A 288,358-nucleotide genomic window follows, 5' to 3' on the forward strand; every position below is an offset into this window, starting at 1 on the left:
TCAACTGGCTGCTTTTTATGAGGTCCCCTAATTATCAAGAAGCTGAAAAGAGAAATCACACAGCCCCCTTTATTGCATTCCAGTTCTCTGGTTCCCAATCAGCACATAGGTCCAGTAAAGTGAGAAGTTACTTAAAAACTCTGCTCACTTATACAAAATGTTCTTCTGACCCCCAAAGGGTCAGCCACATTACCAGGTCAATATTAGTTTGGATCTTACCCAAAATATGACACTGCCAGCAAATCCTTTAGCATCTAAAACTAAAGGTTTATTAAAAAAAGAAAAAAAGAACAAGAAGAGAGTTGTTAAATGGTCAAGCAGTCAGATTCATACATAAGACTTCAAAGTCCATAGATCAGGTTCTTAGCAGTATCGGTGAGTTTGATGGCTTGAAAGTCCCTCTGGAACACATCCTCAGCTTGGATGGGTCAGTCAGTCCTTTGTTCAGAGCTTCGTTTGTAGAAAAGTTACTCCAGAGGTAAGAACCTGGATTGAAGACAACATGGAGATGATGCACCTGCCTTTTTATATCCTTTTCCATGGGGCTTGTGCTTCCTTTGTCCCAAACACAAGCTTCACAGCATATGGCATGGAAAAGCCTTGGAGTCCCCTATCGATAGGCATGCTGCTGACTCCTATGGTGTAGCCCCTGCCTTCTTTCAATGGGTTTGTTGTACAGCTGGTGGCCCTTGATGGGTCATCAAACAGACTAGGCAGTGCTGATGCCCATCTGTTTCGGGATGTCATCCAGAAACACAGCACAAGTTTTGAAATACAGATATACCATATATATCTATAACTCATAATACAAAGGTGATACAAACATATAAACAAGATCATCATACTTGAAGAATCATAACATTTTCACAGATACCTTACATGGCATATCTGGTCAGATTCCTTGCAATTTTAGAATATTGGTAGCAACAATACCATAAAGTGTCTCCCATATTCCATACAGCATCGAGATGCTTCTCCCCTGTCTCCAGCAGCCCACACTTAACAACCCCACCTGGCCCCTCCCCAGTCTTTTGTCCTCCAGCTGCTCACACCCGGGTGGCTTCCTGCAGAGGGTGCGCCATCCATGGTTGTTAGTTGCTAGGTACCAAATGTCCAGGCAGTTTGAGTGGCCATCATCTGCTGGGAGTATCCAATCATGCCTGCATCTCTGGGTCTCTGCAAAGAGTAAATCACCTTTTCCCACCACTTAGTTAATTATGCACCATACAGGGGAAACGGAGGCACACATACTATTCATACAAAATATTATGAATAATTCCCACTCCATCACAATGTGCCTACTTTTCCCCTTCTGCTGGCTGGTTCACACTGTCCCAGGAGCAAAACCAGCCGTCTGTCACCCTGTGCCTCTCGGAGAACTGAACCCCTTTTTTATATTGGCTTACTTTTCTTCTTATTGGTCAGGCAATGGGAGCACTGTGCACTGGGATAGAAATTCCTTGTTGTCAATGTTCTATTTCTGGAGCCAGCAGAGGATTCATAGATATTAAGGTCAGAAGCGATCATTATGATCATCCAGTCTGACCCCCTGCACAATGCAGGCCACAGAATCTCACTCACCCACTCCTGCGATAAACCTCTCACCTATGTCTGAGCTACTGAAGTCCTCAAATCATGGTTAAAAGACTTCAAAGTGCAGAGAATCCTCAGGAAGTGACCCGTACCCCATGCTACAGAAGAAGGCGAAAAACCCCCAGGGCCTCTTCCAATCTGCCCTGGAGGAAAATTCCTTCCCGACCCCAAATACGGCGATCAGCTGAACCCTGAGCATATGAGCAAGATTCATCAGCCAGATACCCAGGAAAGAATTCTCTGTAGTAACTCAGATCCCACCCCATCTAACATCCCATCACAGGCCATTGGGCCTATTTACCATGAATATTTAAAGATTAATTAATTGCCAAAATCATGTTATCCCATCATACCATCTCCTCCATAAACTTATTGAGTTTAATCTTGAAGCCAGATAGGTCTTTTGCCCCCACTGCTTCCCTTGGAAGGCTATTCCAGAACTTCACTCCTCTGATGGTTAGAAACCTTCATCTAATTTCAAGTCTAAACTTCCCGATGGTCAGTTTATATCCATTTGTTCTTGTGTCCACATTGGTACTGAGCTTAAATAATTCTTCTCCCTCTCTGGTATTTATCCCTCTGATATATTTATAGAGAGCAATCATATCTCCCCTCAACCTTCTTTTGGTTAGGCTAAACAAGCCAAGCTCCTTGAGTCTCCTTTCATTGACAGACGCACACAGAAAGAGCTGATGGACACACAGGTATCTGGCTGCAAAACTGAAACTAACAGGACAGGGAGGCTTTGCACTGGGGGAGGAGAGGGTAAGAGTACAGAGTCCCCTGAACATTTAAAGGGACAGGACATCATAAGTAGGGAGGTGATCTTACCTCTGTACACGGCATTGGTGAGACCGATACTGGAATGCTGCATCCACTCCGAGTCTTTATTTTTGTATCCTCTTCTGAAAAAAGGCCGGAGCTGACCCCTTCCACTACAACTGGTAGGAAGGCTGAGAAAATTCTCTTTTCAAGGAAACTTCTGTGACTCACTGCAATCCCTTAGCTGGAGTGAGAAACAGTTACTAGAGAAGAAGCTGTTCATTAGAAAAAAACAATTTCAAAACAGATTTCAGAGTAGCAGCCGTGTTAGTCTGTATTCGCAAAAAGAAAAGGAGTACTTGTGGCACCTTAGAGACTAACAAATTTATTTGAGCATAAGCTTCCACTGAAGTGAGCTGTAGCTCATGAAAGCTTATGCTCAAATAAATTTGTTAGTCTCTAAGGGTATGTCTACACTACGAAATTAGGTCGAATTTATAGAAGTCTGTTTTTTAGAAATCGGTTTTATATATTCGAGTGTGTGTGTCCCCACAGAAAATCCTCTAAGTGCATTAAGTGCGTTAACTCGGCGGAGTGCTTCCACAGTACCGAGGCAAGCGTCGACTTCCGGAGTGTTGCACTGTGGGTAGCTATCCCACAGTTCCCGCAGTCTCCTCTGCCCATTGGAATTCTGGGTTGAGATCCCAATGCCTGATGGGGCTAAAACATTGTCGCGGGTGGTTCTGGGTACATATCATCAGGCCCCCGTTCCCTCCCTCCCTCCATGAAAGCAAAGGCAGACAATCGTTTTGTGCCTTTTTTCTTGAGTTACCTGTGCAGACGCCATACCACGGCAAGCATGGAGCCCGCTCAGCTCACTGTCACCGTGTGTCTCCTGGGTGCTGGCAGACGCGGTACTGCATTGCTACACAGCAGCAGCAACCCATGGCCTTGTGGCAGCAGACAGTACAGTAGGACTGGTAGCCGTCATCGTCATGTCCGAGGTGCTCCTGGTCGCCTCTGTGAGGTCGATCAGGAGCGCCTGGGCAGACATGGGTGCAGGGACTAAATTTGGAGTGATTTGACCAGGTCATTCTCTTTAGTCCTGCAGTCAGTCCTATTGAACCATCTTATGGTGAGCAGGCAGGTGATATGGATTGCTAGCAGTCCTATTGTACCATCTTCTGCCGGGCAGGCAAGAGATGAGGATGGCTAGCAGTCCTATTGTACCATCTTCTGCCGAGCAGCCATGAGATGTGGATGGCTTGCAGTCCTTCTGCACCGTCTGCTGCCAGCCAAAGATGTAAAAGATAGATGGAGTGGATCAAATCAAGAAATAGACCAGATTTGTTTTGTTTCCCCCCCCACCCATCTAGGGGACTCATTCCTCTAGGTCACACTGCAGTCACTCACAGAGAAGGTGCAGCGAGGTAAATCTAGCCATGTATCAATCAGAGGCCAGACCAACCTGCTTGTTCCAATAAGAACAATTTCTTATTGCACCATTTCTTATTGGAACCCTCCGTGAAGTCCTGCCTGAAATACTCCTTGATGTAAAACCACCCCCTTTGTTGATTTTAATTCCCTGTAAGCCAACCCTGTAAGCCATGTCATCAGTCGCCCCTCCCTCCGTCAGAGCAACTGCAGACAATCGTTCTGCGCCTTTTTTCTGTGTGGACGCCATACCAAGGCAAGCATGGAGGCCGCTCAGCTCACTTTGTGTTAATTTTGTGTTGCTTGCTGTACATTTATTATTATTACACTGTGTTTGTCACTGATCCAATGGGTTGTGAGTGTATAAGTCCACTACTTTCACTGCCTGCAGGAGTTATACAGCATGTATTGTGGGGGAGGATAACTCAGTGGTTTGAGCATTGGCCTGCTAAACCCAGGGTTGTAAATTCAATCTCTGAGGGGACCATTTAGGGATCTAAGTCAAAAATTGGGGATTGGTCCTGCTTTGAGCAGGGGGTTGGACTAGATGACCTCCTGAGGTCCCTTCCAACCCTGATATTCTATGGTTCAATCAATTGTTGGCCTCCCTGGCCTTCAGGTATGTCTGCCACAGTTTCCTGGCTTTCACATCACTCTGCTGCTGGTCCCTGTCTTAGCCCTTCTCCTGCATCCTCTGAGCAATCTGTTTGTAGATGTCGACTTTTACATGACTGAATCGGGGCTGTGCCTGCACAGCCCTGTCTCCCCCAGGCCCAGGAGACCCAATATCTCCTGTCTGCTCCAGCAGGATGTAGCCGGCATGGTCAGCTGGGCTGTTGCACACAACAGTGGAGAGCTGCTAGGTGTGCTCACCCAACTGGGCAATCAGGAAAAGGCATTTCAAAAATTTGTGAGATTTTAAATGGAGGGAGGGTGATTCCAATCTGTGACACCTGGTCAGTGGAGTTGTGACCAGAGCTGTCAGTACTGGGCATTGTGGGACAGCAATTGGTGGATTGTTAGGGTTGGCATAGGTAACATAGTGTCTGCAGTCACGCTGTATTGGCCTGTAAACATCAACCAGGGAGGTGGTGTTACTATGTCAGCGTAACGGGGCACTTACATCAGTGAGAGACAAATTTAAGTGTAGACACATGCACAACTAGGTCAACACAAGATGGCTTACGTCAGTGGTGGACAACCTGCAGCCCACAGGCCACATGCAGCCCATCAGGGTAATCTGATTGCGGGCCACAAGACATTTTGCTGACATTGACCGTCCGTAGGCATGGCCCCCCGCAGCTCCCAGTGGCTGCGGTTCGCCGTTCCCAGCCAAACGGGAGCTGCGGGAAGCAGCGGGCCACAGAGATGTTTGGAATAAAAGTCTATTTATAGAAACTTTTTTCATCTTTGTTAGCTCACAGCATATGCTGGCTAGGTCTGACCTCATTCACAGATAATAGCAATAGGTGCATTTGCAGTGTTATATTACTACACACACAGCACTCATGACAAAGTTCATACTGGGGTGCAAAAAAATGCCAGGCAGAGCACACTACATCAACTACTCTGGCTCACTTTTACAATGGGCTTTCAATGCCTCCCTGAGCTGTATAGCTCCCCGATGAGCTATTCTTATAGCCCTAGTATCTGTCTGCTCAGAATTGTCAGACAGCTCTTCCATCTCCATCCTTCACCCCAACAGAAACGTGTCCCCCTTTGCTATACAGATATGATGAAGCACAGAGCAGACAGGCACAGCCATTGGGATATTTTTTTCACTGAGATCAAATCTCGTGAGTAGTCAGCACCAGCAGCCTTTCAAATGGCCAAAGGCCTATTCAACTGTCAGTCTGGACATGCTGAGCCTGTAGCTGAAGCGCTCCTTGATGCTGTTGAGTTGGAAAGTTTGATGAGCCACATGAGCAAGGGGTAGGGCTGCGTCTTCCTGGATCACTATTGGCATTTCAACATCCCCAATGGTAATCCTCTGGTCTGGAAAGAAAGTCCCTGCTTAGAGCTTTCTGAACAGTCCTGTGTTCTTAAGGATGTGGTTGTCATGCACCTTCCCTGACTACCCTATGTTGATGTTGGTAAAACATCCCTGGTGATCCACCAGCCCTTGCAATATCATAGAAAAGTAGCCATTTCTGTTGATGTACTCAGTGATAAGATGGTCTGGTGCCAAAATAGGGATATGCGTGCCATCTATTACCCAACTGCAGTTTGGGAACTCCATTGCTGCAAAACCATCCACTATGTCCTGCAAATTGCCAAGAGTCAGAGTCCTGCATAGCAGGGTGTTATTAATGGCCCTGCACACTTGCATCACAGCAACCCCCAAGGTGGATTTCCCAACTCCAAATTGATTCCTGACCGATCGATAGCAATCTGGCATTGCAAGCTTCCACACAGCCATCGCCACTTGCTTCTCCACTGTGAGTGGTGTCCCTATATTGGATGGCTGGGCAAGCTCAGCACACAGATCCAGGAATGTAGCCTTGCACATCCGAAAGTTCTGCGGTCACTGCTCATCATCCCAAACCCGCACAACGATGCGATCCCACCAGTTAGTGCTTGTTTCTCAGGCCCACAACCGGAGCACCACCATATGCAGCTGCCAGGGGTGAAAGTAACTCCAGACACTTACCGGTAAGGGGCTGGGGCCGGCTCCAGCCCCCGGAAGGGGCGAGGCCTCGGGCAGAAGGCGCAGGGCTGGTGGTCAGCATCCCCTAGCCAGCCCTTCCAGACAGCCTGGCCTGCGCTGCCTGGGGCTCCAGTGGTGATTTAAAGGGGCTGGGGCTCCGGATGGGCCCTTTTAAATCACCGGCTCCAGGGCAACTGCTCCCTTTGCCCACCCGCCTGTCGGCAAAAGGGGGAGGGACATTAAAGTGCTGCAGGGTCCTTTGCAGTGGCAGTGCTTTAACGTTTCTGCACCCCCCCCCGCCCCTTTACCATCCCTGCCCCTTTTGCCTCCCCTGTCGGTGGCCCTGCCGGTACGGACCCTACCGGCGGGCGAAGGGGCAGCAACGGTAAAGCGCAGCTGCAGCATGGTCTGCGTATGGGCCGGTGCAGGGTCTTACCGCTACGCCGTACCCGCCCACTGCCACCCCGGCAGCTGTTCCATGAATGCCACCAACAACCTCAAATTGTTTCTTTCTATGTCCCACAGCAAGCTAGCCACCAAGGAATTGTCATGTTCCCCATGGATCCTCTGGCGGCTCTGCAGATACTGCAGGGTCAGGTGCAGTGTGCTCACAATGCTCATCACAACTTCATAGGGAATTTTATCAATTCTTATTAAAAGTTCTAAATAAAAAGAGAATAACTTGCCTATTTAAATGTTCAACTCTTTTGTTTACCTGTCTGTTTTCTAAAATGCATTGCTTTAATAAATTTAAGCTCTTAATGCCTTATCTTGTATAGTTAGAAATACAATTCTGGTGCCATTCATCTTTAATTGTATGTTTGTCATGTGTGTTGTCCTGTGTTGTATGTTGTGTGTATCAGGTGACAACTTTTTTTGTTTTAATTTTGTTGCAAAAAAAGTCAATTTTATGCATCTTTAAAATATAAATGGTACCACACTATATTAATAGTGTGGTTAAGTTATAACCATCATAATACCAATTTTTTGCAAAGCTCAGAAAGGCCTCAGTTATCAATATATATACGTATATTTCTGCCTCAACAAGTAATGCAATTGCAGCCAAAAAGGCTTCTCTTTTATTAATTACAGGTTTTTTATTCAAAGGAAAAAATGTAAGGGGAAACCTCAACATTAATGCAAAGGTCATATGAACAAAATGTCACTTTCTTCTTTGGGTTTTTATAAACTTGTTTGCATCTTTAGTAAATATTAAAATATAGTTATAAAAATGTTATAACAAACATGTCAAATATAACAATATATATATTATGTCTGGTTATTTTGCAAAGTGTTAAAGTTAAACCAAACAATTTCTACAGGTTTCAACATTTGTGTCCCAAACACAACCATGTGTCATGAAAGTTTAACCATGTGTCATCAAAGTGTTTGCCTAGACCTGCATTTAAAACTCATTTTGGTTTAATTTTTATACTATTTTCTTTTATGTTCTATTAAAGGGAAATACAGATTGTTAAAGTTTGTGCTTTCAAACAGGTAACAAAGTTGAATTAGTAGCTGTAGTTGAAGCATTATCAGGGTCTCTGGACTTTTCAGTGCATGCGGTTCCCAGTAACTCTGATCCCTCTTGGACATCCACAGGCACTTGGGCATTGGTCTGAGTCGCCATGGCTCCAGCTTCCACACTCAGGGGTTCCAGCCGCTCCAGGGCTGGAGCCGGCAAGGTGTGTCCTTCCTCCCTGGTGGTCAGCGCAGACTGAGCTGGGCTGCTCCCTTTTATACCAGTGCTGCATCTGGAGCATGCTGAGTAGGGATGTGGGAGCAGGGGTTCCTCAGCCCACAGTAAGGTGTTAACCCTTCCCCATTCGGTACAGGGTGCGTTCACCCCATCACAAGGGGTAAATTGGCAATGTGTCAAATTGTGTTGACAAATTCCCTATTAGCACTAGTCATAATTTGGGGTCAGAGACACTGCATCTTAATTGAGGCACCATGGCTGGCCTTATGATGAGGCGAACTGAGGTGGCCATTTCAGGTGCCAGACTGGGGGAGGGAGGGCGCCACCAGGACCCAGAGTGTAGAAAATTGTGTCTGCTGCTGGTGCATCTGTATTCTCCCTGCTCCAGATGCACAGAGATGGGGGAGTGCTGTGCTGGAGGAAGGAGGGCACAAGAGACAGAACAGGCAGGCAGGAGAAAAGGTGAGAGGGAATAACAGAAAGCAGCAGGAGCTGCAGGGAGAGAGAGGAGGAGGAGCCTCTTATGTACCTCTCTAGCTCCCCAGGAGCCTGGACTGATTAACCCCAGCTTCTCAGGGAGCTTCCTGTTTCCTGCTGCTTCCCTGAACCCATTTGAGGAGAACAGGCAGTCAACTGAAGAGGCAGGAGCCAGTGAGGCCCTTAAGATGCTGATATCTTCCCTCACTCAGGCCCTGCTACCAGCCTGCTTATTTGTCCCCTTCAATTGAGTGTTGAGAGCCACTATAGCTGGCACAGAACTGCAGTCATGAGTGAAAGAAGAAAATGCCCCTCTGGGGCAGCATTCAGAAAAAGAAAGCAAGCAAAGGAAGCTTTTCTATCTAAGCAGGAAGGAGCTCTCCTGAGATACATAGACACAAATGTTCACAGTGAGCTTTCCGGCCCCAGTGAGGATGTGATTGGTGAGGAGATGCCTGATCTTCCAGTTAGCCAAAGTGCAGGTGACCTGGCAGCTACTGCAGCATTCGTATCTCTATCTCAAGTGGATGTAACCATGCACATTCCCAAAGAAAAGTGTAGCTCAGAGAAGAGTGTGGTGGAGGCGCAAGAAACAGCTGCTGCTGAGTTTAGTTCTTTAAGTCTAGATGATCCAGGACTGTGGACTCACTTGAGCAGTAGCCTGAGGGACTTCCTTGTACTGTATGGGCCACAGCAAGTGAAAAACTTCATGTTCCCCAAAGACAATGAAAATAGAAGTTTCCATCCAACACATTACTGGTGTGAAATCCCCAATGGTGACAAAGTGCAGAGGCCACGGCTTATGTACTCAAAAACCCAGAATGCTGCTACTGTTTTTGTTGCAGACTCTTCCAGTCTAATGTTCCAGCCACACTGGGTTCTACAGGAACAAAGGACTGGAAAAATCTGGCTAGAAATCTGGCATGCCATGAGAAGGCAGCATATCACCAGAGAGCATTCCATAAGTGGAAAGAGCTTGAGATGAGACTAAGGTTAAAGGCCACCATAGATAATCAGCATCAAGAGAAGATTGCATCAGAGTCTCTTCACTGGCAAAATGTTCGGAAAAGGCTCATTGTTGCTGTGAGAATGCTTGCTCCCCAAAACCTAGCACTGCGTGGCACTTCAGATCAGCTGTATGTGCCAAACAATGGAAACTTCCTAAACTTCTGGAGCTGATGGCAGAGCTTGATGCTGTACTCCAGGAGCATCTAAGAAGAGTCACCACCCAAGAAATGTACACACACCAGTACCTTGGAAAAACAATTCAAAATGAGATCATACAGTTACTGAAAACAAATGTCAAACAGAAGATTGTGACAGATCTGAAGTCAGCAAGATATTACTCTGTTATTCTGCACTGCACACCTGACATCAGCCATGCGGAACAAACGACTTTAATGGTGCGTTTTGTAACAACAACAGAACCTAGTGAAAAGGTCCCTGCAATGGTGACTGTCAGAGAGCATTTTCTAGAATTTATTGACATTGATGATACTACAGGAGCTGGTGTGACAAATGTGCTTCTTAAAAAGCTGGAAGAGACGGGAATTGCAATGGCTGACAGGAGAGGTCAGGGCTACGATAATGGTGCCAATATGAGAGGAAGGAACAGAGGAGTGCAGACATGGATCCAAGAGTTAAACCCTGGAGCTTTTTTTCTCCCATGCAGTTCTCATTCATTGAACTTGGTGGTCAGTGATGCAGCATCAGCTTCTAGTGAGGCTGCTGAATTTTTTAATGTAATTCAAAGCATCTATGTATTTTTCTCTGCATCAACTCATCGATGACAAATTTTGAAGCAACATCTGGGAACATCCTCTCTGACACTGAAACCACTGAGTGCCACATGATGGGAAAGTCAAGTGGAGGCAATAAAGCCTATCAAACACCAATTTGGGAAGATAGATGATGCCATAGTTGCCATTATGGAGGATAATGCTATGACAGGAACTGTTCGTGGGAGAACAGTGGCAGAGGGAAATGGAATCACCAGAAACATACCTAACTTCAAATTTCTGTGTGGCTTAGTGTTGTGGTATGACATACTGTTTGAAATAAATGTTGTAAGCAAGAGACTCCAAGGTGTTGACCTTGATATATCTGGAGCAATGGAACAACTGGACAAAGCAAAGTCATACCTACAGTTTTACTGGTCAGATGAGGGATTTCAAAACATTCTGAAGAGTGCACAGAAGTTGGCAGAGGAACTTCACACTGAAGCTATTTTCCACCCATTCAAGAATGCAAGAGTCACCGAAGAAGAAGACATTTTGATTACGAGGCATGGTATAAGCCCATAAGAGACCCCAAACAATAATTCAAAGTTTAATTCTTTAACCCGGTGCTGGATTGTGCAATACAGTCAGTTGAAGAACGTTTCATACAGCTCAAGGAACACAGCAGTATATTTGGGATGTTGTAGGATTTTCCAGAAAAGGAATAGTGATCAGGAACAGTCAGCATGGATTCACAAAGGGCAAGTCATGCCTGACTAATCTAATTGCCTTCTATGATGAGATAACTGGCTCTGTGGATGAGGGGAAAGCAGTGGACATGTTGTTCCTTGACTTTAGCAAAGCTTTTGACACAGTCTCCCACAGTATTCTTGCCAGCAAGTTAAAGAAGTATGGGCTAGATGAATGGACAATAAGGTAGATAGGAAGCTGGCTAGATTGTCGGGCTCAACGGGTGGTGATTAATGGCTCCAAGTCTAGTTGGCAGCCGGTATCAAGCGGAGTGCCCCAAGGGTCGGTCCTCGGGCTGGTTTTGTTCAATATCTTCATAGATGATCTGGAGGATGGCGTGGATTGCACCCTCAGCAAGTTTGCAGATGACACTAAACTGGGAGGAGAGGTAGATACACTGGAGGGTAGGGATAGGATACAGAGGGCCCTAGACAAATTAGAGGATTGGGCCAAAAGAAATCTGATGAAGTTCAACAAGGACAAGTGCAGAGTCCTGCACTTAGGACAGAAGAATCCAATGCACCGTTACAGACTAGGGACCGAATGACTAGGCAGCAGTTCTGCAGAAAAGGATGTAGGGGTTACAGTGGATGAGAAGCTGGATATGAGTCAACAGTGTTCCCTTGTTGCCAAGAAGGCCAATGGCATTTTGGGATGTATTAGTAGGAGCATTGCCAGCAGATTGAGGGACATGATCGTTCCCCTCTATTCGACATTGTGAGGCCTCATCTGGAGTACTGTGTCCAGTTTTGGGCCCCATGCTACAAGAAGTATGTGGAGAAATTGGAGAGAGTCCAGCGAAGGGCAACAAAAATTATTAGGGGACTGGAACAATTGAGTTATGAGGAGAGGCTGAGGGAACTGGGATTGTTTAGTCTGCGGAAGAGAAGAATGAGGGGGGATTTGATAGCTGCTTTCAACTACCTGAAAGGGGGTTCCAAAGAGGATGCATCTAGCCTGTTCTCAGTCGTAGCAAATGACAGAACGAGGAGTAATGGTCTCAAGTTGCAGTGGGGGAGGTTTAGGTTGGATATTAGGAAAAATTTTCACTAGGAGGGTGGTGAAGCACTGGAATGGGTTACCTAGGGAGGTGGTGGAATCTCCTTCCTTTGAAGTTTTTAAGGTCAGGCTTGACAAAGCCCTGGCTGGGATGATTTAGTTGGGGATTGGTCCTGCTTTGAGCAGGGAGTTGGACTAGATGACCTCCTGAGGTCCCTTCCAATCCTGATATTCTATGATTCTATTTCTCACTATACCTGAAGAAGACCTACACCAGCAATGCAGGGCACTAGAGACAGTGTTGATGACACATGATGACATGCGCGATATTGATGCGAGTGATTTAGGTGATGAACTGAAAGCCCTTTCAAGATACATTTCAGCAGGATAAACTCCAAAGGCTGTTCTGGAATATATGTGCACAAATAAGATGACCACCCTCTTTCCAAATGCTTTTGTTGCTCTGCGCATACTTCCAACACTTCCTGACCCAGTTGCCAGTGGAGAACACAGCTTCTCCAAGCTGAAGTTAATAAAAACACAACTATGCTCCACAATGACACAAGAGAGGCTGGTCGGCCTTGCAACCATCTCAATAGAGCCTGAGCTGGCCCAGACTGTGGACCTTCAGCAGGAAGCAGTTCAAATCTTTGCAACCAAGAAGGCATGGAAAGCACCACTTTGATTATTCAAACAGATAAACATGCCAGTGTTTACTATGCAGTTCAAGAAAAGTTACATTTGCTGTTCAGGCGTTTGAAAGTGAAGGGTTACTTAAAATGTTTGAACAAGGCATTTTAAGTTGTTAGTTCTCCTATATTGGGGTAGGTAGCAGAGCAGGACCATGAGAGGAGTAGAACAGGAAGAAGGCAGAAGTGAGACCTTTCAAAGTTTTGGCCCAAGTGAGGGAGGATTGGGGGTGTTCTTTGAGCTCCCTGCCGCAGGTGCCAAAATGTTGTGGGCCGGCCCTGTGAGGCATATGTTATTCAAAACAGTCTTGCTCAGTGTCTGGCTACAGTACTGAATCCTGACATAGCAATATTTAATAAATCAAGTACTGTCCATTCAGCAGGTTATCTAGAAGACAGTATGTACAAGAAACAACACGATCTACAACATCTACTGGTGTATCACGCAGCAATGCAAATCTGAAGAGCATCAAACACGGCTTGTTATGCCAGGAATGTTGCTGACATCACAACTCCAGTGCATGGCCATAATGATTCAGGCCAATCTAAGGGAACAGAGAACCTAATTTCTCCTGTCTCCTAACCAGCAAAGCCTACCAGATGGTGACAAACAGCAGGAAGGGTAACCTATAACATGAATGGACAGTACTGTAAAGTAACAAATTACAAGAAATTTATATATGAAGGCCTCATTTATGATGCCACTACTCCAAATTCTTGTTTACTCCTCATGTACTTAGCACTGTGGGACACACTGTAATAATGCCTAATCTAGTTTTTCCAAATGAATCTAAGACTACACCTCTCAACTATAAAGTCCTTGACCTAACATTCCCAGGCCAATTATATGGAACTAAGGACAACTGGAAAAGGAAACTGTCCACAGGTCATATGAAGGAAAGTGCAGACCATTGGACACATGGGGCTTGTATATATGGAGGGGTAAAGCAAAATGGCCAAAACAGTGTTTAGCCCACGGGTCATTCTCAGTTCATACATCATGCTTTTCTGGGATGATATGTAAACATCCTCCCCAAAAAAGGAGAGGAATGTAGGCCTTGCTGGAGCCCTAAGTACAAGTCATAGTATGAACTGAAGGCTGCGAACCAGAGTAGGCCTGGTTTTGGCAAAACAACAATGTGCCAGGTGTCAGTGAATCACGTAAGCACATTCCTGCCTGGAAAGGACTGTGCTAAAATACCTAAAATACTATGTAAACACATTCTTAAGAGGTGGAACAGGAACACACTGATCCCACATAAGATAAGGAGGGAATGCCAGGATAATGGATGGTTTCAGAGTAGCAGCCGTGTTAGTCTGTATTCGCAAAAAGAAAAGGAGGACTTGTGGCACATTAGAGACTAACCAATTTATTTGAGCATAAGCTTTTGTGAGCTACAGCTCACTTCATCGGATCTTTTTGTACAAAAGGTCTCCCCCACTCTCCAGCTGGTAATAGCTTACCTTACCTGATCACTCTCGTTACAGTGTGTATGGTAACACCCAGTGTTTCATGTTCTCTGTGTATATAAATATCCCCACTGTATATTCCACTGAATGCATCCGATGAAGTGGGCTGTAGCTCATGAAAGCTTATGCTCAAATAAATTTGTTAGTCTCTAAGGTGCCACAAGTCCTCCTTTTCTTTTGCGAATACAGACTAACACAGCTGCTACTCTGAAAAGAGTTATGAATGTAAGCTCTGAGGCTCATCTTTTGAAGGTATTGTGCAGGTTTCTTTTGAGGACAAGGACTGAGAGGCCAGATATGGAGTTATAGCTTTGTGAAAAGTGTTTGCCTGTCAGTGATATAGTGTTTTTGTCTTTCATCATTTTTCTGTGAGATTTCATTTGAGAGCATAGTGATTGTCTCATTTCACCCACACAGCTATTTTGGGGGCACTTAGTGCACTGGATGAAGTACATCACATGTTGTGATAGGCGTGTGTAGGACTCATGCATCTTGAAAGGTGTGTTGTGGGGCGTATTGACCATCATAGCAGTGGAGATATGTCTTGCACGCTTTGCATCTGTTGTTATGTCAGGGGCTGGTGCTGCTTTGAGTTCCTCTGGTCACCTTTCTTTGTCCTACTGCCATAGAGGTGTTAACTGTCCACTTCACCTTGAATGGTCTCTTGCGACATGTGTTAACCCCTTGTATTTAGCTCTGACACTCTGGGCACCTTTCCCAGATCTGAAGAAGAGCTCTATGTAGCTCGAAAGCTTGTCTCTCTCTCCAACAGAAGTTGGTTCAATAAAAGATATACCCTCACCCACCTTGTCTGTTTAACATCCTGGAACCAACACAGTTATAACAACACTGCAAACAAGTATTATTATTGTTACTAGCATACTGACAATCACCATATTATACAAAAGCTTTCAAGGGTTGATTCACTCAGAACTATAAACTCTGATCAGTAAAAAGTCTGAAAAGTGTGGGTTTCTTAAGAGCTTCCCTGTGGAAAATGATTTAATTTGTCAAAGTCACAATGACTTCTAGGCTGTGTCCTCCTAGAAATGCTGACCTCCTAACAGAATAGTTCTAATCAGAAACTGGGGCATTAATAGTATCTTAATAGCATGTTCCCAAAATAGACTCTTGACACCAGGGACATGCCATTCTTCTGGCACACAGCTGTCTTTTGTAATTAATTTCTGCAAGTCACAGGGAAGAGGCCTCGGTATGAAGGTAGGTGGAGGTCACTCTGTAGGGAAATCATACAATTCCAGGACCTCATTTACCCTGCTCTAAAAAGAGTAACTCAGTTTATACCCATGGAATTACTCCAGATTTACACCAGGGTAAATTAGATCAGAACCTGGCTTCAGACAAAAAGTGCTGCAGGGACAGAAAGTGATAATGTCCCTCTAATCTGAATGATGCCAATGAAGTTTAGGCTATAACTAGAGCATGATTAGATAACACAGTCTGACCTGCTGTTTTCAGAGCCTAATGATTGCAAACTTTAGGAGGTAAATTTCTTTCTCAGGCCCAAACCCCGAATTACAACTGACAGTATCCTGGCACAATGTCTCTGTAGCTGCTAAGTGGTGCTAAGGTAAAAATATGATTCAAATGCTATGCTCCTAATTAGGTCACATCATAAATTAGAATATTATCACACATTTATTACAGGTGGCACAGACAGCAATGCCTATGCTTAGGGTGACCCAATACTTCCCCTGAGAAACTTCACCTTGTTTTGAGTTATCATTTTGCCAAACTTTAACCATTTGTGCTGAAGTTTTCCATGCCATGTGTCTGCCTCTGGCTGTGAGGGTTTATTTAGAAAATTTCAGCAAAAATGGTGCAGCCATTTCAGAGAATGAGAGCAAGGGAAAATGTTGCTTTGCCCATGTTAAAAAAAATTTACAATTCTTTTGTAGAGGAGCTCTAGAGCATGCGGACCATCCGGGTAATCTGATCGTGGGCTGTGAGACATTTTGCTGATGTTGACCATCCCCAGGTATGGCCCCCCCAGCAGCTCCCAGTGGCTGCGGTTCGCTGTTCCCAGCCAATGGGAGCTGCGGGAAGCGGCAGCCACCATGTCCTTCTATTGTTTTTCCCCTTAGACTTGCTTCCCATGGGATCTTACCTACCAACTCCCTCAGTTTGTTTGCTAAAGTTTGCCTTCTCGAAATCCATTTTCTTTATTTTGCTGTTCTCACTCCACCATTCTTTAGAATAATTAACTCTATCATTTCATGATCACTTTCACCTAAGCTGCCTTCCACTTTCAAATTCTCAACCAGTTCCTCCCTATTTGTCAAAATTAAATCTAGAACAGCATCCCCACTGAGTAGCTGTCTCCACCTTCTGAAATAAAAAATTGTCTCCAATACATTCCAAGAACTTATTGGATAATCTGTGCCCTGCTGTGTTATTTTCACAACAGATGTCTTAGTAGTTGAAGTTCTCCATCACCACCAAGTCTTGTGCGTTGGATGATTTTGGTAGCTGTTTAAAAAAACCTCATCCACCTCTTCTTCCTGGTTTGGTGGTCTGTAGTAGACCCCACCATGACATCACCCTTGTTTTTACCCCTTTTATCCTTACCCAGAGACTTTCAATAGGTCTGTCTCCTATTTCCATCTAAACTATAGTCCAGGGGTAGACATTTTTAATATATAAGGCAAAACCTCTTCCCTTTTTTCCCTGCCTGTCCTTCCTGAGCAAGCTGTACACTTCTATACCAATATTCCAGTCATGCGTATTATCCCACCAAGTCTCTGTGATGCCAACTATGTCATAGTTGTTTATTTACTAGCATTTTGAGTTCTTCCTGCTTATTCCCCATAATTCTTGCATTAGTATACAGACATCTAAGATACTGATTTGATTCCACTCCGCAGTTCTGTCTTGTCTCTCCTTTACTCCTGCTATAACAGCCCATGCTCCCCCCAAATTTCAAACCTTCTCCCAGGTTTCCATATTCTTGACTTACCTGGGGACTTTGGTCACCTGCCCCCTTCGAACCTAGTTTAAAGCCCTCCTCACTAAGTTAGTCAGTCTGTATCCAAATATGCTCTTCCCCTTCCTTGATAGGTGAACTCCATCTCCACTGAGCAGTCCTTCTTCCTGGAACAGCATCCCATGGTCTAGGAAGCCGAAGCCCTCCTGGCGACACCATCCTCGCAGCCAGGCATTCACCTCCAGGATGCATCTGTCTCTGCCTGGGCCCCTACCCTTGACCGGAAGGATCACAGAGAACACCACCTGCGCTCCCAACTCTCTCACCCTTACTCCCAGAGCCCTGTAGTCACTTCTTATATGCTGAGGGTCATACCTCACAGTATCATTAGTGCCCACATGGATGAGTAGCGTGGGGTTGTAGTCAGAGAGCTGGATGATTCTCGACAATCCCTCCGTAACATCTTGGATATGGGCCCCTGGCAGGCAGCATACCTCCCAGGTGCCTCCGTCCCCCTCAGAAGAGTGTCACCAACCACCACTACCCTAAGTTTCCTCCTGGGAATGGTAGCTGTGATCCTCCCAGCCTTGGGGGTACATGTCTTCTCCTCCTCCTCCTTTGAGGGTGATTCCTCATCACTTCTGATCCACTTAAGCAATTTCATCCACTAGATTGGTTGTCCTTTCGAGAATAGAAACTGTAGGCCCATATCTTAGTTTGAAACACATAGCCCTGGTCTACACTAGGACTTTAGGTCGAATTTAGCAGCGTTAAATCGATTTAAACCTGCACCCGTCCACACAATGAAGCCCTTTATTTCGACTTAAAGGGCTCTTAAAATCGATTTCCTTACTCCACCCCTGACAAGTGGATTAGCGCTTAAATCGACGTTGCCAGCTCGAATTTGGGGTACTGTGGACACAATTCGATGGTATTGGCCTCCGGGAGCTATCCCAGAGTGCTCCATTCTGACCGCTCTGGACAGCGCTCTCAACTCAGATGCACTGGCCAGGTAGACAGGAAAAGAACCGCGAACTTTTGAATCTCATTTCCTGTTTGGCCAGCGTGGCAAGCTGCAGGTGACCATGCAGAGCTCATCAGCACAGGTGACCATGATGGAGTCCCAGAATCGCAAAAGAGCTCCAGCATGGACCGAACGGGAGGTACGGGATCTGATCGCTGTTTGGGGAGAGGAATCCGTGCTATCAGAACTCCGTTCCAGTTTTCGAAATGCCAAAACCTTTGTGAAAATCTCCCAGGGCATGAAGGACAGCGGCCATAACAGGGACCCGAAGCAGTGCCGCGTGAAACTGAAGGAGCTGAGGCAAGCCTACCAGAAAACCAGAGAGGCGAACAGCCGCTCTGGGTCAGAGCCCCAAACATGCCGCTTCTATGATGAGCTGCATGCCATTTTAGGGGGTTCAGCCACCACTACCCCAGCCGTGTTGTTTGACTCCTTCAATGGAGATGGAGGCAATACGGAAGTAGGTTTTGGGGACGAAGAAGATGATGATGAGGAGGTTGTAGATAGCTCACAGCAAGCAAGCGGAGAAACCAGTTTTCCCGACAGCCAGGAACTGTTTCTCACCCTAGACCTGGAGCCAGTACCCCCCGAACCCACCCAAGGCTGCCTCCTGGACTCAGCAGGCGGAGAAGGGACCTCTGGTGAGTGTACCTTTTAAAATGCTATACATGGTTTAAAAGCAAGCATGTGAAAGGATTACTTTGCCCTGGCATTTGCGGTTCTGCCTTTGCAAAAGGTTTCTGGGGAGGGCAGCCTTATTTCGTCCTTCATGGTAGGACACTTTACCACTCCAGGCCAGTAACACGTACTCGGGAATCACTGTAGAACAAAGCATTGCAGTGTATGTTTGCTGGCATTCAACCAAAATCCGTTCACGCGGTGGGAGGAGGCAAAATGCGACCTTGTAAAGAAAGCACATGTGCTATGTATGTAATGTTAACAGCAAGGTTTACCCTGAAAGAGTGTAGCGACTGTTTTATAAAATGTGTCTTTTTAAATACCGCTGTCCCTTTTTTTTTCTCCACCAGCTGCATGTGTTTCAATGATCACAGGATCTTCTCCTTCCCAGAGGCTAGTGAAGCTTAGAAAGAAAAAAAAACAAACGCACTCGCGATGAAATGTTCTCCGAGCTCATGCTGTCCTCCCACACTGACAGAGCACAGACGAATGCGTGGAGGCAAATAATGTCAGAGTGCAGGAAAGCACAAAATGACCGGGAGGAGAGGTGGAGGGCTGAAGAGAGTAAGTGGCGGGCTGAAGCTCAAATGTGGCGGCAGCGTGATGAGAGGAGGCAGGATTCAATGCTGAGGCTGCTGCAGGACCAAACCAGTATGCTCCAGTGTATGGTTGAGCTGCAGCAAAGGCAGCTGGAGCACAGACTGCCACTGCAGCCCCTCTGTAACCAACCGCCCTCCTCCCCAAGTTCCATAGCCTCCACACCCAGACGCCCAAGAACGCGGTGGGGGGGCCTCCGGCCAACCAGCCACTCCACCACAGAGGATTGCCCAAAAAAAAGAAGGCTGTCATTCAATAAATTTTAAAGTTGTAAACTTTTAAAGTGCTGTGCTTAAAGTGCTGTGTGGCATTTTCCTTCCCTCCTCCACCACCCCTCCTGGGATACCTTGGTAGTCATCCCCCTATTTGTGTGATGAATGAATAACGAATGCATGAATGTGAAGCAACAATGACTTTATTGGCTCTGCAAGCGGTGATCGAAGGGAGGAGGGGAGGGTGGTTAGCTTACAGGGAAGTAGAGTGAACCAAGGGGCGGGGGGGTTCATCAAGGAGAAACAAACAGAACTTTCACACCGTAGCCTGGCCAGTCATGAAACTGTTTTTCAAAGCTTCTCTGATGCGTACCGCGCCCTCCTGTGCTCTTCTAACCGCCCTGGTGTCTGGCTGTGCGTAACCAGCAGCCAGGCGATTTGCCTCAACCTCCCACCCCGCCATAAACGTCTCCCCCTTACTCTCACAGATATTGTGGAGCACACAGCAAGCAGTAATAACAGTGGGAATATTGGTTTCACTGAGGTCTAAGCGAGTCAGTAAACTGCGCCAGCGCGCCTTTAAACGTCCAAATGCACATTCTACCACCATTCTGCACTTGCTCAGCCTGTAGTTGAACAGCTCCTGACCACTGTCCAGGCTGCCTGTGTATGGCTTCATGAGCCATGGCATTAAGGGGTAGGCTGGGTCCCCAAGGATACATATAGGCATTTCAACATCCCCAACAGTTATTTTCTGGTCTGGGAATAAAGTCCCTTCCTGCAGCTTTTGAAACAGACCAGAGTTCCTGAAGATGCGAGCGTCATGCACCTTTCCCGGCCATCCCACGTTGATGTTGGTGAAACGTCCCTTGTGATCCACCAGAGCTTGCAGCACTATCGAAAAGTACCCCTTGCGGTTTATGTACTTGGCGGCTTGGTGCTCCGGTGCCAAGATAGGGATATGGGTTCCGTCTATAGCCCCACCACAGTTAGGGAATCCCATTGCAGCAAAGCCATCCACTATGACCTGCACATTTCCCAGGGTCACTACCCTTGATATCAGCAGATCTTTGATTGCGTGGGCTACTTGCATCACAGCAGCCCCCACAGTAGATTTGCCCACTCCAAATTGATTCCCAACTGACCGGTAGCTGTCTGGCGTTGCAAGCTTCCACAGGGCTATCGCCACTCGCTTCTCAACTGTAAGGGCTGCTCTCATCTTGGTATTCATGCGCTTCAGGGCAGGGGAAAGCAAGTCACAAAGTTCCATGAAAGTGCCCTTACGCATGCGAAAGTTTCGTAGCCACTGGGAATCGTCCCAGACCTGCAACACTATGTGGTCCCACCAGTCTGTGCTTGTTTCCCGAGCCCAGAATCGGCGTTCCACAGCATGAACCTGCCCCATTAGCACCATGATGCATGCATTGTCAGGGCCCATGCTTTCAGAGAAATCTGTGTCCATGTCCTGATCACTCACGGGACCGCGCTGACGTCGCCTCCTCGCCCGGTATCGCGTTGCCATGTTCTGGTGCTGCATATACTGCTGAATAATGCGTGTGGTGGTTAATGTGCTCCTAATTGCCAAAGTGAGCTGAGCGGGCTCCATGCTTGCCGTGGTATGGCGTCCGCACAGAAAAAAGGCGCGGAACGATTGTCTGCCGTTGCTCTGACGGAGGGAGGGGCGACTGACGACACGGCTTACAGGGTTGGCTTCAGGGAGCTAAAATCAACAAAGGGGGTGCCTGTACATCAAGGAGTATTTCAGGCAGGACTGCACGGAGGGTTCCAATAAGAAATGGTGCACCTAAGTTATCGTTGTTATTGGAACAAGGAGGTTAGCCTGGCCTCTGATTGATACATGGCTAGATTTACCTCGCTGCACCTTCTCTGTGAGTGACTGCAGTGTGACCTAGAGGAATGAGTCCCTAGACAGGGGAGGAGGCAAATGAGTACAAAACAAATCTGGTCTATTTCTTGTTTTGACCCACTCCATCTATCTTTTACATCTTTGGCTGGCAGCAGACGGTGCAGAAGGACTGCATGCCATCCACATCTCATGGCTGCTCGGCAGAAGATGGTACAGTACGACTGCTAGCCATCCCCATCTCTTGCCTGCCTGGCAGAAGATGGTACAGTACGACTGCTAGCAGTCCGTATCGCCTGCCCGCTCACCATAAGACGGTTCAATAGGACTGACTGCAGGACTAAAGAGAATGACCTGGTCAAGTCACTCCAAATTTAGTCCCTGCGCCCATGTCTGCCCAGGCGCTCCCAGCCGACGCGGCCAGGAGCACCTCGGACACGATGAGGACTACTACCAATCGTATTGCACCGTCTGCTGCCAGAAGGCAATGGGTTGCTGCTACTGTGCAGCAAAGCCGTACCACGTCTGCCAGCACCCAGGAGACATAGGGTGACGGTTACCTGAGCGGGCTCCATGCTTGCTGTGGTATGGCGTCTGCACAGGTAACTCAGGAAAAAAGGCGCGAAATGATTGTCTGCCCTTGCTTTCACGGAGGGAGGGAGGGAACGGGGGCCTGACGACACGTACCCAGAACCACCTGCGACAATGTTTTAGCCCCATCAGAGTGCTCCATTGTGACTGCTCTGGACAGCACTCTCAGATGCCCGATTGTTTGCCATTGCTCTGACGCTGGGAGGGGCGCTTACAGGGTTGGCTTCAGGGAGCTAAAATCAACAAAGGGGGTGGCTTTACATCAAGGAGTATTTCAGGCAGGACTTCACGGAGGGTTCCAATAAGAAATGGTGCACCTAAGTTATTGTCCTTATTGGAGCAAGAAGGTTAGCCTGGCCTCTGATTGATACATGGCTAGATTTACCTCGCTGCACCTTCTCTGTAAGTGACTGCAGTGTGATCTAGAAGAATGAGTCGCCTAGACAGGGGAGGGGGGGAAGCAAATGAGTACAAAACAAATCTGGTCTATTTCTTGTTTTGATCCACTCCATCTATCTTTTACATCTTTGGCTGGCAGCAGACGGTGCAGAAGGACTGCATGCCATCCACACCTCATGGCTGCTCGGCAGAAGATGGTACAGTACGACTGCTAGCAGTCCGTATCGCCTGCCTGCTCACCATAAGACGGTTCAATAGGACTGACTGCAGGACTAAAGAGAATGACCTGGTCAAGTCACTCCAAATTTAGTCCCTGTGCCCATGTCTGCCCAGGCGCTCCTGATCGACCTCACAGAGGCGACCAGGAGCACCTCAGACATGACGATGACGGCTACCAGTCGTACTGTACCGTCTGCTGCCACAAGGCAAGGGGTTGCTGCTACTGTGTAGCAATGCCGTACCGCATCTGCCAGCACCCAGGAGACATAGGGTGACGGTTACCTGAGCGGGCTCCATGCTTGCCGTGGTATGGCGTCTGCACAGGTAACTCAGGAAAAAAGGCGCGAAATGAAAGTCTGCCCTTGCTTTCACGGGGGGAGGGAGGGAGGGAACGGGGGGCTGACGATATGTACCCAGAACCACCCGCGACAATGTTTTAGCCCCATCAGGCATTGGGATCTCAACCCAGAATTCCAATGGGCAGCGGAGACTGTGGGAACTGTGGGATAGCTACCCACAGTGCAACGCTCCGGAAGTCGACACTTGCCTCGGTACTGTGGAAGCGCTCCGCCGAGTTAATGCACTTAATGCACTTAGAGCATTTTCTGTGGGGACACACACACTCGAATTTATAAAACCGATTTCTAAAAAACCGACTTCTATAAATTCGACCTTATTCCGTAGTGTAGACATACCCATAGTGAGGAAGGGGATACTGAATGCTCAGAGGTCAGACCCAGGAAGGTCAAAGCTGTGTAAACTTCTTTCCCTAGCGACAGTATGCTCACTGAGAGCAGACATCCTCCCCCAGAGTCCTGACTGGCTTCATATGAAGTAGTTCCAGAACATCACCCGGTGACTCCGTGACAACTGGTGGCAGAGGTGGAATAAACTGCACCCCGTGGACAGAGTATCTGCAGTAAGTGACTGGGGAGCAGAAGAATGAAGGGGAATTAGCGAGAGACAGGTGTGCTGAAGGCTCAGAGAGGTGCGGTTCCAGGAGGCGAAGGAGCCTATGATTTAAGCCTGAGAGAGAGTGGACTCCCGAGAAGGGCTGTCACACTGACGGGGTTCCTCCCAGGGACCGTGAAGAGCTGAGACAGCATAGACCTGTGAGTCCATGACAGCTTGGGACAGTGAAGAGGCCTATAACTACCTCCTTAAGAAGGACATTGTAGAGTTGTGCAGAGAGGGCAGCGCATTGGAAAGCTCATCAAAGCACAGCTAATTGCTCAGTTAGAAGAGGATGATAGCTCTAAGGAGCCGGTTCCTGACCCAGCTGGGGCTGTGAGCAGCCAGGGAGCACCAGGGCTCACACCAGTTTCAGACTGAGCTGGGGCCGTGTGAGAGGCTGGGATCAGCTGGGCGTCCCCAAGACTTCTGTACCCGACCAGCAGGGGGTCTCCACTGGGTTCCCTGTCAGTGGATCTGAGATGGATGGAATTGGAGCTGAGATCAAAGGAGTCAGAGGACTGTGAGAGACAGGGAAGACATGAAGCAGACCAGCAGGAGAGACAGCAACAGCATGAACTGGCAATGGCTGAGCTGAGAGTCAGAGAGACCTGTCCAGGGGTGAGTGGGGATGGACCCCAGGATGCCAATTCTGCAGGGAACCTCGACACTAAATTGCTGCCCCAGGTTAAGGAGGGGGGAGCTATAGATGCCTGTGGGAAGGCTGGCAATTGGAACCAGGCTGGCTCTGCGGAAAGGCTCTGGTGTCTAGCTCCCTTCCTGGGTCCCAAGGCCATAGAACTGTTTAGCCAAATGGGCAGGGTGGTAGACTGGCTCTCACTCCTGCCCCCAACATATATGTCTGTGTGGACTCTCCTGGGCTCAGGCCCCTTGGACCCCCACTGGGAGCAGAAGGTGATGGTCAATGGGGAGACAGACATTCCTGGGGTGGCGAGACCCTGGGATAGAGAGAACTGTTGTCAGGCCCCAGGTGGTGCAGCCTTACCGGATGCTGAGGGGCTGGGTGACGGTCCCAGGGATGAAGCCCCTCGCCGTACCTATGGCCCAGATCCCTGTGCAGACACAGGAGGGGTCAGGCTGGCTGGTCATTGGGGTACCCCAAGATATTGGCTGTGAGGTCCTGTTGAGGGATGACTGTGTCTCTTTGGGACAGGATCCAGGGCCTGCTCCTGTAATGGGCGAGGATTTGAATTTGAATCCAGGGAACCAATTGGTTCAGACTGAAGCAGTCAGTGAAAATGCAAATGACCTGGCTAGTGGGGAGGAGCTGCTAAGCTCAGGTGCCCTGCCTGTCTGTAACCAAAGCCTGGAGCTGAGTGGGACAGAGGGATACTCCTCACCCACCCTGCGCACAGGGGAAGTGGCTCATGCTGGCTCTGATGCTGTGACCAAAGCATCAGGCTCGCTGCCTGCCCTCACTGGGACAGCAGGGGCTTGGTGAGGGCCGGATGGGAGGGGAAGGCCTCCCCCAATGGAGAATCAGTGGTGGAGCATGTACTGACTTTCTGGGAAAAGCTCGCTGAGCTCAAGGGTCCGGCCAGGGAGCACCTAGTCAGGGCCCAAGGGAGGCAGAAGGTCTGGTATGACCGCTCAGCCTATGGCACCAGGGACCAGGTGAGGGTTCTCATCCCAGTGAGGAAGAATAAGCTGCCAGCTGCCTGGCATAGGCCCTTCAAGGTCATCAAGCAGCTGAATGAGGAGAATGATGTGGTGGACCTGCCCAATCAGGCTTGGATGAATGGACGATAAGTTGGATAGAAAGTAGGCTAGATTGTCAGGCTCAACGGGTAGTGATGAATGTCTCCATGTCTAGTTGGAAGCCGGTATCAAGTGGAGTGCCCCAGGGGTCGGTCCTCGGGCCGGTTTTGTTCAATATCTTCATTAATGCTCTGGAGGATGGTGTGTGACTGCAGAGCAAGGGTACAGGGCCCTCTGGCTACCCCAGGTGCCCCGCCCAGGTGGACTCGCTACGGGAAGCACACGGTGTGAAAGGGGATGCTGATTGCTCCAAGGTCAGACCCAGGAAGGTCAAAGCTGTGTAAGCTTCTTGCCCGGGCAACAGTCTGCTCAGAGAGAAGAGGCTCCCCCAGAGTCCTGACTGGCCTCATATGGAATAGTTCCAGAGCATCGCCCAGGGGCTCTGTGACACCTCCAAGAACATAAGGGGATTTTATGGGTTGCTGTATGCCTAATGGCAGCTAATCCTCAACAGGAACCCTTATGTGGTGTGTCTCTGCTTTGACCACAGTGGGTTTCAATGGCCTGGGTTCTTAGCTAGTTTCCAGTGGTGCCTCCACTTGACTGCTTAAGGGAGTCAGGAACCCACCTTCCCTCCATATACGGTTTCAGTTATCCCCGACCCAGTACTTACCCCTATGACTAGCCTGTTGCCTTGTACATATACTCTTCTGAGACCTCTGTAATGGATGAACCAACAATCAAGGTACACTTTATTTACACAGGGAAATACAGAGGAAGCATATAAAGGGAAGGGAAAGATGGATTTGGAGTGGGGACATCAGTAACACTATACAACCTGCAAGTAACAACTCCCAGAGTGGATTTCCCTAGATTCAGGAGTCCACTTTAGCCCACACCAGTGGGCTCTGAAATGTGGGGAAACCATGTATCTTGATGAGGCATCAGAGACCTGAAGGTGCTTGAGTGCAGTGAGATGATGAGGGCACGGAATCACCAAGGGGGCAGCAGAAATACGTGTTACTCCCAGTGAGAAAGTCCCCGTGGCATAGGGGGCTTCCTCAGTGTTTCCAAGACCAGTTGCTCTCTCCCACAGCAGTTTGGCAAACCACTTTCAAGGCAAAATAGGCAACACCCCAGGCTGGAGGAGACAGTCAGGGGAATGGTCTGGGCTCCCCTCAGGCCTCGTCACAGCTGGGTTTTGAGTAGCCAGATCTAGTAGTGTGAGCCAGAGTCTCCAGTCACAAGACAGAATCAGCCAGGACAGGGTATCAAGAGGTCAGAGTCAGGAGACAGACTGGTGGTCAGAACCACAAATCAGATGCCAGGAGTCACACCAGGTCAGGTCATCAGGAACTCAAGCCAGAGGAGCAGGAAGCACACAGTCCAAAAGAGGGTGGAACGCAGTTCTTGAAATAGCTTCCTGCTCCTGGTGCTGGCTTAAGTAGAGCCAGCAGGCCAATCAGCTGTTCCAGGACTCCACCAATAGGACTACAGGCATGGAGCCTGAAACTTGGCCTGGGATTCTTGGGTCCCAGGTGAGTAAGCATCAGCAGGCTGTGAGATGAAGGGCTAGTGAGTGGCTGCTCCTGTTAACCCTGCAGGTTAACCCTCTGGGTTTGAGACCTGTGGGTCACGACATCACCCCCTCCTCTAGCGGCACCCTCTGGGCAATGTGGGTTCAGGTTGCTCAGGGTGGCTCCTATGGAAATCCCAAATCAGGGAGGGAGCAAGAACATTTTCCACTGGCTCCTAAGTGTGTTTCTTTGGGACATAACCTTCCCACTCAATCAGGTACTATAATTTTCTGCTTGATCTTGGAGTTGAGGACTTCCTGAAGAATGTATTCCTCTTGACCCTGGTGGGGGTAGTGATTGGGTTCTGCAGGAAAATTTGTTCTCAGTGTATTGTTTTAGAAGTGAGACATAGGACACAGGGATTGAGGGGGCTCTAAGGGTTCAAGTGAACAAGTTTGGAGCCCCCCATTGACTTCACAGGGGGCACTCTGGCAGTTCCCCACTTCCCCGGGTGAAGCCTCTTTGCTCCATTCCAGTAGGGGCACTCCCGTCTATAGTGTCCTTCTCACCCACAGGCATAAGAGCTTTTAGGCCCCGGCACCGGCCTCCAGCCCCATGTGCCCGGTCACTGATGAGATCCATGTGCCCTACCGTGAAGCAGCTGAAGCAGTCCCGCTTGCTGGGTGATGAGCCGGACCACACAGGCTCTCTAATAATAGTCCATCTCTGGTCTCTATCCTGTGTATCTCCAAAGTCTCAGATCCAGGCAATAGCCCCACAGTCCTTCTTCTTCCCCTTGTATCAGGGTGACTGTGTATGCCCACATTCTCCACTTCGTGTAGCAAAGCAAGGTCAAGGTGGCGCCTCCTGCTGGTCATCTTGGGAATTAGCTCTTTCCAGCCTTTGGAGCACCCTCTTACAGCAGGTGTCTCGCCTGCCTCAGGCCCCATGTCCCTCCCAGACCCCGGTGCCCCTTTTCTTCAGGGTTCTGCCCCAGCAGTACCCCCCACTCTCTAAGTCTCCCCTCCCAGGGGAACCCCCAACCCTTCAAGCCCACCTTGCCTCAGTGACTACTGCCAGGCATCATCTAGCCCCCTTTCACTGGGGCAGACTGCAGTCTGTAATGGCCACTCATCATTGGCAAGGGGTTAGGACCTGCTGCCTTTGCCTATCCTCAGGCTGCCCCTCTGCAGCCCCAGTACCTTTTGGGGCCTTTAACAAGGCCTGCAGCCTGGGGGTTTACCAGGCTGGAGCTCCCCAGCTCCCTTTGCCCTTCCCCAGCACTGCTCCACTTCAGGTACGTTGCTCCCAGGCAGCTAGCCCTTCCCACTCCAGGGCTAGAGTGAGACTTCTCCAGTTCCTGGACCCCAGCCCTCTTATAAGGACCAGCTGGGCCCTGATTGAGCTGGCCACAGCTTTGGCTGCTTCCCCAATCAGCCTATCTGGCTGCTTTTAACCCCTGTTCTCCAGGAGTGGGACAGCTGCCCCACTGCCCCACAGTACCATAAACTGGTCCAATAGGTCTTGTAGCATATCATTAATGAAATGCTGGAATGTTGCTGGAGCATTAGTCAGTCCAGATGGCATAACTAACTATTCAAAGTGGCCGTAGTGGGCCTGAAAGGTAATCTTCCATTCATTGCCTTCTCAGATACAGATGAAATTGTAAGCGCCCTGGAGATCCAGTTTAGTGAGTATGCAGGTAGCCCCCACACAGTTGTGACATTACCCAGGGTACAATCTGGACTAATGGACAGCTGTGTCTGCTCAATTCTTCAACCTGGGGTGCCTTTTACTCTGTTTCGCTCTGACAGCAACCACTGCTGATCTGCTCACACACAGGCTCCAGCATGTAAATCACGCCCAGCTCTACTGTATGAATTCTATGGCCAGATGCTCATGAATTACATTACAGGAAACACCAGCAAACTCCCAGTCCCAGACTTCCCCCAGAAATGTATGTCTTGTACTGCCCAGCACTTTCCTGGACAACACACGCTCATATAAAGTTAGGTTTCAGAGTTGCAGCCGTGTTAGTCTATATTCGCAAAAAGAAAAGGAGTACTAGTGGCACCTTAGAGACTAACCAATTTATTTGAGCATGAGCTTTCATGAGCTACAGCTCACTTCATCGGATGCATATAAAGTTAGTCATTTATTAATAGAAAAGGATATGCACAAATCTTATTATCGAAATTGGAGTTTCCCAAACATTTCAATCCAAACACACTGGTTTAGAAAAAAACAAATTTATTAACTACAGAAAGATTTTAAGTGACTACAAGTAATGAGGCATATAAGTCAGAATTGGTTACAAGGAAATAAAAGGCAAAATGCAACTAACACCTAACTTAACAAGCTAAGTGAATACAAAGCAAACGTTTCTATTTCACCACATGTTCCAGCAGTCCTACTGGCTGAACCTCTTTCAAATAGGATCTCTTCCCCAGTCCAGTGCTGCTTCCTTTGTTCTTCAGGGGTTGATGATGCCATGAGTAGAGAGCAAGGGAGAGATGATTTGGGGCATCTGCCCTCTCCTCTTATATCCCTTTCTCTTGCACAAGAATTATCTCCACTTGACATTCAGGAGATAGAAAATCTGTGTGGCCAAAAACCTTGTGACCCGAGTCGCAAGGGGGCCACAATGAGATTGCTCAATTAGGGCAAACTGCAAAGAATTGGGCAGACAATCTCCAGAACAGGTGGTTATTCTTATACTTGGGTTCACCAAGCCAGCAACAAAACAGCTTCTACAATACCTTACGGATTACACAGAAGCCATTCTTATACTTGGGTTCACCAAGCCAGCAACAAAACAGCTTCTACAATACCTTACTGATTACACAGAAGCCAAATATATAGTTCCCTTCAAGCAACTCAGCCTTGAGCTTCCACCCAGATAGTCAAGTCAAATATGATGAGAATTACTGAAAATCTTGTTCATCATATAAAAAGTTATACCAATCCCAAAGGATCAGACACATTACCGACCAAGAAGAAGAGGACTTGTGGCACCTTAGAGACTAACAAATTTAAGTCGATTTGTGGGTGAACTCCTGGGCCTGGTTCTCTTGGAGATATTTTCTCAGTGCCTCCAAGTCAGGCTCTGACATGGTGTATATCCATCCAAATGGTATCTTCACCCTGGCTGAAGGTCTGTGGGGCAGTTTTTCTGCATTCTTCTCAAAGACGATCGTTGAGTCATGGTACCTGGGGAAGTGGGCAGAGCCATAGTACCTCAAGTAGGTGTTTCAATGCAGGCAACCATCCCTACTTGAGCCTTCTTGGGTACGGAAGTAATGGTCGCTGGTCTCTGGCCATGCTGTTGGTAGTGTTCGGAAAGGAAGGTGACTTTCTATTCTCACCAGTAAATGAGGAGGTATGAAGGCTCATCCAGGAGATGCCAAGGATCAGGGGAAAATGCAGGTAATGGATCACATAGAATTTTATTATTTCTCTGTTTTCCTGAATAACGGTCTCCAGGGAGACAGTCTCCTCCACACCTGGACCTGAGGACAGCAGGGAGCAACCAATAGCTTTGATCGTGTTGGGTTGGTTCTTGCATATCTGGGGGATCTGTAGGGCCAGAGTTGTAGATGCATCCATGAAATTGTCTGCTGCTCCTGAATCAATGAGGGCCTGCCGGAGGGGAATCTGTCAGGGGTTTCCCAGGATGCGCTGCTGGACAGATACCTGAAAATGGGAAGCCTGTGGATGGGGCTCAGGATGTGTCTTGAGGACCAGAGTTTAGGGAATTTCTCTTCTCTCAAGGTCCAGACCAGGTCGCTGCACTGGGCCTGGATTGACTTGTTTCTCCATGTTCTTCAGCATTCATACTTGGCAGGCTGAGATGAAGTGGTCAGGGTAAGGGGGGTGGGGGGCGCAAGGTAAAAAGTTTTGGGACCACTGCTGTAGAGGGTATAGGTGAACACATTTCTCAGAGAGGATTGACATTTCCTCTGCAAAATTACACATTCCATTTTGGAACAAGTAGGCAGATTAAATGTTCAGTTCACCTTACCAAACCCCTTTTGTTGCCATCAGTACATATGCCTATCTCATCACTGTGCTGAAAATGGTTGGGTATGTGGGGTGAAAACAGACTTTTGGACTTTCTGTATGCCTGGTGCAGCACTCACAGCTAGCATTTGAAAGCAAATCTAGGGGAGAAGTCACTCTTCTCTACTGGAATGAAAAAAATCTGAAAAAATTGATAGATAAGAAATATTACACCAATAAAGACCAAAAAACACATCAGCAAACCCATTTCACACTTCATGGAGTGCCAACTTCAGAACCCCTTACTTTTGTCCTCCACATTATAGTGGTTTTGCTGAGAGCACTCAAAAACAACAGCTGGGGTTGGTTCGCTACCCGGTGTGCTTCACCCAATAATCACAATGGGGTGGAGAAGCAGAAAAGTTTATTTGAAGCTTCAAAAAGGTACAGGGAGAATAGAATCTCAAATCCTGCACACAGAGCAGGAAGAGACCACAAGCCAGTGGGGTAGTGGAGCGTACCAATCAGACCCTTAAACAGCATCTCTCAAAAGTGTGCCAAGAGGCCTCACTGCGATGGCCTGATGCTTTGCCCCTCGTCCTACTTCGTATCCGTGTTCTCCCAAAGGGTACATTAGGGCTCAGTCCCTTTGAAATTATGTTTGGAAGGGCATGGCCTATGAATGGCACCCCGGTTCTGTCAGGGGAATGGGAGTTGGGTAATGGTTTTTTGTCACAGTATATGTGTTCCCTGTCTGCTGTTCTCTTGTCTCTTCATAGGTATACCAAGGATTCCCAGCCTCTCCCCTCGGACACTCCCGTCCACTCCTTACAGCCCGGTGACTCAGTGCTTGTTCGCACCTGGAAAGACGAGCCACTCCAGGAAAAGTGGAAAGGACCCTATACCGTCCTACTGATCTCCCACACAGCGGCAAAGACCGAGGGACACAAGAACTGGATCCATCACTCTCGTCTGAAGGCAGTAACTGCCCCCTCGTCAGCAGAACAGTGGACTGTCCAACCTGCTGACTCCTCATCTAGTGACGATCTTGGGCTAAAGCTACTGTTTAAAAGACACAAATAGCGGGCACCTTAATGCTAAAATGGGCCCACCCAGGTACTGGAGACCCTGGGTTGGGAAGCCTCTGGTGATAATTAATTGGGTAACATTGTTATTCTCTGTATTGGTATTTCCAAATTGTGCATATTGGGAGCATAAGTCCTTTGTTTCGCTTGCGCACCATGTTGCTACTTTAACAAACCAGACTGATTGCTGGGTATGGGCAGCTCAGTGCTCTCAGCAAAACCACTATAACCAACTCCAGTGTCCCCCAAAACGGGAATGCCCCTTGACATGCTGCCCTTGACCCTAGCAGAATTAGCCGCCACCAAAGAGCAGGAAAGAACGGACTCGCCGTTCTGGAATAAGACTTCTTTACAGCAAGCCACCTATCAGGACCAGGAGTATTCAGTTGCAGTACTCACTGAGGGAGTGTTATGTTTTACCCGAAGCCAATCTGATCACTATGGGCATCCTGTGGGAAAGAACTCCTGTGTTATTGCACAGTGGGCTGATGCGTATTGGATAAAGACGAAAAGGGGAGGCCAGCAGTGTGGGTGTAATGGTTCCTCCCCTTTTAGGGAAACTCTTACAAATACTCTTACCACAAAAAAAGGGTTTGGAAATATAACTTGCCATCCAGTTAATATCTCCAATGTAGCAAGCCAATGGTGGGTTTGTAGTGGTCCCGATGGTGAGTGTAATTTGAACTGCACAATTAGAAACGCCCTCACTTGTACCCAATCAGGAGGATGGGATGCCCCCTTAGGGGCATATGAACTTTTTGGAAAAACAGCCAAAACAGCCTTAAATATCCCAGGAATCCCCTTAAGAAACAGTCCTTAGTGGGGCCTACAGGCTCACTATTTTGTATGTGGCCGAAAGGCTTATAAGGTGCTGCCAGCCAACTGGACAGGTAGCTGTTATATAGCTCATGAAGTTCCTCGTCTGTCAATAACTGCCACACTGCCCAAAGGAAAGATTAGAAATGCCCGAGACACCTTTGTTGAGTCACGAGAAAAGACCCTGCAGCGACTGACTACGGCATTGGAGGGCAAGATGAAGAATCCCCTCACAACTGAGAAGCTTGTAGGGTGCTCTGTACTGGGAATAGCGCCACTGTTTACCGGGCCAGCCATGGCATGCATAGGCCACTATACTATAAGGCTGCAGATGGTACTTGAGAAGGTGGCCTTAGAGTTAGAGGACTCGGTTAGCGATTTAGGGTCAGCAGTAAAAACATTAAATAAAGAGGTACAGCAGCTCAGGACGTTTTCCCTCCAAAACAGGCTGGGTTTGGACTATCTCTTCTCATCCCAAGGAAGGGTTTGTGCCCTCGTTGGGCCCCAATGTTGTGTATATGTAAATGATAGCAGTTATAAGATCTATGAAAAGGTGGTACAGGCTGAGGCCCATGCCCGAGCCGGACCACAGGTTGCCTATACTGCCCCCGAGAGTGATTGGTTGCAAACCTTGTTTTCAGGCTGGGGTTTGTCGTCTTGGCTTGGTGGTTTATTTAGCCTGGGTGGTTATTGAAACTTCTCTTTCCTGTATTGCTTGTATTAATGGTATTATGCTGTGCAGTATCATGTGTCCGGGCCCTTTTGCAAAAGTTAATAAGTCACTCTCTTCAGGGCTATCGCAAAGTGCTTATGCAAAGTCCTATTGTAAAGAAATAAGTAGCCCAAGTGAGAAACTCAGAGCCAAGGTGGTTGAGTGTTCTCAAAGGGGGGAGTTGTTGGGGACACTGGGGCATGGCCACTAGGTAACTCGAAGGGATGGAAGACCACGAGTGTTGATGAAGCCCCCTTGCACTAGGCCCAGGTGTCCTTGGCCCCCCCTCCCGCCTGGAGGCACTCGCAGCAGCTCTGCGTACTAGGCCCAAGTGTCCTTGGCCCCCCCGCCTGGAGGCACACACAGCAGTTATGCTGAGGATCTGCAACAATATGCTGCAGAGTCAGACTGCCTGAAACTGAGCAAGGCCACACAGGGCAGATATGGAAGAACAATGCTGAATAGAGCAGCTTTATGTATAGTTTAACAAACGATACAGAGAACCAGGGAACTAGCTGGGAACTGGATTGGCTGGCTATATGGATACTTGGGGCAGCTTGCTATTGGATAAGTATGCTGGAAAAAAGGATGTATAAAAGCCTGCTCTGGGTACAGGATTTGAGATTCAAATCTCCCTGTATCTATTTGAAGCTTCAAATAAACTTTTCTGCTTCTCCACCCCGTTGTGATAATTGGGTGTAGCACACCGGGTAACGAACCAACTCAAGCTGTTGTTCAGCCTCTCGGCACTGGGTGCCGGCAACAATGTGGATAGCTAAATTTCCAGCCACACTGTGCATGGCCACTGCTGCTAGCATCGCCAATAATAATAGTAAGTAATGCTTAGAATTAAGGTTGCCTAATACTTGCTATTATAAAAACCTGTTTTAAGTTGTTTATAAGCTTGTCAAACTTCAACTGTTCTGGTTAAAATTATGCATGCTTGGTATCTGCCCCTTGCTGAATTGTTCTGGAAATTTTCAACAAAAATGGCTCAGCCATTTCCAAGAGCTAGGTTTCAGAGTAACAGCCGTGTTAGTCTGTATTCGCAAAAAGAAAAGGAGTACTTGTGGTACCTTAGAGACTAACCAATTTATTTGAGCATAAGCTTTCGTGAGCTACAGCCGAAGTGAGCGGTAGCTCACGAAAGCACATGCTCAAATAAATTTGTTAGTCTCTAAGGTGCCACAAGTACTCCTTTTCTTTCTGTGTATATAAAATCTCTCCACTGTATTTTCCACTGCATGCATCTGATGAAGTGAGCTGTAGCTCACAAAAGCTTATGCTCAAATAAATTTGTTAGTCTTGAATGTGCCACAAGTCCTCCTTTTCTTTTTGCGGATAAGAAAAACACGGCTGCTACTCTGAAACCTCATTTCTGTGTTGTACTATCATTGTAGTCCCCATTTCCCTACTGTTTGTCTGTATAATCTCTGTCTGGTTCTGTGATTGTTTTTGTCTGCTGTATAATTAATTTTGCTGGGTGTAAACTAATTAAGGTGGTGGGATATAATTGGTTAAATAATGTTACAATATGTTAGGATTGGTTAGTTAAATTTCAGGAAAATGATTGGTTAAGGTATAGCTATGCAGAACTCAAGTTTTACTATATAGTCTGCAGTCAATCAGGAAGTAAGCGGGGGAAATGGAAACAGGGAATGGGGGTGGGGAAATTGGAATAATGTTTTGCTAAGGGGGGGAAATGGGAACAGGGACACAGGTAAGGCTCTGTGGTGTCAGAGCTGGGAAGGGGGACACCAAGGAAGGAAACTGCAATCATGATTGCTGGAAGTTCACCCCAATAAACATCGAATTGTTTGCACCTTTGGACTTTGGGTATTGTTGCTCTCTGTTCATGCGAGAAGGACCAGGGAAGTGAGAGGGTAAAGAAATAAGCCCTCTAACATGGACTCCTAAACAATTTTGAATGGAGGTGTGGACCCCTTTGGAAATCTTAGGTATAGTCTGCAGCCCCTGGGTGTCCGCGGACCACAGGTTGAAAACCACTGTTTTAGAGACTCCATGCTTTAGAGCAGAGACTTCACGTTTGGCAGTGGGGTTGCTGTGGTGCATGGACACTGCTGAAGGTCTGAAATCTCACCCCGGACCTGAGTACATTTGTTGCCTTGGTGCCCTGCCTCCAGCGGAGTGTTCAGCTGCCAGTATTTTCAAAAGGCAGTTGCAACAATAGTTCATGGTACCAGCTGCTGTTGTGCCTACATGCTGCTATATGCCAATAGCCCTCTACTCTTCTGGAAGCCAAGCACCACGCAGGAAACTGTCATCTCTGTGGTGAACACTCATTCACTGGAAGACCTAAACAGACCCAAGAAACATACAAGGAGACATCAGAAATATAAAGGATGGGCTGGGTAAAGCATCACATCACTTATATCATGCGTGCTCCAGCCAGTTGATGGACCGGAATGTGAATCAGGCCACTGCAGCATAATTTGCCCCCAAAATTATATATCTCAAATAAAAATGCAAAAGCACATCGGGAACCTTCTATTGGCAATGGCATCTTGGATCAGCAAATACCATGCTGACTAAGGACAAGCAGGCATAGTTATGGTGAGCTTATACTATGATAAGCTATGACCTGTGATCTGCACATGGGCCATGGTATGGAGAGAGGATGAAAGATTGTCCTTGGTACTTGCCTGTCACACAAACTGTACCTCTTGTTGCAAGAACAGTGTCAGGAACAATATACGAGGGATGTCACCTACAAATAAATCTGCACAACATTCACCTACCCACTAAAACACCACATGCCAAAAATCACAAGCCATCTCTGAACTTCAATTATTTAGAAAAATGAGGCTAGCCCACATCATGGCAAAATTAAAGCCAGAGGGTGGGACAGGGGATGGAGAACTTTACCTGATTCACTGAAAGATGTGTCAGCAACAAGGATATATTAAAAAGTTGCTTGTTACAGCATGGGGACTGGATGAAGAACAGAATGAGAAATCATAATTTTCTTTGACACTAAACAGTGACTGTGCAACTTTCTAAAATCAAGCCCACCTACAGCGCTAGGCCCAGAGCCTTTTAAGGCCTGGAACACACTACAGAGTTATATCGATGTAAGGCAACTTACGCTGACATAATAATGTCAGTGTCTACACTACAATGTTCCTCCCACTGACGGAACTTGCCCAGTACGTCGACTTAGGAACTCCACCTCTGTGAGAGGTGTAGAGTTTAAGTCGAAGTAGTTAGATCAACATAGTGACAGTGTAGACACTTCATCGCTTATGTTGACTTAATTGGCCTCCAGGAGCTGTCCCACAATGTCCATTGTGATCACTTGGGTCACCGTTTTCAACTCTGCTGTCATGAGCAGTCAGTGTGGTGCGGAGCCACAGACATATCGCTTTTACGTGGCGCTGCATGCTATCCACTGCAAATGTACCTCTTGCTACGATCTCAGAATGATATTCTCCCCCCTTTTCCCCTGTGCTTTAAATTTTACAACCCCTTCCCAAGACACCCGGCACTAGAGTTGCACAGTAGAATAGCTACCCACAGTGCATTGCTCTCTGTACTGCTACTGTGAACGTACTTGGCTGACACAAGGAGTGTAGTATGGACATGCACAACCAACTTAGTTCTTGCAGTGGCTGTATGCCACAGGGAAGTGTTTTACATGATGGTTAGGATGTCAACTATGATCCAAAATCCATTTGAATGACAAAAAAGAAATAGCTGATACCAATGGCTGAGTCCAGCCCCCATCCAGTCCCTTGCCTGCCAATGCTCTGGGCCATCAACTCCCAAATGGCCTTTCATTCTCCCTAAAATAGAGCATTTCCCTCTAATCCTGAAAAGCAAAGAGATGCTTGGGATGTGCAGTTTAATAAGAAAAGGAATTATATTCAGTGGCTCTTGTTTTGGCTTATTTAAGGCCATTTTTAAAGGTCTTTCCCACGGGTGAGGAAAAAGGTGGCTGCATTCTTGCAGGGTCCTTTAAAATCCCACTCAGCTCTGCAATGTTTAGAACTTGTTCAAAATGCTACCAGCGTGAGAGACAGCCCTGGAGATACTTGCATCCACAAGAAAAAAAATCATGTCCCTTTCCCCTAAATAAAAGTGTTCAGCTACTCCAGCCGTGTCAAGTGCGAGTCCATCTTCCTCCCCAGTGAAGAGGTTGCTCCCTCCCTTGCATTCCGCAGCCCTGATTGCTGCTTTTCTGCTCCAGGTACATCCCCCTCCTCCCATTGTATTGGTGTCAGTTTCCTCCTGTTGACACTGGAATATTGTGAATGGGCAGGAAAAGCAAATGCCACCTTCTTTTATTTTCCTTTAACTTTCCCTCCTCCCCAGCCTGGTTGTGTGTGTGCCTCGCCCTCCTCCCAGTCCATGTCTGCTGCTGATCCCTGCTGGAGAAGGGAGGAGAGGAAAGGTGATGGTCCAAAGGGGATCCTCGGCTCTGGGCTTAAACTTCAGAGCAGAGGGAGGCGGAGTGAAAAGGAGACTAGGAGAGAGATTGCAGGGAGTTGCCAGGGCAGGGCATGTGGGCAGAAGAGGGGAGAGGTGCAGGTACAGTGTGGGGCTGCTCGGAACAGCTGCTGTACCCCAGGGCCACCAGCCTGCTCCCCAGGAAGCCCTTGCGTGTTTGCTGCTTGCTCACTGAGCCAGACAAAGAACTCCGCGCCCCTCTCTTTTCCCTTCCCAGCCCGGCTCCCCCCAGCCATCCACAGCCAGGTTCCTCCTCCATCCCTCCGCTCCCCAAAGTCCTGTGCCCAGGTCTACCCTCCCCCCACCCCGAGCTTGGCTCCCCCTCCCCCTCTTCCCAACCTCCGGGTATCCCCCCGCTCTGTTCCCAGCCTTGCCTCCCACCCGCTGCCTGGCCCGGCTCCCGCCAGCTATCCCCAGCCCAGTTCCTCCTCCACCTCCCCACTCCCCAAAGTCCCGTGCCTGGCTCTACCCCCTGAGCTTGGCTCTCCCTCCCTTCCCAGCCTCCAGGTATCCCCCCTGCTCTTTTCCCAGCCTTGTCTTCCTCCCCCGTCCCTGCCTGGCCTGGCTCCCCCTGCTCACGCACATGCAAACTTTTGCTCCTGGCCCCGTGAGGCCCTGCCCAAGCCGGAGCCCTCAGCTGGCCAGCTGAGGAGTGAGTGGACGGAGGAGAGGGGCCAGGGCGTCAGGTCAGGGAGAAGCCTGCCGGGCTGGCCCAGCACGGGGGAGGGGCCAGAAAAGAGAGGAGTTCCCACTACAGCCAGCGAATCAGGGTGGTGCCCCAAATTTTTGGATGCCCTACACAGCTGTGTATGCTGCGTATGTCTAAGGATGGCCCTGGACAAATGGCTGGCAAGGGCAGCCGGCAGAGCGGAATGGCGGCTGGCGAGGCAGCGAGTGGAGCAGAACGGTGGCAGCTGGCAAGGCGACCAGCCAGAGCAAGTGCTCAGATGGCAGAGCAAGCAAGGTGCCTTCTTCCCGAGCTGGGAGGGGAACTCACACAGATGCACCTCTGAACCCTGGGTCCTCACTGACCAAGGACAATGACTGTGAGTGGGGTATGGTGAGGGAGCAGAAGGGGGCACAGAAAAGCAACTGTTGGTTTTAGGACTCAGATACCCAAGGTGGAAGGCTCTGCCCCACGCACTCTGGGGTGGGCGTCCTGCTTACAATGTTATGATTATGAATCCCGCTTGCAGCATTTCTCCTAATTAATGTCGGTGGTTTCCCTCCTTTCATTAAAAGTTTCTTTTCATAGAATCATAGAATATAAGGGTTGGAAGGGACCCCAGAAGGTCATCTAGTCCAACCCCCTGCTCGAAGCAGGACCAATTCCCAGTTAAATCATCCCAGCCAGGGCTTTGTCAAGCCTGACCTTAAAAACCTCTAAGGAAGGAGATTCTACCACCTCCCTAGGTAACGCATTCCAGTGTTTCACCACCCTCTTAGTGAAAAAGTTTTTCCTAATATCCAATCTAAACCTCCCCCACTGCAGCTTGAGACCATTACTCCTCGTTCTGTCATCTGCTACCATTGAGAACAGTCTAGAGCCATCCTCTTTGGAACCCCCTTTCAGGTAGTTGAAAGCAGCTATCAAATCCCCCCTCATTCTTCTCTTCTGCAGGCTAAACAATCCCAGCTCCCTCAGCCTCTCCTCATAACTCATGTGTTCCAGACCCCTAATCATTTTTGTTGCCCTACACTCAAATTCTGTGCTCGCGAGTGGAGAAGCATTGCCTCTCAGAGGCTCCCAGGGGTGTTGTGTAATTGTCCCAGGTCACTGGGTTGGGGCTCGAGCCGGTTCTGTGTTGTTTTGTTGAAAAGGAACACTAGATACTGAACCCAGTTCTGGTCACTGCTGGCTCCACCTGGCAGAAGGGTTACATCACGATGAAAGGGGAGTGAATACAGTGATCAGAGAGGCTTTGCCAGGTAGTGAGACATGTGCCTTCGCGGCATCTTTGTAACCAATGGCTGAGTAAAGGTAAGTGATGAGGCAGAACCAGGCTTCTCTCATTCGCTGCATGCAGACTAATCAAGATGGAGACACATGAGCACAGAGATGACTGGCCTGTAACTAGTGGCGGATGTTGCCTCCCAATTCAGTGGGTGTATATCACATCCAGCCCTGCTTCCCCTCCCCTCCCCTCCCTCTCCACCCACATCCAGCCCTGCTCCCTCCCTACCCTCCTGGGGGCATGGGGAAGGAGTTACCATTGCAGCCTGGAACGGGCAGGAACACATGCAGTAGGCACTCCTGCCCTGGTGGTGGTGGTGGCGGGCAGCAGCACAGGTTCGCCAGATCCCTCGCCAGATTTGGCCTGGCTACAGAGCTTCCATAATGAGGACAGATACAAGGCATGTGCTCTCTTTAAGCTACTTTAATGCACTGCAACCTATGGGTGTTACCAGCTCAGATAAGGTGTGTTACACACAGTGCCACCTAGTGGCTGAGCTGTATAATATTCCATTACATCTCCCCCTTTTAGCTTTACATTCCATTTACAATATTTACACATCATGCTATCGTTAAAGTTCAGTATCAGTCTGTTAAGTATCTCTGAATCATACTTGTTTTCTAAATACACATCCTGAACACATAACAGCTTGGTCATCTGGCTTTCCATTAGTTGCAATGACTGGCTGCAGGAGGTTTGGAATCTTGCAGTTCTCTTCTCTCCACCACCTGTAGAGATTGCTCTGTTGCTCTGCTTCTGAGGAGCAAACCAAAGATGTCAACGGTTCTGTCAAACACTCCACTGTCAGTCTTGATCACATGTGATCTGGGCAGTGAATTCTTTTTTTTTTTTTTAACAACAGCTGGAGTTCTCCATTCTTTTTCTCCATTCAGTTTGACACAAACACAGTCACCAGGGTCTAGACCCAGAAGTTCTCTAACTAAATTATGTCTGTTGTAAAATATTCATAAGCTCCTTTTGCCTTTTTATTCAATTTGGCTACTCTCTTTATGTCTGACCACTTTGGAGAAAGATTAATTTCCAAAGTTGGAACAGTAGTTCTGAGATGTCTTCCCAACAGGAGTTCTGCTGGACTGTATCCAGTAGCTGTTATTGGTGTTGATCCGTAGCTCAGAAGAGCTAGGAATGGATCTTTCTGCTGTAGGATTTTCTTGTCTGTCTGTACAACTCTCTCTGCCTTTCCATTCACTTGTGAGTAATGTGGACTGTTAGTAATATGATTTGGAATTACTTAAATTCTGCTGTGGTGAATTGTGGTCCATCATTTGTCATTAGTTTTTCTGGAATACCAAAATGAACAAAAGTGCCCTTCAGTTTCTCGATAACACTACATGTTATATCTTTCAAGCGTACTATTTCTATATACCTGATAAAACTATAACCGGGTAGTGATGTCATAGAATCATAGAAGATTAGGGTTGGAAGAGACCTCAGGACGTCATCTAGTCCAATCCCTAATCCCAAATAAATCATCCCAGCCAGGGCTTTGTCAAGCCAGGCCTTAAAAACCTCTAAGGAAGGAGATTCCACCACCTCCCTAGATAACCCATTCCAGTGCTTCACCACCCTCCTAGTGAAATAGCGTTTCCTAATATCCAATCTAGACCTCCCTCACTGCAACATGAGACCATTGCTCCTTGTTCTGTCATCTTCCACCACTGAGAGTAGCCAAACTTCATCCTCTTTGGAACCCCCCTTCAGGTGGTTGAAGGCTGCTATCAAACCCCACCTCAATCTTCTCTTCTGCAGGCTAAACAAGCCCAGTTCCCTCAGCCTTTCCTCATAAGTCATGTGCCCCAGCCCCCTAATCATTTTCATTGTCTTCCGCTGGGCTCTCTCCAATTTGTCCAATTTCTGTAGTGTGGGGCCCAAAACTGGATGCAATACTCCAGGTGTGGCCTCACCAGTGCCGAATAGAGGGGAATAATCACTTCCCTCGATCTGCTGGCAATGCTCCTACTAATGCAGTCCAATATGCCGTTAGCCTTCTTGGCAACAAGGGCACACTGCTGGTTCATATCCAGCTTCTCATCCACTGTAATCCCCAAGTCCTTTTCCGCAGAACTGCTGCTTAGCCTGTCGGTACCCAGCCTGTAGCGGTGCATGGGATTCTTCCGTCCTAAGTGCAAGACTTTGCACTTGTCCTTAGAATCATAGAATCATAGAATATCAGGGTTGGAAGGGACCTCAGGAGGTCATCTAGTCCAACCCCCTGCCCAAAGCAGGACCAATCCCCATTTAAATCATCCCAGCCAGGGCTTTGTCAAGCCTGACCTTAAAAACTTCTAAGGAAGGAGATTCTACCACCTCCCTAGGTAACGCATTCCAGTGTTTCACCACCCTCCTAGTGAAAAAGTTTTTCCTAATATCCAACCTAAACCTCCCCCACTGCAACTTGAGACCATTATTCCTTGTTCTGTCCTCTTCTACCACTGAGAATAGTCTAGAACCATCCTCTCTGGAATCACCTCTCAGGTAGTTGAAAGCAGCTATCAAATCCCCCCTCATTCTTCTCTTCTGCAGACTAAACAATCCCAGTTCCCTCAGCCTCTCCTCATAAGTCATGTGTTCCAGACCCCTAATAATTTTTGTTGCCCTTCGCTGGACTCTCTCCAATTTCTCCACATCCTTCTTGTAGTGTGGAGCCCAAAACTGGACACAGTACTCCAGATAAGGCCTCACCAATGTCGAATAGAGGGGAACGATCACGTCCCTCGATCTGCTCGCTATGCCCCTCCTTATACATCCCAAAATGCCATTGGCCTTCTTAGCAACAAGGGCACACTGTTGACTCATATCCAGCTTCTCGTCCACTGTCACCCTTAGGTCCTTTTCCGCAGAACTGCTGCCTAGCCATTCGGTCCCTAGTCTGTAGCTGTGCATTGGGTTCTTCCGTCCTAAGTGCAGGACCCTGCACTTATCCTTATTGAACCTCATCAGATTTCTTTTGGCCCAATCCTCCAATTTGTCTAGGTCCCTCTGTATCCTATCCCTGCCCTCCAGCGTATCTACCACTCCTCCCAGTTTAGTGTCATCCGCAAATTTGCTGAGAGTGCAATCCACACCATCCTCCAGATCATTTATGAAGATATTGAACAAAACCGGCCGCAGGACCGACCCCTGGGGCACTCCACTTGACACCGGCTGCCAACTAGACATGGAGCCATTGATCACTACCCGTTGAGCCCGACAATCTATCCAACTTTCTACCTTATAGTGTTGAACCTCATCAGATTTCTTTTGGCCCAATCCTCTAATTTGTCTAGGTCCCTCTGTATCCTATCCCTACCCTCCAGTGTATCTACCTCTCCCCCATTTTAGTGTCATCTGTGACCTTGCTGAGGGTGCAATTAATCCCATCATCCAGATCATTAATAAATATGTTGAACAAAACCGGCCCCAGGATCAACCCCTGGGGCACTCCGCTTGATGCTGGCTGCCAACTAGAGATCGAGCTGTTGATCACTACCTGTTGAGCCCAACAATCTAGCCAGCTTTCTATCCACCTTATAGTCCATTCATCCAATCCATACTTTTTTAACTTGTGGGAGACCGTATCAAAAGCTTTGCTAAAGTCAAGGAATAACATGTCCACTGCTTTCCCCTCATCCACAGAGCCAGTTATCTCATCATAGAAGGCAATTAGATTAGTCAGGCATGACTTGCCCTTGGTGAATCCATGCTGACTGTTCCTGATCACTTTCCTCTCCACTAGATTCCTTGAGGACCTGCTCCATGATTTTTCCAGGGACTGAGGTGAGGCTGACTGGCCTGTAGTTCCCCGGATCCTCCTCCTTTCCTTTTTTAAAGATGGGCACTACATTAGCCTTTTTCCAGTTGTCCGGGACCTCTCCCGATCACCATGAGTTTTCAAAGATAATGGCCAATGGCTCTGCAATTACATCAGCCAATTCCTTCAGCACCCTTGGATGCAGCGCATCCGGCCCCATGGACTTGTGCATGACTAGCTTTTCTAAATAGTCCTTAACCTGTTCTTTCACCACTGAAGGCTGCTAACCTCCTCCCCATACTGTGTTGCCCAAGACAGCAGTGCGGGAGCTGACCTTGTCTGTGAAGACAGAGGTAAAAAAAAGCATTGAGTACTTCAGCTTTTTCCACATCATCTGCCACTAGGTTGCCTCCCCCATTCATTAAGTGTCCCATACTTTTCCTGACCTTTTTCTTGTTGCTGACATACCTGTAGAAAACCTTCTTGTTACCCTTCACATCCCTTGCTAGCTGCAACTCCAGTTGTGTTTTGGCCTTCCTGATTACACCCCCAGATGCTCGAACAATATTTTTATACTCCTCCCTAGTCACTTGTCCAAGTTTCTACTTCTTGTAAGCTTCCTTTTTGTGTTTAAGCTCACCAAAGATTTCACTGTTAAGCCAAGCTGGTCGCCTGCCATATTTGCTATTCTTTCTGCACATCAGGATGGTTTGTTCGTGTGCCCTCAATAAGGCTTCTTTAAAATACAGCCAGCTTTCCTGGGCTCCTTTCCCCCTCATATTTGCCTCCCAGGGGATCCTGCCCATCAGTTCCCTAAGGGAGTCAAAGTCTTCTTGTCCTCTGACTTTGCATATGTAATCCCCAAGGAGCTTACCTAGATTCCTGGGGCTTTGTGTGCTAGTAGCTCAGGGAGAGTTGCACTGTCCCTGGTAGGGAGAGGGAGCCAAGGCAGACTCAGAGTCTGCCCAGCAACCAATAGGGAGTGAGATGCCCCTCCTAGGGAGCTGAGATGGGGGGAGAAACCATTTTTGGGCAGTCTGGTGCCAGCCATGGAAACGGCAGGCCTGGCTGTGTGGGGAGCTGGTGAGTCCCAGGCCTGCATGCAGGGTTCCCCCGAGAACTGGCCTCTCGGGAACTGAAAGCAAAATCCCTCAACTTGAGCCTTTCCCTCTCCCAGGTGACTCCCTGTTTGTAGAGTTTTGCTGGGAAAACTTCTCCCAGCCAGGCTGAGTTAGCCCCCAGCTCCCTAGGTGAGATCAGTCACCACATGGCACCACTGCTCTGGCTGCTAGTCCAGGGCTGCTGTCTGCTGGGAGTGTGTCTGGGCACTGGGGTGGGAGACTAAAATTTGGGTTTTAATAGAGTTTTGTAATCTGCACCTTGAACCCTGCACCTCTTGGTGGTGAGGGGAAATCCTGGGACCAGAAGTAGCCTGACTCCGGCATGAAGAGGCTCCCTGCCAGCAGAGATCAGCCCTTCTGCGGTGACTGAGGAGTCCAGAGTCATCTCTGAACCTGAGTATCATTCAGGGAGTTTGTGAGTGCACTAGTTTTTAGTTAGCTAGTCAGGAGAACTGTTTGGGAGAATCCTTACTCCCTCAACTGTGTCCTCAAGCCAGGGGGTAAGGGTTTGGGGATTTTATTACCTGCTGCCTATTAAACCTGAGGAAGGATTTATCACCTGTGATGTTATATGATTAAAATATGACCATGTAGATCAGTGGTGGGCAACCTGCGGCCCACGGACCGCATGCAGCCCATCAGGGTAATCTGTTTGTGGGCTGCAAGGCATTTTGCTGATGTTGACCGTCCACAGGCACAGCCCCCCGGCAGCTCCCAGTGGCCGCAGCCTGCCGCTTCCTGCAGCTCCCATTGGCCGGGAACGGCAAACCGCGGCCACTGGGAGCTGCAGGGGGCCGTGCCTGCAGACAGTCAACGTCAACAAAATGTCTCGTGGCACACAAACAGATTACCCTGATGGGCTGCATGCAGACCATGGGCCACAGGTTGCCAACTACTGGTGTATATCATTTTTGCTACCACTGTTATACAATTGCAACAAATCTTATACAAAGTATGTCATATAAGGTGTCAATGGAAAAGTTATGATTTGCTGAATATGATTATCCTGTTTTTATATGTATATCATCTTTGTATCTGAAGTTATGAATATTGACTTTGTACGATATTTCAAATGTGTTTGCTCCTGGGATGACACCCACCAGGTAGTGACACCCACATCCAGTCTAGCCAGCACAGTGTGAATGGACCATTCAAGGTGATGGCCCATTAATGAACACAATGGGCCATGGAAGAAGCTTATCCCCACCTGATGGACTTTCCTGTAGACGTTTTAGCCAGAATATAGGTAATGGATCCTGCTATGACTCATTGAAGCATGCAAGGTCATGTGACTTGCTCATGTGACCCTAAACTCCATCTTGTGCCTATACTTTTCCACTTTGACTGTACTAAGAGCAGACTGGCCACATGGCAGGAAGTATAAAAAGCCCTGGAAGCATCTCCATTTTTGCCTCTTTCCTGTTCTGATCTCTGGACTATGGAGTTACACTAAAAGAAGCATTCTAAACGATGGACTGAGAATCTTCCAATCTTTTGGCTGTTACTGGAGACATTATAAACCAGCAGTTTATTCCATCACTGCTCAAACATGATCCAATAACCTTGCAATGGTTGTATGTATTTGATTCTTTTGACCATGTTAACTCTCTCCTCTTTCTTTTCCCTTATAAATAAACCTTTAGATATTAGATACTACAGGATTGGCAAGAGCGTGATTAATGGATAAGATCTGAGTTATATATTGACCTGGGTATGCGGCTGGTCCTTTGGAATCAGAATCCTTTGTCTGATTAAATTAGTTTAAAATAACCTTTCTGTGATGTGTCATTCCATATTCTTTATGAAAATATGCTTATGATATGAACATGACATAAACTGAGATATACTTCATGCAAGATGGCTCATGTGAGATATCATTGGAAAGGTTATGATTTACTGAATGAGATTATCCTATTTGTATGCATGTATCATTTCTGTATCTGAAATTAGGGATATTGACTATGTATCTGTATTTCAACTGCTACTTTGGGTGACGCTCCTTGCTAACACTTCAGGTACAACAATGGAAAAGGCAGACAGGGCGGATGGCCCATCAGCAAGGACAATGGACTGTGAAAAGCTTGAACCTTCCTGTGGACGCTCCATACTGCCCCTAACTCCTGGATGCTGTAATCCTGCAGAGTCAGGTGGTCTGGTCATCTGATACTAAAACATTACCTGGGACTTCTTGTAACTTTCCACTGTAAGGGAAGGGGAGTCAAACTAGGGAAACAAAGGACTCCCATGTTATGCAAATCCTATTTAAGGGTGGGGAGTGAGGTAATCCAGGTCATGAGTTCTCCCCTGCAACCCCACCCAAGATGACTGCTGGAAACAACTAAGACTGAACTGGGGGAAAGAACTGGACCCAGGCTGGAAGGGCATCTGGCCTGTGAAGAAGATTTTTAGAACCACATTTAGGGTGAGAACTTACATGTAACTAGTTTCTTTAGTGTATTAAGGTTAGGGTGTGTCTTCACTAGCAATGTTAAAGCGCTGCCGTAGCACTGCTTTAATGTGGCTCTGTAGTCACGGCACCAGCGCTGGGCGAGAGCTATCTGAGCACTGTAAAAAACCCACCCCATGAGGGCAGTAGCTACCAGCACTGGGAGCACAGCTCCCAGCGTGGGTGCACTGTCTACACTGCCATGTTACAATGCTGAAACTTGCAGCGCTCGGGGGGGGGGTGTTTTTTCACACCCCTGAGTGAGAAAGTTGCAGCTCTGTAAGGTGGCAATGTAGACAAGGCCTTAGCTTGCATGCTTTGTTTTATTTTCTTAGTAATCTGCCTTGTTCTGTCTGCTACCTGCTTAACTACTTAAAATACATGTGTTATAGTGAATACATTTATTTCTGGTTTATAATATAACCCAGTTTAGGTGATTTCTAACTGGGGGGAGGGGCAGAAGTTGTGAACACCCTCCTCCACATTGAGGGAAGAGGAGAATTTCGTATAATTTTGGGTTTGTACTCCAAGGGGGAGTGGACATCTGGGTGTTGTGGTGGGCCTCTTAAGCTGAGCCTTCCCAGAGCGGATCTCTGGCTCTCTGTGCAGCTGGGTGTGGCCCTGTCTGTCTGCTTGGCTGGAAAAGTCTGGGGAGCCTACCCCAGCAAGACCAGGTAAAAGGGGGCCCAGACTGGCAGAATAGTCTGACTCAGTGGCATCCCAGCACACCAGGTGACATCCCAGGGGGTCCAGCCCATCACACTCATCATTAAGTCTCGTGTCTGGGTGGTGAAACAAGGGCTGGGGTACCTACGGAGACTGCATTTCTGACTTCTGGTTAGCCAGTGTGGTGAGACAGAAGTTTACTGTTGTTGCTGGTTTGGTATATTTTATGGAAAAATAACCACTAATTTAGACGAGAGTCTGCCGTATTTCTCATCAGTTTGTCCTGGAATCCTCAGCTCTGACCCACTGAGGCACAGTGACACCACCTTATCCCACTTCAGAGTCCTTTGGGCTGTACTGAACCCAGTCAGCCACATTGCTAACTGCTGCACAGACGATATCGTGCTCAGAGCTCATCAAGGGCCCCAACAAAGTACGCATACCAAGGGAACAGTAACTTTACATTTGCTATAGCAGGTCACGTGACTGGGGAACTTCACAGGTATTATCAACATGGGCACCGGAGACCATGAGAATAGTGTTTTGCCCTGTTATATTTATCTTCTGTTTAATATAATTACTGTGTTGAATATACTGTATGTGTTTGTGTTATTTCTTGGGAGTCTCCAACTATTTGGCAAGTAAGTGGGGGTTATCCTGTGGTTAGAATTTTCCTCCCAAGCTGTCCTGGTGACCCTGCCAGGAAAGAGTGAGGGGGTGGAGGCACAGCCAAATAAATGGAGAGGGGGTACTACACATAAATCTGCAGCTAATCTCTTCCAAGGTCTGTGTGGTGGAAGTATTGTTATTAAAGGTTCTTTGAGTTGGTCTATTATGTTCATATGCAGATACTTTATTCTTTATGTGCTTACTGATGCCCATCCACCACACTGACTGGCCTGTTCACAGCATTTAGTTAGTCCTTGATGTCCTTCATGGATGAAATTTAGGATTTCTCCTCTCATTGGGTTTGGAATTGTGTTGCAAACACTTTTAATTATGAGTCAATTTGACTTCCTTAATTGTACGTCACTTCCCTACTATACTTTAGATTCTTTGGCCAACTGGCCTTAGTGCAACTAAGAACTTCCTGAAGTTGTATGTCTGTCAAGGTTGCTTTCTATAGCTTGGCAAGTCTCTTTTCTGACACTGGTATGTAGTCATCCACAGCATCTACATAAACTTTTACTTCATCTTTGAGCTCAAAGGTAGTTGAGTGTGATGATAGGTTCTGTGACAGAGTGTCTGCTACTGCCAGATTTTTCCCCTTGAACATATTTAGCAATTGGGTTAAATCACATTAACCTTAGCAAAAGACATTGGAACCTCAGCAGTGTTTGATCTAGGTATTTTCCATGGATGAGGATTACAAGCAGTTTATGGTCTGTTATCAGAGTAAATAATCCAGTCCACACAGAGATCTGTAAAAGTTCTCACATGCCCATACGCTTACCAGGCACTCCTTGCTAATCTGTGCATATGGTTTTTCTGCTTGTGTGAGTGTGTAAGACCACGATACAACTGGGTTCTACTCCAAGCCATATTGTTGCAACAATGTGCTGTCTATAGCTGCCTAGGCTATAGCTGCTTGCATCCTCACTGACCATTGAGGGTTTGTTCACATCATAGTACTTGAGAACTGGAGCTGTTGAGACCATTTTTTTTACCTTTTTGAAGGCAATTTCTTGATTTGGCTCCCATTGCCATGATGTGTTGGACTTTAACAGTTCACTCAGTGGTTTGTTACTGTAGAATGGTCTTGTAGTTATTGAACAATGTAATTTATCATCCCCAGTACACAACTCAATTCTGGTACACTCATTGGTGCATTCATAGAATCATAGAATATCAGGGTTGGAAGGGACCTCAGGAGGTCATATAGTCCAACCCCCTGCTCAAAGCAGGACCGATCCCCAATTAAATCATCCCAACCAGGGCTTTGTCAAGCCTGACCTTAAAAACTTCTAAGGAAGGAGATTCAATTCTCAAATCACTTTTACTTTCTCTGTATGACGACAGATTCCATCTTTGTTTATTGTCTGTCCCAAAAACTCGATTTGGTGTAGGTGGAAGACACTTTTCCTTCTTTAGCTTCAGTCCAGTCTGATTGATCAATGACCTTCATTGAGGGTTTTGTTGTGTTTTTCCCTAGATGACCTTTCAAAATTTCGTCCACGAAAACTACAGTTCCATTTGTGTTCCTTAACAATTCTGCCATCTTTCTTTGGAAAATTTCAGGTGCACTAGTAATCCAAAAGGTAATCTTCAAAAACAAAATCTCCCAAAGGGTGTGATAAATGTAGCCAGTTTAGCATAGTTTGGCTAAAGGAATTTTCAAGAATCCACTAGGAGGAAATAAAGACAATGGATTTCAAGAAGGCAGACTTTAGCAAACTTGGGGAGTTGGTAGGTAAGATCCAAGGGGAAAAACAGTTCAAGAGAGTTGGCAGTTTTTCAAAGAGACATTATTAAGGGCACAAGAGAAAACTATCCCACTCATTTAGCACAAAATCAAGACTAGAGAACAAAATTAATCAAGGAACCAAAGGACACAAAGAGAAGATATTCTTTAATTGCATGTACACCAGTGCAAGGAGCCTGGATAACAAACAAGAGGAACTGGAATTGCTTATTTATGAGCATAAATTCAATCTAGTTGGTGTCACTGATATGTGGTGGGATGGTTCCCATGACTGGAATGTTAAAATCAAGGGTTATAACCTAGTTAGGAAGGATCCAGTGCATAAAGGGCTGGGGAGGAGGGGAGTGGCACTATATGTCAAAAAATGGCATTAACTGTTTCTGAGTCACTGATCACTTGGAAGAAAATGATTTTGAACACTTATGGATCAATGTCCTAACAGATAAATCACAAGATGGGGTATTAGGTGGTGTCTGCTGCAGACCACCAAATCACACTAGGGAATAGGATGTCTTTGCCAGACTTTAGCCATTAAGGTTGAAATTTTGCATTCTCAGTGTCTGCCTCAGACTGAATGTTTTTTTTCCCAGAAAATTACAGTGAAAATGATTCAGCCATTTCCAAGAATAAGGCTAGCAGAAATATGCTGTTTTGCCAGTGTTAAAAAACTGAAAATCTTTTAATTGAAAATCTCTAGCTCCCCCATGCTTTGGAGCAGCGACATGAAACAGGGAGTGGCCTGTGTGTCAGGGATGTGCTATTTTCTGTCCCTGTGAAAATCCATTCAAATATGGCCGAGTTATACTTTTTATAAACTTTTGACCCCTGATGACCCATGTGGTGTCAATATGATGCTGCATGATGGCATTTCTGTTTTTTTTTTCCAGTTTGCTTTTTAAAAAACCTAGGAAATTGCACATCAAAAACTAAGTTAAAATAACACTATTAAAGTTGTAAATTCAGGCATTCAAAAGTTAGAAAATGCCAGAATTAAGGCATAAGCCTGCCCATAGCTCAAGGCCCTCCTGCTTAGCCTCAGGGGAGGAGCCAGTGGACCCAGGCTACAAATGAATATGGGGATGACAACAAATGAAAAATCAGGAAAGTCAGGACAAGTTGACAAGCCTTGTGGATGGGGTGAAGCAGTAGATGTGATACATCTTGACTTTAGTAAGGCTTTTGATAGTGTCTCACATGACCTTCTCATGAAGAAAACAGAGAAATATAGCCTAGAGATTAACCTACCATAAGGTAGTTGCACAACTGGCTGGAAAACCATACTCAGAGAGTAGTTATCAATAGTTCAAAATTCACCTGGAAGGGCATATCAAGTGGGGTTCCACAGGCATCGGTTCTGGGTCTGCTTCTATTCAATATTTTCATAAATGATTTGGCTAATGGCATAGAGAGTACCCTTATAACATTTGCAGAGGATACAAAGATGGGAGGGGTTGCAAGTGCTTTGGAGGCCAGGATTAGAATTCAAAATGATTTTGACAAACTGGAGAAATGGCCTGGTAATAAATTGTTCTCCTTAACCACTGAGGGGAGGACAAGAAGTAATGGGCTTAAATTGCAGCAAAGGAGATTTAGGTTAGGCATGAGGAAAAACTTCATAACTGCAAGGAAGCACTAGAATAAGTTACCTAGGAAGGTTGTGAAATCCCAGTCATAAAAGATTTTTAAAAACAGGTTAGACAAAAACCTGTTAGGAATGGTATAGGTAGGACTTAGTCCTGCCTCAGTGCAGGGGACTGGACATCATGACCTACCGAGGTCCCTTCCAGTCCTACATTTCTATGATTCTTTGATAATGGTTGAGTGTGGGGCAGGGCATGGGCAGTGGATGTGAGAGAACATGGTGATAACAGGTGGGATATGGGGCTGGGTGCGGGTGATGGATGTGAGGGAATGAGGTGATGATGGGCTGAGTGTGGGACATGGATGGTGGATGAGGGGAAAAGTGGTGATGATGGGCTGGGCGTGGTGGTGGTTGAGAGGGAATGTGGTGATGATGGGCTGTGGATATGGTGATGGTGAGTTGAGTGGGGGATGGGGGTGGCGAATGTGGGGGAACGTGGTGATGAGCTGAGTGTGGTGTTGGGGACACTGGGCATGGCCACTAGGTAACTCGAGGGGATGGAAGACCACGAGTGTTGATGAAGCCCCCTCGCACTAGGCCCAAGTGTCCTTGGACCCCCACCCCAGCCTGGAAGCACTCGCAGCAGTTATGCTGAGGATCTGCAACAATATGTTGCAGAGTCAGGCTGCCTGAAACTAAACAGGGCAAACAGGGCAGCTATGGAAGAACAATGCTGAATAAAGCAGCTTTATGTATGATTTAACAGATGGTACAGAGAACAAGGGAACTAGCTGGTAACTGGATTGGCTGGCTATATGGATACTTAGGGCAGCTTGCTATTGGATAAGTATGCTGAAGAAAGGATGTATAAAAGCCTGTGTAACTTCCTGCTCTGTGTGCAGGATTTGAGATTCTATTCTCCCTGTACCTTCTTTGAAGCTTCAAATAAACTTTTCTGCTTCTCCACCCCGTTGTGATTATTGGGTGACGCACACCGGGCAACGAACCTTGCTGTTGTTCGCCTCTGGCACTGGGTGCCGGCAACAGTGGGGTGCAGGCAATGGATGAGGGGGAACATGGTGATGGGGAGCTGAGCCTGGGGCACAGACAGTTTATGAGGGAACATGGTGGTTCGGGGGGGGGGGATGAGTGTGAGATGCAGGTGGTGGATGTGGGGGAACGTGGCAGTGAGGCAGGAATGGTGGATGTCGGGGAATGTGGCAATGGGGCACTGAGTGTAGGGTGGAGACGTTGGATGTAGGAGAATGTGGTGATGGTGGGCTGAGTACGCATAATGATGTGGGGGAACACGGTGGTGAGGAGTTGAGCGGGGCCAGGGTGGTGGATGTGGGGCACATGGCTGTGGAGGAAGGTGGCAGTAGGGGGCTGAGGTGGTTGGGACAGTGGATGTGGGGCATGTGGCAGAGAGGGACCGAGAGTGGGCAGGGAATGTAGGGAAACAGCGGTGAAGGGTTGAGGGGGCAGAGGCAGTGGCTGTGGAGGAAGGTAGCGGTGAGGGGCTGAGGGGGTGGGATGGTGGATGTGGGGCATGTAGCTGTGGATAAAGTTGGCAGTAGGAAGTCAGATGGTGGATGTGGGGAGCGCGGCAGTGGGGGAACTGAGGGGCAGGCAGGGGCAATGAATGAGGGGGAACACAATTGTGAGGGACTGAGCGGAGTAGGGAGATGGCTGTGGAGGAAAGGGGTTGGTGAGGAGCTGAGGGGGGCGGGGTGCTGGAGCTGGGGGTGAGGTACCGAGGGGGGCGGGGAGGTGGCTGTGAAGGAAGATGGCGGTGAGGAGCTGAGGGGGGCGGGGTGCTGGACGTGGCGGGGAGGTACCGAGGGGGGCGGGGAGGTGGCTGTGGCAGAAGGCGGGGGGCGAGGTACTGAGGGGGGGCAAGGAAGTTGGCCCGGGAAGAAGGTGGGGGTGAGGAGCTGAGGGGGGCGGGGGGCTGGAGGTGGGTGGGGAGGTGGCGAGGAACCAAGGGGGGCGGGGTGGTGGCGGTGAGGAGCTGAGGGGGGCAGGGTGCTGGAGGTGGCGGTGAGGAGCCGAGGGGGCAGGGAGGTGGCTGTGGAGATAGGCGGGGGTGAGGTACTGAGCAGGGTGGGGAGGTGGCTGTGGAGGAAGGCAGGGGTGAGGAGCCGAGGGGGGCGGGGTGCTGGAATCATAGAATATCAAGGTTGGAAGGGACCTCAGGAGGTCATCTACTCCAACCCCCTGCTCAAAGCAGGACCAATCCCCAATTTTTGCCCCAGATCCCTAAATGGCCCCCTCAAGGATTGAACTCACAACCCTGGATTTAGCAGGCCAATGCTCAAACCACTGAGCTATCCCTCCCCTCTGGAGGTGGGGGTGAGGTACTGAGGGGTGCAGGGAGGTGGCTGTGGAGGAAGGTGGCAGGGAGGAGCCGAGGGGGGCGGGGTGCTGGAGGTGGCGGTGAGGTATCGAGCGGTGCAGGGAGGTGGCTGTGGAGGAAGGCGGGGGGTGAGGTACCGAGGGGGGCGGGGAGGTGGCTGTGGAGGTAGGCAGGGGTGAGGAGCCGAGGGGGGAGGGGAGGTGGCTGTGGAGAAAGGCGGGGGTGAGGTACCGAGGGGGGCGGGGTGCTGGAGGTGGGGGTGAGGTACCCAGGGGGGCGGGGAGGTGGCTGTGGAGGAAGGTGGCGGTGAGGTATCGAGCGGTGCAGGGAGGTGGCTGTGGAGGAAGGCGGGGGGTGAGGTACCGAGGGGGGCGGGGAGGTGGCTGTGGAGGTAGGCAGGGGTGAGGAGCCGAGGGGGGAGGGGAGGTGGCTGTGGAGAAAGGCGGGGGTGAGGTACCGAGGGGGGCGGGGTGCTGGAGGTGGGGGTGAGGTACCCAGGGGGGCGGGGAGGTGGCTGTGGAGGAAGGTGGCAGGGAGGAGCCGAGGGGGGCGGGGTGCTGGAGGTGGGGGTGAGGTACCCAGGGGGGCGGGGAGGTGGCTGTGGAGGAAGGTGGCAGGGAGGAGCCGAGGGGGACGGGGAGGTGGCTATGGGGGAAGGCGGGAGGTGAGGTAACCAGGGGGGCGGGGAGGTGGCTGTGGAGGAAGGTGGCGGGGAGGAGCCGAGGGGGGCGGGGTGCTGGAGGTGGGGGTGAGGTACCCAGGGGGGCGGGGAGGTGGCTGTGGAGGAAGGTGGCGGGGAGGAGCCGAGGGGGGCGGGGAGGTGGAGGTGGAGGTGAGGTACCCAGGGGGGCGGGGAGGTGGCTGTGGAGGAAGGTGGCGGGGAGGAGCCGAGGGGGGCGGGGAGGTGGAGGTGGGGGTGAGGTACCCAGGGGGGCGGGGAGGTGGCTATGGGGGAAGGCGGGAGGTGAGGTACCGAGGGGGGCGGGGTGCTGGAGGTGGGGGTGAGGTACCCAGGGGGGCGGGGAGGTGGCTATGGGGGAAGGCGGGAGGTGAGGTACCGAGGGGGGCGGGGTGCTGGAGGTGAGGTACCCAGGGGGGCGGGGAGGTGGCTGTGGAGGAAGGTGGCGGGGAGGAGCCGAGGGGGGCGGGGAGGTGGCTATGGGGGAAGGCGGGAGGTGAGGTACCCAGGGGGGGGGAGGTGGCTGTGGAGGAAGGTGGTGGGGAGGAGCCGAGGGGGGCGGGGAGGTGGAGGTGGGGGTGAGGTACCCAGGGGGGCGGGGAGGTGGCTGTGGAGGAAGGTGGCGGGGAGGAGCCGAGGGGGGCGGGGAGGTGGCTGTGGGGGAAGGCGGGAGGTGAGGTACCCAGGGGGGCGGGTAGGTGGCTGTGGGGGAAGGCGGGAGGTGAGGTACCCAGGGGGGCAGGGAGGTGGCTGTGGAGGAAGGTGGCGGGGAGGAGCCGAGGGGGGCGGGGAGGTGGAGGTGGGGGTGAGGTACCCAGGGGGGCGGGGAGGTGGCTATGGGGGAAGGCGGGAGGTGAGGTACCCAGGGGGGCGGGGTGCTGGAGGTGGGGGTGAGGTACCCAGGGGGGCGGGGAGGTGGCTGTGGAGGAAGGTGGCGGGGAGGAGCCGAGGGGGGCGGGGAGGTGGCTGTGGGGGAAGGCGGGAGGTGAGGTACCCAGGGGGGCGGGGAGGTGGCTGTGGGGGAAGGCGGGAGGTGAGGTACCCAGGGGGGCGGGGAGGTGGCTATGGGGGAAGGCGGGAGGTGAGGTACCGAGGGGGGCGGGGTGCTGGAGGTGGGGGTGAGGTACCCAGGGGGGCGGGGAGGTGGCTGTGGAGGAAGGTGGCGGGGAGGAGCCGAGGGGGGCGGGGAGGTGGCTGTGGGGGAAGGCGGGAGGTGAGGTACCCAGGGGGGCGGGTAGGTGGCTGTGGGGGAAGGCGGGAGGTGAGGTACCCAGGGGGGCGGGGAGGTGGCTGTGGAGGAAGGTGGCGGGGAGGAGCCGAGGGGGGCGGGGAGGTGGAGGTGGGGGTGAGGTACCCAGGGGGGCGGGGAGGTGGCTATGGGGGAAGGTGGCGGGGAGGAGCCGAGGGGGGCGGGGAGGTGGCTGTGGGGGAAGGCAGGAGGTGAGGTACCCAGGGGGGCGGGGAGGTGGCTGTGGGGGAAGGCGGGAGGTGAGGTACCCAGGGGGGCGGGGAGGTGGCTATGGGGGAAGGCGGGAGGTGAGGTACCGAGGGGGGCGGGGTGCTGGAGGTGGGGGTGAGGTACCCAGGGGGGCGGGGAGGTGGCTATGGGGGAAGGTGGCGGGGAGGAGCCGAGGGGGGCGGGTAGGTGGCTGTGGGGGAAGGCGGGAGGTGAGGTACCCAGGGGGGCGGGGAGGTGGCTATGGGGGAAGGCGGGAGGTGAGGTACCGAGGGGGGCGGGTAGGTGGCTGTGGGGGAAGGCGGGAGGTGAGGTACCCAGGGGGGCGGGGAGGTGGCTATGGGGGAAGGCGGGAGGTGAGGTACCGAGGGGGGCGGGGTGCTGGAGGTGGGGGTGAGGTACCCAGGGGGGCGGGGAGGTGGCTATGGGGGAAGGTGGCGGGGAGGAGCCGAGGGGGGCGGGTAGGTGGCTGTGGGGGAAGGCGGGAGGTGAGGTACCCAGGGGGGCGGGGAGGTGGCTATGGGGGAAGGCGGGAGGTGAGGTACCGAGGGGGGCGGGGTGCTGGAGGTGGGGGTGAGGTACCCAGGGGGGCGGGGAGGTGGCTGTGGAGGAAGGTGGCGGGGAGGAGCCGAGGGGGGCGGGGAGGTGGAGGTGGGGGTGAGGTACCCAGGGGGGCGGGGAGGTGGCTATGGGGGAAGGTGGGGGTGAGGTACCCAGGGGGGCGGGGAGGTGGCTATGGGGGAAGGTGGCGGGGAGGAGCCGAGGGGGGCGGGTAGGTGGCTGTGGGGGAAGGCGGGAGGTGAGGTACCGAGGGGGGCGGGGTGCTGGAGGTGGGGGTGAGGTACCCAGGGGGGCGGGGAGGTGGCTATGGGGGAAGGTGGCGGGGAGGAGCCGAGGGGGGCGGGTAGGTGGCTGTGGGGGAAGGCGGGAGGTGAGGTACCCAGGGGGGCGGGGAGGTGGCTATGGGGGAAGGCGGGAGGTGAGGTACCGAGGGGGGCGGGGTGCTGGAGGTGGGGGTGAGGTACCCAGGGGGGCGGGGAGGTGGCTATGGGGGAAGGTGGGGGTGAGGTACCCAGGGGGGCGGGGAGGTGGCTATGGGGGGAGGTGGCGGGGAGGAGCCGAGGGGGGCGGGTAGGTGGCTGTGGGGGAAGGCGGGAGGTGAGGTACCCAGGGGGGCGGGGAGGTGGCTATGGGGGAAGGCGGGAGGTGAGGTACCGAGGGGGGCGGGTAGGTGGCTGTGGGGGAAGGCGGGAGGTGAGGTACCCAGGGGGGCGGGGAGGTGGCTATGGGGGAAGGCGGGAGGTGAGGTACCGAGGGGGGCGGGGTGCTGGAGGTGGGGGTGAGGTACCCAGGGGGGCGGGGAGGTGGCTGTGGAGGAAGGTGGCGGGGAGGAGCCGAGGGGGGCGGGGAGGTGGCTGTGGGGGAAGGCGGGAGGTGAGGTACCCAGGGGGGCGGGGAGGTGGCTATGGGGGAAGGCGGGAGGTGAGGTACCGAGGGGGGCGGGGAGGTGGAGGTGGGGGTGAGGTACCCAGGGGGGCGGGGAGGTGGCTGTGGAGGAAGGTGGCGGGGAGGAGCCGAGGGGGGCGGGGAGGTGGCTGTGGGGGAAGGCGGGAGGTGAGGTACCCAGGGGGGCGGGTAGGTGGCTGTGGGGGAAGGCGGGAGGTGAGGTACCCAGGGGGGCGGGGAGGTGGCTGTGGAGGAAGGTGGCGGGGAGGAGCCGAGGGGGGCGGGGAGGTGGAGGTGGGGGTGAGGTACCCAGGGGGGCGGGGAGGTGGCTATGGGGGAAGGTGGGGGTGAGGTACCCAGGGGGGCGGGGAGGTGGCTATGGGGGAAGGTGGCGGGGAGGAGCCGAGGGGGGCGGGTAGGTGGCTGTGGGGGAAGGCGGGAGGTGAGGTACCCAGGGGGGCGGGGAGGTGGCTGTGGAGGAAGGTGGCGGGGAGGAGCCGAGGGGGGCGGGGTCTTTAGGGCCTCGGCCGCGCTGTGGTAGCGGTGCCTTGGGCGTGGCTGGAGCAGGGCAGTCACACGCCTGAGCCTCTGCGCCCCGCCCTGGCCCGAGGGCAGAGGCGGGGAGGGATATTATGTGGCTTGGAGTTTCGGAACTGTGGAGTGTGTATTTGTGCGCATGCTCCATGTTCCTCTGGATGCGGAGTCGGACTCCACGCCTCCCTCAGAGTCTCTGATATTCCTGTAGCGGGTGGGTTTGGCGCAGGCGCACTATTTTTCTAACCGTGAGCAGCGGAATGAAGAGAACTGTTGTTGTCAGAGCATGCGTACTACGACAGTGAGGAGCCATGTCCAACGGAGCATGCGCTGTGTCTCCTGTCTTGACTGGGGCGCGGGACACGCCGCGCATGCGCTCCGTCGCTGTGTCTGTTGTAAGTCGGTGTCCGGCTGGCCGCGCGCTGCACTCTGGGAGTGATTGAGGAAGTAAAATGGCGGATTTAGCGAACGAAGGTAGGGGGGACGCGGTCGGGATCGCAGCTGTGCGGAGGAAGAGTCTGGGTCGGGTGGGTTGTGGGCTGTAGCCGGCCTGGCATAGCCTGGGGGGGAGCTCCATGGGCCCTGTCGGGGATTTCCTTCTCCCTGCCGCCTCCTCCTGTCCCGGCTACCGCGGAGGGAGCCACTGGACAAAGGGAGCGGCTGGGCCTAAGTGGGGCCGGCTATTTCCCTGCTCTCCCGCCCACGGGGGAGGTCGCTGACATCCTCCATGGGGCAGGCACGTGGGCCGGGCCTGTCAGGGGTTGGCTCTTGAGGAGGCGAGAGCATGGGGGTGACGGAACTCGGGGGGTTGGGAGTCGCCGTGGGTAGAGGCCTATTGGTGTAGGGTGTGCGGGTCAGGGGCTGTCTACTGAGTCCTTGTCTGCCGGCCTGCTGGTACGAAAGTCCCCTTGAGGTGAGTGACAGCTGTGTTAGTCTGTATTCGCAAAAAGAAAAGGAGGACTTGTGGCACCTTAGAGACTAACCAATTTATTTGCGCATAAGCTTTCGTGAGCTACAGCTCACTTCATCGGATGCATACTGTGGAAAGTGTAGAAGATCTTTTTATATACACACACAAGATGAAAAAATACCTACTCCCACCCCACTCTCCTGCTGGTAATAGCTTATCTAAAGTGATCACTCTCCTTACCATACACCTCTTCTACACTTTCCACAGTATGCATCTGATGAAGTGAGCTGTAGCTCACGAAAGCTTATGCTCAGATAAATTGGCTAGTCTCTAAGGTGCCACAAGTACTCCTTTTCTTCTTGAGGTCAGTGTTATTTATTACTGTCCCAGGAGCAAAGCTGTTCTTTTGCTACTAAAACCCCCGATGTAGGATGATAACTACATCCCTTTGTAGAGAGTCTAGCTTGCTTGGTAGGTATGCATGTGTACATTCAGAAAGTGAACAAAACATACATGTATGTTTCCATTAGTCACCCAGTTTAGTTCATGGTGCAAAGTTACATAGCAATGTAAAAGAGACCCTTGAGAGCTGCTGCTTGCTTAATTATCACTTGAACCCCAAAAATTTGAAAAGAAGCAAGCTCAGTACTTCTCACCAGTTTGGGATTAGGTGCCTCCTGATATTTCACCCCTTTCTAGGCAGTGTTCAGGTACCACGTCCTTATGCCCCGTCCCTGGCCTGTCTATATAGGAGTGCTGTGAAATCTTCATTTCAGCTGTTGTTTTCAGTGCTGTGTCCACGCTTATGTCTAGCACTTAAGAAATATGCTTTGTAAGGTTAGGGGAAATTTAGGCATCTTTTGTATAGACATAAATTTGTGAGGGCAAGGGAATTGGTTTTATCCCTTCTTCCCAAGGAGTTTTAGGAAAGGATGGGAGTATGCCCTCTATAGGTCTTAGGGTTTGTCTGCACTGGCACTTTCATTTCTAAAACTTTTGTTGCTCAGGGTGTGTGAAAAAACACCCGCCTGAACGAGAAAACTTTTAGCAATGTAAAGTGCTGGTGTGGACAGCGCTTCATCTGCGGAAGCGTGCTCCCAGGGACGAAGATACCCGCCCCCCCATCCCCCCTTGTTGGAGGTGGTTTTACTCCTGGCGATAAAGAGCAACCACACAGCACACTTTATAATGACGTGGCTGCAGTGGCAGAGCCGTACTGTTGTAAGGTGCGCAGTGTGGACATGGCCTTAATGTGTATCTCCAAAGTAGAAGATACATAGAAAACTTTAACATAACATAAACTGTGAAGCATTATGTCAGTGTGCCCTAGGGTAAGCACTAAAATCAAAGTTGGAAACCAAGCAAAAACATACAGATAATAGAGAGAAATGTATGCTAATGTCTTGCACTGTGCCCTTCAGAGTAATGTAAAGAAGGTCGAGGCTTCTAGGGATAGAAAGTGTGTGCGCGTGTGTAGAAGTCACCTCTCTTTTTGGCATTTCAGGTAACTGAATGCTACGCAAATAAAAATGTAGGTTTCAATGGGTTTAATGTTAGTCTTAGCTAATTATATTTGTCTTTCTCATTTTACTATCTTTAAGGTAACGTTACTGCAAATAAGTAGTGTAGATACTTAATGTGGTTTGTTAAATAACCTTGATATGTGACACATCCCTGGGCCAGCTTCTCCAGCTGCCATACCTTGCTTTGCTTCTCCAGCTGCCATACCTTATTCCTTCTTTTCAGAAGATCATTGAATGAGTTGTTTGGAGTTCCTGACCTGCAGATCCATCCAGTGCAGGAAGTCAAACTAGATGATCATAGTGTCACTTATGGCCTTAGACTCTGTGAATCCTAGGTCCTCTCCAGTCTGGCTTCTGCCCCTTGCGCTCCATTGAAACCACTCTCCCCAAAGTCTTTGACCTCTTCCTAGTCAAAGCTCAAAACCAGTGCTTCATCCTCATTCTCAGTCTGTCAGCTGCTTTCAATACAGACCACGCTCTTCTTGAATTCTTGACATCCCTTAACTTTTATAATATCTGGCCTCTCATGATTCTTCTCCTACTTCTCTAATAGCTTCTTTAGCATGAACTTTGGAGAATCCTCCTTATCTGCTCACTGACTTTCAGAGGGCAGGTTACAGGGCTCTGTCCTTGGTCCCTTCTCTTCTCCCTCTACATTTTATCTCTGGGTCATCTCATCCTCAAACACAAATTCAACTAGTGTCTCTATGTTGATGACTTGCAGATCTGCCTCTCTACTCCAGATCTGTCTCTCTCTAACCTCTTTTTTGTGGATGTCTAGCCATCAACTCAAGCTTAACATGACTATAACGGAGCTCTTAGTCTCCACCACCACTACCTTTCTTGATCACTGGACAACACCACCATCCGACTGTCACTCAGGTCCATGAGCTTGGTATCATCTTTAACTTGGACCTCTGTCTAGGTCCTCATATCCAGGCTATATCTACATTTTGTCGGTTCTTTCTGCATAATGTCTCTAAGATAAGGCCTTTCCTATCCATCTGCACCGCTACAAGTCTCATCTTGATTAATGTCCTCTTCTCTGGCTTTGATGAATGCAATCTTGTACTGCTCACATCCATTCAGAATGCTGCTGCAAAAGTCATTTTCTTATCCTATTGCGCTCTCCTTGCATCCCTCGATTGGCTTCCTCTTCTTTGTTGCATTGAACAGAACTTACCTTTACTTTGAAGGCCTTTTATGGCCTCTCCCCACCATACCTATCATTTCTCATGCAGACTGAGATGTAGATTCCCAGCTCGGATTAGGCATGATGCCACCCTCCATCACCCACTCATTAAATGTTCAAACAAGCACCTTCATGCCTTCTTCCATATTTTTCCTCATGCTTGGAGGAACTCCCTGTAAAAATCCACAAAGGTCTGTCATTAACCTCATTCAAAACTCTCCGTAACGCTCTCCTTTCAGTGTACAAAAAACGTGACCACTTTTAGGCTGCTGGCATGCTGAGGCAACTGCCTATTGTGACCAATTTTGCCTTGTGGTTTCCTTGTACCCCTCTGTCTTGATCTGTCTGTGTTCTGTTTTATACTTACATTGTAAGCTCTTTGGGGCAGGGACTGTCGTCTTATTCTGTATTTATACAGTGCCTAGCACAATGGGGTCCTCTTCCATGACTACCACGCCTAGGTACTACAGTAATGTCTCTCTTCTAAGATGACTGGGTTAGTGCTCCCTGACACTTGTTTTGATGAATTCTCCTCTAACAAACTTTCAAGATTGATTTATGTGAATATGCTTGTGACAGGAAGTTGAGTAGCTTTCCATGGTACTTACAGTTATGCCCTTTTTGTTTCGGTTTAAACCAATTTTTACCAAAAAAAATCCTGTTTTTATAAAAAGTATTAGTTTTTTAATTTTCACCCTACTTTTGTATCATTCAAATATATAAAAATGTTTTATTAGGAAAATACAATACATTGCATGAGATATGTATTAGGACAATACATTTGTCTGTTTGTATATGCAAAGCTATCTGAAGTATCAGTCTGGAGCAGTGGTCTCCAGCCTTTTTACACACAAGATCACTTTTTGAATGAAAGGTCAACCAAGGATCCCCTTCCACAAGGCCCTGCCCTGCTCACTCCATTCCCCCCTCTCTCCATCACTTGCTCTCCACCACCCTCACTCACTTTCACCAGGCTGGGGCAGGGGGTTGGGGTGCAGGAGGGAGTGCAGGCTCTGGACTGGGGCAAAGGGGTTCAGTGTGTGGGAGGGAGGGGGCTCCTCGCTGAGCCTGGGCCGAGGGGGTTGGGGTGAAGAGAGAGGGCTGCATGCTCTGGGAGGGAGTTTGTGTGCAGGGGTCATATAGTCACACTGCACCTAATCTCCTAGAATCCATCGGACATTTCATGAGTTTTACTTTTTATTAGTGTCATTTGTGGTTTATAGATCCAAAATCCTTCAGGGATTGTCACAAATCAGTGTAACGTTCTCAACTATGGGGTGTGCATTGGCTGAGCCTAGGGCAGGGGGTTGGGGTGCAGGAGGGGCAAGGTGCAGGCTCTGGCTGGGAGGCGCTTACCACAGGCGACTTCTGATCCATGGCGCAGCGGGGCTCAGGCCGGTCTGCCTGCCTGCCTGCCTGCCCTGGTCCTATGTAGCTTCCGGAAGCAGCTGGCTGCTGGCTGGCACATCTCTGCAGACCCCTGTGGGGCAGGAGGGCAGCGGATCTCTGTGCGTTGCCTCTGTCCACAAGCGCCACCCCTGCAGCTCCCATTGGCTGGTTCCAAGCTAATGGGAGCTGCAGGGACGGTGCTGCAGTCACCTCCCCATCCTTCCTCCTTCCAGGGGCCATAGAGATGTGCCAGCCTCCAGCCACCGGACTTTTAGCAGCCCGGAGATCACAATCGACTGGCAGAGGGTCCAGGATCGACCAGTCGATCACAATCGACGGGTTGGTGATCACTGGTCTAAAAGATGCACACAATAAACAGACACACAAGCGCTGAAGTATGTGCACATCTGAACGACCACATACACATTTTAAGCTGTTAGCAGAAAATGATTTAAAGATCTGAGCCACTAAAGTAGGAAGAAAATGAAAATCTGTATCAGAATAGTTTTCAGGACCCAAGGAAGTATTCAAAAGTTTAAAAAAGAAACAGGAGAAAAGGGTGAAGTTGGGTGTATGCACTGTAAATGGTGTGGCCCAATTATTAAATGTAAATATTTATAGGCTATTAGTTCTAAGTCTATAATAGTAAACTGTTTATTCAAATGAAAGTTTTCTTTTCCACTGAATGCATCCGATGAAGTGAGCTGTAGCTCACAAAAGTTTATGCTCAAATAAATTGGTTAGTCTCTAAGGTGCCACAAGTACTCCTTTTTCTTTTCTTATAGTTTTCTTAAACTCAGAGGTGGCATTGCGTTCTGAGTTCTGTTTTAGTTCTGCAGCAAACAACATTGAATTCCAGTCATCAAAGCATTAATCTACTAAATTTTTTTTTCCCCACTGTCCTTCCATCTACCAAAATAAACCCTGGTATTTACCCAGAAGAGTTAATAATTTTTTTCCACCGATTTTTACCTGTTATAATAAACACCGATAAATTCCTGCAAAAAAATGAATAAAATAAAAACCGAAAATGAAGGGCCCTATTTATAGTTTAAACATGTGTAGTACTAATAGATTTAAAGAGTAATTACTACTAGTATAATACCATTGTTCCTGAAAATGCTCCAGGAATCACTCTCTAAAGGACAGAAAGTATCTTACACTCAGGACCTTAGAGATTCTTTGGTTAGTTTCATGATCTTCTCCAGAATAGGAGCTGACTTCTTAGAATAAGTGGCTGCACCTTAGTTGAGTCTGGATTGTTGCCTGGGTATTTACATCTTCAGCACTGGATGTCTGCACCATTTCCATTCTCCAACTATCTTTTCAAATTCATGAATTTGACCTGAGCATGGATATTGGAGATCTTGATTGTCATGCACATATAATCACTGCACTTGGCAGTCAAAGAACTACAGATCATGATCATAGGCAAAGAGCAGAAGTTTTTTCATCTCTGAATAAATTAAAACATAGAACCAACAAAAATCTGTAACACTTGTTTTCAAAACTGTGATATTGATTTTGTGCTAAATCTGTGTTACAGTGATTTCATTTCTGTTGTGACTTTAAATGTGTAGTTTGACCTACCTTAAAGTTGCGATCTGATTTTTGTGGCGAGAGGAACAAAATGTTTGGAATCTAAATGTGTATCTGTTAAAACAAACCACTCTCCAAATGCTCAGTTGTCCTCTTACTGAAACACTCAAGAGACTGCTAGCTTTTGTAGGGCCTATGAACAACATTATTTTGTTCTTCTCATGCTGGCTTTGTACCAGTTAGCTATCAGATATGAAGTCAAATACTGAATTAGGGCTGTCAATCGTGATTAATTTTTTTAATCGTTTAACAGTGCAATCAATTGCGCTGTTAAACAATAATAGAATACTATTAGTTTTAATATTTTGGATGTTTTCTGCATTTTCAAATATATTTCAATTACAACACAGCATACAGAGTGTACAGTGCTCACTTTATATGTTTGATTACAAATATCTGTGCTGTAAAAAAGAAATAGTATTTTTCAATTCACCTAATACAAGTACTGTAGTACAATCTCCTTATCACGGAAGCTGAACATAAAAATGTAGAATTGCGTACAAAAAAGACTACACTCAAAACCAAAACAATGTAAAACCTAGAGCCTGAAAGTCCACTCAGTCCTACTTCTTGTTCAGCCAATCACTGTAAAAGTTTGTTTTATATTTGCAGGAGATAAAGCTACCCGCTTCTTGTTTACATTGTCACCTGACAGTGAGAACAGGCGCTCTTATGACACTGTTGTAGCCGGCTGGCATAAACATACAGCTAAGGGTAGCATAAAATCCCTCCTTTACCTGTAAAGGGTTTAGAAGCTTAGGTAACCTGGTTGGCACCTGACCAAAAGAATCAATAAGGAGAGAAGTTACTTTAAAATCTGTGGGGGAAGGTTTTTGTTTTGTGCTTCTTTGTGTTGTCTCTGGGACAATGAGGAACCAGGGCAGGGAAAATAGATCTCCTAAAGCCATACCTGAACTAAGCATCTAAGATTACAAATTGTAAGTAATAGGAAGGAAATGCGTTAGATTATCTTCCGTTTTAGCTAGTGAATTTTCCCTAGGATAAGAGGGAGGTTTATTTTTGTGTGTTTTTTTTTGTTTTGTTTTGTTTGGTAACTTTTAAAGTTTTGCCTAGAGGGGAATTTTCTGTGTTTTTGAATCTGATTAACCTGTAAAATTACCTTCCATCCTGATTTTATGGAGGTGCTTCTTTTACTCTTTCTTTATAATAAAGTTCCGCTTTTAAGAACCTGATTGGTTTTTAGTGCCCTAAAAACCCAAGGTGCTGGTCTGTGCTCACCTTGTTAACCTATTTGGTTGGTATATTATTCTCAAGCCTCCCCAGGAAAGGGGCGGGGGGGGGGATATTTTTGGGAACAGGAATTCCCAAGTGGTTCTTTTCCTTGAATCTTTGTCTAACTCACGTGGTGGTGGTGGTGGTAGCGGTAGCGATACCGTCCAAGGACAAGGAAGAATTTGTGCCTTGGGGAAGTTTTTAACCTAAGCTGGTAGAAATAAGCTTAGGGGGTCTTTCATGCGGGTCCCCACATCTGTACCGTAGAGTTCAGAGTGGGGAAGGAACCTTGACACCTTCATTGCAAGATATTTATGTGCCAGATGCACTAAAGATTCATATGTCCCTTCATGCTTCAACCATCATTCCAGAGGACATGCGTCCATGCTGATCATGGATTCTGCTCGATAACTATCTAAAGCAGTGCGGACTGATGCATAGAATGTCAGGGTTGGAAGTGACTTCAGGAGGTCATCTAGTCCAACCCCCTGCTCAAAGCAGGATCAATCCACAGCTAAATCATCCCAACCAGGGCTTTGTCAAGCCTGACCTTAAAAACTTCTAAGGAAGGAGATTCCACCACCTCCCTAGGTAACCCATTCCAGTGCTTCACCACCCTCCTAGTGAAAAAGTTTTTCCTAATAGGCAACCTAAACCTCCACCACTGTGACTTGAGACCCTTGCTCCTTGTTCTGTTACTGGTACCACTGAGAACAGTCTAGATCCATCCTCTTTGGAACCCCCTTTCAGGTAGTTGAAAGCAGCTATCAAATCCCCCTCATTCTTCTCTTCTGCAGACTAAATAATCCCAGTGCCCTAAGCCTCTCCTCATAAATCGTATGCCCCAGCCCCGTAATCATTTTTGTTGCCCTCCCCTGGACTTTCCAATTTATCCACATCCTTCTTGTAGTGTAGGGCCCAAAAGTGGACACAGTACTCCAGATGAGGCCTCAGCAATGTTGAATAGAGGGGAATGATCATGTCCCTTGATCTGCTGGCAGTGCTCCTACTTATACAGCTCAAAATGCCATTAGCCTGTTCACTTTCATCATTTGAGTGAGATGCCACCAGCAAAAGGTTGATTTTCTTTTTTGGTGGTTCGGGTTCTGTGGTTTTTGCATCGGAGTGTTGCTCTTTTAAGACTTCTAAAAGCATGGACAGCACTTCAGATTCTTAAACCTTGGGTTGAGTGCTGTAGCTATCCTTAGAAATCTTACATAGATACCTTCTTTGCGTTTTGTCAGATCTGCAGTGAAAGTGTTTTTAAAATGAAGACCATGTGCTGGGTTATCATCCAAGACTGCTATAACATGGAATATATGGCAGAATGCCAGTAAAACAGCAGGAGGCATAGAATTCTCCCCCTAAGAGTTCAGTCACAAATTTAATTAATGCATTATTTTTTTAATGAGGGTCATCAGCATGGAAGCATGTCCTTTGCCTCTTCGTGCTTTGGCCATCATTCCATATGAATGTTTAGCATATCTAGTATGTAAATACCTTGCAGTGCTGGCTACAAAATTGACATGCGAATGCCTGTTCTCACTTTCAGCTGACATTGTAGACAAGAAGCGGGCAGCATTATCTCCCGTAAATGTAAACAAATTTGTTTGTCTTAGCAATTGGATGAACAAGAACTAGGACTGAGTGGACTTGCAGGCTCTAAAGTTGTACATTGTTTTGTTTTTGAGTGCAGTTATGTAACAAATCTACATTTGTAAGTTGCACTTTCATGATAGAGATTGCACTACAGTACTTGTATGAGGTGAATTGAAAAATACTATTTATCATTTTTACAGTATATTATTTTTATTACAAATACTTGCAAAGTGAGCACTGTAAACTTTGTATTCTGTATTATAATTAAAATCAATATATTTGAAAATGGAGGCCTTTTGTAGTGATAATCAAGGTGGGTCATTTCCAGCAGTTGACAAGAACGTCTGAGGAACAGTGTGGGGGGGGAATAAACATGGGGAAATAGTTTTACTTTGTGTAATGACCCATCCACTCCCAGTCTTTATTCAAGCCTAAGTTAACGGTATCCAGTTTGCAAATTAATTCCAATTCAGCAGTCTCTCGTTGGAGTCTGTTTCTGAAGTTTTTTTTGTTGAAGTATTGCTACTTTTAGGTCTGTAATCGCGTGACCAGAGAGATTGAAGTGTTCTCCGACTGGTTTTTGAATGTTATAGTTCTTGACTTCTGATTTGTGTCCATTTATTCTTTTACGTAGAGACTGTCCACTTTGACCAATGTACGTAGCAGAGGGGCATTGCTGGCACATGATGGCATGTATCACGTTGGTAGATGTGCAGGTGAACAAGACTCTGATATTGTGGCTGATACCTTCCACACAACCGTCCTCATGGCTGGACGTTACAAAACATTTACAACACACACTTTGTAGAGAAGCAAAAGAAAAAGGACACTAAACTATCTAAACTACTACATGCCACAAGGGGCCACAACAGTGGTTCCCTTAACCCACCCAGCAATATTGTTAATCTATCCAACTATACTCTTAGCCCAGCAGAAGAATCTGTCCTATCTCGGGGCCTCTCCTTCTGCCCCTCCACCTCCACGAACATGATACAGTTCTGTGGTGACCTGGAATCCTATTTTTGACGCCTCCGACTCAGGGAATATTTCCAACACACCTCTGAACAACTTACTAACCCACAGAGAGCTTTCTACCAAGATTACAAAAAGAAGGTCGAAAGAACAGACTGGACTTCTATATAGAGCGCTTCTGCCGACGTGCACGGGCTGAAATTGTGGAAAAGCAGCATCACTTGCCCCATAACCTCAGCCGTGCAGAACACAATGCCATCCACAGCCTCAGAAACAACTCTGACATCATAATCAAAAAGGCTGACAAAGGAGGTGCTGTCGTCATCATGAATAGGTCGGAATATGAACAAAAGGCTGCTAGGCAGCTCTCCAGCACCACTTTCTACAAGCCATTACCCTCTGATCCCACTGAGGGTTACCAAAAGAAACTACAGCATTTGCTCAAGAAATTCCCTGAAAAAGCACAAGAACAAATCTGTACAGACACACCCCTGGAACCCTGACCTGGGATATTCTGTCTACTACCCAAGATCCATAAACCTGGAAATCCTGGGCACCCCATCATCTCAGGCATTGGCACCCTGACAGCAGGATTGTCTGGCTATGTAGATTCCCTCCTCAGGCCCTACGCTACCGGCACTCCCAGCTATCTTTGAGACACCACTGACTTCTGAGGAAATGACAATCCATCGGTGATCTTCCTGAAAACACCATCCTGGCCGCTATGGATGTAGAAGCCCTCTACACCAACATTGCACACAAAGATGGACTACAAGCCGTCAGGAACAGTATCCCCAATAATGTCATGGCAAACCTGGTGGCTGAACTTTGTGACTTTGTCCTCACCCATAACTATTTCACATTTGGGGACAATGTATATCTTCAAATCAGCGGCACTGCTATGGGTACTCGCATGGCCCCACAGTATGCCAACATTTTTATGGCTGACTTAGAACAATGCTTCCTCAGCTTTTGTTCCCTAATGCCCCTACTCTACTTGCGCTACACTGATGACATCTTCATCATCAGGACCCATGGAAAAGAAGCCGTTGAGGAATTCCACCACGATTTCAACAATTTCCATCCCACCATCAACCTCAGCGTGGACCAGTCAACACAAGAGCTCCACTTTCTGGACATTATAGTGCTGATAAGCGATGGTCACATAAACACCACCCTATACCGGAAACCTACTGACTGCTATTCCTACTTACATGCCTCCAGCTTTCATCCAGACCACGCCACATGATCCATTGTCTACGGCCAAGCTCTATGATACAACCACATTTGCTCCAATCCCTCAGACAGAGACAAACACCTACAAGTTCTCTATGAAGCATTTTTACAACTACAATACCCACCTACTGAAGTGAAGAAACAGATTGATAGAGCCAGAAGAGAACCCAGAAGTCACCTACTACAGGACAGACCCAACAAAGAAAATAACAGAATGCCACTAACCGTCACCTTCAGCCCCCAACTAAAACCTCTCCAACGCATCATCAAGGATCTACAACCTATCCTGAAGGACGACCCATCACTCTCAGATCTTGGGAGACAGGCCAGTCCTTGCCTACAGACAGCCCCCCAACCTGAAGCAAATACTCACCAGCAACCACACAACAGAACCACTAACCCAGGAATCTCTCGTTGCAACAAAGCCCGTTGCAAACTGTGTCCACGTATCCATTCAGGGGACACCATCACAGGGCCTGATCACATCAGCCACACTGTCAGAGGCTCGTTCACCTGCACATCTACCAATATGATACATGCCATCATATGCCAGCAATGCCCCTCTGCCATTTACATTGGCCAAACTGGACAGTCTCTACGTAAAAGAATAAATGGACACAAATCAGATGTCAAGAATTATAACATTCAAAAACTAGTCGGAGAACACTTCAATCTCTCTGGTCACTCGATTACAGACCTAAAAGTGGCAATTCTTCAACAAAAAAGCTTTAAAAACAGACTCAGAGAGACTGCTGAATTGGAATTTAATATGCAAACTGGATACAATTAACTTAGACTTGAATAGGGACTGGGAGTGGATGGGTCATTACACAAAGTAAAACTATTTCCCCATGTTTATCCCCCCTCCCACTCCCTACTGTTCCTCAGACGTTCTTGTCAACTGCTGGAAATGGCCCACCTTGATCATCAGTACAAAACGTCCCCAACACCCCCCCCCCCCCCGCTCTCCTGCTGGTAATAGCTCACCTTGTTAGATCACTCTGGTTACAGTGTGTATGGTAACACCCATTGTTTCATGTTCTCTATGTATATAAATCTCCCCACTGTATTTTCCACTGAATGCATCCAATGAAGTGAGCTGTAGCTCATGAAAGCTTATGCTCAAATAAATTTGTTAGTCTCTAAGGTGCCCCAAGTACTCCCTTTTTTGAAATAAAGGCTATGTTAACATTGGCAAAGTCCTGTGGCACCTTACAGACGTATTGGAGCATAAGCTTTCGTGGGTGAATACCCACTGTGTCGGATGTAACATTAAAAGTTAACATTCTAACTTTTAAGGTGTTCTTTTTAAAAAGAACATTTTGAATTGTTTTTTTAAACTTTTAATAGAAAGTAGTGAGGGTTGGGGAGGGGGGGTCTTATGATCCCTACTTAAGGCTAAAAGTTGGCTTTTTTTTTTTCCCCCTTCCAGACATGTTACAGTTGCTTTATTTGATGTATCTGTGGCTTGGGCTGAAGCTGGTGTGGGTGTTTTTGTTTTGTTTTGTTTGTTTTTTAAAGTATAGCAAAAACTAGCTGTGCTTTTAAAATAAGCTTTTGGTCTATGTTAGTGCTAAAAGGGAACAGAAGCTGAAACCAAATAGCCAGTTTATACTGGCAGCAAAGGCTTTTTTACATCTTGAATCATTGAATATGATTTGAAATACATTTTTATTTGAAAAAGAAAAAGGGGGACGTGAAAGAGCTACACTATTTCCCTATATTCTCATTGTGCGTATTGATCTGGGGTGGCTGGCTAATTCAGGTTGCAAGGAACAAGTCATTCCCTCCCCCCCCATCCCTAAATTTAAAGTAGTTGTTTAAACAGAATCAACTGTTAACTCTGGTTCAGTTCAAGACACAAGAAAAATATTTTGTCAAGAAGAAAGGACTACATTATTTCCAACCTTTTGTGAAAGCAGTACAAATGGCAAGTTTGAAATAATTGTTTTACTAAAGTGATCAGATAGTCCTGTAGTGACAGTTGCCTGGATTCTAACTGTTGCGTACAAGTTCATTTAAAAATAAGCTGCTCTGATTATCTTGTGTAGTATGAGAGTTCAAGTATGTTCTCCTCAATTGAGTGAGCTGACTAGCTGAAGCCTTTTTTCTTGTTTCTTCTCAACCAGCAATAGCTATCCAGTAATCAGAGGTGCCATTTGCACTTGTGTAAACTGATAATTTTGGTCTATATACATTGCAGTCTATAATAGAGAATATACATATGGTGCCTTTTGCATTCAAATCACTCATACATTAAAGGGAATGAATTGGGATACTAAACGGTCCCTGTACAGAAATTTAGGTCAGACTCTACAATTGATGTTTTTTCTTCCTGTTTGTTTTGGCACCACTTGGAACAAATTACTTGCACTGTAAACAGACACTAGCTACATTTAATTTCACTGAAAACAACTTTTTGAATCCAGAGGAACAAGTGGTGCCAATTGTAGCCCAATATGCTTTTCTTCCTACACACGCAGTTTCCTGACACCTCCTTTAAAATATTTTTTGGTAATATCTCTTGTTTTTTCACCAGAGTTTTAAGGAAGAGTAAAGAAAAACTTTCTTCGCTAACCCCAAATTAGTTAAAATGTAACTCATTCCTCTATATCCTAGTGCCTTCTCATTAGTATGGATAAACAAATTACATTATTTCATGAGTCCTACAACACTGTGGACAAATTGTGGGACAACAGTACTAGGATAAACAATTATTTTCCTTCTACAATAGAACCTCCGAGCTATGAACACCTTGGGAATGGAGGTTGTTCGTAACTCTGAAATGTTCGTAACTCTGAACAAAACGTTATGGTGTTTTTTTCAAAAATTTACAACTGAACATTGACTTAATACAGCTTTGAAACTTTTTACTATGCAGAAGAAAAATGCTGCTTTTAACCATCTTAGTTGAAATGAAACAAGCAGAGAAACAGTTTCTTTACCTTGTCAAATTTTTTTTAAACTTTCCCTTTATTTTTGTTAATAGTTTACATTTATTGCAGTACTGTGCTGCATAGTATTTGTAAAAAGAAAAGGAGTACTAGTGGCACCTTAGAGGCTAACCGATTTATTTAAGCATAAGCTTTCGTGAGCTACAGCTCACTTCATTTCCACTGAACGCATCCGATGAAGTGAGCTGTAGCTCATGAAAGCTTATGCTTAAATAAATCGGTTAGCCTCTAAGGTGCCACTAGTACTCCTTTTCTTTTTGCGAATACAGACTAACACAGCTGCTACTCTGAAACCTGTCGTAGAATTTGTGGGTTTTTTTGTTTTTGTTTTTTTGGTCTCTGCTGCCTGTTTGTGTACTTCTGGTTCCAAATGAGGGTGGGGGTGTGTGTGCGTGTGTGTGATCAGTCAGTTGTAACTCTGAGGTTCTACTGTATTTTGTATGACTCTACCAGTCTACTGTCCTTACCTGATCCTTGTCTTCCTTGTCTTGTTCCCCTAAATTCATTCTTCCCCCACCACAATTTTTCTCTTCTTTAGGCTTTATTATTTCCTCTTTTCATTCGTATATTTTCTTCTTTCTGCTTGTCTTTTTGAATCTCATCTCTTTTCTCCCATTCATCCCCTAATTTTGAGAACAAATTGTATACAGCACTATAAAGCTAGAAACACTTTGGCTGCAGTAAAGAACTGACTAGGATTGTGTGGTCTCTGATGTGTTATGTGGCAGTTCAGTCAAGTAGGTGCATCTGGACTGTGTGGGAAATCTGCTATACAAGTTCTTACAGAGAAACTGTCACTTGTATCATGCATTTGTACAGTTGAGAAAATATGCATTGGCTTTGCTTGTAATTAGGAGGTAGTGCATTCCACTCTTATACAATCTGGAGTATAAGGCTCGGGAAAATGTGTAAAAGTGACTCTGGTTTTATATTTAGTTAGTTCCGTTTTTGTAAATTAGAACCTTGTGCTGAAGATTTCACTTCTTTTTTGAGCAGAGGGAGCTTTATTTTTGTGGGGAGGGGGGGAAGAGAACCTTTAAATTGTGTCCCCCCCTGCTCTCAGCAGGCACCAGTCATCTCTGGCAGAAGCCCCTGAAAACTGCACCTTAAGTGTAAAAGAGCCGCATATGGCTCACAAGCTGTGGTTTGGCCACCCTGGACTATACTGTGATATCCCCTGCAAAAGACAGACTGCCTAAGCAGACCTGCTTTGCTTTTTCTCAGAGATGGTATACAGTATAGTTACCACACAGTTCTTTTTAAGCAAGCACATTTCTTCTTATGGTAAAAGCACTAGAGAAAGAGAGCATATTAAAACAATAAAAGAACTTACCTACATTCCCAGAGATCATCCTAACTCCAGAAAGGGCTCTGGCTGGTGAGCAATCCTTCAAACGGCATACAGGCGTTTTTCTGTGGTCACAAGTTCATAACTTCCACTCAGAACAAGCACACTCATTGCTCTGGGTGTGACTCTTTTTTGTCTTTTGTTCTTTGAAGCCACCTTGAATAAGTAATAAGTCAGACGAAGGTTGCCCCCTCCGGGCCAGGCTTCAAAAGGCTGAGTTCAGTATAACTGGAGGAGGTTCCCTAGAGAGGTTACTGGGAAACCCACTTAATTTGAAAAGTTCATTCTTGTTTTAGCCAACTGTTTAAAAGTTTTCTTTGATACTCCCAACATTTCCCAAGGAATGTTGAATGCATCCCACAATTACACACAAACATGCATTTTTAATATAATGGCTCCTAAAATACTTAATTCGGTAACGTTTGTCAAGGATATTGTCATATCTGTCCCGATAAGTAGTTACACATGGAAAAGATATCTGATTGTGCGGGCTTTTCAACTTTGCTGATCAAAGGCATAATAAGATGCAATGGCTGGAAGCTGAAGTTAGACTGGACAAATTCAACCTTGAAGTAAGATGCAATTTCTTAGTGGTAAGGGTAAATAAACATTGGAACAGCTTACCAGGGGAGGGAGTGTACTCTCCATCACTTGGAGTCTTTAAAATGAGATTAGATATCTTTAAAAAAGATGTGCTTTAATCCATTTTCTGGGAGAATCGGCTCTGGAGTCTGTGGGTCCTCCTGTTCATCCCATTCCTACACGGGCCATGGATAGAATGGATTTACTTGTATTGCCCTCCGTGTACTCATAACACTTGCAGCTGTGCATTAAGATGATGATGATGATGATCAAATCTCATGCTTCTGGGCTTCAGCCACTTGCCTGAAGGGATCAGAAAGAAATTTGTTTCCCTGATATACAAATGGCTAGATGTATTATGGGTTGTGTGTGGTGGGTTGGTGGTTTTTTTGGCCTTCCTCAACCATCAGAGATTCTCCACAGATGGAGATGGGACACTAGACTGGGTAGACCAGTGCTCTTCAGTGGTACAAAAAGTCTGGCTATGTATGTTACTCACATATTCATAGGGTCATTCTGATTGCCAGATTTGGGGTTGGGGAGGAATTTTCTCCAGGTACGTTGCCAGGGATCTTGTTTGTGTGTGTGTGTGTGTTCACGCCCCTTTCTCTGTAACAAGTGGTATCGTTTGCCTGCTGGGATCAGTTGGTAATATCTCACCTAATAAGTTCCCTGCCACTGCAGGGTCCTCTGGCATTGATTACACCTTGGTTTCTTCGGTTCTCTCCCTGTGACTGTTTTTTCATTTCTTGGGGACGGAAATATTTGGTCTAACAAAAGTCTGTGGACTTAATAAGTGGTATCTGGGTGAAATTTAATGCCTTGTGATATAGTAGAACCTCAGAATTACGAACACCTCGGGAATGGAGGTTGTTCGTAACTCTGAACAAAACGTGATGGTGGTTCTTTCAGAAGTTTACAGCTGAACATTGACTTAATACAGCTTTAAAACTTTACTGTGCAGAAGAAAAATGCTGCTTCTAACATCTTAATTTAAATAAAACAAGCACAGAAACAGTTTCCTTCCCTTGTCAAATCTTTTTTTAAACTTTCCCTTTATTTTTTTTAGTAGTTTAACACAGTACTGCACTGTATTTGCCTTTTTTAAAAAAAATTATTTATTTATTTGTCTTTGCTGCTGCCTGATTGCATACTTCCAGTTCCAAATGAGGTGTGTAGTTGACCTGTCAGTTTGTAACTCTGGTGTTTGCAACTCTGAGGTTCTACTGTATGCAGTAGATCAAACTAGATATCTGATGGTCCCTTTTGACCTTAAACTCCATGAAACTATGACACTATACCCCATATTCGTCATAGTAATATTATATGATTGTAATAATTATGACTCACTTTGTACCAGATGGGTCATGTAAGGTGTCACTGGAAAAGTTATGATGTGCTGAATATGATTATCCTATTTGTATGCATGTATCATTTTTGTATCTGAAGTTATGAACATTGAGTATAGATCTGTATTTCAAACGGGTTACTCTGGAAAACACCCACAGCCAGCCTTTCAGGCACAACGGTGAAGAAGCTGGGACAGTGCTAATGGCTCATCAACAAAGACAATGGGCTGTAAAATAGCTTAGCCTTCCTGTGAATGTTTCTGCCAGCCTGTAAGTAAGGGTTGCTATGACTCTGCAAGGGCATGTGAACAGATCACATGACTCTGAAGTCCATTCTGGGTACCTGTATTTTTCCACAAACTGGTTTGGGAACCAAGTTTGAAGTAAAGGGTTCCTGCCATATGGAAAAGCTATATAAGGCAGGGAGTGACATCTGTTCTTCACTCCCCACAACTGAACACTTGAAAGAAGTTCCGAAAGAAAAGGATTTGGAATGGGTTGGGAGCCCAAGCTGTAAAGCAAGTGCATCTTGTGCCTTGAGAATGCAAGCCTGCTTGTATCATCAGTCAGGGTGGATATGAATTAGCAATTTCTCAATCTTTCTAGTATTTTAGGCTTAGTTTGTGGTTTTGTTTATTCACTAGGTAATCTGCTTTGATCTGTTTGCTGTCACTTATCGCTTAATCTATTTTTTTGTAGTTAATAAACTTGTTTTTTGGCTTATCTAAATCAGTGTGCCTTTAAATTGAAGTGTCTGGGGGAAAATCTCAGCTTGGCTAACACAAGTTTGTTGCATATTCCTCTCCACATTGAGGGAGGAGTAAACTGGGAAATAAATTCACATGGGTCGGGGTTTTGGCCAGGGAAAGAGGGTACAGCTCGTGGGTCTTAGGCTGGGGAGCTGGGGGTTGTCTTAGCTGTAGCTTCTCTATTGTTGGTTCATGCAGTGGCTGGGTCAGCCTGCATGTAACTGCATCTGGGTTTGTGCCTGCCTGTGTTAATGCTGGTGGCAGTGTATTTGAAGACTGTTATCAGCTTTTCCCCCCTGGGTCTGCTTTTTTCAAGACTAATCATGTCCAGTTTTTTAACCTTTCCTTATAGGTCAGGTTTTCTAAACCTTTTATCATTCTTGTTGCTCTTCTATGGACTCTTGCCAGTTTGTCCACACCTTTTCTAAGTGTGACATCCCAAATTGAACACAGTACTCTAGCTTAAAGACTCACTAGTGCAGAGTAGAGTGGGGTCCTGTGGCTTAGATATGACACTCCTGTTAATACTCCCCAGAATATTAGCATTTTTTGCAAGTGCATCACATTGTTGATTCATAATCAATTTGTGATTCATTATAACCCCAGACCATTTCAGCAGTACTACGACCTAGCCAGTTGTTCCCAGTTGTGTCGCTATGCATTTCATTGTTCCCTCCTAAATGAAGTACTTTGCACTTATCTTTATTGAATTTCACCTTGATTTCAGACCAACTCTCAAATTTGCCAGTCATTTTGAATTCAAATCCTGCTCTCTAAAATGCTTGCAACCTCTCCCAGCAAATTTTATAAGCATCCTATCCACCCCTTTGTCCAAGTCCTTAATGAAAATATTGAATAGTGCAGACCCAAGTGCCACAGATATACCTTCCCAGTTTTACAGCGAACCACTGATAACTACTCTGAATACAGTTTTTCAACCAGTTGTGCCCCCACTTTATAGTTGTCACAGAGTCCCCGGGCAATGCTTTGGAACTGCTCCCTATGAAGCCAGTCAGGACTCTGGTGAAGTCTCCTCTCTGTGAGCAGACTGTCTTCAGGGCAAGAAGCTCACACGGCTTCTACCTTCCTGGGTCTGACCTCTGAGCATTCAGCATCCTCTGCCCCTCTGTGTGCTTCCCACAGCGAGTCTGCCCAGGCGGGGTCCTGGGGAAGCCAAAGGGTCCTGCACCCCAACTTCACAGTCAGAAGTGACTCTTAACCAGCCAGTAAAAGAGAGTTTTATTAGATGACAGGAACACAATTTAAAACAGAGCTTGTAGGTACAGAGAACAGGACCCCTCAGCCAGGTCCATTTTGGGGAGGCAGTGAGCCAGCCAACCACGTCTGCACTTCACTCCCCATCCCCAGCCAGCCACAAACTAACTCACTTTTCAGCTCCTCCTCCTCTGGGCTTTGTCCCTTTCCCGGGGCAGGTGGTCACCTGATTCCTTTGTTCTCCAACCCTTTAGCTATCACCTTGCAGGTGGAAAGGGCCCAGGCCATTAGTTGCTAGGAAACAGGGTGTCAGCCATTTATGTACGCTGGCCGGCCCTTTGCAACAATTACACCCCCTTATCCCACCACCTAAAGACTTAAGAAATGCATAGGGGAAACTGAGGCACTCCTACAGTATTTAGAGGAAACATTAAGAAAAGTCCCACTTTGTCACATCAGAAATTTAATCTAGACCATGTTTCTTAGTTTTGCTTACGAGAGTAGGATAGTGTCAAAAGCCTTCCTAAAATCCAAGTTATATCACATATACTGCTTCTTTCAATTCACTAGGCCAGTAACCCTGTCAAAGAAGGAAATTAGGTTGGACTGGCATGATTTGTTCTTGACAAATCCCATGCTGGCTATTCCTTATAGTTCTCGGTGTTTAAATTAAGTTCTAAATTAATTGTTTAGGACTACATTTATTTGAAATGCCTAAACTGCAAACAGAATTTAGGCATTAGCAGGCATGTGACAAAGCATATTTCTTCATTTTTTTTTTATCAGACTGAGTAGAAATAATTAAAAAATGAAAATGGATTTTCACTTCACAGAAGAATGCAGTGTTTGAAACATAGAGGTAGGAGTGTGGTGTGTTGTGGTATGAAGAGTTTATCATAATGAATTTGGGCTGACTATTACTCATGAATTGTGCAGTCTACTGTAAACCTGTGCCAATAAAATTAATAGAAGGTGCACATTTAGCTCTTTTTGTAGTGCCAACTGGATACTGCCCCCCATCTCTCTCTCTCTGGTCAGAACCATGGTAATTTTGGTGAAAATGTGAAATCTGTAAAAACCTGACTTCCCCCTAAAATTAAGCTTTTCTGGTTTTCCCATTTTCAACGGAATCTATATGGTTCTGAACTGAGTTAAGGGGTGATGCTGTCTAGTGTGGGTGAGGGCTGGCTGGCCAGCCCTCAAGCTCGGCCTATCTAAGTAACAGTATTTGACACACTAATTGGTAATATCCTTCATCTGTAAAGCCAGGTTGTCTGACTACTCATGAGTGTGGTCTCAGAAGGAGAGAGGTTTTTTTCCCAAATTTTATTTATATGTATATAAAATATATTAGGGTGTGGATTAATTGCAGTTAACTTATGCAATTAACTAAAAAATATTAAATGATAAAATACTAATTGAAATTTATTACAATTTTTTGGATGTTTTTAAATATATTGATTTGTTACAATGCAGAATACAAAGTGTACAGTTCTCACTTTATATTCTTTTATTACAAATATTTGCACTGTAAAATGAAACAAAAGAAATAGTATTTTTCATTTTACCTCATACAAGTACTGTAGTGCAATCTCTTTATCATGAAAGTGCAACTTACAAATTTAGATTTTTCTTGTTGTTACATAACTGCTCAAAAACAAAACAATGTAAAACTTTAGCGCCTACGTCCACTCAGTCCTACTTCAGCCAATTACTCAGACAAACAAGTTCGTTTACATTTACGGGAGATACTGCTGCCCGCTTGTTTACAATGTCACCTGAAAGTGAGAACAGGCATTTGCATGGCACTTTTGTTGCCAGCATTGAAAGGTATTTACATGCCAGATATGCCCCTTCATGCTTCGGCCACCATTCTAGAGGACTTGCTTCCATGCTGATGATACTTGTTTTAAAAATAAGTGTTAATTAAATTTGTGACTGAACTCCTTGGGAGAGAATTGTATATCCCCCCCAACTCTGTTTTACCCACATTCTGCCATATATTTCATGTCATAGTAGTGTAGGATGATGACACAGCATATGTTCATTTTAAGAACACTTTTACAGCATATTTGACAAAATAGAAAAGGTATCAATGTGTCTTTTCTAAAAATAGCAACAGCATTCTACCCAAGGTTTAAGAATCTGAAGTGCCGTCCAAAGTCTGAGAGGGACGAGGTGTGGCCCATGTTTTCAGAAGTCTTAAAAGAGCAACGCTCTGATGCGGAAACTACAGAACCTGAACCACCAAAAAATAAAATCAACCTTCTGCTGATGGCATCTGACTCAGATGATGAATACGAGCTTGCTTTGGATTGTCATCAAGCGGAACCCGTCACCAGCATGGACGCATGTCCTCTGGAATGGTAGTTGAAGCATGAAGGGACATATGAATCTTTAGCACATCTGGCAGGTGAATATCTTGCGACGCTGGCTATAACAGTGCCATGAGAACGCCTGTCCTTGCTTTCAGGTGACATTGTAAACAAGAAGTGGGCAGCATTATCTCCTGTAAACGTAAACAAACTTGTTTGTCTGAGCGATTGGCTGAAGTAGGACTGGTTGGACGTGTAGGCTCTAAGGTTTTACATTGTTTCATTTTTGAATGCAGTTATTTTTGTACATTCTACATTAGTAAGTTCAACTTTCATGATAGAGATTGTACTACAGACTTGTATTAAGTGAATTGAAAAAGTTTTTCTTTTTTTACAGTGCAAATATTTGTAATAAAAAGAAATATAAAATGAGCAGTGTACACTTTGTATTGTGTTGTAATTGAAATCAATATATTTGAAAATGTAGAAAACATCCAGAAATATTTAAATTGTATTCTATTATTTAACAGTGCGATTAATTTTTTTAATCGCTTGACAGCCCTTTTATTTTTATATATAATTATACAAACCCACCCACTCACCCCCCTCTCTAAAACTTCTTAAAATAGATTTCCTTGTAATAAAAGGTCACAGTTTAAACTTCTGATCTTGTAGCCTACCAGTACTAAAAGCTGTTGTTGTGTCCCCCCGGGAAATGGAATGTTCCTGACTTTCTGATGGTATAAAGCTCCTGCTTCTAGCTTTGATGGCTAAAGAGATATGGGAGGTTGTACCTGTCACTCTTCCAGGATGGAATATTGCTTAGTCTCAGCAGAGCAGTGCAGATTTATAGTTTCCAAGGCCAGAAGGGACCATTATGAACATCTGGTTTGACTTCCTGTCTAACTCTGTGAAGGGCCCTGGAGCTGGAGAAACCCAGAATGAGGCTCTAGAATGTTGGTGCTAGTCTGTTCTTAGTAGAGTTCCTCTGGCACCGAGTTACACAGCCAGGGTCCGTGAGAGCTTTAGTGGTTTAAATCACTGATCTGAAACATGGTTTAGGTCAGCACACAGAAAACCTTGATTTAAATAATCAATCTTTTTTTGCATTTGTACTGTTTAGTTATTTTCCTACTGAAAGGTTGATTCTTATTGCTTGGTAACCATTAAAACATGTTGATTTGCAACTAAAACAGCCTTTACACTGAATTTCGTTCTTATGCTTGGTAACTAGGAAAATATGCCATAGGTACATATTTATTTAAACAATTATATAGCTTAACATTTATTTATTCACATTCTTAACTTATACATTTTGTTACAAAATGGTGAGTGACGCCTTTCTATTTAGTAGATTTGTTTTTTTTTACTTGTGATTTGTGTCGAGCTCTGTTTGGATGGAAACAGGAATTCAATTATCGCGCAAAACATTTTAAAATTCTATTTTGATTAGTTAAATCACTTTCAATGTGCTGTATACAAACTTTTTTCCTCTTATCAATACATCTTCGGTATTTAAAACCAACTGATTTCTAAAACAAAGAAGATATCTGTAGTTAGTGAATTGAACGGATTTTATTTCTGGTCACCATTTCCTTCAAGACTCTAGAATTGGTAGATCTCATCCTCACACCTAGTTTTTATTCATAAAATGGAAGAGGAAAACAGGCTTTCCTGCTTTTTCAACTCAGTCACTTTCTGAGCTTTGAATGAACTAGTCATCGAACTAGTTGAATAAACTCATTTGAAGAAAATATTCTCTTTACACCTGTAGAAGAGGCTACTGCAGTCAAGCTGGTTTAGCACTTCAGTAAACTCTGGTACCATCCAGTGTTCAGCTAGTGGCTTCTGCCAGTTCAGTGGCTTGACTTTTTGTAAATCTGTAGCAGTAAACATATACTGCTTTACTGTTGTTGTTGTTGTTGTTTAATTGACTTTAATAGATAATCTAAATTTTAGTCTTTAATCTTAATTTCAGGTTACATTTTAAAATTCTTTTTAAAAATTATTTAATTTAAATAAAGCCAATTTAAATATAAAAAGCCAATTAAAATATCATAGATTTTTATCCATCCTGAAACATTAAAAGGGGACTAAAAAATCCTCCTGTTACTGACCATAAAAAGGGTTAGTGCCCCATCAGCATTCTTCATATAATTCCTGCCCTTTCCTCTTTGATTCAAAGCAAGGAAGGCCCTGCTTCCCAAAAGGAGAAAGTCAGAGTCAAGTTCAGGAGATTGTCTGTCTCCTCCAGGAAACTGCCTGCCTAGGAAATGTAAGCAAAGTGGCAAATTTTTGCAGATGACAACAAAATTATTTAGGATAGTCAATACTAGAGAAAATTGTGCAGAATTTCAAAGGAACTTAACAAAGCTATGGGAATGGACAACACAATTCCCAATGAAATTAATTATTAGCAAGTATGAGGTCGTATACCTTGGCAGGAATAATTTGAACTATAAATACAGACTGCTGAATTCTATATGTGCCAATACCATCCAGTAATAAGATCTCAATACTATTGTGAATGGCTCCACTGAGCATTGAGGTGTTCTCATGGGGATCCAAAATAGTAAGAGGGTAGAATAACTGCAACAGTAGTGCCCTCCCCTTGCATTGGCAAGGAGGCTCTGAGATTGATGGGGGAACAGGGAATTCTCACTCATTCACAGCAGACAGTGTGTATCTGTGAAGAGGTGCTTCATATTTGTCAGGTTCCTTTTAGATGGAGACTCTGAAAGATGGATGCCCACCAAGCAGGGTCTAGGGACAACATTCTGGTAGACATTCCAGCACCTTCCCCTTTTACCAAGAGCTTCTGTGGGGCTTGATTTCTTTAGGTGTTGCCCCTTGATATTGAGACGCACCACTCTGTATGCTGAATGTGGGGTGTCTGGTAAACTTTTCAGAATGTACATTGTGTCGGTGGAGGTGAGTGAACCGAAAATGAATGATGAGTGAGAGAAATTTGTGGGATTAAAAAAAAAGTCAGGGAGAAGCATGAGACAGCAAACGAGAAATGGAGTGTACAACACGGAAGCAAGTCAAAAGCAGACGTGTTACTGCCTCTCATTGTCAAAGTGGTTCCTCAAAGCCCCTCTGGGCTCCTCTAACAGCCCTAGCATCTTGCTGTTCAAACTGGGCAGCCAAGCTCTCTGCCTGAGCAAACATTTCACCCTTCGATTCACACAATTATACAAAGTGCGGCCCGTGGCTATGACTACAGGAGTATTATCCTCTGTAAGGTCTAGCCTGCCATTTAAACACCTGCAGTGAGCTTTCAAATGGCCAAAGGCACATTTGACTACTATGTGGCATCTGCTTAGCCTGTTGTTAAAACGCTCCTTGATGATGTCCAGGTGCCCTGTGTAAGGTTTCATGAGCCATGGCTGTAAGGCATAAACTGGGTCTCCCAGGATTACTGTGGGCATTTCTATATCTGGGCATTTCTACGTCCCTCACTACGAACTTGTGGTCTGGAAAGAAAGTCCCCGCCTGCAGCTTTTTTACAGGCCACTGTTCCTGTTCGTCAGGCCCTACGCTACCAGCACTCTTCAGGACACCACTGACTTCCTGAGGAAACCACAATCCATCGGTGATCTTCCAGAAAACACCATCCTGACCACTACAGATGTAGAAGCCCTCTACACCAACATTCATAGAATCGTGGAGTATCAGGGTTGGAAGGGACCTCAGGAGGTCATCTAGTCCAACCCCCTGCTCAAAGCAGGACCAATCCCCAACTAAATCATCCCAGCCAGGGCTTTGTCAAGCCTGACCTTAAAAGCTTCTAAGGAAGGAGATTCCACCACCTCCCTAGGTAATGCATTCCAGTGTTTTACCACCCTCCTAGTGAAAGTTTTTCCTAATATCCAACCTAAACCTCCCCCTCCTTCCACACAAAGATGGACTACAAGCTATCAGGAACAGTATCCCCTATAATGTCACGGCGAACCTGGTGGCTGACCTTTGTGACTTTTCCTCATCCACAACTATTTCGCATTTGGGGACAATGTATACCTTCAAGTCAACGGCACTGCTATGGGTACCCACATGGCGCCACAGTATGCCAGAATTTTTATGGCTGACTTAGGGGACGAGAGCTAAGGAAGCGTTGTTCTAACACCCCTACTCTACTTGCGCTACGTTGATGACCTATTCATTGTCTGGACCCACGGAAAAGAAGCCCTTGAGGAATTCTACCATGATTTCAACAATTTCCATCCCCCCGTCAACCTCAGCCTAGACCAATCCACACAAGCGGTCCATTTCCTGGACACTACTGTGCTAATAAGTGATGGTCGCACAAACACCACCCTATACTGGAAACCTGTTGAATGCTATGCTTATCTACTTGCCTCCAGCTTGTATCTAGGACACCACATGATCCATTGTCTACAGCCAAGCTCTGAGATACAAACGCATTTGCTCCAATCCCTCAGTCAGAGACAAACACCCAGAAGATCTCTATCAAGCATTCTTAAAACTACAATGCCCACCTACTGAAGTGAAAAAACAGATTGGGAGAGCCAGAGGAGTACCCGCAAGTCACCAACTACAGGACAGGCCCAACAAAGAAAATAACAGAACTCCACTAGTCATCACCTTCAGCCCCCAACTAAAACCTCTCCAGCGCATCATCAAGGATCTACAACCTATCCTGAAAAATGATCCCTCATTCTCACAGATCGTGGGAGACAGACCAGCACTTGCTTACAGACAACCCCCCAACCTGAAGCAAATACTCTCCAGCAACCACACAACAAAAACACTAACCCAGAAACTTATCCTTGCAACAAAGTCAGATGCCAACTCTGTCCACATATTTATTCAAGTGACACCATCGTAGGACCTAATCACATTAGCCATGTCATCAGGGGCTTGTTCACCTGCACATCTACCAATGTGATATATGCCATCATGCGCCAGCAATGCTCCTCTGCCATGTACATTGGCCAAACCGGACAGTCTCTACGCAAAAGAATAAATGGACACAAATCTGACATCAGGAATCATAACATTCAAAAACTGGGAGGAGAACATTTCAACCTCTCTAGCCACTCAGTAAAAGATTTAAGGGTGGCAATTTTGCAAGAGAAAAGTTTCAAAAACAGACTCCATCGAGAAACTGCTGAGCTTGAATTAATATGCAGACTAGATACCATTAACTTGGGTTTGAATAGAAACTGGGAGTGGCTGGATCATTCCACATATTGAATTTGTTTCCTTAAGTTCAGTATCCTCACACCTTCTTGTCAACTGTCTAAATGGGCCATCTTGATTATCACTACAAAAGTTTTTTTTTTTTTTTTCCTCCTGCTGGTAATAGCTCATCTTAATTAATTAGCCTCTTACTCCTTTTTTTTATGTTCTCTGTATGTATATCTTCTTACTATATGTTCCATTCTATGCATCTGATGAAGTGGGCTGTAGCCCACGAAAGCTTATGCTCTAATAAATTTGTCAGTCTCTAAGGTACCACAAGTACTCCTGTTCTTGTTCCTGAAGATGCGTGCATCATGCATCTTTCCGGACCAGCCTGCATTGATGTCCATGAAACGCCTCTGGTGATCTCCAAGCACCTGCAACACCATGGAGAATATCCCTTCCTACTGATGTATTCAGATTCAAGGTGGTCTGGCTCTCAAATTGGAATGTGTGTGCCATCAGTGGCCCTGCTACAGTTAGGGAAAGCCATCCACTATGTCATGCACATTTCCCAGAGTTACGGTCCTATGCAGCAGGATGCAATTTGTTGCCCTGCACACTTGGAGTAATACAGCCCCAACAGTGGACTTTCCCACTCCAAATTGATTTGTGACTGGCCAGTGGTAGTCTGGATTTGCCAGCTTCCACACAGTGATTGCAACACGCTGCTCTACTGGAAGGGCAGCTCTCAATCTGGTGTCCTTGAGCTGCAGGTCAGGGGCCAGCTCAGCACATAGCTCCATGAAAGTTGCTTTATGCATCCTAAAGTTCTGTACCCACTGGTTGTTGTCCCACACCTGCATGACAATGCGATCCCACCAATCAGTGCTTGTTTCCCTAGCCCAAAAGCAACGCTCTATCGTTTGCAGCTGCTCTGCGAATGCACAAAGCATTGATAAGTTGCTGCCGTCCTCATTACACTCGGGTACCTGCGATTCATCCTCTGCTAACTTCGCGAGTAACTCTGCGAGTAACTGTGCTACCATGTGCTATTCCTCACGACAGCTAACAGCTCATAGGAGAGAAGTGCAGGATCCATCCTCTCTCACTGCAGATGCTGGCGCGCACTATAAAAGAATGACAGCTGGAAAAACCGTGCGAAAGAAAGCCAGAGACCTTTGGAGGGGTGGGACACAAAGCGGTGTATGACAGTACATTTTGCACATCTCAGGATGCGCCGTGCTCCATTTCCGCATTCCCACAACAGCTAGCGACGGATGATGTCACCAGGCACTGTGGGATGCATACCCACAGTCATTGCTCTCGCTGTCAACAGAGGTGCCTCAAATGTGGACACAATCTGTCGACAGAGGGAGCAAATGTAAACACGCTTTGGCGACTTTGCTTTTATCGATTTTTTTTCCTTGTTGACATTACTTTCATCAACAAAACTTGCCAGTGTAGACAAGCTCCTAGTGAGTTACACTTGAAGATTATTAGAAAGTTGATGTTGTTAAATGAAGTACAGTGCCCAGTAAACTACTTGGTCCCCTGAAATTTCAAAACATATGGCAGCACACAGGTATTTTTCATCGTGGCTACTAGGAGCTCAGAAAATTTAAAGTTCACCCTAAATCAGTGACAATGTATCCACAGAGTTAAACATTAGAACACCAAAATTTACGGTTATATATTTGGCAAGAGATGACAAAATGTGGAATTGTTTGACTGCAGTTATCAAAAAGGCTTCGCAGGGGTGTCTTGGGTTGGGATTTTTAAACTCTCCTGAACATTAGAATGCCCATACTGCAGTGGTCCCCAAACTGTGGGGTTGGGGCCCGAACTAGCCCCCACTGGGGCCTGGGGAGGGCACACCCTCCAGTTCTGCTCCAGCCCTGGCTGCAGCTGCGGCCTTAGCTCCGCTCCTGGCCCACACCCGCAGCCCTGCTTCCAGCTTGTGGTCCTGGCCGCCACTCTCGGTGCCAGGCCTGGCTGTGGTTCTGCTCCCTGCCTGGGAGGGCCCGGGCACATTCCATTACTGGTAAGGGGAGGGAGTGAGAGGAAAAGTTTGGGCACTACTGCCAAACTGAATCACACCAATGGTCCATCTAACCTAGTGTCATGTCTTCTGACAGTGGCTGATGCCTCCAGAGGGAATGAACAGAACAGGACATTGATCAAGTCATCCATCCCATGTCCAGTCCCAGCTTCTGGCAGTCAGAGGCTTAAAGACTTCCAGAGCACGGGACTGCATACCTGACCATCTTGGCTAATAGCCATTGATGGAACTATTCTCCATGAATTGATCTAATTCTTTTTTTAACCCAGTTTTGGGCCTTCACAGCATAAGAACATAAGACTGGCCCTACTGGGTCAGACCAAAGGTCCATCTAGCCCAGTATCCTGTCTTCCGACAGTGGCCAGTGTCAGGTGTCTCAGAGGGAATGAACAGAACAGGTAATCAAGTGATCCATCCCCTGTCGCTCATTCCTAGTTTCTGGTAAACAGAGGCTTGACAGAACAAGGAGTAATGGTCTCAAGTTCCAGTGGGGGAGGTTTAGGTTGGATATTAGGAAAAACTTTTTCACTAGGAAGGTGGTGAAGCACTGGAATAGGTTACCTAGGAAGGTGGTGGAATCTCCTTCTTTAAAGGTTTTTAAGGTCAGGCTTGACAAAGCCCTGGCTGGGATCATTTATTGGGGATTGGTCCTGCTTTGAGCAGGGGGTTGGACTAGATGACCTCCTGAGGTCCCTTCCAACCCTGATATTCTGTGAGCCTAGGGACACCATTCCTGCTCATCCTGGCTAATAGCCATTGATGGACCTATCCTCCATGAATTTACCTAGTTCTTTTTTTAATCCTGTTATGGTCTTGGTCTTCACAACATTCTCTGGCAGGGCGTTCCACAGGTTGACTGTGCGTTGTGTGAAGAACTACTTTTATTTGTTTTAAACCTGCTGCCTATTAATTTCATTTGGTGACCCCTAGTAGTTCTGCAGTTTCACATTTGAGTTCCTTCAGAACTCTTGGGTGAATACCACCTGGTCTTGGTGACTTATCGGTGTTTAATTTATCAATTTGTTCCAAAACCACCTCTAATGATACCTCAATCTGGGACAATTCATAGAATCATAGAATATCAGGGTTGGAAGGGACCTTAGGAGGTCATCTAGTCCAACCCCTGCTCAAAAGCAGGACCAATCCCCAATTAAATCATCCCAGCCACGGCTTTGTCAAGCCTGACCTTAAAAACTTCTAAGGAAGGAGATTCCACCACCTCCCTAGGCAACGGATTCCAGTGCTTCACCACCCTCCTAGTGAAAAAGTTTTTCCTAATATCCAACCTAAACCTCCCCCACTGCAACTTGAGACCATTACTCCTTGTCCTGTCCTCTTCTACCACTGAGAATAGTCTAGAACCATCCTCTCTGGAACCACCTCTCAGGTAGTTGAAAGCAGCTATCAAATCCCCCCTCATTCTTCTCTTCCGCAGACTAAACAATCCCAGTTCCCTCAGCCTCTCCTCATAAGTCATGTGTTCCAAACCCCTAATCATTTTTGTTGCCCTTCGCTGGACTCTTTCCAATTTATCCACATCCTTCTTGTAGTGTGGGGCCCAAATCTGGACACAGTACTCCAGATGAGGCCTCACCAATGTCGAATAGAGGGGAACGAGCACGTCCCTCGATCTGCTGGCAATGCCCCTACTTATACATCCCAAAATGCCATTGGCCGCCTTGGCAACAAGGGCACACTGCTGACTCATATCCAGCTTCTCGTCCACTGACACCCCTAGGTCCTTTTCTGCAGAACTGCTGCCTAGCCATTCGGTCCCTAGTCTGTAGCTGTGCATTGGGTTCTTCTGTCCTAAGTGCAGGACCCTGCACTTATCCTTATTGAACCTCATCAGATTTCTTTTGGCCCAATCCTCCAATTTGTCTAGATCCCTCTGTATCCTATCCCTGCCCTCCAGCGTATCTACCACTCCTCCCAGTTTAGTATCATCCGCAAATTTGCTGAGAGTGCAATCCACACCATCCTCCAGATCATTTATGAAGATATTGAACAAAACCGGCCCCAGGACCGACCCTTGGGGCACTCCACTTGATACCGGCTGCCAACTAGACATGGAGCCATTGATCACTACCCATTGAGCCCGACAATCTAGCCAACTTTCTACCCACCTTATAGTGCATTCATCCAACCCGTACTTCTTTAACTTGCTGACAAGAATACTGTGGGAGACCGTGTCAAAAGCTTTGCTAAAGTCAAGAAACAATACATCATCCACTGCTTTCCCTTCATCCACAGAACCAGTAATCTCATCATAGAAGGCGATTAGATTAGTCAGGCATGACCTTCCCTTGGTGAATCCATGCTGACTGTTCCTGATCACTTTCCTCTCATGTAAGCGGTTCAGGATTGATTCTTTGAGGACCTGCTCCATGATTTTTCCAGGGACTGAAGTGAGGCTGACTGGCCTGTAGTTCCCAGGATCCTCCTTCTTCCCTTTTTTAAAGATTAGCACTACATTAGCCTTTTTCCAGTCATCCGGGACTTCCCCCGTTCGCCACGAGTTTTCAAAGATAATGGCCAATGGCTCTGCAATCACAGCCGCCAGTTCCTTTAGCACTCTCGGATGCAACTCGTCCGGCCCCATGGACTTGTGCACGTCCAGCTTTTCTAAATAGTCCCTAACCACCTCTTTCTCCACAGAGGGCTGGCCAGATCTGTCACCTAAAAAGAATGGCTCAGTTTTGGGAATCTCCATGACATCCTCAGCCGTGAAGATCGATGCAAAGAATTCATTTAGTTTCTCCATAATGGCCTTATTGTCCTTGAGTGCTCCTTTAGCACCTCGATCATCCAGTGGCCCCACTGGTTGTTAAGTTTCAGAGTAACAGCCGTGTTAGTCTGTATTCGCAAAAAGAAAAGGAGTACTTGTGGCACCTTAGAGACTAACCAATTTATTTGAGCATGAGCTTTCGTGAGCTACAGCTCACTTCATCGGATGCATACCGTGGAAACTGCAGCAGACTTTATATACACACAGAGATCATGAAACAATACCTCCTCCCACCCCACTGTCCTGCTGGTAATAGCTTATCTAAAGTGATCATCAAGTTGGGCCATTTCCAGCACAAATCCAGGTTTTCTCACCCTCCACCCCCCACACACAAACTCACTCTCCTGCTGGTAATAGCCCATCCAAAGTGACAACTCTCTACACAATGTGCATGATAATCAAGGTGGGCCATTTCCTGCACAAATCCAGGTTCTCTCACCCTCTCACCCCCGTCCAAAAAACACACACACAAACTCACTTTAAGCAGCCTTCCTGCTTCTGATGTACTTCAAAAGAAATTTGCTATTACTTTTTGAGTCTTTGGCTAACTGTTCCTCAAATTCTTTTTTGGCCTTCCTAATTGTATTTTGCCCTATCTCAAAAAAGATATATTGGAATTGGAAAAGGTTCAGAAAAGGGCAACAGAAATGACACGATGCTTGTTGACCCCCTCAAAGAATTCCAGTAGATTGGGGAGGCATTACTTTCCCTTTACAAATGCTGTGACTTTTCCTCAACATATCGTGTTCATTTATGTGTCTGATCATTTTGTTCTTTACTATATTTTGAACCGGTTTGCCTGGTACTGAAGTTAGGTTTACCAGCCAGTAATTACCAGGATCACCTTTTTAGCCCTTTAAAAAAAAAAAAAATCCACATTACATTAGCTATCTTTTAGTCATCTGGTACAGAGGCGCACTTCAATCGTCAAGGGGCCCCACTGATTGTTTGGTAGGCTTCCTGCTTCTGATGTACTTTTTTTTTTTTTTTGCTATTCGTTTTTGTCTTTTGCTAAATCTAATTTACCAATTTTTTTTTGGTCTGCCTAATTATGCTTTTATTCTTGACTTGCCAGAATGTTTTTTTTCTATTTTCACGAGTAGGATTTGACTGCCAATTTTTAAAGGTTGCATTTTTGCCTCTAGCTGCCTCTTTTGTTCTGTTTAGCCACTGTGGCAATTTTTTTTGTTCCTTTGACTGGTTTTTTTTGGGGGTGTTTTTTAATTTTTTTTTTATTTGGGGTGTTTATATATGTTGAGTCTCTGTTGTAGTGTCTTTAAAAAGTTTTTCCATACAGCTTGCAAGCATTGCACTCTTGTGACTGTTTCTTTTCATTTCCATTTAATTAGCTTCTTCATTTTTGTGTAGTTCCCCTTATTGAAGTTAAATGCTACTGTCGTGGGATTCTTTGGTATTTTCCCCCCGACAAGGATGTTTGATTTAATTACATTATGGTCACCATTACTGGGTCGTTCAGCTATATTCACCTCTTGGACCATATTCTGTTTGCCAGTTAGGACTAAATCAAGAATGGCTTCTCCCCTTCTGCTTTCCAGGACCAGCTGCTTCCAAGAAGCTGTCATTAATGGTATCTACAAATTTTTATCTCTGCAACCAGTCCTGAGGTGACATGTACCCAGTCAGTATGGGATAGCTGAAATTCCCCATTATTACTGAGTTTTTTCTATTTTTGTAGCCACTAATCTCCCTGAGCATTTGACAGTCAACATCACCACCCTGGTCAGTTGGTTGCTGGTATATTTCTACAGCTATACTCTTATTATTCAAGCATAAAATTTCTGTCCATCGATATTCTATGGTACTTTTTGAATCATTTTACGATTTTTTTTTACTCTATTTGACTCTTTCACATACAGTGCCAGTGCCACTCCTCTTCTCCAAGATGACTTACTCTGTTGTTCCTATATATTATGTACCCTAATATTATTGTGTCCCATTGATGATCTTCATTCCACCAAGTTTCTGTGGTGTCTGTCATATCAATATCCTCACTTAATCCCAGGCACTCAAGGTTACCCATCTTAGTATTTACACTTGCATTTGTATAGAAGCACTTATAAAAATGTGTCAATATTTAGTTGTCTGTCTTCATGTGATGTAATTGAATGGGACTTTTTCATTTGACTGTTTCTCTTCAGTTTCTACCTGTACTTTAATAAGTTCTGTCCTCTTCTCTTTATTAGGATATAGACTAGTATCCCTGCTAATAGATCCTCTGTGAAGGGATGTGTTGGTCTGAACCATGTGCTTCTCTGCACCTGTTGCTTTCCCCCAGCCCTTAGTTTAAAAATTCCTCTGCTACCTTTTTAATTTTATACGCAGCAGTCTGGTTCTGTTTATATTAAGGTGGAGCCCATCCTTTCTGTTCAGTACTATAAACTGGATAGCCCTCACTCTGTTGCTGTACTTGTGCCTGCATTCTATTTACTATTTCAGAGTGTCTTTTTTGTGGGGGAAACAGGGTGTTTATTGGCCTGAGTTTAGATAATGTTTGGTGTATCTGGCTCTTGTGCTCCCTTTTTAAACTTTCCTGTTTGCTGCTCCTGTTCACTAGCTCCTCTGGTCTTGTACGAGCTGCCTTATTAATGCCCCCCCCCACCCCGCCTTCTTTCTGAGTAGCCCTGCCTCTTGTTAGGGGATCCTAAAGGGATTAAGGATCAAAGGATGGCAGGCTAAAGCATGGTTACAAAGCCTTGCCTGGCTGGTTGCTATGCTGAACTCACAGCCCCCTAAACAGTCCATGCTATAACTTTTTTAATGAAGCATGCACAAAGCAAGCAGCAGGCATGCAGCAGCCTAACAGACAACAAACTCACGCCCAAGGTCATGTAATCCTTCTTCACCTGGAGAACTCCCTCGCAACACTCCCTTGTTTGCTACTCAAAGTTCCTAAATCGCTTAGAAGCATAAGTGTCATTGCAAGTGGGGCTTGTGTGTGTAAATCGCTGGGGCTTGTGTGTGTAAATCTCTTAGGCTTAGTCTAGAAAAGGTTTGGTGATACGGATGTACAGGTATAACTATACTGGCAAAACTTCCTAGTATAGTGCTTTTTCTAGTTTTGGTTATGCCAGTTCCCTGAGGGAATTATGGGCCAAAAAATTCTGTGCAAAAAAAATTATGCGCACACATTAAAATTCTGCAAATTTTATTTGTCAATAAATAAATGTGGCTCCAGCGTGGCAGTGGGGAGCACAGTCCACTGGCTGCACTGTGGCTGCACTGAGGTGGGAGATCACCCTGAAGCCCCCACCTCTCTCCGTACAGGGACTCGGCAGCGAGGCTGCACCTGACCCTGACACAGTGCAAGGGCTGGGCCTGCCACAGAAACACCTCGGCACCTTGCCCCTCTGTGCTAGGTGCACCAGGTGCTGCTCCTGCTGGGCTGAACCTGCCCAGCCAAGTGTGGAGGGACTTAGTGTGGGGGGATCCAGACGTGGGGTGAAAGGTTTCTGAGTGCTGCAGTCTGGGTGCGGGCGGCTCAGTGGGAGAGCTGGATGCACAGGGGCAATGGGACGCTGCAGGGGATCCAGGTAATGGTGGTTGGGCTGAGCGGGGAGCCTTGGGGATGGGGGGGTCTGGGTGCTGGGGGAGTGGGGCTTTATGGGTCTGGGTGTGGAGGGCTTGTCGGTGGGGTCCAGGTGTAAGGGGGTAGGACTTGTCAGGGTGAGGGTACAATGGGCTTGCTTAATGGGAGAGCCCCAGCCACTGGTGAGGGGATGCTGCATGCTGGGCTCCCACTTCCCCCTGCGATTCCCCTATTCTTCTCCACCCCTCTCTGCTCACTCCCACATTCCCTTCCCCCTCCCCTATTCCACCCCTCTTCCTTCCCCCCTGCCATGGGCACTCAGTGTTCCATGGAAAATTGAAGGCTCCCAGCACACAGAAGGGGAGCACAACTGGGACTAGGACCGAAGAGGCTGCATTCAGCTACAGAGTCAGCGGAGCCTGACACAGACTCCTTCAGCAGGGCAGTTGTGCATTTGCAGAAATGAGGGGTGGGGGCAGTGGCATGTAACCCTGTGTGCTCCCTCATGCCGTGCTTCTGTTTGGGGGGCAGTCCGGCACAAAAACTACACACATGGTCGCCGCTCCCCCTTGCGTGGCTTCCCTTTGCTTCCCTGCCGTTTTCTGCAGGGAAATGTAGAAATACTGGGTGGACGGGGGAGAAGGGGCTTGTGTGCGTGGCATTTTCTGCAGGCGTAGAGTCCCACAGGATCCCCTCCCAGGAGTATATATAGCAAAAGCACTCCTATGCCAGTATAACTGCAGCTACATTAGGGCTTTTACTGGCACTGAAATGTAAAAAAAAAAATAAAGTAAAAAAAAAAAATTGCATCCCTGTAGATCTGCCATTAGGCACTTTTGCAAATCTCACCTTAGTTATAACTAGTGTAACTAATACTTGAACTGGGACACATACGGCAATTTCCTGTAATATTCTTGAAAAACCTTACTGAACTAGTATCTGGAGTCCATTTTATTAAATGCAAAAGTAATGATTCCTGGGAGGTGTTGTGAACTTCAAAGGACTGTCTGAACAATGGGCCAGACAAGAATGGATGTTTGGACAAACAATGTTAACTGGTTTGCCTAGGGAATCTCTATGGGAAGGTGAGAGCAAATTCCCAACTCTGGTTATGCAAAAGCCCTTCTTTTTGTATCTACGCCCCGAGGAGGGAACTATTTTCTACTGATAATTCGTTGGTGGAATCTCAAGATCCAAGGCCCAGGCTGTAAAGGAAACATTAACCTGTGCATGGTTGTGTTTATTCTGAGCTAAGGCTGTTTATGAATTTGTAACCACACACAAACCCATTGCTGCCAGAGCTCTTGCTGAAGTTTGGAGGTGAGCTCTGATAAGCTTATTAGCAAGTATTTAGGTTCTTTTATCATCTCTAAAATATTTTCACTATAATGGTTTCACCATAAGAATAAATGTGCTTGCTTATAAAGAGCTATTTGTAACTCATAACTGCCGGCAATTACATTATTCCTAACCTTTGAAGAGAAAGCAAAGCGCAGTTGTTGGCAGTTTTGGCAGTCGGATTGCTGGGAATATCAGTTAGGCAGGGAACTGTACAGCCTGGAAAAAACCCAATTAGAGGGGAGAGGGATGCGGCCCTCTACCCAAGATAGGTGACAGCTGAGGAGCCTGGTGTGTGTGCGCCCTTGAGGGGACCAGAGAGGGGTATACAAGTGCAGTTGCCCTGAATTGTGAGGTGAACATTTTCAGAATTCATTCTTTTTCTGTGAAAAACATCACAGAGCATAACTTTGTAATATTTAATGCTGTTGGAAAAAACAATTTCTTTTTTTGCAGAAAAACCTGCCATTGCTCCACCCGTCTTTGTGTTTCAGAAGGATAAAGCACAGAAGGTAAGGAGCTATCACTGTGTATGTACTCATTTTATGGCATATGGTCATCCTGACTAATATTTCAGTAATTTGTATATGGTGTTACTCTTCTGAAGTTAAGGTGAGATACTAGATAGTTGTCATTAGGGTTTGAAATTCAAGGAAAAAATGTGGGAAGACACAGATTATAGGTTAGTGGGAGGAAAGCAGGAGGGACAGAAAGTGGGGGAAATCTAGAACAATTTCAAAGCAGAATCTTAAACAAAGACAGATGGGAAAAAGGGGCAGACCTTATTACTATGTAGAAATAGAAATGAAAGCAAGAAAAGAGAATAACAAAATGAAAAGGAAAGTTAAAAGGAAAAAAACATGGTTCAAGTTAGTGCTAAAATTTAACATATTACATACAACTACTGATTGATTTCTTGGTTAATTGCTCATCATTAAATTTAAGTTTGGGGAAATGGAAAAACGTTGCTGTCAGCTGTGTAACTCAGTGACCTCAGAGCATTTTGCATTTTAAATGCACTTAACATTCTTCAACTTGGAAAGAGAGACTGACACGGTTTTTCGAATGAATTCCGTGATCCATTAAGCTAGGTTCAAACAGAAAACCTTCCAGTATTTTAGTTAGTTGCTACTAAAAATTATTTTGTCAAGATGTGAAACCTACCCTCATGTCTGTTTTGAATCCAGTGCAGGTCAATAGTGAGTGAAAGATGTTACCAAATTATATGCGAAATGTTTTCTCAGTCCATTTCCAGCCATAAATGATACTCCTCATGGAAGTGTAAGCAGAGATATCGTGAAGATTTACTCCTAAAGGTGCTTTATCCAGTTCAGTGTTGAACCATGTTGGCACAGGATTTGGTGGGAAAAGCTTGGATTTCTCTGCTGCCAGTATCCTAGAATATCAGGGTTGGAAGGGACCTCAGAAGGTCATCTAGTCCAACCCCCTGCTCAAAGCAGGACCAATCCCCAACTAAATCATCCCAGCCAGGGCTTTGTCAAGCCTGATCTTAAAAGCTTCTAAGGAAGGAGATTCCACCACCTCCCTAGGTAATGCATTCCAGCGTTTCACTACCCTCCTAGTGAAAAAGTTTTTCCTAATATCCAACCTAAACCTCCCCCACTGCAACTTGAGACCCTTACTCCTCGTTCTGTCATCTGGTACCACTGAGAACAGTCTAGATGCATCCTCTTTGGAACCCCCTTTCAGGTAGCTGAAAGCAGCTATCAAATCCCCCCTCATTCTTCTCTTCCGCAGACTAAACAATCCCAGTTCCCTCAGCCTCTCCTCATAAGTCATGTGTTCCAGACCCCTAATCATTTTTGTTGCCCTCCGCTGGATGTTTTCCAATTTTTCCACATCCTTCTTGTAGTGTGGGGCCCAAAAGTGGACACACTACTCCAGATGAGGCCTCACCAATGTCAAATAGAGTCATGTCCCTCGATCTGCTGGCAGTGCCTCTACTTATACATTCCAAAATGCCATTGGCCTTCTTGGTAACAAGGGCACACTGTTGATTTCTATCCAGCTTCTCGTCCACTGTAACCCCTGGGTCCTTTTCTGCAGAACTGCTGCCTAGCCATTCCGTCCCTAGTCTGTAGCGGTGCATTCTTCCTTGCTAAGTGGAGGACTCTACACTTGTCCTTGTTGAACCTCATCAGATTTTTTTTTGGCCCAATCCTCTAATTTGTCTAGTGCCCTCTGTATTCTATCCCTACCCTCCAACATATCTACATCTCTTCCAGTTTAGTGTCATCTGCAAACTTGCTGAGGGTGCAATCCACACCATCCTCCAGATCATTAATGAAGATATTGAACAAAACCGGCTCAAGGACCAACCCTTGGGGCACTCCACTTGTTACCGGCTGCCAACTAGACATGGAGCCATTGATCACTACCCGTTGAGCCCGACAATCTAGCCGGCTTTCTCTCTACCTTATAAAGAAAAGGAGTACTTGTGGCACCTTAGAGACTAACCAATTTATTTGAGCATGAGCTTTCATGAGCTACAGCTCACTTCATCGGATGCATACTGTGGAAACTGCAGAAGACATTATATACACACAGAGACCATGAAACAATACCTCCTCCCACCCCACTGTCCTGCTGGTAATAGCTTATCTAAAGTGATCATCAAGTTGGGCCATTTCCAGCACAAATCCAGGTTTTCTCACCCTCCGCCCCCCCCCCCCCCCACACACACAAACTCACTCTCCTGCTGGTAGTAGCCCATCCAAAGTGACCACTCTCTTCACAATGTGTATGATAATCAAGGTGGGCCATTTCCTGCACAAATCCAGGTTCTCTCACTCCCTCACCCCCCTCCAAAAACCACACACACAAACTCACTCTCCTGCTGGTAATAGCTTATCCAAAGTGACCACTCTCCCTACAATGTGCATGATAATCAAGGTGGGCCATTTCCTGCACAAATCCAGGCTTTCTCACCCCCCCCCCCCCCCCCCTTCCCGGGGGGAGACACACACACACACACAGAAACTCACTCTCCTGCTGGCAATAACTCATCCAAACTGACCACTCTCCAAGTTTAAATCCAAGTTTAACCAGAACGTCTTGGGGGGGGGGGGGGGGTGTAGGAAAAAACAAGGGGAAATAGGCTACCTTGCATAATGACTTAGCCACTCCCAGTCTCTATTTAAGCCTAAATTAATAGTATCCAATTTGCAAATGAATTCCAATTCAGCAGTTTCTCGCTGGAGTCTGGATTTGAAGTTTTTTTGTTTTAAGATAGCGACCTTCATGTCTGTGATTGCGTGACCAGAGAGATTGAAGTGTTCTCCGACTGGTTTATGAATGTTATAATTCTTGACATCTGATTTGTGTCCATTTATTCTTTTACGTAGAGACTGTCCAGTTTGACCAATGTAAACTGGACATTGGGAGACATTAGGAAACTCTTGGGAGACAGGCCAGTCCTTGCCTACAGACAGCCCCGCAACCTGAAGCAAATACTCACCAACAACCACATACCACACAACAGAACCACTAACCCAGGAACTTATCCTTGCAACAAAGCCCGTTGCCAACTGTGCCCACATATCTATTCAGGGGACACCATCACAGGGCCTAATAACATCAGCCACACTATCAGAGGCTCGTTCACCTGCACATCCACCAGTGTGATATATGCCATCATGTGCCAGCAATGCCCCTCTGCCATGTACATTGGTCAAACTGGACAGTCTCTACGTAAAAGAATAAATGGACACAAATCAGATGTCAAGAATTATAACATTCATAAACCAGTCGGAGAACACTTCAGTCTCTCTGGTCACGCAATCACAGACATGAAGGTCGCTATCTTAAAACAAAAAAACTTGAAATCCAGACTCCAGCGAGAAACTGCTGAATTGGAATTCATTTGCAAATTGGATACTATTAATTTAGGCTTAAATAGAGACTGGGAGTGGCTAAGTCATTATGCAAGGTAGCCTATTTCCCCTTGTTTTTTCCTACAAACCCCCCCACCCTCCCCAGACGTTCTGGTTAAACTTGGAGAGTGGTCAGTTTGGATGAGCTATTACCAGCAGGAGAGTGAGTTTGTGTGTGTATGGGGGTGGGGGGGTGAGAGAGCCTGGTTTTGTGCAGGAAATGGCCCACCTTGATTATCATACACATTGTGAAGAGAGTGGTCACTTTGGATGGGCTGTTACCAGCAGGAGAGTGAGTTTGTGTGTGGGGGGGCGGAGGGTGAGAAAACCTGGATTTGTGCTGGAAATGGCCCAACTTGATGATCACTTTAGATAAGCTATTACCAGCAGGACAGTGGGGTGGGAGGAGGTATTGTTTCATGGTCTCTGTGTGTATATAATGTCTTCTGCAGTTTCCACAGTATGCATCCGATGAAGTGAGCTGTAGCTCACGAAAGCTCATGCTCAAATAAATTGGTTAGTCTCTAAGGTGCCACAAGTACTCTTTTTCTTTTTGCGAATACAGACTAACACGGCTGTTTCTCTACCTTATAGTCCATTCATCCAGCCCATACTACTTTAACTTGCTGGCAAGAATACTGTGGGAGACTGTGTCAAAAGCTTTGCTAAAGTCAAGGAATAACACGTCCACCGTGTTCCCCTCATCCACAGAGCCAGTTATCTCGTCATAGAAGGCAATTAGATTAGTCAGTGAATCCATGGTGACTGTTCCTGATCACTTTCCTCTCCTCTAAGTGCTTCAGAATTGATTCCTTGAGGACCTGCTCCATAATTTTTCCAGGGACTGAGGTGAGGCTGACTGTCCTGTAGTTACCCGGATCCTCCTCCTTCCCTTTTTTAAAGATGGGCACTACATTAACCTTTCTCCAGTCGTCCGGAACCTTCCCTGATCGCCATGACTTTTCAAAGATAATGGCCAATGGCTCTGCAATCAGATCTGCCAACTCCTTTAGCACTCTTGGATGCAGCGCATCCGGCCCCATGGACTTGTGCTCGTCCAGCTTTTCTAAATAGTCCCGAACCACTTCTTTCTCCACAGAGGGCTGGTCACCTCCTCCCCTGCTGTGCTTTATTTACATTCCAGTCCTGTATTTGTTCTGTAAGTAGAGAGCTAGAGAAACCTGTCACCCTGGCTGACAACTTGGTACTATTTAAAGTGGTTCCAATTTAAAGTCTGCCACAATTCAAATTTAAAAATCTGTCTTTTCTACAGATCTACTGTTTTCAAGTTTCACGTTCTCCAATCAAATAAATGTTGTTAATTCTTCCCAAAAGTTAGTTCTTATCGCTATCTGACTGTCATTTTATATGTAATCTAATCTGTAAAAACTCCCAGAATATTAAGACATGAATAGTGAACTACATCTTTACAGAAAGGTAATTTTCCTTAGGTTTGTGGTAAAACTTCAGTTTTGGCCTTTGTCACAATTCTTACCTGCTCAAGAAACATGAGTTAAGGATTGACTCTATTAGTTAAGGATAAATGAAGTTGTTTAATAGATTTGTAGCCAAAGTAGAGATTATTAAAGTTAAACTCCAGTAATTTCTTCCAGTGCTAGGTAGCTCAATTATATTTAACCTCCTAATGAATATTATTTTTAGAAGTACCTGTCACTTTTGTGATACCTCCAGAATTATGAATGGTTTTGGGAGGGGAGATTTGGTGTTAGTGATTGCTCCCATTTTATTTCCCAGCAGTAAATTCAGTACACCTATGTAATGGCATAGTAAGTGTTAGTGGACAGATTAGTATATGCAAAAAGTTGGGGACTTACTGTTTTAAGGCAACTTGTACAAGTTATTAAATATTAGTGTATGTATTATACATATAAAATGTTAAATGGCCAAAATATATGTAAGGTAACTTAACTTTAAAACAGCCGTGAAAGTCTCCAGACTTTGTTGGAAACTGAGGGTCAAATCCTGCTTGCTCTATTTGTGCAGATCCTTTAGGTGAAGTCTGTGGAACTGCATGCGTAAGTAACAAAAGCATAACTTGGCCCCATGTTACCAAAAAACTCAAGATGGCAACTTTGAATTTCTTTGTAATTGTTACATTGTGTAATATGCTTATTGGGATAACCTGGTTTCCAATTAAACAGTCATCTTATTCAACAGAAGTTGCCCAAGATTCACAAAGGCAGCATTTTAGCTGACACCCATCATCGCAATTTTAGTTAAAACAGCATTGTCATTGAGCAGCGGTTGACAGCATTTGCCATTAACTACCACTGGGCTTAGAAACCAAACTACCACTCAAAGAAACACCCCGGTTAAGTGGATTCCTTGATTACATGCCAAACCTGGCAATTCTTTATTAAGATTACTCAGGAAGAATTCCTATTAAAGTTGATGGGAATTTTGCCTGTGTGCATGTCTTTTGGGCAGGAGGGGAGGGGCAGAAGAGCAAGGCTTTATTTTAAGTGTACTGTAAAGAATTTTTAAAAAATTGGCACAATACACAGTTTTAGATAATAGAAAATAATAATTTATACTCTAGCAAAATGTGTTTGGCTGGAGGTAGTTTAAACTTCTGTTAGGTTTACAGTTAGGGTTGCCAACCCTCCTGGATTGTCCTGGAGTCTCAGGAATTAAAGCTCAATCTTTAATAAAAGATTGTCATATGATGAAACCTCCAGGAATATGTTCAACTGAAATTGGCAACCCTATTTGCAATCCTGGTCAAGTTGACCCTTGTCAGACACTATACAGAATGCTTCTTTTCTTCAGCAGGCTATCCTGGAACCATCAGTGGGAGAAGGAAAAAAGTAGCTTATCAAGGTGTGCCCCCATGTGACAGTCTTAACACATCTGGGCCATGTGTGATCATTAATAGATACTTAGAATTATGGAGAATTCAGGTACTACTCCAATTTACTGCAGAAAATGAAACTTGACTTTACAAGGCCTCCTGTTATTGTAGCTGGATTCTGTATCTTCAGCTGACTTTTCTGGAGATAGTACTCTCCATTATTAACCTTTAGGTAGGCTAGGCAGGATTTGATTTTAATCGGTAGTTGTCGGTAAATATGGATTTCAGCTGACATGCTGAAATCAATGAAAAAATATTGCTCAGTAACTTTGCTCAGAACCCTCTTAGGGTTCAAAAAAGAACTAGATAAGTTCGTGGAGGATAGATCAATCAATGGCTATTAGCCAGGATGGGCAGGTGTCCCTAGCCTCTGTTTGCCAGAAGCTGGGAATGGGTGACGGGATGGATCACTTGATAATTACCTGTTCTGTTCATTCCCTCTGGCATTGGCCATACTGGGCTAGGTAGACATTTGGTCTGACCCATTATGACTGTTCTTATGAGTCCCGCTGTTGCGGCCCTGCTCTCTTAGGGCAGCGGTTCCTGGGCAGGGACTGTTCAGCAGCACCCCACAGCGAGGGGCTAGTCTTTGTCCTTGCATTCCTGGCCAGGAGTCCCTGTCCTGCCCCTCTAAGACTATTTTCCTCCCATGGTCAGATGTTGGCTGTGTGTGGGTTCTCTCTGCATGCTGTACTGACTCTGGCCAGATAACCTGTACAGCAGGCTCCGATCGAAGTGCCCAATAACCAGAGACTTGGTTTGTAGCGAAGGAACTTGGTCAGGTTTATTGTCGATGAAGCATGGTATTGGTGCCTTATACTTGCTACAAGTACACTCAGTGCATGTATGCGCGTGACAATGGACGCAGCTTAGTTAGTGGAGGGACTTTCCGCTGTCCCCTCAGCTGGCCAAAGACGCTCCCTCTGAGACTCCGTTTTATACATCAGTACAAACAAGTTACATACTGTCCCTCTGATGTAGTTAGTTGACACCCTCTGGCAGAGCCGGTTTCCACCTATCACCTGGTACATCTCTATCCATCACACTTTCATCCTGACCTTATCTTTAGGGTGGGTCAGCGTGTTCCTGTTATCTTTGGGGAATGTGTTGGTATCGTGGTGTTCTGGTACCACCCTCTTGAAATGTGTTTGTGTGAATGCTCTGTGCCTACCACCTCTTAGGAATGCGTTTTGGCAATATCAGCCCTGTTCTTGCCAGATTCTGTGAGCAGGGCCTTATTTTGTTTTCTATCAGCAAAGGTTTGACCACTACTTTAGCTCAGGCCTCTGATACTAGGGCTTATGTTTCAGACCCTCTTCCGACTACATTCCCCCACTTTCTGTCTTTTTATGGGGAAGATGTTTACCCATCATCTCAAAAAAGCATAATGCATGGACTGAAGATGACCCAGTGGGCTAAACACTGTTATGTGGTCACCTTACTTTACCATCCATACATTCATGCCCTATCTGTCCCGTAGTCTGCACATTCCCTTGTATGACTGATGGAGAGATTTTATCTTCCAATTGATTGTAGTCCCTTATGGCGGGCCTGAGAATGTTAGGCCCAGGGCTTTGATTGAGCCCAAGAGGCACTCCTAAATAATTAATATATATGAATAATATGGATATGGCGTATATATTCGTAGTGTACGTGGGTATATATGTAGAGTATGTATGTGTACATATGACACCACCTTATAGTCGAGCATAATAATCGTTTTCCAATCTGTTATTGGGGTTTGGCCCTTGTGGTACTGCAGATAGCAACACATCCTATTAGGCCATTTACAGTTACCGCCTGTATTATTTTTGGTAGTAGGCTGAGTGTTTTGAAGTACTGAGATAGGTATTACTATAGTGTGTTTTACAGTGCTATATATATGAGAAGTACAAGAAATGTTGAGTAGTGACATTACAAATGAGGCCTTTACATATAAATATTTGTAGTTAGTTACTGCCTGGTACTGTCCATTCATGTTATAGGTTATCCTTACTGCTCGTTGTCACTCTGATAAGCTTTGCTGGGCAGGAATTGGGAACGGCTATCTTCTCTGCTGCATTGCTCTGTGATACCCCATTTGTTGATGTAGAGCCAGTTGTTCCTTATGGACACTGTCTTCCAGATAATCTGCTGAGTGGACAGTAACCAACTGATCAAATATTGCTTGCCAGGGTTTAGCGTTGGTACCCAGACACTGAACAAGATTGTTTTGAATAAAATGTGCCTTGCTTGGGATGCAGAGTCACTGACCCCAAAGTATGACTGGTCCTACCAGGGAATTTGTTTACTACTGTGGAACTTAATTTCTTTACCAATTTGTTTTTCTTGCCTTCATATTGTTTGCTGCCGTTCGTGTGTCGGTTAAGCAGTTTAGCAATGTTATGCTCATTGTAAATGCTGTACAGCAGCAATACAACAGTACAGCAATAGTACAACAATATAGCAGTAATACAGTTGCTTTTACACAGCCGCTTTTACACAGCCAAATTCAAATTAAATGACAGTTGTTTCTAGCTGATTGCCAATGTCATTGTCTAACTATGGTAGATTGAGGTGTAGTTGACCAGTCTCTTATTTATAAATCTCTTCATTTTTCTTTTCTTGATGCTTGGTGGTTTCTTCACTGTATACGGATACCTTCTGATACTTTTGTGGTGTGATATCTTCTGGTGCCTTTAGTCTGTAGGATGCAATCTTAAACAGCTTGAGGCTGAGTCTACACTTGCAGAGTTTTTGTGCTGTCAGTTTCACCGGTGAAAGAAAAGCGCTGGCTTGTGTGCTCACTTACTTCCACAAGCATCACTGTGTGTTTACATTTGCAGCACTTCCATGCCGATGAGAGTAGTGCACTGAGGGCACTATCCCACAGCGCAGCTCTCTCCGTTTTGACGATAGGTCTTGTGGGAAGGGGGGGAGGGGGAGGATGATTGTGGGGCATCCTGGGTCCCTGCACAGCCTCCTCTCCCCAAACACTGATCAGCACCTTTAGCTCAGCATTGCTCCAAGCCAGGGAGCAGCCATTGTCACCTGGCCAGATGACAAGTGAGCACCTGCCAAAAAAACAGGAAGGGGAGTTTACAGGGGGAGGGGTGGATGTCTGTTTACCTGGCGTCAGAGCAGCAGAGCTGCTGGCCAGAGTGGTCACCTAGGCACTGTGGGATATCCTCCGGAGGCTAAAAGCTCTGTAAACAGGAAGAACGTGTCTTCACTTGCGCATCACTGGCAAGAGCTGTACGCCCCTCGTGCAGATGGTTTTCTTTTTGCAGTGAAACTTCAAACTTTCTGTGAAGAACTTGAGAGCATAAGCTTTCGTGGGCTACAGCCCACTTCATCGGATGCATAGAATGGAACATATAGTAAGAACATAGATATATACACATACAGAGAAGTTGGAAGTTCCATACAAACTTCAAGAGGCTAATTAGTTAAGATGAGTTTCAGAGGAACAGCCGTGTTAGTCTGTATTCGCAAAAAGAAAAGGAGTACTTGTGGCACCTTAGAGACTAACCAATTTATTTGAGCATGAGCTTTCGTGAGCTACAGCTCACGAAAGCTCATGCTCAAATAAATTGGTTAGTCTCTAAGGTGCCACAAGTACTCCTTTTCTAGTTAAGATGAGTTATTATCAGCAGGAGAAAAAAACTTTTGTAGTGATGATCAACATGGCCCATTTAGACAGTTGACAAGAAGGTGTGAGGATACTTAACTTAGGGAAATAGATTCAATATGTGGAATGACCCAGCCACTCCCAGTCTCTGTTCAAACCCAAGTTAATGGTATCTAGTTTGCATATTAATTCAAGCTCAGCAATTTCTCATTGGAGTCTGTTTCTGAAGCCTTTCTCTTGCAAAATTGCCACCCTTAAATCTTTTACTGAGTGGCCAGAGAGGTTGAAGTGTTCTCCTCCCAGTTTTTGAATGTTACGATTCCTGATGTCAGATTTGTGTCCATTTATTCTTTTGCGTAGAGACTGTCCGGATTGGCCAATGTACATGGCAGAGGGGTATTGCTGGCGCATGATGGCATATATCACATTGGTAGATGTGCAGGTGAACGAGCCCCTGATGACATGGCTAATGTGATTAGGTCCTATGATGGTGTCACTTGAATAAATATGCGGACAGAGTTGGCATCGGATTTTGTTGCAAGGATAGGTTCCTGGGTTAGTGGTTCTGTTGTGTGGTGTGTGGTTGCTGGAGAGTATTTGCTTCAGGTTGGGGAGTTGTCTGTAAGTGAGGGCTGGTCTGTCTCCCAAGATCTGTGAGAGTGAGGGATCATTTTTCAGGATAGGTTGCAAATCTTTGATGATGCACTGGAGAGGTTTTAGTTGGGGGCTGAAGGTGATGACTAGTGGAGTTCTGTTATTTTCTTTGTTGGGCCTGTCCTGTAGTTGGTGACTTGCGGGTACTCTTCTGGCTCTCCCAGTCTGTTTCTTCACTTCAGTAGGTGGGCATTGTAGTTTTAAGAATGCTTGATAGAGATCTTGTAGGTGTTTGTCTCTGACTGAGGGATTGGAGCAAATGCGTTTGTATCGTAGAACTTGGCTATAGACAATGGATCATGTGGTGTACTGGATGGAAGCTGGAAGCATATAGGTAAATATTGTGGTCAGTAGGTTTCCGGTATAGGATGGTGTTTGTGTGACCATCACTTATTAGCACAGTAGTGTCCAGGAAATGGACCGCTTGTATGGATTGGTCTAGGCTGAGGTTGACGGTGGGATGGAAATTGTTGAAATCATGGTGGAATTCCTCTAGGGCTGCTTTTCCATGGGTCCAGACAATGAATAGGTCATCAACGTAGCGCAAGTAGAGTAGGGGTTTTAGGGGACGAGAGCTAAGGAAGTGTTGTTCTAAGTCAGCCGTAAAAGTGTTAGCATACACTTGGGCCATGCGGGTACCCATAGCAGTGCCATTGACTTGAAGGTATACATTGTCCCCAAATGCGAAATAGTTGTGGATGAGGACAAAGTCACAAAAGTCAGCCACCAGGTTTGCCGTGACATCATCAGGGATATTGTTCCTGATAGCTTGTAGTCCATCTTTGTGTGGAATGTCGGTGTAGAGGGCTTCTACATCCATAGTGGCCAGGATGGTGTTTTCAGGAAGATCACCAATGGATTGTAGTTTCCTCAGGAAGTCAGTGGTGTCTCAAAGATAGCTTGGAGTGCTGGTAGCGTAGGGCCTGAGGAGAGAGTCAAAAAGGCTGAAAAAGGAGGTGCTGTCGTCATCATGAATAAGTTGGAATATGAACAAGAGGCTGCTAGGCAGCTCTCTAACTCCACGTTCTACAGGCCATTATACTCTGATCCCACTGAGGATTACCAAAAGAAACTACACCATCTGCTCAAGAAACTCCCTGAAAAAGCACAGGCATTCACTGTGCAGACCCATGCCTAGAACCCCGACCAGGGGTATTCTGTTTGCTATCCAAGATCTATAAACCTGGAAATCCTGGACGCCCTATCATCTCAGGCATTGGCACCCTAACAGCAGGATTGTCTGGCTATGTGGACTCTCTCCTCAGGCACTACGCCCTCCTTCATCTCAGAGTCTAAGGCCTAGTGCCCTCGTCCATCGAAGTGCATCTGGCAGCCATATCAACCTTCCTCCCGCCTGTCCAGGGCCACACAGTATTTTCTCACGCCATGATCGGTTGATTCCTTAAGGGCTTAGATCGCATCTGTCAGTATGTTAGGCCCCCTGTTCCACAGTGGGACCTGAACTTGGTCCTGGCCAGGCTGACAGGGCCTCTATTTGAGCTGCTTATCACATGCTCCTGGTCCCACCTTTCATGGAAAGTAGCCTCTCTTGTGGCAATCATGTCTGCTAGGAGGGTCTCGGCGCTCCAGGCCCTGACCTTCTAAACCCCGTATACGGTATTTCATAAAGCTAAGGTGCAGGTCCACCCACACCCTTCGTTCCTTGCCAAGGTGGTCTCCACCTATCATATGAACCAAGACATTTTACTTCCTTCAGTCCTAAGCCTCACACGTCTAGTGAGGAGCGCTGTCTCCACATGCTAGATGTGAGACAGGCCCTGGCTTTTTACCTGAAACGAACAAAACCATTCAGGAAGTCTTCACAGCTGTTCATCAGTATGGCTGAACGAATGAAGGGTCGACCGATCTCCACTCAGTGGCTCTCCAGCTGGATCACTTCATGTATCTGTACTTGTTATGACCTGGCGGGAGTTCCCCCGGTGCTGATTGTGAGAGCACACTCGACAACGGTGCAAGCCTCGTTGGCCGCCCTTTGGCTCACGTCCCTATTCAGGACGTTTGTAGGGCTGCTACATGGTCATCAGTCCACACGTTCACCTCGCACTGTGCGATCGTCTCCCAGACCAGGAAGGACGCCGGGTTCGGCAGGGCAGTGCTCCGTCCTGAGTGTCTGTGAACTACTTACCTCCAACAGGTATAGTTTGGGAATCACCTACTGTGAAATGCACATGAGCAATCACTCGAAGAAGAAAAGATGGTTATCTTTTCCATAACTTGTGTTTTTCAAGATGTGTTGCTCATCCATTCCACATCCCACTCTCCTTCCCCAGCAAGAAGGAACTGAGGGTCGGGGGAGCGCGCAGCACCCCATATACCGTGCCATGGTAGTGCCATTCCAGGGGTCACTAGGGGTGCTCCCCTACAGGTACTGCTAAGGGAAGAACTTCAGGCATGTGGCAAGCACAGACACCTACTGTGGAATGGACATGAGCAACACATCTCGAAGAACACCAGTTACGGAAAAGGTAACTGTCTTTTCCTGCCCTGATGTCTTGCAGATTAAAGACACACACAAACAAAAAGCATAGTGGATGTGAATGCATGCAGACAAATGAATATGGACCAACAATATTACGTGGAGTGTAGTTTAAAAATAAAATAACTGGGATTAGAGGTAGGGAGTAGGGAAGGGAAAGAGGAGAATCACATATTGCTTGCCAAACCATGATTAGCAGGATGTCTGTTGTAGGTGGTATTGCAGTGGGGAACCCTAAGGAGGGATTTTAGTGGGGAGTTTTTTCCATGCATGAGAAAAAGAGGAGTGATGTTAAGGGAGAAGCTGACTGGTAGGTAGCAAAGGCTGGGAATACTAGCAGAGCAAAGGGAGAGGGCTGACTTCTCAATAGGTTACTAGGTAAGCTAAGATTGGCATAGATATGAAGGGCTTTAAGAGTAAAGACAAACTTTTATTTGTGGAGGCAAAGGGGGAGTCAGTGCAGGGACTCAGAGTGGGAGAAGGGGTTAATATGGTTAGAGTGACATGCCAGGAAGATAATTTTAGCAGCAGTATAATGAATACACTCTGAGAGCAGAGACTCTGAAATTTGGCCAGAAAGAGGGCATTTCAGACTTGAGTGAGAAAAGTTTCATTGGGATGGGTGAGGGCAGAAGCCAGATCAGCAAGGACCAATAATGGAATTAGATGGTAATGCCAGATGGCACTTGCATACTGCACATTCAGTTAGTTTGGAGAGGAAGGATAGAACAGATTTTGGGCAGTAATTCGAACTGAACACAATAATTCAGTGGTGGTCTCCCTCCCCAATGCTATATTCAGAGATATTGCCTCCCTAGTTCTACTTGAAATTCCCCCCCTTAATATATGCAAGCATCATTTTAATTGTTTTCACTTTTGCATTGCACTGGGAACTCATGTTCAGTTGGCTATCCTCCATGCCCCCTGAATCCTTTTTAGAGATCCTGCTTTCTAAGCTGCAGTTCCCCATTCTATAAATTATGTCCCATTTCTTTGTTCTTAGATGTATTACTTTGCATTTGGTATTATTAAAATGCTTGTAGGATTCTTCCAGCTTACCACGCGATTCAGATAGTTCTGTTTAAGAGACCTTGGGTTTGTCATCATTTGCCACTCCACCAATCTTTGTGCAATCTGCGACCTTTATCAGCAATGGTTATAGAATTTCTTCTAGCTCACTTATTAAAAAGTATAGAGTAGCATTAGGAAATGAACAGATTCCTGCAGTTCTCCATATAACCATATCCATTTTATGATGATTCACCATTAGCAGTTATATTTTGAAATCAGCCAATATTGAACCAAACCTGTAGTCTTATCAAAAAATGGTAGTTTTCTTGACAAAACCATTTTCCGTAAAACAGTGATGCTGGGCATTAATTATGTTACCATCCCTCAGTTCTTTGTCTCATATCCGCTGTTCTATTCTTTTGTCCAGGACTGATGTCTGGCTAATGCCACTAGTAATACTAGCCCATTTCATCAGATGCATCCGATGAAGTGAGCTGTAGCTCACGAAAGCTTATGCTCAAATAAATTGGTTAGTCTCTAAGGTGCCACAAGTCCTCCTTTTCTTTTTGCGGATACAGACTAATACGGCGGCTACTCTGAAACCTTTCTTATTCATGATACTACTGGCCAGGGATTTTTCACTGATATCTTTAATCTTCCCTTTTGTTAATTGTATGCATTTCTGTTACTTTGAATCTACTGATGTTACCATTTATGTTGTGGTAGCCCCTAAAGGCCACAATTTGGTTAGGCCAAGTTATACTAGGAGCTGAACAGATGTAATAAATGAGTGTCTGTGCCTCAAAGAGCTTAGTCTGGAAAACAAGACATAACACGTTGACAAGACAAGTGGTCTGCATTGGGGGATACAGGGGAGACAAGGTGATAATAGATGTGTGCAGTTCTTAGCCAGTTAGTAGCAGTGATCACAACTTCTCACCTGCCTATTCATTATCAGGTAGTAGTTTTATGTGTGCATTCCAGCAGAGGTGAGTTTTGAGGAGGAATTTGAAGGAGGAAGGGTGATGGCTTTACAGATTTTGATTGGGAGCTTTTCCTAAGGGTGGTCTGAGAAAAAGCATGGAAGTGCTTGTTGAAGAAATAGGTGATGGAAGTTAACATCATCACTAGAACAGAAAAGGTGGGGTTCAGCCTGATGAGAAGAAAATTGTGGAGGGGTTTGAAAGTAAGGATGAGAAATTTTGTGCTGGATGCAGTCGAAGTGGTGAAGCTCTTGGAGAGATGTCAAGAGTGGACGTTGATATAGGTGGAGACCAAGAGCCAGGAAGATGATTGCAGTAGCAGCACTTTAAATAGCTCTGAGAAGTTGAGATTGCCGTATTGAGTGGGGCAGAGAAGTTGAGATTGCCGTACTGAATGGGGCAGAGAAGAAAGTTCAGGTCTTGGAGATCTTCAGGAAGAAACAGTAAGATTTAAACATGGCTTGGATGTGTGGGTCACTGGAGAGGTTTAGATCAAAGATGAAGCCAAAACTATGGCCTACTGACAAGTAAGATGGTGGTGATATCCACCATGACTGATAATGGTAGGAGGGGAGGGCTTTGAGGGAAAAGTCAGGCCATTTCAAGTTTCAGGTGAGGGCTAGGCACCAGGAAGAGTTTCGATGGAGGGAGATCTGCATAGAGATATCAGTCAATGCCATGTATGTGGCCAGTCAAAGAACTATGATGTGATTGGAATAACAGAGACTTGGTGGGGTAGCTCACATGACTGGAGCACTGTCATGAATGCGTATAAACTGTTCAGGAAGGACAGGCAAGGGAGGAAAGGTGGAGGAGTTGCACAGTATGTAAGATAGCAGAATGATTGCTCAGAGCTCCTGTATGAAACTGGAGAAAAGCCTATTGAGAGTCTTTGGGTTAAGTTTAGAAGTGAGAGCGACAAGGGTGATGTCATGGTGGGCGTGTGCTATAGACCATCGGACCTGGAGGATGAGGTAGATGAGGCTTTCTACAGGCAATTAACTGAAGTTTCCAGAACACAGGCCCTGGTTCTAATGGGGGACTTCAGTCACCCTGACATCTGCTGGGAGAGCAATACAGCAATGCACAGAAAATCCAGGAAGTTTTTGGAGAGTGTTGGGGGCAATTTCCTAGTGCAACTACTGGAGGAACCAACCAGGGGCCGTTCTCCTCTTGACCTGCTGCTTACAAACAGGGAAGAATTGGTAGGGGAAGTAGAAGTGGGTGGCAACCTAGGCAGCAGTGACCATGAGATGGTTGAGTACAGGATCCTGAAAAAAGGAAGAAAGGAGAGTAGCAAAATACAAACTCTGGACTTCAGAAAAGCAGACTCTGATTCCCTTAAGGAACTGATGGGCAGAATCCCTTGGGAGGCTAATATGAGGGGGAAAAGGAGTCCAGGAAAGCTGGCTGTATTTTAAAGAAGCCTTATTGAGGGCGCAGGAATGTGCAGAAAGAATAGCAAATAGGGCAGACGACCAGCTTGTCTTAACAGTGAAATCTTCAGTGATCTTAAACACAAAAAGGAAGCTTACAAAAAGCGGAAACTTGGACAGATGACTAGGGAGGAGTATAAAAATATTGCTCGAGTATGTAGGGGAGTAGTCAGGAAGGCCAAAAGACAACTGGAGTTGCAGCTAGCAACGGATGTGAAGGGTAACAAGAAGGGTTTCTACAGGTATTTTAGCAACAAGAAAAAGGTTAGGGAAAGCGTGAGACCCTTAATGAATGGGGGAGGCAACCTAGTGACAGACGATGTGGAAAAAGCTGAAGTACTCAATGCTTTTTTTTGCCTCTGTCTTCACAGGCAAGGTCAGCTCCCACACTGCTGTCCTGGGCAACACAGTATGGGGATGAGGTGAGCAACCCTCAGTGGTGAAAGAACAGGTTAAGGACTATTTAGAAAAGCTGGACATGCAGAAGTCCATGGGTCCAGATCTAATGCATGCGAGGGTGCTGAGGGAGATGGCTGATGTGATTGCAGAGCCATTGGCCATTATCTTTGAAAACTCATGGCGATCGAGGGAGATCCTGGACATTTGGAAAAAGGTAAATATAGTGCCCATCTTTAAAAAAGGGAAGAAGGAGAACCCGGGCAACTACAGACAGGTCAGCCTCACCTTAGTCCCTGGAAAAATCATGGAGCAGGTCCTCGAGGAAACGATTTTGAAGCACTTGGAGGAGAGGAAGGTGATCAGGAACAGTCAACATGGATTCACCAAGGGGAAGTCATGCCTGACCAACCTGATTGCCTTCTATGATATAACTGGCTCTGTGGATATGGGGAAAGCAGTGGACGTGATATATTTTGACTTTAGCAAAGCTTTAGATATGGTCTCCCACAGTATTCTTGCCAACAAGTTAAAACAGTATGGATTGGATGAATGGACTATAAGGTGGATAGAAAGATGGCTAGATTGTCAGGCTCAGTGGGAAGTGATCAACAGCTCAATGTCTAGTTGGCAGCGGGGTGCCCCAGAGGTTGGTCCTGGGGCCGGTTTTATTCAACATCTTTATAAATGATTTGGATGATGGGATGGATTGCACCCTCAGTAAGTTCGCAGATGACACTAAGCTGTGGGGAGAGGTAGATACTCTGGAGGGTAGGGATAGGGTCCAGAGTGACCTAGACAAAGTGGAGGATTGGGCCAAAAGAAATCTGATGAGGTTCAACAAGGACAAGTGCAGAGTTCTGCACTTAGGACGGAAGAATCCCATGCACCGCTAGAGGCTGGGGACCGACTGGCTAAGCAGCAGTTCTGCAGGAAAGGACCTGGGGATTACAGTGGATGAGAAGCTGGATATGAGTCAGCAGTGTACCCTTGTTGCCAAGAAGGCTAACTTGGGCTGCGTATTTTAGGATCATTGCCATCAGATCGAGGGAAGTGATTATTCCCCCTCTATTCGGCACTGGTGAGGCCACATTTGGAGTATTGCGTCTAGTTTTGGGCCCCCCACTACAGAAAGGACGTGGACAAGTTGGAGAGAGTCCAGCGGAGGGCAACAAACATGATCAGGGGGCTGGGGCACATGACTTATGAGGAGAGGCTGAGGGAACTGGGCTTGTTTAGTCTACAGAAGATAAGAGTGAGGGGGGATTTGATAGCAGCCTTCATCTACCTGAAGTGGGGTTCCAAAGAGGATGGAGCTAGGCTGTTCTCAGTGGTGGCAGATGACAGAACAAGGAGCAATGGTCTCAAGTTGCTGTCGGGGAGGTTGAGGTTGAATATTAGGAAAAACTATTTCCGTAGGAGGGTGGTGAAGCACTGGAATGGGTTACCTAGGGAAGTGGTGGACTCTCCATCCTTAAAAGTTTTTAAGGTCAAGCTTGACAAAGCCCTGGCTGGGATAATTTAGTTGGGGTTAATCCTGCTTTGAGCAGGGAGTTGAAAGAGACCTCAGGAGGTCATCTATTCCAACTCTAATTTTCTATGATTCTGTGTGGATGAGATCACCCAGAGATAGGGTATAAAGGAACAATAGGAGAGGGGAGCTGAGGCATTGCTTTCAGCTTCCCTTTTTTCCACTTGTTATTTACATTTGGAATGTTTATTTTACAACCATAAGGGCGAAACATAATTGCCTTTTCAAGCCCTAAGGGGGAGGGGAGGGGAAAGGGCATCAAAATTATGTAATTCCTTAAATTTTTGGGTGTAAATAAAGTTCTTCTCCACTACTTTCTTCCTGATTTCCTAGACTATTTTAAATTGGTGTTTGGGGTTGGCAATAAAGCTTTGATTTTGAAAACTTAAAACACCCCAGTATCCTGACCATTTTTGAGCAAAACCTTGTCTTTCAGATGAGACATAAAATCAAAGTTTTGTCCTCTTATGGGTCATTTACAATCCAATTCACTTTTCACAAAAGTAGAGATGTAGTTTGCATATTTACCATTGTGCTTGCCTAAAATAAACCCTATTGATTCAGTTGTATATAGCATTCTTGACTTAATGTAATGTTCCTCAGTGCTTTTAAACAGTTTTTGTGTTTGACCTGGAAGGTGGCTGCATTTCAGTGGTGGATGAAATGATCATGTAGTTGTGTATCATCTGATGTTTGAGAAGGGCTTTGAATTCTAAAGGATGTGAGGTGCTGTTTAAATAAAACATGGTAGTGGTGGTAGTTTCTTATTAGATACACTTGGTCCAGAAGAAGGGTTCTCTTCTGTTGACTGCTTTGTAAGAGAGATTCAGCCATGGCTACATCTACCTTACAGGTTTCAGAGTAACAGCCGTGTTAGTCTGTATTCGCAAAAAGAAAAGGAGTACTTGTGGCACCTTAGAGACTAACCAATTTATTTGAGCATGAGCTTTCGTGAGCTACAGCTCACTTCATCAGATCTACCTTACAAAATCTCAAATCTTTGCATTGCTTGGGAAATTTTGTTGTTCTACAGATGGAGAGCTGAGAGACAGGAAATTTAAGTGATTTGACCAAGATCATTCAGGGAATCTATGGCAGAGGTGGAGCTGAACCCAGATTTCCTGACTATGAGATCCTTTTCATTCTAGTAATGATGTAATTTAATGTCAATTCAAAGAAAAGACTATCTGCCACTGTTTTTCAGAGAATGCATTGACACATGAACACAAAAGTGTTTGTTTTGCGAATATTGATATATTATGTTTAAAAACCAACAAACACTACTCTTAAGCTGCATAGCCTGTAACAGTGGAATAATCCATTATTTCCAGCAATTGTCTGTTTGCTATTTGTTTCTCTGAGTTGTTCCCACTAGGTAGGTAGAAGCTGTCAATCAAGGCTCAACAAAGGGAGAAACTAAACCCCAATAACCCTATGGATCGGGAGGTTGGGGCTGGCAGAAAAGCGGTTTTGGTTAGAGGGCACTAGTAGTTTTGGCTGCCTTTTTAAAGTGTATGTGCTCCATCTGATGCTTATTTGATGGGGGACTAATTCAGTTATAGGTTCTTACCTGTTTCATGCTATCTTTCATTGGAGCAACAACTTCTGCCAGGTCACAAAAATGGTGAATGTAAAAAAGGATTAGTAAATCCTGTCACTTGGACAACTGCTCCATCATGTTGCAGCCTTGCATTGAAGGGACACTGTCTTTTTTGCTCCCAGTCCCCTGCAGAGCAAAAAGGTTTGTCGGATTCAGGCGAGGACCCACAGGGAGAGGCTGAGTCCCCCCACGGTGGTATGGGTCACACAGAATCAGCTGGTGAGCGCGACTTTGAGCTTCCTGCTCCCGCTGTTGCCTCAGTCAGTGCTCTGATTCCTGCTTCTGAAGCCCAGCTTGCTCCTATTCAACAAGAACTGGCAGGGGTAAGTGCGAACGTACCGAGTACTTCTGCTGCTGAGGGGATTTAATTTTTTTAAAATTCTGTCCATTTCCCTAAAGGGGTTAAGTGATTGCTGTTAACTTTAGGTAATAAGTCTCATTGTTAATAGTTTTCCCAGTTTCTGTGTTACTCCCTCCAGTAAAGCCAGTAGTTCAGCTGGTAGAAATAAAAGTTCTTCTATAATAGGACTCTTTTAGTAGGGAGAGTTTTAAGAGACCGGTCCTTTATCAAAAATCTCTTCAAAGGGTGAAAAGAGATGTAGTGCTTCCAGGAGCAAGAATTTTCCCAAGCCAGAAGGGGAGGTGGGGAGGGGGGTTAGGGAGGGAGTTCGCAATAATCTGAAAAGCAATGGAAGTAGCTATTGTCCAGTTATCTGAGAAAGAAGGGGATTTTTCTGACAGTAGGTCATAATCCTCCAGTACAATAAAGCAAGAAGAGCTAAAGAGCATGTCATTCGCCCGTTTTAGAGGATGTAATTTAGAAGCTGAAAGAGAATTTCCTAATGCAGGCAGAAGAGTGAAACTGTAGATTTGAAAAAAAAAAAAAATGTAAATTCAGTTCCGAAAAGTAGGTAAAGTTGTGGCTTTGTTAGCTAAAGACTGTGATCCTTGCAGAATAGGAGAGACTATTTTCAGAAAGATCAAATGGACAGACTGGTGTTACCATGTATTCTGTCAAAGCTATTCTAGTATAGCGCTTAGAGACGAAGGACAGTACACCAATCTGGACAAAACTGAAAAGTCCTTAATGAGAGAGTCTCTGTAAAGCCTTTTTATGAGATGCCTCTGTGAAAATGCAGAGATTTTCAGATGGGCTGTATGTTCAAATAAGGTTGCTAAATATCATTGGCTGAGACAATGGAAAGCTGATACCCAAATGAAATAGTTGCTAGTATCCTCTAAATTGGCCAGGAAAAGATTCTTTGGACAGCCCTTCAAGAAAGTGAAGCCCAGAGAAAAGAAAATAGCATTGTTATCTGTCGAACTCTTTTAGAGTTCAAGTTCTTATAAAATCTAAGTAGTCCTATTGTCAGGCTAATTAACCCAGAGTTTGAATAGATTCTGGACATGCAAGAACAGTCTTTGGAGTCAGCATCTGGAAGAGAGATCATACAGGAGTTGGGTCTCCAAGCGGACTCTGACAGCTAATTGTCCTTTGTGACGATCATCAGAGCTTTCAAAGAACCCTCAGGAAGATGGGAGCTATTTACTCACTTCTGTGGGGGAGAATGACATTCAGCAATGGCCAATAATTGACCTCTGGAAGTAGGTTCTATCAAATACTCTCAGGATTCCTCTTGATTTCTAGAACAAGATGCAATTAATCTCTTGCCTCAAAATATACTACAGAACCCCTAGCTTTTTTCTGTGCATCTTCTGAGTGCTGATATCACTAAATTCCTGGTTCCATCATAGGCTTTCAGAACATAATTGATCATTCATGTCCCTCAGAAGGCTGGTGAAGTAAGGCTAACTCTAGACCTGGAGGAATTGTAAGTAATGTTGATCTGGCAGTGCACCTAGCACTACTATTACCTGTAGAGACAGACAGACATTGGCTAGGTTCCCTGTTTGTCAAGTTTACCCTTCGTATCGTGGGGATGGAGGGCTTTGAGAGCTGGTTTCAGTTCCTTGATTTTCTGCTAGTCGTCTGGCCCAGGTTAGCGTACACCAGAGGCTGCTCTAATCTGCACGAGCTTGCAACGGTGCCCAAGGGATCATCTGCTAGCTGAATTTACCTGGAGGAAAGTGTGCTCAGGTCTCTCCTTCCCACTCTCTGCAAGTGAGGCTGCAGGGCATGTGGCATGGTAACTAGCTATGTAAGCTCAACTCCATCTAGGAGAATGCATCTACAGGCTCTGTCCCAGCGCTCTAAAAAACCCACCTCCATGAGGAATGTAGCTACCAGCACTGGGAGCATGGCTTTGTTTACACTGGCGCTTTACAGCACTGTAACTTGCTGCGCTCAAGGGGGTATTTTTTCACACCCCTGAGTGAAAAAGTTGCAGCACTGTAAAGTGCCAGTGTAGACAAGCCCTAAATTCTGCCTGTTTTGCCATGACCCTTTAACAATGATATATGTAAACAAATTATTGTAGCAGCCAGGCAAGATACTAACAAACTTCAACTGGACTTTATTTTTTTAAAGTGGAAACCTCTTTTCCAAGCTGCTGCTGCTGCACCCTCAATAGCTCTCCCTCAGACTCTTCAACTCCTCCCCTCCCTCCTTCCTGTTTCCTATCCTTTCAGACTCCCAACAGCCAGTGCTCCCAATTCTAATCATTACAAGCAACATCTAAACACCACATTCCCTGCTCTGTTAAGAAACTTTCCCAATTACAATAAACATTGTTGTTCTAACCACAGGAACAAATAGGAAGCAAGGCACTATACTGTTGACGGAAGTATTACACTAAAAACACTATAGATACTATATAACATAGTCTCTAGTCCAGACAGGGTCTGGGTCTGACAGGCTGTCTCTCAAGCCCTGGTTCCAGTGCAATGTCTTGTTGTGTTGATACTACGGTGAAGTCACCCAATGCAGACTGGGTGTTGGCATAATCTCCTCTTGGTGCATAGGCAGGTGCAAGATAAGAAGCATTCCATACCCACCCATCAGAAAGTCGATAGGTGTAAGGTCCCTTCTTTTCTCTATGATTTTAAGATGAACTGTGAATTTATGGTCCCCTTTGCATAAAATTACAGGTTTTCGTATCCTAACGAAGGAACCACACTGGAATTTTGGTTCCTTAGCACGCTGCCGCTTGTTTGTGAAAGCCTTATACTTTGCTTGGTTCTGTTCAACTGTTTTTCTCTTGTAATTGTTTGTCTGCAGCGATAGTGAACTTTTCTGCAAAGGACTCACAGCCTGGACTGTGCCTCCTGTATCCATGCCCATTATTTTGGCTTCAGCTGTAGCTGACTCAGTCTGGGTAGCAATGGTTATTGCTTTTTCTAGTGTAAATTGCGTTTCTAGAAGTAAACGTTTTCTTACACGAAGCATGGTTGTTTTCTCAATGAGTGGTCTCTAATCATCTCATCTACCATATTCCCAAAGTCACAAGTTACAATCAGACTCCTCAGGGAAGCAATATACTGCATTATAGTCTCCCCTAGTTTCTGCTCATGCTGGCGAAATCTGTAGCGATTAGCTACTACATTCACTTTTGTTTCAAAAAAGTTCTTTAATGCAGTGAGTGCAGTCTCATATTTATCATCTGCAAGGGGAAAAGTGTAAAATATACGCTGCCCTTCTGCTCTAAGGCAGTGGATTAGCAGAGCATGCTTGCTTTCTTCAGAAATCTCTGTAGCACTGATTGCAAGCAGGTAAGTCTCAAACATATGGATCCAGGCAGTAAAAGCAATTGGAGGATCACCAGGGCTTTGTAGAAAGGGTGCAGGTGGTTCAGAGGCAGAAGATCCCACCCTCATCACCAAAATGTTGTAGTAGCCAGGCAAGGTACTAACAAACTTCAACAGGACTTTAAAAAATAAAGTGGAAACCTCTTTTCCAAGCTGCTGCTCAGTAGCTCTCCCTCAGCCTCTTCAACTCCTCCTCCCTCCTTCCTGTTTCCTGTCCTTTCAGACTCCCAACAGACAGTGCTCCCAATTCTAATAATTACAAGCAACGTCTAAACACCACAAAAATATGGAATTTAAGGACACAATGGACAAATAAAGAAAAGATAGTGTTTGTGTGCATTGAAGAGAATATGCTGTCTCTTTAGGCCATGCATTTTACAGGAGAAAGACACTCAGGTGAATTGACTGAGCAGAAAGATGCTACAGGATGAATGACATCTGCATAGAGAAACATTAATGAATACCATTTTATTTAATTTACCATAAATGACCTCTGAAATGTAGTAATCCGAGGTTCTCTTCTTCATCAGGGAATAAATTGAAGTGCTTTGTGTAGATGCCATTTTATATGACTGGCTGCTGCATCTCCTTTTCCTCTAATTTCAAATATGTGTATGGAGAGACTTTTGAGTCACCATGGTGGTTCCTTGCTAACAGAGAAGGCCAGGGTCCTCAGTATTGTTTGTTGTTTTTGTACTACTATAAATGTTCATTGTCCTTTGGAAAACGCAGAATAGGACACAGCCCACAAAGAGCATAGTCTAACTCTTTGGTCTTAAAACAAACCCCCTCACCCACTTATCACTGGTGAATGGGAAGCCCCAGTTCTCTCCAGTTTTTGCAGAGTTTCAGGTTACTGTGTACAAGGGGTGGCAGAACTCTTATGCTTATGAAGATAACATTCCAGATGTTAAATGACTGTATGTTAATGTGGTGGTGTCTTTCTGACTCTGTAAACATGTGACAGCCCACTGCCTCTGCAGCTGCTTCTGTTTACCAACCAGCAGCAAAGTAAAATTAAGATTCTGGGCAGCAATGAAACTGTCAATAAACTTGTCAATATGATGCTTCTGTTTGAGAAAGCATTTGGAAGGTTAGAGTAGAGGCTAAAGTAGTGGAGAGATGCAGCAGCCAGGATGCTGTGAAGGAGGAGAGGAAAGCTCCTCACAGCAGGAAGGGGTGGAATTGCATTTTTTTCAGACTTTTGCTAACTAGAGGCTAATACAACAGGTGAAGCCTTTAAGCAGTGTCCAGTTTCAAAGATGACAAGGCATTTAGATGTACTGTCTGAGTCCTTTGAAACATCAAGACCTAGAACACTATATCCTGGTCCCCATGTGGTCTGCAATTCTGTAGGAGTAGAATTTGCTGTGGAACTCACCCTTTGCCACAGAATTGCTCTCAAGTATCTAAGCTTTAAATTAGAAGGCTTGTTTCTGGCCCTCATGTTTGTGAAGGAAACCTTGCTAATGTAACTGTGTAAACCAATGAAATGGTGTCTTCTTTTGTAGGTTTGTAGGTAGCCTAAGACAACAGTTGTGAATTTTGCTAGTCATATCGCTAGAGTGAAAGATCTGAAATCTAAAGACTGCAATTGAAATGTCAGCATTGAAAACTGTATCACTCATAATGGTAGCAAAAACATCCAGCTAATTCCACATGCCTGCAAACTGCTTCCCATGCCTCCAAAAGTGGCAACTGTCCCTATCCCACTTGCTAAATACTACAGCTTCTCCTTACAGCTTCTGCAATGCAGCTGTTTTGTTAGTACAGAAATCTGAGATACTGAAAACTTGAATGTGTGGAGAATGTAAAATAGAATTTACCATCAAAATAAACAACGTTAGGACACTACTGCATAGATTGTATTTATCATACTTAATTTTAAAACACTCATTCTTTAATTTAAATGAAACTGAGACAAAATTGAGTTTCAACCTGCCATGGAGTACATGGACTATATACAATTACCTGGCTATTGAAGTGAGGTTCCTGTGTACCTTGACCTCATCAATCATATCATGCTGTATTTGACAAAAGGAGGAAATTGTCTTCTTAAGTGTATTCTAAATATTGGATTAGAATCAAGCACTATTTCTGGGAGAGAGAGTACCTGATCCTAGGAATATTCTTCAAGAACTATAAGAATGACTCAAAGTCTGGAAAACTCACCTTATGGTGAGAGACTTAAGAAGCTCAATGTTTAATTTATTCAAGAGAAGATTAAGAGGTGATCATAGTCTGCATGGGGAAGGTATTTCTGATAGTAAGAGGGCTCTTTAATCTAGCAGGAAAAAAGGTCCAGTTGTTGGAGGCTGAAAATGGACAAATTTACACTAGACATAAGATGTTAATTACCATCTTTGTTGAAAATTTATCATTGAAACAATTTACTTAGTGACGTGGTGGGTTCTCCATCATCCAGTCTTTAAGACTGGATGTCTTTCTTAAAAAAGAAGTTTTGGGATTGATGCAGAAATTACTGAGTGAGGTTCTGTGGCCTGTGTTATGCAGGAGATCAGGTTAGATCAGTGGTTCCCAAACTGGGGTTCGTGAAATGTTACAGTGGGTTCTCAGGGAAAAAATTCCCTAATGGCTGACAGAGCTGTCCCTAGGGACCCCGGGGTCAGCAGCCCAGAGCCCCTGGACTTCCAAGAGCTAAGCACATCAAAGATAGCATATGTATCACACTGAGGAGATTTACACTTCAAGACTCCTTATAAGAAATGCAAAGGGAGGTGGATATTTTTTGCTGTTTTTAAAATGAAACAGGCAGCTAGTATTGTTTTAAAAATGATGATGAAGAACAAGTTTAAGCTTCGTTGTAATGTGCGTGGTTTGCCTGGACTGCTCAAGACCTGAATGCTTGTGTAAGAGGAATTCTTGATTTGAGTTGGCTTTTTAAATCCCTGCATGCTGTTTCACATCTGATACTCCTCGATGAAACGCAGGAGCCTTGTTGTATAACAGGCTTATTCAAAGTGATACAAGCGACGGATGTGAGATCTCGGAAGAGTGTTGCCGTTTTCATAATATAATAGATATTGTCATGATAAATAATAATTAATAATACATAGTGTGTAATCAGCATGTCATAAAAACCAATTTTATATGTCCAAGATCACTGCTTTTCTAATTTATACTGAGGTAAAGGAGAAAATTCTTGGAAATGTTTATTTTTAGGAGCGGGTTTGTGAGACTTGACATTTTAGTGAAAGGGGTTCATGGGTTGTTAAAGTTTGGGAACCACTGGGTTAGACTAAAGAAGACTGATTCTTGAGTTGTAGAAATTCAGTGATCTAAGTATTGGCACACTTAGAGCAGAAACTTTAGTAATGATGATGCCTTAATTTACCTTTAAATAAACATTAGGTTAATGTTGCACTCAAAAGCTGAGAAATGCCAGAATTAAAGTGGTCTGTGCGATCTTAATTTGTCCTCCTTTTGCATATGCATTTTGATAGTCTTTGATTACATGTTATACTGTCCCATTTCCCTCCCTGATCTCTCTCTGACCAAAATGGTTACAAGTTCTCCTCCCTAGGCTTCTGACCCAATCTGGGTCCTCCTTGACCCAGTCTCTTTGCCCAGCAAGTCCCGGTTCTCCCTATGGCTCCTTGTGAAATGTCTCCCTATCCTCTCCAACTGGTTCCCTTAGGTCTCCCCCTGCCCATTTGCCTCAGACCTAGTTTCCTTGCCAAGCTATTCCTAGTTGCTGCCACCTGCTAGCGTTCAGTCCCAGTCTCCATCCCTGCAGGCTCCTTGTCCCAGTCTGTTCCCTAGTCCTCCTCTGTACTGCCTGAGGTCCAGCTGTTGTCCCCTCTGCATTCAAATCACGTGTCTTCCTCCTCCGTGCTGACTGGGTGTCAGCAGGGAATACATGGAGAGAACAGGAGAAACTGGTTTCCTGCTTTCTGTTCCAGTGCCCAGTCTGGCCCCAGCCCAGAGCAGCCATTACAGGAAAAGTCCAGCTTTGCCCCTATAGCCTAGGGCTGGAGGATGCTCACTCACTTTGTGGGGATGGTGCATGCATTATCTAATCAGGAGTAAGAGCTGTGAAAGGCTCAGACATAGAATATAAGTGTTGGAAGGGACCTCAGGAGGTCATCTAGTCCAACCCCCTGCTGAAAGCAGGACCAATCCCCAACTAAATCATCCCAGCCAGGGCTTTGTCAAGCCTGACCTTACAAACTGTAAAGGAAGGAGATTCCACCACCTTCCTAGGTAACGCATTCCAGTGTTTCACCACCCTCCTAGTGAAAAAGTTTTTCCTAATATCCAACCTAAACCTCCCCCACTGCAACTTGAGACCATTACTCCTTGTTCTGTCATCTGCTATCACTGAGAACAGTCTAGATCCATCCTCTTTGGAACCCCCTCTCAGGTAGTTGAAAGCAGCTATCAAATCCCCCCTCATTCTTCTCTTCTGAAGACTAAACAATCCCAGTTCCCTCAGCCTCTCCTCATAAGTCATGTGTTTCAGTCCCCTAACCATTTTTGTTGCCCTCCGCTGGACGTTTTCCAGTTTTTCCACATCCTTCTTGTAGTGTGGGGCCCAAACTGGACACAGTACTCCAGATGAGGCTTCACCAATGTCGAATAGAGGGGAACGATCACGTCCCCCGATCTGCTGGCAATGCTCCTACTTATACATCCTAAAATGCCATTGGCCTTCTTGGCAACAAGGGCACACTGTTGACTCATATCCAGCTTCTCTTCCACTGTAACCCCTAGATCTTTTTCTGCAGAACTGCTGCCTAGCCATTCCGTCTCTAGTCTGTAGTGGTGCATGGGATTCTTCCTTCCTAAGTGCAAGATTCTGCACTTGTCCTTGTTGAACCTCATCAGATTTCTTTTGGCCCAATCCTCCAATTTGTCTAGGTCCCTCTGTATCCTATCCCTACCCTCCATTGTATCTACCTCTCCCTCCCAGTTTAGTGTCATCTGCAAACTTGCTGAGGGTGCAATCCACACTGTCCTCCAGATCATTTATGAAGATATTGAACAAAACCGGCCCCAGGACCGACCCTTGGGGCACTCCACTTGATACCGGCTGCCAACTAGACATGGAGCCATTGTTCACTACCCTTTGAGCCTGACAATCTAGCCAACTTTCTATCCACCTTATAGTGCATTCATCCAGCCCATACTTCTTTAACTTGCTGGCAAGAATACTGTGGGAGACCGTGTCAAAAGCTTTGCTAAAGTCAAGGAACTCCATCCACTGCTTTCCCCACATCCACAGAGCCAGTTATTTCATCATACAAGGCAATTAGATTAGTCAGGCATAACTTGCCCTTGGTGAATCCATGCTGACTGTTCCTGATCACTTTCCTCTCCTCTAAGTGCTTCAGAATTGATTCCTTGAGGACCTGCTCCATGATTTTACCAGGGACTGAGGTGAGGCTGACTGGCCTGTAGTTCCCAGGATCCTCCTCCTTCCCTTTTTTAAAGATGGGCACTACATTAGCCTTTTTCCAGTCTTCCGGGACTTCCCCCGATCGCCATGAGTTTTCAAAGATAATGGCCGATGGCTTTCCAGTCACATCCACGAACTCCTTTAGCACTCTTGGATGCAGCGCATCCGGCCCCATGGACTTGTGCTCGTCCAGCTTTTCTGAATAGTCCCGAACCACTTCTTTCTCCACAGAGGGCTGGTCACCTCCTCCCATGCTGTGCTGCCCAGTGCAGTAGTCTGGGAGCTGACCTTGTCCGTGAGGACAGAGGCAAAAAAAGCATTGAGTACACTAGCTTTTTCCACATCCTCTGTCACTAGGTTGCCTCCCTCATTCAGTAAGGGGCCCACACTTCCCTTGACTTTCTTGTTGCTAACATACCTATAGAAACCCTTTTTGTTACCCTTCACGTCTCTTGGTAACTGCAACTCCAGGTGTGATTTGGCCTTCCTGATTTCACTCCTGCATCCCTGAGCAATATTTTTATACTCTTCCGTGGTCATTTGTCCAATCTTCCACTTCTTGTAAGCTTCTTTTTTGTGTTTAAGATCAGCAAGGATTTCACTGTGAGGCCAAGCTGGTCGCCTGCCATATTTACTATTCTTTCTACACATTGGGATGGTTTGTCCCTGTAACCTCAATAAGACTTCTTTAAAATACAGCCAGCTCTCCTGGACTCCTTTCCCCTTCATGTTATTCTCCCAGGGGATCCTGCCCATCAGTTCCCTGAGGGAGTCACAGTCTGCTTTTCTGAACTTCAGGGTCCGTATTCTGCTGCCCTCCTTTCTTCCCTGTGTCAGGATCCTGAACTCGACCATCTCATGGTCACTGCCTCCCAGGTTCCCATCCACTTTAGCTTTCCCTACTAATTCTTCCCGGTTTGTGAGCATCAGGTCAAGAAGAGCTCTGCCCCTGTTGGTTCCTCCAGCACTTGCACCAGGAAATTGTCCTCTACACTTTCCAAAAACTTCCTGGATTGTCTGTGCATCGCTGTATTGCTCTCTCAGCAGATATCAGGGTGATTAAAGTCTCCCATGAGAACCAGGGCCTGCGATCTAGTAACTTCCGTGAGTTGCCGGAAGAAAGCCTCGTCCACGTCATCCCCCTGGTCCAGTGGTCTATAGCAGATTCCCACCACGACATCACCCTTGTTGCTCACACTTCTAAACTTAACCCAGAGACTCTCAGGTTTTTCTGCAGTTTCATACTAGAGCTCTGAGCAGTCATACTGCTCTCTTACATACAGTGCAACTCCCCCACCTTTTCTGCCCTGCCTGTCCTTCTTGAACAGTTTATATCCATCCATGGCAGTACTCCAGTCATGTGAGTTATCCCACCAAGTCTCTGTTATTCCAATCACATCATAAATAATTCCTTGACTGTGCCAGGACTTCCAGTTCTCCCTGCTTGTTTCCCAGGCTTTTTGCATTTGTGTATAGGCACTTGAGATAACTCGCTGATCGTCCCTCTTTCTCAGTATGAGGCAGAAGCCCTTCCCTCTTGCGTCGTCCTGCTCGTGCTTCCTCCTGGTATCCCACTTCCCGACTTACCTCAGGGCTTTGGTCTCCTTCCCCCGGTGAACCTAGTTTAAAGCCCTCGTCACTAGGTTAGCCAGCCTGCTTGCGAAGATGCTCTTCCCTCAGACATGCTCAGTGAGGACAGACTCGTTGGTGATTTTAGCTGTCAAGCTCTAGCAAGTCTCTACTGAGCATGTGCAAGCTGGGATTTTTTTAAAAATTAGGGTGAATTTTTACAGAGGGTGGCAAAAGGCACATTGCTGATATGCAGCTCAGCAATTTCAAGCCCTTGCTCCAAAGCATGGGGTTTCTAGAGTTTTCTAAAGAAAGGGGGTGACCAGGAATTTAGCAGCAGAAAAAAGTATTTTTCTCTAGCTTTGTTCTTGGAAATGGCTAACCGTTTTGGCTGAAACTTTGCAGAACAATTCAGCCTGAGGCAGACACCCAGCATTGAAAATTTCAGCCCAAATAGTTGGGCAAAGTTATAGGCAACTGAAAACAGCGTCTTATAACGGCAAGTGTCATGAAACTTTAAGCAGTGCTACCAGCCCTGCCTATAATAAAGGATTCCAAAATGTTTAAGCAAGTTCTTCGTCAGTGTCCTTTCAGCCACCACTAAAACACAGCATTTGCTGAGTAGTGTTGGTGTGCACTGTTAAACAGTTTGGGACAAGAAGGGAATCATACTTCCTCCAGCTAGAACTGTAGAGGAAATTTTTAAGCAGGCTGAAGTTAATTACCCAAGTTGAATTTTTCTTTTGCTTATCTTATTTTCTCACCCTTGTATGATTTTCATAGAATCATAGAATATAAGGGTTGGAAGGGACCCCAGAAGGTCATCTAGTCCAACCCCCTGCTCGAAGCAGGACCAATTCCCAGTTAAATCATCCCAGCCAGGGCTTTGTCAAGCCTGACCTTAAAAACCTCTAAGGAAGGAGATTCTACCACCTCCCTAGGTAACGCATTCCAGTGTTTCACCACCCTCTTAGTGAAAAAGTTTTTCCTAATATCCAATCTAAACCTCCCCCACTGCAGCTTGAGACCATTACTCCTCGTTCTGTCATCTGCTACCATTGAGAACAGTCTAGAGCCATCCTCTTTGGAACCCCCTTTCAGGTAGTTGAAAGCAGCTATCAAATCCCCCCTCATTCTTCTCTTCTGCAGGCTAAACAATCCCAGCTCCCTCAGCCTCTCCTCATAACTCATGTGTTCCAGACCCCTAATCATTTTTGTTGCCCTTCGCTGGACTCTCTCCAATTTATCCACATCCTTCTTGAAGTGTGGGGCCCAAAACTGGACACAGTACTCCAGATGAGGCCTCACCAATGTCGAATAGAGGGGAACGATCACGTCCCTCGATCTGCTCGCTATGCCCCTACTAATACATCCCAAAATGCCATTGGCCTTCTTGGCAACAAGGGCACACTGCTGACTCATATCCAGCTTCTCGTCCACTGTCACCCCTAGGTCCTTTTCCGCAGAACTGCTGCCTAGCCATTCGGTCCCTAGTCTGTAGCTGTGCATTGGGTTCTTCCGTCCTAAGTGCAGGACCCTGCACTTATCCTTGTTGAACCTCATCAGATTTCTTTTGGCCCAATCCTCCAATTTGTCTAGGTCCTTCTGTATCCTATCCCTTCCCTCCAGCGTATCTACCACTCCTCCCAGTTTAGTATCATCCGCAAATTTGCTGAGAGTGCAATCCACACCATCCTCCAGATCATTTATGAAGATATTGAACAAAACCGGCCCCAGGACCGACCCTTGGGGCACTCCACTTGATACCGGCTGCCAACTAGACATGGAGCCATTGATAACTACCCGTTGAGCCCGACAATCTAGCCAGCTTTCTACCCACCTTGTAGTGCATTCATCCAGCCCATACTTCCTTAACTTGCTGACAAGAATACTGTGGGAGACCGTGTCAAAAGCTTTGCTAAAGTCAAGGAACTCCATCCACTGCTTTCCCCACATCCACAGAGCCAGTTATTTCATCATACAAGGCAATTAGATTAGTCAGGCATAACTTGCCCTTGGTGAATCCATGCTGGCTGTTCCTGATCACTTTCCTCTCATGCAAGTGCTTCAGGATTGATTCTTTGAGGACCTGCTCCATGATTTTTCCAGGGACTGAAGTGAGGCTGACTGGCCTGTAGTTCCCAGGATCCTCCTTCTTCCCTTTTTTAAAGATTGGCACTACATTAGCCTTTTTCCAGTCATCCGGGACTTCCCCGGTTCGCCACGAGTTTTCAAAGATAATGGCCAATGGCTCTGCAATCACAGCCGCCAGTTCCTTCAGCACTCTCGGATGCAACTCGTCCGGCCCCATGGACTTGTGCATGTCCAGCTTTTCTAAATAGTCCCTAACCACCTCTATCTCCACAGAGGGCTGTCCATCTCTTCCCCATTTTGTGATGCCCAGCGTAGCAGTCTGGGAGCTAACCTTGTTAGTGAAAACAGAGGCAAAAAAAGCATTGAGTACATTAGCTTTTTCCACATCCTCTGTCACTAGTTTGCCTCCCTCATTCAGTAAGGGGCCCACACATTCCTTGGCTTTCTTCTTGTTGCCAACATACCTGAAGAAACCCTTCTTGTTACTCTTGACATCTCTGGCTAGCTGCAGCTCCAGGTGCGATTTGGCCCTCCTGATAACATTCCTACATGCCCGAGCAATATTTTTATACTCTTCCCTGGTCATATGTCCAACTTTCCACTTCTTGTAAGCTTCTTTTTTATGTTTAAGATCCGCTAAGATTTCACCATTAAGCCAAGCTGGTCGCCTGCCATATTTACTATTCTTTCGACTCATCGGGATGGTTTGTCCCTGTAACCTCAACAGGGATTCCTTGAAATACAGCCAGCTCTCCTGGACTCCTTTCCCCTTCAAGTTAGTCCCCCAGGGGATCCTGGCCATCCGTTCCCTGAGGGAGTCGAAGTCTGCTTTCCTGAAGTCCAGGGTCCGTATCGTGCTGCTTACCTTTCTTCCCTGTGTCAGGATCCTGAACTCAACCAACTCATGGTCACTGCCTCCCAGATTCCCATCCACTTTTGCTTCCCCCACTAATTCTACCCGGTTTGTGAGCAGCAGGTCAAGAAAAGCGCCCCCCCTAGTTGGCTCCTCTAGCACTTGCGCCAGGAAATTGTCCCCTACGCTTTCCAAAAACTTCCTGGATTGTCTATGCACCGCTGTATTGCTCTCCCAGCAGATATCAGGAAAATTAAAGTCACCCATGAGAATCAGGGCATGCGATCCAGTAGCTTCCGTGAGCTGCCGGAAGAAAGCCTCATCTACCTCATCCCCCTGGTCCGGTGGTCTATAGCAGACTCCCACCACTACATCACTCTTGTTGCACACACTTCTAAACTTAATCCAGAGACACTCAGGTTTTTCTGCAGTTTCGTACCGGAGCTCTGAGCAGTCATACTGCTCCCTTACATACAGTGCTACTCCCCCACCTTTTCTGCCCTGCCTGTCCTTCCTGAACAGTTTATATCCATCCATGACAGTACTCCAGTCATGTGAGTTATCCCACCAAGTCTCTGTTATTCCGATCACGTCATAGTTCTTTGACATCACCAGGACCTCCAGTTCTCCCTGCTTGTTTCCAAGGCTTTGTGCATTTGTATATAAGCACTTGAGATAACCTGTTGATCGCCCCTCATTCCCAGTATGAGGCAGGAGCCCTCCCCTCACAGACATTCCTGCCTGTTCTTCCTCCCGGTATCCCGCTTTCCCACTTACCTCAGGGCTTTGGTCTCCTTCCCCCGGTGAACCTAGTTTAAAGCCCTCCTCACTAGGTTAGCCAGCCTGCTCGCGAAGATGCTCTTCCCTCTCTTCGTTAAGTGGAGCCCGTCTCTGCCTAGCACTCCTTCTTGGAACACCATCCCATGGTCGAAGAATCCAAAGCCTTCTCTCCGACGCCACCTGCGTAGCCATTCGTTGACTTCCACGATTCGACGCTCCCTACCTAGGCCTTTTCCTTCCACGGGGAGGATGGACGAGAACACCACTTGCGCCTCCAACTCCTTTATCCTTCTTCCTAGAGCCACATAGTCCGCAGTGATCCGCTCAAGGTCATTCTTGGCAGTATCATTGGTGCCCACGTGGAGAAGCAGGAAGGGGTAGCGATCCGAGGGCTTGATGAGTCTCGGCAGTCTCTCCGTCACATCGCGAATCTTAGCCCCCGGCAAGCAGCAGACTTCTCGGTTTTCCCGGTCAGGGCGGCAGATAGATGACTCAGTCCCCCGGAGGAGAGAGTCCCCGACCACCACCACCCGCCTTCTCCTCTTGGGAGTGGTGGTCGTGGAACTCCCAACCTCAGGACAGCGCATCTCATGCCTTCCAACCAGCGGAGTCTCCTTCTGCTTTCTCGCCCCAGACATATCATCTGGTCCACTCTCCGCAACGATACCTGTGGAGAGAACATGAAAGCGGTTAGTTACCTGTGTCTGTGTTACTGGAACCCGGACATTCCGCTTACCTCTTCTGGAGGTCACATGTTGCCAAGCTTCTTCACTGGCCTCTTGGCTCCTCTGTGCAACCTGCTCTATATCTGTAGAGCTTTGTGCCCCTAGAAGCCTATCCTGAGTTTTGTCCAGAAAATCCTCAGTTTCCCGTATGCAACGCAGGGTCGTTATCTGTTGCTCCAGACCTTCAATCTTCTCTTCCAATATGGAGACCAGCTTGCACTTTGTACAGACAAAGTCGCTTCTCTCCTGTGGAAGAAAGACAAACATGGCACATCCAGTGCAGGTCACAACAGCTGAACCCCCCCCTTCCATATCACCTTCCTACTATGAGCTTCCTCAGAGCAGTTTGCAAGACGTAAGCCTCACTGGGCTCACTCCAGGCGAACTCCCAGGCAAACTCCTGCTGTGAGCTGCTCTGCTGTCCCCGCTGCTCAGCTGGTTCGCCGCCGCTCAGCTGGTTCGCGAAGCTCTGGCTATTTTTAAACAGCCAGGCTTCCCTGTCGCAAACAAACAGACACCCTACTGCCCGCCCCCTGCAGGCCAGCAGCCAATCAGACACTCACTCAGGCTCTCACACTGCCCCCCCAGCAAACACACCTCGGATACTTCCTCAGCAAGCAAACAAACACACACTCTGATACTTACCAGTCCCAGGCAAAATTTTGTTGCGCTGCAAGTTATATCTTAGTTGTTAGGGTTAGTGGAAATTGCTGATATTTAACATAGTTTTGCTAACATAAATTACAGCTTGGAAAGTTTTTCAGTCTGGAATTATTGGTGGTTGGTGCTTTCTTGTCTGAGCCCTGAATGACAGCTTTGAACCATCTCTGGATTCTGGTGTGGGGGAGAAACCCATTCATTCATATCAATGGGCATGCTAAGCAGGAAAAAAAATTAGCACTTGAGAGATTTTCCTCTTTCTGTTGCTTGCAACCACTGTCTTTTTAAATGATATTGGCAGCATCTGCAGCCACTAGCAAATTTGGCATGCATGCTTTTTATTTTGCCTTAACTGCAAAGGTTTTGGTCTATACTACAGCATAGCAGATTTAGATTAAATCTCAGGAAAAACTTCCTAACTGTAAGAACAGTAGGAAATGGAACAGCCTGCCTTGGAAGGTTGTGAAAGCTCCTTCACTGGAGGTTTTCAAGATGAGACTGGATAGTCATCTGTCTTGGATGGTTTAGACACAACCAATCCTGCATCTTGGCACGGGGTTAGACTAGATGACCCTTGCAGTCCCTTCTAACCCTGTGATTCTATGATCCTGTTTAGGAGTTGGATTAGGACATATTGACTAAACCAATCGTAAGTGCACACATTGTACAGCAGTGTCCAAAATGCTAGAAGTCCCTTATTGCTCTTGATTATTTGTGCCAGAATGAACATCAGAATGTCTATACTTGCTCAGATGAATGGTCCACCTAGCTCAGTATCCTGTCTTCCGGCAGTGGCTGGTGCCAGATGCTTCAGAGGGAATGAACAGAACCGGGCAATTATTGAGTGATACATCCCCTGATATCCAGTCCAGCTTTTGGCAGTCAGAAGTTTAGGGACACACAGAACACAGGGTTGCATCCCTGGCCATTTTGGCTAAGAATCGTTGATGGACCTGTCCTCCATGAACTTATCTAAAATATTTTTTGAACCCAGTTATACTTTTGACCCTCACAACATCCCCTAGTAATGTGTTCTACAGTTTGACAGTGTGTTGTGTAAAGAAGTACTTCCTTATGTTTGTTATAAACCTGCTGCCTATTAATTTCATTGGGTGACCCCTGGTTCTTGTGTTATGTGAAGGGGTAGATAATGCTTCCCTATTCGCTTTCCACACCAGTCATGATTTTATAGACCTCTATCATGCCGCCCTCCCCCCCCAAGTAGTCTCTTTTCTAAGATGATTTAGTTGGGGATTGGTCCTGCTTTGAGCAGGGGGTTGGACTAGGTGACCTCCTGAGGTCCCTTCCAACCCTGATATTCTATGATTCTGTGACTGCCCTAGTCCTTTTAATCTCTCCTCGTATGGAAGCTGTTCCTTACCCTTGATCATTTTTTTTTTTTTTTTTTTTTTTGCCAATCTCTATACTTTTTTCAGTTCTAGTAGATATGTTTTGAGATGGGCTGACCAGAACTGCATGAAGTATTCAAGGTGTGGGTATATCATGGATTTATATAGTGGTATTATATTTTCTGTCTTATCCTTTCCTAATGGTTTCTAACCTAACATTCTGTTTGCTTTTATGAGTGCTGGTGCATACTGAGTAGATGTTTTCAGAGAACTATCCATGATAACTCCAAGATCTTTTTTGAGTGGAAACAATTAATTTAGATCCCATCGTTTTGTATGTATAGTTGGAATCATGTTTTCCAGCATGCATTACTTTGCATTTATCAACTTTGCATTCTGCAACTTTTGAATTTATCAACTATTACTTTGCATTTATGTTTTCCATCATGCATTACTTTGAATTTCATCAGCCATTGGGTTGCCTAGTTAGCAAGTTTAATGAGACCTTTTATGTAACTCTCTTCAGTCAGATTTGGCAGTAACTATGTCAAGTAATTTTATATCATCTGCAAATTTTGCCATCTCACTGTTTATCCCTTTTTCCAGATTATTTATGGACATGTTGAACAGCGCTGGTCCTAGTACACAGCCTTGGGGGATTCCACTGTTTAGCTCTCTCCGTTGTGAAAACTGACACTGTTTCCGGTCTTTTAACCAGTGACTGAACCATAAGAGGACCTTCCCTCTTATGCCATGACTGCTTATATTGCTTAAGTGCCTTTGGTGAGGGACCTTGTCAAAGGCTTTCTGAAAGTCTAAGTGCACTGTGCCCACTGAATCATCCTTTTCCACATGTTTGACCCCCTCAATGAATTCTAAAGATTGGCAAGGCATGATTTCCCTGTACAAAAGCCAGGTTGACTCTTCCTCAACATACTGTGTTCATTTATATGCTTGATAATTCTGTTCTTTACTATACTTTCCAGCAATTTGCCTGGCACTGAAGTTAGGCACACTAGCCTGTAGTTGCCAGGATTGCCTCTCAAGCCTTTTTTAAAAAAAAAATTGTGTAACTTTAGCTATCTTCTAGTTGTCTGAGACAGGATCATTTAAGCAATAGGTTACATACCACAGTTAGTAGTTTTGCAACTTCATATTTGAGTTCCTTCAGAACTCAAATTGTCTTTGAAAACTCATGGCGATCCGGGGAAGTCCCGGATGACTGGAAAAAGGCTAATGTAGTACCCATCTTTAAAAAAGGGAAGAAGGAGGATCCTGAGAACTACAGGCCAGTCAGCCTCACCTCAGTCCCTGGAAAAATCTGTACTGTGTACTGTGTCCAGTTTTGGGCCCCACGCTACAAGAAGGATGTGGAAAAATTGGAAAGAGTCCAGCAGAAGGCAACAAATGATTAGGGGGCTGGAACACATGACTTACGAGGAGAGACTGAGGGAACTGGGATTGTTTAGTCTGCGGAAGAGAAGAATGAGGGGGGATTTGATAGCTGCTTTCAACTACCTGAAAGGGGGTTCCAAAGAGGATGGATCTAGACTATTCTCAGTGATAGCAGATGACAGAACGAGGAGTAATGGTCTCAAGCTGCAGTGGGAGAGATTTAGGTTGGATATTAGGAAAAACGTTTTCAGTATGAGGGTGGTGAAACACTGGAATGCGTTACCTAGGGAGGTGGTGGAATCTCCTTCCTTAGAAGTTTTTAAGGTCAGGCTTGACAAAGCCCTGGTTGGGATGATTTAATTGGGGATTGGTCCTGCTTTGAGCAGGGGGTTGGACTAGACCTCCTGAGGTTCCTTCCAGCCCTGATATTCTATGATTCTTGAGTTCATACCACCTGGTTCTACTGACTTACTGTTTCAGGTTTTTTCTCCAAATCTCCTCTATTGACACCTCAGTCTGGGACAGTTCCTCAGATTTGTTACCTAAAAAGAATGGCTTAGGTGTGGAACTCTTCCTCATCTTATGCAGTGAAGACCGATGCAAACAATTCATTTAGCTTAGAATCATAAAAAGAAAAGGAGTACTTGTGGCACATTAGAGACTAACCAATTTATTTGAGCATAAGCTTTCGTGAGCTACAGCTCACTTCATCAGATGCATGCTGTGGAAAATACAGAAGATGTTCTTATACATACAAACCATGAAAAAATGGGTGTTTACCACTACAAAAGGTTTTCTCTCCCCCCACCCCACTCTCCTGCCTGTAATAGCTTATCTAAAGTGATCACTCTCCTTACAATAAGAAAAGGAGTACTTGTGGCACCTTAGAGACTAACCAATTTATTTGAGCATAAGCTTTCGTGAGCTACAGCTCTCTTCATCGGATGTAGCTCACGAAAGCTCATGCTCAAATAAATTGGTTAGTCTCTAAGGTGCCACAAGTACTCCTTTTCTTTTTGCGAATACAGACTAACACGGCTGTTACTCTGAAACCTCTCCTTACAATGTGTATGATAATCAAGGTGGGCCATTTCCAGCACAAATCCAGGTTTTCTCCCTTCCCTCCTTTCCACACATACAAACCCACTCTCAGCCACACTATCAGAGGCTCGTTCACCTGCACATCCACCAATGTGATATATGCCATCATGTGCCAGCAATGCCCCTCTGCCATGTACATTGGTCAAACTGGACAGTCTCTACGTAAAAGAATAAATGGACACATCAGATGTCAAGAATTATAACATTCATAAACCAGTCGGAGAACACTTCAATCTCTCTGGTCACGTGATTACAGACATGAAAGTTGCTATATTACAACAGAAAAACTTCAAAACCAGACTCCAGCGAGAAACTGCTGAATTGGAATTCATTTGCAAATTGGATACAATTAACTTAGCCACTCCCAGTCTCTATTCAAGCCTAAGTTAATTGTATCCAATTTGCAAATGAATTCCAATTCAACAGTCTCTCGCTGGCGTATGGTTTTGAAGTTTTTCTGTTGTAATATCGCAACTTTCATGTCTGTAATCGCGTGACCAGAGAGATTGAAGTGTTCTCCGACTGATTTTTGAATGTTATAATTCTTGACATCTGATTTGTGTCCATTTATTCTTTTACGTAGAGACTGTCCAGTTTGACCAATGTACATGGCAGAGGGGCATTGCTGGCACATGATTATCCTTACAAAAGGTTTCCCCCCTGCCCGCTTTCCTGCTGGTAGTAGCTCACCTTACCTGATCACTCTCATTACAGTGTGTATGGTAACACCCATTGTTTCATGTTCTCTATGTATATAAATCTCCCCACTGTATTTTCCACTGAATGCATCCGATGAAGTGAGCTGTAGCTCACGAAAGCTTATGCTCAAATAAATTGGTTAGTCTCTAAGGTGCCACAAGTCCTCCTTTTTCCTTTTGCGGATACAGACTAACACGGCTGCTACTCTGAAACCTGACAAAAAAGTATGTCTCCATTAATGTTAATTACTGAGCATTTGTGCTTTCTGTTTACATCTTGTTAAGTGAGAGTCTGTCTGCTATCCAGTATGTTTGAACATAATTTACTCTAATGTGTTTACAGTTTGAATACCAATCTGTGATAGCAGAAAGTCTCCAAACCAACAATTAAGGCATATGGGATTGTCTAGAGAATGGGGTATTTTTTCTATCAGTCTGTGATATAATATCTTAACTTATCTTGTGATTACAGAGGTCAGCAGATGGGTCAAGTCCAGAAGATGGAGAAGGTAAGGAAGGAAGTGTTTTAGTTATTTTAGATCTCTAGTTGCTGTCTAATCAGAATTTTGCCTGTTTTATCTCTAAATCCTTTATCTCTACAGAATCTGACCATGAGGATGGGAGTTACTGTCCTCCTGTAAAACGTGAAAGAACTTCATCTTTAACACAGTTCCCTCCTTCACAGACAGGTAAAACGTTTTCTAATTCTTTTACAGCAAGAAAATAAGGGAGATGATGTACTTCCTTGATTTCTGTCTAATTCTCCAGTCCTGCCATCATCTTCCATGCTGTGGACAGACTATGTAAGGTGGAGGGCGAGCAGATCCTCTTTCCTTTAAATTGTGCTGCTTTTGCCTCTGCCTTCACTCACGAACCTAAGTCTCATCCACATCACTGCCACAACTGAAGCAAAACAGTAAGGAATGTGGACTTAAATCAGTAGACAAAGCAGGGATATTAAACAACTTTCTTTACTCATAGATTAAGGCCAGGAAAGATTATTGTAATCATCTAGTCTGACCTCTTGCATAACACAAACCATAAAATTTCACTCAGTAATTCCTGCATCAAACCCATGACTTCTGGTTCAGCTAGACAGAATCATTTAGAAAGACATGCAATTTTGATTCAAAGAAAGTGCATCTTATTTCTAGTCTGAATTTGTCTAGCTTAAGCTTCCAACCATTGGATCCTGTTATGTCTTTGTCTGTTAGATACAGTACAAACTGTATCTACTGAAACCTTCTCTACTGTTCATAGACTTATCAAGCCACCCCATAACTAGTCTTAGATAAAATAAATAGTGACCTTTTTTAGTTTCTCACTGTAAAGCAAGTTTCCAGGCCTTGGATCATTATTTCTGTCACTGTGGATAACACCATCACTTAGGCCTGTAATAGAAGCATCATCTTTGACTCACCCCCGTCTCTCGATCCACACTTCGGAGCAGTGTCCAAGTCTTGCTGCTTCTACCTAGCTAAAGTTTCCAAGATTCAGACTTTTCTTTCTGTCCAGACCATCAAGGCTCTTGTTCAGGCATTTTCATCTGCCTTGACTACTAGTCTCTTCTCTGGCCATGAAACCAGCCACATCATTCTATTCAAGTCTATTCAAAATGCTGCTACTGGGTTCACCTTCCTGATACATCACCTCCCTCTGTGCCTCTCTACAGGCTCCACCTCCTCCACCGCTTCAAACAGAATCTTTGCTTTTTGAGACTCTTCACCATTTAGTCCCTCCCTTTCCTTCAGATCTATTGACTTATCAAGCTGTTGACTTTGCCATCACTGGCATGGTGAAGGTGATCTTCATCACTTGCCTGTTTACTCCTCCCTCCAGCATCTACCAACTCTCTTACACTGTTCCCCATACATGGCTTGGGAGGGGGGGGAAGAGGGGGAGACACACACACTTACTCACACTCTCTCTCTCTCTCTCCCCAACACAAATGGTAAAGCTGCGCATTTTTCCTGCAAGTTGCTCCTTAACGTGTCTGCTTCTGTGGTGCTTCAAAATCACTGTCAGCTAGCATTGGTTAAGCAAGAGATGAAATGAGACTTCAGTTTTTTTGCTAATTTGTTGTTCCTGTTATTCCACCCAGTTTGTATTCTCCACTGTCGTGTCCTGTCTGACATCTAGCCTGTAAGTTCTTTATTTTCTGTCTGTACAGTACTTGCATGATGTGTCTCTGATCCTTGATTGGGGTTCCTAGGTCCTGCTGTAGTACAGATAATTAACAATCCTGTTGTAAAAGGGGCAAAGAGTCCTGTGGCACCTTATAGACTAACAGACGTATTGGAGCATAAGCTTTTGTGGGTGAATACCCACTTTGTCGGATGCCGACGAACTGGGTAGTCACCTACGAAAGCTTATGCTCCAATACGTCTGTTAGTCTATAAGGTGCCACAGGACTCTCTGCCCCTTTTAGAGATCCAGACTAACACGGCTACCCCTCTGATGCTTGACAATCATGTTGTAGGTTCCCTGAAAGCCTTAGTGATAGCTGTTTAGTTTCATAGATGTAAAGCTAGAAGGGACCATTAGACAACCTAGTCTGGCCTTCTCTAGATCATAGGCCATTAAATTTCACCCAGTTGCTCGTATTCTTAGCCCTAAAACTTCAGTTAGTCTAAAATATTCATGACTCAGATTAAACAGTGAAGAGAACAGGAGAGACCAAGGTTTCCACCAATGCCTGAGGTCCCTGCAACGGCCAGGTGATGATGTCCAGATGATCCTAGCAGGTAAACTATGCCCCATGCTGCAGAGGAAGTTGAAACCCTCCAAGGTCCCTGCCAGTCTGAACTGAGGGCAGTTTTTTTCCTAACCCCAAATCTGGCCATCAGTATGACCCTGAGCATAACACACCAGCCATTCCTCTAAGAAAGAGGAAAGTGTCCTACCTGAAAGCACCGATCCATCCTATTCAGTGTCCCCTCTCAAGTTGTGGACAGTCTCTAATGTTTCAGAGGGAAGTGTGTATGTGTGGGAGTGGGGAACAGAAGAACTATTCTGCTGACTCAGATTTGAGCCCCTGTGGAGGCAAGATTAGGTTTAATTTTTGCTGTGCTTTGTCTGAGCACCTCTCTGCTGGTGCTCTTCATCACAGTGCTCATTAAATGGAAGTGCATTTGGGACGGGAACTTGGCACTAGACCCATGGTCACTGGAATGTGGCACAATAGTCTCTGGGGCACATGGAGCATCAATTCACAAGGAGTCATCACTGGTCAGTCCTGCAACATGTAAAATTTATAACGCGTTCAATCTTAGGTGATTCACCCAGTGTGGCTAGTAATGAAGAGACACTGCTTGGAGGCCTCATTGAGTTTGTCATTTATTTGAAATCCTACTAAAATGGAGTAACAGCAACTCCCCGCCCCCCAGTTTCATTAGGGAGAACCTCTGCCCTGTGAGACATTTTGGTATTTAGCCTTTGTAGGATGTCTTATTCATCTGGTGGTGATTCTAACCTGGCCCTTGCAGTTGCCCTTTAAGGCAGAGACTGTCCTTAATGTTTTCATTATTTGGGGAATGTTAGTCACTTGGCTAGTTAATTCTCCCCTCTCCAAAAATACTCCAGAATAAACTAGGATATCAGCTTTATCAGCATTGTGACTGGCACTTAACTGGAGGTGTCCGTGTCAGCTATTGTTGTTGCTGGAGGGTAGTAATTTGTTGGCTTTCACTGACTGGGTGTGTTCACGTTGGAAGGATTTACTACTCAGATCTATCTTTTGAGAGGTGTCCGAATATCATTCTGTATCGCAAGATCCAGCTGGTCTTTAATCATGCAGCTGTATCGCACGTGGGTTAGCAAGATGAGACCCACGTGATCCCAAGCACCGCAGGTTTGGCAGACACAGATTGTTTTCATCATTGAGCACCAGTTTTACCTGTACTCTGAGTACATGATCAGGTGACAGCAAACTTTTAGTGTATGACATTGTCGGTGGGGAATGCAGATACAGTGATCTACTCATCTCAGGACATCCTATATTGTAGTCATCAGAATAATGACATTAGGATTTCCCTGTCTTGTGCTGACCAGTATCACATCTTCTCCAAGACTGGACCTCCAAATCCAATAAGGCATGAGAAATTACAGATTATATCTGGGATGGAGAGCTCTAGCAGAGGGGATTCTTGGCTCAGAGTACTTGCTTATTGTTGGCTCAATGGGCATTTTATTATTGCTTTGAAGATAGGGAGTGTCCTGAATTCCTCAAAGTTGGAGTTAATTTGAATGGCTCTCCAGATCACCAATATTGTTAGCATTCAGAGAAGTCTGGTGTTTGTGTTACCTCTGTGTGGCTGGGGAAGCCAACTTTGATGTGTTTGCCATCAGTGTTCTTCACATTAAAAACTCTCTGATATGATATGATATTCCAGCAGCCCCATGCTAATCCTGATAGGGATTTAGACTCAACCTGGCTTTTACCAAGATGAGTCTCTCAGCCGGGGTCTTGCATTCCATCCCAGTCAAACAGCCTGCTCCCAGGTGACAGGGTCCAAGACTTGAAACACCCTGGTGAGGTAGGGTGAAAAACCATTGATTATAGCAATGGTTTGTGAATCCACTTTGAGCCTCTGTTATCTAATGATCTTAGGGTTTGTTGCACGGGCAGTTATTTTCTGATTTTCTGATTCTTATTGATTTTAAACCTCACAAAAGGCAAGCATTAGGTCTTCATAATTGGACCAACCTGGTGCCAAATAATTGCTAAGATAAGGTAGTGCATTTAAACTCTCATAAATACTTCCCTTAAGCATTGTCTACGTGAGTAAATTTACTGGTATAACTATACCAGTATAATTCTAGCACTGTAGCTGTGCTGATATAACACAACCCCCTGTGTGGACACACTTTTTTTGAATGTGGAGTGCTTTTATTTAGTTTAGTTTTGTCTCTTGGGAAGTAATTTAAGCTAAGTTTCGACTCTTGGTAAGACAGTTGACTACTGTTATCAAAAAATGTGTTCTTTGAGTAGTTGTCCCTATGGGTGCTCCCCTCCAGCTGTGTGCGCACACCCATGCGCTTTTGATCACAGGTTTTTAGTAGCAGTGTTCAGGTGGTCTGTTCCTGTGCTGCGATCAAAGAGTGTATATGAGAGAATGGACATGTGCGATCACTCTAGTTCCTTCCTAACTGTCTGCCGCTAGCGATGGAGTGTTGTGGTGTCTGTTAGCTTTGAGTTCATCTAGCTTGCTTGTCTTTATTTTTTATTCTATTTTATTGTATGTATTCCCTGCACATGTTGGGTGCTTTTGGGTGGTTTCCCCATTTTGTTTTTGCAGTTGGGACCTCCTTTCTCCCCCCGAGACCTTGGCCTCTCTTTGTCGTCTTTTTTAGAGGAGCATGCCCAAAACTCCAGGCTTCAAACCCTGCCAGACCTTTAATAAGTCTTTTTCCCCTCAGTGACGAACATTCCAGCTGCCTCTACTGTCTCGGAGAGTCTCCCATTCCATCTGAGTGCAAGGTCTGCACTGGCTTTAAGAGCAGATCAAGGAAGCTGAAAGAAGACAGGCTCAAGTTACTGCTCATGGAACATTCCTTGAGACCTGCTACTGCTTCAGGGCCCGAATACCCTCTTCTCACTCCCCACACCTAGTACATTGGCCTCAGACAATCTGGGTGCTCCAGCAACTTCTGTGGTTCCAGCTTCAATAAGCAGAGACCTGTGGATAGCTTCAGAGACCCTGACATCTTTTAAAAAAAACAAAACAAAGCAACCCCCCCCCCCCCCCCAAGGTCCTCCAGTAGAGAGCTTAAGAAGAGGGAGAAGTTGCCCCAGAAGTTGGGACGCAAGGAAACCTAGTGTCCGGGTACGTATACTGTCGAGGCTCCTATCCCCTCCAGTGCCGACCTCTCCATACCAGCAAAAAAGATGTCCAGTATTTCACGCACCCAGAAATCTCTCAGTAAGCAGCCCAGCTTGGCACTGATGCTGGTCTTCCAGACACAGAAACTCCTTGAGGAAGCCAGCTTCATCGCTGACCCTGGCCCCCACTTCTATGGGCCATGGGCATAAGGAACATACAGATTGCCCGGCCTTACCATCCCTGGTATCTTCAGCTGCATTGCAGCCAGCCACTCAGTGCCCTTCTTTGCCAGTGCTGACTAGATTCCTTGTGCAAGAGAACTTGCAAGTATCTGAAGAACCTGATTGCCCTCTACTGAGAGGTACCGAGAAGGATCTTCTGCTGGTACCGTCTCACCCTCTGATGACAACATAGCTACTGGGAACGATGCTTCTAGCGACTTGCCCCACGCTCGCACATGCTAGAAACTGTACGATCCCTTCTGGGACTTGGAGATCTCTGTCCAAGATTCCACTGTCTTTCCACTTGACACCCACTTCCCCCGCCCCTCCTGAGATGTCTATGTCTGGTTAAGACATCTCTCAGGATCAGAATTATGGAGGCACAATGATCAGGTTGGGTTCCAGGAGATGGTGGGAATGGCAGCCAAGGTGGTGAAGCTCCTTCCATCTTCTTCTGACACTCAAACAGTGTCACGGTAGCCAGCTTTCCCTCCCCACCCTTCGCCAAGGTTTTCTTTTTGAGGACCCTGAAAGAGAACTCTCATTAATTTGTGAACAAATTAGGCCTAATTTCCAACCAAATTTTGGTTCATTGATTTCTGGTTTCACGCTTGTTCATGAGGCATGACTTTAACAGTCCTTGAATTTTAGTAGTAGGCCTTTTTGTTTAGACTAATTTAATCTTTGTCTTCATTTTTCACCTTTTCCCACCAACGTGTGTTCTAGGTTATTCTGACATTTTGTGGACTTTCACTTTTCACACTTGCTCACAATTAGAGTAAATTTGTAGGCCCAATTATTGCAACAACACCCACAGGAACAGTTGCTCAAAGGAGAAGGCTAAGTTACTTACTTCTATGGCAATTAGAGTTCATAGAATCATAGAATATCAGGGTTGGAAGGGACCTCAGGAGGTCATCTAGTCCAACCCCCTGCTCAAAGCAGGACCAATCCCCAATTTTTGCCCCAGATCCCTAAATGGCCCCCTCAAGGATTGAACTCACAACCCGGGGTTTAGCAGGCCAATGCTCAAACCGCTGAGGTATCCCTCCCCCCATTCTTTGAGATGTTTGTTCCTATGGGTGCTCCACTACCTGCCTTCCTTCCCCTCTACTTCAGAGTCTTTGCCTCTGGCTGGATTTTGTGGTTTGAGAAGAAACTGGAGTGGCATTGGTTCCTTCCTCCCCTATGTGCCCTCAGATCAGAGCATAAAAATGTATAGGGTGCAGGTGCAGACCAAAAATCTCTGTTTGAAAGTGCATGGGTGCATGCGCATCTGGGGTGGAGCACTCAGAGGGACAAAATCTCTCTAAGAACTCCAGTTATTGTATAAGTAAGTAACCTCTCCTTTCATAGATGTCTAATTGCATCTCTCCATGGTATGAGCCATTATGTGTGGTACTGGGAGACTCCTGCTAGTCATAGGGTCTGCTCATTGCTTGCACTATCCGGAGTAGAGAATCTTTTGGCCAAGATCAAGTCTGTGCTGCCCCAATCACGGAGATGACCGTGTGCTTTTATGTATGCTCTTCAAGCCACATCAGCTTGGCCTCAGTTTCTAGGATGAGTTCCTTATCAGACTATCAATACAATGGTGATTGCTTTTCATTTGAGAAGATTCATTTTCTTCCATCATCTGGTGGTTTTGTTTCTTTAAGGATGTCCTAGATTTCAGAAGCCTGACACTAATGCTTCCACAGGGCACACATTTTATCTTAGCAATTGCCTTGCAATTGGTGTAGCTGTATGCACTTTTTACATAGACATGAGTAGGAGATCTCTTGAGCTACCTACTTGCCAAGACTTTGTCTAGACTAGAATAAAAGGTGTGACGTTAAAGGGTGTTTGCTACAATGTGCTAACAATTTGAAAAGTAGTATAGATAAGGCACGCTGCATACTAAGCTGTTAGAGTTAAAGCCTAAAAGAGAGCCTAAGCTTCAGCTTGACCAGTTTAGCAAGTGTTAAAGTATTCGCTGCCTTTCCTACACTGGACTTTTCAAAAGTGTTGATTCTAATATGTTAGAATATTAAGCAAACATACCTTCCAGTCCTAGTCTAGGTGGGACCCAACAGAGGAAATCCTGGATGTGGTATCTTTAAAGAAGTAGATATTACTCTTCTGTTGCCAGCCTTGGCATTTCCTAACTTTTGAGTGCTTGACTTTTAACATCTTTTCCAGTTTGAAATTCACGTTGATATATTCATAGCTTTTAAGGCTGGAAGTGACTATTGTGACCAATCAACTGTAACCTCCCAGAACACAGGCCATAGAACTTCCATTAAGTAATTTTTGTTTGAACTAGAGCATATCTTTTAGAAAAAACCTCCAATCTTGACTTAAAAATTCAGTGATGGAGAATCCACCACGACCCTTGGTAAATTGTTCCAGTGGTTAATTACTCTCACTGTTAAATGTACACCTTATTTCCAGTCTGAATTTTTGTAGCTTCTACTTCCAGCCATTGGCTCGTGTTAGACCTTTCTCTGTTAGATCAAAGAGCCCATTATCAAATATTTGTTCACCATGTAGGTACATATAGATTGGAATTAAGTTACCTCTTAGTCTTCTCTTTGTTAAGCGAAATAGATTGAGCTCCTGCAGTCTGTCACTGTAAGGCATGTTTTTCAATCCTTTAATCATTCTTATGGCTCTTCTCTGAACCCTCTCCAATTTATCAACATCCTTCTTAAATTGTGGACACCAGAACTGTACACAGTATTCCAGCAGCAGTTGCACCAGAGCAAATACAGAGGTAAAACAACCTCTCTACTTCTGCTTGAGATTCCCATTTATGCGTCCAAGGATTGCATTAGCCGTTTTGGCCACAGTGTTGGACTGGGAGCTCCTGTTCAGCTGATTACCTACCATGACCCCCAAATCTTTTTCAGAGTCACTGCTTCCCAGGATTGAGGCCCCCATTGTGTAAGTATGGTCTACATTCTTTGTTCCTTGGTGTATACATTGACATTTAGCTGTATTAAAACACATATTGTTTGCTTGCGCCCAGTAGACCAAGTGATCCAGATTGCTCTGTATCAGTTACCTGTCCTCTTCATTATTTACCATTCACCCAATCTTTGTGTCATCTGCAAACTTTACCAGTGATGATTTTATATTTTCTTCCAGGTCATTGATAAAAATGTTAAACAGCTTAGGCCCAGGAACCGATCATTGCAGGACCCCACTAGAAACACACCCACTCAAGCCAGTTTCTTAATCTGTTTAATGTGTGCTTTAAGTTTTATGTTCTAGTTTTTTAATCAAAATGTCATTCAGTACCAAGTCAAATGCCTTTATAGAAGTCTAAGTATATACATAACACTATTAGCTTTATCAACCAAATCTGTAATACCCTCACAAATATTGTTAGGATCTGTTTTCCATTAAACTTACGTTGATTGGCATTATTTATGTGTTACCCTTGTTTAATTCCTTATTTGAGTTCAGTATCAGCTGATCAATTATTATATTGAAGGGAGGGACTTTACAATGAGGGAAACTAACTTTCTTGTGTCCGTATGTGTGGTTTTTTCTTAGTAACTTTTTTCTTGACTACAGTAACAAAGAACAATGTCTTTATGCCATCAAGCTTCTGTGAACCTTCTGCAGGAAATTCTGACTCAGAACCAGGTGAGCTTCCTAATCTCTTTGCCTTTTTCAGCAAGTTGTTACGGTTTGCGCTTGTGATCTAGAGCAGGCTAATTAACATTTTAAAATTAAGCCCTTAGATGAAAGAATGTAAATTAGCTGCTAGAGCTCGTCTCCCCTCATAAGCAGATTGTTCTTATCAGTCATTCATAGAGGGTTTGTTTTCTGGAGCTTGTAGATATAAACTGTTTGTTTTCAGTTCCCACTTTGCAATCCATCTGAACTTCAGGTGAAGTGGAATGTCATTGTTTTGTACAATGGAAGGTGGTATGATTCAGGTTTTGTATCTGTTACCTTATTAGCTTAATAGCTTGTTGTCATGTCAGCTGTATACGGTTACAAATATAACATAACCCACAAATCATGCAAACATTTCATTACTGAAAAGAGAATTTAATTTAGCCTTATGTGAATTTTTAAAATGTCTTTAGAAGATGGTTTTAATTTCACGCCTTTCTTTTCAGTGCATCAGACAGTTACCACAGCCCCAGTTCTTTCCTCTCTTTGGAACAAGGGACTTTGCCCACTTTTGCAATAACTTACAGCATGTGCTATCTTTAGCCCTTCCCCAGCTGTGAGTAGAAGTGTGTACACATGCCCCCAAACGGTCTTTGTGGTCCAGCACCATTCAAAATCACTCCCAATGAAGATTCTCAGACAAACACTACATTAAGATAGAGTTAAAATTGTGGTTACAGATTAGTAATTTTGACTAAAGGTTGTATTTTTTCCTAAACTAAGACCTATAAATTCAGAGTTAATGTTACACTTGTAAGAAAACATTTTAAGGTATAGCACATGTAAAATCTTAACTCTGTCCTTTAGTGACACCATTCAGTAACCATAAAATTATCATAGAATCATAGAATATCAGGGTTGGAAGGGACCTCAGGAGGCCATCTAGTCCAACCCCCTGCTCAAAAGCAGGACCCATCCCCAATTAAATCATCCCAGCCAGGGCTTTGTCAAGCCTGACCTTAAAAACTTCTAAGGAAGGAGATTATGATAATTTTTTAAGTGGGCATGGTCCTACATTAGATATAACTTGTGTTGAATTAGATTTTGTCTTCCACCTTCATGGTGTCACTACAGGACATTCTTCAAATTTAGCCTATGCAGAAGATTTCAGTGAGTTTTAACTATACAAGAAATTTGAGGAGATAGTGTTACTCTGTTACTTGAACCATTCGAGATGAGACAAGGGCCTTAGGTGCTAAATTTCTTAAAGAACTCATTTTAAAATAATCAGTTTTGATTTATCCACTAACAAATTTACTTACAAATTCTTAGTAAACTTATTCTGTACTCACAGTAAGTATTGGAGAAGATCAGTGTATTCTTCATTCATAACAGAGAAGTTGAATCCCTGCTTTAAATACAAAACTGAATCTTAACAATGGAACCCTCACTAGCTCCACTATAATAAAGAGCAGAATGAAACTCCTTAACACTGGTACCCAACTCAAAAGCCTAGGGTGACTTTTACAACCTCCATAATACCCACTGCCCCGTTAGCCTTATTGCTATGCTACTGTTTCTGTTGTACTTTCCTTCCCATTTGTCATACACAGTTTGCAGAATGGTGAAGTGCAAAATCACAACAAATTGATCATCATAAACATCCATGCTGCCTTACCCCCAACACCCATTTTGCATTTCTTCCCCTCAGAACACATGCATTTGTATAATTCTCTGTTTGAGGAGAACTGGATTCTTCTTTGAGTTAATCTATTACAAATTCTGCTTGTGGTGACCAGCAAAGGTCCTTGCCATCTCTATTGTCAGGCACTGAGGGTCTGGAACTCAGGCCTGTGGAGTTGTCTAGTGGGAGATTTATGCACTGTGCTGCAGTCAGATGAAACTGCAGCTGATGCCCCACCACCAGATGTTATACCCACTGACTAGCAGATGACTGCTGATTGGACACCACTGGGTATAAAGCTTCCTGTTCCTGTCCCACCACTTGTTCGAGCAACAATTCACAAGATCTGATGCTGCCTAGAACCCAGAGGTCAACTCCCTGCCTCTTTGCTTGGCTCGTACTCCTTGTTCCTGGCTCCTGCTATCTTGCTTTGCTCCTTGTTCCTTTTATCATGTCTAGTTCCATACTCTTGCTACCATGCCCAACTTCTAGTTCCTGTTTCCTTGCCCTGACCACTGCTGCTGACTCCTCCTTCGACCCTAGGTGTGACTTCTGACTCCAATTCTGACTTAATTCTTGACATGGCTCTAAATTTGACCCTTGGTTTGACTTTGGACTCAGACTCTGGCTTTGATCTTCAGCATGACTCCCAGTTGCAGCCCTGACTCCACCCCTTGTTCTGACCATTAGGTCAGACTGTTCTGTTAGAGACTCTAACAGCTTGCTCAAATCCTCTTGGTCTCCTCCAGGACTCGCTGCTGAACCCTTGGACTAAGTATGGACACCTCCGAGGCACTTGCCCCACTGTTGCCCCAAGGGCCTGTGAGCCTGCAGGAGCAGATTGCACTTCTCTATAGGATGAAAACCAGAAACTGAGGGACCAAGCGCTACAGCTACAGATGAGAAATCGCTCCTTGCAGGAGCAAGCTACAGCACTTGGAGCGGCTGTGCATACCCGCTTGTCTGCCCTTATGATGCCAGCTTGGTTGACCAGCCGCAGAGTCCCTCTGCTGGAAATATATAATGATGCCTATGATAAGTTTCATGGGTTCCTTACCTAGTGCAGACTTCATTTTAGGCTTCAGCCCGAGGAGTACGTCCCAATCAAGTAAATTGGGTCTAGTACTGAGCCTGCGTACTGGAATGGCTCTAGCATAGGTCTCTCCCCTTCTAGAATAGGATCACTCAATGTTGACCAATTGGGACTTATCTGTACAAGCGTTTGCTACTATTTTTCAATGACGCTCACAAAGCCTGCATGGCAGAGTCTGCTGTATGAAAGCTTTGGCAAACACTGGAGTCAGGTCCTTTTGTCACCCAGTTCTGATGTTTGGCCATAGATATTGCCTGGAACAAGGCTTCACTCCTGCAGCATTGTCTTCGCGAAGAAACCGCAACTGGAACATAAGAGGGTCCCACCTACCTTCTGCTCTTACCTAGGCTCAGTTCTCAAGCCCAAGCATTCTCTGCCTCGTTTGAGCCCATTCACAGTAACACAGTACAGCACCGCCTATTCCCTGGTGAGTGAGAGCATAGAAAATAGGAGACCCTCTGCTTGTATTGTGGAGGAGCAGGGCATGTGCTGCGGTCCCCTGTATTCTATGATTCTATGCAGTATCTCCACTGTTACGCGTTGTGGAATGTTACTGTTCTTGGAGCTGCAGTATCAGCTGCTCTAGCAGATAGTGCAACATGTTAATTCAGAAGCCCTTGATGTTCCTCATAAAGAACGACCGCAGGCTCGGTTCAGTGGTGAAGGCGCTCAGCCAGGCTTATTGTTGCCGAAGCATGGTATTAGTGCCCTGACTGTGGTTACAGGTGCACTAACACATGCATGCCCACGACAATGGTACCTTTTACTCAAGTTAAAACTTTTAAAGGCCACAATCACTTTTCCATAGGTGTTTCACATTTTCCTATAGAATCTAATAGAAAATGTTATCCCTGCGATAGGTTTTTAGATTTTTAATAGGTTATCCCTGCGATAGGTTTTTAGATTTTTAATAGGTTATCCCTGCGATAGGTTTTTAATTTCTCAAGGTGCTTGATCTAATTCCCATTGAAGTCAATAGGAATCTTTGGCAAGGCCTACTCTACACACTTAGGGTATGTTTATACTACAAAATTAGGTCGAATTTATAGAAGTAGATTTTTAGGAAGCTATTTTATACAGTCAATTGTGTGTGTCCCCCACTAAGCGCATTCAGTCGGCGGAGCGCGTCCCCAGTACCGTGGCTAGTGTTGACTTTCGGAGCGTTGCACTGTAGGTAGCTATCCCACAGTTCCTGCAGTCTCAGCCACCCATTGGAATTCTAGGTTAAGCTCCCAATGCCTGATGGGGCAAAACATTGTCACGGGTGGTTTTGGGTACATGTTGTCAGTTGCCCCTCCCTCCTTGAAAGCAACAGCAGACAATCGTTTCGTACCTTTTTTCCGTGCGGACGCCATACTGCTCTCAGCAGACTGTGCAGTAGGACTGCTAACCGTCATCACTGAACCACTGCTTCTGCTGCAGCTCTTCTCTCCTGCTCTTGTCTTGATAGCGAATTTCTCCATGTTGGCTGTCATGGGCTCCTACTTCCGCTGCAACTCTGCTCTCATGAATCCATCTCGCAGGTCCTCTCGTAGTTCTCTATAAATATCTATTCTCGTGGCATCCGTCGTCAGCCACCGCTTCCGCTGCAACTCTGCTCTCCTGCAGATGCCATACCATGGCAAGCATGGAGCCTGCTCAGATCACCGCAGCAGTTATGAGCATTGTAAACACCTCGCGCATTATCCTGCAGTATGTTCATAACCAGAACCTGAAAAAGCAGGCGAGGAGGTGATGGCAGCACAGTGACAAAAGTGATGAGAACATGGACACAGACTTCTCTCAAAGTACGGGCCCTGGCAATTTGGACATCCTGGTGGCAATGGGGCAGGCTCATGCTGTGGAACGCCGATTCTGGGCCCAGGAAGCAAGCCCAGACTGGTGGGACCGCATAGTGTTGCAGGTCTGGGATGATTCCCAGTGGCTGCGAACCGTTTGCATGCGTAAGGGCACTTTCATGGAACTTTGTGACTTGCTTTCCCCTGCCATGAAGCGCCAGAATACCAAGATGAGAGCAGCCCTCACAGTTCACAAGTGAGTGGCGATAGCCCCGTGGAAGCTTGCAACGTCAGACAGCTACTGGTCAGTTGGGTATCAATTTGGAGTGGGCAAATCTACTGTGTGGGCTGCTGTGATCCAAGTAGCCAACGCAATCACTGAGCTGCTGCTATCGAGGGTAGTGACTCTGGGAGATGTGCAGGTCATAGTGGATGGCTATGCCGCAATGGGATTCCCTAACTGTGGTGGGGCGACAGACGGAACGCATATCCCTATCTTGGGACCGGACCACCTTGGCAGCCAGTACATAAACCGAAAGGGGTACTTATTGAATGCCAGCCTTCTGTTGGTTGGGCAGTCCTCTGGGGTGGAATGATTGGGTGCCTGGAGTGCGCCACCCTCCCCCTTGGCTGCAGTGGCGGTCTGTGCTCCTGCTGCCTTTCCTGCAGCTCAGCCATATGCCAGAGCATATCAGTTTGATCCTGCAGTAGCCTCAGCATTGCATCCTGCCTCCTCTCATCATGCTGCCACCACGTATCATCTTGCTCCTGCCACCCCTCCTCTCACAAGTGCCTCCTGTTCTCGCATGCATTTTGTGCTTTCCTGAACTCTGACATTGCTTGCCTCCACGCATTCTGCTGAGCTCTTTCAGTGAGGGAGGACTGCATGAGCTCAAAGAACATTTCATCGCGAGTGCGTTTTTTTTTGCCTTCTTATCTGCGCTAGCCTCTGGGATGGAGATGATAGGGGGAGCATTGAAATGTTTGCAGCTGCGGGAGGAGAAAAGGGAGCATAGTATTTAAAAAGACATTTTCGAGAACAATGGGTAGACTCTTTCACGGTGAACCAAGCTGTTAACATTACATAGCACGTGTGCTTTCAGTACAAGGTGTCCCGTCCCCGTCCCCCCCAATTCTCTGGGATGATCGCTTCACCTCTTCCCCCACCACGTGGCTAACAGCAGGGATGATTTCTTTTCAGCCACAGGCAAGCAGCCCAGCAGGAACGGCCACCTCGGAATGTCCCCTTAATAAAATTCCCCTATTTCAACCAGGTGACTATGAATGATATCTTTCTCCTGAGGATAACACAGAGAGATAAAGAACAGATGTTGCTTGAATGTCAGCAAACACTGGGACCATATGCTGCCATGCTTTTTTATGCAATGATTCCAGACTACGTGCTACTGGCCTGCCGTGGTAAAGTGTCCTACCATGGAAGACAGAATAAGGCTGCACTCCCCAGAAACCTTTTGCAAAGGCTTTGGGAGTACCTCCAGGAGAGCTTCATTGAGATGTCCCTGGAGGATTTCCGCTCCATCACCAGACACGTTAACAGACTTTTCCAGTAGCTGTACTGGCCGTGAATGCCAGGGCAAATTAATCATTAAACATGCTTGCTTTTAAACCATGTATAATATTTACAAAGGTACACTCACCAGAGGTCCCTTCTCTGCCTTCAAGGTCCGGGAGCCCGCCTTGGGAGGGTATTGGCTCCAGGGTGATAAACAGTTCCTGGCTGTTGGGGAGAATGGTTTCATCCTTCTCCTCATCATCATCTTCCTCATCCCCAAATTCCTCATGCTTTTGCATGAGACTCCCTGTTTCAGGAGTCCACGTACAGGGGTGGGGTAGTGGTAGGATCACCACCTAGAATTTCATGCAGCTCATCATAGAAGTGGCATGTCTGGGGGTCTGACCTGGAGCAGCCGTTTGCCTCTTTGGATTTTTGGTAGACTTGCCTGAGCTCCTTAAGTTTCATGTGGCACTGCTGCGGGTCCCTGTTATAGCCTCTGTCCTTCATGTCCTTGGAGATATTTTCATTTTGTCTTTTGGAACGGAGTTCTGGTAGCGCGGATTCGTCTCCCCATACAGCAGTCCTATCCAGTACCTCCCATTCGGTTCATGCTGGAGCTCTTTTGCAATTCTGGGACTGCATGGTCACCTGTGCTGATGACCTCGCCATGCTGGCCAAACAGGAAATGAAATTCAAAAGTTCCTGGTGCTTTTCCTGTATACCTGGCTAGTGCATCTGAGTTAAAAGTGCTGTCCAGAGCGGTCACAATGGAGCCTGTTATACGACAAGGCTCCTATGTTTCGTCAAGGAGTATCAGATGTGAAACAGCATGCAGGGATTTAAAAAGCCAACTCAAATCAAGAATTCCTCGTACACAAGCATTCAGGTCTTGAGCAGTCCAGGTAAACCATGCACGTTACAACGAAGCTTAAACTTGTTCTTCATCATCATTTTTAAAACAATACTAGCTGCCTGTTTCATTTTAAAAACAGCAAAAAATATCCACCTCCCTTTGCATTTCTTATAAGGAGTCTTAAAGTGTAAATCTCAGTGTGATACATATGCTATCTTTGATGTGCTTAGCTCTTGGAAGTCCAGGGGCTCTGGGCTGCTGACCCCGGGGTCCCTAGGGACAGCTCTGTCTGCCATTAGGGAATTTTTTCCCCAAGACCCCCCTGTAACTTTTCACAAACCCCCAGGGGTTCATGAACCCCAGTTTGGGAACCACTGTCCTATGGGGAATTAGTACCATGCTTTGTCAACAATAAACTTGGCCAAATGCCTTTGCCACCAAACGACGCTTGTGGTCTTTCTGGATAAGTAACATTGACGTCTGCTAAATCAGCAGCTGCGCTCTGTTGGTGCAGCGAACACCGGAGCTCCCAAGTACAGCAGCACTAGCAGCATTAACAGCACTGTAGCGTCATCCGCTCTCCACAGCAGGAACAGTACCTGCCACCAGAGGTTACACCCACGGACTAGCAACAGCCTGCTGATTGGACACTGCCAGGGAAAAAGCTTCCTGTTCCTGTCCACCCATTCTCTGAGCAACTAGTTGCAAGGCCTGTCGCTGCCTAGACCCCTGAGATCAAGGCACTGCCTCTTCGCGTGGTTCCTTTGTCTTATTCCTGGCTTTTGGTACCTCGCCCTGCTCCTTATTCCTGGTTCCTGCTTTCTCTTCCTCACCCCTGCTACTGACTCCATCTTTGACCCTTGGCGTGACTTCTGATTCCAACTCTGTCTTAATCCTTGGCATGACTTTTTACTCTAATTTTGATTTTCGGTGCGACTCCCAACTGCGGCCATGACTCCACCCCTGGCTCTGACTGCTAAGTCAGACCACCCCATTATGGTTCCTGACATCCAACAGCTGATTGTTCTGCCTTCATAATATGTCCTGCTTCTGGTAGCCTGGGGATACCGCCTTTCTCTGGGGGCTGATTGTGCTGTCTCTCTACCAGCTCCTGGCAGGCTGGCACTGTTAAATCATTTTTTTATAAATTGTCTCCTTTTAACTTGGCTGAACATGTCTGTTGCTCCTTTCCTTTCCACATCATGAAACACAACTGTCACTTTTAAGAAGTCTTTCTGGAGGAGGGAACAGTGCATCCTGTCTTGAGGCCACTGCTCTGAGAGCTGAACAGAGTCCTTGTGTATGTAAATTCTCTGCTTTTTGCAATCATGGGTTTATTTTAGTAGTTTAATTTAGGGATGATTTGCCTTGAGCAACTCTTTTTTTGTTTAGAAAAAAAATTTGTTCAGTGAAATCTCTTTAAATGGGTAAAACGTATTCTTCTAAAAAGTGTGTAATATTCTAAGAAGGTGCAGTTAGCCTGCTGGCTATTAGGTGTGGGTTTTTTCCTCCTCCTATGGTAGTGACTATAAATACTGCCAGAGGCTACTTGGACCATTGATGTGTCCCAGAGTGACTTTATTAAGTTAATAGATAAATACTTTTGTGTTCAGAATCTGAGAGATGGGAGTATTTTGCTGAGCTTGTGATGGATAAAGCATTTTGATAGAAGCAGGTATCTATACGTATATATAAGTAATAAATGTTTCCTCTCTCATTCCTCTCCTTTGATGCATTATTACATCAGTCACTTACCCTAGAAGTGGTGAAGGAAAATGAATGTCGTCTTTTGGGGGGTCCCCCCCCCCCGGCAACTATTTTGTATGTAATGAATTAATACAAATCCTGGTGTTCCTTAGCTCTCTGGTCTGAAAGTCTTAAGTTGGCCTGTGTTGAGGAATGTAGGGAGGTTAATGTAATAAGTAAATGGAAGTTCTTGGGGACATAGAATTTTCCATGGTAAGATTAAACATCTGGTCTGCTAAGTCTACTGTTCAGCCTCCAGTATCTGTTGCTTCAAAGTTAAGTAACCCTCTCACTCACTGGTATATCTCTGAACCCATTGTGCAGTGTTCCAGGTTAGTCAAGGTGAGAGATTTTTCTTGACACCCCACAAGCAATTAATTTATGCCCTGAAATATGAAACTTGATTACCTTTATTTTAATGTAGATACCGCTTGATGCCATAGACAAATAGAAAACCATGTGTTCTGTAGAATTCTGGTTCAGCATAAACGTTGCCTGCCTTCACCAAAGGGTTAATTGCCTTCATAGTGTTGGAAATTTGTTAGTCTTTTGTGCTTTTAATGCTCATTGGATTACTTTGGTGTTCTTCATTTTCTAGTTCCATTTCTGAGCCCTCAAAAAGTATCATTTCCTCCTCGTGTAGTAGTGTTTTAGCAAACTGTATCTCAGCAAAGTGGGGCTACAGAAACCAAAGACTATTCACAGCAAAATGTCCTGTACAGGCTACTTGAACAAGTATTGTTGCTTCTGTGCTGGGGGCATGGCTAAGGATAGGCCTTCTGTAACAGGAAAGTTTGACATATCTGAATAGATTATAAGCGGGGGGGGAAGGGGGGGTGTTCTGTTCACTATGATAGTGAGCAAACATTGTCCTATACCGGGGGGGGGAAGTGGATGGGGTGGTGGGCTCTCTCTTTGACCATACAACAAGTAAGGCCTGGTCTATACCAGAAAACTAGATTGTTTAACTAAGTCAGGGGTGTGAAAAATCCACACCACTGAGCAGCGTAATTAAGACAACCTAAGTCCCCGTGTATACTGCATTAGGTCAATGGAAGAATTCTTCCGTTGACCTAGCTACCGCCTCTTGGGGAATTGGATTACCTATGCCGACGGCCGAAACCCTCCCATTGGCATAGTTTGTGTCTACACTGAAATGCTACAGTGGAGGAGCTGCAGCAGCGCAGCTTGCTGCTGTAGCGTTTTATGTGCAGGCAAGTCCTAAATCTCGTCTCCCAGAATTCTAGGGTTTTTTTTTTTTTTTTTTCAGTTCCTCATTACAGGTCTGTCCCCTTAAACTATTTCTATAATCCTCAGTTAAGACTGGTTCAGTAAAGGCATCTAAACCCAATATAATAAAGGACCTCCGATATCCCTTCCTTTTTTCCCCACTCAGGGAGACCAAGTAGATATATGCTGCTTGCTTGCATCTCTTCCAAGTATATCCTGTCAACAGTATAATCTCTTGTGTTCTTTAATGGTAGCTGCTGTTGGATTTTGCTATGCTTTTAGTTTTACTCTTTAGTCTGATCACTCCACTTGGTTAAAGCATCTGTTTGTTTCTTAATAAGTATTTATTTTTATTTTTTGTGCCAGGGAACTCATGATTTACAGCCCAACAAAAAATCTGATTGTATCTTCCTGAAAACAATAAAATTTAAAATGTATATCTGGTGACAACTCATAATTTTGGCCCTCTTGATTTAATTTTGATGTCTTGTTGGCTAAGACTGTATGTGATGTTGAGGAAAACAAGATATCCTTCTCCAAATTGGGGGAAAAAAACATTTTGCAACATTCTTTTTATATTAGGCATTTCTGCTGCTGGTGGGCATTACATTGGGAAAAGTGTGAGCTCTCTGTGGTTTGTGTCTGAAAGTACCATCTCCATTGTCTGCTGTCAGTGTGCTTAATTCTTTGCATTCTGCTTGGTCCCCTGTTTTGGCTACATGCGTCTGAGAACCTACATTCTTATATTTTGTGTTGTACTTCTAGAGGAAAAGAGCAGTGGATTCCGGCTGAAACCACCAACACTTATCCATGGCCAGGCACCCAGTGCAGGTAGGTTTAATATTTTCTGAGGCAGAGGAAAAGCACATTAAATGAGGAGCTTGTTTTATTCAGGAATTTCCTCAAACTAATCTTCCAAATTAGAAGGATTTTAGTTCCTGTTTAAAAAATCTTCTTCTATTGCATGAACACTGAAGTTAAGAAATTTGTTTTGTATATATAAATATGTGATTGAGGGAGCAGTGCTGTTACAATTACCATAGGAGTTTAAAAAATAAAACTGTTTTTCTGTGTTAGTGGAAGCCATGATTTGTAACTTAAACTGTTTTGTTTCTCAGTACAGACTGGAGTTTGTAAAATGTTAGCAAAGCTTATTGCTTTCTCATGTTTTGTTTTGCTCTCTTCTAGTGCTCAAAAGCCAATTTATACAAATCAAAATTAGGGCATGTGTACAAGGATGGAGGCAATCAGTATATCTAGCAGTCTCCTTAGCCTCTATCCAAATTCAGGACATCTTTTTGGATACTTTGGAAAATGACTCACTTTCAGTACAAGTGAAATATTAATGTTAAAGGTGACAATTTTTTCATAACATTTTAATGGACGAAGTGTTGCTTTTTTTTTTTTACTTCCTAGGAGAAACCCTAAATGATCAGGGATTTCCATAGACTTCTGGAGTTGATCCAGTTGGGAGGGGTGGGGTTCCTAATAGACTTTTTAAGGTCCAAATGTGAATGGAAGAACTGTAGCATATTGTGTTGTTTTATAGAATTCTAAAATGATCAGTTTGACCCCCCAGAGCCGGTCAGGATTAAATGGAACAACGTGCTAGATTAGTGTTTTCAGTAAGTTTCAGTTTACAGGCTGTGAAAAGTGTTTCACCCTCCACAACCTGTAAGAGAATTCAGGGGGAAGGATAAGACCTAGTGTGTGGAGCTGGGTATGGCTTTCAAATACAGCTGGGACTGCAAGTTCTCTGCACTTCACTCTTAATTGAATTTTCTGGCTTTTATTCTGTCTTAATATTTTTTAATGTAACTTTTGGTGGGCAAATGCAGAATGCATTAAGGAACTGTTTAAAGACTAGGAGCAAAACAGTAATCTTACCCTTTCTGAATAAAATTTTTTGGGGGGAGGGAAGGGGACGGGAGAGAAAAATGTCTTTTCCAGGGGACAAGTACGATATAATTTGAACTTTGTGCCACTTCAATCTTGCGTTGTCTCAGAAACAGTTAAGGAGAAGACTGAGTAGATGTTGATTTTTGCAGCTAATGTACTTGAGGGCGCTGGAAAAGTTTGCTTTCATTTTTAGGTCTCCCAAGCCAGAAACCTAAGGAACAGCAACGAAGTGTACTACGCCCTGCTGTTTTACAAGCACCACAGCCTAAGGCTTTTTCACAAATGGGTAAATCACATTCCTCTATTGCTCTATAATATTCCCTGCACTTTGATCATGTGTGCATAGTGATGTTGGGAAAGAGAACCAAAAGGCAACGGACCTGTAACTCTGAGGTTAGTTGTGTTTCTCCTCAGAGTGACCTTTTTCTTTGTTTAACATCTTCCAGATTTCCCTCTGTTTCAAAGGAACCTGGAAGTCATTAGGGTGAAATGCAACTGTCACATAAGAAACAACACACAATGAGATATGCAGCGTTTGTAAATGCGTCCTGGGTGAACTGTAAGGCATTATCTGTCTCCAGCACCTGAGTAGTATGTTTGTCTCATAGCCACAGACCCTGAAGTCTGGTGTTGTAAAATATAATTAACTTTGAGTAAAACACATTAAGTAATTGAGTCATGCACTTGCTTCATAGTTGCACGATTTGGGGCCTTAGTAAAACCATTTCCTCATTTTATAAGACTTTAAGTGCACATACATTATGAAACTGATCTTATAAAATACTCAGGAAGAGCATAGGTCGAATTTAAATATGTAGAATTTTCACACTAAACATTTTATAAACACATTTTATAATGGTTCCAAATTGATTTTTTTTAGCCTTCTAGGAATGTAGGAGATGAATGATGTTGGACTCTTAATGGATAGCTACTGACTTCTAAAGCTTCTTAGGGGCTCTAGTGGGTTGGAAATTTTCCAACTGCAATTTTCCATTATTTTCAAAAGCTGAATATCCTTTTGGATTCAGAGGAACAGCCGTGTTAGTCTGTATTCGCAAAAAGAAAAGGAGTACTTGTGGCACCTTGGTTAGTCTCTAAGGTGCCACAAGTACTCCTATCCTTTTGGATGGCTCTCCAAATCTTCAGCATATAACATTTCTCATTACAGTTCCCAGCAGTGGGACCAATGGTGTAAACATCCTACCAGACTCTGCGGTGGCAGCCACATCAGAATCATTAAGTAACACAACACAGAAAGCTTCTGATGATGAAGACCAGGTGAGTTGGACAGTGATCTAAATGATCAGTCGCAGTTCTGTAAGTTCTCATTTGAATGTTGTTTAAACAAGTATTTTCTAAAAAGCACCAATTTGTATTGCACTCATTAGAAATATGATTTTATCAGTGATAATAGCCCATCATTTATTTTAAATACCTCCTCATACAGCGATCAAGAATTGTAAAGCAGGCTTACTGAATCCAAGCATTCTTAATTAAGAAGGTACCTTTTGGCATAATGAATGGATTTTTTTCCCCTCAAAGATGCTAGTAGAACAGTGCATTTCTTACAGATGACTTCTGTCCTCAATGGCTGCCTGGTTGGATCCACTGCCCAGGTGTCTCTGTTCGTAACATAGACCCTAACCATTCTGTCTCCTAAGTGGTGCTCCTCCCCATTGGTGTCTGCTGCAACCCCAACACACCACCAGCTGCACCAGACTAATCTGCTAAAGTTTGCTGACAGAAGCCTAAGTGTGACATGATTTAGTGAGGGTTACTGGGCTGGGTCTCCTGTATGAACTATAGATTTGCCAGTATGATAGGGAGGGGGCCATCTTCTCGGAGCTGGAAGATATGCTTCTCGTGCTGCTTTGCCTGCAGATGTCTCCCTTTCTTTGCCCTGTGTGCAAGTTGGGGCAAGAGGGGTAGGAAGCTTTAATGTAAATGTCGCATGAGAAGTGAAGCTTCTCTATGAAAGAGGCACCTGCTGCCTGTGGCAACTGTTGTGCGGCTCACCAGAGGATCCTGAGTCCAGTGGACCTTACCAGGTCAGTCTGACTGCATCTTCTGCTGGCCAAATTTATTAGGTTAGTGGGAAGCTTGGGAAGAGGGAAAAGGGCACAGAGAGAGCTTGAAAGAAAGCCTGGCTATGGATTTGTTAGGGGCAGAGATAAGAGAGCCTGAGAAACAAGATTCTTTACTGCCCAGTTTCCTTCATCAGCCCTGCTAACTAAACCAATGCCCCAGCTTTTCCCTCCACCCCAATTTCCTGTACCATACACGTTTAAAGTGTTTTTATAGATGCTTATATTTTAAATGCTTGAACTCATTTATTAAACCTTTGAATGTAGAATGTTGCTGAGAATCATAGAATATCAGGGTTGGAAGAGACCTCAGGAGGTCATCTAGTCCAATCCCCTGCTCAAAGCAGGACCAATACCATCTAAATCATCCCAACCAGGGCTTTGTCAAGCTTGACCTTAAAAACCTCTAAAAATGGAAATTCCACCACCTCCCTAGGTAACCCATTCCAATGTTTCACCACCCTCCTCGTGAAATAGTGTTTCCTAATATCCAACCTAAACCTCCCCCACTGCAACTTTAGACCATTACTCCTCATTCTGTCATCTGCCACCACTGAGAACAGCCTAGTTCCATCCTCTTTGGAAGCCCACTTCAGGTAGTTGAAGGTTGCTATCAAATCCCCCCTCACTCTTCTCTTCTGCAGACTAAATAACCCCAGTTCCCTCAGCCTCTCCTCGTAAGTCATGTGCCCCAGCCCTCTAATAATTTTTGTTGCCCTCCGCTGGACTCTCTCCAATTTGTCCACATCCCTTCTGTAGTGGAGGGACCAAAACTGGACACAGTACTCCAGGTGTGGACTCACCAGTGCTGAATAGAGGGGAATAATCACTTCCTTCGATCTGCTGGCAATGCTCCTACTAATACAGCCCAAAATGCCATTGGCCTTCTTGGCAACAAGGGCACACTCTTGACACATATCCAGCTTCTCGTCCACTATAATCCCTACATCCTTTTCTGCAGAACTGCTTAGCTAGTCGGTCCCCAGCCTGTAGCGGTGCATGGGATTCTTCTGTCGTAAGTGCAGGACTCTGCACTTGTCCTTGTTGAACCTCGTCAGATTTCTTTTGGCCCAATCCTCCAATTTGTCTAGGTCACACTGGACCCTATCCCTACCCTCCAGCATATCTACCACTCCCCCCAGCTTAGTGTCATCTGTGAACTTGCTGAGGGTGCAATTCATCCTATCATCTAGATCATTAATAAAGATGCTGAACAAAACTGGCCCCAAGACCGACCCTTGGAGCACTCCACTTGATACGGCTGCCAACTAGACATCGAGCTTAATCTTGAAGCCAGATAGGTCTTTTGCCCCCCACTGCTTTCCTTGGAATGCTGTTCCAGAACTTCACTCCTCTGATGGTTAGAAACCTTCGTCTAATTTCAAGTCTAAACTTCCTGATGGCCAGTTTATATCCATTTGTTCTTGTGTCCACATTGGTGCTGAGCTTAAATAATTCCTCTCCTTCCCTGATATTTATCCATCTGATATATTTATAGAGAGCAAATTAGCAAATTATCCAGAAATTAGCTCCCTTCCCTTTTTTGTCGTTAAGCATTTACTTTTAAAAGGGGGAAAAGGAGGAACCGGGGAACTATAGGCCAGTCAGCCTGAATTTGATACCTGGGAAGCTACTAGAGCAGGGGTGGGCAAACTTTTTGGCCCAGGGGCCACATGTGGGTTTGGAAATTGTATGGCGTGCCATGAATGCTCACAAAATTGGGGTTGGGGTGCGGAAGGGGGTGAGGGCTCTGGCTGGGGTCGCAGGCTCTGGGGTGGGGCCAGAAATGAGGAGTTCAAGGTACGGGAGAGCACTCTGGGCTGAGGCTGGGGGGTTGCGGGGGAGGTTGGATGAGGGGTGGGGTTGGATGAGGCTCTGGGGTGGTACTGGGGATGAGGGGTTTGGGGTGTAGGAGGGTGCTCCAGGCTGGGACCGAGGAGTTCTGAGGGCGGGAGGGGGATCAAGGCTGTGGCATAGGGTTGGGATGCGGTGGGGGTGGCTCTGGGCGGCAGTTACCTCAAGCAGCTCCCGGAAGCAGCGGCATGTCCCCCCTCCAGCTCCTATTCGGAGGCATGGCCAGGTGGCTCTGCTGCACGCTGCCCCATCTGCAGGTACTGCCCCTGCAGCTCCCATTGGTCGTGGTTCCCAGACAATGGGGCCTGTGGGGACAGCGTGTGGAGCGGAGCCCCCTGGCTTCCCCTGCACATAGGAGCCAGAGGGGGAACATGCTGCTGCTTCTGGGAGCTGCGCGGAGTGGCCCCCGACCCCGCTCTCCGGTGGAGCGCCGGTCCGGGGCAAGCTCCAGACCCACTCCCCAGCGGGAGCTCGAGGGCCAGATTAAAACGGCTGGCGGGCCAGATGTGGCCTGCAGCCCGTAGTTTGCCCACCCTTATACTAGAGCTACGTATAAGACATCCAATTTGCGAATACCTGGAGGACAAAGGGGTAATCAGAAGCAGCCAGCATGGATTTACCAAGAACAAATCCCGTGAAACCAGCATGATTTGTTTTTTTGACAAGGAATCTGGTTTGGTGGATAGGGGCAATGCAGTGGACATATTATACCTGGAGTTCAGCAAGGCTTTTGACACAGTCCCACATGACATTCTGATAAGGAAGCTGCAGAAATGCAGGCTAGATAAAATTACTGTTAAGCAGATATATAATTGGTTAAATAACCGCAAACAACGAGTAACTATTAATGGAATAATGATGGGAGGGGGGTCTCAAGTGGGGTTCCACAGGGATCTGTTCTGGGTCTGGTGGTGGTAATTACCTGATGTAGGAATAGAGAGCATACTGATGAAATTTGCAGATGAGACAAAGCTAGGGGCAGTTACCATCACTTTGGAGGATAGACCTAAATTCAGAGGCATCTTGATAGATTGGAGAACAGGGCTATAGACAGCACAATGAAATTCAGCAAAGACAAAATGTAAGCTGCTACACTTAGGGAAGAAAAACCAAATACACTCATACAAAATGGGGGATAACTGGCTTGACAGCAGTAGTCTTGAGAGGGATCTGGGAGTTGTGGTGGATCACAACCTCGACATGAGTCAACAATGTGATGCTGTTGCCCAAAAAAAAAAAAAAAAAAAAAAAAAAAAGGCAAATGCAATTTTAGGTTGCATTAACAGAGGGATAGCATGCAAGCCATGGGAGGTGATTGTACCGCTCTACTTGGCGCTGGTTAGGCCTCAGGTGGAGTACTGTGTCCAATTTTGGTCACCAACATATAGAAAGGATGTAGAGAAACTGGAAAGGATCCAGACGTGAGAGACAAAGATGATCAGAGGGATGGAATGCAAGCCATAATAGCAAAGCCTGAAGGAACTGGTTATGTTTATTTTGGAAAAAAGGAGATTAAGAGTGGACATGTTAATAGTTGTAGCAGAAAGTGAAAATTTGAGACATGGAGGCCTGGTATAAGAGACTTGGTAGGAGGCCTGAACTAAATTAATCAGACCCAGCTGATATAAAGCAAAGTTAGCAATAGTCAGGCTGTGAGCAGAAGTCAGGCCCTGTTACAAAACATGCCTGCTTGCAAGTTCACAGAACCTGGTAAGAATAGGTCTGGTATTGCAAAAACACGAACTCTCCTGAGAAGTGCTAGGCACATGTAAACACATTCCAGAGAGTAGGACCAGAACACACTGATACCAAGTATGGTATAAACACACTCCCCAAAGATAACAGGGACATACTGACCCCTCCTAAAGATAAGATCAGCATGAAAGCGTGATGGATAGAGAAGTTTTGATTGAACCAACATGTACAAGGTAAAAGGTGGTAACTCACCACTTCAGAGGGGCAATACATAACTTGTATATCATAGAATCATAGAATATCAGGGTTGGAAGGGACCTCAAGAGGTCATCTAGTCCAACCCCCTGCTCAAAGCAGGACCAATCCCCAACTAAATCATCCCAGCCAGGGCTTTGTCAAGCCTAACGATCTAGCCAGCTTTCTATCCACCATTCATCCAGCCCATACTACTTTAACTTGCTGGCAAGAATACTGTGGGAGACCATGTCAAAAGCTTTGCTATAGTCAAGGAATAACACGTCCACTGCTTTCCCCTCATCCACAGAGCCAGTTATCTCGTCATAGAAGGCAATTAGATTAGTCAGGCATGACTTGCCCTTGGTGAATCCATGCTGACTGTTCCTGATCACTTTCCTCTCCTCTAAGTGCTTCTGAACTGATTCCTTGAGGACCTGTTCCATGATTTTTCCAGGGACTGAGGTGAAGCTGACTGGCCTGTAGTTCCCCGGATCCTCCTCCTTCCTTTTTTTAAAGATGGGCACTACATTAGCCTTTTTCCAGTCATCTGGGACCTCCCCCCGATCGCCAAGAGTTTTCAAAGATAATGCCCAATGGCTCTGCAATCACATCCGCCAATACCTTTAGCACTCTCAGATGCAGCGCATCCGGCCCCATGGATTTGTGCTCGTCCAGCTTTTCTAAATAGTCCCGAACCACTTCTTTCTCCACAGAGGGCTGGTCACCTTCTCCCCATGCTGTGCTGCCCAGTGCAGTAGTCTGGGAGCTGACCTTGTTCGTGAAGACAGAGGCAAAAAAAGCATTGAGTACCTTCGCTCTTTCCACATCCTCTGTCACTAGGTTGCCTCCCTCATTCAGTAAGGGGCCCACACTTTCCTTGACTTTCTTCTTGTTGCTAACATTCCTGAAGAAACCCTTCTTGTTACTCTTAACATCTCTTGCCAGTTGCAACTCCCAGGTGTGATTTGGCCTTCCTGATTTCCAAGTTGGTCGCCTCCCATATTTACTATTCTTTCTACACATCAGGATGGTTTGTCCCTGTAACCTCAATAAGGCTTCTTTAAAATACAGCCAGCTCTCCTGGACTCCTTTCCCCTTCATAAAGAAAAGGAGAACTTGTGGCACCTTAGAGACTAACAAATTTATTTGAGTATAAGCTTTCGTGAGCTACAGCTCACCTCATTCTCTCAGGGGATCCTGCCCATCAGTTCCCTGAGGGAGTCAAAGTCTGCTTTTCTGAAGTCCAGTGTCCATATTCTGCTGCTCTCCTTTCTTCCTTGTGTCAGGATCCTGAACTTCGACCATCTCATGGTCACTGCCTCCCAGGTTCCCATCCACTTTTGCTTCCCCTACTAATTCTTCCCGGTTTGTAAGCAGCAGGTCAAGAAGAGCTCTGCCCCTAGTTGGTTCCTCCAGGACTTGCACCAGGAAATTGCCCTCTACACTTTCCAAAAACTTCCTGGATTGTCTGTGCACCGCTGTTTTGCTCTCCCAGCAGATATCAGGGTGATTGAAGTCTCCCATGAGAACCAGGGCCTGTGATCCAGTAGCTTCCATGAGTTGCTGGAAGAAAGCCTCGTCCACGTCATCCCCCTGGTCCGGTGATCTATAGCAGATTCTCACCACGACATCACCCTTGTTGCTCACACTTCTAAACTTAACCCAGAGACTCTCAGGTTTTTCTGCAGTTTCATACCAGAGCTCTGAGCAGTCATACTGCTCTCTGACATACAGAGCAACTCCCCCACCTTTTCTGCCCTGCCTGTCCTTCCTGAACAGTTTATGTCCATCCATGACAGTACTCCAGTCATGTGAGTTATCCCACCAAGTCTCTGTTGTTCCAGTCATGTCATAATTCCTTGACTGTGCCAGGACTTCCAGTTCTCCCTGCTTGTTTCCCAGGCTTCTGCATTTGTGTATAGGGACTTGAGATAACTCGCTGATGGTCCCTCTTTCTCAGTATGAGGCAGGAGCTCCTCCCTCTCGCGTCATCCTGCTCATGCTTCCTCCTGGTATCCCACTTTCCGACTTACTTCAGGGCTTTGGTCTCCTTCCCCCGGTGAACCTAGTTTAAAGCCCTCGTCACTAGGTTAGCCAGCCTGCTTGCGAAGATGCTCTTCCCTCTCTTCGTTAGGGGTCAGTGTATAATTCCACCTATCAGTGTATAAAAGAGGGGTCACAGAGAGTGTGTCTTTGTCCGGCCGAGGGATGAATGGAAAGTCCCACCATTCACTGATCTGAGTCCATTGCAACAAGCATACATATGTTAGTGTACCTGTAACCATTGAGCCAGGACATTAGGACTGCTTCATTGGCAATAAGCCTGGCTGAGTGACTTCATTACAGAACTGAGTCTGTGATCTGATTGGGCAGTTGGATTGGAGCCTACTTTAGAAACCAGTTGGCCAGAGCCAGTGCAGCTCACAGAGAGAACACACACACAGTGAACAACTGACCTCAACAGTCTTCAAATACCTGAAAGACCACCATAAAAAAGATGGGGAAAAGTTGTTCTTTCTTGGCACAGAGGGCAGGACAAGAGGCAATGGTTTCAGACTACAGCATAGCAGGTTTAGATTAAATCTTAGGAAAAACTGTTTAACTGTAAAAAGAAAAGGAGGACTTGTGGCACCTTAGAGACTAACAAATTTATTTGAGCATAAGCTTTCGTGAGCTACAGCTCACTTCATCGGATGCATTCAGCGGAAAATACAGTGGAGAGATTTATATACACAGAGAACATGAAAGAATGAAACATACAAAATTAAGGGTGTTACCATACACACTGTAAGGAGAGTGATCAGATAAGGTGAGCTAATACCGGCAGGAGAGCGGGGGCGGGAGGGGGTGTGGACTTTTTGTAGCGATAATCAAGGTGGGCCATTTCCAGCAGTTGACAAGAACGTCTGAGGAACAGCAGGGGGGGAAATAGTTTTACTTTGTGTAATGACCCATCGACTCCCAGTCTTTATTCATGTTTAAAGACTGGGAGTCGATGGGTCATTACACAAAGTAAAACTATTTCCCCCCCTGCTGTTCCTCAGACGTTCTTGTCAACTGCTGGAAATGGCCCACCTTGATTATCGCTACAAAAAGTCCACACCCCCTCCCGCCCCCGCTCTCCTGCTGGTATTAGCTCACCTTATCTGATCACTCTCCTTACAGTGTGTATGGTAACATCCTTAGTTTTGTATGTTTCATTCTTTCATGTTCTCTGTGTATATAAATCTCTCCACTGTATTTTCCGCTGAATGCATCCGATGAAGTGAGCTGTAGCTCACGAAAGCTTATGCTCAAATAAATTTGTTAGTCTCTAAGGTGCCACAAGTCCTCCTTTTCTTTTTGTGGATACAGACTAACACAGCTGCTACTCTGAAACCTGTTTAACTGTAGGAACAGTAGAATGATGAACCAGACTGCCTAGGGAGACCATGGAAGCTCCTTCACTGGAGGTTTTCAAGAGGAGGCTGGATAGCCATCTGTCTTGGATGGTTTAGACACAACAAATACTGCCCCTTTGCAGGGGGTTAGACTAGATGACCCTGGCAGTCCCTTGCAACCTGTGATTCTATAATTTTGGATGAAGGGGAACCTAAATGTATGGATCTGAGACAGTCTGATCCTGAACACTTTCCTGCCTTGGTACAGGATATTTTTTTTTTTTTTTAATTTCAACAACAGGAGCTTGAATTGGAGGCCGATTCTTCCCTGGATGAGAATGTGGATGTTGCTTTGGCATCATCGCCTTCTGAGGATGTTACTCAGTCCCATGGACTAGTGGACAGAGTGGTGACAAAGTTTTAAAATGGCCATCAGTATCTTTGGAAGCAGCCAACCTCCTATTTTCCACTACAAGGAATAATGTGTCTCTGCCAATACTAGAAGGACTTCGGCAAACAGCTAAAGCAGAATCCATCCTCATGTCATCCAGTTTCAAAGAAGGCTAACAAATTATACCGGATTCCATATGAAGTGTTTTCTTGCTTTCATGTTCACCTTCCAGCTAATTCACTTGTTGTGGCGGCAGCAGTCTAGAGTTCTAAGTCAGGTCATGTATATTCCACTCCATATGAAAGAGAAGGGAAAACTTTGGACTCTGTAGGAAGAAAACTTTTCTTCAGCTTCTTTAAATATGATAGTGGCCAATTACCAAACAGTGATTTCCAGATATCTATTTCATCTTTGAGAGACTTTTCACTTTCCATCAAAAATCTTCCAGAGCACCAACAAAAATTAATGCAATTATAAAGGAAGATCATAATGTTGCAGAACACACACACACATCATCTTTTGATGGTTCAGACACTGCTTCCAGATTGATAGCTCTCTGTAGACGTGCATGTTTAAGATCTTCATCATTACCTATAGAGACAGTCTAGAATAGAGCACTTTTTTTTTATTTAATTTAATTTTATTTTTTTAAGTGAGTCCTCTCTTCAGGACTAAAACTGATAAAGTTTTAGAAAAGGAAAGAGACATAGTCTATCTCTAGATCTTTGGATCTGCTACATTTCCTTGCTCCTACGTTCCTATGCTGGTATGCAGTGCTATCCACCACCTTCTTCGTATTATGCCCAAAGAAGACAGCAGTCCCCATAGCAGCGACATCAGTAACACAGGAACAGATCCTATGACACCTCAGATGAAGCCAAAGAGTTCTTCAGCTACATCTTCATTGCATAATGGTCAGACCACAGGTTTGACATGAAGATTGAAACCTGTGAGCCTGTCTTAGAGAGCTCTACCCATACTTTAGGAGACAGTCTATCTCATTTCTATGATGTGAGAGTTTTCCATACCTTTGGACACAGTAAAGGAAGGTTATACCATCCAATTCGAATCCCTTCCTCCATACAACCTCCCATCTCTTTTCAGGGACCCTTTTTATGAGAGGATACTAAGGACAGAAATACAAACTCTGTTACAAGCAGGCCCAGTAGAAGAGTTTCCAATAAGTTCCAGGAACATAGGTTTTTATATCTGTTTTCTGATCCTAAAAGAGGACATGGTCTGTGATTTTTAGATGTCAGGAATCTAAACAGATGTATCAAGGGTTTCAATTTAGAATGCTAATTCTTGCATAAATTATCTCCTCCCTTTCTACTTTAGATTAATTCACTGCTATCTTGAAAGTGCTTACTTGCATATCTCTGTAAGACCTTCTCATTGAAAATATCTTTGTTTCACACTCAGTTGAGACCACTTTCAGTGCAGAATCCTACCATTCAGCTCCTCCACTGAGCCCAGAGATTTTACGAAATGCCTCTCTGTGGTAGCAGAGTATCTGAGAAGGTGTGTGTGTGTGTGTGCGCTCATCTATCTATAATTAGATGATTGGCTCTTAAAACCTTTCTTCAAAGAGGAATTGAGAAATATTCAGTTCACTTACTGCCTGTTCAAGAATCTTGGCCTTCTAATAAACAAAAAGAAGTCTCTTCTATCTCCATCACAGAGAATCATCTACATTGGTGCAATCCTCGATTCCAGAGAGGGTTCATGAAGCTGTGCTTCAGTATTCAGGGCCTACTTCTGTAGCTCTGTCAGAAAATGATTTACTTGACTTTAATAGGTCTTTTGACCTCAACAACATATTATGTACTGCAGATCCAGAATGAGGTCACTTCAACGCTGGGTATCAGGAAACATCAAACTGAGTATGCACAGCATGTTCAAGACAATCGCTGTTCTGAATTTTTTTTTTTTAATATCTCTTAACAGGTTGGCTGAAGCCAGAGAATGTTCTCAAAGTACTTTTATTCATCCCTGCTCCTCCTACTGTAATATTTTGGAAGTGTCTGATGAAACTAGGTTGGGGGGCACATCTAAACAGTTTATTAATTTGAGGCCTTAAGAATCCCCAGGAATCCCTTTTACATATAAATGTGTTAGGTCTGAGAGCTGTCCTTCTAGGTCTCAAGTTGTATCTCCCACAAATGCAGAACTCAGTAGTCCAAGTTCCTATGGACAATATGTCATCAATGTATTAAGTAAACAGACAGAGAGGAGCTTGTTTTGTCTTCTCTTTTCAAGGAGGCAATAAAACTGTGTGATTGGTGTATTATACTCAGATGGCTTACATGTAGCGGGAGCTCGTAGTGAAGTTGTGGGTTGGTTGAGCAGGGATTCCAGGCAGATGCACAAGTGGTGAGTAAAGGATTCGGTGGCTGAGGACATTTTCAACCTATGTGGCTTCCTAGACATTTGTTTTTTTGCCACCAGAGTCCATAGCAAGTGTCCCTATTTAAGAGTGAGCTCACAGTCAGTGACAGGTGCATTCCTCAGTTGGGCAATAGTTGTACTGTCTGAGTTTTTCCCCCTTCCCACTAACATTAAAGGTAGTAAAGCAGGTAAACCAGGACGCGACCAAAATTATTCAGAATTGCTCCAGTTCTGTCCAAGACAACAATGTATATCGACTTACTTCTCCTGTTCAAAGGGAATTATAAGATGCTACTGGTGACAGTGGACCTATTTTCCCAGCAGGGAGGGGAGAGTCTTTCATCCAGCTTCCAGTCATTGCATCTAATGGCTTGGGCAGCAGTACTTTAACTGATTTAGAAGTCTTGTTCTATTGAGGTGCAATGTGTTTTTAATTCTAGGAAACCATCCAGTAGAAAATATTATGACCTTGAAATAGGAAAGGTTTGTTTTATGAGCGTCTGATAAAAGCGTTGATCCAGTCTCGACTCCTAATCAGTATATTATAGAATATTTGTTTCACCTGAAAATTATGGGTGTAGCTACCTACTTGCTTTAAATCCACTGATTAGCGGTAACAGCTTTTCATATACATATTGATGGTAAATCTGTTTTCTCACACAACTCAGTTGAAAGGTTTATTGAGTTTGGATCTGCCAGTAGAAAACCCAGTTTTTCTATGGTATTTAAACTTAATATTAAAACAACTTATGTCCCCTTAGTTTGAACCTCTCTCAAGGTGTTCTTTATTTCACCTGTCCATAAAAACAGTTTTTATAATAGCAATCACATCTGCTAGAAGGATTAGTGAAATACATGCTTTGATGGCTGAACCTCATGTGGTTTTTCATGAAGACTTCACCCCTGATTTCTTCATGAAGTAATTTAAGATTTTCAAGTTAATTAATATTAATTTTACTAGTGTTCTTTCTTGGACGCCAGGCACATAACGATCAGTCCACACTGCATGTTTTAAATGCAAAAAGAGTTGTATTGTATTACCTGGACAGAACTAAAGACTTTAGGGGTTCTCCCAAATTATTTTCTATGTTGAGCATGGTAAGGGCCTAGTTGTTTCTGCCCAGTTCTAGCCTGAGTCTAGATGGCTCAGACAGTGTGTAGAGGAGAGTTATAAGATTTCGTCTCCCTCCTCCTCCTGGTCTTAGGCTATGTCTATACAACAAGTGTTACAGTGGTACTGCTGTGGTGCTATGGCTATGTTTCCTACATTGACAGAAGGGCTTTTCCCATCCATGTAGTTTATCCACCTCTCTGAGAGGTGGTAGCTAAATCTTCTTTTGATCTAGTTGCATCTACACTGGGGATAAAGTTGACATAGCTATGGCACTCCGCATGAAATTTTTCACAGCCCCGAGCAATGTAGCTAGGTCAGTTGAATTTTTAAGTGTAAACCAGGCCTAGAACTCACTCTACAAGAGCAGTTGAAATATTTAAAGCTGACACTTGAGGTTCACTTCACAGTTTCAGTAAACACTGTGTGTTAAATTTGCAGCCAGATCTGATGGCAGAGTGATACTTCAGTCCTTGTTTAATTTGGACTTCTTGTCCCCCCCCCTCCATTCTTGGAATACTGCTTGCCAAGCTATCCCAAGAGTGGGAATATGCTGAGGACACTCCAAAAAGAAACATAGATCATTTACATAACCAGAGTTCTTCGATATGGACTCTGTGTATTCATACACAGGGTTTCTACAGGTATATTAGCAACAAGAAGGTGGTCAAGGAAAGTGTGGGACCCTTACTGAATGGGGCAGGCAACCTAGTGACAGAGGATGTGGAAAAAGCGAATGTACTCAATGCTTTTTTTGCTTCGGTCTTCACAGAGGTCAGCTCCCAGGCTGCTGCACTGGGCAAGACAGTATGGAGAGGAGGTGAGCAGCCCTCAGTGGTGAAAGAACAGGTTAAGGACTATTTAGAAAGGCTGGACTTGCACAAGTCCATTGGTCCAGATCTAATGCATCCAAGGGTGCTGAGGGAGTTGGCTGATGTGATTGCAGAGCCACTGGCAATTATCTATGAAAATTGGTGGTGATGGGGGGAGGTCCCGGACGATTGGAAAAAGACAAATATAGTACCCATCTTTAAAAAAGGGAAAAAAGAGAACCTGGGGAACTACAGACCAGTTGGCCTCACTTCAGGTCCTGGGAAAATCATGGAGCAGGTTCTCAGAGAACCCATTTTGAAGCACTTGGAGGAGAGGAAAGTGATCAGGAACAGTCAGCATGGATTCATCAAGGGCAAGTCATGCCTGACCAACCTGATTGCCTTGTATGATGAGATAACTGGCTCTGTGGATATGGGGAAAGCAGTGGATGTGATGTATCTTGACTTTAGCAAAGCTTTTGATACAGTCTTCCACAATATTCTTTCCAGCAAGTTAAAGAAGTATGGGCTGGATGATTGGACTATAAAATAGATAGAAAGCTGGCTAGATTATCGGGCTCAGCGGCTAGTGATCAATGGCTCGATGTTTAGTTGGCAGCCGGTATCAAGCGGAGTGCTCCATGGGTTGGTCTTGGGACCGGTTTTATTCAACATCTTTATTAATGATCTGGATGATGGGACAAGTTGCACCCTCAGCAAGTTTGCAGATGACACTAAGCTGGGGGGGAGGTAGATACAATGGAGGGTAGGGATAGTGTCCAGAGTGACCTGGACTAATTGGAGGATTGGGCCAAAAGAAATCTGATGAGGTTTAATAAGGACAAGTGCAGAGTCCTGCACTTAGCAAGGAAGAATCCCATGCACTGGGGCCTGACTGGCTAAGCAGTTCTGCAGAAAAGGATGTAGGGCTTACAGTGGACGAGAAGCTGGATATGAGTCAACAGTGTGCACTTGTTGCCAAGGAGGCTAATGGCATATTGGGCCGTATTAGTAGGAGCATTGCCAGCAGATTGAGGGAAGTGATTATTCCCTTCTATTCGGCACTGATGAGGCCACACCTGGAGTATTGTGTCCAATTTTGGGCCCCACACTACAAGAAGGATGTGGGAAAACTGGAGAGAGTCCAGTGGAGGGCAACAAAAATGATTAGGGAGCTGGAGTACATGATTTATGAGGAGAGGCTGAGGGGACTGGGATTATTTAGTATGCAGAAGAGAAGGATGAGGGGGGATTTGATAGCTGCTTTCAACTACCTGAAAGGGGGTTCCAAAGAGGATGGATCTAGACTGTTCTCAGTGGGAGCAGATGACAGAATGAGGAGTAATGGTCTCAAGTTGCAGTGGGGGAGGTCTAGGTTGGATATTAGGAAAACCTTTTTCACTAGGAGGGTGGTGAAGCACTGGAATGGGTTACCTAGGGAGGTGGTGGAATCTCCTTCCTTAGAGGTTTTTAAGGTCAAGGTTGACAAAGCCCTGGCTGGGATGATTTAATTGTGGATTAGTCCTGCTTTGAGCAGGGGGTTGGACTAGATGACTTCCTGAGGTCCCTTCCAACTCTGATATCCTATGATTCTATGTGGACAAGGGGGATCCAGTGGATCTAGTGTACTTAGATTTTCAGAAATTCTTTGACAAGGTCCCTCACCAAAGGCTTTTACACAAAGTAAGCTGTCATGGGATAAGAGGGAAGGTCCTCTCTTGGTTCAGTAACTGGTTAAAAGATAGGAAACAAAGGGTAGGAATCAGTGGTCAGTTTTCAGAGTGGAGAGAGGTAAATAGTGGTTTTCTCTAGGACTCTGTACTGAGCCCAGTCCTATTCAACATATTCATAAATGATCTGGAAAAAGGGGTAAACAGTGAGGTGGCAAAGAGCTAGAAAAGGATCTCACAAAACTGGGTCACTGGGCAACAAAATGGCAGATGAAATTCAATGTTGATAAATGCTAAGTAATGCACATTGGAAAACATAATCCCAACTATTCATATAAAATGATGGGGTCTAAATTAGCTGTTACCACTCAAGGAAGAGATCTCTGAGTAGTTGTGGATAGTTCTCTGAAAACATCCACTCAAAGTGCAGCGGCAATCAAAAAAGTGAACAGAATGTTGGGTATCATTAAGAAAGGGATAGATAAGACAGAATAATCATATTGCCTCTATATACATCCATGGTATTCCACACCTTGAATACTGCATGCAGATGTGGTCGCCCCATTTCAAAAAAGATGCATTAGAATTGGAAAAGTTTTGGAAAAGGGCAACAAAAATGATTAGGGTTATGGAACAGCTTCCATATGAGGCGAGAATAATAAGGGATTATTATTTTCATCTTGGAAAAGAGATGAAAAAGGGGGGATATGATAGAGGTCTATAAAATAATGACTAGTATGGAGAAAGTAAATAAGGAAGTGTTTTTACACCTTCTCATAACAAAAGAACTAGGGGTCACCAAATTCAATTAATAGGCAGCAGGTTTAAAACAATCAAAAGTGAGTATTTTTTCACACAATGCAGTCAACTTGTGGAACTCTTTGTCAGAGGATGTTGTGAAGGCCAAGACTATAACAAAGTTTAAAAAAAAGAACTAGATAAATTCACGGAGGATAGGTCAATTAATGGCCATTAACCAGGATGGGCAGGGATGGTGTCCCTAGTCTCTGTTCGCCAAAAGCTGGGAATGGGCGATGGGATGAATCACTTGATGACTACGTGTTCTGTTCATTCCCTCTGGGGCACCTGGCATTGGGCACTGCTGGAAGAGAGAATACTGGTCTAGATGGACTTTGGTCTGACCCAGTTTGGCCGTTCTTATGTAATGGGCATGCCCAAGCAATGTCTTTACAACAGTTAAAATTATTCCTATTGTTATAGGCATTACATTTGAATATAATGTGTATTTTATTTTTAACTGGCTGTACTTTAACTCAGGCATGTATTTAACAACACAAAACACACAACGCAGTCTTTGTCACAACAGTAGACCCATGGTGTTCTCAGTTGTTCTGCTGGTGCCAGCTTGCCTGTACACTGTCTGAAAAACAAAAATATTTTCTAGCCCCTGGTGGGGACAGATTATGGCTTAAAACACCCTTTCCATGATTTCAACTGAGGAATGGAACCATTTGAACTATGCCTTGTTTTGTTTGCTTGCCCAAATTTCTACCTGATATACTGTTGGGCTGGCTTTTTCTACAATGGTCACTGGACCTTCCCATTTCATCCCCAGAGAATGGTCCTTCTCTGCAAATTTATGATACATTACTTGGTCTCCAGCATTCCATTTGATAGTATTCTTTATTCAGCCCAGTCTTTTATTCACTTTTTAAAATATTAATACACAGTTGTTTTGCTATTTTGTTGTGGATTCCTGGTAGTTTTTCTGTTAGGGCCTGAATCCATTGACCATTTAATACTTTGGGCTGCCACCCATCTGGGATATCTACAGCTAGCCTCCAATGTTCAGGTGTCCTCATGTCCCTTTGTTGCTACAAAGCGGGTATAACCATGGCTCGCTGGAACAGACCTTAAGGCTAGAAAAGTTAAAGACAATGGTTCATCCCAATCTTTTTCATTTTCTTTAAGCATTTTCCTCAAAGCATCCTTTAAAGTTCGATTGGTTCGTTCTACCTGTCCTGAGGATTGAGAGTGGCCTGCAATATGGAATCTTTGTTTGAATTCCAGTATTTCACACAGTTCTTTCATAGCTTCCCCCAATGAAGTGTGACCCTTGGTCCGAATCAGTTTTCTTAGGAAATCCCCATTGACTAAACACTACATTAAACAATTCTTGGGCTGTAGTTAGAGCTGTTTTCAGAGTAACAGCCGTGTTAGTCTGTATTCGCAAAAAGAAAAGGAGTACTTGTAGCACCTTAGAGACTAACCAATTTATTTGAACATGAGCTTTCGTGAGCTACAGCTCACTTCATCAGATGTATACCGTGGAAACTGCAGCAGACTTTATATACACACAGAGATCATGAAACAATACCTCCTCCCACCCCACTGTCCTGCTGGTAATAGCTTATCTAAAGTGATCATCAGGTGGGCCATTTCCAGCACAAATCCAGGTTTTCTCACCCTTCACCCCCCCACACAAATTCACTCTCCTGCTGGTGCTAGCCCATCCAAAGTGACAACTCTTTACATAATCAAGTCGGGCTATTTCCTGCATAAATCCAGGTTAGAGCTGTGTTAATCTTTGTGGAATCGCTTCTATCCATTTTGTAAATGGGTCTCCAATTATCAAACAATACTTATTTTGTTTGGGTGACTGGAAAAGGTCATATGTAATAGACTTGTAACCAGGCCCATGGGCCCTCAATTCTTTAGTGGGTGATAGGACCCTTCTGTATCTTTTGAATCAGCATTGACCACTACACACTGCAGACAATTATTACACCACTGTTTTATATCTTCCCTAAGTGTGGGCCACCAACCTGTATCTTTGACCCTTTCTACTGTTTTGTCCACCCCAAAATACCATCGCTAATGCACATATTGAATTAATTCAGTCCTTACTTGTTTAGGCACTAACCATCTTTTGGGCTGTTCCCTGAGGTCCAAACCATCCAGGTCTTTATGTACCCTTTCCCTTTGATTGTTTTCTGCTCCAGGATCTGTTCCATCTCCTTGTCCCCTTCCTGTATGGCTTGCAAATCCAACATCTTTGGGCTTACCACCTGTTTGTGCACTCTAGTTACTACACTGATTACCTCCTTTTCTTCACAATGTGTGAGCAGAGCCCCTTGTTTGGTTAACATATTTGCTCTGTTATTCCAATCTCCTTCCTCACTTCTCGGTTTCTGATGTGCTTTAACATAAGTATCTCCCTCTCTATCCTTGATTAAGGCCGTCACTTATTCCAGGTGGTGTTCATGAGCTGCTGGCTTTCTATCTCCTATGCACATATCCCTAGCTGCCCAGGTGGGTAACTAAACCACTCTGCTCTGTATACCCAATCCAAATGAGTGAATATTGCCAGTGTGGCATCTCGATCCGCTGTCTGTGACACCTTTAGGACTGTCACCACTTCAGCAGCCTGTGCTGAGTGTGGTTTTACTGGTCCCTTTAATTCCTGGTTAGTATTAACCTTTTTACAGCACCAAATCCTGTCTTAGCTCTCCCTTCACTGTAATAGCTGGACCTATTCACAAACGAAATTTGCATGTCTCCTTTCTATGCCCTCTGTAGGGTGAGTCCTGACTTTACTGGCTACTCTACCCTTTTATGGGAGCAGAGGGGACTCATGTTCTTGTCCTTGCACTATTAATCCGTATGGTACAGAGGATAGTGTTTTTCCTTTTTCTACTATTATCCCCCAGTTTATGTGGGCAAAAGTCCATTGTGCCAACCGAGGATTGACTATCTGTACCTCCTGGGCTTTTCCTGATACATTATACTTCAGTGGAGAATATGTTGTTTGTACTGTGATTTAGGATCCCCCAATCACGTATTCCCAGTGCTGCAAGGCCCGTACTAGGGCTAAACAGTTTTACCCCTTGTGAAAAAGCTTGCTCCACACTGCTTAGCATTTTACATCCATAAGCAATGGGTTGTAACTTTCTCGTGCTTTGTTTCTGCAACAGCATTGCTCCCAGTGCTACGTCAGTACCAATTGTAGGATAAATGGCTCCTTCACTTTTGGGTATACTAGGGCTGGGCTAGATCCTCTTTCAGGATCAGTAACGTTATTGCCTGATCAGGCCCCCATGCCCATTGCCACCCTTTCTTTAGAAGAAAATACAGTGGGTGACTTTTGGCAGCATACATTTAAATAAAATCTCTTGAGAAATTCAAAGTTCCTAACAGAGCACTTAATGATGTTATACCCGGGGGGCTGGAAGTTTCCCAATCAGTTCCACCCATTGTGCATCTGGGGTTCATCCCTCCTTTTCCAATATAACCCCTAAATATTTTACCTCTTTCAGTGCCAATTGGGCCTTGGCTCTGCTAGCCTTAAATCTGGTTTCTTGGATAATCCTTACCACATTTTCAGTGAGTCTATTGACCTACCCTCGGTCAATTCCATGCGCACATATGTCATCAACATAGGACGCTACCTTCTTTTGGTCTCCAGGTGCCAATTTTTCCCACATTTTGACCACATGGGTGTGACAAAGTGCAGGTGTGTTATGAAACCCTGGGGCATTCTTGTGAAACAGAATTGCTGTCCCCTATAGGTGAAACCAAATTTGTACCAAGACTCTGGATGTAAGGGAATGGGAAAGAAAGCGTTCGTTAAATCTATCACTGAAAACCACTATGCTGTGGCTGCTTCTGTGGCAACTCGTTCTTGGTATTTAGCCACCACTAGAGCAGAGGCTGAAGTCACTGCATTCAATGCTTTAAAATCCACTGTCCTTGTTCAAGTCATCCCATACCCCTCAGGTACAGGCCAAACAGGGGCATTGTTGGTACTGGCCATTTGTCCAATATTGCTGCCTTCAAACAAACTTTCTATGGTTACTTTTATTCCTCCGCCTCTTGGGGATATTTATATTGGCACTGTGGGGAGGGATCAGGTCCTCATATCAAGACTTCTGCACCAATTTTCCTGCATTCCAATTTATTTTTGGCCTATACCCCAGGGAACCTTTCCACCCATGGATCCCAGTTGTTTACCTGCCCTCCTTCCGGGGCCTTAATTGCTGTACAGCTGTCTATGAGATTTATAACATAAATAGGTATACTGAATTCCCATTATTTGTCCATAAAAATCCATTGGCTAAGTCCACAACCAGCTTTTCCTTTTTAAGGTAGGGCATTCCCAATATTCCATCTGTCTTGCCTCTACCTCCAGCCTGATTCTGTAGCTGAACAAAATATTTTACCCATGACTCCCTGACAAACATGTTACCAGAACTTTAAGATTGCAAAGATAAGCACTCAGATGTTAAAAATGCCAGAATAAAGGTTGTCAGTGCAACCTTAATTTGGCCCTCCGTGCATATACATTGATAATCTTATCCAACATCATGTACAAAATCTGTAGTAGAGCCAGGAATAGAACTAGCTCTCCTGTGTCTCAGTTCAGTACCTTAAATATAAGAGAGTATCCTATTTCTTCTTGCCATGTTGTGCCTCATTCAGTGTCCATCCTGTATCCTTAATTGAGGGGGTCTGTAGAACAAATAGTACGTAAAATGTAATTAGATTGTGTCCCCCTCTGTGGCAGTGTGTCTTGTGGCTGTGAAGTTCACCCCTTGCCACCAGTGGTGCAAGTAGAAATAATTTCTTGCCAGTACTGCGCTCATGGGAGGGACGCAAGGGGGGGCACGTGGCCCTCCATGTGACTCCTGCCCTGCCCCCACACTCTCCCCGTCCCCTCCAACATCCCGCTTTGTAATACAAATGTCAACATGCTTAACTACTCACTTTCCCCCCACATATGTAGTATTCAGTCGGTTTATATGGAATATGGGAGTTGGGTGAGAAGCCATTTCAGCATATGTATGACATATTAAAAGACAAATTTTAAGTAGAACTGTATCCTAAACTGCTTTATGGTATTGTACCCAAACATTGCATTTGAATGGGGGATTCAGCTTCCTTTCTAGGAACAGAACAGACTCCTGAAACTCTTACCAGTCCACAAAAGTGGTCCATAGTCATGCAAGTAGTCCCATTGTCTTCAATGGGATTGATCAAATGATTAAGGGTTTACATGATTAGGTTCCAAGTTCGTAAATTGTTCTGGATGAAATTGACAATGTCTGAGGTGTCAGATCAGAAGGAGCTTCATTCAAATAAAGGTGGGCAGATGTGTGATAAGATGAGGAACATATTTTCAGCGAGGTTCCTGGCAGATTCCTGAGGCAGCTAGTTTAAGGACATCAGCGTCTGGCATTCTAATCTTCACTTATAGTTTTCTCACCCACAAAGCTGGAAAAGGAGGCATTTGTTTTCTTTGTTTTGCTGCTCCAGTTCCAGTTAGCAAAATGCATGTTAGACTAATTTGGCTGCAAAGAAGAATTCTTGGTACACTGGGGACAACACTTGATTCCCATCAGACTGCAAAACTGGGCTGACATCAGAATCCAAACATCTTCTGGTCAGTGCAAGCAGAGGCATTTCTCTAATGATTTGGATTTGATGTGATGCAGTATGGATGTCATGGATAATTCAGACCAATGGGGAGAAACAGAATAAAAAATACTGTTTAAACACCTTCCATCCCCCCCACCTCTCCCCTGTTGAGGACTCCTGACCAATGTAACAACACAATACATGTGATAACAAACTTTAAACAAAGCCTTTGTTTAAGTTTGTTAGCATATGTATTGTGCTGTTAAAGCCATTTAAAGAATGAATGCCTTCCCTAGCTGCTTTCTGCTCCTTTAAGGAGCAGAGCACAGCCCCACCCCATCCGGGGGGGGACGACACCTAGCCCCAAGTCTTTCCGGTACCCCATATCTGCTAAAATGCTCTTGTCAGTACACCCAACTTGCACTCCTGCTTGCCACAGAATTGTGCTCCAGAATCTGAACTTCCATTAAAAAAAATCATGCTTCTACTTCACATGGCTGTGGAAATGTCCTCTGTTCATGTTTTCAAGGTTAACAGATGCAGTGAGTCTGCTGGAAACAATAGCTCTGAAAGATGTGAACTGCCCCATTCATCTCAGTCAGGACCCTGTGGATTCCATTTCCATAGTTGTAGAATTTGGCATTTTCCCAAGATGCTATAGTATTTTGCCATGGACTTCACTAAACTTGGAGCTAGTTGTATTCCAGTGCCTGTTTCCTGCACTATTCCATGGAGCCAGACAGCAGGGGGTCAACAACATAGAGCTGAAAATCTGGCCTGCAGCCAGGAAGCAGAGGGAACTAGAAGTCCAGGATAGCGAGCTAGCAGCCTGGAAAGTAGTGTAGTGGCAAAGGCTGAGAGAAGTGGGGCAGGAAATGAGCCACTGAAACCAGCCAAATGCTCCTTTCATTGACTCCCAAGGGAGGAGGAAGTTTCTGAGCTGAGTCACCTAGACAGAGGAAGTGACTTAATCATTTTCACTGAAGCTTTGCAAAAAATATGTCCAGGGCAGAGAGCAGACATGGAAAATTTCAGCCCGATGGCTTAAAGTTTGATAAATGTATACACAACTGAAAGCAAGGGCTTATAATGGGAAATTTTAAGCAGCCTTAAGACCGGGAGCTTGCAGAGTGAGTGTGTGTGAGTGTGTGTGTGTTAACAGGCATCATAATTCCCTCTATCCCCTATGTTTTTGGCCACTTGTTGATATTGTCTAAAGAAAAAAAACAGCCTGTAAGTAAGCGGAACCTTGCAATTATTCTCTTTAGAAATGATCTTTGTGAATGTATCTGGAACATTGCAGTTATAAAGAAACTGTAATGCATATAGGTCTAATAGGTGTCTAGTTGTCTCCATTCTGTGAAGTATTTGCTCTTCGTTATCCGCTTATGTTATCAGTGGTTCTCTAGATGAACTATTCTATCTGGTCCAGTCAATATTTGTATTGGGGTCCCATTGTTCATAGAGGATAGATCCATCAGTGGCTATTAGCCAAGATGGTCAGGGATGTAGCCCCATCCTCTGGGTGTCCCTAAACATCTGACTGCCAGAAGCTGGGACTGGATCACAGGGGATGGATCATTTGATACACTACCCTGTTTTCAGAGTAGCAGCCATGTTAGTCTGTATCCGCAAAAAGAACAGGAGTACTTGTGGCACCTTAGAGACTAACAAATTTATTAGAGCATAAGCTTTTGCGGGCTACAGCCCACTTCATCGGATGCATAGAATGGAACATATAGATAGATATAGATATACAGAGAAGGTGGAAGTTGCCATACAAACTGTAAGAGGCTAATGAATTAAGATGAGCTATTATCAGCAGGAGAGAAAAACTTTTTTTGTTTTGTCCCTCTGAAGCATCTGGCACCAGCCTCTGTTGGAAGACAGGCTACTGGGCTTAGATGGACCATTGGTCTGACCCAGTATGGCCGTTCTAATGTTCTTACATTAATTGCTGATTTATTGTGGGTTTTTCCTATCATTATCCATAGACAAATTTTATAGTAACATTGACATGTTCGTAGAATCATAGAAGATTAGGGTTCAAAGAGACCTCAGGAGGCCATCTAGTTCAACCCCCTGCTCAAAGCGGGACCAACTCCAACTAAATCATCCCAGCCAGGGCTTTGTCAAGCCGGGCCTTAAAAACCTCAAAGGATGGAGATTCCACCACCTCCCTAGGTAACCCATTCCAGTGCTTCACCACCCTCCTAGTGAAATAGTTTTTCCTAATATCCAACCTAGATATCCCGCACTGCAACTTGAAACCATTGCTCCTTGTTCTGTCATCTACCACCACTGAGAACAGCCTAGCTCCGTCCTCTTTGGAACACCCCTTGTTCCTAGTGCATAGCATTAATGAAAATTATTGGAAAGGAAAAAGTATAGTTTTTAACAAAAAATGTTATTCAACAAACTGATCTAATTTCTCTAGGCTTAATTTTTCTCCTTTTTTTTCCCCTTTAGGTCAGAGAATGTCAGAAAAATGAGTCTCACAATACTTCAGAGGATGAAAATGGCGAGAAATCAGAGCACAATGCACAGCAAGCATTTGTATTTGGGCAAAACTTAAGAGACAGAGTTAAGGTATATATTTAATCAGAAAAACAAAGATTATGTGATTGAATTTAAATGAAAGTAGCTACTCCAGGTGAAAACTTTAAAGTGAAAACATCCAGTATAAAAAGCTGGCTTCTGAGTCCTGGGAACAAAGTGATGGCTTGGGCTTAAAATGCCCAGAGTTCGTTCTCTTTTTGTGTGTGTGATGGGGTGTGTATTTGAAAACTCCTGTAATTCTAGTTTGTTGTTCTTTGAGTGCTTGCTCATGTTGATTCCAAATAGGTGTGTGCATGCTACGTGCACAGTCACCAGAAGATTTTCCCCTAGCGGTATACATTGGTTGGCTCTGGAGCCCCCTGGAATCGCACCTTCCTGGTGGTGCATATAGGGTCTTGCCAACCCCCCGGCCTCTTCAGTTCCTTCTTACACTCCAGTCAACCGCCACAGATGGTATCTCTCTTGCATCTGCAAGTGCTGCCATAGTGGTCTTACCGTTTTCTCCCTTTATATAGTTTGTTAGTCAACCTGGGTATATATATTTAGTGTAGTACTTTAGTGTACTACTTTCCTGTCGTAGGACTGGACATGCCTCAGTCTCCAGGGTTTAAACTGTGCACGGCTTCCAATAAGCCTTGCCCAAGAGCGACCCTCACACTTCTTGTTTTAAGTGTCTGGAAGGATCCCATCAATAGGAGCGCTGCAAGATCTGCAGGGGTTTTCGTTCCAGAGCTCAAAAGGAGAGGGATCAGAGGCTGAAGTTCCTCGTGATGGAGACAGCCCTTTGTCCCCACTTAGAGCCAAGTTCAGCTGAACTGGCACCCAGCACGTCCGCAATGGTGCAAAGTTGCACTGGCATTGACGAGGGAGACCTTTACACCAAAAAAGGACTAAGTCTACAGATTCTCAACACCAGCAGGGCTCTCCGGTACATAGAGGCTCTGCTCACGGCACTGCTCCCAGTCACCGGTGCCGCGCAAGAAGCAGAAGAAAACTGACAGGGGGTGCTCATCCACATCGAGGCCAGTACCACAAAAGAACTTGAGCAGAGTGGGACCTGCACCAAGCCACTCAAGCTCTGCACTATCCAGCATGGCACCAGTGTCTCAGACCCCAGTGAGAGACCAGTCAAGTTTGGTGCTAATGGACTCCCCTCCTCGGGAGAGCTGTGGAGAGACACTGGAGCTGCTCTCCAGGCCTGAAACTTTTGAGGCAGCTAGGGAACTAATAGCCTTCATGGCATTGCCGTCTCCCACCAGGCGACAGTGTGCACTGGGCCCGAAAGCGCTGGCACCACAAAGACTCCTGGAACCATCCTGAGGGAAGCCAGCTATGGTACTGCACCGGCCTCCTTTGCCCCAGCACCACTCCCCAGTACCATCCGGGGGCAAGCCAGCTATGCTGCCACACCAGTTCTCCCCTTTGGCCTGTCAGTGGCCCGTTGCATGTTCACCAAGTACATGGCAGTCGTCGCAGCTTTCCTGGGGAACCAGGGGGTACAGGAGTTTCCAAACCTCGACAACTGGTTGATCAAGAGCCGCAGCAGGGCTCAGGTAGAGGCACACACAAACCTAATAAAATCAATTTTTGACAGGTTAGGCCTGCTGGTAAATGCAAAAAGGCGACCTTCGCTCCCACTCAGAATTCATAGGGGCAGTTCTAGATTCAAGACAAGCCAGAGCATTCCTACGAGAGTCTCGTTTCCAGGCTTTATGCTCCATCATAGAGGACCCCAAACGATACCCCACCACCATGGCACAGAACTGCCTGAAGCTTCTGGGGCACATGGCTGCCTGTACATATGTAGTACAGCATGCAAGGCTGCGGCTCAGGCCTTTCCAGTCTTGGCTGATATCAGTGTATCGCCCAAGCTGAAACTGCTTGGGCAAGGTAGTTGCACTTCCCCCACTGGCCATTGAGACTCTCCTGTGGTTGCTCAATCCTCAGACGGTCTGCACAAGAGTGCCCTTCTCCAGACCTCAACCCTTGCTGTCTCTATTTACAGATGCATCAGTGATGGGGTGGGGAGCGCATCTAGAGAGGCTCTGGACTCAAGGCCTCTGGTGCCAAGTGGAGCTCTCACTTCACATCAACATCAGAGAGCTAAGAGCAGTATACCTGGGCTGCCAGACCTTCCAAGCCCATCTGGAAGGAAAATATGTATCGGTCATGACGGACAATACAACAATGCTATCTTATGTAAATACACAGGGTAGAGCAAGCTCCTCTCCCCTATGCCAGGAAGCCCTCAAGCTGTGAGACTTCTGCATAACACACTTGATACACCTAGAGGCATCTTGCCTTCTGGGATCCCAGAACAAGTTGACAGACCATCTCAGCAGGTCTTTCCACAACCACGAGTGGTCCATTCCCCCAGACATCCTGAACAGCACCTTCCAGTGATGGGGAATTCCCCATACAGACTTGTTCGCAACAAGACATAACAGGGAGTGTCTGCAGTTTTGCTCCTTCCTGAATCGCAGCTTAGGCTCGATTGCAGACAATTCCTCCTTCCCTGGAAGGACCATTCGTTCTATGCATTTCCACCCATCCCACTCGTTCACAAAGTTGTCCTGAAGGTCAGAAGGGAAGGGTTGTCTTTGATATTGACAGTGCCAGCCTGACCTCATCAGCACTGTTGTACCACACTCCGAGACCTGTCGGTGGAGACCCCAATCAGCCTGCCCCTAGTCCCGACTTGATCACTCAGGACCACAGCCACCTTCAGCATCCTAATCTCAAGTGTCTCCATCTCACGGCATGGAAGCTCCATGGCTAAACCCTTTTGGAGTTGGCTTGCTCAGGATCTGTTAGAGAGGTCCTCCTTGGTAGCAAGAAACCATCCACTAGGGCCACGTACATAGCTAAGCAGAAAAGATTCTCAGATTGGTCAATGCAAAGGGGCACTCCACCTGTACAGTCAATATCCGTCATCTTGGACTATCTGTTACACCTCAAGCAGCAAGGTCTGTCAGTGTCGTCAATAAAAGTTCACCTGGCTGTGATTTCAGTGTTCCACCCAGGCGCTGCTGGCCAATCAGTCTTCGTTAACCCTATTATCAGCCATTTTCTTAAAGGACTAGATAGGTTATACCCTCAAGTGCAACAACCGATCCCTGCATGAGATCTAAACCTGGTGCTCTCTAGACTAATGGGACCACATTTTGTTATACCAATAAATTAAAAACCAGCAGGATCTTATTAAAGGGAAAAAGGCAAAATACCACATTTATTGTGAATACAGAACGAATCATAGTAAGCAGTTAGTTACAGCTATAACATTCCATTCAATCTCATATTTATTCACACATTCATTCACACACACACACACACAGATTCTGCAAGGTTGTTATCATAGTAAGCAGTTAGTTATAGCTATAACATTCCATTCAATCTCATATTTATTCACACATTCATTCATACAAACACACACACAGAGGTTCTGCAAGGTTGTTATCATAGTTACCAGCCTTAGAGTTGCTCATGCCAAGCCACTGGCCAGGTGGCCTGGACATGAGGAGGGAGCAGGGCCTTGTCAGATGCTCATCTGATGCTCCTGGAAGTTGGTTTACAGAATCAGACCCCAAAGTTCTCACTTTTTAGAGTCTATTTTTATAGGAATTTCTTCCTATGCCAGTCTATGGGAATTGCTTCATCATGCTGTTGCTGAATCAATCAGCAGATAGCACATTCCTGACGGCTCCGTGCTGCTAGATGTTATCTTGTTCTTTGGTTCTCCCATTCCTGAGGCTGTTGGGTGGATTCCAGTCTGCCCTCTGGGAGTCCTCTGGTTATTTCCACTTGACGCCTTCTTCAGCCGATGGACACTGGATTCTTAGGCTGGCACCTCCCTGATCATTCAGTTATTGTTCACACCAAGCATCCATCCACATACATCCTCTATCTCTATTTTAATCACAATTGTTAATACCACAAAAGGGCGGGGAGTCTCTGGGTGCTGTTTCCGTTGTTAGAGTATTGCTTTGAGTCTCTCTCTCTGTGAATTGCTTTGAGAACAGACTCTGTCTTAGAATGTACTAACACAATTAGCAGCTTGCAAGTTTCACATATAGAGGGAGAGAAACTACCAAAAACCAAGAGACCTCTTAATTAGTAATACCCTGGAATTTAAACTATGGGGAATCAAACTCATTTGTGATTTTAATACAGAACTTCTTTAATATGATCCAACAATTTGAGCCCCTACCAACATGTTCACTACTTTACCTTTCCTGGTAAGTAGTGTTCCTGGTGGCTATAACTTCAGCCAGGAGGGAATCTGAACTTAAGTCCCTGACATCCAGTCTTCGATACATGATCTTCTATAAGGACAAGGTCCAACTTCGACCTCCCCCAGCCTTCCTTCCGAAGGTAGTCTCTTAATTCCATTCAAACCAGGACATTTTTATTCCAGTCTTCTACCCAAAGCTGCACACCAGCAGCTGAGAGCAAAAGCTCCATTCCCTCGATGTCAGATGGGCATTGGCTTTTTATATTGAAAGGATAAAACCATTTTGAAAGACAACTCAGCTTTTCTTGGCAGTAGCAGACAGAATGAAGGGAATGTCATCGTGGATCATGTCCTGTATCTGAGCGTGCTACAAATTGGCAAAGATACCTGCCCCCACACTGACAGCACACTCCACAAGGGTGCAGGCATCCTCGGCAGCTTTCTGGTGCAGGTCCCGATCCAGGAAATCTGTAGAGCTGCAACATGTTCTTCAATCCACACCTTTGCTGCACACTATTGGATTACACAGTAAGCCAGGGACGATGCCGCATTTGATAGAGTGGTGCTACAATCTGCAACACAATGAACTACTTGGAGTCGACACAAGCAAGCACTTGAAGAAAAAACGGTTACCTACCTTTTTGTAACTGTTGTTCTTCGAGATGTATTGCTCATGTCCATTCCAAAACCCACCCACCTACCCCTCTGTTGGAGTCAGCTGGCAAGAAAACACTGAAGAGGCAGGGTCCGTTATATTGCGCCATGAAGGCGTGACTCCAGGGGTCTCCAGAGCCAACTGACGGATACCGCTAAGGGAAAACTTCTGGCCACTATGCACGCGCACACCTACTTGGAATCAACATGAGCAACACATCTCAAAGAACAGTTACGAAAAGATTCCTAGGTAGGTAACCATTTATTCTATCTCCTGGATAAGCAGAACAGTATTAAGCATATAAATGTAGTATTAATTTCATTTCATATTAGCTTCCTATTTCAACTTTCAAACTATCATGAGTTCCTTTTGTTTGAATACATATATAAGGCATTATTTTCTAAAGAAGCCACCTAGAGTGTATTTGGAAATCCTACATTTGTGCAAACTGTGGACATTAGGGCAACAAAATGGTAACCATGTGCTTAAGCCAAATCCATGCAGTACAGGTTCCAAGGGTGTTGCAGGGGCAAGAAGAGAGGACCTGGGGCGAAGTAGGCTTATACCTAAATATAGGCTAACTGAATTAGATTAACAAGAGGTATTGACAACCTAAAGAGAGGGGTTTATGCAAGCATGTCGGGGAGCGTGTGGCCAGTGGGAGTGTGTGGCTCCTACACAACCTGACAGGAGAGAGATTGGCCAGAACTACAGTGGGAGCAATGCAGCTCAAAAAGTGCGTGACTGTGATAGATTTAATAATGAAGGAGAAAAAGTTTTTGAGTATAAACCAATACCGTTTTAAAAGCAATTGCAATGCTGCTTGAAGGTGTCCCTGGTTCTTAATTTAGCTAGATATGAATTCAGTACACTGGCACTCCTATAGGAATGCAGCTTGCAACAAGGAGAAATTTGTTGTAGTGGGAAATACACTGTTAAGTGTATATGAGCAAAGGTACATATTTTGTGAGACAATAGTTCTTATGATCTTGGTTTTGGTATTGTTAATTGTGTATAAATGTCTATCTCTTTTGTAGTTGGGAAATGAAAGTGATGAAACAGCTGATGTACAGAATGCTGGGCTTCAAAGCTTGGAAACGCCATCGGCAACAAACTACTTTCTGCAGTACATCAGTTCCAAGTAAGACTGCAAATAAATTCAGAGCAACTTACTTTACTGTAGTATATGTAGAGCGTTAATAGTAGTGTTGCTGTCTACAAGAGGAAGGGTTCTGTTTGAACTGGGTTGGTATCCAGCACTTTCTTGAGGCTGCTGCCTTGTTCTTCAGATTCCTAGTTTTTTGTTTTTTAAAAAATACAGTATATTATTAGTTCTATAATATACTAATAATATACTATAGTACAGTATATTATTAGTTGGGGGGGGAGGGATAGCTCAGTGGTTTGAGCATTGGCCTGCTAAACCCAGGGTTGTGAGTTCAATCCTTGAGGGGGCCATTTAGGGATCTGGGGCAAACACTGGGGACTGGTCCTGCTTTGAGCAGGGGGTTGGACTAGATGACCTCCTGAGGTCCCTTCCAACTCTGATATTCTATGATTCTATGATTCTTATGGTTGCAAAGGATAGCTTCGGGAGGTGCAGAGTATGACAAATACAGCCTGCCTGAATTTGCGGAGAGCTTGAAATGAACCTGGCACCAAGTATTGCCAAGACCCCCTTCCACTGCAGGGATCGAATGTACTCAGAAAGCTGTTCAGGCTGCATGGATCTGATTATCCTATGACAGCTAACAACCAGACCACTTTCGTCCCTTGAGTTTAACCATTAACTCTAAAAGAATGCATGACGCAAGACCTATGAAGCTGGTTGATAAGAAACCCAAGTTAACTGGTAGTTTTTCTAAATGAGGAAGGAATTAGAAAGAAGGAATTCAGGTGAGAAAGTGCAAATTTTTCTCAATAACTGATCACTGGAGCAACTTACTTAGGGATGTTGTGGATTCTCCATCACTTGACATCTTCAGTATTGAATGTCTTTCTGCAAGAGCTACTCTAGCTCAGCTAGAAGTTACAGGTTTGATGCAGGAACCACAGGGTGAAATCTGTGGCCTGTGTTATTCCGGAGGTCAGACTAGATGATCATATGCTCCCTTCTGTCTTTAAAATCTATAAATAACTCTGAAATGTGTGAAATGCCACATTCCTTTTAATGGGATGTTGATTCAGATGCTCAGTGATAATTTAAAAGTCGTCATTGTTCGTTATTTCACTGCTGATCAAAACAGGCAAGAAAGGAGAGGGATGATCTTATATTTAAGATCAGCACAATCTGCAAATGTGTGACCTCTCAATTTGGTGCCACCAGTGGATGGTGGTTGACAATATCACCACTTTCCACACCCTCCAATTCTACCTGTGGAGCAAAAGGCCCAAAGGGAAGGAACAGAGCAGATGATTCCCATATTCTTGACCAAAGTAGCAGGGGTCACCCTACTCTGGTGGTGGATATGGTTCCCAGCTGCTTCCTGGCTGCTGCTGGTTCCTCTAATGGAGATTGTCTGCAGACTGAAGCAAACGTCACTGCAACTGTGATGTTTTCAAGTTTTTCTTTGCAACCATGAAAACTCTGTGGCAGCCATGAAGAAACATAATTAGATTTTGATGCTGTCACATGACTGGTAGCAGGACCTGCCTTGGCCTTAATGTGTCTGAACCCACTGAGGGCCCTATTAAACACCTGTGATCTAGATTGGGCAACTACACAATCTACTGAGAGTGATGTCTCAAGTTGGCACAACTGAGCTTGTGTGTGGGTGTGGAGCTTGAGAATTCAATTCCTTCTCCCTGATTTGAGCCTGACTGTGGTCAGAGCAACAGACTTAGTATTTCAGACTTTGGACACACAGTGATGGTTGCATGACTGATTTTTCTTCAAAGGCTTTATTCATAGAATCATAGAATATCAGGGTTGGAAGGGACTTCAGAAGGTCATCTAGTCCAACCCCCTGCTCAAAGCAGGACCGATCCCCAATTAAATCATCCCAGCCAGGGCTTTTTCAGGCCTGACCTTATTGTGTGTATATGTTATATCAATCTGCATTTAACAGAGAACAGCTTGTGTCTCATGGTGAACATTTTATCTGCAAAAGGCTCTGCATGTATGTTGTGTATTTACAGTTCTTCTAGTATGTGTCAGTGTGGATCCCACTGTTGTAGCACACATTTTTCATGCACATGAGATTAGATTCTTTTGAACATCAGCGTTCATCGCTGCTGCACAAGCACCTTGCGCCCTCTCATGCAAGAATAAAGATTCCTGTCATTGCAATCTGTGTTACCCAAGATAAAATAAAACCAGGCTACACTAGTGCAGACTTGCCATGGGTCATTAGGCCATTTGCTGGCATGCACATATGTGATGCTGCTTGCCAGACTTCACCTGTAGCCCTTCAATTCTGGCTCAGGTCAGTCAGCTGGAACTAGTGCTCTTGACTGTAGGAGGTGCCTGAATACAGCATCTTTAGGGCCCTACCAAATTCACGGCCATGAAAAATGTGTCACCAATGTGAAATGCAGTCTCCGCACGTGAAATCTGGTCTTTTGTGTGGTTTTACCATATACTGTTAAGATTTCACAAGGGAGACCAGCATTTCTCAAATTGGGAGTCCTGACCCAAAAGGGAGTTACAAGGGGGGTCACAAGGATATTTTAGGGGGGTTGTGGTATTGCCACCCTTACTTCTGCACTGCCTTCAGAGCTGGACAGCCGGAGAGCGGCGGCTGTTGGCCGAGCACCCAGCTCTCAAGGCAGCATTCCGCCAGCAGCAGCACAGAAGTAAGAGGGACCATACCCTACCATGCCACCCTTTCTTCTGCACTGCTGCCTTCAGAGCTGGGTGGACAGAGAATGGTGCCTGCTGACTGAGGGCCCAGCTTTGTAGGCAGAAGTGCAATATGATACCATACCATTCTTACTACTTTGCTGTTGCAGACAGCGGCTCTGCCTTCAGAGCTGGACTCCAGGCCAGCAGCTGCCACGCTCCAGCTACCCAGCTCTGAAGGCACCGCTGCTCTAGGGGTTTAAAACCCAAAGCCTCTGTCTCATTAACAAGTTGGAAAACAGCCAGCCTTGGTGCCAACTATTCAGTCAAATGCAAGACTGAGAAAAAACTGCCAAGGTGGCTGCCAAGCGCTGTAAGGATAGCAGTACCGTAACCCCCCCTACAATAATGTTGCAACCCCCCACAGATCCTTTTTGGGTCAGGACTCCAACAATTATAACACTGTGAAATTTCAGATTTAAATATTTGAAATCATGAAATTTACTATTTTAAAAATCCTGTGACCACAAAATTGACCAAAATGGACCGTGAATTTAGTACGGCCCTAAGCATCTTGCTAGATCTTTTGATACTGGATAGACTCTTAGGATACACTAGGTGATGGTCAGATTTCTCATTGTGTAATTTAAACATAGATATTTGGAGGCTAGTACTCAGAAAAAATCTCCAATTATGATAAAATACTTCTTTATTCTAGGAGAAAGTGTTTGGGGACATTAAGTCCCATAACCAGTTATTGCTGTGTTGCTCAGTGTTGCATCCTAATTAATCAAACACACACTTGTTTCATAGTTTTATTTAACAGAAAACTCAAGTTCAAACCAGTGATAATTCCTCCCTTGTTCTTGCAATTTTAGTGATTATGGAAACATCTGTTTGCACTATATTAATGAAAACATTTCTCTCCAGTTTAGAGAACTCAACAAACAATGCAGATGCTTCCAGCAACAAATTTGTATTTGGACAGAACATGAGTGAGAGAGTCTTGGTGAGTGTTAGTTGTTAAATGTAATATTTCTTTGAGTATTATCCATGTGATATGAATGCCTCATGCATGTCTGGTCAGCAGTGTCTCTTGGGGCTGCACATGAGCCTTGAGTGTCTTTGTGGCTCCCACCCAAGGACATTCAGATGAGTGTGTGTCCCCCGACTGCCACTTGATTCCTTCCTACCACCCATGGCAGTGAGCCAGAACACAGCACTGTTTGTCCCACTTGCTATAGCAATCTTCTCCCCTGAAACCTTCTCCCTTGCGAATGACTATTGTCAGTCTAATTTAGTGAACTTTCATAGTTAATAGGATAGCTGTCTGCCACCTTGGCAGTTTTTTCTCAGTCTTGCATTTGACTGAATAGTTGGCGCCAAGGCTGGCTGTTTTCCAACTTGTTAATGAGGCAGAGGCTTTGGGTTTTAAACCCCTAGAGCAGTCTTGTGTCAGTTACTGATGGCCACGCAAGGTGCCTGATCTCTCAGAAGGCCATAGCTGTGACCGATGGGATGTCCTTTTCCAGCAGGATCCAACAAGCTGCGGCTGCCACATGAATCTGTGCTTCTTAGAGCAGTCCATGAAGGTGACTTTGGATTCAAATTACCAGGAACCCAGTTTGTGACGAGAGTGATCTTCAGCTAAGGTGCCCAGATCCCTCAGCGCTCTAGTGAGCTGGGACTCTGCACCTTTGTCCCTTGCCACCAATAACAGTGCAAGGAACTTGGCCCCCTCTGTGCGCCACTCACAGTTCCCAAGATAGAGCATTTTGGCTACAGCAGAGCTTGCTTCCTTCTCCCAGGGCTGTTTCTGCTCCAAAGAAACATCTGGCACCAGCACTCCCACTCAGAGCTGAGGAGGGAGAAGATGAGTCACATAAGTCTCCCTTGCAAGGGATTCCAGGTCCAATCCATCTAGCATCAGTCTATCTGGTGGAGAAGCCAGCTATCTTGATGCCAAAGACACATTGCATGATTCAGCATCCTCAGCTTTAGATCATAGCTTCCACCCTGGCACCACAGAATTACCAGCTGCTGGTGCTAGTGTGACCTGCACTGACAGCAAGGGGCCCATTATTTCTTTTTCAGTGCTATACACCACCATCCTGCCATGCTAGCACCCCTCCTTTCCGCATCATCAAGTTGGTCAGAGTAGTCGGGAGTTTTCCTACAATTTGTACTAAGGAACTATGTACTTCAGGGAGTACCAGATACTGGTACCTTTATAAAATTACTAAAGGTGGAGGACTGCCTCAAGAATCACATTAGTGTTCTTGTTTTTGCAAATCCAAAAGTTCATCTATTCTGCCTCTTTTCCCTACAGAGCCCACCAAAATCAAATGAAGCTGGTACAGAAAGTAGCAAGGAAAATGCTGCTGCAGAATCTGGCTCTGAATCTTCTTCACAGGAAGCTACTCCAGAGAAAGGTAAATAGTGGAATATTTTTTAGAACTAATTCTTAGAAACAGTGTTCTGTTACTGCTTGTTTTATGCCTAATCCTTGTTAAGTGCTTGCACTTGGGGTTTTATTACCATATGAAAATATAAAACCTCCCCATGCCTTTATTGTCCCTTCCAGCCAACGTTTTTTTAAAAAGTGGAGGGGGAGGTTCCTTGGTCCCCTCAAGGTCTGGGGAGGAGTGGGGTGTTGTGTGTTAGCAGCCCATCCATGCTGCTCTAGCACTGTCAGGGGTACTGTTGTTCACTGCATGTGGATCAGGAGTATCTCCAGCAGTGTGAAAGTGGCAGAAATTCGGAGGGCATATAGTCAGCCCTGTTTTATTACAGAAGGTTGGTGGCAAGGGATTATTTTTATTCTGTTTAATGGTTGCTGGATGTAATGTAAACTGAACCTGAGTAAGTAGTGTTTATAGTCAGAGACTATAAAATAAAGGGCTGCATTTTCAAATGTTGGTATGTCTGTGTTACCTGTAGCAATGCAGACATTTAATGTTACACTGTAGAGGTGAGCATAAGTATCTGTTTTGCACAGATTTTGCAAAATCCTCTTCTTAGGGAGACTCAGATAATTTATGGACCAGATTTTCAGCGTTACCAGTATCTGTGTTTGGGAATTTTTTCCCCCTCTTGATTATGGTTTTAAGAAAAGAAGAGGAACCATACCTGAAAAAACAGACAAAACTTTCTTCAGACTTCATATCCATTTCTAGATCCTGATACAAGCACAATTGGCTGGGCACTGAGAACCTGGCAGGATTACAGTTGCACAAGACAGTTATGCTCCAGAGGAAAAGCATATTAACTGGTAGCTTATTCAAGTAAATGGCAGGCTCTGTGTAGATGCACATGGGCGTCCATCTGTATGACATGGATCTATGTGACTACTTCCCAAAATAAACTTGTAAAATGTTGTTCAGCTAATAATATTTCAGAATCACTGGCAGAGTCTGCAGCAGCCTATACTAAAGCAACAGCAAAGAAGTGTTTGCTGGAGAAGGTAGAGGTGATCACTGGGGAAGAAGCAGAGAGCAATGTGCTACAGGTAAGAAATTGGTCACACAATTGACCTTCAGTCTTATTGGGATTCATATGATCATCCAGCTGTATTCATTCTATAACGATTGCTTGCCACTATTAATTTCCCATTCATGTTCTTGCGACTCAGCTTCATGGCACCATCCTATATGCTTTCCTATGTTATATAACTGAGACAGGTCTTTTTGTTGAAATTGTTACTGCTCTTTATCTTAAACAGGACACAATTTAATGAACTGTGGTTAGATTTCAGGATTCAGACAATCAAAATAAAAAGTTCTTCTCAAATCAATACTGTTTCCCTAGTTGAGACTGTGGAATGAACCTCTAAGAACCACAAACGACACCACCTTATATTGTAAGAGCAAGGTGCTCTTGCACTTCAACTTGCCTTTCCTAATCAGACACAGTCCATGGCACGTATACATTTTAAAAAATTAAATACATAATTTAAAAAGACGCAACGTAGTATATGTGATGGGATTGGTCACAGAAACCCCCTTGGGACTGTCACCTGATGTGCTGAGACCTCTTCTGAGCCTGTTTTCTCTGCCAGTTTGGGCCTCCAGAACCCTGCCTTGTCGAGCCAGACACACCAGTCTGCTCCAGCACAGACCCAGGGTCTGAACCATACGCCCCAAAGCTGAAGACTTAACTGAAAACAGCTTAAGAAGTGCTCCTGTCTCTAGCACCCACCCAATGGGTTCCAAACCCCAAATAAATCAATTTTACTCTGTATAAAGCTTATATATATATATATGTCCACCCTCTACAACACTGATAGAGAGATATGCACAGCTATTTGCTCCTTGCTAGCTATTTGCTAACTTGTAAGTAAGTTAATTACTTACTCTGGGTTAATTAATAAGCAAAAGTGATTTTATTAAATATAAAAAGTAGGATTTAAGTGGTTCCAAGTAATAACAGGCAGAACAAAGTAAATTACCAAGCAAAATAAAACAAAACATGTAAGTCTAAGCCTAATACATTAAGAAGCTGATTACAGATGAAATCTCACCCCCAGGGATGTTCCAATAAGCTTCTTTCACAGACTGGACTCCTTCCTAGTCTGGGTCCAAACCTTTACCCTGGTTCAATTCTTGTTAGCTCCAGCTCAGGTGGTAACTAGGGGATTTCTCATGACTGGAACCGCCTTTTTTCTGTTCCACCCCCTTATATAGCTTTGTCACAAGGCAGGGATCTTTTGTCTCTCTGGGTCCCCACCCCTCCTTCTGAATGGAAAAGCACTAGGTTTAAGATGGATTCCAGTACCAGGTGACATGGTCACATGTCCTGGGAGACCCCAAGCCTTCATTCTTCCTGGCCTGACTCAAAGGAAGGCTTGCAAGTAAACAAAGCCATTTACAAGCAATTGTCCTAGTTGAAGGGAGCCATCAAGATTCCAAACCACCATTAATGGCCCACACTTTGCATAATTACAATAGGACCTGAGAGTTATATTTCATATTTCTAGTTTCAGATACAAGAATGATGCATTTTATACAAATAGCATGACCACACTCAGTAGATTATAAGCTTTGTAATGATATCTTACAAGAGACCTTTTGCATGAAGCATATTCCAGTTACATTACATTCACACTCATTAGCATATTTTCATAAAGTTATATGGAGTGCAACGTCACAGTATATTTTGAGGGCTTTAGTTGCCAGAGAGAATATAAGACTTTAGTTTCCAGGGTATTAATCCAGCACATTTTAGAAGCCTGAAATTTCACTGTAGTGAAATGTAGATTGGGAGATTTTTGGTTCAGTAATCATGATATATTCTGTAATTATAGTCAACCATTATATTAAAGAACTTCAGCAAGAAGGCATTTTTTTCCCCCCCCAGATACAATGCAAGTTGTTTGTGTTTGATAAGAACTCTCAGTCTTGGGTGGAAAGAGGTAGAGGACTTCTGAGACTCAATGATATGGCATCAACAGATGATGGAACATTACAATCTCGACTAGGTAAGATGAGCTGTGGGAAGTGAATTATTGGTATGATATTCAGTGTTACTACCACAAAATGCTTCCTTGATAGTTGGAGGCATCCACTTTGGGTTACTGTGTCTAATCATAGCAGTTTTTTTTAAAAAAGCAGTAAAATTTGAAGTTCATGTCAGTCTCCCAGGATGGCCCTTCTGTTACACTTTAATGTGCAGATTAGAGCTTGTCTGAAAATACCAGTTTCATGAAATCTTACACTAGCCCCGCCATGCAGTCTGCCTCCAGAGGACTCCAGGCTACTAGGGTCTGTGGCTCTTGGACAACCCTGTCATACCTGGCTTTCCAGACTTCCTGCTGTGCAGCCTAGGAATGAGAAAGCCCTGGGGACTCTCGGGGTTTCCAGGCTTACTGCTGCAGAAGCCTAAACTGGGAGCCTAGGAGTCCTGGGATTGGCTCCCAGGGTCTGCATCTCTAGGGCAGCCAAGCCAAGTGGACTATTCCAGGGCTTCAGACTCCTGGGGCAGCTGGCTCCCTGGGGTGCCAAGCAGGCCAGGAAGCCTTGGGGTCAGTAGCCCTGGGCAGTCTGCCTGGCAGGGTTGCCCAGAGGTGCAGATCCTGGGAGCCCTGGCAGCTGCTGAGTGAAATTGAGAATGTCAAGAATGTCAGTTTGACTCAGTGAGACAAGGTCTGTAGCTTCTCTTGCCAACAGAAGTTGGTCCAATAAAAGATACTCCCTCATCCACCTTGTCGCTTTATTATCTAGGGACTGACATGTCTATAACACAGCATACAATTTCACTCACTGTCTGCTGGTTCCAGGGAGCAAATTGCATTTCTGAAACATCGTGTGTTGGTGTTTCTGAAACAAATATTTCTGGGAATTTCCAGTTTGCTTATGAGCCAGAAATCCTGGATTTTGGACAGATCTAGTGTAGATTTCCTAAAGCGAAGAGGGGAATCTCTTTGCAGATTTGGTGCAGTGATCGCCAAGCTGCTTGTTATCCCACTGCAGATAACACATTCCTAAAAGCATAAAGAACATAGTTATTTCTGTTGAATGTTTGTCCTTTAAAATCAAGCAGGCTTCAGCAATTGGAATATTGGTGGCTAGAAGTTCTTATAATATCATGTATATCTAATCACTTAACCACATATTTACATCTATAGAAAAACACGACTCTATAACTTTGTCTCCTAATATCAGCCTTCTCCCAGGTTTCCCTCTGGTTGCTAATGTGTAAACTAAAAGTACAGCTTGATTTAGGGTAGAAAATACCATTCCTGCTTCTGTGGCATTGCTATGCAGCTGCATATTTTGTGGGGGTATATAATGTATCTGCTTAAAGTTGTTGACATCTGTGCATTAGGCTGCGGCTGTTTCTTAAACAGCTAACTGTGGATTAAGTCATATATAGTGTACTTTTCTCTTCCTTGATATAATAAAGGCGCATTAGTGACTAGGTTGAGCAGAGCTTGTTTAATGATTGAAAAATAAATCAAAGTGCTCTAAAATCCACATGTGTAGTCATATTGTTTAGTAAATTGCTGTGCCTCATTGCGCCATGGGGTAGCAATTAGCTGTACAAATTTGGGTAACTTAGTTAAGTGGATCCTGAGATACAGTACCTGGAGTGGGAGATGAGATCAATAAAATTTTGCAGTTTTTGTAACTTTTTTTGCACCTGTCTGTGGCTCAAACTATGGCACTAATCTGCACCATCCTGTGATTACCTGATCAGATTGGACCTTTTTTCCTCCTCCCTGTGGCCCTCCAATCTGACGAAGAGTATGAAGAGGCCACTGAGGCGGGCAGAGCTGATAGATTAGTTGGTAGCAAGGTGTGCCCAAGAAACCACCACAACGGATGCCCATCAGTCATGCCCTTCTCATTACTACCCCTTTCTTTTTTTTTTTTTTAAAGGGAATTCGTTGCCAACAAATGTTGTTAGCACAGGCTTAAGGTTGCCAAGCACTGCCTTGTACCCTTCCAGAATTTGAATAGAGTCACAGAGTAAGTCCAAAAGGGGCTATTAGGTCATCTAATTTGACCTCCTGTATATCACAGCCCATTAAATTTCACTCAGTCACCCCAAAGGGTGGCTAAACTTAAACTCTGGAAAACCAGAAAATACAGAGTTAAGGTAACGTCTCATACACCACAACCCTCCACTCCCCAACTTTAACCCTGTCCTATTCAAACAATGCCACGGCTTGGCCTTGTCAGAGATCATTAGACTGTTCTTCCTGAGTTTGCAAAGGAGAGGGGAAAGTATTAAAGTAATGGTGGGAAGTGGGAACTCTTAGGCCTTGTCTTGAGTAGGATAAATATCAAATTTAGGTTAGGCTTAGTGAAGAGGAGCTAACTAAGCCTGACCTACATTTGACCACTTTAGTTACTCAAGATAAACCTCAGACTTGCCAGATATTAACAGCTGTTCATCCTTGACCTAAGAATTCATTCTGGAACCTTCCCTTCAGCTATAAGAACGGCCATACTGGGTCAGACCAAAGGTCCATCAAGCCCAGTATCCTGTCCTCTGACAGTAGCCAATGGTAGGTGCCCCAAAGGGAATGAACAGACAGGTTATCATCAAGTGATCCATGCCCTGTCACCCAATCTCAGCTTCTGGCAAACAGAGGCTAGGGACACCATTCCTGCCCATCCTGGCTAATAGCCATTGATGGACCTATCTTCCATGAATCTATCTAGCTCCCTTTTGAACCCTGTTATAGTATTGGCCTTCACAACACCCTCTGGCAAGGAGTTCCAGAGGTTGACAGTGCATTGCGTGAAAAAATACTTCCTTGTGTTTGTTTTTTTAAACCTGTTACCTATTAATTTCATTTGGTGGCCCCTTGTTCTATGAGAAGGCATAAATAACACTTCCTTATTTACTTTCTCTATACCACTCATGATTTTATAGACTTCTATCATATCCCTCCTTAGTTGACTCTTTTCCAAGCTGAAAAGTCCCAGTCTTATTAATCTCTCCTCATACGGAAGCCGTTCTATACCCCAAATGATTTTTGTTGCCCTTTTCTGAACCTTTCCATCTCAAAAAAGATATATTGGAATTGGAAGTGATCACATCTGCAGGCAGTATTCAAGGTGTGGGCGTACCATGGATTTATATAGAGGCAATATGATATTGTCTGTCTTATTATCTATCCCTTTCTTGATGATTCCCAACATTCTGTTTGCTTTTTTGACTGCCGCTGTACATTGAGTGGATGAATTTAGAGAACTATCCACAATGACTCCAAGATCTCCTTCTTGAGTGGTAACAGCTAATTTAGATGCCATCATTGTATATGTATAGTTAGGATTATGTTTTCCAATATACATTACTTTGCATTTATCAACATTAAATTTCATCTGCCATTTTGTTGCCCAGTCACCCAGTTTTGTGAGATCTTTTTTTAGCTCTTCGCAGTCTGCCTGGGACTATCCCTGACTGAGCCCTGTGGAGCTTTGAGGTATACCACGAGATTGCTAGAATTCCCCGGAACAGTAGTGCTGCAGAGGACAGGGCGGGTGTATGAACGCCAGTGTGGATGTGGGGTTCTGATAGGCACTGTGAATACGCAAGAGAGTGTCAGAAGGGGATGAAACACTCTTATGTTCCCCTATCTTCTCGACATACCCAGTGAAATGCCTGTCTCTGGATGGGACAGTGGTAGACGTTCCAGCAGCTCCCCAATCTTATAGATATTTAACTCCTTCATACATTTTTAGATTTTTAGAATCAAGAAGGGCCATTGTGATCATGATTGTGTACCTGGACCTCCTGCATAGCAGAGCCCAGAAATTAGATTGCCCTGATTCCTCTAATTGCAGCTGCACTGCTCCTCAGTTGGCAGGGTGAGCTCTGGCAATTTGCTGCAGCTAATGCCTGGATCAACACAGCTCCCTCTAGCACAGTGAGGGGGCAGCAAGTACATCAGAGGTCTTGATGGTATAGAATTGGGTTGGACCCACCCAGCACAACACAGAAGTGGCAGATGTTGTTAGGGATGGGTCAGGTTTGGCCCCAATGCCTATTGCCAGCTACAAGAGAGAGAGAACGGGGTGGGCAAACTACGGCCCACGGGCCGGATCTGGCCCCTCAGGACTTTGGATCTGGCCCGCGAGATTGCCATGAAGCATCCGGCACCACGTCCCTGCGGCTCCTGGGGGAGGGGGAGCAGAGGGCTCAGCATGCTTTCCTTGCCTGTGGATACCTCCCCCAAAGCTCCCGTTCGCTGGGAACGGGGAACCGTGGCCAATGGGAGCTTCGGGGGAGATACCCACAGGCAAGGGCAGCGTGTGGAGCCCTCTCCCCCAGGGCTGCAGGGACGTGGTGCTGGTCGCTTTCCGGAGCAGCGCGGGGCCACGGCGGGCAGGCAGGGAGCCTGCCCTGGCCCTGATTCGTGGAGGCTGAATCCCTCCTGCCCCCTGGCTGCACCCCAACCCCCTGCCGCACCCCAACTCCCTGCCCTGAGCCCCCTCCCGCACTCTGCACCCCCTCCACCCCAATCCTCTTCCCTGAGCCCCCTTGTATACCCCGCACCCCTCCTCTGCCCCAACCCCTTGCCCTGAACCCTTTCCTTCACACTGCACCCCCTCCCATACCCCAACCCCCTGACCCAGCCCTACATTCATGGCCCTGCATGCAATTTCCTCACCCAAATGTGGCCCTTGGGCCAAAAAGTTTGCCCACCCTGGGGTAGAGTGATGGAATTATGGCTGTATAGAGATGTGGTGTGGGAGACATTATCTTAACTCTCTCCTGATTTTAAGAGGTTTTAATGTAGCCACTGTTCACGTCCTAAAAAGACACAAGGCATTGCTGGATAACTTTGTTAATGCAGTAAAAGTTCTTGGGCAGTAAAAACAACGAGGAGTCCAGTGGCACCTTAAAGACTAACAGATTTATTTGGGCATAAGCTTTCGTGGGTAAAAATCCCACTTCTTCAGATGCATGGATACAGACTAACACGGCTACCCCTCTGATTCTTTGGCAGTGAATACAATATAAAGATTTTATAAATTCCTCACCGTGTCTTATGCATCGATAAACACAGTCTTTAAAGATGAGTAAATATATGCTAAGGAATGATCCTATGCTTTCTGGAAGCTGGAGTTTTCCATCTCTAGTCTGTAATATATAAATAGAGACTTTGGGACTGATTCTGGTGTCCTCCCTGGCCCCTATACATTCCTTCAGCAAAGTAATGAATCTACTGTGGATGACACTAAACTGAGAGGAGTGGTAGATGCCCTGGAGGGTAGGGATAGGATACAGACAAATTAGAGGATTGGGTCAAAAGAAATCTGATAAGGTTCAACAAGGACAAGTGCAGAGTCCTGCACTTAGGAAGGAAGAATCCTAGAGACCAAGTGGCTAGGCAGCAGTTCTGCAGAAAAGGACCTAGGGGTTACAGGGGACGAGAAGCTGGATATGAGTCAAGAGTGTGCCCTTGTTGCCAAGAAGGCCAATGGCATTTTGGGATGTATATGTAGGGGCATTGCCGGTAGATTGAGGGACTTGATCATTCCCCTCTGTTCAACATTGGTGAGGCCTCATCTGGAGTACTGTGTCCAGTTTTGGGCCCCACACTACAAGAAGGATGTGAAAAAATTGGAAAGAGTCCAGCGGAGGGCAACAAAAATGATTAGGGGGCTGGAGCACATGAGTTATGAGGAGAGGCTGAGGGAACTGGGATTGTTTAGTCTGCAGAAGAGAAGAATGAGGGGGGATTTGATAGCTGCTTTCAACTACCTGAAAGGGGGTTTCAAAGAGGATGGCTCTAGACTGTTCTCAGTGATAGCAGATGACAGAACAAGGAGTAATGGTCTCAAGTTGCAGTGGGGGAGGTTTAGGTTGGATATTAGGAAAAACTTTTTCACTAGGAGGGTGGTGAAGCACTGGAATGGGTTACCTAGGGAGGTGGTGGAATCTCCTTCCTTAGAGGTTTTTAAGGTCAGGCTTGACAAAGCCCTGGCTGGGATGATTTAGTTGAGGATTTGTCCTGCTTTGAGCAAGGGGTTGGATTAGATGACCTCCTAAGGTCCCTTCCAACCCTGATATTCTGTGAATCAACCCAAGTCTGATTCCTTTAGTTATGCTTTCTCAGTGCTTTTCCCCTTTGCTGCTTGTCTTGAAGAGCCGTGCAAGTTGTATATAAACAGGACTCTCCTTTTAAAAAAAAAAAAAAAAAATGTTCTGAAAGTGACAATAGGGTTCTTGGAGTCTTCTGCGATGTCCAAATGTCTAGTGTCTCCTGCTAATTTACTTTGTATGTTGATTCTAGTAATGCGGACTCAGGGGAGTCTCAGGTTAATCCTGAACACCAAGCTCTGGGCTCAGATGCAGATTGACAAAGCCAGTGAAAAGAGTATCCGTATCACAGCCATGGATACAGAGGACCAGGGAGTCAAAGTTTTTCTGATATCGGTGAGTGTTCTTTGTTTACTCTCTAATTTTCCTGCCAAAAAGAATTGTTCTTCGAGTAGTATTCATATGGTTGTTCCACTTCAGGTGTGCGGGCAGCCCACGTGCCTTCAATCAGAGATTTTCATTAGCAGTGTCCATGCATCCCATACATGCACCCTTATGCTTCCTTGTGCCCTGCACTGATGGGCAAACAACTCTCAGTTCCTTCTTGACTGCCTCGGCCTGCGATGGAGCTTTAACATGTCCACATTGAGTGTGCCTTGGCTAAAGTTTTTTTTTTATACTAACTAGTTTAGTTTAGCCTAGTCTAGTTTGTTGGTTAGATTAGCTTAATTTAATAGTTGAGAGGATAGGTTTTTTCCCTCTCTCCTCCCTCTGGGGAGGCTCACTTTCCTTGGGAGGGCATTCCCAGCTTGCCAGCGTTCAAACACTGCCCCGCTTAGATTAAGTTGAGGCTTACTAATGATGGAGCATTTCCTTTTGCCCCACTCCAGAGCCAGGTCAGGAGAATCTCTCTCTCTCTCTCTTCTTCCCGCCCCCAGTACAGCAGTCTCTGGGCGGATCCCAACTCCCCTTAGGCCTTGGCTCAGCAGTCCCCCAGAAATGGGAAGACTCCAGAGACCTGGAATCTGATGAGGTTCAATAAGGATAAGTGCAGGGTCCTGCACTTAGGATGGAAGAACCCAATGCACAGCTACAGACTAGGGACCGAATGGCTAGGCAGCAGTTCTGCGGAAAAGGACCTAGGGGTGACAGTGGACGAGAAGCTGGATATGAGTCAGCAGTGTGCCCTTGTTGCCAAGAAGGCCAATGGCATTTTGGGATGTATAAGTAGGGGCATAGCGAGCAGATCGAGGGACGTGATCGTTCCCCTCTATTCGACATTGGTGAGGCCTCATCTGGAGTACTGTGTCCAGTTTTGGGCCCCACACTTCAAGAAGGATGTGGATAATTTGGAGAGAGTCCAGCGAAGGGCAACAAAAATGATTAGGGGTCTGGAACATATGAGTTATGAGGAGAGGCTGAGGGAGCTGGGATTGTTTAGCCTGCAGAAGAGAAGAATGAGGGGGGATTTGATAGCTGTTTTCAACTACCTGAAAGGGGGTTCCAAAGAGGATGGCTCTAGACTGTTCTCAATGGTATCAGATGACAGAACGAGGAGTAATGGTCTCAAGTTACAGTGGGGGAGGTTTAGATTGGATATTAGGAAAAACTTTTTCACTATGAGGGTGGTGAAACACTGGAATGCGTTACCTAGGGAGGTGGTAGAATCTCCTTCCTTAGAGGTTTTTAAGGTCAGGCTTGACAAAGCCCTGGCTGGGATGATTTAACTGGGAATTGGTCCTGCTTTGAGCAGGGGGTTGGACTAGATGACCTTCTGGGGTCCCTTCCAACCCTTATATTCTATGATTCTATGATTCTATGACCTCCTCAAAAGATCCCAGAAAGAGGAGCTCTGACTTCCTTCAGGAGCCTGCTCCACAAAGATGTCGGTCTCCCTGTAGGTTGATGGTCTCAGAACTTCAACCTCTCAACCGAGTACTGTTGAGATATCAGTGGGGCAGGAAAATCCTGGCGCTTTTCCAAGAACAAACATGGCTCTGAGAGTGCTTTTGTACTGTCTAGACACAATAAAGATGGCAAGGAGAGACACTTCTCCAAACCAGTACCATTGGACCTGGCGCTAACCAGGTATCTCCCCCAAAGCGTTCCTCAGCATCATACAAGCCTAAGTATCTGACTCCGTCAACACCCACCTTGGAGTGCTCTAAATCTCAGCTACCATCTACCTCTACAAACAACCTCGGTTGCTACCTCCTCTCCTGTATGGTCCCCCACAATGGTCATCCTGGGCAGCATACCAACAACAGTTGTTAAAGGCATTTAGCTCCACCCTCTGGGACTATAGGGACACAACCTCCTTCTCTACAGCCTCAGCAGGAGGAGATGTTTGAGGAGCAGGAGGGCAGGGCATATAAGGATGCGACCCCTCAAACTACCATTTACTCATCATCACCAGATGCAGCAGTAATGTCTCCACCACTGTCAGTGGTGATGATTTCCAGCAAATCCAGGACGTCATAAAACGGGTATTATGTTCTCACCAACAACTCCGAGTGTTTGTTCTCCCACTCCCCACCTAATTCTCTGGTGGTTGATGCAGCGACTGAGTGGGGAAAACACCACCACACCAGGTTGACAGTGTATGATAGAGACCAGAAGTGCCTGAACCTTTTGGGACTAAGTCCTACTCATCTGTTGTTCGAAAATTCCAGATCGCTAATTACCAGGCAATCATGGCAAAATATAATTACTATACCAGATGTATTGTTCTTATCGAGCACCTTCCACTGGAGCAAAGAGAGCAATTTCAGGCCATCGTTTTTGAGGGACAGTTGCTTGCCAAGACATCCCTTAAAACATCCCTAAATCTTGCATACACTGGGGTCTATTCTGTCTCTACCGCAATAGTTAGGTGCAGAGCAGAGGTAGGCAAACTACGGCCCGCGAGCCATATCTGGCCTGCAGGACTGTCCTGCCCGGCCTTTGAGCTCCCGGCCGGGGAGGCTAGCCCCTGGCCCCTCCACTACTGTCCTCCCTCCCCCCCAGCTTCAGTTCGCCGTACCGCCACAACTCTGGGCAGCGGGGCTGCGAGCTCCTGCCGGGCAGTGCAGCTGCAAGAGCTGCCAGCCTGCCACGGTCCTCTAGACTGTGCGGTGGCCTGGCTGCCAGTCCTGGCGCTCTGAGCGGCATGGTAAGGGGGCAGGGAGCAGGGGGTTGGATAAGGGGCAGGAGGTCCTGGGGGGGCAGTCAGGGGACAAGGGAGCAGGAGGCGGTTGGATGGGGCTGAGGTTCTGGTCGGAGGGGGGGGCGGTCAGGGGATGGGGAATGGTGGGGTTGGATAGGCGTGGGAGTCCCAGGGGTCTGTCAGAGGGTGGGGGTGTGGGTAGGGATCAGGGCAGTCGGGGACAGCGAGCATGAGGGGTTAGATGGGGCAGGAGGTCCTGGGAGGTGGCGGTCAGGGGCAAGGAGCAGGGGAGGTTGTATGGTCGGGAGTTCTAAGGGGGGCAGGAAGTGGGAGGGGGCGGATAGGGGGCGGGGGCCAGGCTGTTTGGGGAGGCACAGCTTTCCCTACCCAGCCCTCCATACAGTTTCAGAACCCCGATGTGGCCCTCAGGCCAAAAATGTTTGCCCACCCCTGGTGTAGATCATCCTGGCTCCAACTGTTCAGGTTCCCTAGATAGGTGTAGAGCATTATAGAGGACCTCCCTTTTGATGGTCTGAAAATGTTTTCAGAGAAAACAGAAAAATCCCTGTACACTTTGTAAGACTCCAGGGCCACTTTCTAATCTCTGGGAATTTACGCACCGATGAACAAAAAAAAAAATCTGGTAGATCACAAACCTTCCAGATATCCTGTCCGATCCAATTCTCTGGTTTCCAAAGAGCCACTGAACCCTCCCCCTTTCCCCCCAGCTGAAAAAAAACAGGTTCTAGAGGAAGATCTGTCTGGCCCAAGTATGCAACAAGGGTAGTCTACTGAGACACCAGTTTTGACAATTTGATTGAGGGTTCAAATCGTCCCCATTCTTTAGTTCACTAGCTGCAACATTTTGTCCCCTTGCCCCTCCTGTTTTGGAGACTGACTTTCCCATTTTCAGCATTTATGGAAACAGATTACTACAGACATGAGTCTTGGAGATTGTAACATCAGGCAACACCATTCACCTTACCTCCTTGCCTCCTTTCCACCCCCTTCTGTTTTCAGGGACCCCTCTTACAAGCTCTTGCTGAGACTGAAAATAAACCCATTTCTTCATTTAGGAATGATAGAGCCTGTCCCTCCTCTACACAAGGGAAAAGTTTTCCACTCAAGGTACTTTCTTGTACCAAAGAAAAACAGAGGATGGAGATCAATTTTAAATTTAAGGCTCCTAAACAAATTTGTAAAGTCTTGAAAGTTCAGGATGGTGACTCTGGGAGCTAGAATTCCTTCATTAAATTCAAGGGAATGGCTTTTCACCCTCAGCCTACAAGACTCATATTTCCATATAGTGAGAGACCCATCTCACAGACGATATTGTTATAGGTCAGGATCATTTTCAATACCAGGTGGTTCCTTTCAGACTCTCCTTGGTGCCGAGAGTGTTTTCAAAGGTTCTAGTGGTAATTGAGGCAATTCTAGTGTTCCTATACCTTGACAATGGCTGTTCAAGGGTCAGTTTTATGAAGAAGTGCTGGGAGCCACGCAGAGAGACCTTTTTCTGTTCATGAAACTAGGTCTCTGGCTCAATGTCAAGAAATCCATGTTGACCCCTGTACAGAAAATACAGTTCATGTGGCATCCTTCGATTTGTTGGTAGCCGGGACCTACCTTCCCATGGACAGGTTGATACACTGTCAGATCTTGTCAGGAGTATTCAAGAGAGCCCTCAAACCTCAGTGAGAAACTGTCTTCAGGTCCTAGGTCACATGGCAGCCTGCACTGTGGTAACAGATCATTCAAGATGATGCCTTTGTTGCTTCCAGGGGTAGCTCAGAGCAGTCTACTCACCAAACAGACACAACTTAGACAAACAGGTTTTGGTTCCCCACGAGATGAAAGATTCCCTAGACGGATAGAAAGATTATCACAACATCGATGCAGGAGTTCCCTTCCTCTGACCAATCTCAATGGTCACTGTAACAACGGATGCATCTCTGTTGGGATGGGGAGCACATCTCAGCACTCATACAATCCAGGGCAAATGGTCACCTCAAGAAACCAGTCTCCACATCAACTTGTTGGAACTTAGGGTGCTCAGAAATTCCTGCCTTCACTTTCTGCCTCTCATCAGGGACAAGTTAATCAGGATCATGACTGACAATGTGGCCTGCATGTTTTGTGTCAAGGAGGAGCAAGATCCCCTCTCTGTGCGTTGAAATAATAAAGCTGAAGAACTGGTACATAATCCATCAAATACATATTTCATGCATCCGACAAAGTGGGTATTCACCCATGAAAGCTTATGCTCTAATACGTCTGTTAGCCTATAAGGTGCCACAGGACACTCTGCTGTTTTTACAGATCCAGACTAACACGGGTACCTCTCTAGTATTCCAAATACCGGGCCGATGCTTTTAACAGACACTTTTCCCAGGACTACAAATGGGAGTTGGACTCTTTTACCCTCCAGGGCATATTTCAAACTTGGGGATTTCCGGAAGTGGACCTCTTCACCGCCTCCATCAACAGGAAGTTTTGTATGTTCTGTTCATGACAGGGTCGAGGCCATAGTTCCCTGAGGGATGCCTTCCTCCTGCCTGAGACGAAGGGATTGTTCTGTGTGTTTTCCCCCCAACACGTCTGATACTGAAGGTGGTGAACAAAATCCGACAGGACAGGCATGGTATCCTTACCTGTTTCACCTGTCCCCCTCTCCAGCAATCAAGCTTCTAATCATCCCTCATCTCCCAAGACTCTGGTCAATAACTTCATTCCAATCTAAGAGTTCTCCACCTCAAGATGTAGCTCCTCGGTGGTTTGCAGAGTTAGTCTACCTGTTCTGCGGAGGTACAGCAGGTGTTGTTAAACAGTAGGAAAGAATCTGCCTGGGAAATAATTACCTTAAAAGTGGAAAAGATTTAGCCATTGATGTGAACTTCAAAGACTCGCACCTGACTCTTCCTCGGTCTCCATTATCTTGGTTACCTGCTGCAACTGAGGAAAACAGGATTATCATCTAACTTGGTCGCAGTTTACTTGATTGCCATAGCAACCGATCATTTCCCCAGTGAAAGGGATTTCAGTGCTTGCTAACCTAACAAATGTAAGGTTCATCAAAGGATTGAGGAACCTTTTTCCTCAAGTGAAAGTTCTCACTCCAGTTTAGGATAGCTCTTACATATCTCACAAGACCTCCCTTTGAACTGATGGCAACCTGCTTCTTACTGAACTTGTGTCTGAAGATTGCCTTTTTGGTGGGTATCACATCGTCCAAAGAGTCAGAAGTTGGGGACTTAATGGCAGACCCTCCCTGCACGGTTTTCTGGAAGGACAAGGTTTTATTACGTCCACAGGCTAAATTACTGTCTAAGGCAGAGGTGGCCAGTCTGAGAAGGAGCCAGAATTTACCAATGTAAATTGCCAAAGAGCCACAGTAATACATCAGCAGCCCCCCATCAGCTCCACTCCCCACTCCCAGCGCCTCCTGATCAGCTGTTTTGTGGCATGCAGGAGGCTCTTTGGGGGTAGGGGGAGGAGTGAGGGCATGGCAGGCTCAGGGGACGGCGCAGGAAGGAGTGGAGTGGAGTGGAGTGGGGCAGGGGCTGTGGCAGAGCCAGGGGTTGAGCAGTGAGCACCTGCCAGCACATTGGAAAGTTGGCACCTGTAGTTCCAGCCCTGGAGTCGGTGCCTATACAAGGAGCCGCATATTAACTTCTGAAGAGCCTCATGTTGCTCTGGACCTAAGGTGTCACCCAAATTTCATCTTATTCTGACCATTCATTTACCATTCCCCAAACTCCCAAAAAAAAGCATAATTGCAGACAGGAGGCTCCCTTCCATATCTTATATGTCAGACGAGCATTGGCCGTCTGTCTAGCTAGGACTAAATCATTTTGGATGTTTCCTAGTCCATTTGTTTCCATTGCAGACAGATTGACAAGTTCCACAGTCTCCACTCAGATGCTATCAAGATGGATCTCGGAGTGTATTATTGAATGTTTTGAGGCAGACAGCATTCAACCTCCTTCTTAGGTGATAACCCACTCTACAAGGTTGTAGTGAACATCTATGGCATTACTTAAATACGTTCCAGTAACTGTGATCTGTAGAGCCGCTACATGATCTTCAGTATATACCTTCCGTAAGCATTGCCTTTGCCCATGCCTCTAGAACCAAAGTGGCAGTTGGTGATGCAGTTATTTTCAGTTCTGGACCCAATTCTGAAGCTCTCATCCCTAGGAAGACACTGCTTGGGAATCACCTGAAATGGAGCATCCATAGGGACACTACTCAAAGAAGAAGTTGCTCACCCCATGCAATAATTGTAGTTCTTTGAGATGTTTCCCTATGGGTGCTCCACTACCCTCCATCCCTTCTGCTTTTGCATTCCCTCTGAGAGACTTTGCATTAGAGACAGAACTGAGAGTGGATTGCCCATGCAGCCCTATGTAGCCTCAGTGCACAGCACAAAGATGCATTGGATACATGCGCAGACGCTGCTAATGAAAATCTCTGATTGAAGGTGCTTAGGGCGCTCACACACCTGAAGTGAAGCCCCCATAGTGAATACATCTCGAAGAACTACAGTTACTGCAGAAGTGAGTAACTTCTCCTTTTCTTAAATTGCTCCCGTCTCTCCCCTTTCCTCCATAAAAAGGACACTGACAGCCCTTTTCATTGTCAAAGACATTATTTATGGGAGGGGAAAAAAGAAGTAAAAGCATACTTGTTTGACTGAAGTCCTGTGCATTGTAAGGTTGCTTTGTTAAGCAGGATTGTCCAAACAGTGGCCCTTAGAATCCTGAAGTGTTATTCATGGATGCTCTTACTGTAAATGCTGTGTCAGGCCAAAGCTGGTCATTTCTAGTGATTGATGGAGGAAGGTACAAGCCAAGCAAATACTTCGGGTTGGGGCATTTTGCGTACATACGTTGTATTTATCAAAGTTCCTGTAGAATGGAATGTGTCATTGGACTTAATGCCCTTATGCACAGAGCTAGGTTCTTGGGCTTAATTTTACACTTGCTCTCTGGAGAGTGACTGCTTGTGTATGGGGACCTAGTGTCATAAGAACTGAGGCAAATAGTTCAAGTTCATCAGGGCATGAAAGAATCCCTGTGAGATAGTGGTTAATGAGAAGTCCTTTCCAGGGACACTGATGCTGGGTTTTGTGACCCTGGAAGATGAAAGAGGCTATATTTACTGTCAAGAAATTGCTATGTCTTTCAAGCATTACAGATCAGATTTAAACATTCCAATGGCTGTTGGGACTAGACATCTTGTACTCTTTTCATTTCCTTGACCCATAATCAGAGCATACTTTTGGAAAAACCAAGGTATCTGGCTTATTAGTGAAACAAGGTGGTGAGTAGTTTTCTGAAAACTGCTGTTTATATGCATTCATGCTGATCTATCCACAAGAGCACTGAAGGAAGAACAAAGTGTCCGAGTTGCTAGCAAAAATATACAATCGCTCATTAAAATGAGCTGCTATATTAGAGTTTTAGAGGGTAGCAAATGTTGTACCTTTATTTAAGAAAGGCACAAGGGTGATCCAGGCAATTACAGACCAGTGAAGCTTGCTTCTGTACCTCATAAATTCATTGAAATGATCATTAAAATTCTCCTTTGAGTGTCTGTTCGCCCTTTGGGGATTTGTGCCGACAGGTGCAGCAGGACAGTAGACCTTCTGGTAGTAGTGCCTGTTAGGCATTCATGCTCCTCTACCCTCCCTGTTTAGTGCTTGAGCATGTTTTGAGGGCATGGGTATAAAGGGGACATCGCACCATTGCTGCTTCAGTTCCTTCCAACTGCAGCAGCAACAGGACATGACCCACTGGATCTCAGAGCCACTGGTAGATAGTGCCTTTATCTGTTAATAGTTTTTAAAGATAGTAGTCTCTGGCTAGTTAGTTTTAGGATAAATTAGGCTAGATTTAGACTAGGCCATAGTTGTAAGGAATAATTTTATTGTTTGGTATGGCCGATTCCTTGTGAAGAAACAAGGGTTTAAGTGGTGCCCGTCTTGCCCAGCAGTCTTCCCTGCATCTGATGCACAAGTTTAGTGTCTAAAGTGTTTGGGGAAGAACTATTCCCCCGCACGTTGAGCTATCAGTAGCACTTTCACACCTCAGGTCTGAAAGAGAGACACAACAGACTTCAGGCCCTTTCATTATAAAAGGCCATTCTGTTAAGCCTCTGGGATCTGAGAACTCTAAAGGATCCAAAAATAAGGAGAGGTGGCTTGAATCAGCTCAGACTACATCCGGATCCAAGAAAATTGCAACAACGAAAGCTTCTGCATTGACACCAAGCTCCAGTTCCAAATTCTCAAATCGGACTGTTCCTAAGCTTTCGGATCCAGTTCCAAAATTAATACATTTTTCTGTGGAACCAGTTTCAGTCAGTTGTCATAAGGGTCCGAGTAACTTACCAGAACTGGTTACCTCAGTTCAGAGGCAAATGGAAGCTAAATTAAAACATACCTCTGGTAGTTCATCAGACTGTTCACGTGTGGATCCAAGACCAAAAGACAGTAGACCTATAGACTGTTCTAGAGATACAGATCAAAAGGAAAGATTACTGGATCTGCACACATCAACTCAGCAACACACTAATGTCATGATGTGGATTCACTTGGACCCACAGCTACTAACAGATCCAACTGTTCTCGGGATTCTTGTGATAAATAGTTGGGACAAAGGGATCCGAGGGATAAAGCCCTCGGGACAAAGGGATCTGAGGGATAAAGTCCTCGGATCGCTACCCTTTCCTGCTTCTCCACGTGGGCACTAATGATACTGCCAAGAATGACCTTGAGCGGATCACTGCAGACAACGTGGCTCTGGGAAGAAGGATAAAGGAGTTTGAGGTGCAAGTGGTGTTCTCGTCCATCTTCCCTGTGGAAGGAAAAGGCCCAGGTAGAGACTGTCAAATCGTGGAGGTCAACAAAAGGCTATATGGTGTCGGAGAGAAGGCTTTGGATTCTTTGACAATGGGATGGTGTTCCAAGAAGAAGGATTGCTAGGCAGAGAGGGCTCCACCCAACAAAGAGAGGGAAGAGCATCTTCGCAAGCAGGCTGGCTAACCTAGTGAGGAGGGCTTTAAATTAGGTTCACTGGGGGAAGGAGACCAAAGCCCTGAGGTAAGTGAGGAAGTGGGATACTAGGAGGAAGCACGAGCGGGAGCGCGCGAGAGGGAAGGACTCTTGCCGCATACTGAGAAAGCAGGACAATCAGGGAGTTATCTTAAGTGCCTATATACAAATGCAAGAAGCCTCGGAAACAAGCAAGGAGAACTGGAAGTCCTGGCACAGTCAAGGAATTATGATGTGATTGGAATAACAGAGACTTGGTGGGATAACTCATATGACTGGAGTACTGTCATCGATGGATATAAACTGATCAGGAAGGACAGGAAGGGCAGAAAAGGTGGGGGAGTTGCACTGTATGTAAGAGAGCAGTATGACTGCTCAGAGCTCAAGTATGAAACTGCAGAAAAACCTGAGAGTCTCTGGATTAAGTTTAGAAGTGTGAGCAACAAGGGTGATGTCGTGGTGGGAGTCTACTACAGACCACCAGACCAGGGGGATGAGGTGGACAAGGCTTTCTTCCGGCAACTCTCGGAAGTTACTAGATCGCAGGCCCTGATTCTCATGGGAGACTTCAATCACCCTGATATCTGCTGGGAGAGCAATGTAGCGGTGCACAGGCAATCCAGGAAGCTTTTGGAAAATGTAGGGGACAATTTCCTGGTGCAAGTGCTGGAGGAACCAACTAGCGGGAGAGCTCTTCTTGACCTACTGCTCACAAATATGGAAGAATTAGTAGGGGAAGCAAAAGTGGATGGGAACCTGAGAGGCAGTGACTATGAGATGGTCGAGTTCAGGATCCTCACATAAGGAAGAAAGGAGAGCAGCAGAATACGGACCCTGGACTTCAGAAAAGCAGACTTTGACTCCTTCAGGGAACTGATGGGCACAATCCCCTAGGAGAATAACATGATGGGGAAAGGAATCCAGGACAGCTGGTTGTATTTTAAAGAATCGTTATTGAGGTTGCAGGAACAAACCATCCCGATGTGTAGAAAGAATAGTAAACATGGCAGGCGACCAGCTTGGCTTAACAGTGAAATCCTTGCTGATCTTAAACACAAAAAAGAAACTTACAAGAAGTGGAAGATTGGACAAATGACCAGGGAGGAGTATAAAAATATCGCTCAGGCATGCAGGAGTGAAATCAGGAAGACCAAATCACACCTGGAGTTGCAGCTAGTGAGGGATGTTAAAAGTAACAAGAAGAGTTTCTTCAGGTATGGTAGCAACAAGAAGGTCAGGGAAAGTGTGGCCCCCTTACTGGATGTGGGAGGCAACCTAGTGACAGAGAATGTGGAAAAAGCTAATGTCCTCATTGCTTTTTTTTGCCTCTGTCTTCACGAACGTGGTCAGCTCCCAGACTACTGCACTGGGCAGCACAGTATGGGGATGAGGTGACCAGCCCTCTGTGGAGAAAGAAGTGCTTAGGGACTATTTAGAAAAGCTGGATGAGCACAAGTCCATGGGGCCGGATGTGCTTCAGCATCTGAGGGTGCTAAAGACGTTGGCGGATGTGATTGCAGAGCCATTGGCCATTATCTTTGAAAACTCATGGTGATCGGGCTAGCTCCTGGACAACTGGAAAAAGGCAAATATAGGGAAGAAGGAAAACCCGAGGAACTACAGACATGGCAGCCTCACGTCAGTCCCTGGAAAAATCATGGAGCAGGTCCTCAAGGAATCAATTTTGAAGCACTTAGAGGAGAGGAAAGTGATCAGGAACAGTCAGCATGGATTCACCAAGGTCATGCCTGAGTAACCTAATTGCCTTCTACGATAAGATAAGTGGCTCTGTGGATGAGGGGAAAGCAGTGGACGTGTTATTCCTTGACTTTAGCAACGCTTTTGACATGGTCTCTGACAGTATTCTTGCCAGCAAGTTAAAGAAGTATGGGCTGGATGAATGGATGATAAGGTGGACAGAAACTGGCTAGATCATCGGGCTCAACAGGTAGTGATCAATGGCTCCATGTCTAGTTGGCGGCTGATATCAAGCGGAGTGCCCGAAGGGTCAGTCCTGGGACCGGCTTTGTTCAATATCTTCATTAATGATCTGGAGGATGGCGTGGATTGCACTTTCAGCAAGTTTGCAGATGACACTAAACTGGGAGGAGTGGTAGATACGCTGGAGAGTAGGGATAGGATACAGAGGGACCTAGACAAATTAGAGGATTGGACCAAAACAAATCTGATGAGGTTCAGCAGGGACAAGCGCAGAGTTCTGCACTTAGGACGGAAGAATGCCATTCACTGCTACAGACTAGGGACCAAGTGGCTAGGCAGCAGTTCTGCAGAAAAGGACTTAGGGGTTATGGTGGACGAGAAGCTGGATATGAGTCAAGATTGTGCCCTTGTTGCCAAGAAGGCTTACAGCATTTTGGGCTGTATAAGTAGGAACATTGCCAGCAGATCGAGGGACGTGATCATTCCCCTCTATTTTGGCATTGGTGAGGCCTCATCTGTAGTACTGTGTCCGGTTTTGGGCCGCACACTACAAGAAGGATGTGAAAAAATGGGAAAGAGTCCAGCGGAGGGCAACAAAAATGATTAGGGGACTGGAGCACATGACTTATGAGGAGAGGCTGAGGAGACTGGGATTACTGAGTCTGCTGAAGAGAAGAATGAGGGGGGATTTTATAGCTGCTTTCAACTACCTGAAAGGGGGTTCCAAAGAGGATGGATCTAGACTGTTCTCGGTGGTACCAGATGATAGAACAAGGAGTAATGGTCTCAAGTTGCAGGGGGGGAGGTTGAGGTTGAATATTAGCAAAAACTTTTTCACTAGGAAGGTGGCAAAGCACTGGAATGGGTTATCGAGGGAGGTGGTGGAATCTCCTTCCTTAAAGGTTTTTAAGGTCAGGCTTGACAAAGCCCTGGCTAGGATGATTTATTGGGGATTGGTCCTGCTTTGAGCAGGGGGTTGGACTAAATGACCTCTTGAGGTCCCTTCCAACCCTGATATTCTATAATTCTATGACACCAAACGTGGAGAATCTCCAGTACCTATTCCACCACCTATTACTCCAAATGGAGTATTAAAAGATTTTTCACCATTCTACATGACCCAGTTTCCTACTGCTGTCATTTCACCTGCAGCTTCAGTATTGGATGCGGGATCGAATTCACTATAAGATGTAGAGTCTGTTCCCACAAGTATGCCTACGACCTGACCATTTTCAGATCAGAATTTCCCTTCTCGGTACCCTGTGTTCCAAACAAGGGATGTGAGATAGGATTGGGGTGACTGCCAGAATTGGGTTCCTTGCTCATATTGATCAACCCTCAACTTACTGTTATCACTCCAGGAAGCATGAATCTTCCATGCCAATACATCTTTTACCAAACTGAAGGGTCCAGATCTTACCCCAAGAGAATGTTCCCAATCTTGCCCACAGGAGACATTATTTGAGGAGGCGCATCAGAGAACGTCTCCTCTACAAGAATTTCAACAGTAAAATATGGAGCTGGACAGTGGCTCATCTCCTGATGAAAATGAAGGTGTAGCTATAGTATTGTCTCCTTCTGAGAACGTAATTCAGTTTCTTGAGCTAGTGGATAGAATGGCATTAACTTTAAAATTACCATCAGTAGCTTTGGAAAAAGCCACCCATCCAATTTTTGATATTTTGGGTTCTACTGCAAAGAGTACGATTTCATTGCCCATATTGGGAGGTCTCTGGTAATCAGCAAAATCTCTCTTGTCCCATCTTCATGTGAATCAATTTCAAAAAAGGCAGATAAACTATATCGGGTCCCACAGGAAAAATTCTCCTGTTTTCATGTACACCCTCAACCTAATTCTCTTGTGCTAGTAGCATCAGTTCAGAGATCCAGGTCAGGTCTTCAGCACTCAACTCCTTGTGAAGAAGAAGGAAAAAAGTTGGACTCTGTAGGAAGAAAATTATTTCATCAGCTTCTTTAAACATGCATGTGGCCAATTATCAAGCAGTAAAGGCCAAATACCAATTTCACTTGTGGGAGAAGATATCAATCTTAACCAAGAATGTCCCAGAAAATCAGAGAAGACTAACAGTCACTCTCATAAAGATCAGCCAGAATGTGGCAAAACATGCCGTTAGGTCAGGAGTAGTCAATTATTTTTTGTCAAGATTCCCATATCTTGATCGAGATATAGTCAAGGTCCTGACTCCAGAGAAACATTTTTTCACACAGCAATAACAATGATGATTATAAGTAAATAAAAAGATTTTGCGGTCTGCTCAAAAAAGTCTGGCGGTCCAGATTTGGCCCGCTATCTGCCTATTGACTACACCTACTTTAGGGCATCATTTGACATTTCTGAGACTGCACCAAGATTTGTGGCATCAGTTATAGCTCTCATCAGACATGCACGGCTATGATTTTCATCTTTCCCTATGGAAACTAAGACAAAAACTGAGGATTTACCTTTTTGAAGGAGATGGATTCTTTAGTGCAAAAACTGATGAAGTTCTGGAGAAAATGAAGAACCCATGCTCCAATATAAGATCTTCTGGGTTACTACTTCCTTATCGTAGAATGACATCTGCATCTGTGTTCAGATACCATAAACATTCCTTTCCATCTTCTCCCTCTTCTTCTTATACCCATAAGAGGCAACCTTATTATCAGCAACAACAGACATCCTCTCAAATGCAGGAGAGGAAAATACCCTCCAAGCTTAGGATGAGGATGAAGAACTCCTCAGTTGTATCTTCGTAATGTCAGACCTTGGGTTTGATGTGATGAACAAAAGCTTCAAACCTGTTTCTGTCAATACTACCCACGTTTTTGGAAACACTCATCTCTACAGCACATGGATAAATATTGACTTGGACAGATGGGTTTTAGATGCAGTAAAAAAAAGTTTATACCTTCCAGTTCAAATTCTTTCCTCCATGTAAACTTCCCTTGCGCCCTTTTTAGGGACCCTTCTCACAAGCACGTGCAGCGGCTATAGAAGAAGTTCTGTTAGAATAAAGGAACATTTGATTTTTTACTCCTGGTGTTTTGTAATCCCAAAAAAGAATGGAGGTCTCAAACGAATTCTAGACTTCAGAACTTTAAACAAGGTCATCAAGAAGTTTCAGGTCAGGATGGTAACTGATTATTCCCTCCCTGTCCACTTTAGATTGGTTCGCTGCTCTTGATCTCAAAGTCTCATATTTCAATAAGACCCTTGCATCAAAAATATCTGTTCTTTTTTTTTCTGTTGGTTCAGACCTTTTCCAGTAAAGATTCCTACCCTTTGGCCTTTCAACAGCACCCAGAGTCTTTACAAATGCCTGGCTCCAGTAGCAGCACACCTGAGAAGACAGGAAATTTCCATCTTTCATTACATAGATGATTTTCTTCTGAAGGCTCCCTCCAAAGAATTACAGAAAGCCATTCAGGTTACTCATTCTTTGTTCAGAACCCTACATCTTCTCATCAATAAAGAACAGTCTCTTCTCACACTGTCACAAAAGATTATGTTCACTGATGTGATTCTTGACTCAATATAGGTAAGAGCTTTCCATCTGAAGGAGCAAATTAATGCAAGTATGTAGGGACAAAATTAGAAAAGCCAAGGCACAAAATGAGATCAAACTAGCTAGGGACATAAAAGGAAACCAGAAAACATTCCTCAAATACATTAGAAGCAAGAGGAAGACTAAGGACAGAATAGGTCCGTTACTCAATGAGGGGGGAAAGACAATAACAGAAAATGTGGGAATGGCAGAGGTGTTTAATGACTTGGTTTCAGTTTTCACCAAGAAGGTTGGTGGTGATTGGACGTCTAAAATAATGAATGCCAGTGAAAATGAGGTAGGATCACAGTCTAAAATAGGGAAAGAGCAAGTCAAAAATTACTTAGACAAGTTAGAGGTTTTCAAATCACCAGAGCCTGATGAAGTGCATCCTACAATATTCAAAGTGCTGACTGAGGAGATATCTGAGCCATTAGCAATTATCTTTGACAGGAGATATTCCAGAAGACTGGAAAAGGGCAAATATAATGCCCATCTATAAAAAGTGAAATGAGGACAACCCGAGGAATTAGAGATCAGTCAGCTTAACTTCTGTACCCGAAAAGATAATGAAGCAAATAATTAAGCAATCAATTTGCAAACACCTAGAAGATAATAAGGTGATAAATAACAGTCAGCATGGATTTGTCAAGAACAAATCGTGTCAGACCAACCTGATAGCTTTTTTTGACAGGTTAACAAGCCTTGTGGATGCGGGGAAGCGGTAGATGTGGTATATCTTGACTTTAGTAAGACTTTAGACTTTTGATACTGTCTCGCATGACCTTCTCATAAACAAACTAGGGAAATACAACCTAGATGGAGCTACTATAAGGTGGGTGCATAACTGGTTGGAAAATCGTTCCCAGAGAGTGGTTCACAGTCATGCTGGAAGGGTCCCGCAGGGATCGGTTCTGGGTCCAGTTCTGTTCAATATCTTCATCAGTGATGTAGATAATGGCAAGGAGAGTACACTTCTAAAGTTTGCGGACAATACCCAGCTGGGAGGGGTTGCAAGTGCTTTGGAAGTTCGGATTAAAATTCAGAATGGTCTGGACAAACTGAAGAAATTGTCTGAAGTAAATAGGATGATATTCAATAAGGACAAATCATAGAATCATATCAGGATTGGAAGGGACCTCAGGAGGTTATTTAGTCCAACCTCCTGCTCAAAGCAGGACCAATCCCCAACTAAATCATCCCAGCCAGGGCTTTGTCAAGCCTGACTTTAAAAACTTCTAAGGAAGGAGATTTCACCATCCTCCTAGTGAGAAAGTTTTTCCTAATATCCAACCTAACCCCCTCACCCCCTGCAACTTGAGACCATTACTCCTCGTTCTGTCATTCAGCTTCCTATGAGAACAGTCTAGATCCATCCTCTTTGGAACCCCCTTTCAGGTAGTTGAAAGCAGCTATCAAATCCCCCCTCATTCTTCTCTTCCGCAGACTAAACAATCCCAGTTCCCTCAGCCTCTCCTCATAAGTCATGTGTTCTAGTCCCCTAATCATTTTTGTTGCCCTCCGCTGGACTCTTTCCAATTTTTCCACATCCTCCTTGTAGTGTGGGGCCCAAAACTGGACACAGTACTCCAGATGAGGCCTCACCAATATCGAATAGAGGGGAACGATCACGTCCCTCGTGAAGATATTGAACAAAACCGGCCCGAGGACTGACCCTTGGGGCACTCCACTTGATACCGTCTGCCAGCTAGACATTGATCACTACCCATTGAGCCTGACAATCTAGCCAACTTTCTATCCACCTTATAGTCCACCTTATAGTCCATTCAGTCTGGAGTACATTCATTGGGTTTGTTTAGTCTGGAGAAGAGAAGACTGAGCGGGGATATGATAATAGTTTTCAAGTACATAAAAGGTAGAAGGAGGAGGGAGAAAAATTATTGTTCTTAACCTCTGAGGATAAGACAAGAAGGAATGGGCTTAAATTGCAGCGAGGGCGGTTTAGGTTGGACATTAGGAAAAACTTCCTACTGTCAGAGTGGTTAAGCACTGGAATAAATTGCCTAGGGAAGTGGTGAAATCTCCATCATTGGGGATTTTTAAGAGCAGGTTGGACAAACACCTGTCAGGGATGGTCTAGATAATACTTAGTCCTGCCTTGAGTGCAGGGGACTGGACTAGATGACCTCTCAAGGTCCCTTCCAGTTCTATGATTCTATGAAATTAAAAACTACCATGTGCAGACTGCTTCAATAGCCCTCTCAAAATTTGTTAACTTTGAGTCTGATGGCATCCACAACCTATTTCAGGCTCAGAATGAGACCATTTTGGCACTGGCCACTATGGAATTTCAGACCCATTATGGACAGGGGGAAGGTATAGCTCAGTGGTTTGAGCATTGGCCTGCTAAACCCAGGGTTGTGAGTTCAGTCCTTGAGGGGGCCATTTAGGGATCGGGGCAAAAATTGGGGATTGGTCCTGCTTTGAGCATTGGGTTGGACTCGATGACCTCTAGAGGTCCCTTCTGACCCTGATAGTCTATGATTCTGTGATTTGCAAAAGGTATTCGCTGTTCTGAGGAAGGTTTGTCTTTCTCTCAGATGGTGGCTATAACCTCAAAATGTCCTCAAGGAAGTTTTGTTCAACCCACATTCTCCTTCTTTAATTATAACCACAGATACATCAAAGAAAGGGTGGTTTACACATTTTTGTAGTCTGTACATTGAAGCTCTTTAGAACAACGCAGAATCCCTATTGCACAAAAATGTATTGGAACTGAGGGCAATCCAACTAGGTTTCAGAGCATGTCTCCTACAAGTATGAAATGCAGTAATTCAAGTGGCCATGGACAGTGTATATGTGAACAAATAAGGAAGAGCTCTGTCTTATCAACTTTTTGCAAAGAGGCAGTAGAACTTTGGGATTGATGTATCACGCATACTGTATACCCAGTTGCCGTGCCTGTAGCAGTTCCATACAATGTTCTCACAGATTGGCCGAGCAGAGATTATTTTAGATGCACAAATGGCCCCTAAAGGATTGGTGATTCAGGATATATTCAATCTTTGGGGATTTCTGGACATAGATCTGTTTGCAACCAGATTCAAACCACATACAAAGTGTCCCCATTTCCATTCAAGAGCAGGCTCAGATAGTCTGTCATTGACAGATGCATTCCTTCTAGGTTGGGGAGCGGTCTGATTTATGTATTTCCTCTTTTTCCCCCTCCTTCCCACAGTCCTAAAAAAGATAAGACAAGATTCAGCCAGAGGGTGATTCTTACTGCTCCAGTGTGGCTGAAGCAGCAGTGGTGCATCAAGTTACTCCATTTATTCAAAGGCAATTACAAAATCCTCTTGTTATCAATGGATCTGCTATCCCAGCAGGGGGGAAAGGTCTTCCATCCAGCTCTCCAGTAGTTACATTTTATAGCTTGGGTACTAGCCTTTGACAGAGTTAGAAAGATCATGCTCATCTGAGGTGCAGAGAGTTAATGCCAGAAAACTACCAGAGAGATAAAAAAATATGAGTTCGACAGGAAAAGATTTGTTTGATGGACAACTGGGAAAGGTTTCAGCTCCAATATAACTTATTCTGGGATATCTGTTACACTTAAAAATAAATGGGTTGTCTCTGCCCTCCATTAAGTTTATTGCTAGCAGTATGCCATACTCATGTTAATGGTGAATCTTTTTTTTTTTTTTTTTTTTTTTTGCCTATGCCGGTTAAGAACTTTTTTGAAGGACTATTGAAATTGTATCTCCCCGTGCAGAGAAGTTGGGTCTTGGTTCATACCCTAAATATCTTCCTAGTTGTGTCTGAGTTTCATGTAAATCAAACCATAATTGACCAGTGTTCTTTCCAAAGCCTCATTCATCTAAAGAGGAGGCCAGGTTATATTTGTTGGATGTCAGCATGTACTATCATACTACTTAGATAAAGAACAAAGAGTTTTAGGTCATCTTCCAAGTTTTGTTTCATGTTCTGGTAACTCCAAAGGGAAAGCCATTTCATCTCGGTCCCTGTCTGGAACGGTTAGATAGTGCATTGACGCATGTCTCCCACTCCTAGTCTGCTCAGAGTTTATTCTACTGGAACAGTAGCTACAGCTTTTAATAAACACATTCTCGTAATCAAGATATGCAAAGCCACTATGTGGACGTCCGTTCTCTTTCAAGAAGAATGATGCTTAGGATATGGCATCCTAGTCAGATGCCCAGTTTGGTAATCCTTGTTTGATTAGAACTCTGCATCCCTTCATCCAGTTTACCATACTGCTTGTGAAACTATCTGAAGAGTGGGAATATGCAGAGGACACTCAAAGAATAAATTAAGGTAACTTACTTTTAACTGGAGTTCTTCAAGATAGACTCTGCATATTTTCACTCCCCGCCAACTTTGCCTAATCCGCAGAGTCCAAATTAAAATATTTGCATTTTTCGGTATTGGTGGTGGAAGAAACTGAGGCAGCAACAGCACCAAGCCTTCAGAAAACGCTCAAGTGCTAGGCAGGGAGGGCAGAGGATCATGGATGTCTAACCAGTACTGCTACCAGTCAGCATGAGTCCTAAAAGTGTGAATATGCAGAATCCAGCTCAAAGAACTCTGCTACAAGTAAGTAACCTTCATTTATAATTTTATAAAACACCTAGAAGATCATGATATATGACCAATAAAAGAAAATGGTTCCTCGCTAATCTATTAAAAATTCTTTGAACTTGTGAATAACAACATTGTGAATATAAGAGAACTGGTTGATAAAATTTAGACTTTCAAAGGTTCTTTGTCAGAGTGCCACTCAGGAGGCTACTAAAGAATCTAAGTTGTTAAGAGGTAAGTGGCAAAGCAAGGGGGGGGGGAGAACAGGAAATAAATGGTCAACTTTCATCATGGCAGGTTAGCAGCAGCATGGCCCACATACCATAGAAGGATTGGTGGTGTTTGATGTAAGTGATCTAGAAAAGGTGGTGAGCAGTGAAGTGACAATTTGTAGATGACAAAATTACTTTGCGAAAAGGAGTACTTGTGGCACCTTAGAGACTAACCAATTTATTTGAGCATGAGCTTTCGTGAGCTACAGCTCACTTCATCGGATGCATATCGGATGCATATGCATCCGATGAAGTGAGCTGTAGCTCACGAAAGCTCATGCTCAAATAAATTGGTTAGTCTCTAAGGTGCCACAAGTACTCCTTTTCTTTTTGCGAATACAGACTAACACGGCTGTTACTCTGAAAATTACTTTGGTTACTCAAGGCCAGAGAAGACTCTGAGGAAGTTATTTATTATTTGTATTCCTATAACACCTAGGAGCCCCAGTTATGGACCAGGAATCCATTGTGCTAAGAGCTGTACAGAATCAACAAAAAGATATGATTCCCGCCCCAAAGAGCTTAAAGTCAAGTCTAAGTATTAAGTCGAGACAACACATGGAGACCGACGGGGAGTACAAGGAAACAATGAGACAGTATTGGTCAGCATGATAGGCAGTTGTCTCTGCACACCAGCAGCCCAATTGTTGTCAAGTTTTTTGTAGGCTTCATGGCAAAGAGTTTTGAGGAAGGTTTTGAAGGAGGGTAATGAGTTAGTTTTGCAGATATTTATGGGGAGATCCTCTCAAGCATGAGGGACAGCATGGGAGAAAGCACCAACGAGGTTAGTGGGCATCAAAATGGCAGATTAAACTCATTGTCAATAAATGCAAAGTAATGCACATTAGAGTGAATAATTTGAACTATTTATATACCTTACAGCAGTGCTTCTCAAGCTATCTGATGTGGGGGACCGGCAATTTTTTTTTCCAATGTGCGCGTGGACTGGCAGCCGATGGCCACCACTTTGAGTAGCACTGCCTTACAGGGTTCTAAATTAATTGCATCAATTCAAGAAAAAGATCTGGGCATCATTATGGAGTGCTCAGTGGAAACTTCCGCCCAAAGAAATTTGAGAATAACAAAATGGACATATAAAAATAAAACTCCTCGCCTGAAATAATGTGTTCAGTACTGATCAATCTATCTCAGAAGGAATATTGCAGAATTTGGGGAGGGGAGGGATCAAAGATGGCTGACAAGAATGATTAGGGCCCTGTGTTCCCTTTAAACTGAGCGGTCGCATGGCCACCCAGGAGTGAGTCAAGCATTTGATTAGCAGAGCTGAGCAGATTGGGCAGCGTGTTCAGGTCCATTCTTCCCCACTCCCCCCCTCCAGCCATGTTGCTCCTGCCCTCTGCCTTGGAGCCCCTGGCCAGCTGCTCCTGGGACCCTCCCGCTTGCTGTACAGAGTGGGGGAGGGAGGTGCTGATGTCAGGGTGTCTGCCTCCCTTCTGCCCACGTACCCCATCTTTGCAGAGCAGGATGGGGGGACAGGACAGCTGCTGGTAGCTGCTGTGGTCTGAACAACTAAGCTTTCTGGTGACAGCCTTAAAGAGATGGTGCATGGTCTCTCATAGACTATCCCAGCAGCCAGCACACACACTGTGTCTGTGTCTCTCTCACACATATACACTATCTGTGTGAGTGTGTGTGTCTCTCTCTCACACACACTCTCTCTCTCTCCCCTCTCTCCCCCCCAGGTTCAATTATTGCTGGGATTCATGGTCTGTTACTGTCCTGTTTTTAAGGTCCCAGCAACTTTCAGCTTTGTGACACACATTACTTTATAAATTATACCCTTGCAACAGCAGGGCTTTCAGCTGCCGGTTTGGATAATATCCACTGAATAGTTAGTTTTGAAAAGGCTACAACTTGTTTTGGGACATAAGGCAGCCATTAATTCTTGGGAGCGTGCAAGAAAGTCAGAGAGAGCATACTGGGCTTCATGAATCACAGGTCTGATCTAGTCTGGCAATTCCATTATTAAATGTGTTTTGTTAGAGATTTAGGGTTTTTTGGAGATACATGATAAAATAATCACAATCAAGTCATTTTAGTAACAAATATGTGTACTGGATGTATGACTGAAAATCCAGACAGATTGTTTGGGGTTCTTTAAAAGGTGAAGACTTCCCTTTGTAAAGAAAGTATAAGCTTAAATTTAGCCAAAAAAAGCTATTTGGCATGCATGGTATTTGGCATGCAGCTGAGTGGCTCTGAGACTCCCCTTTGTGCCCTTTCTTTGTTGCCGGTTCCTCTTGCGTACCTTCTTGGGATGAGGGAGGTTGCACATGGTTTCTTCTGAAGTCAACCAACATCATTCCTTCAGTCAGCCAGAGGAGGTGGTTGGAGAGAATCACTGAGTGCATTCTTCCCTTCGGGAACTGAACGTGTCCAGCCCTTGACCACCAACACTGTGATTCCACTGCCACTAAATCTCTGACCTGTTCTGAAACACTGGAATGCGTTACCTAGGGAGGTGGTAGAATCTCCTTCCTTAGAAGTTTTTAAGGTCAGGCTTGACAGAGCCCTGGCTGGGATGATTTAATTGGGGATTGGTCCTGCTTTGAGCAGGGGGTTGGACTAGATGACCTCCTGAGGTCCCTTTCAACCCTGATATTCTATGAAAACACCCATCTGGATACCAGACTTACTGACTCTGAAATCAACAGTGTGAAATTTCAAAGCAGTGAAGTTTGGTAGGAATGTTTTGCTCTGTATAAGAGGTTGCATAGAATAAAACATTTGTAAACTTTTAAAATCTTATTTGTTTGATATTTTAAAAATCCATAGGCAAGCTCTAAAGATACAGGACAGCTGTATGCTGCATTACACCATCGGATCTTGGCTCTACGGTGTAGAGTGGAACAAGAGCAAGAAGCGAAGATCACAGCACCTGAGCCAGAGGTAACACAATCAAATGAAGAAGATAGTGATGACGATGATGTCATTGCTCCTTCAGGATCTGCTGGAAGTGGTAAGCAAGCAAATGTGCTAAACTTCCTAGTTTCCTGTACTGTTCTCTCATTGTACTTAAACCAAACTGACTCTTCCATTAATGCCTAACTCTCTTAGTTACATTCATGAGTGTTCGTAGTATAGGGTCCATGACATGGACTAAGATATGATCACAGCCAACTCTTCCAGTCACCTAGTAGAAATCCCCTCACATTTGTCACATCCCTCTAAATGGATATTAAAAAGTTCCCTGCATGGCTTGGCACAGAGGGTCCCCGGTGGGGCTGTGGCCTAATTATAAGATATTAATTAGTTCAGCATTGCCCACTCTCATTAGTTTCATTGTTTTTTGGGGGGTTAAAAGTTGTCATGAGTTTCTGATTTCTGCCTTCAACCTAGCGAAATGTTGTCCTTACCCAAAAAGTCGGGAGAAGAGCAATTAAAATGATTACAGGCCTACAAAACATGACCAATGAGGGAAGACTGAAAAAATTGGATTTGTTTAGTCTGCAGAAGAGATGACTGAGAGGGAACATAACACTTTTCAAGTACATAAAAGGTTGTTACAAAGAGGAGGGAGAAAAATTATTCTCGTTAACCTCTGAGGATAGGACAAGAAGCAGTGGGCTTAAATTGCAGGAAGGGAGGTTTAGGTTGGGCATTAGGGAAAACTTCTAACTCTCAGGATGGTTAAGCACTGGAATAAATTGCCTAGCGCAGTTGTGGAATCTCCATCATTGGAGGTTTTTAAGAGCAGATTAGACAAACACTTGTCAGGGACGGTCTAGATAATACTTAACCCTGCCGGGACTGGACAAGATCAGTGGTTTTCAAACTTTTTTTCTGGTGACACAGTTGAAGAAAATTTGTGATGCCCTTGACCCAATGCACCTGGGGCAGAGGGGTTTGGGGTGTGGGAGGGACTCAGGCCTGGGGCAGAGGGTTGTGGTGTGGGGGTGAGGGCTGCGGGGTGGGGCCAGGGGATGAGGGGTTTGGGCTGTAGGTGGGGGCTCCAGGTGGGGGGGGTCAGGGCTGGAGCAGGGGGTTGGGCTGCAGGAGGGGGTCAGGGCTCTCAGCTGGGGGGTGCAGGCTCTGGGGTAGGGCTGGGGATGAGGGATTTGGGGTGCAGGAGGGGGCTCTGGGTTTTGGGGGGGGTCAGGGCTGGGGAAGGGGATTGGAACCGGCCAATGGGAGTGTGGAGCTGCTGCTCAGGGTGGGGGCAGTGCGCGGAGCCCCACCTAGAAGCCGGACCTGCTGCTGGCCGCTTCCAGGGCTCAGCACAATGTCAGAACACATAGAGACTAGCCTGCCTTAGCCAGGCAGCATCACTGATGGGACTTTTAATGGCCCAGTTGGTGGTGCTGACCAGAGCCACCATGACCCTGTGCCTTACGTTCTGTGACCCAGTACTGGGTCGCAACCCGCAGTTTGAAAACCACTGGACTAGATGACCTCTTGAGGTCCCTTCCAGTCCTATGATTCTATGAAAATGATGACCACCTCCCATTGTTTCCAGTGGGCTGAATCCAGGCTGACCTTAGGGAAAATGGTGGCCCTTTAGTCACCATGTGAGGGCCAGTCAGGAAACAGGAGAATACAGAGAAGTGGGTAATGTGACCGTGGGGGCAGCTGGGAGTGTGGCTGTATTGGGAAATAGGCAGGAGTCAGAGGAGATGGAGGTGCAGAAACAGGAGGGAGACTAAAGGGTGGGGAGCAGAGGGAGAAGGGGCCATTTCAGGACTCCTGGATGGGAGCCAGCTATGTTCTGTCTTCCTATAGCTGGAAACCTCCCCTCCTTTTGCTGCTGCCAGTCCTACAGCCGGTCTCATGGTAGAAAATAGCAAGGATGATTTGCAGCAGTGGCTGGGTTTGGAGCACCAGCTCTGTGCTGGCAGAATGCAAGGCTTAACATTTTAGATGTCTATACACAAATGCAATGAGTATGGGGAACAAAAAGGATATTGGCAGTCATTAGAACATAAGCTAAATTATGAATTAATTGGCATCACAGAGATTTGGTGGGATAAATCTCATGACTGACATATTGGTATACAGGGGAAGCGGTAGGTGTGGTATATCTTGACTTTAGTAAGGCTTTTGATACTGTCTTGTATGATCTTCTCATAAACAAACTAGGGAAATGCAACCTAGATGGAGCTACTATAACGTGGGTGCATAACTGGTTGGAAAATCGTTCCCAGAGAGTAGTTATCAGTGGTTCAGAGTCATGGTGCAAGGGCATAACGAGTGGGGTCCCGCAGGGATCGGTTCTGGGGCTGGTTCTGTTCAATATCTTCATCAATGATGTAGATAATGGCATAGAGAGTACACTTACAAAGTTTGTGGACGATACCAAGCTGGGAGGGGTTGCAAGTGCTTTGGAAGATAGGATTAAAATTCAAAATGGTCTGGACAAACTGAAGAAATGGTCTGAAGTAAATAGGATTAAATTCAATAAGGACAAATGCAAAGTACTCCACTTAGGAAGGAACAATCAGTTGCACACAAAATGGGAAATGACTGCCTAGGAAGGAGTACAGCGGAAAGGGATCTGGGGGTCATAGTGGATCACAAAGTAAATATGAGTCAACTGTGTAACGCTGTTACAAAAAAAGGAAACATCATTCTGGGATGTATTAGCTGGGATGTATTAGCAGGAGTGTTGTAAGCAAGACACGAGAAGTAATTCTTCTGCTCTACTCCACGCTGATTAGGCCTCAAGTGGAGGGAATATTGTGTCCAGTTCTGGGTGCCACATTTCAGGAAAGATGTGGACAAATTGGAGAAAGTCCAGAGAAGAGCAACAAAAATGATTTAAAATGATCTCTTGAGGTCCCTCCCAGTTCTATGATTCTTCAGGAAAGCTGGGTAAAAAAGGGAGGAGGTGGTAATGGGGGACTTTACTTTTTCAGCAGATGTCTGAGTAGTTAATTCAACAAAATGCAAAATGTCCAAAAGTTCTTAGAATGTATCTGGGACAATGTTTTGTTTCAGAAAGTGGAGGAAGTAACCAGGGGGAAAGCCATTTTAGATTTGATTCTGACCAATAGGGAGGAATAGGTTGTGAATCGGAAGGTGGAAGGCAATTTGGGTGAAAGTGATCACTAAATGATAATTGCATAATTCTAAGAAAAGGAAGGAGTGATAACAGAATAAGGACAATGGACTTAAAAAAAAGCAGACTTTAACAATCTCAGAGAACTAGTAGGGTGCGGTCCCAAGGGAAGAAAACCTTAGAGATAAATTTCAGAGGAACAGCCGTGTTAGTCTGTATTCGCAAAAAGAAAAGGAGTACGTGTGGCACCTTAGAGACTAACCAATTTATTTGAGCATGAGCTTTCGTGAGCTACAGTGATGAAGTGAGCTGTAGCTCACGAAAGCTCATGCTCAAATAAATTGGTTAGTCTCTAAGGTGCCACACGTACTCCTTTTCTTCTTAGAGATAAAGGCATTCAGGAGAGCTGGCAGTCTCTCAAGGAGACAGTATTAAATGCAAAACTTCCAATTATTGTGATGCAAAGGAAATATAGGAAGAGGCCAACATGGCTCTATCAAGAGCTCTTTAATGACCGGAAAATCGAAAGGGAATTCTACAGAAAAGTGGAAATATGGACAAATTGTCAAGAGGAGTAAAAAAAGAACAGCACAAGCATGTAGGGACAAAATCAGAAAGGCTAAGGCACACCTAGCATTAGCTGAAACAATCTCAGAACCATTAGCAGTTATCTTGAAGAATTCATGGAGGACAGGTGAAGACCCAGAGGAGTGGAGAAGCGTAAACATAGTACCCGTGTTTAAAAAGGGGAACAAAGGGGACCTGGGGAATTATAGATTAGTCAGCCTAACTTTGCTACCTGGAAAGACACTGTAAGAAATTATGGAACAATCAATGTGTAAGCACCTAGAGGATAATAGAATTATAAGGAATAGCTGGCATGGAGATGTCAAGAATAAATTGTGCCAAACCAACCTAATTTCCTTCTTTGATAGGGTTACTGGCCCAGTGGATGTGGGGGGGAAGCAGTAGAAATCATAGTGGTCGTTGAGAAACACTGGTCTAGTTTATAGGGGGGAGAGAGAGGCATGGAGCACTGGGAATAGCCAGCTAGGATCTTCATTCCATAGTTTGCATCATAGAATCATAGAACATCAGGGTTGGAAGGGACCTCAGGAGGTCATCTAGTCCAACCCCCTGCTCAAAGCAGGATCAATCCCCAATTTTTGCCCCAGATCCCTAAATGGCCCCCTCAAGGATTGAACTCACAACTCTGGGTTTAGCAGGCCAGTGTTCAAACAAAATAAATATTTCTTGTAACCATGATCTATTTTTGTTTCAGGTCCTAATGATGAAGGAGATGGGCAGAATATTGGCAGCACATAGCAGCTGTGAGCCCATCTGCCTGCAAGGCTGCTGCAAACACCATCTTGCAGGCATCTCTGTGGATACCCCAGGCCAGCGATTGTTCCAGGCAGTGCTGAAGGCTCCAGGACTTAGGAACTGTGCATCCCTGTTCTGTTTGTTTGGTTTTTTTGGTCTGGATCAGTAGATTCCACAAAAAAAAAGCAGACTTGGAAACTGCCTGAATGTGGTTTGGGACATGAAAGCTCATCATATTGATGAGCGGAAAAATAACATTTCCCCTTTTCCTTGTAATTGAAATGGCACATTATGACTTGTCACAGCTTTTCATTGGGACCTTTTGACTGTTTCTTCAGTAGCTCATGTTTTGCAGGCCTCTGAGATAGAACTTTCGAGCACGGTTCCAACTTGAATTCTTCTTTCTTAACCCCCGCTTCTCCCTTTTCAGTTCCTGCTGCCTGCAGAGAAGCTGTGCTCTTCTCTGTTCATGCACTCACTGATTACCCTTCTGGCTTCGTTCTCTTTGGATTGCAGAGAGGGCAGCATTTTCTTACCTTAATCCCAATGTGATTTGTGGATACCATTGTCCTTTGTCGGTCGGTCTGTACACAGAGGTTAAAAAAAAGGTGTCTTGACAGGAAAGCCTTGTACTGAGTTAATAAGAGACTTTAAAGTTCACTGGACATTTTGCTAACCGTTTCCTTCTTCCCGCCCACTTCCAATGTTATTATTTGGGGGTTTATATTGTGCTGATACTTTTGTTTTATTTTAGATCTGAATAAGTTGCTCTTGTGTGTTGAGAAAGTGAAACTATTGTTTTGTACTGTTCTTTTCTGTTACTATTTAAGGGAGAGCTAAGCCACTATAAATAATAGGTGTTGCATACAATTTTTCATAGTAAACTTATGTTCTTGTGGCTGTGATTAAAGCTTAGGGTGGCATACAGATCATACACCTTCAGAACAGCTGAAACACAGCTGTCTGCCTTTGGAAGAATGATATGGGCTCATTTGGTGAGTTGGGCAAGCCATTACAACAGATCTATACACAAAAAAGCTGTTCTCATTAAAGGTGTCTACATTGCAGTTAGACGCCTGCACCTGCCCATGCTAGCTGATGGGGGGTCCTGGGGCTCGGGCTGGTGGGCTGTGTCATTCCAGTGTAGATGTCTGGAGTCGGGCTGCAGCACGAGCTCTGGGGCTCTCCCAACTCACAGGGTCCCAGGACTCAGGCTCCAGCCCAAGCCTGGAAGTCTACACTGCAGTGACATTACCCCCCAGCCCGAGCCTTGGGAGCCCAAGTCAGCTGGCAGAGGCCAGCCGCAGGGTTTATTTGCATCCCCTCAGTGACTTGAGTTTCAGTTCAACAAAGTACTTAGCCATTGTCCCTAACTTTAAGCACATGAGTAATCACATTCACAGTAAGGGGATTACTCCTATGCTTAAAATTAGCACACATGCTGGAGCACTTGCTGAACTGGGGGCCTTAATGAGCAAATTACTTTCTAAACCTCCCTTTCTTGTCGCCTTAGGTTTTGCAGTATGAAGAATTATTGCTAGCTTTGATTAACTTGTGCTGAAGAATGATGATTCCTGTTTTGCCAAATAAAGGCAAAAAAGTGTTTTTCTGTGTAATTCTGAAGGGTTCCTTCTGTAACCACAGTTCATTTTGCTTTTGTCATTTTCTAACCTTTCGGCCTCTTGTGTCAAACTCACAATGACTGTGTTTTAGTAACCAATGGATACAATATCTCATTCCTGTCCAGTAAAGATGGAATACATAGCCAGCTAAGAACAGTGTGTAGCCCACTTTCCTATAAATATCCCCATTTTATTTTATTTTCTCTTATAATTGCATACTCTTTGTACAAATTTTTCATTTAGATTGGGGAGAACTAAAATGCATCTTCAAAAAAAAAAAAAAAAAAAAAAGAGGAAGAAGAAATATTTAGTGCAGGAAACCTTGAAAATGGAAACCCAAGAGTTCTTGTAACACAAAAGCAGCTGGGGAAACCATTCAGATTGATTAAGCAGCTTTTATATTAATGAAAACCCACACCTTTTATAGTCAGGAGTCCAAAGTGTATTTAGCTTGTTCTCTTTGTATTTTTCCTGTTGTCAATAGCTAACTGTTGCCAGGGGTTTTAGTTGCTTGTTTTCCTGACTTAGCCCATTGAAGGAATTCCTGGTGTTACTCTTTCTGGGGGTGGAAAGGGCTCGGGATTAGCTGTGCCTCTCTGGATTGTCTGCTCATGCAGTCTGTGGGTATTGTTCTTTCTCCATAGAGGGAATTGTATCTTTTGTCATGCACAAGCCGATTGACGCTCTCTTTTCGTGCTCCTCACAAGCAGAAATCTGGCAGATTTTTAATCCTCTGCAAGTGTTTATCTGCACCCACACACTTTGGGAATTCTTTGGTTTGCATTAAGAGATCTGCATTTCTTTTGGACCTTTTTTACATAGATATTCAAATGAATTTAAAATACTCTCTTAAAATAAATTTTCAAAGTAAAGCTTCTGATTTCCAACATAAAGATTATTACAGAAGATAAAGAAGTTAATAAGGTGTCTTTGTTGCAGGGCCTAACTGTGGAATACTAGATGTTACTTCCTGCTCCCAAACTCCACTTTTTTTGGAGGTGTGTGTGTGTGTAGGGGCTCACTTTCGGGCATTTCACAATAGTGTTACATTGACAAATGCATTAACATCCAGAAGAATGGAATAAGCATGCTTGTTTTCATGGGGTGCAGTAGTATTAAACAGTTACCTACAGAGTTTTCTTAAAATCTGGCAGCTGTTTACTGGTAAAACTTGGGTTTCAGCTAGAAGCCTTGCATATATGTTTATAGTATAATAACTATAAAATATTTCATCTTCGTCCAAAATATTATACTCTATAAACCATTCACAGAATTGGCCAAAAGTTAATTTCAAGCCCTGTCCAGAAAGATATAGTTAGGCCAGATCTAAACGTTATTACACTTTCTGCTTTAAGCCTTAGTAAACTAGTGACAAGTAAAACCAGATAATGCCCATGTGTTTTGAAAGATTTATGTAAGATTGTCATATCAATTGTATTTGGGAATTACATTAAAACTTTTAACAAAAACAAAAAACCAATAACCCAAGCCCTGTGTGTATTCTGTCTAGCAATGAGTGTTGGAAAGAAGGAAATGGTTTTATTATTGCAAAAGACTTTTTGTTTCCTATATCTTTGTTGCTATGATCTTTAGCTGTATTATTGTGTGTGTTGGTGATAGTGTTTTATCAGCATTTACTAAGATGAGCTGCTTGGGGCTGTCAAGTAACCTGGCCATAAATTTTCCAAACCACAATGTGTATTTTTCCAGACAAAAAATACATTAAAGTAGAGTTAAGTTTGAGAATACATATCTGTAATATAGGGGAGAGTAATATAATTTAATATAAGTAATGTAAGTTTGAGAATACATATCTGTAATATAGGGGAGAGACATGCATCTGACGAAGCGGGTATTCACCCACGAAAGCTTATGCTCCAATACGTCTGTTAGTCTATAAGGTGCCACAGGACTCTTCGCCGCTTTCATAGGGGAGAGTGTTACAGGGATATTGTAATTATGGCCCATCCAAGCCTTGTAAAATCAGGAAATTCAGAGTTAAGCGTACGCTTACAAGCCAAACATGTCATGGTATGGAAATGCATGGTTAGTGCATCTGAACAACCTTAACTCTCCCTGTAGTGACACCATCCAATAATGATACACTTTTGATTAATACATAGTAGTTTGTGATACCGGAATAGATTAAAATGATTTTTAGACATATATGATTTTTCTCCACTTCCTTTTCAGTACCTTAACATGCTTAGATTTCTTTTTAGTTTAACTTTACTTTCAACTTCAACTCCATCTGACAATAGTTTAGTCTAGGAATTCTAATTTTTAAATTAAAATTTTCACAAATACATAGTAAAGAAGAACCCAAAAGAGAACATTACTATGTGATATTTCTAGTGATTTGAAAACATGTAATATCAGCCTTAAATAACTTTTTCATTTTAAATTTAGAGGTCTAGATTCACTAGTATGCTGAATAGCACAAAGCAACCAGGATGTACTAGCCAGTTAAGATGGGCTTATAGTGACTTTCCATTCCTCAAAGCAGACAGTGTATACCCTAATTTTCCTCTACCTCTTACCCTCTAGATCTGGTGCAACATATTCTTTGGTTTTTTTGTTTTTTAATAAGTATTTAGGATTAATGGCCTTTTATGCCATTATTTTTTGGTAACTGAAAGCTTATCTGTCATTTTAAGTGTTCGAAGATTATTATTAGTAAATTTGCCCTCTTTCAAAATGACTGTTATTTCCAAAGAAATGAAGCCAAGCTGCTCTCAGGGAAGGTAGTAATCCACTTTGCTGTCAGGAGCAATGAATGGAAGTGGATGAAGGCAATGGACATCTTTGAGGCCACAGGCTGCCTTTAGCAATCCCGTTGAGAACAATTAGAGATGGTCATTTTGAAAGAGGGCAGCTCTTCATGAAATCATAGAATCATAGAATATCAGGGTTGGAAGGGACCTCAGGAGGTCATCTAGTCCAACCCCCTGCTCAAAGCAGGACCGATCCCCGACTAAATCATCCCAGCCAGGGCTTTGTCAAGCCTGACCTTAAAAACTTCTAAGGAAGGAGATTCTACCACCTCCCTAGGTAACGCATTCCAGTGTTTCACCACCCTCCTAGTGAAAAAGTTTTTCCTAATATCCAACCCAAATCTCCCCCACTGCAACTTGAGACCATTACTCCTTGTTCTGTCATCTGCTACCACTGAGAACAGTCTAGAGCCATCCTCTTTGGAACCCCCTTTCAGATAGTTGAAAGCAGCTATCAAATCCCCCCTCATTCTTCTCTTCTGAAGACTAAACAGCCCCAGTTCCCTCAGCCTCTCCTCATAAGTCATGTGTTCCAGTCCCCTAATCATTTTTGTTGCCCTCCGCTGGACTCTTTCCCATTTTTCCACATCCTTCTTGTAGTGTGGGGCCCAAAACTGGACACAGTACTCCAGATGAAGCCTCACCAATGTCGAATAGAGGGGGACGATCACGTCCCTCGATCTGCTGGCAATGCCCCTACTTATACATCCCAAAATGCCATTGGCCTTCTTGGCAACAAGGGCACACTGTTGACTCATTTCCAGCTTCTCGTCCACTGTAACCCCTAGGTCCTTTTCTGCAGAACTGCTGCCTAGCCATTCGGTCCCTAGTCTGTAGCGGTGCATGGGGTTCTTCCGTCCCCTGCACTTGTCCTTGTTGAACCTCATCAGATTTCTTTTGGCCCAATCCTCCAATTTGTCTAGGTCCCTTTGTATCCTATCCCTACCCTCCAGCGTATCTACCTCTTCTCCCAGTTTAGTGTCATCAGCAAACTTGCTGAGGGTGCAATCCATGCCATCCTCTTGATCATTAATGAAGATATTGAACAAAACCGGCCCCAGGACCGACCCCTAGGGCCCTCCGCTTGATACTGGCTGAAAACTAGACATTAGAGCCATTGATCACTATCCATTGAGCCCGATGAGCTAGCCAGCTTTCTACCCATCTTATAGTTCATTCATCCAGCTGGCAAGAATACTGTGGGAGACCGTGTCAAAAGCTTTGCTAAAGTCAAGGAACAACACATCCACTGCTTTCCCTTCATCCACAGAGCCAGTTATCTCATCATAGAAGGCAATTAGATTAGTCTGGCATGACTTGCCCTTGGTGAATCCATGCTGACTGTTCCTGATCAATTTCCTCTCCTCTAAGTGCTTCAGAATTGATTCCTTGAGGACCTGCTCCATGATTTTTCCAGAGACTGAGGTGAGGCTGATCGGCCTGGAGTTCCCAGGATCCTCCTCCTTCCCTTTTTTAAAGATGGACACTACATTAGCCTTTTTCCAGTCATCTGGGACCTCCCCTGATTGCCATGAGTTTTCAAAGATAATGGCCAATGGCTCTGCAATCACATCCGTCAACTCCTTTAGCACTCTCGGATGCAACGCATCCAGCCCCATGGACTTGTGCTCGTCCAGCTTTTCTAAATAGTCCCGAACCACTTCTTTCTCCACAGAGGGCTGGTCACCTTCTCCCCATGCTGTGCTGCCCAGTGCAGTAGTCTGGGAGCTGACCTTGTTTGTGAAGACAGAGGCAAAAAAAGCATTGAGTACATTCGCTCTTTCCACATCCTCTGTCACTAGGTTGCCTCCCTCATTCAGTAAGGGGCCCACACTTTCCTTGACTTTCTTCTTGTTGCTAACATACCTGAAGAAACCCATCTTGTTACTCTTGACATCTCTCGCTAGCTGCAACTCCAGGTGTGATTTGGCCTTCCTGATTTCACTCCTGCAAGCCCGAGCAATATTTTTATACTCATTCCTGGTGATTTGACCTATCTTCCACTTCTTGTAAGCTTCTTTTTTGTATTTAAGATCAGCAAGGATTTCACTGTTAAGCCAAGCTGGTCGCCTGCCATATTTACTATTCTTTCTACACATCGGGATGGTTTGTCCCTGTAACCTCAATAAGGATTCTTTAAAATACAGCCAGCTCTCCTGGACTCCATTCCCCCTCATGTTATTCTCCCAGGGGATCTTGCCCATCAGTTCTCTGAGGGAGTCAGAGTCTGCTTTTCTGAAGTCCAGGGTCTGTATTCTGCTGCTCTCCTTTCTTCCTTGTGTTAGGATCCTGAACACGACCATTTCATGGTCACTGCCTCCCAGGTTCCCATCCACTTTTGCTTCCCCTACTATTTCTTCCCAGTTTGTGAGCAGCAGGTCAAGAAGAGCTCTGCCCCTAGTTGGTTCCTCCAGCACTTGCACCAGGAAATTGTCCCCTACACTTTCCAAAAACTTCCTGGATCGCCTGTGCACCGCTGTATTGCTCTCCCAGCAGAGATCAGGGTGATTGAAGTCTCCCATGAGAACTAGGGCCTGCGATCTAGTAACTTCCGTGAGTTGCCGGAAGAAAGCCTCGTCCACCTCATCCCCCTGGTCTTGTGGTTTATAGTAGACTCCCACCACGACATCACCCTTGTTGCTCACACTTCTAAACTTAATCCAGAGACTCTCAGGTTTTTCTGCAGTTTCATACTTGAGCTCTGAGCAGTCATACTGCTCTCTTACATACAGAGCAACTCCCCCACCTTTTCTGTCCTTCCTGAACAGCTTATATCCATCCATGACAGTACTCCAGTCATGTGAGTTATCCCACCAAGTCTCTGTTATTCCAATCACAACATAATTCCTTGACTGTGCCAGGACTTCCAGTTCTCCCTGCTTGTTTCCCAGGCTTCGTGCATTTGTATATAGGCATTTGAGGTAACTTGCTGATTGCCCCTCTTTCTCAGTATGAGGCAGGAGCCCTCCCCTCTCACGTGCTCCTGCTCGTGCTTCCTCCCGGTATGCCATGTCCCCACTTACCCCCAGTGAACCTAGTTTAAAGCCCTCCTCACTAGGTTAGCCAGCCTGCTTGCGAAGATGCTCTTCCCTCTCTTCGTTAGGTGGAGCCCATCTCTGCCTAGCATTCCTCCTTCTTGGAACACCATCCCATGGTCAAAGAATCCAAAGCCTTCTCTCTGACACCACCTGCGTAGCCATTTGTAGACTTCCACAATTCGACGGTCTCTACCCGGCCTTTTCCTTCCACGGGGAGGATGGACGAGAACACCACTTGCACCTCAAACTCCTTTATCCTTCTTCCCAGAGCCACGTAATCCGCAGTGATCTGCTCAAGGTCATTCTTGGCAGTATCATTGGTGCCCACGTGCAGAAGCAGGAAGGGGTAGCGATCTGAGGGCTTGATGAGTCTCGGCAGTCTCTCCATCACATCGCGAATCTTAGCTCCTGGCAAGCAGCAGACTTCTCAGTTTTCCCGGTCGGGGCGGCAGATAGATGACTCAGTCCCCCTGAGGAGAGAGTCCACAACCACCACCACCCGCCTCCTTCTCTTGGGAGCAGTGGTCGTGGAACCCCCATCCCTAGGACAGTGCATCTCATGCCTTCCAATCGTCGGAGTCTCCTTCTGCTCCCTTCCCTCAGACGTATCATCTGGTCCACTCTCTGCATTAGTACCTGTGGAGAGAACATGACAACGGTTACTTACCTGTATCTGCGTTGCTGGTACATGGACGTTCCCCTTTTTTCTTCTGGAGGTCACATGATGCCAAATTTCTTCACCATCCTTCTGTCCCCAATGTGCAGCCTGCTCTGAATCTTCAGAACTTTGTGCCTGTAGAAGCCTATCCTGACATCCGTCCAGGAAATCTTCAGTTTCTCTTATGCAACGCAGCGTCGATACCTGTTGCTCCAGACCTTGAACCTTCTCTTCCAGTATGGAGACCAGCTTGCATTTTGTACAGACTGTCCTGTGGAAGAAAGACAAACATAGCATGAATGAAATGAATCTTTCAGTGAAGAAGAATAATGGCAAAAAATGGCTTTTAATCATTAATAATAAAAACTGAATGTAGCCTGTACATAAGACTTCAGTGACATTTAACTTTTTAATGGACATTGGAAGAGTCAGCGTTTTTCTATTCTTAAATAGGACAAAATAGGACTGACACAGAGTTAAACTCCATAAAGGACACATTTTAAAATGAGCTTTAACTCCTAAACTAACCTATAGATTTACTTTTACATTTTCAAAAAAAATTCGTTGTGAGCTCAGAAGAAGTGCTGTAAAGTTGGAGAGGATACAGCTATTTTTACATAAGAGACTGAATCCCTCCTTTGAGTGCAAAACTCAACTCAGTCTGAACCAAAGAACTGCGACTGTCTAATAAGGTACATACACTATTTTGATCCAAATTTTGTTCATATTTGTGCTTTAATTATAAACCTGCTAAACACTGGCCCCTCAAACCCTATATTCAGATTGGTTGGCTAGCTGTGCTCCTATGATAGACAACCAGCATTAACAAAACTTCCTTCTTATGGAGGGAGGGTTCTCTCATTACTATCAACATGGCTGCACAGGAAAAATGTAACATCTATTTTCAGCATGATGAAATAAACTAGAGGACACTTGACTGGGTTCAAAAAAGAATTAGATAAGTTCATGGAGAAGAGGTCCATCAATGCCTATTGGCCAGGATGGGCAGGGATGGTGTGTCTAGCCTCTGTTTGCCAGAAGTTGGATATGGGCAATGGGTTGGATCACTTACCTATTCTGTTCATTCCCTCTGGGGCACCTGGAACTGACCACTGTCAGAAGACAGAATACTGGGCTAGATGGACCTTTGGTCTGACCTAGTATGGCCATTCTTATGAGTGTTCCAGAAAGTCCTTGGTAAAGCATGGTCCTAATAGCCTTTTATCATTTAAGAAAATGGAGCAGGTCCTTGAGGAATCAATTTTGAAGCACTTCAAGGAGAGGAAAGTGATCAGGAACAGTCAGCATGGATTCACCAAGGGCAAGTCATGCCTGACTAACCTAATTGCCTTCTATGGTGAGATAACTGGCTCTGTGGATGAGGGGAAAGCAGTAGGCATGTTATTCCTTGACTTTAGCAAAGCTTTTGATATGGTCTCCCACAGTATTCTTGCCAGCTGGATGAATGAACTATAAGATGGGTAGAAAGCTGGCTAGCTCATCGGGCTCAATGGATAGTGATCAATGGCTCTATGTCTAGTTGTCAGCCAGTATCAAGCGGAGGGCCCTAGGGGTCGGTCCTGAGGCCAGTTTTGTTCAATATCTTCATTAATGATCAGCAGGATGGTGTGGATTGCACCCTCAGCAAGTTTGCTGATGACACTAAACTGGGAGAAGAGGTAGATACGCTGGAGGGTAGGGATAGGATACAAAGGGACCTAGACAAATTGGAGGATTGGGCCAAAAGAAATCTGATGAGGTTCAACAAGGACAAGTGCAGAGTCCTACCCTTAGCAAGGAAGAATCCCATGCACTGCTACAGGCTGGGGGGGCCAAGGGGCTAGGCAGCAGTTCTGAAAAGGACCTAGGGGTTACAGTGGATGAGAAGCTGGATATGAGTCAACAGTGTGCCCTTGTTGCCAAGAAGGCTAATGGCATTTTGGGCTCTATAAGTAGGAGCATTGCCAGTAGATCGAGGGACGTGATCGTTCCCCTCTATTCGACATTGAGTACATGGAGTACTGTGTCCAGTTTTGGGCCCCACACTACAAGAAGGATGTGGAAAAATTGGAAAGAGTCCAGGGGAGGGCAACAAAAATGATTAGGGGCCTGGAACACATGATTTATGAGGAGAGGCTGAGGGGACTGGGATTATTTAGTCTGCAGAAGAGAAGAATGAGGGGGGATTTGATAGCTGCTTCCAAAGAGGATGGATCTAGACTGTTCTCAGTGATAGCAGATGACAGAACAAGGAGTAATGGTCTCGAGTTACAGTGGGGGAGGTTTAGGTTGGATATTGGGAAGAACTTTTTCACTAGGAGGGTGGTGAAGCCCTGGAATGGGTTACCTAGGGAGGTGGTGGAATCTCCTTCCTTAGAAGTTTTTAAGGTCAGGCTTGACAAAGCCCTGGCTGGGATGATTTAGTTGGGGATTGGTCCTGCTTTGAGCAGGGGGTTGGACTAGATGACCTCCTGAGGTCCCTTCCAACCCTGATATTCTATGATTCTATAAGTCACGGAATCTTTCTGGGGCTTTGTTTCCCCATCTGTACAACCCCTAGCAAGTTGGTATGAGACTAATTTTTGTTAAAAACCTACATAACCCTTAGCGGCTCTATATAATCCCACTACAGAAGAGGGGGAGAAATGGAAGTGAGGTGAACTCCACACTTCTCTCTCATTTTAGAATCGTTAGCATGAGCAGCCTTCAGGATCTGTGGGTTAGTGGCCAACTAATTGCATGAGTCTCAGCAAAATATTCCCCTTCTGAGGATACTGGAGGGTCAGTGCTGCTCACCCAAGTGAGAGGAGAGTATGAGGTTGCCCTGAAATGGGACAAATTCCCAGTGGTTGTACAGGCCCTCAGTCATGCTCAGACAATGAGGCTTTCTTACTGAGGCTGCTGGAAAACTATAGCAAAATTCTTTTTGCAAAGGGGGCGGGGGTGGGAACCCAGCTTAGATAGAAAACTTCCACCTGGCTCTGTTTCTAGCAAACCAGCCAGTCTGTCATTGCATTAGTAGCACCCCTATCTATCAAACAATGCTGGAACAACACCCACCTTTCTCCTTGTTGATAAATTGTATGGTCAATTGCTTGAGCACACTTCGGTTCCTTATTTAGTTATGAAATATACTCGAGACCAAATAACCTCCGTCCATCAGGGTTATTAATATGGTGCAGGAATAAGGTTCTATATGATACCAGCCTCCGAAGAGCGAGCAGTCCTGTGCAGCCGTGTTACATTCACATTATGTAAGGTGTGCTCCCCAAAGTTACACCTCCAGAGCCCTCCTTTTATACCCTACTTGTTTTACCAGAAGAAGGTGCAGCATATGTCATTTGGAACTGAATTTAATTAATCAACTTTCTGTCTTTGTTTCTGGTACAAAGGTCTACGCCTTTGTCATTTTTTCTGAACACCTGTGTTCCAGGTACTAAGAGGCATAAAGGCACCTCCTATGTTTATGTGGGCAGCTCCTTTCCTGTTGTCATGAGGAAATAATTATATGTCCTGATACTGTCAGTTTTCCTACTTACACAAGCCAAGACTTATGCCAAGTATTCCCTAACATCTTACGTTAGATGGAGTACTGTCATGGATGGTTATAAACTGTTCAGGAAGGACAGGCAAGGCAGAAAAGGTGGGGGAGTTGCACTGTATGTAAGGGAGCAGTATGACTGCTCAGAGCTCCGGTACGAAACTGCAGAAAAACCTGAGTGTCTCTGGATTAAGTTTAGAAGTGTGAGCAACAAGAGTGATGTCATGGTGGGAGTCTGCTATAGACCACCGGACCAGGGGGATGAGGTGGATGAGGCTTTCTTCTGGCAGCTCGCAGAAGCTACTAGATCGCACGCCCTGGTTCTCATGGGTGACTTTAATCTTCCTGATATCTGCTGGGAGAGCAGTACAGCAGTGCATAGACAATCCAGGAAGTTTTTGGAAAGCGTAGGGGACAATTTCCTGGTGCAAGTGCTAGAGGAGCCAACTGGGGGGGAGCTTTTCTTGACCTGCTGCTCACAAACCAGGAAGAATTAGTAGGGGAAGCAAAAGTGGATGGGAATCTGGGAGGCAGTGACCATGAGTTGGTTGAGTTCAGGATCCTGACACAGGGAAGAAAGGTAAGCAGCAGGATACGGACCCTGGACTTCAGGAAAGCAGACTTCGACTCCCTCAGGGAACGGATGGGTAGGATCCCCTGGGGGACTAACATGAAGGGGAAAGGAGTCCAGGAGAGCTGGCTGTATTTCAAGGAATCCCTGTTGAGGTTACAGGGACAAACCATCCTGATGAGTCGAAAGAATAGTAAATATGGCAGGCGACCAGCTTGGCTTAACGGTGAAATCCTAGGGGATCTTAAACATAAAAAAGAAGCTTACAAGAAGTGGAAGGTTGGACATATGACCAGGGAAGAGTATAAAAATATTGCTCGGGCATGTAGGAATGAAATCAGGAGGGCCAAATCGCACTTGGAGCTTCAGCTAGCAAGAGATGTCAAGAGTAACAAGAAGGGTTTCTTCAGGTATGTTGGCAACAAGAAGAAAGCCAAGGAAAGTGTGGGCCCCTTAATGAATGAGGGAGGCAACCTAGTGACAGAGGATGTGGAAAAAGCTAATGTACTCAATGCTTTTTTTGCCTCTGTCTTCACTAACAAGGTCAGCTCCCAGACTGCTGTGCTGGGCATCACAACATGGGGAATAGATGGCCAGCCCTCTGTGGAGAAAGAGGTGGTTAGGGACTATTTAGAAAAGCTGGACGTGCACAAGTCCATGGGGCCAGACGAGTTGCATCCGAGAGTGCTAAAGGAATTGGCGGCTGTGATTGCAGAGCCATTGGCCATTATCTTTGAAAACTCGTGGCGAATGGGGGAAGTCCCGGATCACTGGAAAAAGGCTAATGTAGTGCCAATCTTTAAAAAAGGGAAGAAGGAGGATCCTGGGAACTACAGGCCAGTCAGCCTCACCTCAGTCCCTGGAAAAATCATGGAGCAGGTCCTCAAAGAATCAATCCTGAAGCACTTACATGAGAGGAAAGTGATCAGGAACAGTCAGCATGGATTCACCAAGGGAAGGTCATGCCTGACTAATCTAATCGCCTTCTATGATGAGATTACTGGTTCTGTGGAAGATGGGAAAGCAGTGGATGATGTATTGTTTCTTGACTTTAGCAAAGCTTTTGACATGGTCTCCCACAGTATTCTTGTCAGCAAGTTAAAGAAGTATGGGCTGGATGAATGCACTATAAGGTGGGTAGAAAGTTGGCTAGATTGTCGGGCTGAACGGGTGGTGATCAATGGCTCCATGTCTAGTTGGCAGCCGGTGTCAAGTGGAGTGCCCCAAGGGTCGGTCCTGGGGCTGGTTTTGTTCAATATCTTCATAAATGATCTGGAGGATGGTGTGGATTGCACTCTCAGCAAATTTGCAGATGATACTAAACTGGGAGGAGAGGTAGATACGCTGGAGGGCAGGGATAGGATACAGAGGGACCTAGACAAATTGGAGGATTGGGCCAAAAGAAATTTGAGGTTCAACAAGGGCAAGTGCAGAGTCCTGCACTTAGGATGGAAGAATCCAATGCACCGCTACAGACTAGGGACGGAATGGCTCGGCAGCAGTTCTGCAGAAAAGGACCTAGGGGTGACAGTGGAAGAGAAGCTGGATATGAGTCAACAGTGTGCCCTTGTTGCCAAGAAGGCCAATGGCATTTTGGGATGTATAAGTAGGGGCATAGCGAGCAGATGGAGGGACGTGATCGTCCCCCTCTATTCGACATTGGTGAGGCGTCATCTGGAGTACTGTGTCCAGTTTTGGGCCCCACACTACAAGAAGGATGTGGATAAATTGGAAAGAGTCCAGCAAAGGGCAACAAAAATGATTAGGGGTCTGGAACACATGACTTATGAGGAGAGGCTGAGGGAACTGGGATTGTTTAGTCTGCGGAAGAGAAGAATGAGGGGGGATTTGATAGCTGCTTTCAACTACCTGAGAGGTGGTTCCAGAGAGGATGGTTCTAGACTATTCTCAGTGGTAGAAGAGGACAAGACAAGGAGTAATGGTCTCAAGTTGCAGTGGGGGAGGTTTAGATTGGATATTAGGAAAAACTTTTTCACTAGGAGGGTGGTGAAACACTGGAATGCGTTGCCTAGGGAGGTGGTAGAATCTCCTTCCTTAGAGGTTTTTAAGGTCAGGCTTGACAAAGCCCTGGCTGGGATGATTTAGTAGGGGATTGGTCCTGCTTTTGAGCAGGGGGTTGGACTAGATGACCTCCTGAGGTCCCTTCCAACCCTGATATTCTATGAATAAGTGCACAGCATTATAACAAAGGTACAGGCCAGTTTGGGCTCTAGAACTACTATTCTAAAACTTCAGTGTCTGGAGTACATATATTCAGGGAGTATTACCAATGCAATATATATGCTAGCCAGTGTGTATTAGTAAATGCTCCTGCAGGGCTGGTGGTTACAAGAGATGTCTGTGTATATATCGACATCGATATAGATATAAAGTTAGTTAATAGGTAAAGTGACAGTGGATGATGCTCAAGAACACACCAAATAGTTCCTGGGTTTTGTAGGTCCAATAAAGCTTATTGTGCAGGCCAAATGGCTTCCTGGGTGCTGCTCTTTGCATCAGATCTTAACAGCAAAGAGGTCAGTCTGTGCATGTGATTTCCCTGCATTGGGCTTCTGTATCACCTGATGAAAAGGGGGGGTAATTGCTCCTGCTTGCATCAGTGTTCCTACAGGAGGCTCAGTCTCCATCTGCAGCGCTCACCTTAGAGAACAGGCTAAACAAAATAAGCTTTGTCTTAAGTTTTTAATGTGATATTATGCGTATTATGGTAACATCTCCAGGGCATAGCTGAGGTCAGGGCCCCATTGCACATCCACGCGGTAACAGCCAGTCCCTGCCTTAGTGTGCAGTCTAAATAGACAAGACAGGCAAAGGGTGGGGAAAGGGAAGGATTGTGCCAGGATCAGCATGTCGGGCTGTGCTGGTACCCTATGCAGCGGAGCCCAATTCTACCCCGGGCAGGGCAGGGAGCTCTGCAAAGGAAGTGCACTCACCTTCTAACTAAACCTAGTATGTGCTTGTGGGACTCTGCTGTAGAGCTAGAAGAAATTTTATTTGGCATATATAATTTTTGCCAGAAAATGAATTTTTGGAGACTCTGAAACTGAATTTGGTTCAAATTCTATTAATAGTTTTGTCCCCCCAAAAACCCTGAAAAATTTGAAAACAAAAACAAAGAAGATTGAAAATACCCCAAATCAGGCAAATTGAAATGAAAAACTCAACCGGGGGGGAGGGGGAGGGGGAAGAATTGTGACCAGATATTTTTTTCTTCAATTTCAATTACAAAAATTTGAAAAATTAGTTGTGGTTCAAATGGACCTGGATTTTTTTCTCTAGTTCATCCCCGAAATTGAAAGATCCGTTCTTTGCCTAGCTAGAACTGGAGGCCACATCTGGAGTATTGCGTCCAGTTTTGGGCCCCCGACGACAGAAAGGATGTGGACAAAGGATGAGAGAGTCCAGTGGAGGGCAGTGAAAATGATTACGGGGCTAGGGCACATGACTTACGAGGAGAGGCTGAGGGAACTGGGCTTGTTTAGTCTGCAGAAGAGTGAGGGGGGATTTGATAGCAGCCTTCAACTACCTGAAGGGGGGTTCCAAAGGGGATGGAGCTCAGCTGTTCTCAGTGGTGGCAGATGACAGAACAAGGAGTAATGGTCTCAAGTTGAAGTGGGGGAGGTCGAGGTTGGTTATTAGGAAAAACTATTTCACTAGGAGGGTGGTGAAGCACTGGAATGGGTTACCTAGGGAGGTGGTGGAATCTCCATCGTTAGAGGTTTTTAAGGCCTGTCTTGATGATTTAGTTCGTGTTGGTCTTGCTTTAATCATAGAATCGTAGAATATCATGGTTGGAAGGGACCTCAGGAGGTCATCTAGTCCAACCCCCTGCTCAAAGCAGGACCGATCCCCGACTAAATCATCCCAGCGAGGGCTTTGTCAAGACAGGCCTTAAAAACCTCTAATGATGGAGAATCCACCACCTCCCTAGGTAACCCATTCCAGTGCTTCACCACCCTCCTAGTGAAATAGTTTTTCCTAATATCCAACCTCGACCTCCCCCACTTCAACTTGAGACCATTACTCCTTGTTCTGTCATCTGCCACCACTGAGAACAGCTGAGCTCCATCCCCTTTGAAACCCCCCTTCAGGTAGTTGAAGGCTGCTATCAACTACCTGAAGGGGGTCGGGTGGTATTGTATTTTGAACTCTTCAGCAGACAGCTCATCCCTAGTTCGTCTTACCGAAAGCAAAGGGTTGGTTAAATTAGGACTCTCTAAACGTAACTGAATGTAATTGTCAGGGGCAACCCTACTGTTAACGTTATTGAGAACTAACTATCTCCCTGTGTACGGCTTCGACGACCTACTGAGCTGAATTTATTCACTCAAGATTGACAAAACAAAATTACTCACAATACACTGAACCCGCAAATCTAAGTAATTCTCATTGCCAACTTCTCACTCGCTCCGTTTACACGTCTGTTTGGGGGTCTGCATTTGCATTTTCAGAGTTACTTGGGGGGTTCCTCTATTGGACCATTAGCTGTCTTCTACATCAGACGCTATTTGAGAATCAGACTCGGAGGGGCCAACGCGAGGATCATCAGGAGTAGAGAGGGACCCTTCTAGAGAGACCTTTGGGGAATTTTCTAAATCAGACTCTGTGTGAGAGTCACCACCGCCCCGCAGGTAAGATTCCGCCTCCCCATTCTCAGACACACCAGTCTGAGAGCCTCCAATAAGGGGCATCTCTTTGTTTTTTTTTCTCATCACCTCTTTAGCCTTTTTTAAAATTTTTACAGTGACCCTGGCCCGTAACTTTTGGGCAGCCGTCCGTTTACCCCCCAAATGCTGTCCCCCCTTTTGTGTACACCTTAGCTAATGTGTTGCCTTGAAGATGCCCCTTTTACCCAGGCCCCTTTCCACAACTAGTCACGCCTGCTCAGAGCCACCCTCTGGAAAAATTGAAGTATTTTTCAAAAAGTCACCCGCAAGAGCTTTTGCATTTTCGAGGTAGTTTCCAGCCCTCCTCCTCCTTTTTCGAGCCCCTGCGGACAGGGCGCCCACCAGCTTTCTGAACAAGGCGGCACATTTTCCCCAAATCTTTTTAGAATACCGAAGAGCTGCGCCGAGCTCCTTGTGCTGGCAGAATGGTTCGTAATAATTTTCAGAAGCCTGCCTCTGCACCCTGGCTGCGCTGCTGACCAGGAGCCGCCGGATAGAAGTTGGTGCCCCAATCCCCTGCCCCAGCCCTGAGCCCCCCAAACCCAGAACCCCTTCCTGCACCCCAAAACCCTCATCCCCAGTCCCACCCCAGAGCCCTGACCCCCTCCAGCACTCCAAGCCCCTGCCCCAGCCCAGAGCCCTCTCCCACACCCTGAACCCCTCATTCCCGGCCCCACTGTGCAGCCCTCACCCCTGCACCCCAACCCTCTGCCCCAGCCCTGAGCCCCTCCCATACCCCAAAATCCTCATCCCCAGCTCTGTTGGGTCACAGGCATCAATTTTCTTCAACTGGGACCCCTCATAAAGAAAAGGAGGGGGTGACAAGATAATGGATTTGAAGGTATTATTAAACCGTGAGGGAAATCCTCAGGGGGGGACTCTCAAAGTACCTGCAAACTCATTAAGCCTCACAATAGCCATGAGAAGGGGGTATTTTCTCCTTTAACAGATAAATAAATTCAGGCTCCAAAGTTAGGGCTTGTCTACACTGCCCCTTTACAGCACTGCAACTTTCTTGCTTCAGGGTGTGAAAAGAACTCCCCTGAGCAGTGCAAGTTTCAGCACGTAACACGACATGACAGACCTGCCCCGTGCACCATGGCAGCGCTGTAAAGGGGCCAGTGAAGACATGCCCTTAGCTGAGCTGCACACGCTCATGAGACACCTGGGCTCCAATTCCTAGTTGCCCACTTTCACCCCTCGGGGTCACTGCCCCGCCTGTTGTTTACTCTTCTGTCCGCACAGGTACGCCAGCTCTGCCAACAAGTGATGCGTAGAGTTGACTGTCCTGCAGCAGCAGATTGACTATCAGCCAGGGTTTGTTGGCAGACGGCTCTTTTTCTGCAGAAGACGTGTTTGGTTCACCAGGCAATAATTGTCCTAGCAACTGAGGAGCATTTAGTGTAACGCTGCAGTAGCTGGAAGCTGGACCAGCTGGCCGAAGAGAAACATGCGTTTTCTATTTCTGCTCCAGGATCACTTTTCACAGCTGCTGACTTGTGCAAAGGTACTCGAAAGACAGAAGGGTTAGCAGAAAAATAAGGTGCTGCCACGTGTTCCCCTTAAACAGCCTCCAGCCTGCGGACAGCAACCCTGTTCTACCTGTACCAGCAGCAGCTGCTGTCGAATAGGGACGGGGGAGCAGCCCGGCAGACGCCACTTCCTCATTCTTGATCCCGGCTGACTCTTGGCAACTCAAATATAAGTGCTAACATAATAGACAGTAAAATATTTTTTAAATAAATCCTAGCAACTGGAGCTTCATTACATGAACTTTGAGTTGATTTCTCCCTATCACTAGGGCACCAAATACTCAGCTTCCACGTGTAAGCGGGGGACTGGACCCGCTATTATACACTACACCGGTGAAACGGGCTAGTGAAAGGATCCAAGTGCTCACTCCCACTCCCTTTACCCAGAGGCCTGCCTGACCTCGAGGGCTCCCCCCTTCCACTCTCCTGTCTGGCAGAGTCCTCGTAACCCCAACAAGGCTGGGCCGGGGATTCCTGGGGGGCTCATAGTCACTTAGGACCAGGAGCGGCAGGTTATATGGGCCCATGGTGCCCAGGCTCCAGCAAATTCAGGGCCCAGGGCCTTGGTTCCACCAGTGGTCGGGTCGGGTCTCTCTCCCAGCCCCGCCTGCTGCCCCACACACCTCCCCCAGAGCTTCCCTGCCTGTACCCTGGGCGGCTGCACTGCCCCTCGGAGCTGTGCTCCTTCCCCGGCTACAAAAGGGAGTGGCGCTGGCAACAGGCTCGGGGAGGAGGGGAGGAGATGCACACATGATGGCAGCCCTCCCCTCCCCAAGCACTCACCATAGGGGAGGCGAGGGGACTTCCTGACCTGAGAGGGGCCCAGCCCCTAGGAGCACGTGCAGTGACAGTGTTGGGTGAGTGTGCTCTCAGGGGCGGGGAGGGGGCGCTCCCCTGGAGCTCACTGCTGCCAACAGGGAGAGAGCTGGGGGAGGGAGAGGGGACAACTGTGGTGTCCTCCTCTCTGGCCCCAGCCCCAGGGCAGCCTGCCTGCACCCCAAACTCCTCATCCTCAGCCCCGCTGCACCCCAGAGCCCACACCCCCAGCCAGAGCCCTCACCCCCCTGCACCCTAACCCTCTGCCCTAACCCTGAGCCCCCTCTCACACTGCTCATCCCCAGCCCTCATCCCCCCACACAGCCCCACATTTTCCCTATATTGCCCACTGTTAAATGCTTACTGTTTCCAGTCCATTTTTACATTATTTAAAAAAATCTCAGCATACAAGGCAGCAGTGGGGGGGGAACTTGGAACCATTCTGGACACAACCAAAAATTATACAAACCTGCCACCCCTGCTTAGGGCAGGGGCTAGAGTGTCCCCACTCTGGGATGTTCTCCCCACACTGGATGCTTCCCTGACCCACTGATCATTAGATTCTGTTCAAAGCAAATAAAATGTATTAATCAGCAATCAACTTTAAAAACATAAGGAAAATATGGGAAAGATTAAAGGAAAACACATCATAGAATATCAGGGTTGGAAGGGACCTCAGGAGGTCATCTAGTCCAACCCTCTACTCAAAGCAGAACCCATCCCCAACTAAATCATCCCAGCCAGGGCTTTGTCAAGCCTGACCTTAAAAACTTCTAAGGAAGGAGATTCCACCACCTCCCTAGGCACCGCATTCCAGTGTTTCACCGCCCTCCTAGTGAAAAAGTTTTTCCTAATATCCAACCTAAACCTCCCCCACTGCAACTTGAGACCATTACTCCTTGTTCTGTCATCAGCTCCCACTGAGAACAGTGTAGATCCATCCTCTTTGGAACCCCCCTTTCAGGTAGTTGAAAGCAGCTATCAAATCCCCCCTCATTCTTCTCTTCCGCAGACTAAATAATCCCAGTTCCCTCAGCCTCTCCTCATATGTCATGTGTTCCAGTCCCCTAATCATTTTTGTTGCCCTCCACTGGACGCTTTCCAATTTTTCCACATCCTTCTTGTAGTGTGAGGCCCAAAACTGGACACAGTACTCCAGATGAGGCCTCACCAATGTTGAATAGAGGGGAACGATCACATCCCTCGATCTGCTAGCAATGCCCCTACTTATACATCCCAAAATGCCATTGGCCTTCTTGGCAACAAGGGCACACTGTTGACTCATATCCAGCTTCTCTTCCACTGTAACCCCTAGGTCCTTTTCTGCAGAACTGCTGCCGAGCCATTCGGTCCCTAGTCTGTAGCAGTGCATGGGATTCTTCTGTCCTAAGTGCAGGACTCTGCACTTGTCCTTGTTGAACCTCATCAGATTTCTTTTGGCCCAATCCTCTCATTTGTCTAGGGCCCTCTGTATCCTATCCCTACCCTCCAGTGTATCTACCTCTCCTCCTCCTCCAAGTTTAGTGTCATCAGCAAACTTGCTGAGAGTGCAATCCACACCATCCTCCAGATCATTTATGAAGATATTGAACAAAACCGGCCCGAGGACCGACCCTTGGGGCACGCCACTTGATACCGGCTGCCAACTAGACATGGAGCCATTGATCACTACCCGTTGAGCCCGACAATCTAGTCAACTTTCTATCCACTCTGTGGCATGTTGTCTCTGGAATGTAAGGGAAGTTCAGTCTGTTCATCGCATTTCCCAGGCCTCCTTCTCAGGCCTTGGCAGTGCTACAGGATGGGTCAGACACTTTCTCTGGCAGTGGCCACACACCTTCAGGCTCCAGGTGGCAAGACCCTTCTTCCCAGTGTCAGCCCCTCCACCCCATCAGGGTTATGAGCCCCCTCCAAGTCTGGCCTCCACAGCATCTTGGCTGGGGGCGTCTCCCTGTGCTGGGCTCACTGCCCAGGGTCCCCCCCTCACTCTTCCCAGCTGCTCACCACACCCAACTCCAGAGACTGCTCCAGCCCCAACTCCACTCTGCCTCCAGCCCCCTCGGCTGCTTTTTTGGCCCCTCTGGCTCTCTGCAGCTCTCCTCCCAGTACAGGTGGGCTGCTTGTGTGCATCTACTCACCGCACCAACCTGTTTCCAGGGCTGCTTTTCTGGCTTTTGTTGCTACGGCTCTGCTCCATGGACTGCTTCTTTGGCCGCCATGGCCCTGCTCCCCAGCTCAGCTCAGGCCCCTGCTCTTCGTTAGCTCAGACCCATTCTGTTCCAGCTCACACGGCAGACGGGAGCCCTCTGGCCTCCTGATTCCATTAGCCTGCCTGCTCTGTCAATCCGGCTGACCTGGAGCATTGGCCTCCCCCCATTGTTCCGGGGTACTGTCAGTCTGAGTCCTGATTTCCCATCGACCCTTCCCCTTTCTTTTGGTACTGGGAGCTAGCCAAACAAAACTCCCCCTCTGAGTTTTAGTAAGGGGCCAACAATTCTCTTACATATGGTTATGAAAGACTCTAACACCACCTGCTGCCCTGGAACTGTCCCTAGGACTAAAATATGCTTGTAAAGGTTAGGACTCACTCCCAGCCCCGATCACAATCCCTCTGTATCCCGCACACCTGACAGCTCACCTGCTCCCATTTTCAAAGCAGACTGAAACCCAGGCTCCAAGAAGCCAAGCCAATCAAAGAATGTACTAGTTACCTAACAGGCACCCAATTTGGGTAGGCCTTGTTCCCATATGCCTGCACACAGCCTGCCCTTCCTTTGGCTACAAGAAAAAATGGCACATACAGTAGATGTGGACGATAAAGGGAAATTTACAACCCAGCTGGCAACCTTCATCAAGGGCTTTTTATATTAAATAATATATTGTTTCCTATATACTGGAAACAATAGTGGCTCTAGGTACTATCAGCAATGACTGTGCCCCTGGATGTTGGTGCCAACTCTCCTTCACCACTCACACACACTACACAATCATGTGCTGGAGAGTTGGGAGTGCAGGACTGCACCTATCCACATGCAAAGGAGATTCTACTGCAGGTAACTGATGGCAGCACTGGCCTCATGCCCCTTTCATACAAAGGTGAATTGGGTGATAGGTGACAATATTGTAACAGGGAGATTCAATAGTAATTATACATCTTGAAAGGATCATAAACAAAACATCCCAGGGGACTAGGGAGGTCAGAAAAGGATAGCTAGTTGTGTTTTGCAAATGTGTTAACGATCCAAGAACAACTAGAATTATTTACCAATGCCGGGGAAAAGGGCATTTCAAACTAGAGGGGCCAAGTTTGAAAGGAGATCAGATGAGACAATACAAAAGTAAACAGCCTAGTGAAAACACTGGACAGATGGTTCCTGGGTGTTGCTGACCAGCTGAGTCACTTAAAACTGAAGAGGCAAAGAAAACCTATGGAAACAACATGGCTTGAATATGCCAAAATATGTTTATTTTGTATCCTGCAAGAAAAACTTAAGCGAGGACATATGCAAGTGCAAATAATAAATACAGGCAGCTGGATGATACTGGTAGAATAATCAGTGAGAAAAAAAAACTTGAAATGAGTTTTTATTTAAAACAGTAACTAATTGCTTAGCCCTTCACCCACAGTAACAAACAGATGATAAACGGATTAAATGTTGACACAAGTTTACATCCTTAAAGTTTAGAGAGAGGCCTGGAAAGTTAAGGAAGGCGAAAGTTTTTAAAAACTCTGAATTGGACAGGAGGTGAAGGAAAGTACAATATCATCCTCTTTCTCAAAGGATTTAAAGTAGGTACATCTGCTTGGGATTTGCACATTTACTGTAGACTTGTAAAGAAATAATAATCCCTTATGTTTACATAGCACCTATAATTCCAAGTCAACAAGTGCTTTTACAAACTCTTCAAACAAAGGTCAGTCACTCCACCCACTACAAAAATACTATTCTCACAGTATGTAGCTGTGTCCATCCTGTGCCACCAGCACTGTTCCCACACATCTGATGAAGGAGAAGTTAATTATTTATTGACTGTAAATGGCAGAGACTATATGGAGGCAGAATGTATTTACCTGACTTAGCATTTGGCAAGGACATAATTGCCAAAACCCTGTTTTTCAAGAAATGCAAAGGAACCTTTAGTGACCAAGAGTAGTCAGGGGTTTAGATTTATAAAAATACAGGAAATTCACTCTGGTGGTATAAATGTGTTGCATGTGTTTATAATAGTTTCTCAAAAAGGAATTTTAAGAGATTTTCTTTTACTCTTATTTGCAGTGGAATACCCATTCTCACATTTTGTTTCCCACTGAAGAATTTTGAACAAGGAACATCCCATATAAAAGCAGGTCTTTATGAGAGATATAAAAAAGTACTTAGCCAGCTACAGGGAATTGCATATAGAGCTGCTGTCAGTCAGAGTTTAAACAAGATGAATTTGGAAAAGAAATCTGGTTAGACCACAGAGAAAATCTACATGTTCTAGACAAAGGCAGAGAGGTTACAGCTGGCCACTTTATGCAGCAAAGTTTCCAGGCAGTGACTGGTGCCAATCTTAAAGCTGTAAGAGGACAGTAGAGGCTGAATTTTAAAAAGCTTAAAATAGATTCATTTTTCTACCAAGTTTTAAATGTAACTCTGAGAGTGATCAAGTCAGAAACCAACCCTTCTACCCAGAAACTTAAATTTATGCATAATATTCCTTAAAATCCCACCACCAACTCTAGTGACTACACCTCTTACTAATGAATGTGATATTTTCCCCTTCATTCCTCCACTCTAATTTTAAAACAGGTAACACACAATCTGGAAAGAAGGTGAATTTCAGAAAATGGATTCCCTCCAGTTACATTGTGAATCTGCCTCAAATCCATACACTAGTTTCCTTCTTTCTGTGCTAACTCCATAGAGCAAAAGAAAAGAGATTTGATTCATCTTAACTAACAAATCTAATCTCAAAAACAAAACAGCAGGTTAGGAATTCAACATATAACTCAACCCAATGAAGCCAAACTTCCCAGAAGAGATAGCTTTTCACTAATTTAACAGTCCCTTAGCTGAAACATGTAGAACTTTGAGCGCTTAGATTTTTCATTCCCAAGACTGCAGAATATTTTATAGGTTTATAGACTCAGACATCAGATGTCCTAGATTTTGGTATATAAACATCCTGCTCTAATCAACCACCGTCTATGGCTCTGATATACAGCAGACCTGGATGAGGAGCAGCATTTAGGCCAACAGAAGCTGAAAGTCGATGGTGATACATTTGGCCACCAGTGCTGGAAGGTCTACTATACAGCATTTGACTTAAGTATCCTTAACATGAAGTGTTTTGGGTCAGAGAGGAAAGTAAATACTGAAGGACAGGAGGAATTAAAAGATCCCCATGATAAAGGAACAGTGGAAAACCCTTAAGTGCCCATTTCACCAAGGGTTAGTATCCACTCAGGTAGGTAGTATTGCAGAGAGCCCACTTTCCTGAGTCCTCAATGAAGGAGATATAGAAAAGGCTACTTGCAAGAACTGACGGGGTGAGGGACAGACTCCCACCTGAACCTGGTTCTTTCAGGACAAGATTGAAAAACAGAACTGGAGTATTTGTAATAAAGGTCATGTTCCACACTCAGTTCACACTGTCGTCCCAAACTGGCTCGTATCCAATTCCTGATCTTCCAGGTCATCTTCACAGAGAGAGAAGTCTTTGTTCTTTGATATCTGGTTGGTGATGCAGTTTGACTCCTGGAACTCGTCATGAACCGGAGAACTGGAATCACTTTGGGTCCCTGGAAAGGTACTTAACTGTTCCCCTTCTGCCATGTAAGACAGAAGATTGTCCAGGATGGGTCGGTTTCTGCAGATTTTAGTCAGAAGATGACTCCTGTGCTTCAGCTGTACAATTAAGTCATCTTTTTTCTGGATGACACTTAACAGCTTCTGAATCGTCTCCTCAGATGAAAGCAGCTTCCGCTGCAGAGCAGTAATTTCTCTTAGAAGAAAACAGAAGAAAACTAGTCTCAAAACAAGGCTACTAGAATGTAGCCATGCACAGAACTACTGTTCCTCACTGGACAGCTTTATTTGCCCTCATCCTGTAAAGACCTAAGAGGTTTTTTAGTTTCAAAAAACAGAGGGTTATATAAAATGTTGAAGAAATGATCCCCGTACCCTTTCAAGCTTCCTGAATCTCTCTCTCATGCCCCTCTCTTTGGGTCAGCTGTTTATGTAGTTCTAACAGCACTGGCAGTGCAAATCGTGATACTTAAGGTTGCCTAACACTTTCCATTATAAGACCTTGTTTCTTATAGTTTTGCCAAACTTTAACCTTTCAGGCTGAAATTTTGCATGCTGGGTGCCTACCCCGTGGACTGAATTTTTCTGGAAGTTTCAACTAAAACAGTTCAGCCATTCTAGATAATGAGTTTAGGGAAAAATACATTGTTTTGCCCATGTTAAAAAAATTCTTACAACCATTTGTTTGAGAAGCCCTGTAACAGGAATCTGAAATTTAGCAAGGGAGATCAACTGATGTCAGTGTTTTGCTGTAACTGTAAAAATTTGCCTACATACGGGCAAGTTAAAAGCCAGTGAAAACTGTAGTTTGCACATGCTCAGTAGAGGTTTTTTAGAAGCCAACAGCTAAATTCTCCAAAGACTCTAGCTGCACTGATTTCAGAGTAACAGCCGTGTTAGTCTGTATTCGCAAAAAGAAAAGGAGGATTTGTGGCACCTTAGAGACTAACTAATTTATTTGAGCATGAGCTTTCGTGAGCTACAGCTCACTGCATCAGATGCATACTGTGTATGTGCTATCTCCATACAGCTCCTACATGCCGACTGGACTGCACATGTCCCCCACCACGATATTGTGACTGAGCATGCTTCACGCATGGCTGCAGGAGCTCATCAGAACTTCTCCCGTCCTTGCACCTCTGTTGTAGCACCAAACTCCAGAATATGGAGACGCTTGCTCCTTTTCCTTTCATCCTGCTACCATCGAGGCAGCAAGGAGGCAGCAGAAGCAGCCTTACTCACCCCTTTGTATCTGAGGAACAGAGGAAGGACACAGGCTGGAAGCAGAAAGGAACAGGTAGACAAGTGGATATGCATGTAAGACAGGGAGGAGAACAGAAGACGAGGACAGAAGGGTTTGTAATCACTAGAATATACTCTCTTCTGGAACCTAGAACTGAACCCAGGATTCCTGAGTCTCAATATTCCTCTGCTGTCAGCAGATAGTACCAATCCCACTAGCCAGATAGGTATCTCTTCCCCTCTAATCAGTCCACATACAGGATAATAGCCTATTAATGCTACCAGATGTTCAATTAACTCAAGTGGTAGAAGTCTGCAGTTTGATCTAAAGGTCCTGACCCTGCTAGTAACACATTTGATGGTGAATATAGTTCACATGAAGGTATTTCTATTGTTTCAGTTGGCTTTTATAAAATTTAAGAAAACCCATTAAAAGAACACCAAATTTTCAAAGTAAAGCACTGAAAAGTTAGGAAATACCAGAATTAAGGAATATATGACCACATACTTTTTCTGCAGAAGCCCTGTCTTATTCAGTGTGCAGGATGAGCCATGTTCAGGAAATCACCATCATGCATGCACACAAGGGGACTGAATTAGAATTGCACAAGCAACCTTAGGCTTGGTATTTCCTATCTTTTCAGTACTTGACTTGGCAATTTTTACTACGAAAGAACATGGGCATAATTTTTCCCTACCACTGTTCTCAGAAATGGCATGACTGTTTTAAATGAAACTTTCCAAAACAAATTCAGCCTGAGACAGAGACTGGATATGAAAAACTTTATCATGACTGTTTGGCAAAGTAACAAGCAACTGAAAATAGGGTCCTCTAATGAAAAGTTAAACAACCCGAACCTAACAAGCTCGGCCAGCTATTGTACACTACATTAGTCATGTTGGGGGGGGGGGGATGCTTTGTCAAGATCAGAAGTAAGCAATCCAGTGACATACTTTCCATACGCCGCTACCATCGGCCAAAAGCCCACCTGGGGGCCGATCCCTGCCCACGCTTTTCTACCTCCGGGCACGCTCCTGTGAACGCGCGTTTTACCTCGGCTGCCCGCGCGCGTGGGGCTCGCAGGAAGACTGTGGCCCCCGCGCACCCAGCCGGGGCTGCGCTAGCCAAGGGTCTGCAATTCCCCGCCGTCCTCGCTAATTCTGGGCCTCCGGGCTGGTCTCACAGCGGGGCCCCCCACGGGCCGGCCCAGCCCCTGCCCGGGGCGGGACGTCGGCCAGGCCAGGCCAGGCCCGGCGGGCGGGACGGGGCAGGTGTTACTCACTCCCCCGCCCGGCCGGCCGGCGCCCGCTCAGCCCCCGGGCCGGGCCGGGCCGGGCCGGGCGCTGCCCCCGGCGCTACCTGTCCTTGGCAGCCCCCAGCTCCCGCAGCGCCGCGCGCAGCTCGCCGTCCTTGCGGATGAGACTCTCCGCCTGCCCGCGCACCGTGCGCTCGGCCGCGCCCAGCCGCCGCTCCAGCTCCGCCACGCGCCCGTGCAGCGCCGCCAGGTGCGCGTTGGCCTCGCGGATCTGTACGGCCGGGGGCACCGACATGTCGGCCAGGCCCGGCCAGGCCTGTGGGCTCCCGCCCCGCCGGCCGCGGAGTGAGGGCGGGGCCTGGAAAGCCCCGCCCCCGCCAGCCCGCTCCATCGCTGGCCTGGGTCTATGGCTTGGGGGCCCCGGGGTCGCTCTGGGGGCAGAGTGGCCCTTTGGGGGCAGGGAGATGCCCCCCCCGCCAGAGGGGCCCTTTGGGGCAGGCGGATGGCACCCTGGGAAGAGGGGTGCTTTGGGGGCTGGGGCAGCCCAGGAAGAGGGGTGCTTCAGGTAGCGTGTAGGGGAGTGCTAACTTGAAAGATCCTTACAACTCTTTTGCCCAATTTCACCTCGTCTCACTTTTGATAACACAACAATTTAGAGAGCAAAGGGGTATACTCACTGTTTGTGAATTGGTTAGAGTGCAGCCAGAAAAGCAATGTTCATGAAGTGTGGAAAAAGATGGATTTAGATAGCTTCTAGTTTACATTCATAAATAATGCATAAAATTCCAGTCCATTTCTATGCTAGCAGGGTACTGTAGCTGCTCTGTATTTCTTTCCATAAAGCTCTTTCCCAGAACAAGACACACACTTGTTGCAGGAAAGAAAATGGTTTACAGTTTGATTGGGGCACAAAGTTTAGCAAGGAGAGAGTTCCCGGACAGCAGTTACACCATAAAAACAAACACGCGCGCACCAGCCGCTTCAGCCTGATCCCAGCTGCAGTACTGGACTCATGTACAGATTCTACAGTGGGGAAGGATGGCTCTTTCTCATGGCCCAAGCACATTCCTCAAGTTTACAACAGGTATGTCTACGCTGCACCTGGGAGCGAGCCTCCAGCCGCGACCAACAGATTTGAGGTAGCAAGGCTCATGCTTTCCTGCTTTGCTAGCCTGAGGGGCCAGAGGGTGAGCGCACGAGCTACAATCAAAACAATGCCACGTGGCTATGGCCGCTACTATTTTGAACCCAAATGACATGACCTATACAAGCCTCAAATCCCAACGTGCAATGCCCCCTCTTGATGCAAGCGGCAGGGCTGCACAAAGCTGTTTTGATGTTGTGGAAAGTAAACCCTGAGTGTGGGAAAGCCTATTTCCTACGTTTCTTTAAACTCCAGGTCCTGAGCTAGCGGCCTCTGTGATGAGACACAGTAAAAAGTCCTTTACAAAATATAAGGTCTTGTGCCGCCATAGTTCTCACTCTCAGCAGAGCCCCAACTGATTCTGCAACGGCAAACTCCTGATATGGCTCAACGTCCCACGACAACGGGCGACGCTCCTCTCTTTTCACCCAGGGAAATGAAAGATGGAGAGTGATGCCTGGGACGTGTGGATCCTTCATCCTCCTGCCTAACGTCACCCCTAGTGAAGGGTTAAATCTTCAGCTCCGCGGGCGGCCAACCGCCACCCAGTGGTTCTCTCAGATCCATTATCGACTTTCCCACTTTCCAACCCCACGTCCTCGAGCACCCCGCCTGCCGCTCCGCGCCGGCGCTGCGAAGCCCCTTGTGGCCACGCCCCTCACTCGGCATCCGTGCCAGCTAGGCCTCTCCCACCCTCCCCGCCCAGGGGGACTGCAGCGGGGCCCTGCGCCTCAGGGCAGCGGCGGGAATCGAACCTCGCACCGGCGCCGGGCCTCGCCTTGCGCATGCGCGCGGGCGGCTAGCGGAAGTTCTTTCCCAGAGGGGGACGAAGGAACGCCCGCGAGAACGAGAAGGTGCCGCGAGACCCCAGCTGGCCCGCGAGTTCTCGCGGTGCTTTGTTTCGTGCCCTTGCGGAGCCGCGGCGATGTCCGGCTACTGGGAGATCCCGGAGGGGACCGACTGCGCCCGCAGGGCCTGGATCACCGGCCGCCTCGGGGCCGCGCTGGGTGAGGAGACTGGGGTGGCTTCGCAGCCTGCCGATCCCGCTCGTCCCCGTCCGCCCGGGGCGGGGCCTGCCTTGGCCAGGCCGCTCGGCTCCCCTCCGCGCAGCCCCCGCTGGCCGCCATGGCTCGAGCCCGCCTGGGCCCGCGCTCGGCGAGCGCGAGCCTCCGCTGCCGGCCGGGTTGCCGCGTCTGTACCCGCGGGGCGGCTCCGCGCCGCAGCGTAGCCGTATGAGGCCCGGCTTGTGTCCGGCTGGCTCCTGCCCGCCTCTGGCTGCGGCGCTGCTGCTGGCTGGCGTCTACACTACCGCGTTAAGTCGACCTACGCGGTGCAACGCCAGCTACATGCATAACACCGCTGCAGCCGACGTGCCTTGGGTCGAGTCCGGCGGGGTCCACTTAGCTTACTCCTCTCCTCTCCTCCGGGGTAGAGTAGGGGGCTGACTGGGGAGCGATTGGCTGTCGATTTGGCCGTCTTTACTAGACCCGCTAAATCGACTGCTGGTGGATGGATCTCAGCCCTGGTCTGCGCTGGGGGGAGGGGGATCGATCTAAGTTACGCAACTTCAGTTATGTGAATCAGGTAGCTGAAGTTAGCGGGGTGTCTCCACCGCAGTGAGTCGACTGCTGTAGCTCCGCCATCGCTTGTGCCTGACAGGAGAGCCCGCAGGGATTGATTTATCATGTCTAGATTAGATCCGATAAATAGATCCCCGCTGGATCGATCGCTGCCCGCCCATCTAGTGGGTAGTGAAGACATACCCTTGATCCCCACTGTAGTGTAGTCTTGGCCAAATGGGATGAAAGCTGAGCCCTCACCTGCTCCCTTTGTGGGCGGGACTCCAGGAGCTGGGGCTTTAAGCAAAGCATGAAGTCTCACAAAAGCAGCCGGCGCCAGGAAAGGCAGCTTGAAAACTCCTCAGTCCAAAGAGCCCTGGGGAGACCCGCTCCCTTTCTTAAAGCAAGTTATATGCAAAAATTGTAGCCATTAAAGTTGTATTAAGGGCTGAAAAAGTCAAACACTTAAGATGCAAAGTCCAAAAGTTAAAAGTTCTACAATGTTAACCTTGGTCACATTGCCTGTACATAGTTTTCCAAATTCCCTTTTAAATGTAATTGTTAAGGTATTTACCATAAAATTTACAGACTATACAGGGTGGTTAAAGTAGTGCTGTAAGAGCAATATTTGCTTTTGAATGTCCTTGGTTAAAGCATTTCTAAAAGTTAGAAGTGCTCTGTTTGTGTGCATTAAGTAGTGTCATTTTGCCATGAAAGTAATGAATTAGTGCCCTTTTACTGAAATTTTATTTCATTCTTAACATGCAAATCACATTAACCTGGGTAAATTGCTTTATCACCCTTCCTTTATTTCCCCATTGATAAAATGAGATTAACATTTGCCTCATAAGGATATTTGACTTTTAATGGTGAAATGGTTGGGGTGATTCTGAGAGGAAAAGAGTGAAGTATTTTTGTGTGGGGAATGGTCAAATGCTGCATCCCTCTTTGTGCTCTCTTAATATTTATTACTTTTAATTAATGCACAAACACTTTGCATATCTGTAGTATTTTTCATCCTAAATAATCTCAAAGTGCTTTGTAAATTGTAAAGGGATCACTTCACCTACCTCTGACATGTTATCACTTCAGGGGCAGATTGCAGTAGCTATTTTAGCAATGTAAAGCAAAACTATAGCTGGTTTAGGTCAGTGAATAAGTTGTGGTAGCAGTATGCAGTTAATGGGGTGTTCACATATGGAATTTTTCAGGAATGGCCTTTAAATTCATACTCTATCTTAGTCCTGATTACACCTAAAATTTCACACCCTGTGTGACATCGTTAAGTGATCCTAACCCCCACTGTAGATGCAGGTAGGTCAGCAAAAGAATTTTTCCACTGACCTAGCAACCACCTCTTAAGGGTTGTGATTTCTGGAGGTGGTGGTGGGTCTGATCTTCCCCATGCTGCTTCAGAGCTGGCAGCAGCTACAGAGCTTCCTGCAGCCAGGATGGTACCTGGAGGTAGGTCTGATTTCCCCTCCTGCCCCTGAGCAGCCATGCAGGGGAAGATGAAGTCCTGTCCTCCCTATCCCAGTGGACTAGCAGTTTGGGCCCGGTGAATGGTAGGAGCCACCAGCTGGGGCACCCCAGCATTCCCTCTCCCCCACCCCTTCAGTAGCTAGATTTCATGGGGGAGATTTAATTTCACAGTCCATGATGTGTTTTTCACAGCCATGAATTTGGGAGGGCCCTAATCATAAGTGACTGAAAGTTGAGGAAAAAGAAAAGGAGTACTTGTGGCACCTTAGAGACTAACCAATTTATTTGAGCATGAGCTTTCGTGAGCTACAGCTCACTTCATCGGATGCATACCGTGGAAACTGCAGCAGACATTATATACACACGTATATCGGATGCATACCGTGGAAACTGCAGCAGACATTATATACACACGTATATAATGTCTGCTGCAGTTTCCACGGTATGCATCCGATGAAGTGAGCTGTAGCTCACGAAAGCTCATGCTCAAATAAATTGGTTAGTCTCTAAGGTGCCACAAGTACTCCTTTTCTTTTTGCGAATACAGACTAACACGGCTGTTACTCTGAAAGTTGTGGGGAAGTGATTTTCATTTTAGTTTTTGATTCATTTAACACCTATTTAACTTGAATGCTTAATGAAGAGTCTTTGATAAAGAGTGAACATCTTTAAAATGTGAGGGCTGAATCCTGGATGGTGCCGAGCAATCTGGTCCAGTCCAGCAAAGCACCTATGCATGTCCCTGGCACCCTTCCGGATTGAGCCTTGAGGACTTGCAGTAAACTCTGATGCCCCCCAACAAGTCCTCCAACAAAGCCTAGAAAGCTCTGGCTTGATATTATTAAAATAAAAACACAAGCAACAAAAGACTATTCAGAGTAACTGCCTTCTTTCCCAACAAAACACAAAACCGCTTTACCTTTCAGGCCTTCTGTATGCATTAGAAAGAAGCAAAAAAAGGGTTAGAAACCCAATTTAAAATAAAATCCTTTAAATTGCCCTGTAGCATCAGTATGACTCAGCCATGCGTATCTTGCGTTTGGTGGAAGATCAAAAGCGTGGCTGCACCACTAGCCTCGTAAATCTCCTTGAGCTTCAGTGCAGGGGATGACAGGCCCTTTGAATGCAAATCTAATTTTGTTCCCTAGTTTTACTCTTGCACCTTCATATTGCTTGAGATACAGCACAAACAAAGCATAACATCGGGCTTTAGATGGTTAGGCTGAAATCCTGGCTCTATTGAAGTCAGTGGCAATAATCCTCTTGACTTAAATGAGGCCAGGATGTCACCCGTAATGCATCTCTTGTCCATAATACTGGTGGTAATAGAAGTAGTAGAGGTTTCTGGTGCGCATTGTGCCATGTAGGCCAAGCACAGTAATAAACAAGCATGTTTTGTGCTCATGGAACCTGCGTTTAGGTTGTGCTTCTGCACAGGCTCTGACCTGCTGCTCATTAAAACTGTTTTCCCTTTTATAGGCGTGATTGGTTCGGCATATCATATTATATTGTTCCAGCCTGAGTCGGCCTTTAAGGCTGTGCAAACGGCAACCACGAGCACTGTCACGATGGGTAAGGAGACCTTGTTTCTTTCAGCAACTGAGTTTCTTGTATAAAGATGCCTTTATTCAGCTAAATGGACAGCCCATTGTTGAAATTATTGGCCTCTCAAGTAAAGTGACTGGTGAGGCAGGTATGGTCTGGTGATATTATGCGAGGGATTGAGTGCCGGATTTCCTGGCTTCTGTCCCCAGGTCTGCCACTGAATTTATGTTGGCTATTAAGTAACTCAAACTTCACCACTCGGCCTCTGAGTTCCAATCCGTAAAATCCACTTGTAAGGTAACTCTTCTCTTCATGTGCCAGTATATTTATGCTTGTATCTGTAATTTTCACTCAATGCATCTGAAGAAGTGGTTTTTTACCCACGAAAGCTTATGCCCAATAAATCTATTAGTCTTTAAGGTGCCACTGGACTCCTCATTGTTTTTGTGGATACAGACTAACACGGCTATGTTAGAGGGCTTTCCCTCAATCCTCCCACTTCTCAGGTTCTTGTCACGCAGACAGCAAGCAGCAAAAGACCAGAAGTCTGAAGTGCAAACAATGCGATGTTTATTGGGGTTAGTTTCCAAGAAAGCATATTCCAAAGCCCTTCACACCAGTCAGGCTTATCTCTATACGCTGACAAAGTCTGTTCCCCAGTGTCCCCCTTCCCAGTTCTGACGCTGCAGAGTCTTGCCTGTGTCCCTGTTCCCCGTTCCCTATTACCTGTTCCCATTCCCTCCCTTAGCAAACATGATTCCAATTTTCTTTCCACTTCCTGTTTGACCCCAGTTTATATAGTAATATTCTCAGCTATCCCTTAACCAATCTTTTACTGAAATTTAACTAACCAATCCTAACATATTGTAACATAATTCTCTAAACTTATGAGGAGAGGCTGAGGGAACTGGGATTGTTTAGTCTGCGGAAGAGAAGAATGAGGGGGGATTTGATAGCTGCTTTCAACTACCTGAAAGGGGGTTCCAAAGAGGATGGATCTAGACTGTTCTCAGTGGTAGCTGATGACAGAACAAGGAGTAATGGTCTCAAGTTGCAGTGGGGGAGGTTTAGGTTGGATATTAGGAAAAACTTTTTCACTAGGAGGGTGGTGAAACACTGGAATGTGTTACCTAGGGAGGTGGTGGAATCTCCTTCCTTAGATATTTTTAAGGTCAGGCTTGACAAAGCCCTGGCTGGGATGATTTAGTTGGGGATTGGCCCTGCTTTGAGCAGGGGGTTGGACTAGATGACCTGAGGTCCCTTCCAACCCTGATATTCTATGATAAACAATTATATCCTGCTACCCTAATTAACTTACACTTAGCAAAATTAATTATATAGCAGACAGAAACAATTAGAACCAGACAGATTAACAATAGAAAAGTGGGGGCCATAAAGATAAAACATACAGAAATGAGGATTTCACAACCACAACTATTAAGTGATTTCTTGCCTGACAGGATGCTATTAAACTTTGTTTTTTCTTTAACCATCTTTATCTGGTGGTGATAGACACTATCAGGACAGGATTGTATTCCTAACAGCCCAATACCATCTTATTTCAATGTGACTCATTGGGAATGTGAGGATGTGACTGTTCGCTTCCCAGCTTATGGCTGCCCCTGCTGCTTAGCCAAAGGCCTTAGCCTAAGAACAAGGCCTCAGACTATCCTAGTGAGAGAAGGCCCATATGCTGGCAGACTTGTGATTTTGATTCTTTGTTTTTATACCCATGTAACTAGCTAAGTGATAAAAATACACTTAAGTTCTTAAAGTATAGGCCTTTATAGGCAGTCCTGAATGTCTGTATTTTAACAGGCTACCCCTCTGATACTTGACAGCCGTAAAATATTTACATGCACACACTTGTGTGGTGTGAGGCTTAATTAATTTTGGTGAAGTGCTTAGAGCAGGGGTTCTCAAACTGGGGGTCACTAGGTTATTACATGGGGGATTGCGAACTCTCCAAACCCCGCTTTGCCTCCTGCATTTATAATGGTGTTAAATATATTAAAAAGTGTTTTTAATTTATAAGGCAGGGGTCGCACTCAGAGGCTTGCTATGTGAAAGGGGTCACCAGTACAAACATTTAAGAACCGCTGGCTTAGAGATCCTGGTATGAAGGGTGCAGTGTAAATTCAGGACATTATAGTTGGTGTTTCCTTTCACTCTTTCTTCACTACTGCTGCTCTTGAAATGTCAAATTAGTCTGGGTATAAATTACATGTTTTGAGGTGGATAATTTAATATCCGTAACTGTACGTGATAGCTTAAGGAGCTGCTGTCCGGATTCAACACTCTCTGTATTGGTATAACTTAAAACTGAAATAACTTAGGCTATGTCTATACTGGCAACTGAACGACAAAAGTTTTGTCTTTCAGAGGTGTTAAAAAAACACACACCCCATCCAAAAGACAAAAGTTTTGCCGATGACAAGCGCCAGCATGAACAGCTCTTTGTTGGCAGGAGCACTTTCCTGCTGACAATGCTAACACCTCTCATTCAGGGTGGAAGTTTTTCGCTGGCAGGAGAGCCAACAAACAGCAGCAACACAGCCCTGTCGCTAAAAGCTGTGTGGTGTAGACATAAGCCTTACTCCTTAGAGTTTGGACTCTTCAGAGCTGGAGGGAAAAATTTTATGGAAGCAAATCCCATACTTTCCTACTTCTTGTTAGCACTGATGGTCACAAATATCATCAGTTCCTAAGAACTTACTGTGACCCAAAGAACCCCAGAATGCCAATTGGCTAAGGGTTTACTGTTGTGTAACAGCAGTTAACAAACCTGGCAAACCAACAATACCTAACACACTACATTCATGTTGTTTATCCAGAAATGATGTCACGTGAGGTTTCTAATTAAAAAGCTCATATTGTACTGATCCTTGTAATTGTTGCATGATGTATGTACTGATAATATTTAACAAGCTGTGAATATGTACTGAAAATATGTTTTAAAGTCTGCCACCAACCAAAGAGAGAACCAGGTTTCTTCAAGTCAGGAGGTAAGATGTTTATCTGTCTATCAAATATAAATTAAACATGGTAAACCATTGCAATGGAAGCCCTATTTACATACGGCATCAACAGAAAAAGATCACGCAGGGGTAAAAACAAGCAATGTGTGTTCTACTATCTCTGAAGACCTACAGTGAGCTTTGCAGGTATAAGCAGAAGGCAAAGAGACACCTCTTTATCTTTCACCTGAGGAAGTAAATGGACAGCCTATTTACGTTCATGAAAACAAGATCTCAAACAGGCTTGATTGAAATGCTGCAAAAGACATTTGGAGTGAGATAAGCTTCTTTACACAGTCGGTTAGCCTGTTAAAGTTAAGTAGTTTCTAGGAATCATGTTATGATTTTGTTTTATATGTAACCTTTCTGTTTCTATTATCCTAACTCATTCTCTCTTAAATCTTAAAAAAGTGATAATAAACGTATACATAAGAATGGCCATGCTGGATCAGACCAGTGGTCTGTCTAGCCCAATATCCTGTTTTCCTACTAGCCAGTGCCAGATGCTTCAGAGGGAATGAACAGAGCAGTTATCGAGTGATTCATCCCCTGTTCAGTCCCAGTTTCTAGCTTTTCACTATAAATCTGTCTCAGTACTGTGATATTAGACAGGAGTTGATCCTGAGTTGAATCAAACAAGCTGCTGTGTATGCTGTTCTTTTGGGGACAGCTGACTAGTAATTCTGTGTGCTTAGTGGATAAGGGGCTAAATACTACAGGAGAATGCTGGAAAGGGTCTTGGGGACTGGGATACATCTATTGGTTAATCTGCAAGGCAAAGCAAGGGCTGGCTAGCCAGAGAAGATTGTCTGGGTGGCCAACAGACTGATGGTGTCAGGGAGCTGACACCCAGTGAAGCACAAGCAATTGTGGTAGACCCAGGCCAGTTGGGTACAGCAGAGTAGAAGAAGGCAGATATACTGGCCACTGGATAAGCAGTTTTTTGTTCCCTGACTAACCAGAGCAGGGGCTTCTCCAGACTGGGGTGGACTGTGATGAAGTGGGACTGTTCTTAATGTTTCCTCTGAATACTGTAGGGGTGCCTCAGTTTCCCCTATGCATTTCTTAAGTCTCCAGGTGATGGGATAAGGGGGTGTAATTGTTGCAGAGCAAAGGGCTAGTGTACATAAATGGCCGACACTCTGTCTCCTGGCAACTGATGGCCTGGGCCCTTTCCCCCTGCAAGGTGATAGCTAAAGGTGTTGGAGAACAAAGGAATCAGGTAACTTCCTGGCCCGGGAAAGGGACAAAGCCCAGTGGAGAGTGAGATGGTTTGGGCTGGCTGGGGACGAGGAGTGAAGTGCAGACGTGGTTGTCTGGCTCACTGCCCTCCAAAATGGACCCAGCTGAGGGGTCCTGTTCTCTGTACCTATGAGCTCTGTTTTAGACCGTGTTCCTGTCATCTAATAAACCTCTGTTTTACTGGCTGGCTAAGAGTCACGTCTGACTGCGAAGTTGGAGTGCAGGACCCTCTGGCTTCCCCAGGACTCCGCCTGGGCGGACTCGCTCTGGGAAGCACACGGAGGGGCAGAGGATGCTGAATGCTCCAAGGTCAGACCCAGGAAGGTGGAAGCTGTGTGAGCTTCTTGACCTGAAGACAGTCTTCTCACAGAGAGGAGACTTCACCAGAGTCCTGACTGGCTTCGTAGGGAGCAGTTCCAGAGCATTGCCCGGGGACTCTGTGACAACACCTGACTCCAATTAACCTGCAAAGAGTCAGGTGAGGCTGTTAAGCTAATGTGAACACCTGACTCTAATTAAGGCCCCTCTGATACTATAAAAGGGCTTACTCCAGTCAGGCCAAAGAGAGCCAGGGAGCCAAAGGGCAGGAACTGCGGCTGAAGGGCTGGGTAATGAAACACCCTCAAGCAACTGGGAAGGGAGCCCTAAGGTAAGGGTGAAGAAAGCATTAAGAGAGAGAACCGGGGGAGCTGTGGGGAAGTGGCCCAGGGAAATGTAGCAACTCTGGCTGTAAAAGGTCAGCTGCCAACAGCTGCTGCCATTAGGGTCCCTGGGCCGGAACCGGGAGTAGAGGGCGGGCCCGGGTTCCCCCCAACCTGCCACTACAGAAACACCTCCTGGGAGGAGAAGACAGGCCCCTGTCAGGACAGGAGGTTAAACTGTTCTGGAATAAGCCCGTAGGAGTTCTCTCCCCAACCTCCTTGCTGGCTTATGATGAAAAGGGCTCAGTAGACTGTACCCTGGCCCTAGAGGGAGAAGGGTTACGTGGAGGGTCGCAGTGAGCCTCTGAGGCTAGCATAAACTGCCTGGAAGCATGGGACCTTCGTGGACAAAGTTTGAGCTCTGCCGCACAATTCTCTCTCTCACTGGAGGTGAGGGTTGGAGTAGGAAGGTGACTCAGTCCTGGGCACCCTGAGAACTGTCACAGTGGTGTAGTTGTGGCAGGATTTACACACAGTTTGCTGGTTAGCGAAGGATCACACTCTAAGCACTGGTGAATTTGATTCTAAGATTCTGAGAAGGTTGGAAACAGACAAAAATAGGTTACCGTTTATTTTTTGTTTATTTCGGGTAAGGGAAATAGAACAAAAGAGAACCCACAAAGTGAGCAAAAGAAAAGGGGGTGCAGCCATAAACATTCAGCCTGATACAACCTTCAGAGAAACAGCCATACAGTTAGAGCTGGTCAGATTGAAGATACAGTGGACAAGGAATGAGAGCTTCAGAAGTGGGAAGCTTCACAGCCAAAGAGTGACAAGCAGAGAGCAGCACAAGTAGAAGCATATCAGAGAGCCCTGGAAGCTGTACGTCGGCGAACCATGGAGCTTGATGAGCAGAAGTATGAGAAGAGAGCACAAACACAGGATGCTGGAGATGCAGGTATAAAATCCTCAAGCAGCAAGCAGTCCTCCCCAAAAGTCACCCTCCTGGGATAAACTGTGACCTACCTACAGATAGAGGGGTTGTATTGAAGAGTATTTCACCACTTTTGAAAGAGTATGTGAGCTGCACAAGATTGCAGAAGGAAGGTAGGTACCCATGTTGATCTCCAGTCTCTCGGGCAAAGCATTGCAAATGTTTAATGAGATGGACATAGGAGAGGCATTGAAATATGAGTTTAAAAAAAGCTGTGTTGCGAAGGTTCAGAAATATCAAAAGGAATGATAAGATGAGTCCTAGAGAATGAGTATAGAATGTGTGGTTTAATGAAAAAGTGGGCAAAGGGGTAGAGGCTTATGATTTGTTTGACCTCTTTGCACAGGAACACTTCCTGACTACATGCTCTGAAGAAATCAGAGCAGCAGTTTGGGATACAACCCCTGCCACTATACAAGAGGCAGCTGATATTGCTGTTTCCTATGTACAAGACAGACTGTTCAGTGAGCATAGACCACAGAGGGAGGGGCAGAAGCCCAGAGTAAAGAGGGAGTCCCTGTTTTTATCTCTGTGACTCGTAGCAACAAGGAATACGTAGCTGAGTTCCCAGATGTGAACTGTGAGGAAGGAAAGGTAGCTGAGTGGGGAGGAGGCACTTCCAGGCCATATTAAGAAGCGCATAGCAAAGTGTCTCAAGGAGGATGGGGGAGGAGTCGTGCCTCATACCTGAGACAACTCTTAGGCCTTGTCTGCACTATGGGGGGAGATGGATCTAAGTTACGCAACTTCAGCTACGTGAATAACGTAGCTGAAGTTGACATACTTAGATCTACTTACCACAGGGTCCACGCTACGCAACGTCAACTAGACGCTCTCCCGTCAACTCCCCTTGCTCTTCTCGTTCAGGTGGAGTACAGGAGTTGACAGGAGAGCGATCTGTGGTTGATTTAGTGGATTTTCACTAGACCGGCTATATCGACTACCGATGCATCGATCACCGCACGTCAACCCCCCTGAAAGTATAGACAAGGCCTTAGTGCTGGAGCAGAGCAAAGAGCATCTGCCTCCCTAGAGGGTATAAGGAAAATCCTCTTCAGTAAGGCCCAAAATAAGGAAAATGGAAAGTTTTTTTGTAAAAGAGGGAAAAATGTTCAGAGAAGCTCCCCTGGAGAAAAATAGAAGTCCTCGGGAGCCTTAAACAATTGATTGTGCCTGCTAATCATGTGGGGAGTTGATGTTAGGCCATGACTGGTTTTGCAGGTCACTTGGGATCAAGGGGGACATCTGAGAGGTTAAAGAGCAATGTTCATTGGTACAGTGTTCAGAATGAGGTAAAAGAATGAGTCTGGTTACTTACGTCAGAAGCGGAAGAAACCTGTGGGGCACCACAAAAAGGCTCCTTGGGCCCCTTACTACTAATCAAGGAAGCATTTTTCAGAGTGGCTGTGGATATTGTTTGGCTGATGCCCTGGCCAGTCCAGAGGGGAGAGAAATATATTCTGGTAGTAATGGACTTTGCCAGTAGACTTTGCCAGTTGCTGCCTCTAATATAGAGGCTGACACAGTGGCTACGTCTCTGTTCACTGTGTTCAACCGAGTATGTTTTCCAAAGGAGAACTTATCAGGTCAGATTTATGGTCTAGATTATACTTAGTCCTGCCACGAGTGCAGGGGACTGGGCTAGATGCCTTCTCGAGGTTCCTGCCAGTGAAGTCCTATGATTCTATGAAATTTAATGTCCTAGTTATTTAGAAAATTATGGAGAATGTTTGGGGTAAAACAGCTGATATCTGCCCCATAGCAACCAGAGACAAACAATGTAGTCAAAAGGTTCAGTTGGACTCTAAAAACTATGCTAGGAATGTATGCAACCTAGCAGGCAAGTGACTGGGATGTAATGTTACCCTATCTGTTGTTTGCTTATAGGGAGGTACCTCAAGAGTTAACAGAATTCTCCCTGCTTCATATCCTGTATGAGAGAAGGGTCAGAGGTCCCCTGGGTTTCATCAGGGACTCCTGAGAAGGTGGCACTGATGCTAGGGGGAACCAGTGGTTGATTACATACAGAAGGTTATTGTATGGTTGGAAAATGAGTGTACTCAATTTAGGCTTAATCAGTTTTTGCCTTCATAAATTTTCAGACAATCATTGTCACTTACAGTTTATCATATATTTATTCTAGTCAGAGAATAAACAGACAAGATGTAACAGGTGGGGCTCAGGCTTCGGCTCCAGCAAGTCTCACGCTGTGACAAAGTGGGGTTTTATTCATCTTGTCATGTTGCATGTGAGTCTTACTGTCTTATACGAATTCTGAGCATGCCTCAGTTTCCCTGTGTACTGCACCAGTGCTTAGGTGATGGGAACTGGGTGCGTGATTTTTTTCACTGAGGCCTTGGGGCAGGTGAGGCTGCCCAGCAGCTGTCTGCACATAGGCGATGGCCAATACCCTTCGTAACCTGAGAACCAGGAGTGGAATGCGACCAGGTGACACCTTTTGCCCAGGAAGCAGAACAAAGACCAGAAGGAGGAGCAATGGGCGCGTTTGGGGTAGGTTTGCTGGAAGCTGGGCACTCAATTGTGGGGGACTGGAAGAGGGGGAATCCGAGGCAGTAAGGACAAATGCAAAGTACTACACTTAGGAAAGAATATTCAATTGCACAAATACAAAATGAGCAATGACTGTCTTGGAAGGAATACTGCAGAAAAGGATCTGAGGGGTTACAGTGGATCACAAAGTGAATAAGAGTCAGCCATGTAACACTGTAGTAAGAAAACCAAAAGTCATTCTGGGATATATTGTTGTAAGCAAGATGCAAGAAGGAATTCTGCTACTCTGCTCAGCCCATTTAAAGCCTCAACTAGAGTATTGTGTCCAGTTCTGGGCACCACACTTCAGGAAAGATGTGGACAAATTGGAGAAAGTCCAGAAGAGAGCAAAAAAAATCAAAGGTTAGAAAACCTGACCTAGGAGGAAAGATTGAAAAAAATTGTTTAGCCTGGAAAAGAGAGGATTCAGGGGAGCATGCTACACCAGAGTCCTGGCTGTCTTCATGCGGAGTAGTTCCAGAGCATTGCCCCAGTGACTTCGTGGCAGATGGAAAAAGGCAAATATAGTGCCCAATCATCCAGGACCTCCCCCAATTGCCATGAGTTTTCAAAGATAATGGCCAATGGCTCTGCAATCACCATCACCCCTGCTGTTGTGTCCTGGGTGCTGCTGTCAGCAGATGGTGCAGTAGGACTGCTAACCGTCATCATCCACTGCTTCTGCTGCAACTCTGCTCGCCTGCTCTTGTAAATGAGCTCAGTCTCAATAGCAAATTTCTCCATGTTGTCGTCATCCACCGCTTCCGCTGCAACTCTGCTCTCCAGGTGCCATGAATCCACCTCGCAGGACCTCTCGTCGTTCTGTATAAATATCTATTCTCATGGCATCCGTCGTCATCCACTGCTTCTGCTGCAACCCTGCTCTCCTGCAGACACCATACCACGGCAAGCATGGAGCCTGCTCAGCTGACCGCTGCTGTTGTGAGCATTGTAAACACCTCGTGCATTATCCTGGAGTATATGCAGAACCAGGCTAAGAGACGCCAGCACGAGGACGATTTTGATGAGGACATGGACACAGACGTTCCTGAAAGCACAGCCTGTGGCAATTGGGACATCATGGTGGCAGTGGGGCTGGTTGATACAGTGGAATGCTGATTCTGGGCCCGGCAAACAAGCACAGACTGATGGGACCGCATAGTGTTGCGGGTATGGGATGATTCACAGTGGCTGCAAAACTTTCGCATGCGTAAGGCCACTTTCCTGGAACTCTGAGTTGCTTTCCCATGCCCTGAAGTGCAGGAGTACCAAGATGGGAGCTGCCCTGACAGTTGAGAAGCGAGTGGCGATAGCCCTGTGGAAGCTTGCGAAGCCTGACTGCTACCGGTCAGTCGGGAATCAGTTTGGAGTGGGCAAATCTACTGTGGGGGCTGCTGTGATCCAAGTAGCCAATGCAATCATTGACGTTCTGTTATCAAGGGTAGTGACTCTGGGAAATGTGCAGGTCATGGCTGCAGTGGATGTGCTTTGCTGCAATGGGTTTCCCTAACTGGTGGGGCAGCAGGCTAAAAGCATATCCCTATCTTGGCACCGGACCAACTTGCCAACCAGTATGTAAACCACAAGGGATACTTCTCAATGGTGCTGCAAGCACTGGTAGATCACAAGGGACGTTTCACCAACATCAGTGTGGGATGGCCGGGAAAGGTGCATGATGCTTGCATCTTTAGGAACTCCAGGCTGTTCGAGCAGCTGCAAGAAGGGACTTACTTCCCAGACCAGAAAATTACCATTGGGGATGTTGAAATGCCAATAGTTATCCTTGGGGACCCAGCCTATCCCTTGCTCCCATGGCGTACACAGGCAGCCTGGACAGTAGTGAGGAGCAGTTCAGCTGTAGGCTGAGCAAGTGCAGAATGATGGTAGACTGTGCCTTTGGATGTTTAAAAGCTCGCTGGCGCTGTTTGCTGACTAGGTTAGACCTCAGTGCAACCAACGTTCCCATTGTTATTGCTGCTTGCTGTGTGAGAGTAAGGGGGAGACATTTATGGCAGGGTGGGAGGTTGAGGCAAATCGCCTGGCAATTTTGAGCAGCCAGACACAAGGGCGATTAGAAGAGCATAGCAAGGCGCACTGCGCATCAGAGAGGCTTTGAAAACCAGTTTCATGACTGGCCAGGTTTCGGTGTGAAAGTTGTGTGTATTTCTCCTTGATGCAAATCTGCCCCCTTTGTTCATTTTAATTCCTTGTAAGCCAACCACCCTCCCCCCTTTGAAATAAAGTAACTGTTGTTTTGAAACCATGCATTCTTTCTTAAAAAAAGGAGGGGGGGGGGTAACTGACAAAGTTAGCCTGGGTGGGGGAGGAGGGAAGGACAAGGCCACATGGTTTATTGTAGCCACACTACAAATCAAACTATTTGAATGACAGCCTTCTGTTGCTTGGGCCATCCTCTGGAGTGGAGTGGCTGGGTGCCCGGAGCCTTCTTCCCTCCCTCCGCCCCCCTTGCGTTCTTGGGCATCTGGGTGAGGAGGATATGGAATTTGGGGAGGAGGTCAGGTGGTTGTACAATGCATGCAGCGGGGGGCTGTGCTCTTGTTGGCTTTCTTGCAGCTGCACCAGGCGCTTCATCATGTCCGTTTGCTCCCCCATTAGCCTTAGCATTGCCTCCTGCCTCTGTTCTTTGCGCTCACTTAATGCTTTCCTAGCCTCTTTCACTGAATGGCTCCATGCATTCAGCTGTGCCCTATCAGTGCAGGAGGACTGCATGAACTCGGAAAACATGTCATCACGAGTGCGTTTTTTTCGCCTTCTAATCTGCGATAACCTCAGGGACGGAGATGATAGGGGGAGCCTAGAAACATTTGCACCTGGGGGGAGATAAAAAGGGAGAGTAAAATTTAAGACAATACATTTCTGAGAACAAAAGGGAGACTTTCACAGTGAATCAAGCAATTCACAGCAGACAGCACATGTGCTGTAGGTACAAGGTCGTATTTTGCCTTTTATATTGAGCACCTGCCGGTATGGTGACATATCACACATGGCTGGGCAGCAGAATTTGGTTTCCATGCAGCCATGGTAACGCAAAGGGTACGCGGGATTGGCTTCTTATGCATAACATGTAGGAATGGTTTCAAACTGCAGCGCCATCCTTTCCAATGGCAAGCAATGGGTTGAGTTTCACATTTAAAAGGAGGGGCTGTGGTTTTCGGGTGGATGTGTAGCACACACCTCCTCCCACCCCAGCGCGTGTCTATTCTCCAGGATGATCCCTTTTAGCCAAGTGCAAACAGCCCAGCATGAACACGGTCCTTTTACTGTTCCCTTACAAAAAATTCCCCTATTTTCAACCAGATGACCATGAATGATATCACTCTCCTGAGGCTAACACAGAAAGATATAGACCGAATGTTGCTCTAATGTGACCAAAACCCAGGACCATTCGCTGCCATGCTTTATGCTGCAATGATTCCAGAATACTTTCAGGGTACCTCCAGGAGAGCTTCATGGAGATGTCCCTGGAGGATTCCTGCTCCATCCCCAGACATGTGAACAGACTTTTCCTGTAGCTGTACTGGCTGCGAATGCATCCCAATTCTTCAGGGCAATCAAACATTAAACACTATTGCTTTTAAACCCTGTACTGTTGTTACAAATGTGCACTCACCAGAGGTGCCTTCTCCAGCTTCAGCGTCGGGAATCCCGCCTTTGGAGGGTATTGGCTCCGGGGTGATGAAAAGGTCTTGGCTGCCAGGGAGAACGGATTCACCGCTTGCCTGCTGCACATTCTCCTCCTCCTCCTCCTCCACAAAATCGTCCTCCCTGTTGCATGAGACTCCCCCCTTGCAGGTGTCCACGGACAGTGGTGGGCTAATGGTAGGGTCCCCTCCTAAAATGACATGCAGCTGATCATAGAAGCGGCATGTATGGGGCTCTGACCCAGAGCTACCATTTTCCTCCTTTGTCTTTTGGTAGGCTTGCCTCAGCTCTTTAACTTTCATGCGGCACGTCTGTGTTTCACTGTTGTAGCCTCTCTCCAACATGCCCTATGAGATTTTGGCAAATATATTTGCATTTCTTCTTTTTGATCAGAGTTCTGCCTGCACAGATGCTTCTCCCCGTACAGCGATCAGATCCAGTGTCTCCCTTTCAGTCTATGCTGGAGCTCGTTTGCGATTCTGGGGGGACTGCATGGTCACCTGTGCTGCTGAGTTCGCCATGCTTATCAAACAGGAAATGAAATTCAAAAGTTCCCGGGGCTTTTCCTGCGTACCTGGCTAGAACATCGGAGTTCAAAGCGCTGTCCAGAGTGGTCACAATGGAGCACTCTGGAATAGCTCCCAGAGGCCAATACTGTCAATTTGCATCCACATTACCCCAAATTCGACCCAGCAAGGTTGATTTTAGCACTACTCCCCTTGCTGGGGAGGAGTACAGAAGTCAATTTTAAGAGCCCTTTAAGTCGGTGGAATGGGATTGGTTGTGTGGATGCATTCATTTTAAAATCGACCTAATGTGGCTAAATTCGACCTAACCCTGTAATGTGGACCAGGCCTCTGTTAAGCCAAGCTGGTCACCTGCCGTGTTTGCTATTCTTTCTGCACATCGGGATGGTTTGTTCTCGTGCCCTCAATAAGGCTTCTTTAAAATACAGCCAGCTCTCCTGGACTCCTTTTCCCCCTCATATTAGCCTCCCAGGGGATCCTGCCCATCACTTCTCTGAGGGGGTCAAAGTCTGCTTTTCTGAAGTCCATGGTCTGTATTCTGCTGCTCTCTTTTCTTCCTTTTGTCAGGATCCTGAACTTGACCATCTCATGGTCACTGCTGCCCAGGTTGCCACCCACTTCTCCTTCCCCTACCAATTGCTCCCTGTTTGTGAGCAGCAGGTCAAGAGGAGCATGGCCCCTAGTTGGTTCCTCCAGCTCTTGCACCAGGAAGTTGTCCCTAACACTCCCCCAAAACTTCCTGAATTGTCTGTGTATTGCTGTATTGCTCTCCCAGCGGATGTCAAGGTGATTGAAGTCCCCCATTAGAACCAGGGCCTGTGATCTGGAAACTTCTGTTAGTTGTCCAAAGAAAGCCTTGTCTACCTCATCCTCTTGGTCTCGTGGTCTATAGCAGATGCCCACCATGACATCACCCTTGTTCTCATCTCGAAACTTAACCCAAAGACACTCAACAGGCTTTTCTCCAGTTTCATACTGGAGCTCTGAGCAACCATACTGCTCTGTTACATGCTGTGCAACTCCTCCATCTTTCCTCCCCCACCTGTCCTTCCTGAACAGTTTATACCCATCCATGACAGTGCCCCAGTCTTGTGAGTTACCCCACCAAGTCTCTGTTATTCCAATCACATCATCCTTCCTTGACTGTGCCAGGACTTCCAGTTCTTCCTGTTTGCGTCCCAGGCTTCTTGCGTTTGTGTACAAGCACCTAAGATAACTAGCTGATGGCCCTACTTTCTCAGTATGAATCAGGAGGCCTCCCCTGTTGCATCCTCCTCCTTGTGTTTCCTCCCGGTATTCCAGTTCCCCACTTACCTCAGGGCTTAGGTCTCCATCTCCCAGCGAACCTAGTTTAAAGCCCTCCTCACTAGGTTAGTAAGCCTGCCTGCGAAGATGCTCTTCCCTGTCTTTGGTACGTGGATCCCATCTCTCCACAGCAGTCCTTCTTCCTGGAACAGCATCCCATGATCGAAGACTCCAAAGCCCTCTCTCCAACACCACTTGCATAACCATGCATTTACTTCCACAGTTTGATGGTTCCTACCTGGGCCTTTTCCTTCAACAGGGAGTATGGATGAGAACATGACTTGCGCCTCAGACTCCTTTATCCTTCCTCCCAGAGCTGCATAGTCTGCAGTGACCCGCTTAAGGTCATTCTTGGCAGTATCGTTGGTGTCCACATGGAGAAGTAGGAAGGGGTAGTGGTCCAAGGAGGCCTGGGATTATTTTAAATTAAAGCTGCAGAAGCTATCGGAAGCCTGCATCCCAAGAAAGGGGAAAAAATTCATAGGCAGGAGTTGTAGACCAAGCTGGATGAGCAAGCATCTTAGAGAGGTAATTAAGAAAAAGCAGAAAGCATATAGGGAGTGGAAGAAGGGAGGGATCAGTAAGGAAAGCTACCTTATTGAGGTCAGAATATGTAGGGATAAAGTGAGACAGGCTAAAAGTCAAGTAGAGTTGGACCTTGCAAAGGGAATTAAAACCAATAGTAAAAGGTTCTATAGTCATATAAATAGGAAGAAAACAAAGAAAGAAGAAGTGGGACCGCTAAAAACTGAGGATGGAGTGGAGGTCAAGGATAATCTAGGCATGGCCCAATATCTAAACAAATACTTTGCCTCAGTCTTTAATAAGACTAAAGAGGATCTTAGGGATAATGGTAGCATGATAAATGGGAATGAGGATATGGAGGTAGACATCACCATATCTGAGGTAGAAGCGAAACTCAAACAGCTTAATGGGACTAAATCGGGGGGCCCAGATAATCTTCATCCAAGAATATTAAAAGAATTGGCACAAGAAATTGCAAGCCCATTAGCAAGAATTTTTAATGAATCTGTAAACTCAGGGGTTGTACCGTATGATTGGAGAATTGCTAACATAGTTCCTATTTTTAAGAAAGGGAAAAAAAGTGATCCAAGTAATTATAGGCCTGTTAGTTTGACATCTGTAGTATGCAAGGTCTTGGAAAAAATTTTGAAGGAGAAGGTAGTTAAGGACATTGAAGTCAATGGTAAATGGGACAAAATACAACATGGTTTTACAAAAGGTAGATCGTGCCAAACCAACCTGATCTCCTTCTTTGAGAGAGTAACAGATTTTTTAGATAAAGGAAACGCAGTGGATCTAATTTACTTAGATTTTAGTAAGGCGTTTGATACTGTGCCACATGGGGAATTATTAGTTAAATTGGATAAGATGGGCATCAATAGGAAAATTGAAAGGTGGATGGGGAATTGGTTAAAGGGGAGACTACAACGGGTCCTACTGAAAGGTGAACTGTCAAGTTGGAGGGAGGTTACCAGTGGAGTTCCTCAAGGATCAGTTTTGGGACCAATCTTATTTAATCTTTTTATTACTGACCTGGGCACAAAAAGTGGGAATGTGCTAATAAAGTTTGCAGATGATACAAAGCTGGGAGGTATTGCTAATTTAGAGAAGGACAGGGATACCCTACAGGAGGATCTGGATGACCTTGTAAACTGGAGTAATAGGAATAGGATGAAATTTAATAGTGAGAAGTGTAAGGTCATGCATTTAGGGATTAATAACAAGAATTTTAGTTATAAGCTAGGGACGCATCAACTAGAAGTAACGGAGGAGGAAAAGGACCTTGGAGTATTGGTTGATCATAGGATGACTATGAGTTGCCAATGTGATATGGCTGTGAAAAAAGCTAATGTCATCTTGTGATGCATCAGGAGAGGTATTTCCAGTAGGGATAAGGAGGTTTTAGTACCATTATATAAGGCACTGGTGAGACCTCACCTGGAATACTGTGTGCAGTTCTGGTCTCCCATGTTTAAGAAGGATGAATTCAAACTGGAACAGGTACAGAGAAGGGCTACTGGGATGATCCGAGGAATGGAAAACTTGTCTTATGAAAGGAGACTCAGGGAGCTTGGCTTGTTTAGCCTAACTAAAAGAAGGTTGAGGGGAGATATGATTGCTCTCTATAAATATATCAGAGGGATAAATACCAGAGAGGGAGAGGAATTATTTAAACTCAGTACCAATGTGGACACAAGAACAAATGGATATAAACTGGCCACTAGGAAATTTAGATTAGAAATTAGACGAAGGTTTCTAACCATCAGAGGAGTGAAGTTTTGGAATAGCCTTCCGAGGGAAGTAGTGGGGGCAAAAGATCTATCTTGCTTTAAGATTAAACTCGATAAGTTTATGGAGGAGATGGTATGATGGGATAACATGGTTTTGGTAATTAAATATTCATGGTAAATAGGCCCAATGGCCTGTGATGGGTTTTTAGATGGGGTAAGATCCAAGTTACCCGGGAAAGAATTTTCTGTAGTATCTGGCTGATGAATCTTGCCCATATGCTCAGGGTTTAGCTGATCGCCATATTTGGGGTCGGGAAGGAATTTTCCTCCAGGGCAGATTGGAAGGTCCTGGAGGTTTTTCGCCTTCCTCTGTAGCATGGGGCACGGGTCACTTGCTGGAGGATTCTCTGCTCCTTGAGGTCTTCAAACTACAATTTGAGGACTTCAATAGCACAGATATAGGTGTGAGGTCTTTTTTAGGAGTGGTGGGTGAAATTCTGTGGCCTGCATTGTGCAGGAGGTCAGACTAGATGATCATAATGGTCCCTTCTGGCCTAAATATCTATGAATCTATGAATCAGACACAGTCACATTCTGATTTCTAGCTCCAGGCAAGCAGCAAACTTCTCAAGTTTCTCGGTCTAGATGACAGGTGGATGAATCTGTCCCCCTTAGGAGGGAATCCCCAACCACCACCACCCATCTCCTCCTCTTGGGAGTGGTGGTCATGGAACCCCCATCCCCAGCACAATGCATCCCATGCCTTTCAGTCAGTGGGGTCTCCTTCTGATCCCTTCCCCCAGATGACTCTTCCAAACCAATCTCCACCGTAGTACCTGTGCAGAGAGCCTGAAAACGGTTTCTTACCTCTATCTGCACTGGGGGTACGTGGGTTCTCCTCTTGCTTCTTCTGGGGGTCACGTGCTGCCAGTTTTCTTCCCCATTCTGCACTGCCCTCTCTGATTCTTCAGCATGCTGTGCCTGCACTACCAAACGCTGACTTCTATCCAGAAACTCTTCACTTTCTCTGATGCAACGCAGGGTTGATACTTTGATCTCTAGTCCTTTAACCTTCTCTTCCAATATGGAGACCAGCTTGCACTTCATACAGATGAAGTCACTTCTATCCTCTGGGAGAAAGACAAACATGGCACATCCTGTGCAGGTCACAACAACTGATCGCTCACTATCCATATTGTCTTCCTTCTAAGAGCCTCTTCAGATAATGTATTTACTGCTCACAGAAGCCTGAGAGGCAAAAATTCTGTGGGAACTCCGCCCCCAGGCAAACTCCCTCTGTTCGCAGCTCACTCAGTTCACAAGTGGCTGCTTCTTTTTATAAGGCTTCTGACTCAAAACAATTGCCCCGGCTCAAAGCCTTCCCTCCAATCAACCACTCAAGGCCCACCTGCAACAAAGCACTCCCAAATCACACTTTTCAAACAAACCACCACACAATCAAACAGTCACACTTTTCAAACAAACAAACAAACACATGGTCAAACAGTCCCGGCAACTAGCACCAGTCAAACAAATGGTCACAGCAGACAGACGCTCGGATATTCAACCCACCAGCTCACAACACGGCCCCACAGTGCAGCACTCACCGTAGCTCCTCTTGGATGGTTCCCAGGCAAACTCCCTCTTTTTGCTTCTCTGTTCGCACTAGGCGGCTCCTCGCCTAAGCTAGCCAGTGAGCTAGCCAGGGAGGCACTATGGGATATTCTGTTGTGAAAGGTTTCAGAGTAACAGCCGTGTTAGTCTGTATTCGCAAAAAGAAAAGGAGTACTTGTGGCACCTTAGAGACTAACCAATTTATTTGAGCATAAGCTTTCGTGAGCTACAGCTCACTTCATCGGATGCATACTGTGGAAAGTGTAGAAGATCTTTCTATATGCATGAAAAAATGCTTTGTGTGTATATAGAAAGATCTTCTACACTTTCCACAGTATGCATCCGATGAGGAGAGCTGTAGCTCACAAAAGCTTATGCTCAAATAAATTGGGTAGTCTCTAAGGTGCCACAAGTACTCCTTTTTCTTTCTGTTGTGAAACTTCATCAGTCTCTTCTGTTGACACTGTTGTGCTCTGGATAAATAGTGAAAGCATGACCCAGTGACTCTTAAGTGTTTATCTACGGTGAAATAGTCATTTGGCCAGAGACAGAATGGGAATCACGCTGTAGTTCAGTGGTTAGGGTACCCACCTGGAAGGTGGGAGACCCTGGGTCCAGTCCCTTGCTTTAGTCACTTTTTCATTAATTATCCACAGTGGAACAGCTTCAGCAGGAGAGACTGAGGGTGCCTCACATCAGAATAGCCCATAGCTCAGGGGTTAGAGCAGCCTCCTGAGAGGTGGAAGACCCCAGTTCAAATCCTTTCTCCCCATCTGGCAGAACTTGGTTATCCCAAAGCCCAGGGAGTGCTCTAACCACTGAACTAAAAGTTACAAGGTGGGTGGCACCATCTCCCTCCAGCTGGATTTGAATGAGACCCAGTCTGGGAAGCTGTCTCTAAGCATCCATGCCTACTGTAGTAGGCCTCTTAGGTGGCTGAATGCTTGTCCTTCCCTGGTTCATGAATCATTCTGAAGCATAGGCAGGAGTAGGTGTCTGGATGCTTATGCAGTGAGGAAGCAGTGCATGTACCCAGAAGCAGGATTTTTCAAGGTCTGTCATCTAGGAAGCTTAGCTGACTGAACCTAGTTGGGTTGCAATCCTTCCTCAGACACTTCCTAAGAAGATTCAGTGCGTATATTGGGGGAAATGCTAGCAAGAAAGAGTGCAGAATAGTGGGGTGGAGTTTAATATTCGTGACGTTAGGAAACTAATAATCCCTTTAGCAGTCCTCACTCCTGAAAAGGAATTTGTTGATCGTTATTCCTAAGGCCACCCAGTAGTTTGGAGGTAGGTGCTCTGCATTACTGCATGAGATGCTGTATTTTGATTCCCAGGTCCAAGATGGCAGAAGCATGGAGGCTGGGGTTGTGTGCTCAGTCTGTTGGGATAGTTTCATGTTCTCTAGTGCTCTTTTTAGCAAGAACTGGCATTGATAAGTTCTAATTGAAAACTGGTGTAGAGCCTTGTAATGTAATGCTAGTTTACAGTCTATAGGCTGACTTGTGACTTGTATCATAAACACCCTTCTGAGTTCATGCCCAGGGGAGAATGTGCACCGAAAAGAGAGTAGACTTAGAAGAGAGGGTATAGAGTTGCCCGGGTGCGGGGAGTGTAATAGCATATCTGAACAAACAGGAACTTGTGTCACAAAAATGGTTTGATTTGTTTTCTGGCAGCTTTTTGCTTACACAAAACGTGGGAGTGTGGATGCTGAATCCAGCTGGTCAGGCTGTCTGCTTCACCTGACTAGAAAATGCCATTTTTCTGTGACTTACTGATATTTGTTCATGGCGATAAATATTTAGAAGGGTAAAACCATAGCTTTTCTGGCTGTTCCTGGTGCACCAGGCCTCTGGGTAGTATGTTTTCTGCTCTGTAGATCTCAGTTACTTGCTTGCTGTACCCATTACTATTTACCTTTTCCTTACAGCTACTTTGGGAGCAGTATTTGGATTGACCACTTGCCTCAGTGCCCAAGTCCGGGAGGATCCGGAGGATGCCCTGAATTATTTCATAGGAGGTTGTGCATCAGGCATTGTCTTGGGTGCAAGAAGTAAGTTGTGGTCAGCATAGAGGTTGAAATGTATCAACAGCATGAAGTATTTTTAATGTATTTATATAAATTCTATAAAATTGTCTAATTCTTAAACCCCTGCATAAAGGAAGTTACCTCCTTCCCATGGAAGTGTATTGTTTGATGCATAAGAATCTAGTCCATGGATATGATTAATATATTAAAATTGGATCTGTTTAGTTATCATGGTGATATGCACATCTCTCAAACATCAGTCTTTAATTGCCTGTAGTGGGCCACTGAAATGAACCCCATCTCAGTTAACAAATTGCTCACCAAGGAAAATTGCAACATGCCCTCATAGATTCAGTCCTTTCAGGAAAAGGCATCTCCCAGAAGATGAGTGGAGGCCATGCCAAATTCAGAAGAGCTACATTGGACCAATCCAGACTGGTTAAGGTCCAAAAAATTAAGCTGCTCCGGTCTGGCACCAAAATAAACATTGATAGATCGGGGGGCCAAAGCTAGCTTCAAAGATGAACTGCAAAAAAAAAATGGAGTTAACCCCAAAAGCCAGCTTGTGGGTACAGAACAGAGTTTAACTACTCTCGGACATTATTTTTCTCTGAAATTCTCTTGACACCTCAGTTCATAGAAGATGACCCAGAATACATCACTGTGACATTGGATACCAGAAATCCTGTTGCAATCCATGATGCAACCCAGTAGTGCATCCTGGGATATCTTCAGCAAACCGAGAAAGGTTTACAGAGATTAGGGAAAGAAGGCTGCGCTTGTTTTTATGCTGAATGCACCTGCAGCCTAGCTAATGGGGCAATATGTCTGTTTAAATTGTAGTTCTGATCTCAAATGTGATGATGTAACCAGTTAACTATGGGGCTCCATGCTTACTGTTTAACAAATGCAACTCATTTTTCATGTAAAGAGGTGTTCTTAATTTAGCTGCTAGCTCTGCAAATTCTCCATGTACTCTGAGAGACAAGCTGATTTCTTGCCTTTTGCACATCACTAACAGTTAGGCCCTTAGGGATACTTATGGAGCCCTATTTTCTTCAGTGGGTTTTCTTCAGGTATAGATGATTTGAACTTAAAAAATGTTGATCAGGAAGAAATCAAATCTGGCTCTACTTTTCTTAGCTGTGTTGGCTGAGTTAATGGGAGTAAATTAAGTTAATGGGAGTAAAAATTAATTAAGTTAATGGGAGTAAAAAAGTTAATGGGAGCAAGTTAATGGGAGTAAAAACCAGGGAACATTTTAGTTCCTAAAGTAAGCAGTTAGGACTTGATTCACATAGCAGACGGGTCTGTGGGATAAGGGCTTGATACCTCAAAAACTGCCTGGGTTGGAAGCAGGAACACCATGTATCTTTAAGAAAAGAAATCCTAAATTTCTATTTTCCATCGGCCCTTTGGGCTGCCTGTAGTCAAATATCAGTATCAAAAGAGAAATCCAAGTGTGTTAAGATTTACTCCTACTTTATACTGCTAACTTAACATGTCTTTCTTTCATTCTCTTCCCAGCTCACAGCTATGCCACGGGTTCCTCGGCATGTGTGGCGCTAGGACTTCTGGCTGCTTTTACAAAGATAGGCAAGCGAGAAGGCTGGAGGGTAACAGGACCTCCCAGACTCTAAATGTAGGCTGGCTCCTGTCTCCGAAATGTTTTTCAAATGTTCTGTGTAATAAATTATCCTAGAATAACAAAGATACTGCTGACTCAGAGTGTCTCTCATTGACTTTGAAGTTGAATGAAGTGTGAATGATACTCAATGAACATAGTTTTATAAATCAAATAGTAACTGAGATGCCGGGAGATCTAGTAGTCAGAGCAGAGAACTAGGACTTGGGACTCCTGGGTTCTATTCTAGGATGTGCTGCGGATGTGCTGCTGATGTGCTGCGTGACCATAAGCAAGTCACTTTGTCTACATACTTCTGTATTATTGCAAAAAGAGATTGAGAGGGAGAACTAGAGTGAAAGTGTGTTTGTCTTTAGAAGATTCCTCTCCTTGTCTGAAGAAGAGAAATGATGAATTGACAGCTTCATTGATTCCAGCAGAAGGTGCATGGATGTACCAGATGTAACACAGCTTGTAATGTATTTTGTCACATCTACAAAAGCCAAGGTACTATAGGCATTACAAAATCCATTATACAATGTACAAAATGCATTAGAGGCACTAATTTCAGGGAAAGTACAAAATCTTGCAGTCTAGACCAGAACTTTCATTTTTCACGGTATCTGGCTTTCACGTGACTTGAAGTGGGCACATCTTATTTGAATTAGAGAGTTCAGGGGCCATTTACTGAGCCTTCTAACAATGACTCACTGAAGTTAACAAACACTTCAATTCAAACATAACACTGTGTCGGTTTAGATTCAAAGTAAAACAAGTTTCAGAGTAGCAGCCATGTTAGTCTGTATCCGCAAAAAGAAAAGGATGCTCAAATAAATTTGTTAGTCTCTAAGGTGCCACAAGTACTCCTTTTCTTAAAGTAAAACAAGTTTATTAACAAAGTCAGAAATGGTTATCAGCAAGTTAAAGTGAAAAACACTTTCTAGTGAGTGAGACTTATCAGTCACTGTGGCCTCCAGTATGCCAAGGAATTGCCATTTTACTACGATTGGCAGTTGCACCTGGATGGAGGCATCGGCCTTTCCTTTGACTGAAAGAAACCTGTTTACTAACTCCGCAGATTTGGCCAGTTGAAACACATTTTATTGCCATATTTTCTTCACATTTGTATAGTCCTTTGGGTATTTGCCCCAAGTACACCATGCAAGCATATTAATGGTCAGTGTGATATTAGTTTTCCAATGATACCTCACACAACACCTATTAGATACAGACTATGACATAAGAGAATTGGGGTACATTCAACTGGTCAGGCCAGCTGAAACTCAGTACCTGATACCAATGAGCCCCTTGTCCTCTGGATTGGGGGTGCTCTTAGGATCACAGTAGTTTTTGCCATATTCTGGGAAGTCATCTCCCTCTTTCCAAAACCAGTCTGTCCAGCCACCTCTCAAGGAGATGGATTAACTATCCCGATGGGAGAATCCATCCATCACCATAGTAAGAGACTACATTGAAACGCTACAGTGCCACAGTTTCAACATTTCAAGTGTAGACTAGCCCTAATATATGACTCCCCACAGAGGGATTTCCACTAGCCTCTGCAGAAAAGGACCTAGGAGTACAGTGGACGAGAAGCTGGATGGGAGTCAACAGTGTGCCCTTGTTACCAAGAAGGCTAATGGCATTTTGGGCTATATAAGTAGGGGCAGTGCCAGCAGATTGAGGGACATGATTGTTCCCCTCTATTCGACAGTGATGAGGCCTCATCTGGAGTACTGTGTCCAGTTTTGAGGGAGGTTTAGGTTGGATATTAGGAAAAACTTTTTCACTAGGAGGGTGGTGAAACACTGGAATGCGTTGCCTAGGGAGGTGGTGGAATCTCCTTCCTTAGAAGTTTTTAAGGTCAGGCTTGACAAAGCCCTGGCTGGGATGATTTAATTGGGGATTGGTCCTGCTTTTGAGCAGGGGGTTCGACTAGATGACCTCCTGAGGTCCCTTCCAACCCTGATATTCTATGATTCTATGATAGCCCTTGTACATGGCATTAGAGAGAAAAGCAATGAGAGAGCAGGGTCTATTTCTGTGCAGAATGCCTCCTCCTCTTGAGGCTGACCCAGCACTTGGCAGAGGTGACTAGAAAGATCCCTGACTCCAAGAAATGAATGAGTCCCAGGGGTTTCCTTCCCATGGCACAGTCCCCATCATGCTCTCACATGGCTCTGGGTGAACCAAGCCTGGGTCTGTAGTGCTCAGGGCCCTGTATGTGACCACATATTAGGTACGTGAGCACACAGTTAGTTCATGCACTCTGTGCTCACACACAGAGTGCTCATGCTACGTACATAAATGCTCACATTCGGTGTGCACACGACATGTGAGCACACACACTGCAGAAAAGCTCATGGACATATGACTCATGTTCAAATGCACTCGCAAACTTCAGGAGCAGACACTAAGCATGCCTGCAATCGCTGTGTGAATGGGGTTAATATGAATTTACCAAGGTTGCAATTGGATTTTAAGATGAAGTCTGACAAAATAGTTTTGCTAATTTGGTAAGTGTGGTAGCCAATATCATGATAGAATTTCATTAGAAATAACCCTTTTTATTGTGTCCAGCTTACTCATTTTAATGCTGTGTTCATTTCTACATTTACGGACTCTATTTTTCAGATCAAGAGACTAGGTTATTCTTAACCAATCAGTCGATTAATTTACCCAGAACACATAAATTCATCAATCAAATGTGGACACAACCAACGATCTAGGCATGTACTGAACACACCAATACAGATGCTGTCTTGTAACCAGTTAACTCTGAACTCTAGGGTACATATGTGGGGACCTGCATGAAAGACCCCCTAAGCTTATTCTTACCAGCTTAGGTTGAAAACTTCCCCAAGGTACAAACTTTGCCTTGTCCTTAAACAGTATGCTGCCACCACCAAGCAATTTAAACAGAACAGGGAAAGAGGGAGACATCTTCCCCCAAAATATCCCCCCAAGCCCTACCCCCCCTTTCCTGGGGAAGGCTTGATAATAATATCCTCACCAATTGGAACAGGTGAACACAGACCCAAACACTTGGATCTTAAGAACAATGAAAAATCAATCAGGTTCTTAAAAGAAGAATTTTATTTAAAGAAAAGGTAAAAATCACTTCTGTAAAATCAGGATGGTAAATACCTTACAGGGTAATCAGATTCAAAACATAGAGAATCCCTCTAGGCAAAACCTTAAGTTACAAAAAGACACAATATTTACATATACATATTCCCTCCAGCACAGCGAATTTTACAAGCCATTAAACAAAGGAAAATCTAAT

General features: G+C 45.5%; 3 protein-coding genes across 9 annotated transcripts; 2 read left to right on the forward strand and 1 right to left on the reverse strand.

Annotated features, from left to right (window-relative positions):
- The first annotated feature begins 58,491 nt into the window (after positions 1 to 58,491).
- On the forward strand, positions 58,492 to 233,453 carry RANBP3 (RAN binding protein 3). Of its 7 annotated transcripts, none has more exons than XM_075123100.1 (19): positions 58,492 to 58,920; positions 95,948 to 96,003; positions 112,819 to 112,869; positions 116,097 to 116,297; positions 136,795 to 136,831; positions 136,925 to 137,011; positions 145,927 to 145,998; positions 156,640 to 156,705; positions 157,967 to 158,059; positions 158,942 to 159,051; positions 182,240 to 182,359; positions 188,253 to 188,356; positions 191,927 to 192,005; positions 193,326 to 193,428; positions 194,395 to 194,504; positions 196,352 to 196,472; positions 202,746 to 202,888; positions 225,806 to 225,989; positions 230,308 to 233,453. In XM_075123100.1, the coding sequence occupies exons 1-19, from the start codon at positions 58,899 to 58,901 to the stop codon at positions 230,349 to 230,351; spliced, it is 1,803 nt and encodes a 600-aa protein (XP_074979201.1). In that variant the 5' UTR covers positions 58,492 to 58,898; the 3' UTR covers positions 230,352 to 233,453. The 7 variants fall into 7 exon arrangements, with proteins under 7 accessions (XP_074979201.1, XP_048686652.2, XP_048686654.2 ...); XM_048830695.2 differs by having other exon boundaries at positions 58,496 to 58,920; positions 194,380 to 194,504; XM_048830697.2 differs by lacking the exon at positions 112,819 to 112,869 and having other exon boundaries at positions 58,499 to 58,920; positions 194,380 to 194,504.
- A 19,704-nt stretch (positions 233,454 to 253,157) lies between these two features.
- VMAC (vimentin type intermediate filament associated coiled-coil protein) lies at positions 253,158 to 258,216 on the reverse strand. Its single transcript, XM_048830809.2, has 2 exons — positions 257,983 to 258,216; positions 253,158 to 255,576 (listed from the first exon to the last, which is right to left on the reverse strand). Exons 1-2 carry the CDS (start codon positions 258,171 to 258,173, stop codon positions 255,219 to 255,221), a joined length of 549 nt encoding a protein of 182 aa, XP_048686766.2. The 5' UTR covers positions 258,174 to 258,216; the 3' UTR covers positions 253,158 to 255,218.
- Positions 258,217 to 259,880: 1,664 nt separating this feature from the next.
- On the forward strand, positions 259,881 to 285,163 carry NDUFA11 (NADH:ubiquinone oxidoreductase subunit A11). The gene is made up of 4 exons (XM_048830810.2): positions 259,881 to 260,029; positions 263,543 to 263,635; positions 283,350 to 283,472; positions 284,976 to 285,163. Exons 1-4 carry the CDS (start codon positions 259,948 to 259,950, stop codon positions 285,086 to 285,088), a joined length of 411 nt encoding a protein of 136 aa, XP_048686767.1. The 5' UTR covers positions 259,881 to 259,947; the 3' UTR covers positions 285,089 to 285,163.
- Positions 285,164 to 288,358: the final 3,195 nt, after the last annotated feature.

The sequence above is a fragment of the Caretta caretta genome, chromosome 25 (genome assembly GCF_965140235.1).
Source record: "Caretta caretta isolate rCarCar2 chromosome 25, rCarCar1.hap1, whole genome shotgun sequence".
Lineage (NCBI taxonomy): Eukaryota > Metazoa > Chordata > Testudines > Cheloniidae > Caretta > Caretta caretta.

Coding starts and splice junctions, on each gene's coding strand:
- VMAC (XM_048830809.2), bottom strand. CDS start 258,173: ATGTCGGTGCCCCCGGCCGTACAGATCCGCGAGGCCAACGCGCACCTG. Junction 255,577..257,982: donor CTGGGGGCTGCCAAGGACAG/GTAGCGCCGGGG, acceptor TTTTCTTCTAAG/AGAAATTACTGCTCTGCAGC.
- RANBP3 (XM_048830695.2), top strand. CDS start 58,899: ATGGCGGATTTAGCGAACGAAG. Junction 136,832..136,924: donor AAGTCCAGAAGATGGAGAAG/GTAAGGAAGGAA, acceptor TTATCTCTACAG/AATCTGACCATGAGGATGGG. Junction 202,889..225,805: donor TCAAAGTTTTTCTGATATCG/GTGAGTGTTCTT, acceptor AAAAATCCATAG/GCAAGCTCTAAAGATACAGG.
- NDUFA11 (XM_048830810.2), top strand. CDS start 259,948: ATGTCCGGCTACTGGGAGATCCCGGAGGGGACCGACTGCGCCCGCAGG. Junction 260,030..263,542: donor CCGCCTCGGGGCCGCGCTGG/GTGAGGAGACTG, acceptor TCCCTTTTATAG/GCGTGATTGGTTCGGCATAT. Junction 263,636..283,349: donor CACGAGCACTGTCACGATGG/GTAAGGAGACCT, acceptor TTTTCCTTACAG/CTACTTTGGGAGCAGTATTT.